Source organism: Sturnus vulgaris, chromosome 2 (genome assembly GCF_052056855.1).
Source record: "Sturnus vulgaris isolate bStuVul1 chromosome 2, bStuVul1.hap1, whole genome shotgun sequence".
NCBI classification, from domain to species: Eukaryota; Metazoa; Chordata; class Aves; order Passeriformes; family Sturnidae; genus Sturnus; species Sturnus vulgaris.
Genome location: NC_142244.1, coordinates 32,229,185 through 32,494,609, shown reverse-complemented (window position 1 = coordinate 32,494,609; position 265,425 = coordinate 32,229,185). Strand labels below are relative to the sequence as shown.

Here is a 265,425-nt window from a genome sequence, read left to right as displayed (position 1 = left end):
ATGTGTGTCTAGAGAGGAAATAACCCCAGCTGTTCTGATCTGTGCTCATCTGTTTGCTCACTGTGAACTAGACATGAACCTTGCGTATTTCTCCAGCTGTGAAGGTTGGAACATCACAGTTTCTTCACATACTACTCCTGTATGGATTTAAAGATTACCCCGGTCAACCTAACAAAGACCAAGAAGCCACGTTTAAGAGTGATTGAAGAGTCCAATAATATGATGGGAGGTGCTTCAGAATAGTTGCACTGGAATAGCCAGTGCAGTTCAGACTCTTTTGTTACAGCATTAGAGTAACGTTATTTTTATTTTTTTTTTAGCTAAAGAGGGAACAGCAGTGCATTTTTTAAAATGTTAAAGAGTCAATATAAAAATAATAAAAGGAAACACGAGTAAAGCATTCATAACAGTACAAAGACAGTGTGAAGATTAAAAAAAACCCCAAATCACGTCCGACTAGAGTCCAACCTAGAAAATCTCAGTCTGTGCTTTTTAAGGGGTTTCTGGAAGCTTGTACTACTCACACATCCAGTCACATGTATGCTGACTGACTGTCAGCTCCACCCACGGCATCTGAGACAGAACAAGTGTTGTCCTCTTCAGAAAGCATATTGAGCACAAGATGTTGAGGGGAATCTGTGGTCTCTAGCACCTTCCATATATATTCACCAGAGGACAACAGTGCATGTATGCATCTTCATATGAGTGTAATCTAGAAGTTCTGTGTGCCATTTGGGGAAACAAGGCAGACTTTCTTTTCCATACCTTGAATGGTCAGGATTATTGGAGAGATTAGCAATCTAGATCAAATTCTATGGCCTCTTTTCAGCCTAGTAGAAACTTACATGCTGAAAAAAAAATTTCAATAAATTAAATGGAGCCTGAATTCTGTTGTGTTGACAATGAGACTTAGAACTGCACAAGGAACAGGCTTGGAATCACATTTGAGTGCAAATGGATAATTTTTTTCTGTATGAAGTGTCTCCATTCTCTTTATTCTCAGTGTGTTCCCAAATTTCAGGTGATTATTCACTTATATAGTTTGGGACGCAAAAGTTCTCAATTTGCAATGCAGCTTGTGTCATTTGCCATCATGTCACTCCTTAACTGTTAAGCATGGAGGAAGGGCATTGATTGCAAAAGCATTAGAAATACCCTGATCTTACTTTTCTCAATAATCTGAATCCAGAAATTCTACATTCTGTTTCCACAGTCATCTGGGATGTCCTGCAGTATATGAGCACCCCCAACAGGTAGGCATGAGAATGAGGAGGGAAAGGAGTAGGCTCACCTAGGCACCTGGTGTCTGCCCATCACCAGAAGAGTGAGAAACAATGCCAAAAAAAGTCTTACAGAGCTATGTTCTTTGCCAGAGAAGCAATGGGAGACTAACAAGTTATTGCCCACCTTCACTCCATATGATTTCTGTAACAGGCAGTGTACAAGAGTAATGAATAAACTAAATGTACAGGGATCAGTGGACAAACCTTCTTAAGGGTTTTAGGCATTTGTATGAAAGCTCAGAAGAATCATACCTATAGCTAGAAAGAATATATTTCAAAGATTAATGTATTTTATGCTTGAACACCAACTTTTCAATGTCTGGAAACAGGAAGAAACTTCACCTTAAGGCAAGCTGTTTTGTAATTATTCCTGATGAGGTTCCTTGAACCTGTCTTTTTGGTGTCTGTTGCTGGACAGCCTCCCAGACAGATAATTGGATCTGCACCAGGATGTCAGTTAATGTTCTGAGCTGCCAGAGAGCACGTCGGGCAAGCAAGTTCCCACCTATGCTGCTTTGGCAGCCAAGTGAAATTCTCAGCCAGGAGCTCCATGCCTGTGCACTCCTGCCTCACTAAGCCGTGGCATGTTTCTGACAGAAGCAGGCTCTGCTCACCAGAGCGTTCAAAGACAAGCACGTAAGCTAAGATTTTTCTTCCTTGCCTGAAATGATTTTAAGGAAAGGCTTAATGACAGTATGACTTACACAATGCTTTTTGTGCTTTGCACCCCAGTAGCTTCAATGAATGTACAGTGAAATGGCTGAAGTCCCTGGTTTCTTGTTTGTTTGTTTGTTTGTTTTAAAATTGAAGGGTGTAATCTTAGTGCATGCTTTGACAACGCTGTATTAGGGCTAATTGAGGGAGCACAAGCTGCTTGGTGGAGAGAAATGCTGAAAGAGTCTGTTCAGCACAAATATATTCAGCACCTAGGGCAATCTAGAAAGAAAGAAGCTGCTGTAGCTAGTCCCAGACAATTCATATGTTATGAAGCTGAATGAAACCTGTGGGTGTGGTGGGAAATGATGAACACCAAGGAGCTTGGCTTTACTAAACAAGGGTAGAGCTGTCCCTACCACTGGATCTTCCTTGGTCATGATTCCAGACAGCAAGTCTACCTGAGGGCTATTCAAAGTGTAGGTAACCAGCTTGAATCCTTCCTGCTTTTGGCACATTTTCTCACCAGTTAGCTACACAATTCTTCATCAAGAATTCATGTCTTCCACATGAAGTTCGTGACTTCTACACCTAGAGATGCAGCTAGGCAGTAGATTTGGGTTCAAGACAAAAGTGATAAATTCTCTTGCTGAAATCAGGTAGTGCTAAAGGGGCCATGCAATCAGCTGATCACGTGTGTTGTGTGCTAGCAACTAGTCATGAGGTACCAAGCTTCCTGAGGATTGCAGATCACACGTAAATTCAAATTTTTGGATATTATGAAAAGACAGCGTGAAAGAGCAAACCTCATTGCTCTACCTAAAAGCTAATCTAATCCTTCACTCTTCAAATCTGTATGGAAAAAATGGCATCTCTCTCAGAATTTGCATTTTGTTGTGGCATTCAAGGCATGCTCTTTGAGTAAAGCTGTTCCACTTCAGTGTTGCTGAGTTAATGAAAAGCCACTCTGTCTTCTAGACGTTGAGGAGCTGTAACTAGGACCTGTTCAAAGAGGAATCGCTCTCCCTGATGTGCTGAAATACAGAACTGAAGTGTCTCGATGTGCTGCCCTCAAAAAGCCGTAGAATTTAGCTATTTCATTTCCCTTTCCCGGGTGATGAGAAAATTCTCTTCCTGAAATATTCTCAGTTGAAACATGCAGATTCATGAAAACATACTGACATTTCCTTCTGGTTTCTTCTGTGACCTCTGTTCCTTGAACAGATAGAGTAACGTGATCTTTTACTCAGGTGCTGCAAGTCACAAGTATGAGTGCAGTGGGTTGACATCTATGCCCCAAATTGTTAATAGTTTGGCTTGTTATTTATGTCTCTTATACAAGACCAAGTGTGCTTAGCTGACAGTGATAAAGCTGTTTGCTTCTGAAAACTAATTCCTTAAATTCAGACTGTGCTAAGTAAGGACGGAATTTTTCCAGTTGACAGTGACACTAGAAACTATACAGGCTGCCTGCTGCAACTGAAATTTGAATTACATCTATGCAACTCTCATCACATTTTGGACACTTAGCCAAACCTACTACTGCCCGTGCATTTGGACAGCTGAAACAGATTGATCAATTATAAACAGTTCTGTTGCTGAGATCAGATTCTTACCCTCTTTGAACCATACTAACTCTGCAAGTTAACAGGAGATTAAAAATAAGAAGATCAGATTTATTCAGAGAAGTCAGCTAGATGGACAGATATGAATGACAAGGCACTATCTGAAATAAGCTGTTTAAAAATAGATCTATTCCTGTTGCTGTGTTAGAAAAGACAGTAATTATAATGTGCCTTACTGTCTCTACTATTATGATAGAAGAGGGAACATTGATCTTTACCCTCCAGGAGAGTACACTTCACCTCTTGACCTACTGTTGAGTTTAACCTACGTTTGACTGAAGAATTTTTACTAGAAAGGTATCTAATCTTAGTTAATTCAGGAACAATGAATCTGCGAGATACCTTGGACTGTTTTTTCCCATGACTGTGATAATTTTTAATTGCAGTTTGCCTACCACTTTTTGTATACTACTTAATTTGCATAAAGAGCTGTTTGTAATCTGATACTTCTGCATTTTCCACCATCATTGGGTCACATACTTGCTTCTTTATATTCTAGAAAACCGAAATATTTACATGTCTCCCTGTCTCACATCTTGTTTGGTCCTCCCATCCTTGTTATGGTTCTCTTCTTCATCACATTTTCTGCCTTCCTTTCTAAGAAGAGAATCTGAAGAGCAGACAGAACAGTCTTACCAGTACTCTATATGGACAGGAAACCAGCCTCTCACACTGACTGTTCACTGCTTATTCACCCACAGATCACAGTAAGCATTCCACAATCCAGTTCTTTGACTCAATCAGGACACTCTGATCCTTCTGACGAAAATGTTTTTTTTAGGAAACCCATTCTATGTAGATAGAAAGTGCACTCTTTATTTTTTTTCCCCACCTGTAAAGCACTACCCTTAGAGGAGAGTTTTCAAAAAATGCATCTTTGTATTGGCATTTTACAGTGCTAAGTAGTTTTTAAATCTGCATTTTCAATCTAACAGATCATAAATCAATCTAACAGTCCATAAATCAAGTCTGAACTATACAAGATCAATTTTATGAGAACTTTGCTATCCAAATCTCAAAATAAGTATTTGCAAGAACTGCCTGAATTAAGGAAAATATATCAGTGTCTGCTACTTCCTCCCTAGACACAGTTTTCCCTTGCTTGTTCAGCACCTCGTCAGAAAAATCCAGCATCTAGCTGTTCCTGGGTTGTAAGCCCTTCTTAAATACAATAAGGAGTGAAGCTGTGACTTCAATTTGGTGAAACTCCAAGGGCAGAGGAGTTATAAATCCTGGTCCATATTGCTATAGCATTTTTTAATTACAATCAGGAATTTACAAATATAAAATGTCTAAAAATGAAAGCGATCCAGAACTTCTGAATCCCTAATGGCCCTATCAAAGGTCGACTTTACCACCTGCCAAATGCTGGTTGGTTTGTAGCCTATCAATATTTTCCATGCCTGCTTTGAGAGAGTACTTATCAGATAGGTCCCTTACAAGGTACAGCCAGAGCAAAGCTAGATGAGATAAACTCCAAGTCACATATGTGTGATCTGATGGGTAAGCATAGCAGCAGTATCCTAGGGTCTAAAATAACTCAGTCAAGAAATTCTTAAACTACATCCTCTCTGAAACTGAAATAGATCAGCTGGAGCAACTATGGATCACAGGCTCAGGCATTTAGGTGTTCAAGTCTTTTAGTGGATCTGGATGGCCATGCTCGAAAATTATCCTGTCATTTGTTATAAAACTGACTGTGCTTTTAGATTGCACAGGGCTGTGATGTCTGTGCTTCATCATAGCAACTCGATGGTTGTCCATACATCATTTGGGATCTGTGATCCCATTCCCATGGGAATGCACCATGTGCATTACTGAGTCTTTTAAGCTGATGATAGATATAAAAAATAGCATGCACCCCTTCCAGTCCTCTCTTCAAATTGATCCATTGTAGTCAAGATCCCACAACACTGAACTACTCTTAAGTTCTTAAGCAGTTGTATCCATGATGTCCTAATCATCAATCTCCTCTGCTTTTTCATATTTTGGCATACCAAGTCAGGTCAAGGATCCATTCTTGGATCTCCTCTGTCTTGTTTAATCATCTATTTATGTGGTGGCCTAGATAAAAAAGAAGTGTATATTTATCCTTAATCTATTAATGTAAACTGGAGAACTAATTCAATTTTTTCAAGTTTGTAGTCTACCAGTCTACCTAGGACTGAGTATTTTTCACCATGAGGTTGAAAAGTACCATTCAAATGATCCAGAGGGAGAACTCTGTGTCAACAAATGTCTCCATTTACACACCACCACTTCATTTGAAATTCCCACAACAACATTCCAGAATTATTTGCTGAAGGCAAAATCAGTAAAGGAATCTAGGGGGGGTTGCCTAAAAGAGAGAGAAAATTATTTTGACAAGAATCAAGTCATAGCAGAGAGTAAAGACAGAAAATGAAAGATTTATGTTATTCAGAGGAGAAGGAATTAAGAACTTACAGACTGAGCAAATACATAACACACAAACAAGCAAACCCATGAAGAATTTTAAAGTAGGAAACTGCTGTGGACTTAGAGCCTCAGAATGACTGAAAATGCAGCAAATCTAGATTTTACATCTCTAGGCAACCTACTCCTATGCTTTATCACCCTCCCAATAAAATACATTTCCTGATGTTCAGATGGAACATGCTGTTGTTTAGTTCATGCTAGTTGCTTTTTTTTCTGTCACTGGACACCACTGAAATAGGCTGTCCAGATCTGCCTTCTTTAAAAACTCCCTTCAGACTTCTGTACATGTTGGACAGTCCCAGGTCTCCCAGCCTCACCTCATAGGAAAGAAACTCCACTCCTTAAATTGTCTTAGTGGCCTTTTGTTGGACTCTGTGTGGCAGCTACATGTCTCTCTTAACTTGGAAGCCCAGATCTGGATGCAGGACTCCAGGTGGTGCCTCACCAGAGCTGAGCAGAGGGGAAGGATCACCTCTCTCGATCTGCTGGCAGCATTCTGACTAATGCAGCCCGGGATTAGCTTTCTTGGTGTCAAGGACCCATTGCTGGCTCATGTTCAATTTGTGATCCATCTGTATCCCCAGACTCTTTTCTGCAAAGCCATAGAGCCAGAGGCATAATTTATAACAAGGTTTTTTTTTTCAGCATTTCATTTTAGTGCAGGAGTTAAAAGAGAAATATCTCCTTGATTTTGGGGGATGGAGAGAAAGAACCATTCATATAATGAAATACAGGCGGAAGCATAACAAAGAAAATAATTATTTACAAACATGAGAAAGGGCAAACAAAAGGGGAAAGGAATTGTTTATATTAATCATAACTCCTGTTTATTATCTTAGCTCTTACTCATGGTCTCTATTAGCAGGGCAATGCAGAACCTGAGTGGATGCACCTACTTAGCATTCATCATGTAAGAGAAGTTCATCATGCACAGTGCAAGGCTTACGTCCCACTTCAATCTTATTTTATAGTGTGAGTAGGATGTAAAGGAGTTCATCAGCCTCATAATGGCTCTATTTGCACGGATTTTTTTTTTCCTCATAAAAGTAGTTCACTTAAAATGCCTTTACTTCAATGAAATGTCACTATATTTACAGTGAAGTAATCAAGAGTAAGATTAGACCACCATCTGTAGCAGATTTGATTTGAAAAATGTCTAACTCTCTGAAAAGTTGTTTTTATTAAGTATCTACATGGAGAGATAAGTGACCATCTTGGAAATTTTCATGCTTTCTCAATGGGAATTTAGACGGTGGACCAGTAACAGTTTTAAAGGAGAATATTGAAAATTCAATGTAATGGAAAGATCTACAATGTCAGTTTCAGTAGCAGAAGATTTTGATGTTCCCAGGAAAGAAATGGAAGCAAAAATGTAATGTACACATAGTAAAATCATATATAAACACGAAGTACACGTTTCTATACACACCACAGGTATATACATATATACACCACACAAATATCTGGCTTAAAAATGAAGTGTCATTATAAAAGTAATAGTAAATTTGTCTTCTTATTTCTTTACACTTACAGTTTGTGGCATTGACAATTCCTAAATACAGTGGCCAGGTGATTGACTAACATAAATACAATACCAGCATTTATTGAATTATTCCAGTTTTTATCAAATGACAATTCAGCCCAGTAGTATCTTAAAGGAAAACCCGGCATTATAGGAAGAAGCAATACAAAAAGCAAGCTACAGAATTTGGAGAAATGAAAACAGAAATGAAATATGAAATTCAAAAAAAGTGTTTTGGATTTGCATTCTTTTCTACCTGTCCTGTAGAGATTTTCTGCTCTTCAGGGGTAATTCAGATTAACAGTATAATGAAAAGATTATTCTCTCCTACAAGGCACTACGTTGATCTTCCATCTCTGCCTTGCCAAATCCTGGCAGCAGAGGTGTTCCAGCACTTCAAAAAGAGAGGTTTATTTATCACAGACAGATGTTTTGTGTCAAGAGAGAGACTTACTGAGTGTTAGCATATTAATAATACTTCTTTACTTTATCTACTCTAATTTAAAGTGAGCAGGAATTTGTCTGCTAAGTGCCTAATGCTTTATATCCCCAGTTCCATACTATCACAAATATTCCCTAATACTCAGCCCACACTTTTGGTTACCAAATTTCAATCCCTTTTTCGTTGTTGTATTTTTGAGGCCTTTTTAAATATCTGCTTTTTGAAGCATATGATTAGGTGAGAAGAGATGATGTGGTGTGCTGTGATATGACATGGCACTATAGGAGAGAATGGAAGAAGGAAATGCATCCACATGAGAAAGAAATTGGAAAGACAGCCTTGGAAAGAAAATCAGAAGTCTGTGCACTCTGAATCAATGCTTTTCAATTTCAGAAGGGTAGACAAGAGATTATATGAATATTTCATATATACATATGTTCAGACATCTAAATTTTAAATTAATAGTATCACTGTCACAAAGCCATCTGTATTAATTGAAGGGACAAACCATGAATCTATGTCTGATGTCAAATGTTACCTTATAATACACCTGGACCCGCAGAACAACAGTTCCATTTGAAAAGAAAACATTATTAATAATGTGAATGCATTTGCACAATCTGCCCTTTTGGGTTCTTTAGATAATTTTCTATGCTGACGTTGGTTTAGAATCACTTTCCACAGGCATCAGAACTTCATATTGCATATTTCTATTCACAGTTGAGGTTGCAGAATATTTTCATCGTTGCATATGAAGAGCTGATGGTTTTGGGCACAGTATGAGAGAGAAAGCATGGTATGAAGTTTCAGATTAGTTGTATTAGTGTTGTAATTGGTTACAGGGAAGTCATTAACAGCTCTTGTCAGTACCGTTGTCCTACAGGGTTAAAGTTTGCTGCTTCTTTTCGATGTGTCAGGCTGCCTGCAGGCTCAGATAGGCATTTCCCCACAGGTCACAGTTCCATAAGGGTACAGACACAAAAAACAGCTTCTTTTCTAAGACCAAACTTATGCAGAAAAGTTCTCTTACAAGATTTGTCTTCCTTGGCAATTCTGAAGTTAGGTTTCATGGAAGAGACACGGACGTGCTACTGATTAGACAGGTTGATAGAGGAAGACAAGGTGGGCAGTTGCAGAGACACCCCTGTGAGAAATAAAGAAAACACAGCAGTTTAACCCACAGGTGAATACCAAAGTAGACGAGATTGTAACAGTTGTGACTGAAAATATATTTAGTGGCCCAAGGATTCTTGACATCATCTCCCTTTTCCATTATCGCCTTCACCAAACTGATGTGTTTTTTCACCACACCACTGTGGAGAGCAGTCTCTCCTGCAACACATAATTTCCTTATTGTCTCTCACACGGTATCAAATGTGCCAGAAAAACTTCAACAGCCAGAAATCCACAGTCAGAGATATTTTTTTAATGGAAAAATGAGAGATAATAGGAAACCACAGGATTTTCAAAAATTTCCATCACAATGAGTGATGACTATCCATGAAACAAAGGAGATGAAGCACAAGATTTCTTTCAAATCTCAGGAAATTGTCGGTTGAAGACTCATCTCATTTTCATGTTAGGAGTGACTTTGTAGAAGACAGTCTGGGTTTTGTCGTATGAGAAGGACCATAAGATCTGATCTAGTTTCTCATCCACGCAGGATTCAATTTGTTTGGACCCAAAGGCAGATATTAGATCTGTGAAATGAATTGCCACTCAGAGTGAACAAATTCACTGTCAGCATTTCTTATTAAAGTGTTTTAGCACTTTGTTTATTCCACTTCTGTTCCAAATCATATTTTTATACTCTGTAATCTCTTCCGTGTGAGTATCTCAAGCACTTGGAAATGTTGCTCCACCAGATTTTGGTGAAGTAGCTTTTGTTTATGGCTCTGAAATAATTAATGATCTTTTACAGATGGAGAAGCTGAGGCACAGAGACTTGTTCATAGATAGGAAATTGACCATAACTAGGTTTCACACATAAATCACTATTCTATACATTTTTTTTAGACTTTTTCTGAAATAGAGGGATGCAATTCTCGCACAATGCAGAGTTGCTATGAAAGCATTTTAAAAACTAACATACCCTTCCAAAAATTCACAGGGTAAAATGTAGTGTTCACCCTGAAATTTAGGCAAAACTACAAATAAATGCTACTGCTCCTAGGGGCTACATGATCTTACAAGAACTTCAGATGCATTCTCCTCTCATGAATCGTGTTTTTTCAGGGAGAAGGATCCTCCCCATGTCTGTTTACATTGCTTTCTCTGGCAGGTCTATGCAGCAACATCTGTGAGAATGAGCTTCAGATAGGAAAAGCATCATCTGGATCCACGCTGCTTCTGTCAGCACTGAAACATGTCTGCAGAGGTGATCACAATGTGATCTTTCTCAGTTATCAACCCAGACAAATAAATAGGAAAAAAGAAACACAGAAAAAAAGCTGAGAATGGGATACATTCCATGGAAAAAATTGATTTATGGGCTTTTTAGGTCATCATAAATACACAGTTTAGGGACATGGGTGTTTTAGATGGTGTAGGTACACAGTTCACCTCTAGGAGCAAAGGCAAGGTATCCAGAGGTATCAAGAAACTGAGTCATGGGTAAATAAAATAGAACATCTTTGAAAAGGTAATTTTCACTAGCTCTTTTGGATCCTGAGTGAATCTTTAACATGGTTCTGGGCCATTACTGGACCATTTTTGATCATTTGGATATCCTGATACTGCCCTTTCATGTATTTATACCTGCTAATGGTTCAGATGTCATTGTTCCATTGACAAGCTCTGTGTCCTACAAGGCAGTCACATGAAGGGCTGCCTCCCCCACTGCACCTAGAGAGATTTCAATAAATTAACCATCCCAGTGCTGAGTCCCCACCGTTCAGCCATCTCCCCTTCATGCTGGCAAGTTTATTTTCTGCTACAGCTACAGTCTGCTACCCATTGTTCAAACACGTAGGCCCAGTATGTTTCTTCTAAAAAGCTATTGCAGCCTAGACAAGTACAAGAAGGGGCATTACCTGTCTCATAAGTACAACAGATTTTACAAGCAAGAAGTTTCTGAATAGCTCATTATCCTCCAAGTCCTGGAGCATGGGAGATTCCCAAAGCCTGGAACAATAAAAATTGCTATTCATAGTCTTAAAATAAATACATTTGTTACAGGAAATGAGTTTTGCTGTATCAGCAAACCAGACTTGGTTAGAGGTTTTTGTTCTCAAGGTGGTGGACACTGAGAAGTCTCAAGACATGCATATAAATAATCCACCTTTTATAGATCAGACATTTTGCATAACCAGAAGATCTATAATTCAGCTTTTACATGACTAGGGAGCTGATGAAGATGTCACAAAGGAAATATAATTCTGACTTAGGTGGTAATTCAGCATTCCAGGGTTATTGCACATTTACTGCACTTGACTAGACTTTGCACAAGGTGTCAAATTACCTTCTAGTCTTGCACGGCCAGGCCTCAGCATTTCCCAGCATGAGACATCTGAGATCCATGCAGAAATTGCACATATTCTTGGCAATATTTCTGGATTTCTGTTCCCATTTCAAGTTCATCAACCAGTCTCAAGTAGACTGGATCACTGATTCTTGCCATAGTAAAAAATTCAGTAACCAAATCCTTTCTTTCTGACAGATGGAAATACACAGTCAGAACACACAGCTGTCTCTTTGATTCTCATTGTTCTGCTCTAATCAGGAAATTTGGATAAAAAAGAATCCTAATTAAAGATTCAGACCTTTCATCTTGCTCCATCCCAGCATGGGAGCTTCAGTTCAATAAAATACATAATGACCCCTCTGGAAAGTTTGAAAATAAAGATGTCATTGTTAAGAGAAATAAATAATTTTTAAGTAACATAAAGGTTGGCTGCATGCCCATTGTAATTATCTCTGATACTGAGAGCCACAGGGGTTCTGCTTGTAAGGACCCAGCCAGCTTAATCTGCCAAAATGGAAAAAAAAAAAAAATCAAAATAAAAAGAGAAGCTTCTTCTTCATCTCTTTATTAACTTAAGTAAAATGAGGTGATACCCTAAGAAAATGTACTAACAACATGCAGCATCATGCTTCTCATAAGGAGGGAATGAAAACCCTTCTGCCTGCTTTTAATGAGCTGGGCTGTGCTTAAGAAATTGAGAAGTCAAGCCTGCAGTTACTGACACACATGCTGAAAGGGCAAGATTGGGGTAACAGCAGATCTTGCCAGCAGGCAAGGTATCACACCATGGATATACAAGGCTGGAGAACAAAATTAGGAAAAAACCTGTGTCTCTCTGACCTGCATCTCCAAAATGTGATGCAGTAACCAAAGAAGAAAGCTGAAAAGGATGAAGGGACGGGAGTATACTTGAATATAGAGTCAGCATTTATTCAGCATTCACTGGCTCTGCACAGCACTAGATAGTGCTGCCAGCTGCTCTTCTTTACCAGCATTGCAATACCTGATATATTAAAAAGATAGATAAGATAAATGGTTGTCATAGTTCCTCATGGTTCAGTGGGTAATATAAACATCTGAAATCACAGCCCAGGACCTCTGTTTTGCTGTCTTTCTGCTCAAAGGTATCATGCACGTGTATTTGGATTTTAGTCTCAATGAAACATCGAAAGAAGATATAGGGCTCATCATTTACCCTAAAATCATTATGGAAAGTGGGTCCTGATCCTCCATTAGTTTCCCACAAAAAGATGGGAGAAACCCTTCTACCAAGTATTGTGAATTTCCTTTGTGTATTTCTGCAGGGTTTCTGAGCACTTCATAGAAAAGGGGGCTGTTCTGAAATCTTTACAGTTTATCTCTGTCCATGCAGACTATGATGTTCTCAGTGTTAGGAACAAGCCAAAATGCACATGGCAGCAAGGTAGATGTCCCTCAGTTGTGCAGGTTCCTCAGGAAAATGGATCAGGTCTTCCTGTCAATTTTTACTCCTAGAGAGAGTCAAGAATTTATCAGATTAAGTCTGAATTATTTATAAGATAAGTTAAAAAAAACCATGGCAGCTGATTACAGAATAATTAAAATTTTGAACATGAAGTTGCAGAAAATTTAAAATATGGAACAGTCAAGATTAAGGTGATATTTTTTTCTCAGAAGAAAATATACTTGAAAGTCTGGAATGTCATTTCATCGTGATCTACTGTGGGTAGTGAAAAAAAATCACATTTTTTGCCACTGCTGAAGTCTCAATCTTTTAGATTACAAATGTTTGGGCTTCTGTGCTTGAGAGGACTGTTTTGCAGGTTTACAGAGCTGTATTTGTGCTAAAGGATCTCTTATAATTCTACCTGAATCTTCGGGGTTTGCCTAATTATTTTCTTTAGTTCCCTCTGCTCTTTAGAGCCGCTCTTACCAATTTTATTGCTTTATCTTTAAGGATAAGATCAATGTCTGTATAATTCTATCTTTGCCTTAAAATTGTTTGCATCTGTGCCTAATGTGTTCTCTGTCTTTATTCTCAGCAGGATGTTCATTATGCTAAAATGCCTAAAGTGAATTTATAAATTCTACTATTAAAATTTTGTGAAGACACAGTAAATGCAATACCCCCTTAATTAAAATTTTAGTCAATCTTCTGTAAAATATATTCTATATTATTTGGAATTATTTTTTATGTAGGTGCTCATTACCCGATTGGATATGTGTATCCACGTAAGACTGGATAGTTGTACAGATCTCATGAACTTTTCTTACAGGGCTGTGGAAGAGCAAGTGTGTACTACTTGTAAAGTGTTCAGGCATCAAGAAACTGAATTCTTGTATTACAGAATTTTTTTTTTCCCCAGGTAGCTAAAGCTGAATTTTGAGAATGGTTAAGGCACGATGATTTTAGTAAGGTATTTTAAATATATTTTTATAAAAATTATATTGAAGAGTACCAAAATGCCACTTGACTGGTAGTTCCATGCTCTGAAATGTTATTGCTGGTTTGCAACGAAGTCCCACTCAACAAAGGAAGAGAAGAAGGAGAAGCTCCTTGCCTTTTTGTTCTTCTTACCTCTCAATAGAGGAATTAATCTCTACTCATGCCTCACTAGACTTATTCTTCCCAGACATGTTTGATTGTGTTACTCACTGATTATTCAGATTAAGAGGTTTCAAGTAGTTAGATTCTGTCACTTTTCTTGGAAGTTCATACAATTATGAAATCTTTTTATTGTTTAATTATTAATCCTTAAAGCAATCCTTAAAGCCTGATGGTGGGTCACTAATTATGATTTCAGTTTGTCAGATAGCCTTTCCAGATTTTGAGGCTGTCATTTCATTTATACTTGTTTAAATACTGTAAGAGTGCCACAGTATTTAACCAAGGACAGAACTTTACTAGCTTTTATTTGAACAAACAGAGCATCTGCTCCCTTTAGTTGCTGCCTTGTGATATCCAGCTAGGATTGGCTTGGCTAATAGTTTAGGTAACAACAGTTCTGACAGGTGTGTTAGTGGCCTGCAAAAGATAAACATATAATTTTGTCCAGATCACAGAGCTGAGAAACATGGACTTTTCAAGGAGGACAGCAGGATACATCTATTGACCAGTTTATTTTTGCAGCACTTTAGTTCAGACAGGTTCCTCTCCTCTCCTCTCCTCTCCTCTCCTCTCCTCTCCTCTCCTCTCCTCTCCTCTCCTCTCCTCTCCTCTCCTCTCCTCTCCTCTCCTCTCCTCTCCTCTCCTCTCCTCTCCTCTCCTCTCCTCTCCTCTCCTCTCCTCTCCTCTCCTCTCCTCTCCTCTCCTCTCCTCTCCTCTCCTCTCCTCTCCTCTCCTCTCCTCTCCTCTCCTCTCCTCTCCTCTCCTCTCCTCTCCTCTCCTCTCCTCTCCTCTCCTCTCCTCTCCTCTCCTCTCCTCTCCTCTCGGTGCTATTGTCCTTGAGAAAACAAGCCCATCATTGAAATGGCAGCAGATCTGATGGCACATGGTGGTGATTTATGTTTTTGAAAGTGAATTTGGTCTGAGACAGGAACAACGGTTTATTTTATTTTTCTAACACTAAAAAAAATTGCTGAGCTGAGAGATGCCTTGCCCAACTCTGCACAAAAAGCCTACCTCAAATGACTATCTCAAATGTTTATTTAAACATGAAACTCTCATTCTTGCTGGTCTCTCTAGGACCACAGGCAGGCCGTGGTGAGGATGTAGCCATTCTGCTGCAGTGAGAATAAATGAACACAAGGCAGCAGCAGAGACTTGAGTGGAGAACAGGGAGGGCTTGAGGAAATTCATCTCTTCCTGAACTTGACATATAAAGACTTGCTCAGCTTATCTCTGTTTAAAGAAGGCATGTATTTGCCAATTCCAATTAAATACAAGCCATTTGAACTAGGCTTTAGTTCAAGCGGCTACAAACATCTACCTAACCCCCCTAAACTCTGTTCTTTGGCTAAACCATTGACACCTGGGGGTATATCAGACCCCGTATATAAAAAAGTGCACGGGCTTTATGAGGCCAGATTTACAACCTTGGAATGCAGCTGCTACCTCTAAATGTCAGGGAGTTTGTCCATAAAACCATACACCTGGTTCTCATTCCCAGGTTTGACTGCACCCTGGCTCAGACAATGAGTCTCACTTGGTTCATTTGAAAATGCTATATCAGCTAACAGAGCTCTTGTAATACAAATAATTGATTTTTTTTTTAAAAAAAAAAAAAGGTAGCATTCTTTGTCTGCCTGATTTCATTTTCTTGAGCTGTGCCACATTTCTGGCTCCTGATCCCCTCAGTACAAACTCCTGTGTGCTGCTCAGATTGAAGCCGTTTGCATGGAAGGAGGGCTGGTAGTTATAGAACAAGATTTGCACGAAAGATCTTTTAGAAGAAAAGAATATCTTGCTGTACATGATGATTTGCATTCTGAGACACTGAAGACCCCTTGAAAAGAGTTTTCAGTGAAGTTCCTCTCTCCCCACAAAAATCCTACCATCTTTGAATAAAACATATTACATTCTTTAGTAGCTAAAAAAATTCACCTACATAAATGAGCAGATGATTTGGGCTTGTTCTCAAGATTCCAAAGGCACAATAGAACTTTCCAGGCAGCAGGAGAAGGGAATGATAGAGGTGATTCAGACTGATCATGATAAGCATCAGCTGCTGCATAATTTCTCTCCACTGACTCACAATACCAAGAGTGAGGTTAGCAGACATGCACTCCTTGTACATAGCAAGATGTTTTCTATATGGGTGATATCTATTGCTCAATGGCTAAGCCCTCCATCAGAATTCATAGGAGTTTAGCTTTTCTGAAAACCAGATCAGCTGAATGTGAAGATAATCATTGCTGAAAATGCTCAAACAGAAGTTTATTTTATCTCTACTTGGACATAGAAAAGTTCTGATATCTGTGTCCTACATACCTGCTGAAATGACATTTTCCCTTGAAGCAGTTATGCTTCAGAAGCCATAACAGCAAAACATAAACTGGTTTTTATTTTCTTAACCCAAGTTGGCTCCATGTTAGCAAATATAAAGCCTTGCTGCTTTATTAGATACTTTCTTTAATAATTGTGTGGCAATTTTTTCTGAATAATGACAATTAGAAAAACTCCAGCAATTCTGAAATTAAAACTACTCAAATCAGATGTCTGAGACTCCCTTAAGAGAGTTTGCATTTATTTAATCAGAGTTGTGTTTCTGATACAGAGTTAAGTTGGATTCTACACAAAAGAAAACTCATCTAGGCCAATCCCTCAGAGACTAGTTACACTAATTTGTGCCAGAATTCTTCTTCCCTTATTATAGATGCTGAATACATACTTATTTGCAATCAGCTGTGATCCAGGTGATTGCTGGCTTTTGTATTCCCTTAGTGAAAGAGAATGTAGACTTGTCCAATATGCCAAAGGCCAGGAATGAATAGATTTAGCAATTTTTTTAAGGGAGCTGATGCATGAAACCTCTTTCTTACATATCACAGAAGTATTTAAACCAATGCCAGAAACTTGACAGCCACTGCAGTCTGCCTCCCAGTGGAGATACAAACGGAAAAATTTTCAAAATGCATCATGGCTCTGAATACAGGCTGCAAAATCCTAAAACTTCCACATTTCTGCTCTGTGTGTGCTGCACTTCCAAACAGGTGAACTATTAAGCTGAGAGCAAATACAGCTGTTCTTCTCTCTGAGTAGCTGAAAATGTTGTCCTACTTGAAGATTTTAAACTGATGTCACAACTGTGTCTTCCAACTTATTTACCCAAGCAAGCTTTAAATGCAACTAAGGCAGCACAGACATCACTACAGGTGAGAAAACCTGCTCAAGAAACTGAGTAAATCCCAGGCACGTAAACTACCACAAACATTCCTACATAAAATATTTCCCACTGGGAATTTCTTCACACTTTCTTGTTCTATTGTCTTCCTAAGTTTTGATCTGCTGCACTTAAGGCTGTAGCATTTAGTCCTTTGCTTAAAAAAAGACCCTGAATCAGATAACCACTCAGAAAGCCAGCACATATACCTTGAAACACAGGAAGGGAAAGATGAGATTTTTACCTTTGCAAATGTGAAAACAGTTTGAAGGGTTTTAAAATACTGAGAAAAATAAGCTGATTTAGAAATTCTACAGCAACACAAAAGAATATTGGTCTGTCTTCAGTCTGTTTTTCACTCACACCAGTGCTGTTATTCATATATTTGCACAGAATTTCTATTAGAAAAGAGTGACTGGCTAGTGACCAGCTCAATGCAGGGTCTATGGGCTCCTGCACAAAAGACACCAAAGGGCTCTGGCATTAGAGCCTTCTTTTGGTTTGAACCCCAACCCCAGCCACAGCACGGATCAAAATAGCATTGCTAGAAATGGGAAGAGCATCAAATATTATGTATCAGAAATCAGAAATCTTATGTAAAATTAGCTTTCACTTTCTCCTAAGAGTTATTTCATGCATGGGTATTTCTGTACTCAGTCCACTCTCCCATAAAATATAGGATAGGCTCTGTCACACAGAGTTGTGCCTAGAATCCTAAATTGTAACTTTCAAGGCAAGTACCTTTAACATGTGAGGTAGAGGAGCATGTAAGAGTTATGAGACAGCAGCCACTAATTGCCTTGGCTCCAATCACTAAAACTCAAGACTGGATTATAATAGTAGCCAATATCCAGAAAGAGGAGAGAAGCCTGTGATGATGTGTATTTCAGCTGGTTGTGCACTGTGCAACCACTTCTCACACAATATACTATCTAAACAGAGACTGAAAATTCTTCACTAGATTTATTATCTCTTAAATATGCAGGTTATCACTACTGATGCAATCTTATAAGAAGTAACTTCACTTGCAATGATTAACCCAGCAAGATGCACACAAGTATTTCAAAGAGTCAAAGTATAGGCAAAACCCCTCATGTGACTGAAAATCTCTGGTCATAGCAAAGGTTAGGCATTAGGAAGAAACTTTTTATTGTGAAGGTGATGAGGCACTGGAACAGGTTGCCCAGAGAATTTCTTGATGTCTCAACCTGGCTGTATTCAAAGCCAGGCTGGATGGGGCTTTGAGAAACCTGGTCTGGTGGGAGATAGCCCTGCCAATGGCAGGGGAGGTTGGGACTAGATGACCTTTAAGGTCCCTTCCAACCCCGTGATTTTCCGTGATTCTACCAATTCTGCTCCATTTTATAAAACAGGGGAGGACACAGAATGCAACGGTAGCACAAAGAGCAAAACAATTTCAACTGCAACATACAAGAAACAGCTTAATGAGGCACAGGCATTCTTCCTACTGACTAAATAGTTCTGCAGCTGAATAGCACAGCATTGACGGCCTCCTCAGAATACAGGGTGTTCTCCACCTCTGGCCTTAGCCAGCGTAGAAGGACAAGTACAAGGTCAAAGACAAAATGTGATTTATCACCATTTTGGCAGAAGGTGATGCTTGTACATAATAAGTCCTGAACTTGGTTATGTGTAGCTGTTCCTAGCTTTTTTCTCATGACTCTTCCTCTCCAGCCCTGTTCTCATGTTTACAGAGTTTGTGCTCACTACCTCTTCGAAATAAAGGGGATTTTTAGAATTTAAGGCCAGAAGCAGTCCTGAAATCACCATAGGCTGACCTTCCTTACATCTTCGGTGCTTATATCCTCCACATACCAGAGCTCTGGGTAAAGTTGTCCAGATGGAGCTTGTTTTCAAGAAAGTGTTGAGGATTAAAAATTTACCATTTGTTGCGGAATTTTGTTCCCCAGTTAATCAATGCTGCTCTTACAGATTGTATCACTCCTTTTGTTTAAAATTAACATTGGCTTAAGCTCCAAGCCACTCTTTCTTGTTACATCATTCTCAGGTACTTTACAGAGCTGTTGCCAGGCTGGTATTTTCTCCTTGTGGAGATACTTAAGACTTGTAACATGCCACTTCTCATTTTTATTTATTTTAATACTTGTATGGACTGTACTTTCAAAGCGTTTCAGTGTCAGGCATGTTTCTCCAATCATTGATTCATTGTTAGGGTTCCCATCAACAAGTTTTTTAACTTTTCAGATGCTTTAACAATTTATTAATTAACACTTTATATTCTTTCTCTTACATAATACTTTCAATACAAGATTTTCACACTGACTGTTGATTTCTTTGTCCTCTACTACTCCAAAATGGTTTTCAGTTCTCTGCTCCCCCTCACACCCTGTCCATTGTTATAGATAGGTTTATTTAGCTGTATTATTAAAAGCAGAAAAACAACCCACACAAGACTTACATCTCTAAGAATGGATCCAGATTGTCTCATAAAACTCCTCTGTTTTAATTTTTGTTCTGTTAATTGTTGCAGTGCTGATGACAGCATGAACAGCAGTCATATGCTTCTTGTCTCTTTTCATTAATCTTTATGTTATCCAGTTTTACACTAAGCTCACAGTGAAACCTGAAAGAGAGCCCAGGAGCAAAAGAATCTGGTCTCATTTACCATTCTCCCATCTTCCTAACAGAATGACTAAACAGTAACAGGAGCAATGCCCTGGTCCTGAAAGGTTTATCCACAGATACTCTCTGCTGCCTTCTTACCTTACATCCTGCTACAAACAAGCACGGGCCTAGAATTTTCTATTTTCCTATATCACCTGTTCATCACTCTGCACTGTCTGAAACCAGCATAGAAAGGGTTCTGTGTCCCTCTGGAATAAAAGAATTAATTCTAAAAACCAGCAGTTAGTGTTTGCTCTCGATTTGTAGCCCTGTAATCTGTGTGCATATGTGGCCAGTTATTATTGAATTAATTCCTTCCACTTTAGGTAGGTCTCTATAGACTAAGCTATATTTTAAGTTTTTTTTTCTTCCCCCTTTGTAGAGATTTTGAAACAGAGTCTGGCAAAGTTTAAACACACAAACCCAGTGGCATTTATTGAGCATGAGTAATTTCAGTTATTTAATTACACCCAAGGCAAATGGCAGCCAATGGAACTGATGTGTCTGAAGTTTTGTTTATTGATGCCCTTTCAGGTAGCCAATAAAAAAAGTATTTCCATAGGCCTGTGGCAAAACTTATTTAGAAAAGGAAAGGGAGAAAGAGGGACAGAAGACAGGAAAGTGATCATTAGAATAGGCACTGCTTTGGTGGTATGTTTGTTATATAATAGTGACAAGGTAGAGCACATATCCCTTCTACACAACATCACACTATCTTCAGATGGGGAAACACATAGAGAAAAGAACATACATGAAAAACAGTGTGAAAATAATGTGTTCTCTTTTCAAATGTCTTTCTGACAGTAATCTTGTGTCACAAACAGAATGATGACACAAACAGCCACAGCCTCCAGTTTGTGTCGAGCCTTGCACACAGAAAGGGACTGAATTTCTGGTGTGCTGCAGGCACACCTGCAGTGCTCCTCGTGGTCACCAGGCCAGTCACAGGGTTCAAGGGCAATTTCACTGCATCATGTGGCTCTTACCTCAGACAGCTCACTAGATACTTAAACATACCAGCAGTGCCACACTATCAGATATTTCTGCTGCTGGGGAATGTTCTGTGCTCCACTGGGATCACCGGTGACGCCACGACTTCTTGATAAACTGATTTCCAAAACACCAGGGGTTTCAGCAGAGAATCCTTGGATGCATCCCAGCTGCTACTCAAATGGAATTTCTGTGAATACTTTTAAGAATTCACAGAATAGGTTGCTCACAGATGTCAAGCTAGTTGAAACTCTCCTGGAGGTTAAAGGCTTCCATGTGGGTAATCACAACAAAACAAAAACAAAGCAGGAAGACAGAAGTCTGCATTACAGAAAATGTTATATTATACCTCCTTTCAGAGAACAGAACTTTATAAAACTTGCAAAATTCACAATAGGAACAACGATAATACACAGGTAAAATATATCTGTTTTTAAATGTTTAAATACATATTGAAGTCTCCTGTAAGTGAGACAGAAATTGTTCTGTTGGTCTAGACGAATAAAGAAACTTCCTTTTAGTTTTTGCATCTACAATTACATTTACCATTTTCATAACAAAAAAGACTAGAAGTGGCTCTCCAACACTGCCATTGTTTGCAGTAGTAGGTGTTCTCTGGAAAGTGATCCTGCAAAGTCCATACAGTTTCTAATCAGGAACAATTCCAACATATTCTGACTGATGTCAGTCTATCTTACACAAGATGTTGATGCTAGCAACCCTTTCAAGTCTCATTTCAGTACATCTGTTTCTAATCAAAACACATAATCTCTTTATGTATTAATGTCTCCTTTTAGCTTTTCTATTCATCACTCTGAATATGCTGTGGGGACTCAGCTGGCAGGAAATTAAGCAAACCTGTCTACATCCTTTCTCCTCTTGCTGCTTTCCTTGCCTTGCTTCTCCATACCTACATGTAATTTAAGAAATACATTGATTAGAATTAATGTCTTAGTAAACTCTTATGTAGCAGCTCTTCCATCCCAAGAAAGCATGGATCTTTTTCACAGATATAAATAAATACTGTGTTTTTGAGATTTACACAGTTTTGCAGGAAAAGTTAGCATTACATTACCAGGAGTCTTTCAGGAGTAAATGCCAAACAGAGCATCCTATGGTGCTATTTTAGTCAAATTTACTTCATGGACAACCTTTTATTTCATCCTTTCCTCTCCTAAGAAACAAGTGACTAAGCAGATCATATCTGCTTGTTTTCTAAAAGAATCAGAATTGCCAACACGTTATATTCAGTGTATTATTGAAAATAATAAATCTGGGGCAATACATTACAGACAAATCTCCAAAACATAGCCCTTGTTTCAAAGTAAAAGCTAACAGTGAATACATTGTTTTCCAAGGTATTAACTGTGAGTGCTTTTGTACCTTTTTCAGAGCCATGTAGCACAGGGTATCAGCAAAGATGGTGTACTGGGTTAGAAAAGCCTACAGTCAGGCTAAGTTTAAAATCATTACAATTATTGTATGTAATTTTAGATCTCTTTGATTAAACCAATTTTAAGGAACAATTCCAAATATTCTTCTGCTATGGTAATGAAAGTTTAATTCTTGCAGAATTCCAAATAATATTCATGATCTTTCCTTACTAGACCAGCGTTCTCTTCCAAAAAACCAATAGTACTGAACAGTTCAGTTATCACAGGGCTTGGGAGTCTGGGGAATTCATTCCTGACTGGAAGCTGAAAGCTAGCCTACATTTTTCCAACTTAAAAGAATGAAGATCCAGGAAATTACAGAACTGTTACTCTAACCTCAGTACCTGGAAAATTACAGAGAAGATCATATTGGATGCTATTGAAAGGCATTTAGAGAGCAAGGAAGCAATGAAATCATCAGGCACAGTTAAAGTCCTGTCTAAGTAATCTGATGTCATTCTGCTGTAACATCAGCTGCCTAGTGGGTGAAGGAAAGACAGTCAGTGAAAGTTTTCTGGATTTAAGTAAGGCTTTCAATGATCTTTCTCACAGCATCCTTCTGGACAGGCTTCCCAGAGAGGGGTGAATGCCACAAGTCTGTCAGTTTGAGAAGCATTTGTACAAGGCCCTTAATAACCTGCTTTAACTTTTGGTGAAGTTTGGACTTGATGATTGCCAAAAGGACTTTCCGACAAGAATTATTCTATTCTAATTTTATAAGACATTTAAACTGTATTTCAAACATGAAAGAAACCTTAAATTGTTTGTGTAGCCTCATGAGACAACAGAAGAGGAGGTGAATGCTGGCCAAAAGGTCATCTGTTCTTGGACCCACTTGAACAGGCTAGCTGAGGTCAATGAGTTTGGACAGTGTCACTGAGAATAGGATTTACCTCATAAAAATGCAACGGCTGTGGGCTGTTTGTGTTACATAATAACTCTTTAGATAAACCTGTTAGAAAAAGTCTCTCTTAAAAATACAGTCATTTATGGTAATGACTACTTTCCTAATACTCTATTAGCAGTGCTGCATTCCTCGGCATGTTATCTATGTAATCATCTAGAAGAATGTCCCAGACAGTTCTACATGAAATTCCAGTTCCTGCTGGGCACTGGGGTGCTTTTTAGATATCTGAATAAACAACTTCGGTGTAACATGAAACATGAACTGATAGTACTTGGCCTTTCCTACATCAGGAATGCAAGTATTGAAAAAAATATTATGCATGTTCTAATGATATATGGTAATCTCATGGTACTTAATAATTTGAAACTGAAAAATCAAAATATATATGATAATTTAAATGAGTAAAATCCTGGGAAAATCAACCTACTCCTATTTTTAATGCATATGAGAATTGCAATATATTGCCCCTTAAGATATAGTCAAAGTTTTCAGTCAACATAGATTGAATCAACCTACTGGGGGACAAGAGATAACCAAAAGGGAAGCTCTACCCTACAGGTTATAAGGTGGAAAATAAGGAGAGGTAGTACAAGTTATCCTAGGCCATTCACTACAATTAAATTTCAAGGTTACATGATGCTTTGATGATTTCCTTTCTTATTTTTTGAAACGAGGGTGACATAGCCTTGGCCATACTGTGACACAGTGGCAGCTCACTCAGTGCCCCATCAGAGAATGACCAGTGAGATGTACAATGTAGAAAGATGATAGAGGCTTCTTAAATGCCAGGATGAGATCCACTCGTGGATAAAACTTACAAATACACTCAAGTATACAAGGCAGTGAAATGTGCTTGTTGAGGAGAGTGTCCTGTGAACCAGCCCATAACAGCACTGATGATGGGAGAATCTGCAGGACATTTAACTGTCCCTTTCCTGGCAGAGCTTCACCTGGAGAATGCTGTTCAACAGGTCTCTTGCATCTCCCACTGCATACAGGGGATTGATGCTGCTGGACATTGGTATGAATGTAATCTACCTCACCAAAAAAAAAAAAAAAAAAAAAAGCAAACCCTGAACAAAACAAAGAAAAAGCCCAAGGACTAGATTTTCTGCACTTTAATTTTTTCATTGTAGAAAACTTACTGTTCTAGAAGCAAATTGCATTTCTTCTGTAGAGCAAATTTTGTTTTTGTTAACAGCTTCTCTGATTTCTTCTACTATGTGGACAGGATCAACTTCTTTCTCATTCATTGTTTTAGAAAATCTTGCCTCTATGTACACACTTTCCCAGTTTCTAATCTTCCTAAACCAAACAATTTAAACACTTTCTCATGTCACATTTTCTTTATGCTTTAAATAAGCTTTTGTATCCATTCTTACATTCACCTCATTTATTAAGATATGATAACCAAGGCTGAATGAACTCATTTACAGACTGGGACAGGAGAAAATTTTCTGGAGGATGTTGGCTCTGTAACTGTTGACTTCTCTCATTCAGCTTGTGGCTGCTTCCAGCCCTAAGCATTACAATGCTCCCATTGTTACTTTCTTCCAACTCTTCAATAGACCAAAATTTAAAAAATGAAGTTGCTAACAATGGAAATATTCTAACATCCCACCCCTTTCCTCATTTCAGACACATTCCATTAATTCCATTATTTGTTTTGAACAGTTCATTAATTCAGTGGCATTAATTGGTAATAGAGTAGGAGGGCTTAGAGGAAAGGTTTCCAGTTGCTAACCTTCTAGTTACTGTACAATTACTGGCCCTCTGGACTTCTGTTCTCAAACCAAGTTTTACTGCCTCCATGTTCATGAGCTCCTCAGGTGCAAGGCTTACTCATGATTAAGCCAGATACAATTACAGTATGCCCACCCTCAGACTTAATAGAATAAATAGCTGATCGAGCCAGTCCTGTGATTCACCTGCTTGGCCACCCACAGGAAACAATCACCCACATTGGAGTACTCGGTTTCCCCAAATACCTTGCAAGAACAGGGTCCACAGCAGGTACTATGTTAGGATTGTGAAATTTTTTTATCCTGAAAATAGCTGGAGTTTTTTTTCCTCTGCTTGTAGTCTGAGCACCCAGGTATAGACCAGCCCCTCACCTTGATCATCCACCCTCTCTTGTAAATGTTGTTTCAGAAACACAGATGCATGGCCCCTACACTGTGGATCCTGAAAATTAGTCACAGTGATGATTGTTATGTGTAGCTCCCTGAAATTAAGGATGAAATACTTCTCAAGTAGCTACAGCTCAGGAGAACAAGTTTGGTGCCCATTCCCAAGCAGAGGTAGTCCCTTTGCCAGCCCAATTTCAAACTGTTTGGTTATCCCCGACCTCACAGGATGCCACTACCAGAAAAGAAGGATGCCAAAAGCCTGGCAGCAGGGCGAGAAGGATCAGCAGTTGCTATGTTGTGTCTTGGGATGCAACAGCACACCACTGGGGTGGAGTGGGCAGATCAGGAGGGCTCAGCCTCACCCTTGTCTGTGCCTCAGGCATGCAGTCATCTGTACCTCCTTGTGCTGAGGTTAATTCGTGTTCAGCTCACAACAACACATCAAGAGCCCATCCCACTGAAAACAGATATTTTTCTCTGTTTGTTCTCTGCAACACTCACATCTCTTCTTCAGCTTGCAGCACTGCAACATTAGCATTAGTGCTGGCACAAGGAAGGTGACAGAGTAAATGTAGGTGAGTTTGGACACAGGGAGAAGACTTCTACCCTCAGTGGCATTCAAAGCACATAACCTCACCTAACTGTGGCCACAAAAATTCAGCCTCACAGAGGCCAATTCAGCTTTTCATTGGCTGATTTTCTTTCCCTAGGACTGTACATGGGCATGATGGAACATTCCTGTAATCTCTGTTTTATTCTTCTCCACAGTCACACAATTTTAAAGTGTTTTAAAAATTTGCCCTTCTCCATAAACATTTCAGCAGAGAAGAGACAGAGATGATATGTGATAATCATGGGTGTGACACACCAAATTTCTGGTTGCAATTGGGCCAAAGTTCAGAATATGGCTCCCTCAAGAACACAAACTATTAATGATGGCAAGAGAGTCCTGTGATCTCTGTTGAGTTTTCCCTCACAATTTGAAGCTGCTGAATTCTCAGTTGTCAAATTACCTGTGCCATTGAGCTGTAGGGTCCTGTAGTTTGCTTTTAGCATTTTTGGAATGTCCATTTCTTAACATCCAATGATATATGAAAGGAAAAACTGTTTCCAAGCTATTTGAACACAACAAGTTTAGGGCAGAAAACAGGTAAACATCAGGTGGGGATAGCATACTAAAAATACTCAAAAACACGCAAAAAATTGAAGTAAAATGCAGAAAGTTACAGCAAGCCTTCTACATACATTTTTTGCTGCAGGAGGTTGATTTCATCCAGACACCTGACCTGAGTCCTGTCACCCTGTAAAGTGTCCAAAAAGAGCTGCCCATGATACAAGTCCACCTCCACGGTTCTGTGCCATCCTCAGCTGAACTCAAACCATCACCTCCATCTCTTTTCCCCTCTCATGTGTAAATGGCCCTTCCCCTGTTCCTGGGATAAGGCTACCCCACCTGAGTTAAGACTACCCAAGTGGAAATCATGCTTCTGCAGGAAATGTGGGTGCAGAAGAATGGCAGGGAATTGCAACATTTAGCTAAGGATGCAACTTGGCTGAGTTTCAGGGACAGCCTGATGGAGAGTTGCTGAGTGAAAGGCAGCAAGCACACACCTCTCTCCCAAACTGCTTCCTCTTTTAAAGAGAGGCAGCTTTCTTCAGACATTTTAGGAAATCTGCTGTGCTTCCCATAGTCTTATTTATACTCCACACAGGACTTCCAGAACATATTTGCAACAGTAGATTTCAAAGATAAACAGCAGATTTATAAGGTGAGTACCAAATACTGTCAGGGGCTCCAATTTACCTCCACTTCTTTTCACTTTCTTTCTCTTTCAGGTATATTTTGTCAATGTCTGCAGAAGCAGGAATAGTATTAATCACAGGAGAATGTGGAGGTTTGCTTGAAACTTTTCTGCTTTAAATTCCAGGCAAACTTTTCTCTTGTGTCTCTTTCTGACAATAGCAAACCCATCTTAACATGCTTAAAACCAGCCCTGGCTAACAGCTGCCCATGACCTTTAGATGTCTTAAGATGTTCTTTCCCCCTGTTTGAGCCATCAAAACAAAAATATATCAGCAGAGAGACCGAAAAGGAGCCATCATCATAAGATCTCTTTAATACTGATTTCTGTTACGCCTACTTAATAATCCCTGCAGGTAATTGCTGTCCCTGAATGAAAATTTGATCATTCTGTATCAGCAGTAAAAAACAAGTGAGAGCCCATGAATCAGGCTGTTGCTTCATATCTCTCATGCTACTCAACTGAATGAGCATGCAAAGCATATCAACCCAAAACTGATGTGTGAAATTCAGTTAGGTTACAGGTCTCTTGCTAAAAAGAAGTAACAAAGCCACAGCATCATCTAGCTGTCACCATAAACCAAGGATGGCAGCTTAATTCTCTAATCATGACCAGAAATCAAAGAAAACTCATTTAGATTTGTAAAGCATGAGTTGGAATGATTGTAATCTGCTGCAGGTTTGGCAGGCTGGCTTGAGCAGGGTCTCTGGGTGCAGTCTGTCTGCTGAAGTGCATGAGAATAAACCCTATGAACTCAGAGAGTCTCACTGCCCCTGTGGCACACAGGACTGATTCTTTGCTCTCAGAGGAATTGTCTGCTGGGAGGGAGCTGTATACGAACAAGTGTGAGAACCTTAGTGACTGGGAACATGAACCTCTGTTGCCTCCTTGCATCTGGGGCAGTCAGGATGAGGGTCTGTCTTTGTCCAAGGAGATGAATGAAGGGCCAAGGGGGACTCCTGTAACTCAGTATTGTATACCTGCCTGTCATGACCCTCATGTGAGGGTCTTAAGTTCAGGTTCAGGTTAGGTGGGAACGTGTGTTCACACAAGCAAACCTAATTTATGTTTCACTGTTCTGTTGATGGTTGTGACCAGCCTTTCCTTTAGGGAAGCAAAGATCCTTGTGTTCTTAGGACACTTAAGAGAAATATCAGACAAACACAATTTGGTTTAGTCCTCTTAGCTGAAGAATAGCCCCTTGAAAAGCGATTAAATATCAAGAGTCTGACTTTTGACCAGGAAAAGGCCTAGAAGTGGTAAAATCCTGTCCTGCCCAGTCAGAACAAACTCTCTCACTCCCTAACAATACTTTAGGTGCTTTGAAGAGTTGGCCCATTATCTTTACTCAGAAATGTCCATTTCCTGAAGTTCAATCAGAGCCTCTTGAGTTCCAGATTGTGCCTACTACCTCTTGTCCTGTTGCTGGGCACCACTGAAAAGACCCTGGCTCTGTCTTCTTTACATCCTTTCCTTGGATATTTGTGCAGATTAATGGATTTCCTCCAGAGCTTTCTCTTCTCCAGCCTGAAAAGACCCAGCTATCTCTGTCTCTCTTCATACAAGGGATGCTCCTGTCCCTTATTCATTTTCATGTTTCTTTGCAGGACTCTCTCCAGTATGTCCATTTGTACTGGGGAGTCCAAAACTGGACACAGAATTCCAAGTGTGGCCTCCATGAGCTGAGTAGAGGGAAAAGATAATCTCCCTTGACCTGCAGGTAAAACTTTGTCTAATGCAATCTTTTTTGTGGCAAGGGCACATTATTAGCTCAAATTCAACCTGGTGTCCAACAGAACCTCAAGATCTTTTTCTGCAAAGCTGCTCTCCAGCTGGTGTCTCCCAGGACATATTGGTGCATGGGATTTCTTCTTCCCAGGTGCAGGACTTGGCCCTTCTCCTTGTTGGACTTTATGAAGATCCTATCAGCCTGTTTCTCCAGCCTGCAGAGGTCCCTCTGGATGGCTGCATGGCTGAAGTTGATCTGAGCCCATCCAGAGCATATTGTATATAACCAGTAAGATGGATTGAGGAAAAGATATTTCTTTTTCTTACCACACCATTGTATTTATCTCAGGTGTATACTAAAGTGACATTGATGTGGCAGCAGCTGTGCTGCCAAGTACAGCTATTTCCTTGGGCAGCTCAGCTCTGTATCACAGTTCCATCTTATACAAAATGGGAGCAATAACACTAAATTTTATTTGTCTTAGTGTGACCAATTAGCTCCCAATCTTCAATGATAATCAAAAATACTACTACAGTAAATTACCTTTATGTTCTTCCTATTTGCAACTCTCCATAGGCAAGAGATGTAGGAAATGCTAAAGAGTTATTGTGCGTGGCAAAGAAGGAGAATTATTTACGTACAGAATTTGCTGTGGTGAACCATTGCAGGGGGCAGGCACTTTGCCCTGGCTTTAGCAATGCATGTTTATGCCTAAGTGGACTTATGGTTCTATCTCTTAACACTTACACTAACAAGAACTTTCAATTAGAATTTGATCATGAGTTAGCTAATTTTACATGAAGACTCATTCCTGCATTTCCATTTTCTCCCTTCCCTTCATAACATAGCCAAGAGCAAAAAAAAAAAGGTATTTCATAGAATCATAAAGTCATAGAGTGGTTTGGCTTGGAAAAGACCTTAAAGACCATCCAGGTCCAAACCCCCTGCCATGGTCATGGACACTTTCCACTAGTCCAGGCACTCAAAACTCTGTTCAACCTGGCCTCGAATGCTTTTAGGGATGAGGAATCCACAATCTCTCTGGGAAACCTGTTCCTCTGCCTCAACATCTCACAGTAAAGAATTTCTTCCTATTGTTTAATCTAACTCTCTCTTTTTTAATTTAAAACCATTCTACCTGTCCTGTCATTATCTGCCTGTGTAGAAGGTGATTCATGCCTTTTAAAATAGGCTTTAGGTACTAAAATGCTGCAATGAGGTCTCCCTGGAGCTTTCTTTTCTCCAAGCTGAACAACCCTGGCTCTCTCAACCCAGCTTCATAGAAGAGGTGCTCCATCCTTCTGGTCATCTTTGTGGCCTCCCTCCCAGACCCTTCTAACAAGATTTGAGGATACTGTTTGTATTATTTTCTTGATCAGACATTTTCAACTGCTATTCAACTTTGGGAAGCGAACTCTAAATATGGAGCATACCCAAAACTTCTTACTTATAATCTACTCTTTGGTAGAACAATCTCTGACTCAGCCTTTTTATTTGAAAATTAAAAATATCTAGCTCCACATAAAGTGTATTTTAGAAATTTAGCCTGAGGTCTATGAAGCAAGAAATCTTGCTTCATGTTCTTCATCCTATAAAGTCTTGTAAAGTATACCAGATATGAAAACAATTAAATATACCCAGTTGTGGTGGTTTTCAAAATTATATACTAATGGGTCTCCTCCCTGACAGGCTTGCTGACATTTTTAAAGAATGGAAATAACAAATAACTCAAGTAAGCCAACTCTTCTTGATAAAAAATATATTCCGGGAATAACAATGGAGTGAGGGAGGTGATATTGACAAATCCTTCTCTGGAGAATTCAAGCACTATCTCTCAACAGTTCAGTAAAATCATTGAAGAGCAATGTGGCCAAGTCCCCAAAAGGTGGGAAGTCCTGGCCATATTGATAACTCGGGCTACCTTTGCAACTCCTACTGTTTTCTGAAGTAGAAGATGTGGAGAACAGTCCATTCTCATAGTCAGTTGAGGATAATTTTAAAAAGTTGAGATAATGAAAAATACAGGGGTAATGGAGGGATTTTTGATGGAAGAAAGAAAGCAAAAGGCCTTCAGAAAGGGGGAAATACTTAGTGAGTAAACAGAACTGAAGACACAGACCAGGAAAAAAAATCAGAAGTAAAAGAACTCCAAAACTCTTAAGAAAAGGAAAAGAAAAGAAAAGGAAAAGAAAAGAAAAGAAAAGAAAAGAAAAGAAAAGAAAAGAAAAGAAAAGAAAAGAAAAGAAAAGAAAAGAAAAGAAAAGAAAAGAAAAGAAAAGAAAAGAAAAGAAAAGAAAAGAAAAGAAAAGAAAAGAAAAGAAAAGAAAAGAAAAGAAAAAGAAAAGGAGACCCAACAAACAAACCAAGAATATTAAGAGGAAATAATCCTGAAAATCAATGTAACTACAGTCTCTCATTTAGTCTTTAGGGAGCTGTATTTAAAGTATTAAAAATTTTTATCTCATTTGGAAGTGGGTTACATACAGTAAATAATACCCTCATACTTGGGGAATAATGTTCTCAGTTAGAACTGAGCTACCACAGGTCCAGCAGTTCCTGTAACCGTTCTTGACATGTTAAAAATCCCTTCTGGATTTCCGAGTGAAAAGCAGCTCTAATGCTGAGATCTGGAAGCATTCAGTTCATACTGCAAATGAGGCTGGTGAGGTCAAAGCAGATAGCAGATCTCCAAAGTGATACTGGAGCAAGCAATAGAGTTGAATTCCTTTTGTTTTCTGTAACTACAATTTATCTGAAGTGCAAATATGAAATAAATGGACGCTTTCACTGGAATCCCAAAGATGTCACCTGCTCAGAATTATTTTTCTTCCATTTTAAACAGGGAAATACTATAAATCTCCTTTAAAGGGAAATTGTGAATTGTTAAATCTTGTGTAGTATCTCAATGCTGTTGTAGTTCTTGATTCAAATGCAACTGTCTAAATATTTACCATAATATAGAAAAGGCTCCCAAGTGAGTGAAATTGCTGTTAAAAAGTAGACTACTTGCAGAGAAATCAAAGTTAAAATGTGCACCTCTAATTCTTTCTGCTTTTTGAGGTCATAAAAATCACTAACCTGCAATCATTATTAGTTTGGACTAGTCACACATGCATGTTTAGTAAGTAAGAAGTATCTTATCACAGGGACATTCTGCTAAGTGGCTGCTAAGAAAAGAAATTTCCTTGAAGCAAAACATGCAGGGGCAGGCACCCAGTATAAGTGGCAGAGATCTGTATGTCACTAGTCAGAGAGCCAACGAGTTCACTCTGTAACTGAGAGAGGCACTCAAAGCAGGCTGAAATCCTGTCTGGAGCAGTAAGTATCCCACTGTGGACCATTGAGAAAACCTGACACTGAGCAGTGTCAGTGCCTAATAGTTACATGATGAGAATTAAGGGAAATCCACTGCCTGATGTCAGAAATTAACTGGGCAGTTTTAGTTGGAATCAAGCAGATGGCCTCGTGTACAGAAGTATGCCTGGTGTCTGTTGCCATTGTTTGTATGTTTTTCATGATCCTGCATTTGTTTATGAGATTTCTTTATTTTTTACTGTCTGTGTAATTAATTTAAAGCTTGATAACTTTGTGAACTATATGGTAGTATACTCTAGTTATAGGGAGGAATCAACCTCCATGACCCTTCCTGGCACACTGTACATATAATTTAGCGCCACTGACTCTTTCACCTCTCTGCATTAACAAAAGAAAAGGCTGACATGCCTCCCAGCTTGAAAACAAGCTCTAAATATAACGGTATTAACAAACACTGACATCACCTGAATATAAGGAATGAGGGAAAAGCGTTTTAATGTGTGCTTCAGTTGCATCACTTTCCTGAACAAAGAGCCTTTAGACAAGGTAAAATACAAAGGGTCTGTAGAAGGAAACAGCTCCACTTGAGCATATTGTTAGGACATCACTGCTCTAAATAGAGGAATTTATTCACTTATCTATGCATCATTAGCATAATTTGCCTCATACATCTGGAAGCTGATAGCAATCTGTGGTGTCTGTAATTTTGCTATTATTAAAACCTCAGATCTGTCTATAGAAAACAATAGAAGACATATTGAGTGAAGATTCCATGCAGACAAAGTTTTTGTCTGAATGAGAAACACCACCACTACAGATTGACTGTATGTCCAATGGGAAAAAAAATCTTGAGAAAGAGGCAGTTGTAAACTATTTGGATATTTATGGACTGGAGAGAGAATTGTCAACATGGAAAATTGCCACTAAACAACTTAGCCCTACCTGCTGCTCTTGGAAAATGCAGAATTTCTGCATTCATTCAGATGCTGTGGTACAGGAAATGCTCATTTCTAATGAGTGTGCCAGTCAGTCTTATTCTAGATTAGCTAACTCTCCACAAAGAACCAAATTATTAATCTCAGTAAAATTGGACCACAGGACATTGCTATAGAAAGTCATGATGGGAAGACAATTCTGTGGTTGGAACATGTAAGAACAAAGGCAAGTGCAATTTACTGTGTTGAGGTCCAGTAGTATTTTCTTGTGCAATTTTGGACAGTATTTAATTTGAACTCTTAAGGGTCTTCAAATCTTGTGTGCTTGATTTGAAAGTAAGCTCCCTCTGAACTGTGGGAATTTTAAATGAGTCTTCATTTCAACTCCTTGAATTTGACTATTGCTAGGATGAATAATGATGTCCCACTCCATAGGATATGTCAAGGGTTTTGACATCTTTGCATAGTTAAAGATATAGAAATATGAAATGTTAATGGCAACTCAACAGTCAAGATGAATTGACAGGAAGCTAGATGAAAGCCTGTTGTATATTGCACACTCCTGAAACCAAACATGAGGAAGGTTTTCAGCTAAACTGACCACATGATTTGGTCTTATAGACCAAGATGCAATCACAAATTGGGAGCATATGTCCAGCATTGTACATCTGCATACGTTTCCACTTAGTGAGGAAAGCTTTTACCAGAACAGTCAGGGAATAGGAGCTCTATAGTACAGGACTTTTGATGAGCTTCATCTGTTGCCAAAACGTACCAATTCTGACATTATTCTTTTAGAGACAGATGCTGCAGAAAAGTTGAGTCTTAGAGAAAAAGTTCAGTGTTTTCAAGATGTTTTACATTTACAAAGCAACTTCTATCAAAGGTAGGAAAGACAGAAATATGGAGAAATGTAAACCCATTGTCTTCTCTATTCCATTATTCTATTACCCCTCTAAATAGCTGAGCAGAGTCAGCAGCCACCTATATATATGTGTATATGTATATATGTATATATGTGTATATGTATATATGTATATATGTATATATGTATATATGTATATATGTATATATGTATATATGTATATATGTATATATGTATATATGTATATATGTATATATGTATATATGTATATATGTATATATGTATATATGTATAGGTATAGGTATAGGTATATGCATATGTATATGTACACAAATTCTATTCTCTCTTTCTTCTCACACTTAACTTCAAAGTTAACTTTGCAGTTCTGAGTCCTAATTTTTTGAATTTGCTAAATGCATTTAATTTCTCTTTTTTTTTTTCCAGTTCAACATATTCATTATTATTCTGCAGCATTCATATTTTCCTCAGAGTAGAAGCTTGATTCATATGTTGCTTCTCTTTGAAGCAGGGAGATCTGAATACTAACATGGCCCAACATGAACAGGTACTGGAAATGTCAACTATAATTTGACAGTTTATGAAGTAAATTAGGCAGCTATTATGAGAAAAAGCTTTTAATCTGACACCACTCAGCTAAAAACATCATCAAGATATAAAGGTATCCCTAAAAGACTGCCACCAAACTGATATTCACCTTTCATAAGTACTGAAAGGAAAATATTATTACAGAAGCTGAAAGTGAATTCATCCAAACGAGTGTGCACACATGAATATTCACAAAGTGACAGGCACACAGATATGAATGAGGCCAAAGCTCAGAATCCTTTATATGCTTTTCTAGAGGACTACATTTATTTTTCTAATCTTCTCTAAGGAAATTGCTGTCCCTAGTAGGCACTATGGGAATAGCCAGGAGTCACTGTCCCCCTTCAATGATCAATAGCTTTTCTAGCTCGCATTTTTCTGTTTCATTCCATGTCCTCATGACCACTTCTTTGTCTGTAATGAGAAATCAGAGCTCTTTTTTTCCTTCTACCTTCCTCATCTTGTGCAGGATTTTTTCATCACTGCATTCTTTGGAGTCACTGAGTTCATAGGGAGAAACATAAATATTGTATCTGCCTTTAACCCCTCTGATCCTCTGCTATCTTCTTGTTAAGACTTTTTAAGGTTAAGGCAAAGAAATACTTCACACTGTGTCTGGCAGACCAGTTACTGAAGACTGTTGTTTTCTTCTGTTTATGCCTTAAGCAGAAAACAAAAAGAAAAAGGCCTGGCAAAATCTGATGCGTGCAATGTATTGGATCCATCCTCATGTCACAATGTTTTAGGGTTTCCTGTCACATTTGCTACATGTCTCTGGGAAACATCTCTTTCTCACATATGTACTGGCAGCCTTTGAGCTGAAAGAGAATCATGAGATTCAGCTTTCATTGCTCATTTTAGCCATGGGCTGGCCAAGGATGCTGATCAGGAAAAAACTCAGCCACAAATGGAAAATTCATAATGTCTCTTAATCCCATTCACTTGGATCTCTGCCGTGCCAGGATTTCAGTATATATTAATGAAAATAATTTGCAGTACTAGTCTAGTAAATATGGGAAATGTTGGACCTAACAAATCATTGATTCTTTCCTTTCTTTTCCACCTACTTAAATTGAGTTGTAGCTTGAAAGAGTAATGAGTGCTTTTATTCTTTTAGTACTGAGTACTTGTGATAATGCCTGGAAGCCCCCCAACATTGTTCTGTTAGACAATACACAATGTGAAACAATGTCTATTGTCTTGTGTATTGTCTGACAAACAGAAGAAGAAATAGTTTCTGGAAAGGAAAATTGGCAAAGACAAAGCCACATAGCAGTAGAAGAGCAGGAATAATTGAAACCACATCTTCAGATGGAATGATTATCGTGTTTTCTCAAATGAAAAATAAAACATGCATACAGCTCTGGAGCAAGCTTAAGGGATTCTAAACAGATTCCTCCAAGCTGTCCTTTCAGCTAATAAAGAAAATATTTCAGATGTTCTTCATTGCTTTGATGAGAAAAAATGAATGCTGGGAGTTAGCAATGCTCTGTTGTCTGTAGCAGGAGCTCATCTTTGCTCTGTTGGCATGTCCACAGAAGTTGTTTCCCTTTTTGCAATAGTCAAGCCAAGGCTGAATGAATTCAAGTCCTTCATCACCACTCCAATGACAGTTCAGCCACTGATGTGGAACAGACCTTCACTTGCTCATGCATAAATACCCTGTGAAACTCATGACTCCTGCAAGGCTAATGCAACTCCCTATCCATGACACACTCCACTTGTTCAAGGCAAGATTAAGGAAAAATGAACTGTGGCCCATGGAGGCTTTTCCTTTCTTCTGTCTCAGACTGTGATGTTTTACCCATTTTGGTTAGATGTTACCAAGCTCATACATCCTGTGTGTACGAAGTGAAAGATGGAAATCTGAGGCAATGCCTTCATGTTCAGGGTAAAAATTTATCACTCCCTGCAGGTCTGTGGTCACCTGTGCTGTGCAGTGTTCAAGCTGTTTCAGAGGGAACATTCACCACCTCCTGTGATCATGGTACAGAAACTTTTCCTTCTTCTCATGTTGGCATAAACTACAGACATGATCTAAACTTTTGGGGAATCACTTTTTCTTTTCTCTTTTTTATCTCTTTTATTTCTGTCTGTCTTCTATATCTCTATTTCTAGTCTGATCATTATTTCTTTTCCTTCTCTTCATCTTCTCCCACATGAAGCAGCACATTTATTAGAAATGTGGAATGCAAGAAAATAGAAAGATGGAATAGATAAATTCTGGTTGTTCTAGCCAGACAGTTCTGGGAACCTATAGTTATCCTCTTACAATTAAAAATTGCATTTCTGCTGTCTTGCACCTAACCCTCCAATTTGGAGCCCAGTTTCTAGGCTCAAGGTTTGGAGATCAATTGCCAAGTCTTGCAGACTTCCTGAATGATATCAAAATTCCTGGCCAAAGTGACTTATACTGGGGTTTTCAGAAGGCTACATTTTTGACATCTCTTTATAGATTTTAGAAAAAGAGAACACCAAAAGTTTATTTAGGTTTAACTTCATAACAATCTTGATAAAATGCACTGAAATGAACTAGATTGGAAAATAACTTCTTGATTGTCTCAAATTTGTGTTCTCAAGTGTAGATTTGAGCTCAGCAGAAATTTTTCCTTTACAATTAAAATTATTGCATTTCCAGTTTCACATGCACAAATCCTTCTGAAAATACCCAGGCAGTACTATAACTGCAGAGAACAAGGTAGTTTTCAAATATAGCAGTGCCTGCATGAAGCAACTACACTATGGGGCCCAATTTTAAACTATATTTTAGTAAGTGAACAAAAGTGAAATGGAGGAGTCTCTGACAATTTTGTGATGTTTTGATGATTAAAATGCTCCTTACTTATTTGATAGAAGTTGTTTCTAACTACTTTTTTTCTCATAATTCTGGGTTGGGTTTTTTTTTTCAAACATTTTTCTAGTTGGCTGAAATGCAAAAGTGTAACAAAATTATGAGACTTGGCAAACAAAATTTTGCATAAGTTCTCAATTTCTAGAGGCAAATGTTCTGACTTACTGAGCTGACATAATGAGGAGTTGGGGTAATGTAAGCGGCCCAGCATCTGACCTCTTTATCATAACGTTTTGAGAGAGAGCCACAAAGGGATTTTTTAAGTAGAAAAACTTTAAATAATTGAGAACTGCTCAGTTATGTGCCAGTTGAGAAAATATAACTTCAAATTCAAACAGGATATGGAAAGTAAGAGCTGTAGCACTGCACTCCCCCAAGTGAAGGCCTTTAACACAACACAAGAATATACCTAGAAAATAATGTTTTGTACGTGAATTTTCCAGGGAAATCTAAGAATCTCGCCAGGTTTAAAATACTTTAAAAGTCAGTGCTGCAATATTTTGGATAGTTGCATGCATGTCTTGTTGAAGAACAGTGATGATGGAGATCAGTGTGTCTCATGGGCAAAAAGATAGGGTCAAAAGTTTTTAGGAGTCTTCAGTATTAGACAACACCTGTGCAAATGATTCAGCCAGAAGAATGAGCAAATTCTTTAGTAATATTTTCAGATCCAAATAAAGCATTATCTTCATACTATTTTCCTCATAAGTTTTAAATTCCTTGGTTTCTTTGGGGGGTTTTGGGCTGGGTTTTTTTTATTTGTTTGTTTTTTGAGTGAATTAGGAATTGATCTGACAAGACTTCCTGTCAGTTAAATATAAGTGCAGTGTAACTTTGATGTTATATTGGAATCTTCCTGGCATCTGCACCAATAAAGTGGAAAGGGTTTGGTTCCCACCATGACAGATTACCAACATTTCCATTGCTCCCTTTGTAAACTGCCATAGAATACTTTTTTTTTTACATTCTTCAGCATAGCTACATATCAGTTTCATGTTCTTTTTCAGCTTCAAGTGTAACAGGACCTGAGCATCTTCCTGTTCATTGTTAAGAAATATTTATTACAGCAGTGTGTGGTGTTTCCCACTGTAAAACCTTCTCCATTAATAGGATCTGAAGTCATCATGGGCTCTGTTCCAGGTACTGTGTAAAATCAAGTTAGTAGCAAGCCACAGTAACTCACTGCATTGTCTGTGTTTTCTGCACTGAGCAATATGTGGAAAACCCCTGAACTTTCTTCAAACCAATTTGGAAAAATACTTATTTTCAGTGAGCTTCTCACTGCTTTAATTTGCCTGTGGATGTTCAGCACAGTGTTTTATCTGCAGAAATCTACTCAGCAGTGCATGGTGGGAGGTCGAGAGACAAGAGAGAAAGTTAGAACAAGAGGGGTTCCAAATGAACATAAGGAAAAGGCTTTTAATTATGAGGACTGTTCAGAACTGGAAGAGATTTTGGAGGGCTTGTGCAGTTTCTTTCCTCAGAAGCTTTCAAAGGTCAGATTGGAGAAATCCCAAAGCAAACTTGTCAGACCTCATAGGTGACCCTGCTTTGAGAAGGAGAACGGACAAAATAACCTCCTGATGTCCCCTTCAATCTGAAGGTTTCATGCCCTTTAGGTTCTGGTTCTCTTTTCACAGAGTCTGTGTCAAACAAAACAGATTGTAACTAGTTTGACCCATGCTCTGTATCTTCTCCTAAACACAGGAAAAAGATGGCTAAAGAGAAGATTCTCATTTCTGTCCACAGGCTTCCCTCACAAACTGTTTTTGGACTCATATGGCAACAAGGAAACAAAAGTTGAACTAAACTTGTCTTCTTTGAAAACTAAGTCATTTCTTCTCTTATAGCTTTATGTTCTATATCACAAAATACTAATGAAATATAGTATTCCATAATAAAAGCTCTGACTTTTTTCTTTTGTTCTAAATGGATAAAACATCACTTGCAGAAAAGTTTAACAGTAGTTAGTACTTTCTGGATTTGTTTCATGTGTTTCCTTTCAGTCACTTTTTAAAAACTCTTCTGTCCTTGCTAGATTTTTTTTTTTAATTTATTGACATGTCGAACTAGTCAAACAGGACTCTCACCGTTGCTGACTATTTTTTTATGTGTCACAGGGTTTTTCCCAGGTCTCAAAGGTAAAATATGCAGGTGGCAAATCCAAACAGAGAAGGGTTACTTGTGTGCATACTGAAGTTGGCAAGTGAAGAAAATGCTCAGTGGTTACAAACAAGAAATTCCCACTTCTGTGTGTGTTGGGTGTGTGTTTGATGTGACCAAAACAAATAGAAATACACCAACCACATGTAACAGGGTGTTTTTAGAAGGACAAATACCCACCCCTCTTCCTACTTCTTCCGCTAGCTTTTATTGCTGAGCACAACATCATATTGTATGGAATATCCTTTTCATCAGCTGGGATCAGCTGTCCCAGCTGTGTCCCCACCCAGCTTCTTGTGCATCCCCAAAGTCTTTGCTGTGGGGCATTGTGAGAAGAAGAAAAGCCCTTGACACTGTCCAAGAACTGCTCAGCAAAACCAGAACATCCCTGTGTTATCAACACCCCTTTAATCACAATTTTAAACCACATCACCGTACAAGCTATTGTGAAGGAAACTAACTCTATCCCAGCCCAAACCAGCATATTCAATTAATTTTCTGCATATATTATTGTTCAGGAAGCCTAGATGGCTAAAATGACAACAGAAGATAGTGCAGAAAAAATCCCCAAATTGGTTGTCACAGTAATAATAGGAAACAACAGTCCAGCTCCCAAATTTGCAAACTCAGCACAGAATGAAACAATGTGAAACCCTGGAAAAAGGATTTAAAACAACCTACATTAACTACCCAGTTATCTTACTTACATGCTTCTGTATCTTGTTTGCATAGTCTACAGAAAATATGCTGGAAATTGTCTGACATTTTCTGTAAGTCTGAACTCTGTAGTTCTCAAAATGCCCTTGAATCTGCTATGCAATTACCACTAAAAAGCAAAGATTATAATAATAATGGAGCGTTTTGTTCCACCATGAACATAAGTTCAGGAGTAAAACCCCACAGTTCCTGAATTAAAAAAAAAAAGAAGCAAATATGCTTTGCATAAAAGAGACCTTGGGTATAAGTGTCTTGAAAAAATGATCATATATACACAGACCTTTAAATGGATTTCAGTGGTTAGGAGTCTGCAAAGATGGTAATGAAAAACTATATTGTAAATTGGTGATCTATCTAATTCCTGACCTTCAGCAGTGTCACTCTGAATAACAGTCCATTGAAGGAGGGACATGTATCTTTTTTTTCCATTGCTGTAGGAAAAGAATTATTATGCCTAAGTTCTCATGGGCATCACCATTTTAGTATAATACTATACAAAGTCTGTACAGCAGGTGCATTTATGTCTCTCTTAATTTCAGGGGTTTTAAAATTGGATTCCTTTACTTTTTGTTATGGATCCATGCTGACTGTACTAGTTTTCATACCTTTTGCACAGAGTTCAGGGCATGAGTGGAGATGTTGCACAGACAAGTAAATTCTAGGCTTCTTTGCATTGTAAGCTATGAGGAATATCTCACAATTTTGATTTTTTTTTTCTGTATTTCAGCCCCAGGAAAAGATCTTTCTTTAAAGTCTCATTTTCTAACAGGCTATGAACATTAGTTTCAGTGTTAGGTTGCAATGTGATGCTGAGAAGGGAACTTATTTGTTGCAGAGCTGCAAAACCCCCCAAAGCAGTGTGCAAGTCTACCATATAATAAAAGAAGGAAAAATTTTGATCGTATCTTTTCCTGTCAGGGAGTGGCCTCAAACGAAAGAGTTTTAAAAGACAAATTGTCAGATTATCCCATACTCAAAGAGCTATATGAAAGTATTTAGGGAATGAGCTGTTGAAGTAGTCAAGAAAGAGAATGACAGAAACAGAAAACTTCTTCCTTCCTTCCTACCAAAGAAAATCCAGATAAAGTGGTATTTAAAATATGCAGACAAATATACATCGAGAGGAAGTATTGCATAGCATAGATCATCAAAACTCCTCTCAGAACTACTTATGACCAACAACACAGACACAATTATTGTAAACTAAAGGATCTATTTCATTAAATATTAGCAATACCTTCTGACCAGTCAATAGGAGACATGGTGGCTGATATGCAGGCACAATTAAATATAAAGATTTTATTAATTTAGCATTCAATTATATGCCTGAATCTTTGGACTCAAATCTTTGAAATATGCTGGAGAGGTAAGATTTTAGAATATAACTTCCCAAGAAGATACTGAGTTCCTGACTATATCACTTTATCCTTTCCCTTTTATTAGTGATTAGTTGTGCTATGGTTCAAAAATGCCCTCACTTTTCAGAATTCATATATATTTGTCTTTAAATAGGTAGTTCTGACACTAGATCATTTGTGTTGATGTGTCAAGAAGAGAGCATCGTGATGATTTCTTTTGTAGTTTGCCAAGGCAATGCTTCAGAGCTCTCCCAGCACCCTGTTCACCAACTACTGATACTGGAAAGTCATCTTTAAAATGCTCAAAAATCACTTTCAATGATTCTTGCTTTACCTGAACAGTGTTCAACGTTATACGTCAAATAATCTTGAAGGAAAAATGTTGAACAAAGACATAAATGGTAACTCCTGTTTGAAGTGAAGAAGAGGTGTAAAGGCATTGGTACCATATGTAAAAAGCATTTCAAAATATCCTATCCTTGCCCTAGTAGGAGAGAATTGAGGCTGGTTGTGAAAAGGTGGTGGCTAAAGATCTTAGCACAACCTAAAAACCTGGACTGACTACAGGTTTTCTTTCAGCATAGGTTCCACCAGACCATGTTGAAACTATTATGCTTTAAGCCCAGGAGAGCAGCTAGGATCACCATGGACTATTTGGTGAGCCACTCCCTCCACCAGCCCTGCCCCAGAGAGATGAGTGTTTGTTAAAGGTCAGTTGCTGTAGAATGAAGATCCATACCCTGATATGTGAGGGCAGGCTGTCCACAGCCAATGCCAGCTGTTGACACAATTCTATGAAGCTGACCTCTTGCACATTGACATTTATGATCCATTCCTGCTTATTTCATATGTGGAATAATGTACAGTCTTCCTAGTGGGAGTGGGTGAGGCCCATCCCAAACACTGAGACACAGGAGGAAGAGGCATTCTCAACATCTCAGCAATATTTCCAGAGTATCATGTTAGAATTAGCCAGTCGCTGTTGCTTTAACAGTCCAGGACACTTTCCCCAGAAGACCAAGCAAATTAAAAGAACTATAAGCTTGGAAAAAGACCTTACTCTCATCTGAATCCATTGGATTCTGTTCCATGTCTGTCATAAAAGACAATACGAGGAAGCACTGTGGACATCCATGTGCAGAAGGAGCATAGATGCAGCTGTGTGTGCCTTGTACCTCCATAAAACCTATTCTTGTCATTTTATTATCTCCCATTTGAAGTGGAAAGAAATTAATTATTTGCCCTGCTATGTCCTTGGGAATTCTAGGAAGCAAGCACTTTCTCCTCAGTTTTCCATCCATGATGCAGACAGAAAAATGCATAGTATGGTGCTGCCAAGTGGCTGTCAGAGCAGCTTGACTACACCAATAAAAGAGTGGATTAGTATGTGTTGCAGATATTGTCCCCCTGGAAGCTTGAATTTAATGATATTTTATATTAAAATTTTTAGATTAACTTAGAACTTCTCAGAGATTATAAAGAATCATTCATTCTGATACTATATGCTGATTGAGCTCACAGAGCAGTGTTGTGTTTCCTAGTCCTGATTCTTCCCAACATACAGTCTCAGTTAATTCTCTGCAACAAAAGAAGAACTTCAGCCAACCAATGCATTTGATTAATGAGTAGGAAGGTGCTCTAAGGACAAGGTTTTCATGTATGCAGAGAGTTGATGGTAGAGCATGCTGCTTTTGGAGCAGCAGAGAGGAAACAATTTGCAATTATCAACTGAGCATAAAACAGTAGCAAGACCAGAGGGTTTTCATATGGCCCATCTCAGAGATGCTTGCTTATATCTTCACTAGTTTCTTGTCTTGGATTGTAGATTTCTCAGGGCAGGACACAACTCTTGCCAGAGAGTTCTCAGTGCACAACTGAGAGCCTGATTTAAATGCTGTAGTTTCAGAGATAGAGATAACCTTATTCTTAAAATCAATCGTTAATGGCTCTAAGTATTACCCTAATCCTCTATGAACCAGGTATTTGTCGAATTGGTTCATTCCCATTTTGGAAGTTTTAAAATAATCTACTTGAATCACAATAATAATTTAAGAAGTGGTGTAAACATCAAATTTAGTGAACCAAGATCATACACTGGTACATGATAAAACTGAGCTGTCTGTGTCTGTTCTGCATGTGCATTACTGAGAAAACTGTATATGTGCATTGTATTGCAAGCAGCTACAGCAAGGACAGTTGCCTCACTGTCCAACATTCCTCATTCCATGAACATGAAAACACAACTTCTTCTCTGCAGAAAAGAGAACTGTCCTGCAGTTTTCACTGAACTCTCAATGACTTCAAAAAACAAGGCCTTGACAATTTGTAGTTTGAACCAGAAATCAATATTTAGAACTTTATACAAACTTTGTATAAAGAAATACCTGAAGTGGATTGCTGTGGAACAATAGATTTAATGAAAAAAATTTAGTGTGGACCCATATGTGACAATACAAACAATTTGTCAACTAATGTCTATTATTACTGCTAGAGAAGCAAGCAAAAAATTGGCTCCTGATAGTTATTTTAGGCACAAAGAAGCAGTCAAGATACTCCATGTTTTTATTGTCAGCAAAATAGATCTCATTTAACTACAAGCAAGTGGATCAAAACATTCATTCTTATCACATTATCATAAACGTCAGCAACGTAGAAGACAGTTTGAGGTTAGCACTTTCAGGGAGGGGAGCAATATCTGCTTTGAAATCATTGCAATATTGTTAGGAGGGAGAGGAAAGACACCTTGCAATAGCAAGGAGCAGCAATACTGTTTCAGAATTTTAGGATATGACTACATCAAAAAGCACAAAACTTGAAGCAAATCTTGAAGCAGCACATTCATGCAGAATATTACAGTGAAAGTGCTTTGCCTCTGTGTTACTGCAGTCATTGCTGTTGCTGAGTCAGAGCCAGATTGCATTGAAATAACTCAAAGGTTATTCCAGTGCCTCCTATTACTTCATCACCTGAGATTTACAAAGGTGCACTTCACGTATATATGTCCAAATGAAAGAAGGTATTCCACATTTAAGTATTTAATTTAATATTTCCAACAACTGGTGTGCCCATTACATCTGCCAAATTTCCACACCTCTAGTTTTCTTCTGTAGCCATTTATCTGACAGAAAAATAAAATTATTCTAAAAGTGGTCTGCAGCACTGATCATCAACAAAAGACTGAGGAATCAACTTACTATTGATAAAATATTCTGCCCCCTTTTGCACAAGGTCTTTTTCCAGGGTGCTGTTTTCTTTAAATATGCAAGTCACTTTAGGAAACTGGAAGTCAAATTCCAATAGGAGCCAGTAGGAATTTTTTTTTTACAATGGAGGTGGTGAAATACTGGAACAGGTTTTCCAGAGAAGTGATGGATGCACAATCTCTGGAAACATTCAGGGGCTGGCTGGACAGAGCTTTTGGGCAACCTGATCCAGTTGAAGATGTGCCTGCTTAGTTACTGGGCTGCATGACCTTTAAAGGTCCCTTCTTTCTATGATTCTATGATTCTCTATCCTATTTACGTTAGGCAACTCCAAAGTCAGAAAATCAATCACACAGTTCTGATGCTGTTGATTGCAGGGGTTCTGTGCAGGAAGTTTGAAAGCTAAATATCACAGGATGCAATTTTGTGAAAAAAGGCACTTGGAGAGCAGATACCAAAATCAAAAATAGGCCTAGCACTGGTAACTGAGTTATGTTCTGCCTCCTGCCATGTCAAAGTGTTGTTTTAATTTCTAAGATCAAATTTCTCAATGTTTATAGCAATGAAGAAGAATGCAAAATCAGAACCCGGGCTTACACAGCTTCAAACTACCATTATTATTATTATTATTATTATTATTATTATTATTATTATTATTTTGTCACAAGGGGGAATTCTTTTTTAGAAATGGCAGTATGTGGTTCCATCATAATTGTATTTCAGTGGTTTCCAAACTAGTAAAAATTCTACTATATTTGGGGGCCAGGGATAGGATCTGGAAATCATTAGTTGTCCCCTTCTTGCTATTGCCTATTCACCATGAAATAAAATCAATCTACAATCAGAACAACATTTCATAGTTCTGGTTAATGTACCATTTGCTCCCATTTCCATAGATCACCAGTGTAAAGGCCAAAGGTTTTGGGAAGACTGACAGCACTTCAGTGACTGAGGCCAGGCAACACCTTCAATTCAGTAACATTAGCCAACTCAAAAGCATACAGTTGAATTCCAGAGTGGCATCCTTCTGTCTGTCTTCCATTGGAGCACACAAAAAAACCCAAAAACAAAAACAAAAAAAAGCATTCAAGTAAGAGAAAGTGGACATTTAAATAAATACACATGATTGCAAAGATCATGATACTCATTACAGCACCTACAAGCGAGAAGGTGTAGGAGAGGTTTGCAGTGATATTTCAACACAATCAGAAATCCACTGGATTCAGCTTTTTCATTGTCTGCTTTGATTATCACAGGGTGATTTGGCTCAAAGTGTAGTGCTAGACAGTAGTCTTTAATTTCCTAAAGAACAAAGTTGCTGTTACTAGTACTGTTGGAAGGAAATGTTAAGACCGTGGATTGTTTTCTGCTTAACTTCTGCTACTGGAATGAAACTCCACACTCCTGAGAATACAAAAAACCCCTGAAAATACTGTTCATTTCTCTGAACATTTCTTCATTTTTCTTAAAGTGGTCTGAGGCAGATGATAGACTGACAGACTGGCACAGTGTCATGCCTGGAAGGGAACTGTGGATGCCTCCGTTGTTTTGGATGGTTTTAGACTTTCAGAGAGAGAGAGAGCGAGAGAGAGCACCAGTTTCTGAACTGTCTCTGCAATAGCTCTCATTCTTCTATCCAACATTTCCTCACAATTTTTTTCTGTGTTACATAGGAGCTCACTACTCAAGCTTGATGGCTCAGTTATGTGACAGGGATCTACGGTTCAGAAACCTATTCTTCCACTAAAAACAAAAGACCAGCTTTAGCTTACTTGGGAGATAAATATCTCTGCTGAAATTTCACACTGCTGAAAGTCACCTAACCAGGTCATACACTCTCTCAATTGGAAAAGAAGTTCCCAATTTAGAATCCTCCCAGGAATAGCAATCACTTCTTTTCGAAAGCTTAAAGTGCATTCATGTGACAAAAAATTAAAACAAAAAGGCAAAAACATCCATCACCAATAAAAAATCCAAACAACCAAACCAAACCAAAACCAAAACAGTCCTGCTAAGCCAGAAATGTTGAATCTGCAGTTCATGGAGACTGCTTTTCTTCAGAGGGCAAAATCTGTCAGGCCCTGAATGCCAGCTGAGTAGTTACAGTCCTTTTCGATCATCACAGTGTCACCAACTACCTTCATTCCTGAGATCAGTTACAGGGTTTGTGGGGTTTGGGAGAGTTTGGGGTTTTCTTCTGTTCTGTATCAAATCATAAATCAGAACTTCAGTCATTCTTTGCTATGAGAGCCTTGCAATTTTGTGAAACTGGATGGGGAAGATCATACTCTATGTAACAGTCTGGAAGAGGGCTTACTGATCACTTCATTGTAAATGGATGAAATCCCATTGCAGGCTTCTTTTGATCATTTGCATTACATAGCTCAACAAGCCCACCAGCTTGGTACAAATATCAGTGCAATTACAGAGATGCTTATAAGTAGGTGAGAAAAAATGGCATTCTTTTGTCATAGCACAGATGTCACGAACTGCTCACAAAATCTTCACCAGCAGAGTTCTCCAAGGCTGACTGTGTGGTGTGACATGATGGGGAGTGTATGAACAGCTGGAGAAGACAACTGTCGTGGCAAAAGGGCCACTTCACATCTTGTGGAGTGAAAATAGAGGCTTCTTAGACATCATAGACCTCCTCATCCACGGCAGGACCGACCTCTCCACAAAGCTGGCGGAAGGTGTTGCGCCTCAGGATCTCCCAGCCACGGTGAGAACTAGTTCTGGATGTGCTCCGTGACAGGGACAGTGACAGAGCAGACAGTTCCTTCTTGCACAAGGTGTCCCCGTTGGTTTCCAGCTTTTCTGAACTTTTGTCATAGTTTTCCCTATCCTGAGCTTTAAATGCCTCTGTGTACCGCATCATCTTGTGTTTGTTGGGATCAACCCTGTCTTCAATTCTGGAAGAAGATTAGAAAATATAAACTGAATGCAGTAGAAAAGTGGCAGCTTATCAACAAAACCCCTCCAAAAACTGGCCTACTGACAGAGATATTCCAGAAAAATCTGCACAGGAAACTGATTGTAGGCAGGATGCTAGGAGATGCTAGCACAGGTCCTAGACCTTCATCCCCATCACTGACTTCATTACCTTCATCTACCCGTGGTTTCTTGTCCTTTAACTCATTTCCCAGTTGTGATTTGCCCTTTCCATTCTGCCAGCTGTAAGCAATTGGCAGACTTTGTATATATGTATATGTTCATTTATTTTCTCTGTTCTTGACTTTCCTCCTCTGATACTCTATGGCTGCTAACCTCAGGATGTCATCTTTTGCTGAACCTTTATTTACCTGTTCCACCTCCACCAATTACATTACTTGCAGGTTGTCTTCCGAATTACTATCCCACCTATATAATGAATATCCATGTGATTTGACAGAACTAAATCACAGCAACAATCTTTTCTCACAGCACCCAATGAATATTGGCATTCCAAATTATTCCCAGTGAATTTCTGGGACATTGCTCTTGCAATATATTGTTATATTCCATGCCTTGGACTGAAAGTGTTGCATATTGGCACCACTTTAGGTCTGCTTGTTCTGCCCAGTAAATCTGAAAATCTGCAAGGCTCAGTTTGTCTGCAAAACCTGCAGAAAGTACCGTGCAGGGCCAGGAGTTGGACTTCGATGATCCTTGTGGGTCCCTTCCAACTCAGGATATTCTGAGAGTCTATGATTCTATGATTCATACAGCTACCACTCCCCCTTCTGGATTTATCAGCAAAAGATGTCACAGTTAGAAAAGGCAAATGCCAAAAAGTTAATTATTTTCTCACCTGGCATAACTACTGATTAAAATCAGAAGTAATGAGGAATTTAGTGTTATCTAGACTACAGGCAATTCTTTAGTTCAGCACCTAAACTGAAACCCTGGACCTGTGCCTTTGCCACCTGATGAAGTCATGGCAAAGTATAACATATTTACTAGGTTTACACATCAGAGGAATTTTGACTTTAAATATTCCTTTTCTGATTTTGAGTCCTTCACAGGACAGTTTCTTGCTGCTGAAAGCCTGATAGATTGATTCTGCCTCTGCCATTTCATGTATCTAAGGGACAGGGACAGCCAAGCAAGCACAGCAGTGAAGTTTACTGATATTCATTATATGAAATTTGAAAGAAAAATTCAGGTCCTACAGCTCATGCAGTTTCTAGGGTTTGTCCAGTGTGACTACTAGATAAGAAGGTATTAGCTGGTTTCACAAGAAATGCACAGCAAAGCTTTCTGAGGACAACAATGCTTGTCTATCACAATACAGGCAGAAAAGATATCAGGGTCTCTGTTCTGTAAGGACAGCACTTCAAACACTCCCTAGACCAATGGAAAGTCTCTTTATTAACATCCATACCCTGGGCTGTTCTTGTTGGATCCTTACATGCCCACACTCCAAGAGCACTCACCTGAGATACCATCGGTCCCCCAGCCCGAATTCCCGCCCACAGATTCCCGAGCGAGGCCAGAGGCACCGGGGCAGTTTCCGCTCCAGCATGACAGTAGTAGCAACAACCTTTGGAATGAGAAAAAAGAAAAAACTCAGATGAATTAGAAAAAAAAAAAATCTGACTCTCTTCCGAAAATATTAGTCTCATGGGCACCAAGCCATACTGTACTTACATTACAGCTCCTTAATGGAAAAAAGAAAATATGGAATCTAAACTCCGTTTCAAATAAGGCAGTCACTGATTTAGTTCTAACTGTGACATGTTTTTAAGAAGTAATGGAGGTCTTAAAACACTGTTCCATCTCTTTCCTTTTATACCTCATGGAAATGATTAGGGTAATTACTTGCCATCTAGAGAAGAGGACAGTATCTAGACCCACTTTAAAACTTGCCACTGTGGCCACATGACTACATTTAACCATTTATCTATCTGCTTTTTCACAGAAAAGCATAGGAAATGGATTTCCTGTTGATTAGCTATAGAACTGGTTGAATTTCTTTGCTTTTTGACCAAGACAGTCAGGCCAACTTCTTTTAATGGATCAAAAGACACTTCTGGCCTTCCTATAATCATCACCTAGTATGCTATCCCCACCTCATTCAATCCCTGTAATTTATCTCTCAGTTACACAGCAATGTGATTTGCAAACTTCAAATTCAATTTAACTCTAATTCAATGCAACTTCAGTTCTATTTAACAAGAGATTCCATGCATAGGGAACAAACACCTAGGGAGACACAGTATGAACAAGAAAGTCTGAGGGGCTTCTAGCTGCTATTTGAAATAAGGTAGGAATGCCCACCTTAACTAGATTACCTGGGCTCTCCAGAGCTCATCCTGCTCGTGGGCTACTCTCCAGTGGGTGTCACCCATCATGGCAATTAACAAGTTGAGCATAAGGAGGGTGGCAATGATGGCAAAAGCAAAGTACACCACGCTGTACATGAAGGGCAGGTCCACGTCGTAGTTTGCAGGGCCATCAATGATAGTGAGGAACAGCTCGAAAGTGGTGAACAAGGACATGGGATAGTTGTAGAACTGCCCCAGGTTTTCAGGGTTCTCTGTCTGGAAGATGATGTAAAAAGCTGGAAGAGAGAAATCAGGGGAAAAAAGGAGAGAATTTAACAAGAGGAATCCCATTCCAGGAGGAATAACAGAATCCTATAAGAGATTCTGACCAAAAAAATTGGTCTGGGCAGGACCTGCATGTGTTTCTGTACAAGGACAAACCCCTGATTAGAATCACTGGTCTGCATGATGAAACAATGCAAAGTTACCTTGATTATTTATTTATTTATTTATTTTTCAAATTAGTGATGTTTTCATCCTCAAGGATATAACAAAGCTATGTGTTTTAATCTAATTTTCCACAGACAAATATCATAAATGCAGTATGTTCTTAAACCTTGACTTAAAAAAATATAGAATTATCTGAATTTTCCTAGTTTCTAATACCCTGGAAAGAGCAGGAAGTGAAAACCAAACCCATGGTTTGAAAACAGAAGTCAGTACTGGGAGAGTGACCATGCTCAGAGAAATAGAAGCTGAACATCATCATCAGTTTTTCCAGCTATTCAGCAGACAATCGGAGATTAAATCAAAACCCACACTCTTAATTGATACCAAAGCAGTTGGCAGGGGTAATATATGATTATTTTCTCTTTGTAGACTCACCTGATGCAAAGCCCAATATCACCACAGCCATGAGCCAGCAAAAGCGCATGAGATCTCCAAATATCATCTGTAGAGCAAAGACAGAGCCACCGTGAGCCCCAACCATTCCACCAAGTCACAGTGCCACCCTGTGTAAACCTTTGTCCAGATTCTAAGGCCATGAGTGGATTAAAGGAAACCTTTGCATTATAGAGAGAATGTGAAAGTATTAAAATGCTCTGTGCAGACAAGAACTTGTCCATTTGACATTAATGAAAAATTAAGCAAATAGTCCTGAGGGAGGAAAAAGTATTCTTACAGTTCTCCCTATCTGCAAAGAGGTGCCAGGACAGCCTGGATTTGTTTGTGTCTCACACCTTCTGGATCATGATGGTGAAAGGGCCGAGCATCTGGAAGCCCCGTGCGAAGTACATGACATTGCACCATCCCAGCACCAGGGCGAAGGACATGGGCACCACCTCCCCAGCTGTGCTGGTGAGACGCATCACCATGGTCACCAGGATCATGCAAGCATATGTGATGCTGCAAGGAAGAAGAGACAGAGGGAAAAAAAAAAAACAAACGTTCAGTAAAGGGAATATTAGTCGAGCCATTAAGAGAAATAAATCCAGAGAAAGAATATTCTGAAAGAAAGGAGAAAGTGACTCATCTGGCAAAAGAGAGCAGTGGGGGAAATGATAGACAATATATTTATTGGACTTAATATGTTCTGTACTTACACAATTATGTGGAAAGGCCCCCCTAGGATTGTTTGTCCGAAGTATTTCGCTGCTCCAACTCTAAGGATATCTGGAATCTGAGAGAGACATCCTGTTAACTTCAGCACTCAGACAGTTTCCATAATATTACTAAATGTCATGGCAACCACCAATATTCACAGGTTCTTAGGGTCAGCCACATCTCCTTTGGTGGATCAATTTCTGTGCTACTTTAAAATCAGAATGGCTGAGCCAAGCGGGCCCCTCTTGGGATGAGACAGAGATTGCTGAAAAAAATCTAAGTATGCTTGGGCAGATTGAGAGACATGTCCCAGAGAGATGTCTCAGTAACAAAGACAAAAAAGACCTTCTTGGGGAATCAAAGGAGTTTATTGTAATTCACACTGTGTTAGTTGCAGCCTTAGCCCCAGAGTGACTTCCTGACTAAGCACAGGAAGAAGGACTTGTCCTTCTGGAACATACCAGAGAATCAAAACTGCACACCACACTCAAACTGAGGTCACACCAGTGCAGAGCAGAGAGGGGACAATGATTTCCTTTGGCCAGCTGGTTGCACTGTGCCTGATGCACCCCAGTGCACCCTATAGGCAAAAAGATATTTACAAGACCTGTCTAATTTTCAGTTCTTCCTGTCAGCATCTTTTGAGTTTTCTCACAAAAGTTTCAATCTTCTATTTCCTCTTATAATAAAATCAAGTGGGAGGTAGTTGAGAAAGGCTCCTGTTACAAGTCCATAGAGTAACTGACCTCCAATTAAATATAAACTTTTCTGTTTATGCACAGAAATCACTTTACCCAGCACCCCTAAACACAGGAATATTTAAGGGTACTGGGTGAAGCAACATCTGAGAGTCAGCTGGACCATGGATGGGGGTAACAGGAACCATGGATTACCCTGCAGACAGTATTTGAGAGGGCGACCATTCCTTCTAATTGCTTCTTCCGCACCTGGAGTCTTACTTAGGACACTGTCACAGTCTCTGTCTCATCTAATATATACTGTTGGCAATATCTATTGCCACAGACCTATGTTGAAGCACTCAGACTAAGCACATAAGCCCAAGCAATGAGCACAAATCCATGTTTGTCTGGTAAGTAGTATCTTCCTTGATGAAACTTGAAGCTGTATAGCTGTTTCTCTTACTTCAAGGACCAAAATTACTACAGCTCCAATGACTGTGATCAGCTCCCCCACCAGCCTCAGCTCATCCTCGTATTCCACATATGATTCCTGAAAAAAAAAGAGAAAATAATATAATGAAAATAATGAAAATTAAAATTGAATTTTAAAGAAAGTGAAAGTAAATTTTAGAAGAGGATGGGGGAGAAGAAGGCCTATTTTTACTTGTGTTGAACATGAGTAGACCTGGAAATGCCAGAGGAACCAGCCAAGCCCCAGCAATGGAGAACGGAGCACACCTCCTATTTCTCCCTGACAAAGGTCAGCTGGCCGAAAGAGGGGAGGAGGACAGCTGCAATACTGGGGACTGGGGAAGGCTTGGACTTTCCAGTTAAGTAGGTTAGATGGGAATTGCCCAACGGGGGCTCTGACTCCTCCAGTCACAGTACCTGAAGCATTTTCTGGACATAGATTGTGTTGTCCCTGCTGCTGGTTCTGTTGCCTGTTCGGGGTTTCAGAGGCCGGTAGACACAGCACATGGTGAAGCAGACCATGTAGAGGATGTAGAATAAGGCCAGGAAACAGAAATAGGGACGACCATACATATTCCACTTCAAGCTCACCAGCTCCTTCACAGGTGTTAGGTCCAAGATCTGGCGTGCCTGAGAAAGAGAGAAAGAATAAATTAATTGCCAAAAGTGCATTGTTTCATAAACAGCATTCACAAATTTTCTGAGAGAGTGTTAACAACCTATTCTCATCTGCCCTATTCAGCATTACGAAACTGAATTTACTTTGCAAAAGTGGAATGCTCTTGTGGGCTTTGGATTTGCTCAGTTTGACAATAAAGAGCTTTGGAAAAAAGAAATACATGCTGCAAAGAACAGCTGTTGAGTACCAGTGGGAAGTACAAGAAAAGCATGTTAGATACTGGAATAAATTTGTCCTCTGTGTAGGAACATAGAACTGAGGATGACAGAATATTCCTGTTAGTACAACAACACAAGTTTCTGTATCAGATGTTTTAATATAAGAAAACTGAAACATTTTTCTAAAAGGTATTTGTACTTGTCTGATGCTTTATGGCTTATGCAAAAATGCTGCCTTTTAAGTTTCTGCCTTATTATCTGGGTGATAATAAATTGACTCGCCTTCAGCTTATACTATAAGACTGGCAGAGCATAAGTAGGAGAGACTTTACAACTTAGGAATTTGAGCCAAACACTTCATTAAATGTTTCTAGACTTACTTTCTATTGTTTCTACTGCAATAAGTGAGAAGAAAACGTGAGTCAAATTTTTGTGACTGGGTTGCTTTAAAGAAAAACTTCTTGATGCTCTCTGGATGTTTTTCTTCTCTTGCTACAATGCCCTGTTTCCTCTAAGTCAGCCAAAAATTGCTGAGTGCACAAAGTGCAGGGAATGTTTCCATAAATGGACATGACTCTAACAAAACTCTTGAATGGCCTATGAAATATCATAAAGGATCAAAACTGCATAAGAAAGAATCCACCTATGAGTGTTCTGATTTCTGTAGAAGTCAGTATTCTAGAATTCTTTGCATAGGAGAGTGAATTTCATTTTCAAAGGGATAATACAAGTTTGAAGATTACTGTAATCTTCCTATAGCTTAGTTCCCTTCTATTTTTTTACTTTTCAACTACTTCAGGATCAGAAAATATATCTTCACACCTATATGTGTATGCATTCCCCTGAACACAAGAGGAACCTGCTTCTGGCGGGGGGCTAAAGGTGCTTCTCTAGTCCAATATTGAACTGGGAGGGGATGATGGGATTGTCTTCTAGAGAGACAGCAAACATTTTGGGCCACACATATCAGGTGCAAAAAAAGAATTACTAGTTATGTATCAAAAAAATTGCAACTACATATATGTAAGAGCATTCTGGTAAATAAAACATTGGGGATGCCTTATCTTCTGAAATTAAGATTCTTGGATCTGCATGCACTATATTAATGTTTTGGGGTAAGAGAGAGGCCCAATATTCTGCTTTCTTTTTAGGATTATGGTTTAGTCTTCTAAAGTGGACAACTTTTAAGCCTGTTACATTTTTTAACATAGACTGCTTTTCCCTGGATTTCAATATGTATCCCCACTCATAGAAATTTAAAAGATTTCATGTAAGAGCAAATGAAAGATCCACAGACATAGCAGCTCCATAGCAAAGGTCTCCAGAAGCTCAAACTTTTGTTGGAAAGTTTTGACTGAAATTTTGATAGGTGGAAATAATACAGGATGGGCAGAACGGTGCTAATTGAAGTGTCTTCTGATTCATTTCCTGTCCTGTTAGGATTATTTAAGGTCATTACAACTGATAGGGTTGTGTACCCTGAAAGTCCTAGGGACAGCTATCAAAGCTTACCATTACACTCTGCTGTTTTTGTCTTATTAATCCCTTTACAAGCTTTCGAGCCTACAGCAGAGATTATTTGGCTATTTTGTTTTGAGTCATAACCTGTCATTAAATGAAGGGAATAATAACAGTGGGTGGTTTTTAAATGCACTCCAGTTTAGCATTTCTGAATGTGCTCCTGTCTCATAGGGATCTTGTGAGAGTTAATCAGTATCACAGTTACAGGAAGTGTATCTTTGAGCCTGGTGAGAGAAAACCATTTTCTGTAGTTTGTTCATACCTAGTTCTTTCAACAACCTTTAATTTCCACACCTCAGAAGAAACTGTATATAAAGCATCAGATGTAGCCAGACCCCTATACTCCATGAATCCTCTGCAGCTCATGGTACAAAGTCCTTGCTCTACGGATTGTATCAGCGAGCTTGAGCGTTCAAACTCATCATTCCTCTCCTTCTGTGATCACCACGGTCTGCACACAGAACACATGCAGTGCCCACAGTACCTCTCTCTTCTTGGTGGATACAATGAGCTCAAGGAAGGATTGATCTTCAGCCCAGGAGTCAATCTCTGTGATATCATACAGCACAGTGCTCAAGGGGCCAAAGGACCAGAGGTTCTGCTTCCGCTTCTGCATAAGGTATTGAAACATCTGAGGAGAAAATAAGAGGGGCAAAGACATCAGAAGCTTTCCAGTATTTCATGTATTTGCAATGAGAACAAATAAAGTTGTACACAAAACCCTTAATTATGACATATTTTCCTTGAACCTGGTAGCTGTTGTGGTTCTCATATCTCTCAGGAACAATTACAGAAGGTTAAGAAGTGGAAGAAATTTTTCTGATTCCTATTTGATTATTAGCTCATGCTTGATGTAAAGGATGAATAATTTTTCTCTAAATTCTAATCAAACTACCAAAGTTACTTGACATAGTTATAGTTCCTCACAATAGACTTCAGATGGAATTACATGTTGATTAGAAAAAATGCTTTAATACTCTTCTACAAGACTTCAGAAAAGAAGTTGACAAGGAAAATGGTCCCTTGGGAATCTACAGAAGAAACACTAACCCCCTTTGTCTTTTCAGTGAGTGGAAGAATGAGGGTTTACATTAAATGCTAAGATTTTGTCTACAAATAAATGCCTGTGGGTACCTGAAGAGGTTTCCCATGCATCACATTTAGAGTAATGAAATCTAGACAACCAAGACAATAATTTCTGTGAGCCTTTCAAAACATTACTTGGGGTAAATGTGTCTGTTAATACCTGTTTAACTCAAATGCTTCAAAAATTGGGGCAAAATATCCATTCCTTAAGCACTCGTTTCATTCATTAGGATAAAGAAATTTCTTATAAAGGGTTTTTGGGACCTACATAAGATTTCTGGGAAAAAAATCTTGTTACATGTCTTCTACCCACTAAGAACATGCACAAACTCCCTTGCTCTGAATGATTTTAGTCCAAGGTCTCCATTTCTCTTTTGTACGGAGGTACCAGTGTCACACAAACTCACCACAGTGTTGCCCTCAACTCCAGCCAGTTTGAATGGACTAAGCCCCTCATTGTTAGGAATCAGTTCAAGTGACCCTGGTCCCTCTTTGCTCCTGTCATAGGAAAGTATCAGGCTGTACATGTGGCAGGCAAACGTCTTATTAGGTTGGAGAACCAGGATGTGAAGAACAGTGTTACCTATGAAGGAAGCAGACTGAATGAAGCATCTGGAATAGCCCAGCCCTGTGCAAAGATTGAGAATGGGCTGATGGCTTTTATTTTCCTCATATCACTTATCCCACAGCTGTTTCTAGTGAGAGAAGAATATTTGCATGCACAGATGACAGTCTGAATTAAAATGTCCAGATCCACACTATGCAATTCACTGAGCCCCACAGCACATACCCAGAGAATCTTGAGCTCTAATGTCAGCTCCATTTTCAATGAGCAGCTGCACAATTTCCTCATTTCCCACACAGGCAGCAAATGATAAAACATGCTCTCCTGAAATTAAAGGAATGGGGAGAAACAACATTAAGGATCCAGGAGGCAGGAGAGGTTGAAGCATGCTGAGGGAAAGCTATCCATGCTATGAAGTCATAGGATATGAAAGGAGGAGTTACTTTAGGTAACTTGTAAATTTCCTGCCTCACTTCTCATCCTAATCAAAAAGGTTAAAAAACCTGTCCCACACAACACTAAAAGGAAGAAATGCTCTTTTCAGTGGTTTACCTCCATGAGAATGTTGAAAAGCAATTTGCTGCTAGGAAGACACTAAATTAAAATTTTTATACAATATATGTGTCGATTTGCATACATGCAAATCTCTAAAATATGTATTGTTTATATTCACATAACATTCACATACTCAGAGGAAGCCTTACTCTCTGCTAAAAGGTGTGTGTCTGATGAAGCTTGGAGAGAGGAGCCTCTGTTTATCCACTTTAGATGGGGACTAAAGTTAAGCTCCCCCATAGCCCTTCATCACTCTGCTGGCTCCCTCCTAGGGCAGCAAGGGGAGAAGTTAAGGCTGTACCAAAATAGAAAAGGTTCTGGGAGCTGCGCCTGAAGAAGTGCCCAGTGGCCCTTGCTGTGCTGGCATTGGCTCCTCTCTTAAGCAAAGCCTTCACCAACGTGGTGTTCTGGTTGGCTGCTGCGATGTGGAGAGCTGTCTGCCCTGCAAGACACAGAAACAAAACCTTGTCTTTCAAGAAAACAACTTCAGGCTGATCAGCAGCCTGCAGTTCACATGTCAGTCATGGTAAATGGACAACAGCTGAAGGAATTAGCTTTGAAGTTATCCCTGTTTTGTGCAAAGGATTGTGTTAGAGGTTTCCCAGAGGTTCTGTTCTACTTCAATTTTTTCATTAATTTATTAAAACTGACTTTACAAATTGCCAAGAAAACTCCAACAGGGTTCACTTTCTAGATTTTTTTTTCTAGGGAAAATCAAGACATGCCACACTCTATTGGGAAGCAAACAGAAAGTTGTGAGATTGACTGTGCTTTCCTTCATAAGAAATCAAGATAAAACTCCCAAAGACTTCCTCTAATCCTTCAAACTAGGCTTTAGACTTTTTAAAACCCCATTATTATTATTTTAGTGGTTTTGAGACTCAGACTGGAATTTCTGTATACTCAACCAGAAGCATTCTTTAAAAATCTGGATAAGTGTCTAGCCTCAAAAGCAGTGGACACATTTCTCATTTTCTCAACCAAATAATTACTTTTTCTCCTTTCAGGGAAGCTGAGGCAGATATCCCTTTTTTTACAAACTAGTATGTCAGAAATCAAAGTGTATATATCCTTGCAATCCCTTTCCAATCCCTTGCAGTTCCCTGGTCAAGGCCTTTGCATGTTTGCACATGTGTGTACTCATGTTTAATATAATTCCACCTTCCAAGAAAGTTCAGAAGCCATATGCATGTTGGTTTTGCTGTGTAACAGCTTCACAACATATTGAACCAGGAACAGTATAAGCTAATTTCCCAAATGTACAGGTAGTACTTCCTCTCCCCTCCTGCAGGGAATCCTGCCCATCCTCATTCCCAGTGATATTACCTTCATAAAGTTCTGATGTCATCCTCTCATTGATAAGCTCAGGAGCTGCTTCCATCAGAGCCACTGCTGCCTCCAAGTTATCATACATGGCAGCTACATGAAGGGCAGTCTCTCCCACTGCTCCTAGAAACAGTAGGACATGCATGAGAATTGTTGAGACGTTCAACTGTATGGGACAAAAGCAGAAATAGATTCATGGAGGTGGGGGATTACAGGAGGCCTCTATCCTCCCTTAAGTAGTGCCTGGTACAGCCACATAACTGCACAGTTCTGTCCTTCAACAAAATCTGAAACCTGAGCAGAAACTTCAGGTGTCTGTAAAATAAAGCAGCTGGCATAGAGTTAAGTCATCTGAGTCCACTGATGCAAATGTTTTAGCAAACTAACAAGCTACTCATTGTAGGAAGCACTTGCTTTCCACAGAAAACCATTTTTCTCAAGTAATCCCAGTTACCTCTCTGATAAATATCACATGTTCCGTCAGTGAGAAGTTTCCTAATGGCAGCAAGGTTGTTCTCTTTGGCAGCCTGGAGGAGTGGGGATTCCCAGATCCTATAGTAAAGAAAAAGTGGCTGATAAGGAACAAAGGCAAACACATGGTGCCTCTCTCCAGAGCTAGCATGTCCTTTGCTCGAGACAGTTTGTATCTTGAACATTTTCACAGAAAAATTAGCAATGCACATCTACCATCTGAGGTATTCTTTGAATGCACAATAAAAAAAAAATTTTAAAAAGTAATAGGAAAAAGCAGAGCAGTGCAATTCGAAAAACACACTGAAGTCCATCATCTCTTGACTTACTGATGCTGAACCGTATGGTGGCAGCAGAGGGAAAGACAGCAGAGAGAAACAACCAAAATATTTCATGTTTTTATATCTCACTTTTTGAGGTCCAGAAGTAGTGAATGATGGGTCATTGAAGCCCTCCTGCAAGTAGACAGTTATCTCAGGAGCCAGAAAAGTCAATATTTTCTTCACACAGCGCAATAAATTAAGGAAAGGTCGTTGTCGAATTGCTCCGGTAGTGGACAGAAAAGGGCAAACAAGAATTTTATCGTGTGTTCTAGAAACACTTCCTATAATTAAGAGAAGAGACTGAGCTCTGAAATGTTGTTCTTCTATATATAAAGTTATGGAGAAAAATCTGACAGCTTAGCTATGCTACTTTTTTCTCTAGTGTTGAGAGAATTGAGGAAATTGTTGAGAACCGAAATATGTTCATGTCCTGGGAAAGAGCATGCACTCAAGTTCCAGACAGAGTGGTTCACTTATAGCTCAAGCATGTCCTTGAGTCTTCCATGAGGATCTGGGTTATTTGAGTATATCTGTCAGGCTTGATGAAGAATTTATAAGTACAGCCACCAAACTTCACTAGAGCAAGGTCTTTGGAAGCAAACAACAGGTCAAGGGAGGTGATCCTCCCGCTCTACTCAGCTCTGGTGAGGCCATAGCTGTATCCAGGTCTTGGCATCTGCAGTACAAAACACGTATGGAGCTACTGGAGGGAGTTCAGCAAAAGGCAAAAGATGATCATAAGAATAAAATGTCTCTCAGATGAGGAAAAGCTGAGAGAACTGTGACTATTTATCCTATCAATTTGTCGAAGTGCCTGAAGAGAGTTACCTGCAGTGTTTGTTCAGCATCCAAACAAGGTTTGCCAATGTTCAAAATCATGAATTGGCCACACAAAAGTAAAAAAAAAAGGAAAAAAACCTACAAAATATGAGGTGAATATTTCTGTTATCCTTGAATATTTTCAGGTTCAGCTTTTAATTCATAAATTTAAAAGTGGTTTGGGGTGGGCTTATTGATTTCTTGATTTTATAAAAGTAAAGAATTATAAGCATCTCATATTCAGGAGGTAAAGATTAAAGGGGAGGAAAGACTCTCAAACCAAAAGAAAAAAAATATGTCTCATGAGTTTTCAATATGAAATAGAAAGAGATTCCTCTCTCCCAACAAGACAAGTTCAGTTTTAGATTTTTGTCCAAATTAAAATTTTGTGCTTTTATCTCACCCTTGCTGTTTTCTAGTGCAGATGTTTAATTTGATCTTAATTATCTAGCGTGGCCCAGGTCAGGCTGCAATGTGTGATGTGAAATAAGTCTCAGGATTACAGTAGAAAATGAGAAATTCAAGGATATGAACAAGGATAACACCAGGCCTTGTTTTTCCACCAGCCTCTATCTGTCCCTTTACTACAATCTAATAACTGGCAATAGTTGTCTTAAGCACACCTCCCCAAAAAAAGCATGTGGGACAAATATATTAGTCAAACCATATACCCACAGACACAGTAAATGCTTCCTCCTGGTGATGTTCCATGGATTCTGACATTATTTAGTTACAAGATTTTGGGTATAAATACTACATAAAGCAGTAAGTGTTTTTTAATAAGTGGTAACACCAATGTGAGGATACTTTGCCTGTGAATATAACTCTTTTACAAGTCACAATAAAAACCACATCAGAGACAGAGAGAATATAAATGGCCCATTGCAAAAAAATGTTTTCTTACAACTCACGGATCTTAAGTACAGGAGAGTTTAGCAATAAAACAATAAGAAAGCAGGCAACACAAATTCTGTGGCTCACAGGAATATATATTTCTTGCTTTAAATTATTATTTGATGAACAAGATCTTGAATCAAAAAGAAATTTATATGCCATTATCTCTGGATTTAATTCACTTGAAATGTGAGAGTTCATTTGAGACGCTTGAGAAAACTTGGGGGATAAAGCAAAACAAAAAATATCTGAATTATATAGATAAATAGAAATCATTTGAGCAAGTGTAAATTGATAGACATGGGCTACAAGTAATAGAAGCATGACTGAACATCATGTTTATCATTCCACAAAATAAGCACTTCTTGTCACCAAAAACACCCCATTATCTAAGTCACTAGAAACGAAACTAGAAAACTCCTGAAGAGCAGAGGAGAAATAAAAACATTCAGGATAAAAAGAACCATCCTCAACAAATCAGGCAGCCATTCTGAGATATTTTTATATGTCCTTCACACTCCTAGTTAGGGAAGTATTCCTTCTATAGCTTACTCATGCGTCAGTTTCATTAGTAACTAATGGCAAGATGATTTGATGAGGAGATTGCATCTAGGATCAAACAAACAGGAACTAAATAAAGAGGCACTCTAAGCAAAAGGCCAAATATTCAGTGTTAGTGAAGTCAGCTTGCCACCTCTGCCACTATTTTGGCTAAGAAAAACTCTGTGTTTCTGGAAAATACAAGTTTCAGAGGCAGGAAGTGGGAAAGAGGTGGGGTTTCAATAGTATAAACAATGCTACAATTAATATGTTGATGCTTTACTGGGTAGGCCTTTATCCCTCAAATGACCTCAGAGAGGAGGAAGGATTGGGCAAGAGATGACATAGGAGGACACAAACACAGTACCTTTCTTTCAAAAATTACCAAAGGAAGGCACCTAAAAAACACTATGCTCAGCTTTTGGAAATTGAAGGAAAAATTGTCAAGCATTTCTTCTTATTGTAGCAACCTCTAACTGGGCTTAAAAATGCCAAAGATCCCAGGCCAAAGAGCAAACCAGAAGAGGAACTCAGAAATGCTGGCAAATGTCATGGCACACTGCCTATGATGTCTCAAAGGTTCATGAGTTACATGCTCCTAGCACACGCTCTTACTCTCATTTAATTTTCTGTCTCATAATTGGGGAAACATTTTAACCTCATTTAAAACATAACGTTCTAATTATCAACTAATTTTTAATACATTACAGCAATGTGCTGAGCATATAAATGTCAAAAACGAGAGGAAGAAAATTTGCTAATATAAAAAATTAAATGAAGTCACCTGAGTTTAGAACCTTCAAAACATTTTAAATTATTTAACTTTTGCACCTTTAATCAACTTTCTTCCTGATGAATCAAACACAGTGTGAGTTTTGCACTTTACTACTTGGGCTCCTTTGTGTGTCAAAGCAGCAGATGGCAAAATCTGTAACTTAAGTCTCTTAACAGAGCTGCCTAGAGTAGATGCTTAGCTTCCATAAAGTACCATTATGTCACTGATTGGTGAGGCTGGCTTTCAGAAAATGATTCAGCAGACATATCTAGCCACCTTGAGACAATAATTCAGCACATCTAAGTTAAGCTCCTCTTCTAATCCCGTTCATCCCCTTCAACAGCTATGATATCAAGGAATACTAAGCTCCTGATTTACCCAGCTAAGTAAAGTTTGTAACACTAGGCAGACTGGGTGTTGCCTTACAGGATCAGGCTAGGAGAAGCACAGCTCCATAGCAAACCAGTAATTCTGAGGGGCAATGGGAACCACAAGAGCTCCTGGGTTCTTCTTACTGAGCTAAGGAATGTGGTCAGTGTGGAGGCAGCTAGTGAACCTTGATCATGCCAGTTTTCTTCACAGATGATTCAATGTTGTGCTCAGGAAAAAGTTTTTGCAATATAGGTGAGGGCAAAATCAGGAACACCTGAAAATCCATTGTGAAACAAAGAGAAGATAAAATGTAGGTCAGATTCTGACTGAGGGAGTAATGTAGAACAGTTCTAACAAGGTTAAGGATTTCACAAGCACTTTCTGCTGGTAATATGTACCTTTTTAGGTTTACAGCTTAAGCACTTCTTTTGGAGTGCAGCCTGCTCATTTCACTTATGGAGAGATAAAGAATGCAAAGACTAGTAAAGAAGTTTTAATTTCATTATAGAAAGAAGAATTTGAATGGCTATGGTTGCTCTTTCAGAACAGGGAAATATATTAAATATATGAACTCTCTGGACAACAACCAATCTGAAAATTCTATTTCAAGACTGAACTCACCAGAAGAGCAATGAAGCATCTCTTTCTATTCTTCCCTTATCAGATTCTACAGCTTCAATCATTCACTATATGGAATTTCCCCATTCTTTGCTCTAATTTAAGTTTGCTTCCAGCTTCAAGCTTTAGGCCCATAGAGGGTCAGTTCCTGAGGTTCTGCCTTCCTTCTGCTAGCATATACATGCAAATGTGTGAAAGCCTTCAGGAGAGCAGAGGGCTGCTCAGAGGAAGCCAACCAGCTGAAAGAGGATCAAAGCAATCACCTAGCAAGATGCCAAAGAAGGAGTTAGGGATTGCACAAAGTGAAAAGGAGCCAGACAACAGGGGCTTAGACAATCAACAGGGTCAGCAAATTTCTTCAGCACCAGCAACAAGACTCAGCAAGTTAACTGGGACCTCTTGCTTGTGTATGTCAAAGCCCCTTTAGCTGAGAGTAAACAGAGCTTCTCTGGAAATAAACAGGTTAATAATTGCCAATGTTACTAGCCAAGAAACTGATAGGGAATTCTTATCCCTTCAGATATTTAACTATCTGCCACACAAAGCAATAGAAATCTTGATCAGCCATTTCCAGCAGGGCATTCTGCTTGCACTAACATTTTTTTTCCTAATTCTGTATCTGAGACCATTGTAAGAATAATCTCATGCCAGAACTGTTTTAATGGTTCAGAAGTTGTTAGTTTTTATTCATTGTCACTGAAGCAGTTATAAAACGAATTTGTTCTCTGATGAATAACCTCATTCTGCATCAAAACTTCCTCCTCAATAGAGTTTTTCTTGCAGTTTTATTCCAGGTTGTGTTCCTTACCCTGTGTCGAATAATTTTTTTCTAACAGCTTTTTAATTTAGGGTGGAGGTTTTTTTCAGGGCACAAATTTAATGTTTTCTTCTTTATGAGGAAACCTATGGCCAAGTTTTGGAAATCAAATAACTTCCTAAATTTATGAGCCTGAGACGCATCTTAGGCTAAGACTGGGTGTGTGTATGTCTGTGCATGGCTGGGGAAACACAACTTCTGGAGGACATTTACACTTGTGAAATTAGGGAGACTGTTTTCTACTATTAATCTCAAAGCTGTCATTAGGATGAAGGTGTATCAGTAGAAGAAAAGACCAGAAATGCTGCTATTGATGTTTTTGATTTGATTTTTACCCACAGCAGCCAATGGTTCTTTGCATCTTGACTACTCAGAAGCACTGGTGTTGAAACAAGATATAAATGAAGTGCTGGAGCTGGAAGCTGGCATCTTTATTTCACTGTCACCTTTGGTCACAAACCAACCAATTAATACTGACAGGCATTGTGGATTTTAAGACAGGATAATCTTACGTTAAATTGTGGGATGCAAACTCAGTAATGTTGTTTAGACAAATGAACAGCCAAACCATGGGGACATCCCATTCACTACCAGCTTGAGAAAGATTTCTATAGAAACTGAAGGCTCTCTGTGTCCCTGGACAGTTCCTAAACAATCCAGTTTACCTGCATTCGGCTGAACTGCTTTTTTATTTGTGCCACATTCGTTTCCAGGATAAGCAGAACACCTCACTAATATGTGTGGGAGACTAAAGAGCCACCAAAGAATTTGGAAAGGTTTTATTGTGACATCTTTGGAATGACCGTAGCTCTCTGCAAATTATGCATGTTGTTCCAGGCATCTCTAATGCATTACTTTTTATTTATCAATCAGAGTTATGGGTACAGGCAATAGCAGGAGGAAAAATACTACATAGCTGTTATACTTTTACAGGTACTGGAACCATGTACTCACTTGCTCTAATTTATAGATTGCTTAATTTTTATGAAAATAAAAAATTCAATTTTATGCAATTCTCGTAAGGTGGAATTTCTAAAATCCCATTCTAGGAGGAATTTTTTCACATTTCCTTAGGAACTCTTGCACTGAAAATAATTTCTAGAAGACCTATTACACTGTGACAGATGTGATTCTTCTTCACCTCTATCAGGCCCAAATTTTCAAAAGTATTCATCTTTCTGTTCTCCATCACTATGAATTATATTGAGGGCTTATGTTCATATGCTTCAGGCTGTGTAGATCCCAGAGTTTGCTTCCAAAGATGATTCTAGAGAGGACATATGAGATGTGACTGCTGTCCCTGGGACTCCACACTCAGCTACAGGCTGTATAAAAAGGGGAATCTTCAACAGAGACAAACCAGAAGACTAAAGCCAAATAAACTCAAAGTCCTCTTCAGTGTTAGAAGATTGCATCGCATTTTCTGAACCTGGATTCCCCTGGGGAGATATCATGGAGTGCAATATTAATCCTTTTCTGTGAATAATGCTGGGATCTACTGCTGGTAAGGTTCAAAGGACTGTTTTACACGAAGAAAGAGAATGAACATCAATGCCAGGGAAGGTGACAACTACCAAAACAATTAGTTTTCAGGTATTATCACCAGTCGTCAGATAGAAAAAAAAGCCTTGTTTTTCTCTTGCAGACTTTCTGCGTGTGATCAGACAATGTCAGTTAAATAGTAACATATTTACCACTGGCTTTCAATAAGACAATAGTAGAATTTAATCACTGCTAATTGCTGTATGCATTCCAACACCATTTTCACTAAGAACTCAGGCTGAAGCCACAGCACTGCAGTTCTGTACCACAAAATGACAGGACACAGCAAAAGCCCTTTTGGCTTACAACAGTTTTTCCACAAAAGCAGAGGTTTCATAAGAGTAGTTCCCACACACCAGTCACCAAAAAAGGTCTTCCTGCTGTGTTTTTCTATCTGTACACAACTAAAAATGCAAAAGCAATGAAACTGATTCCAGTCCTCTGCAAAATGTTCTTTTTTTTTTTTTCTCCTCAAACTCTGAGCATCCCTGGGGACAAGAAAGGAAAGAGTAGGATAATAGGAAGAAGAACTGGTCCTGTCCCTGTTTAGAAAAAGCGTTTTCACATATTGACACCACGTGATTTGTGACCAAATAGCAGGAGCCTAATTTGTGTTAGTTGAAAGCTGTGGGAAACATATAGACCTTAAATGGAAGGGAACAATCACGTCCCCATGCAACCCTGATTTCACAGTGAATATTGTGTACACTGTATGTGCTTTACACAGAGCTTTATAAAGAAACACAGAAAAGTTAACTTTGGGGCCAGTGGGATGGCACTACAGCAATCTAAGAGAAATTTAGGCAGAAGGGTTTTATATGGCTAACATTTTTTCTGTTTTCCTCCATCACTAGCAACACAGAAGATGTTCATGGGCCTGTAGCACATGACCCATGAGGACTAATGAGCAAAGAGAAGTGGGAATTTAACAGTAGCTTATGTGAAAAGGAGCAACAAAAAGGAAGGGACCAGACCCCCCTTGGCAACACCAGATGGTAAACAGGGCACTGGAATATCATCAAAGTTTATGATTTTGGAGGTTCAGGTTGAATATTTGAGAAAATTAACCTCTTTCACCAGGAGATTACTACAGCATTACAACAGGTACCTAAAGATATGGCAGAATCTCTGACCTGGGAAGCTTTCAAGACTGAGCCAGACAGAGTTTATGCAATGTGATCTCCTGCTGGCAATAGCTCAGCCTCAAGGGGGAGGTTAGATAGAGATTGGCAGAGCTTCCTTCCATATCTCTTTGACTTAAAAATATGAAGATAATGGTATAATCATAAATAAAATTGTATTACAATTTATGGCTTATTGGTATCAATTATTAGTATATCATCAGTATAATTAATTTATTAATATATTTAGAATTCTATTTTGTACTCATTTGGACCTCACAGAATCTGATGAGGACTTATTTTTCAGTTACCTGTGATGCTATTCATGAACACATCAAAATGTAAACACTTCAGCATTCCACAGGAACACTATTGTTCCCATTGTCCCTCTCATTTTAAGTGTATTTAAGTCCCACTGCTCTGAAGTAAACTGGAACAGGCTTTGTTACTTGGTCAGAAGTTAGATCATGATAGAATTCTTTCCCTACAGGTGTACTTTCGTCCCTCTTAATCTGCTTTCTTTGCATATTTCTATACATATATGTATAGATACATATGTATAGATAGATTTTGTCCCACACAGCCACCTTTTTGTCCCCGCAGATGTTCAGAGTTATATGTGGAAAGAAAAAACAAATTTTACAAGCAACTGGAAGCAATTTGTTATTTGAGTACTGCAGCATTTGTGCATGCAGAAATTACAATGAAAACCAGACCCAGCTGTATTTCCATGAATAGTCCAACATTTCTGTGTGTGGAGGGAGCAACCCTGCACAGCAGCAGCAAACAGCCTTCAGTGTTCACATAGGAAGACACAGCCAATCTTCTGGATAACCTAAGGTCTAAGAGGAGTCACTGTTCATGTTGACACCCAGGTCACAGGGCTGAGAAACCACAGTCTGACCCAGGAGGTGACTGACCCCCAAAACATTCAACAACATTAAGCCTATTCTTTCCCACAGTAAGAGCAACTTTTAGAGAGACAGAAAGCAAAATCCTGACAAAAAAGCACCATTATTTCAGCTGTCTGCAGCCTATACATCACACATACTCCTAATAATAATAATAATGTTAATGATAATGATGCCAATAATAATAATGATAATAATAATTATTAAAACGAACCTTCATGCATTTTCCTGTGAGCTTTACCAATGAAGCAGGAAAGACAAGATAATACATTATTAATTTGTGACTGAAGTCCTGCACTCAGGGTAATTCAATTGTAACCTAGTAAATCTACCTGTGAAAGCAGATAAGATTGGAACTCCAGAAGCATTCCACCTTGGAAGAAGAAATCTGATAGAAAAAAGGGCTCCAGGGTTGTTTAAAGTTTATCTACTGGCAGAAAAGCCTAAGGGGAAACAGTGAGAATCAGCTACAGGGAGAGCAGCAGAAGAAAGAGAAGACAAGGAGGCTGAAGTGCACTGTACCTTTTCTGCTGGAGTAAGTAGATTTCATCCAGATGTTTATCCCAGGATTTTTTGCCTTGCAGTTTCTGACTTAGTCCGTTCCATATCCGGGAATAGAAGGAATTGCTCTCCCCAAATAAAGGTACCCCCATATCACGTCCCTTTTTCTCGGTTGCCTAGCTGCCTGAAAGCCAGCAATCCCCACTTTGGGAAAAAGTCAGGAAAGGCTCACTGCAGGTCAGCACTCCTCTGCCCTCAGTTACTTACAGAGGAGACTGTCAGTCAACTGCATCAGCTGATCAAAGTAGGTGTAAAAACACACAATAAAATCGCTTGTTCCTAGCAGACCATACCTTGAGCCTCATCAATTACTTAAGTTTCCAAAATAGCCCAACCCAAAGGTGTGTCTGATGGAGAAGCAGCTTGCCAGCAGCCTACCCCTCAAAAAGACCCTGTCCAGCAATCAAAAATTCATACAGCATCAAGGTCCTAGGCTTCTACTATTTTGATTTTGAAATCTAGACTTTAGAAGCAATCATCCTCCTTTTGTATCTCTGAATTCCTCTGGAAAGCAACATGTAAGCAGTTTTGAAATAGACAGCTGAGCAAGTCAGGCAAAACACCTGTAAGGTGAGTGAACATGTGGGAACGTGCCCTAAAAGACAGGGCTCTGGGAAGGTGGAGGAGAGGAGGACACACCTCCCACTTCAGCTGTCTGCAAATCCCATTAAAGAAATTATCATTACAGACTCCACCTTCTCCACGTAAAGCAAAATCACCTTACTCCACAAACTGGAAGGGGAGTTTATGTAGATTAATGTGTAAACTTTACATATTTCATTTTCATTTAATGTTCTATGAACTCTCATTATTTCTTCTTATTTCTTCCAGAAAAATCTTATTTAGGAAAGGGGTGAAAATTTCTAATTCACAAAACTTTTTTCTTTTTTTTTTTAATTTAACAGAAACTTGATTTTTTTACACAGAAAAACATATTCAGGGTCAGGGGATATTTACCTGCAAAGCAGTAGACCAAATATCAAAGTGAAGAGATGAGGCATCCTTTGTGTGAAGAAGCTGGAAACTATAAGGGAAAAAAGAAAAAACAAGAAGTAAATAAAAAAAAAATATATATATATATATATAAAAATAGAAAATAGGAAAGGAAAGGAAAGGAAAGGAAAGGAAAGGAAAGGAAAGGAAAGGAAAGGAAAGGAAAGGAAAGGAAAGGAAAGGAAAGGAAAGGAAAGGAAAGGAAAGGAAAGGAAAGGAAAGGAAAGGAAAGGAAAGGAAAGGAAAGGAAAGGAAAGGAAAGGAAAGGAAAGGAAAGGAAAGGAAAGGAAAGGAAAGGAAAGGAAAGGAAAGGAAAGGAAAGGAAAGGAAAGGAAAGGAAAGGAAAGGAAAGGACTCCTAGTTTCCTTCCAATCTCCTTTCCCTAAAGACTTATTCCAATATTTTTGCACCTTGAATCAAGAAATATCCCTTCATTTCTACTCCTTCTCTAATGGAAAAGAATTCTGTTCAGGGTGCCTGGACCTAAGCAGAATCAGTAGGTAAGAGAGAAAAGTGTATAAAGCAATAGGAATGAGTTATCTCTTTGAAATTCCTGGTTTATTTAGAAGTTTCTTAGAACTACAAAACCAGGATTAACATCCAAACTTCTGTCCTATAAAATCATAAATTGCCACACAATTGCTAAACAAAAAACAATCATTTAAGGCAAACTTGAGGGATCATACCCTAAAATGTAAAATTCACTGAGTTGACCCAATCTAGGAGGAAGTGTCAAGTTAAGCTGTCATAATGGGAAGAATGCATTACTTGCTACTTTGAGAGGTTGGAGTTTATACTAGCCAGGTGTTTTGAGCATATTTTGTGGGTTTAATAGTTTTTTTTTTAAGAATATCAGTAATGAGTCCGTACTAACACTGTGAGGGGTGGGGGGACCAACTCCTCTTGAAGTTGAGAAAGGTATTTAGATACTGAGCTGTTAAGTGCCTCTGACAGAAGAACACAATCTCTGTTTCTCCCAAGCAGAGAATACTTTCCACTGTGTCTCCAAGGAAACCCTAGAAGAGTGGTGTCAGCAGGGCAGGAAAGCAGGGATTTATTCCTGCCTCCTCTGGGCAGCGCTGCCCCCCTGACAACAGCTCTCAGGTACAAGAAGTGAAGAACAGTCAGACCAGGTTGAGGAAGGTGCTCTTGGCTAAGCATGGAGGCAGGAGCTGCAGCAGCCAGGACAGTCCCAGCAGCTGCAAACCTGCAGTGTCTCAGGCGGACTCACCTCATTCAAGCTCCCATTGTGGCTTCAGACTGCAGTAAAGCTGGCTCAATAGTTTTCCTCTACCCACCTGTATGAACATTAAGTCTAATACTGCAAAAGAGTGTTTTATTGTAATTCATGGTAGAGGGCATTTTCAGCTGAAATAGATTAGGGAGATGAAAGGTGGATTAAATGTGTAAGCATATGGTAGGGACTCTTTAGCACATCATGACCACACCACTTAAGCACTGCTGGGCTTTCAGTCTAGCAAGCTGTAAATAGTTTTATTCAAAAACTAAGGACCTGATAAGGTCTTGCAGTTGAGGTGTGGATTGCAGCTCTCTACAGTTTTGGTGTATGTGGTTTTCCACATACCTCATAGGTGCTTTTAGGTTTTTTAATCCCTTTCTCCAGCTCCTGAGCCTATTGTGACTGGCTTCTAGCCCTTTAGCTCCTTACATTATTTTAGCTCTACTTGTTCCTTGTTCCAAGCTCCTACTGCAAATAGTGTCTTTTTCCTGGCTGCCAGTGATGCCTTTTACTGGTGTGTGTCTTGACTTCTCTAGTTTCTGAAACGGGATAATTCTGACTGACCTGATTCCTGGACGCTCTTGACTCCAGCTTGATCCCTTCTAACAAATATGACAGCTGATGTCAACATCTCCTTCCACACAAGTTCCCTTCTATATACATAGGCTATGCATAGCAATGTAAGCATGAAGAAATGCAAAGCACAACCTGTCCAAATATGTTTCTCACACCACAGTGTCTAACAACACAAAATTAAAACAGACCAGCAATGATGGAACGCTGTGGGTTCTGTGCATTTCAGTCATGCCATGGCTCTGGGGTATCTGCCAATATCATATATGGCACAGTTAGGATGTGCTGCCCTTTGCAGGACTGTAGAAACTGTGCAAATAAGCCAGTGTGTGCAGATACTTCAGTAACAACCAGTTTCTGTTTTCCCATACCTGCCATAGATACAAGGGAGAAAAAAAACCTACTTTTGCCACTGGGGATTGTTATCTTGCTAGAGACAATACTCTGCATTTTAATAGTACAATGCATTCTTTTTAGGTCAGCCTTGAATTTTTAATTTTTTTAAAAAAGCAACTCAATGGTTGACTGTGGATGAGGTGACCTTTGGTGAACCTGAAATTCAAGCTAGCGTTTGCCAGCAACATACTTGAAAAGGAACAATTATAATAGGAGAATTAGAGAAAAAACACTATAGGAGAATTTTTCAATTAATCTCCATTTTTTTTCCCCCTCCCAGCTACCTTTTCAGTCCCTTCTTTATTTTCAAAATTAAATCAACACAGCGATTACCTGGCCTACTATAAAAGTAATTTCAGTGCTAATGTAGAGACAGACGTAATTTGCACAGTACATGGATTCCTTTCCTTCTGAATGTTCCTGACCCCTACATTCCATGTTCTTACAAAACTCCTGTTAACCTTCCTGGAAATTTCGAGTGCTGGAGGTATGTAAGATTAAATCCAATGTGCTTATCTGATGACAAATCAGGATGGCAGTGCTTTTCTTTTTTCTTTTATTATTTTTTTAAATTTACGTTACCGGTTTTTTAGGGGAAGGGAGAATTGCAAGAGCCGCATGATATTTTAAAGATACTACAAAGATGTAAGTGTAATCCAGGTCTTCCACAAAATCCACAGGAATGCAAACTCTGAGCAACAGGAAATGGAAGAGATAAAAGACATTGTAAAAGCAAGGAAACCTATTGGACCTAAAGGAGAAACCAAATTAGCGAGACATGGTAGATATACCCCATTTTGATCTTTTGAAAAGTTTTTCGGGTATCTGTTAAACACAAGATTATTTAATGAGTGGTACTGGGAGAACTTAAACAAAGTGGCTTTTTAAGAGAAAGGAAAGAAAGGGAAATCAACTCATTTATTATGATGAATTAAAATTATCTTCTTCATTTACCTTCCAAATTTGCCCCCGACATCCATGTTAAGCATCTTGCAGACAAATGAAGCAGCATTATTTGATGCTTAACACATTCAGAACCACTGAGTAGCCAAGTTATCTTGGCTAGGGTACAGACAAGTTTTATCTGTCACAGATAAGTATTATTCCCAACCATCTGCCCGGACAAATTTCCACACAAAGATTTGCCTGTTTTTCCAGAGCCACAGACTCCCAAGTCAATTCAGAAACTCTTATTCTTCCATGTCTTTTTTTACATATAATCTCTCTGAATCACATATATGCTCAAACTTTAAAAGTAAAACCACATTTCCTATTTTTTTTCTCAAATTCACAAAAGAATTTCACTATTAAAATAAGCTCTTAGAAATTCCCAATTTGGAAATCACAAGAGAAATTCTGTCATTTCAGCGACAGCAAAAACAAAGTGCATGGATTGCATTCCCAAGTTTATACTACCATCTTAAGAGCAAGACTGGAAGTGCAACCTACAGTCAAACGAGTCTTTCAACTCTTCCCCTGTACATTTCTGGTTGTATTGCAATTCTTTGTCCGAAATCTCAACATCTAATAAAAGCTCTAAAGATGTAAGTTGTGGGAGAAAAGAATGAGAGCAGCAGAAGTACAGGAAAAAGCAATGACAAATAACAGTTTCTAAGCACAGTGAGAACACAGAACAGAAAGTCAAGAATTCGCCAAGTCAGCAGTAAACAGTAATGTAGTTTCTCCATGTCTATAATGGATAATCTTCCATCAGAGAAGATTGTAATAATAACTAGGCAGCAGCTGATTGATGTATTACAGATATGTTAGGGAATCTTGTTGGACTGTGATATTTCCAGTTGTTCAAGTTATATATCTTACTTGTGTAGCATAGGAAAACAAAGCTGCAGATGGAAACACACAGCATTATGTACACTTTGATATCACACAGCTGAGTGGTGATACCTATCAAAAACCAAAACAAAGTAACAGAGGAAAATAACTAGATATTCCAGAAGCAGAATACTAGTGGTGTTATCTCCACTAGTCTTGAGAAATTCTTATCTTCACAAGATCTCATCTGCTGTGTAAATATGAATTACTTCACCACCAGTAAATCACAGGTAACTCAGCAACAGACATAACTTAACAATGCATTATAAACTATGTCAGGGCATAAGTGTCCTTGAAGGATGTACTCTATATTATGCAACTAATCCTCATGTGTAATTCCATGAATCCATCTCCTGGCCTGGAGGAGTGCAAAAATGCTAGAAGGAAGCTGGTTGTAAGTAAAATATTCCATTGAATGCCCCTAATTAATACCGTGGCCTTGTTGTGTGTGAATGTGTGTGTAGAAAGCCTGGTTAAGAGTTAAAGGGAAGTGGTCTCTACTTCTTGACTCAGATTAGTAGAAACAAGGACAACAACTCGTGGTTAGGAATGGCAGGAGAGGCACAGACTCCCTTGAAAGATTCCTGAGCTCCTGGTCATTTGAATGAGGCTTCAGTGACAGTGCCATTGACTGTTACAGAAAAGCAGCACAAAGATCACTAGATTTGGTAAAACCTATCCTCCCAACATTTGCAGCACACTTTGCAACATTTCCATGAAAAGCCAAAAGAGAATTGAACACCTCTGATAAGTGCAGTCATATTAACAATGTGAAGGAGATCTCTTAGTGTAATAGGATCACCAAGAGTATTACGATTTCATAAAAAAACCTTGACTGAGGGAGTCAGTAGGATGGTTTTCTACTGTTATGATTGGAGGTACTAGCTCAAGTCATAAAGCTTTCTGTTAGTGAGTTGGGAAGCTTATTTACTGGTGGTTTACATAGAGACCAATCCCCCAGCCTCCTATCAAGGGAGTATGTCCCAGGGACTCATGTACTCAACAGAAGCAGAAGCATATTCCTTTAGAAAAGGTGGACTGAGTAAATGTGAAACCAATACTCTACTCCTGCAGATAGGAAACTGGTAGTGGGTCCTAACACTAAAATAGGTAATAAATAAAAAGTCAAAGAACAGCTTCAATCTCCACCTGGACTGCAGACTGACATTAAAATTGTGACAGTGATGCCTCGAGAGGCTACCTAGAACAGAGGCTAGGCAGTGTTAAAGGAATAAAGTAGAAATAAAGTAGATATTTATTAAAAAGGCCTTCCAAGGATGCACCTTGGGCATACAGGAGCCTGGCCGAGGCTGCACCCAAGATGGATGATGGATCACACGTTTTCACAGTTTTATAAGTTTTGGTCCATTTAAATATTTGGGTTAACTGTCCAAGTACAGCTTCAGGTCATGAAGTCTCAGCCTCTCAGATTGCTCTCCTCAGTTTGCTGTTGTTTACACTTTTTGTTCCTGAAGCTGCAATGGTGTTCTTGGTCCTCGGGCTGGAAAAGGATTGTTTTGTCTAACTAAAGGGTGAAGAGAACTTGCTAACACTTTATATGAAATTCAGAGTTATGCACTAATGCAGTACAGAATCTGTAAAATATGAAAGCTGAAACATAAGGCATCAACAGTAAGGTTATAAGACACTGAAATCAAGTCATGAGAGCCTTCTCATTCAGATTTCCTCAAAGGAGGTCTGGGATTCAAAGGTAACCCAAGAGTGTTATCAGGAATCTCCAAACCAGCCCATAACAGAGTGGGAAAAATCATTAGCAAAAAAGAGCACCTGACTTATTAGTTTTATTTTGTGGCCTGGAATGTCCAAAGAATAGCTTTCATTCAACTCTTGTAAAGTTGTGTACATGAGTGTGTAGACTCTGCTTTTTCAGCAGAGACTCTACTTCTTCATAAAGATACACAAAACCATGAAAGTATAGCTCTGGGATACATCTCTGGCAATGCTAATCCCCAATCTATGGCCAGCAACATTTTTGCAGTTTGGAGAAAGGAAGAACTTGGTGTAACAGGTGCTTGGTTTTCATGCCTTATAGCACTGATTTGAGATTGGATATGAGTAAATTGACTCCCAATTTCACAGCTGGCATCAGATGTAAAAGATTCTCTGGAACCTCTGAAGTATGAATAAATCCTGATTTTATTCTGAGTTTTCTTGGGTCTTAGCCCACAGCAACTGTATTGCTAAGTCATGATGGCAGACAGGAACTCAAACTTGGATTGCTGCTGGGTTTTTTTGTGACAACAGGTGACACCACTTAGTACTTGGAACACACAGCTCTGAGTTGTCCAAAATACCATTAGGGAAACTCCTGAATATATGCGTTGGTGTAAGAGGAAGAATTTTGAAGGTAAGTGCTGATGACAGATGTTAAACTTTGGTCCTGACAAACAGGGGAAATTTGGGCCCTGTTAAATGTTTGTCTTTAAGAATATTGCATCCTGAAAGCAATTCCTGGTAGAGCCATTCAAATGTACATCTCAGATTACAGGGCTTGCTACAAATATCTGCAACCTGTGAAATCTCAGAGCAGACTCAAAATCCTTGGTTTTATTTCTCTGCCCCACCTTGGTCAGGTCCCTGAGTGTACTAAAAGGCTTTAATAATCTTGACCAATCTCATCTGATATCTCCAGCCTCATACTCATTACCTGTAAGTCTGTAGGGTCTCCCACATAGCCTAGGTTTCCAGGTTTCCTCCCTTGTTTCCTAAGGTTTCCTTCTTCCTGCCTCCTCTGCCTTGCCCCATCCCCAAATCTTCTAAAGGGTAGAGTGAATTTCTGCCCCACCCATCCACTGCTGTCTCTCAAGCCCACCCAGCCTTTAGGAACCTCATAAGTGCTCTGAGCTCTGCTGCCCAGCCCAAATTTTTCCATGCTTTCTTCTCAATAGTCAGTCCTTGGCTTTATGTCCCCTGAAATTGTCCTATGGAAATCCACAACAACTAATCCACTCTACTCACAGTCCTCCCTGACTCCAGAACCTGAGGGATGTGAGGACACTTTTGCTGCAAGGCAACCCTGACTGAGTGTACTAATGGGTTTTCATGGCCCTGACCAATCTAAGCCAGAGCCTCCAAACAAGCTACACACACACACACACACACACATAGATAGGATTTCCCAGAAGCATAGAAGCCTTGTTTAAGGTCTGTCTTGTATCTTCAGTTCCTGCCTGCAGCTGTGCTTTTGTTTGGCCACGGTCTCCAGTGGTCTGAGCCCTGACTTGCTGACTGACTTGTAACATGACTTTACACTTGCCTGGTCAACATGAATATATACTTTGTGATAACCAGATTTCTGGCTTGATCTTAGACCTGCCTCACCACCACAAAATTGCCTGAAAATCTAAGCTCTTGCTTGAGCGACCATCTCCAGGTCTGCCTGCTCACCTTGCTCAAATAGTGTGGGACTGTACTCCAGATGTGAGGCCCCTGTCCTGTCTGGTGTAAAGTCAGGCTCAGTCCCATCTTTAGAGTGCAGCCAGCCCTTGCTGCTTCCTAACACTTTCGTCACAATCTAAGGGGTGCTATAAATACCTCTGCACCTATTACTCTTCGAATTGCTGTCTTGAAGATAGTCCCAGTGAAGTCTTGATCTGTTCTGAAAGTTTCGGCAATAGCAGAAGGTCATGGGCAGATGTCAGATCTGACTGGTTGTTCTACAAAATTAACTTAGAGAATCCATTGGTCCTGAAGTAGAAACAAATATCTCTGCCTATGTGAACATGTTACTTTTAATACCAGAAGAGGAATAATCACTGAAAACAGTAGATTCCACTTATGGTATCTGAAGAGCTGCTTCCAGAATTGTTCTAGTAGAGAAGTGACAAGGCAGACAGTGGTTTATTGCGTTATTAGAAGACCTGTGATTAGGTGCATTCATCAGAGCTAGGTCCCAAGCCAACAGAGTTTAAAATGTTCTCCTCTGAGACAAAGCACAGAAGCTAGATGTGTTCCTCTCAGAGGGAATATCCTGGAGGATATTCTTCAACATACTTGTTGCTGGGAAGGAACACTTCTGTTAGGTAATGGCCTGTTCAGAATATTTGTCTATTAATCAGCTTTGGTTAGCCAAGCCAGGCAAGGTTCAGGTTACTGTGTTACTGTGTGAGTAATTCTGCTCTTTGTGTGCAGATGGTATTGCAATAGTTAAGAAAGATACTCAGGGGCTGCAGAACTCACTGCCCTGAGCTTCTGGGAAAAGGACTGTTATAAACCTCATGGAAAATTTTATGGCAGAAACTGGAGTGTTGTACGCAAAGGGAAAATGATCCAGAGAGATGGCAGTGGGCTAAATTTAAAATAAAATTGTATAAGCCCTGAGAAAGGAAATAACCAATCTCCTGTAAGATGGAAATAGCTGGCTTTTATTTAATACATTTACTAAAGTAACTACTAGAACTAAAATAATTTGTTTATTTGTTTACTTATTAATATTTGTTATGCTCTCCCTTTTTTCTGCTGGAAAACCTCATGGTTGAGATCTTTTTATTTGAATTTTTTTCCTCAGATTTTGTTGCATTCATCCTGTTGAATAATGCAGGATTCTTCTTCAGATTCATGTTATCTTATTAGACTTTATCAGCTAATGCATTTTGAGCCTGGTATAACAGGACATCCAAAGAGCTACAAGAGCTCTATTTACATTAATGAATTTTTACCCTCATCCCCACCAAGAAATTGAGAGAAATTTTATTCCACCACAGAGAGAGGTATGTTCTAACCACACAATTAAAGACAGATGAATGATCAAAATTAATCATCACGTTCTTCCCTCTGAGAATGTTGAATATACCAGAAAGCCGTCCCCTGAAACAGATGTGCACTGATTAAAACTGAGTACAGAACAAAATTATCCTGAGAAGTCAGGTCTTTGGCCACTTGTACATACTCCAGGCACAACTGAATCTTTCTGTTATGAAGAGTGTCCTGAAGATTTTCAAGTGCATGTTTGCAGTGACAGCTTTCATAAGTGGAAAGAAGTTGCATTGACTTACATAACCCTGAATAGGACTGACATTTTGAAAACAAACTATTAGATCAAGTGTTCTATCTTAATTGGAGAATCTGAGAATAGAATTTAAAAGTTATCACATTCCCTTTGCAAGTATGATTCATGACTTTTCCCAGGCAGAGGCTCATTTATAGCCTCCCTAAAGTCTCCTTGCTATCATTGGCCATGGACCAAGCAATTGAATGGGTTAAAATGCTCCTTAAACTATATCTTAACCAAGGATTTCTTTTTATTATTGTTTTGATGATCCAAAATGACACCTTTCCCTTGAACGACCAACAAAAAAATATCACTCGTGCTGCTGAAGGGAGTATAGGTGACGTGACACAAAGATCACAACAAGGCACCACAAGTTTGTATTAAAAAATGGCATCAGTGGTAACACCATTTCTCCTCGATTCAGCCCTTATGTCCCAGTGTGGAAGTGTGGTCAGTGTGCATCCACTATCACTAAACACAAGCTCAAGTCTCAGTGTAACACCCAACAATTGAATAGCAAATATGAATGCATATTTTATCTTAGTTATTCCTAACAGTGTCCTTAGTGAGTTTCCTAGTTTTCAACCTATTTCTCTGTGAAACACAACAAGAGCTGGTGGTGTGGAATCTTTGACATGTCTCTGTGCCCTGTGTGTTAATTAGGAGAGATGACTGACCTCTCCTGGACTGATCAGATCTCTTTCACACTGTTGATGGTATCACAAATACATTCAAAGTACAGAGAGCACCTTCAGTAAGTTGATGACCCCAAAGTGTGGGGAATGCTCACTATACTGGAAGGCAGGGCTGCTGTTCAGAGACTACTTGATAAAATTAAGTAGGAGTCCAAGAGGGGTCTCATGGGACTCAATAAAGACAAAAACTCAGTCCTGGATCTAGGGTGGGAAAGGTACAGGCTAGGGAAAGATTGGCTGGAGACCATCTCTGCAGAAAAGAGTCTGCAAGTTGAACATAAGCCAGCAGGGTGTACTTGCAGCAATAAAGGTCAACCACATGCTAGACTGCATTAGCTATAGTGTAGGCAGTACGTCAAAAGAAATTATTTTTCGCCTCCATTTCAGAGGGGTTAAGCTGTGTTTAATAAGAGGCTGAATCCAGGATTGGGCTCTGCACACCGGCAAACGGGAGCACATCAAACTGAGGGTGACTAAGATGGACAACAATGATCAAGGGGAGACTGAGGGGCTGCTTTTGTTTTCACAGAGATTGCTTAAGGGGAGGGGAGGGGGAGAGAAGGGAAGGTACAGGACTAATTGCTGTGTCCAGCAGGGTCACAGAGGTGATGGAACCAGACTCTTCTAAGACGAACCAAGGAAGAAAAGCAACAACTTTCAAACACTGCAGGGTGATTCAGCAATACAATAGGCTGTCAAGAGAGGCTATGGCATCTCCATTTTTTGGGCTTTTCAGAATTCAGTTGAACAAGGCTCTGAGCAAGCTGACCCAGTTTTCATGTCAGCATTGCTTTGAGCAAGGAGAGACTACAGCCTTTTAAACAGCTATGAATGTATAGAAGCGCTTCTAAAAACTAAAAATTTGGCAACTTTTTAACACATATTTTATTAAGATATGAATGTTCTGTATCTAATCATTACTTATTCACAGACGTTAGTGCATGCTGGAGCCGTACAGCCATCAAAATTACAATGTTGTCATCTCCTACAAACATTAGCCAAAGTAGTTACTGCAGGTAACTATCCAAACAATGTGACTCTGTTGTCCTGCAGGGTTTTTTGTGTGAACCAGCTCTGCACACCAGAGTCCTCTGTGAACCAGCTTGCTTCTTAACCTGACTTCTCTTGAAACCTCTACAATTTTTGTGTTTATAATTGGGAAGAAGCTACGTCTTATCTACCCCTCCTGATTTCAGAGTCAAGTTCCTGGATGTTCAAGGCAATCCATCTCCAAATAAATGAAATGGAAGTATCACTTGGAGTGGGACTTTTGCAAACACTAAGTCAGATCACCTGAAGCCCTTAAGAGGACCATTTCCTATTCATACAGCAGAGTAACAAGTATTAGTGCTCAAGTCCTTGCCCATCTTCTGATTTGAAGCCTGCAAGATCAGAGGTCATGTCTTTAGAACTGCTGTAAGAGCACTGTATCCGAGTGACCTTCATCCAAACCCTGGGGAAAAGACCACAAAGTATTTTTCCGCCTGAACATCTCCTCTGCACCCACGGCATTTTTCCATAATTTGCCCTTTGGAGTCACCAAGTTTATTGAAAAAGAAAAGGCAACCGAATACACTTATTCCATTTGGCTTCTCTTGTTTTGAATTACCAAGGAAAATAGTTATGCCTTAAAGCCTTCTTTGCATCTTAAGTTTTTTCTGACGTCAACTATAAACATTGACTCCCAATCTATTTTCATGTGATGCCATATACAAACTTCAGTTGAAAACTGATTATCTCTATCACAGACCAGATCTTAAGTTTAGTGTTTTGGTTCAAGTTTTCAAAAAGTGGCATGTCACCTCTTGCTCTTTTCCTATTTAGATTATGTGGTGTTTTAAATCATTCCTCATTTGGAAATTTCCTTTTCCTAACTCTTTTGAGACATTTTCATTTCCCTCATTCAGTAACAAAACTCTGATATCTATTTCTTTTTCAGGAATAATGTGCTCAGAACGTGGAGTATAGGAAGCACCCACATCAATACCTTAACACTTCCAAAACCTGTCAGACTTACTTAGCCAATCCATATCCACAGTTCACGAAACTCTGCCAACTTGCAGACCCATGAGTGCTCCGCAGCTGTGCTATTATTTCATGGACACTTTTCTCCAAAACATTTCTGGTTAAAAGAGACTTTGGAAAGGTTACATTTTTGTCAAGGAGAATTTAGAAATAATAAATTGGAAGAAAAAAACTACTGACAATATGAATTTAAACTGTATTACTAAATTTCTTGTCAAAACTGGTAATTCCTCCAGGTATGGCAGCTATGTCTGACACTATTTATCATGATTTCTTTGCCATGGGATGATGAACACAAACTCTTGGCTGCATTTTATTTCACACGGTGCCATACAATGAGTGTTAAAGGTACCTTGATGATGACTTTAAACTAGGGCAATCATTCAGCTTCTCTTATTTTCTTGCATTACCTGTGGGAGATAAACTTTGTAATAATAAATAGAGCAATGATAAACTGATAATAAATCATAAGGTAATTTAACACTGAATAATTTAAATGGTCAGTCTTCCCACAGCTGTCTACCCTATGTGAGTGGTATACATTGAAATCATACCTAAGTGAACAGATGACTTTAAAAGACGAAGGAACTTATTACAGGGCTAATGAAAGATCATTTTGCAATTTCAAAAATAATTCTAAATGTAATTTCTAGCATTTTATCTTTTGTGTCAGTTTTCTAATATTGCCTATGCACAGTATAGTATTATTCTTTCTTATGAAAGTGGAAAATATTTCTTATATTCATAACATATTGTTTATGTTACATAGAAATAGCAAACATTTCAAGCCATGGCTAGGAAGTCATAGGGAGAAAACTCTAAGAGTATACTTTTAGGGTTAACTGTGTAATTTCACATGAAAAGAATCTCAAAGGCAGTCACATAAGCTACTAAATATAGGGTATTTGAACTTCTCTACCTTTGGGGTTCTTCCTCACATAAACCCTTGTGAATCTCCTGTATTTGGAAAGAAGGAGGAACACCAACATAAAAATCTTCAAAACAACTTCTGCTATTTGTTTCCTAGGGCCAGACTGCCAGACATGCACAAAGAAACCCAGGAAGAACCTGAGCTCGGGTGCCTCACTAGTGGGCATGGTTCGCATTCCAAAAATTACAGATCATGTTGCAGATTGGGCATCATATTATCAAGAACATGATGGGAAGAATGCACAGTCTAGCAATTTCTGTCCTCTGTTGCAATTCCAAGAGATCATGATAGTATTATCATACTAGGGAATAGTCCTGTCACAGCTATGCTTTCAGAACATGTTCACCTGCATTAGAAACAGGAAAATACATTTGTTGGCAGTATTGATGTATTCCCATTTTGGAAGGAATATCTGTAAAAGGGAGAGTCACAGGTGTAAAAGAGCTATAACCAATAGATAAAGAGAAGGTCAAGGACATTACAGAAGGTGTAGATAATGCAGTGCATCTAAGATATCTCTGCATCTGCAGTAATTACCTGTCCAGGTTGTCCTGGGACACAGTTCTCAGTCCAAATGCTTCACAATGGGACACAAACACTTCTCTTTCCCTCTCCAGACAACTGTGTTTGCACAATTCAAATAATTTACCTGGAAATAACATTGAAACATTCAATTTTGGATTGACTGGTTTTGTTTCAATGAACTGAAAGCAAAAAATGTGGACACTCTAAAATTTTAGAGTGTTTATTGTGTAACTGCCTATGTCAGACACCTTGAAGACTATTTGTATTACTTCCACTTAGCTAGCAATCATGCAGGTACTACTTGAGTGAAATCTTGGCTCCAATGGAGACGTTGCAGTTTTGCAATTGGCTTATTTTCAAAATCCAAATACAACTACATTTAAAGAAACAATGCAATCTCTTACATCATTCTATTCCACTACAGCAAGTCAATGTTACAGACCCTGGCTTATAGATACTGAAGGAAGAAACAGTGAGACTGGAACAGTAAAACTTTTCTGACCTGGAGAAAGAGAGAAACTGGAATGATATCTATCCCATGGGGAAATTCGGAAATGAAAGGCACCAAGGTTAACAAACAGTGTTCAATGGCTATTTAGAAAACATTATTAGAATAATAAGAATGAAAGAAGGCAAATTTCTTACATAATTGTATTAAATGTTTAAACATGGAATTATTTATTTAGTTCTTGTAATACTACGTATTTTTCCTTGCTAGTAAAAGAGTGACTGGGATATACTGCATGACACAGACTGTGCAGCTTCAGGGGCAGTTCAGAGCAACACCTCTGACAGCAGTGAACTATCACAGACTTTCTTACCAACTACCTAATTATCTTGGATCTCCATCTTATCACTGTACTGCCCTCACTTACCCCAAACCAAATTACAGCCTGGAAGGAGACTGCAGTGGTGATTTGTGCACTTTATCTGATGAACAGTTACATCATGTGGTCAACTCTGGAAAGGGTTCAAGAGAAATTAAGACAGAACCTTGTATAATTGCCCATTCATAAAGCAAGCATGTCAGAACAATGTCACTGATGTTTTGCCTGGGGAGAAAGGGATTCAAGGCCCTGACAATGCACCTAATGACTTTTGCATTCCCACGGCTAGTATACCATTACTCTTCTTTGTATTTTCAATAAGCAAATGCAGAGTTGCCTCACATTCTCATTTTCAAGAACCCTGGGTATATGTAGACTCCACCCACTTGGAGGCCCCATTCTATTGCCATAATTATATATACATTAATTCATTAAATTAGAACTACTAATTATAGTTATTAATTTAATTAAATAGTCATTAAATTGTATCTCTTTCTGGATAGGCCTTGGATCACTTCACTGATGGAAAAAATTAGCATCTACATCATAAAAGCTGAATAAAAAAGAGAGGTATGGCTATATGCAGATTCCATGGGACAGGAACATAACTTGCATTGTAGAAGCACTGCAATGCCTTCTGGAGAAAGCCTACAGTGCATATTGGACTGAGTCCCTGGAATTATTGAGATTTGTAAAAATCAGTTCCTATATTTCATTGCTAACCAAAGAACTCAGAAAATATTAAGCAATTATATTCAGAACAGAAGGCACAAAATATTGCCATATTGTATTTCTTATAATCATAGCTTATTAATTTTCTTAAGAACTTGCTTTAATAACTGTGACTTGCTGAAATAATAAGAAGCCGAAACTCTTTTCAAGTAATTTATGTCTAATATAATGTCTAAATTTGGTCAGGGTAGTAAAGTAAATTAGAGAGAAACCCACAAAAGTATTTTTAAACTAGCATAGTAAGTCTGTTGCAAAAGATATTTCAATATTTATTGAATGCATATGGAGCTGATTGATGACAGATACAAAGATATTTGGATAAATGGTGTGAGGCTTAACAGGCCACACAGAGCAGTGTCTCGGCAATTAAAGCTCCTTCTGATTCCTCCTTTGATGATGAAGCAATTCGGTTCTTTATGTATTTGAAAGAAGCAGCCCAGCAATCAGTGGAATTGTTCTGATTTAGAAGCTTCCAACTGTGAACTTTATCCTTTATCTGAATTCACTTTTCTCAAAATTACAGGTGAGGCTGTTTATTTCACTTAAATCTAGGTATTTTTTAAAAATTTGGTAAGTCTGAGTAAGTGTAAAAAGTAACAGCTCTTTGAGCTGGTTGGTAAAAGGACTGTCTTGTGGAGGCAACTCTTTCTCGTGCTCTTAAAGAATACTAGATTTAATGCAGGTTTAATTCATACTGTGTATCTTGCATATGATTCTACTGTTAATATTTAAATTAATTAATAGCAGTCAAAATAAGAGAAAATGAAAATAGAAATGGCACAAGAAGAGAATGAGAAGGGAAAATGTTTCTACAGCACATGCCTCAGTGGAAGTTCTATTTGCACTATTTTTTAAAATAATCATCCATCACTCCCAACTCAGGACCTTTTCATTTGTTGTTTCTGTGTTGTGAAGAGATAGACAAAGCCTTTGGGGGAAGGATGCTGTCCCCATCTCCTGCATGGATTGACAAAACCTGGCTGCTGCTACCAGCTCTTAGAAGAAGCAAAGTATTTCCATTTCCCGAATCCTGTATTAGTGGTGAAAAATGACCACATTTCAAAACCTTTCTGCTCTTTTTGACCCCTCCTTCTAAGTTTCCTTTTTAGTGATGAGGTCAGAAGCTGTGGATTCTGCATGAGAAAGCAGAGAGGGAGAGTACCTGCTTTGGGATAGTCATGAGCAAGGGACTCAGATTAATTTGCATTTTGATGATAATGTGTGACACTTAAATAAAAAGCCTGGTTTGCTGGAAGAGAAGGGAACTAGTTTCTCGGAATTTGAAGTGCACTTTATGACTCCCTGCAACACCAGGTCGGTAGCCATATTACAGAACAGCAGGCAACCACAGACCTCTACTGACAGCTGTGTCCCGAGCTGCAGCTGTTGATTCATCCCAGACACAGCACCCATCATTCCTGCCTTGCAGCTGCCGAGTCATTCCCAAACTATAGTCACAAAATCCTCTGCCAGTTCCCACTGTCCTGTCCCACATCTCTCCTCTTATTTCTGTTCTGAAATCTTCACAAACTTCTGCTGGTGCCATTCCCCACTACGCTGTTGCCTGGCCTTTGTAGGCCTGGGCACTCCCAAGGGAATCTGCTTTCAGTCATCTTCTGGAGTTCCCCACTACAGACTGCCGTATCCCCAAATTCTGCATCGGTTTCTGATCCCGGCATCAGAACCAACCAGTAGGTGTGCCTTCAGTTTCCTGGCACTATCCCGTTCTCTGAGGAATATAGCCTTGGGGTAGGATGCAGAAATTCACTGATTATGATCTTTCGGTCCATTTCCTTTCTTCCCTTCATTGGCTCCTTCTTGCCTCAAGGCCCTCACTGCTCCATCTTGGGAATGGCTTTACAGCCTCATCCACCTCCTCATTACAAATCCAATGGGGTTTTGACCTCACATAGGAGAGTCATCTGATGCAGACAGTGATAACCTTCCTGGTGCTGCCAATTGTCCCGTGCTTCACTGGACCGGAGAGCTGCTTTTACGGGATTTCATGCACCAGCTCTTTCAGCCTGATGAGGGAGAAAGCATACATTAACTAGTGTGCTTTATCCCCCTCCCCCAGCCCAGCCTGAGAGCTGTGGTCCATGTGCTGCTCTGCCTTGGGTCTTTTCAGCATCTTTGCACCACACTGGGTCATGTTGCAAAATTTGCCAAGGAAGGAAAACGTGAAATACTGAGCCACGATCCCTAGAAAGAGAAAATATTGCTCTAACTGGTTTGTCCAACTGTCACAGTGTATTCATCTTTCTCATATCCTGCTCATTCTCTGCCATTGTATGGACAGAGGAATCCATATCCACTGTTCTTTTCTGCCTTGGAGCCTCAGCTTCAAAGGAGACCAAGGGCAGTCCTTTGGACAACACTAAGAATCCACTCTGTTGCCTGCAGAAATGAACCTGTATCTCCTGGTCTGGCTAGAAAGGCACAGCAGGAATCTGTTTTCACTGCAGTGAATGTGACAATAAACAGAAAGGACCATGAGGATTCCAGGGAAGGACCAGGCCATGTGAAGTGAGGTTTTTGAATGGGGATCTTTACTCTTCAGAAGTAAGAAGGCAGGTCAGCCTACTAATGTGCAGACCAGGAGAGCCAAAGCAAAAAAAGAGTTTAAAATATGTCCAACTTAGGCCCAAAATCCGACAACTTTTAAAACAAAACAGTTTATTGAGGACAGATTTTAAGAATGTAATACAACCCATGGGGTGGTAGTGCTGGCAAAGGGTGATTTAATTCTGGGAACAGAGATGAAGTGGGGAAAAAAGTAATTATGAATGTAATTCTTTCAGCCTTTTTTTCTCTATTGTGCAGGATGCATACAAATTGAAATTTTCACAAATACTTGCATTCATGTATGCAAAACAGAGAACAACCAGAGAAATATGTATACAAAGTCTGAGATGGTCAGATCAACCACACTGAGGAAAAAAGCATTAGTCAGACAGTCTGGTTCTCCATATTTATTTTTCTTTTTTAAAAGTTGCAGTTTGATTTTAAGAACTCCTTAGAGATAGAGCGGTGTTTAAAGAGTAGTGCTTAAATCTTCCTTTTTAAAGCTGAAATCTTCTCATTTCGCATTTCATCCTTTTCCTGTTATAATTCTATATACTTTGCTAGGGAACATAGATAACCACAAACAAAGCAAAACAGGAGTCAGAACTCTCTGTACTTGACCAAGGATTGTGTAGTCACTGTCTCTTTTGGAGGCCATGGTTTGTTTTCAAGTGTCTGTCACTCAGAAAAGGGCTGTCCAGCCATCCTCTGTCCCACCCCCATCATTTGTTTCTGCTGGCTCATTGCAGAGTAGCCTTTGTGTGACCGCACAGTTAACTGCATCGAAAACTCACCCAAGAGAAAAGTGACCGAATAAAGCCCGTGCTCTAAAATGGTTTTGTCACCTAATACATTAACTGAGCCACACCAACACCAGTGTCAGCAAAGGAAAAGATGTAGCAGCAAGCATCCTTGCTGAGGCAGGAGTGTGAGCTTATGCCAGAATGAATATGTCATCATGACCTCAGTCATAGTAAGAGTTTTCAAATCTAGCATCTATTTGCTTACCTACTTCAGTGAAATAAAGAATTTTAGAGGTGCAGGTGAGAACATGAAACTATCCCACATTCCTGTGAGGAATGCAGAACACCTTTGAAATACAATCTTATGCTGATTTGGGTACAGATTACTTTAGATGCAGAGATCTCCGTAAGGAACATGCCCCTTGAAGCTGATTTGCTAATTGCTCTGCAGGACTTAAAATTCCACGTTCCAGTCCCACTCCCTCTTACCCTTTCTGATGCAGATCTGTTGAACCTTCTGTCCTACCCCTGTGTTATATACCTACAGATACCCAGTGTATTGAACACGTTACTACACCATTCAGTAGGAGGCAGTGGAGAAGAAATGTGTTTTACAGCCAAACACATTATTTATTTGTTGAATATAACATTCAACAATTCCACTCAATTAGTATTTCTGAAAAATTGATCTTCTAACTTCCTGAAATATATTTCTAATGAGCGTTTTCTGGGCTGAATGTAAAATGTTTTCAAGACAAGCTAAGATCAAAAAGATCTCTTTGTCTTGGACAGCAAGCTGAAGCTGACCTAAGAGCTGGTGTAGAAACCTCAATGCCAATAAATCAGAATATATATATATCCTTGGTGCTTAAGTCTGTAGTAACCAACGTAGGCCCAGGATATTTATTATCTTGACTTGATGAGCTAATTCCCAGACCTGGCTTTTGGACATCTAGAAAAGAAATGTGAAGAGCTTGAATGGAAGGACCATTGTTAATAGTAGAAAAGGGAAAAAAACCTCCACAAACAAGAAATGATAACCACCCCCCAAGACCACAAAAAAACCCTCCAAACAAAACCAACACAAATGAAAATCAACACAGAACCAAAAAGAAACAATAAGAAAGTAAAATCCAAGGGATCTTAACATAAATATATATGTAAATTTCAGGAGTGTGAAAGAAATTTGGTACAGCAAATAATAATTGGGTTTAAGTGTGATTTTGAAATTAACTAGAAAATGGTTTTCTACACTACATGGTGAAAAGACATCATCAGAGTTCTAAAACGCAGTCTGGACAGAGATTTAATTAGAGTGGGCAATTTGGTCTGGCAAAGTCAATGGCAAGGGTTAATGAGACACGAGATGGGTTTTTGCTCTGTAGAAGAGGTGGATTTCAAGATGAGTTGTTTCTACACTGATGTTGTTAGATCACCATCTAGAGGTCATATGCTTCCCGTTCGACTGTTTGGGGTTTTTTTAAATTATTTCTTTTTACTGTGGCTGTTTGAGCCAAACAGCACAAATTGCTAACAATTGCTTAAGCACTGAAGTGGGAAATTCATTACATTTTCCACTCCACTTGTACCAGTTTTATAAAACACTTATTGTTCAATTTCAGTCAGTTGTCAGCTACAGAAATATTCAGGCTTAAGTGTGATTTTTTCACATTAGGTAGTGTCCTATTGTTATGATCCTATCCCCTATTCTCTTTACCTTTCAGCAGAAACATACTTTTTAAATTATTCCCCAAAGCTTTCACACTCTTTCCTTGCTTTGAGGTCTTCTTACCTCAAAAGGAAAGGAGGGTGAAAGGGTGAAAGTCGACAGTTTCTGCCTAACAGCATGCAGCACACCTTTGTATATGAGATGGTGCCATGATGTCACAATGTGCCCCAAACAAGACCATGGTGGTAGCTATGTCCAGACTCCATTTCCTGAAAAGCAGCAAGGAGCAAAAGTGTCTTGTGCTAGACAACAAAGGATGGGGGATAATGCAACTCTAATAATTTTCCTGGGATTTGCCATCTATCTGATGAGTTTGTTCCCAGCCACTTACTGCTCAGTACCAGTGAAAATCCAGACCACAACTCACATTGCCAACAATGAACAGGAAAATGAAAGCAGTCCAACAGCAGGTGAGAGGATGGGCTGAAATGAGAGGATGAGAAATAAGGGGCTTGGAGAGCAGCTAAATGCAGGAAATGAGATTAGGTATGGACACAGAAGCTTTGTTTTATAAAAAGAAAATCAGAGGATTTTGTCCAGAAGATATATGTCCAGGGGAAGTGGAGGTCAGATGATTGCTAAGGAGTAGGGAGCCTGCAAAGGAGATAGCAAAGCCATGCCACAGACCCAAGCAGGACAGGCCTGAGGATGGCAGTCAGGATCAGACAAGAGGTCACCAGGGAGATCCACGATGCTGGGACCAGTCCGAGTTCAAGGAGGAATACCAGTCAGTGTCAGGATCGAACCTAGTGATGGTGACCAGGGTCAGACACTGACCAGGACGGCCCAACCCCACACTTACACGGGGCAGAGGACATAGGGCAGGCACAAGTTCATCTCCCACTCATGGATGTTAAGGCTTCTTAGATCACCTGCAGCCCCGACTGCAGCCTCCTGTCTCAGCTGTCCCCTCACACCCTATAGAGATGTGAAAGTCCAGCACACCCCTGGGCACCAGAGCGAAATAATGAAAGAAAATAGAGTCAGACACAGTCTCATGACTTCCAAGCAGGTCCATAGTGATAAGGCATATTCAGGGTCAAACCAGGAAGTCAACTTGCATGCAGGTCAGGATCCAGAATAGCAGGGTCCAGGCTCAGCTGTGATAGAGATGGAGCTGGAGATAAGTATGTTTGCAGCAGACCACAAACAGAGATCTGAGACCCAGACCTGAGTTTAAATGCAGCTCTTGGACCCATGGAACTCAGGTAAAGGCTCCAGTCATGGCTTTTAGGAGCTATTACAGTCTACTGCTATAGTCATGGCACTGAAAAGATAAAATAATGCATCTGGGGTGACTTTTGTAATGGAAAAGTACAGGAAAGGAGAAAAACATGAAGACGTAAAGTGGAGTAAGGAAAAAGCTATTACTAAAAGGAAATATTTCAAAATCAGAATCACAGAAACAGGAAAAGGACAAGAGAAGCAGAGGAAAGAGGTATGAATGAAAAGGTGCTTGGGATGAAGAAGGAAATGGACATTCAGTGAAGGTGAACTTCTTGAAAGTTTAGAAAGCACGGAGGATAAAACAGGAGGGACGCAGAGGTAAAAAGACTTCAAGTATGAAAGAAGGACGAAGAAAGCTTATGTTGTTCCCTTTTCCCCTCATTTACAGGCTGGGAGGAAATGGAGGAGTCATTTGTGGCCTCATCAACAGGGGAAGGAATGGAGGTGATCGATATGGTGGAGCCTGAGGGCTCAGAGACACTGACCAATTCAGCAGTGAAGGATTTGCTCTTAGATCTGGCTCTTCTCAAGATTGCTTTGTTTTGTTTAATATATGACACAGAGCTTGAAATAATCTCTGTGATCATGAATGATAACAATTTGAACATCTACCTGTGTTTCATGATCACCTACTGGACAATACAGCTTGTCTTCACCAACCACATCCCAGGGAACTGAACTAGAATGCTGAAGACAAGTGCAAGGACCCCATGCACATATTGAAAGTGTTTTCCTTTCTTCTTGAGAAACACAATAAATTCTCATTAATTTTTTCTAAGCCAGAAGTCCCTTCTTTCACTTCCCATATGTTCTTTGTGTAAAAACATCATAGCTAATAATGAGCATTAATTCAACTCACCAATTTCACCAGTGGCTCTGTCTTTTAAACAGAATATTATTAAATTCAACATATATTGAAAGAACAAGAAAAAGAAAAGCATATTCCAGGGAGCTGTGCCTACCCATACACTTAACAAGATAGATACAAGAAAAGCTATGCATCTTCAAAATGCATATTGTCAGTACCTTTTGCTTTTTCTAAATACAATAAACACAGAAGTCAAGTAGCCTCAGAACACTGAATTAATGTCTATTTTATGCACTAAGTGTTATGCAATGTTATTTGCTATTAGCATCTTAAAAAAAACTGTCTGGACGTGTTGCTAGGAGAAAATCAATTTAATTAGTGAAGGGAAGGAAAAGTATACGCTGTTTAAATGCTAATGATAAACACAAGCCAAATTTTTTTATTTTTTATGATGGTAAATAAATCAAACTATTTTGAGGTATTCTTATTTATTATTTGTGAAGTTCAGCTAAGAGCACCAGACAAGTAGTAAACAGTATAAATACAGAAAAAACGTACAGGCCTGATGATAAAGTGTTTGCAATCAAAGTAGTTTTTTTTTTTCAGAAGCAAACACTTTATTAATATATTTGTTAATTAATGAAAACAAAATCTCAGAACAGTCCATTCTTGGAAAACATTTTGCTGTATTTGTCAGTACTTGAAAAGGATTAACACAGTTATTTTTAAAATGCTCACATTGATAAGGGATGTTTCCACTTGCCATCATCTATTCCACAAACAGTCCCCAGGCAGCCAATATAATAAGTAAAATAAAAATGTTCACATAAACAAGAACAGTTTGAAGAGTATGCAAAAGGTATATGTATTTTGTATACTTATTAATGTCAGTAAATTTTAGAAAATTGGTATAAATTTTCTAATTATGAAAACCTGAAATAGATATATTTATTACATTGCTCTTTAAAAACTACTTTAGGCACTTCCACTACCCCAAATCATGTTGCTTCTAACTCTCCTTTTGCTGTAAAGCAAATTAATACCTAAAATTCAATTTCAAGTCAAAGTACAGTCCTGTAACAGCTCTACTCCTCTGTTTGGAAATGGTAAATATTTACAAATGTAGGGAGAGAACCAGGTTCAGAATGCAGAGAAGCTCTTGGAATTCTAGTTGTTCAGCCTTCAGAAACTTCTAGAAACCTTTGTGATTCTCCCACACTTCATTGTCTACCATATCCTCAACCCTAGACACTTAAAAACAAGAGGATCTTGTTGGAAAAAAAAAGAGAATCTGATCTCAGCTCCCAGTTACCCTCCCATTCATGAGGATGCTTTCCCCTTTCCTCTTATGTCTGAGTTTTGCTGATGAAGCAAAAACAGAGCAGAGAAAGCCTTCAGTAAACTTCATTATTGTCACTTACCTTTCAGCCTACAAACTGCAGCCACTGAATCTTTCCTAGCACCTGTCTCAATTTGTTAGCAAAAGAAAAGCAGAGGATTCTACCCTCTCTTGTGAGTTACGTATGGTTTGCACAGTAAACCACAGGATTGCCCCAAGAGCTATTGTAAGATATGAACAAGTCTCACAGCTCCAGTTTATTGACTTGCCCTTTCAATAGGACTCTGAGGTTTCTGGAGCAGAACAGAGGGACTAATAATGTAACACTCTCTCTGTTCATAACTCCTCATAAGCTGTTGCCTACTAGAAACTGGCCAGTCACCTTGTTGCCCTGGGATTGTCACACATCTGGGACACAGCACCGAGAGCCTTGGAGGAGATCCCCTCCTTATGAGATCAGTTTAAGAATTTCCCTGCCATCAAATGCTGAGGAAAAGATAAGAAAAGGAAGGCAAAGGTGTGAATAAGAGCACCATGTGACCCCAGAGGTTCTGAGAAGATGGTCATATTTTCATGTGTTAGGCCTTCCTCTCCCTGGGATCACATCTCTCGTCCTCCTCTTCCATGTGCATTACCAGACGTGGCATTTGTTGTCTGGGTTCATTGGGGATCCCCTGGGACATTGGAAACTCTTGGAAAAGTCCTGGCTATTGCTGACAGGCCCAGAGACACGAAGTGGCAAGGGACTATGTGGATCTGTGTTCATGGAAGACTGGAGCTTCTCTGGGTCCTGGTGTCCACACATTGCCTGAAGGGAAGCAAAATAGAAAAGTCAGTTTGGCTGGAATTCCTCATGTGAACAAGACTTAGGGCTCCTCATGCCTCTGCACATGTCAGAGGGTGCTGGAGTAAACAAGGAAACCTGCATACATGGTGACAACAACGCTCAGATTTTCTTCGGATTGTTTTCCCTTTCCTTAAACTTCTTTGTCCCCATTTCAGCCTCTGATAAGTCTGTATAGTCCAGAATACAGAACATTTCGGCCACCCTGGCTAGGCTCATGGCACCTTGGACTCTTTCTAAAGAAGTGGTAAAGATGTCTCAGTGCCTAGATTCAGCTTCTTAAGTTAAATCAACAAGTGCTCATCAACAAAGGAGAGCACTTACACAAAATCCCATTACTACTCAAGAGACTCAGGGGAGGATTTACTGGTGTTAAACTGCAATCCAAGTCTTCATTCTCATAATTTCAGTCTTTTTTTATCAGAAACAGAAACAGTAAATTATGGGTGAATGTACTTCCAGTTCTTGATCTCTAAATAACATTCAAAACTCTTTTGTCCACTATCAGTCACTCAGAGTGATGTGACATCCAGTTATTCACATGACGGAGAAGTGAATGAAGGGAGGGAAGGACAGATACATGACTTTTACAGTTAGATTTCACTTCCCACATGTAAAATTGCTCAAAACAGCAGAAAAAGAGACTGGCAATGAAGGCTGCTTTCCCTGACACATGACTTAATTTTGGTGGATTTCAGTACTTTGTAAAAGATATATTTGCAGACAGGCCTTTTGTTAGCTTTGAGATCCATAACAGGTTAGGAGCTGTAAATATAAATTTTAGCTTTTAAGTTAGATTCTGGATCTCACAGAAACATTGGTCATACTCAGTTCTGTGAATGGGGAGAAAGTGATTGAATATAGAAAGAAAAAACTGTAAGAGTGTGGAAGAAATGGAGAGTGAAAAAGACACATGACTAGCATTCATTACATGAGCAAAACTGAGGTAGAAAAGTTGATCATCTGAAAGCCCAATCTTAGGTAAATCCTTCTCTTCTTTGTGCTTTTTTAGCCAATTCTTATAGGCCTGTGGAGAGATAAAATGGATAATTATAAATCTTCCTTAGTATCACAAGCTCATATCTTCTGTCAACAAAATCTATCAACCTAATATATATTTAATAAATTAGCAAGTTTGTATCTCTCTCCTCATTCAGCAGCTTTCTGCTGCTGGCCATGCCCTTAGTAAATCTAAAGTGAGAGAATACAACTTTCCTTACCATTTCAGATGCTACTATACAGATATTATCCATACATTGTCATAGGATGTGGTAATTATACTATGAAAGAACGAAAATTACTTTTGAAACAAATCACAAATATTTGACTATAAATTAAAGACTTTCTGCCTCTCAGTGTTCTTCATGAAAGAATTTAACAAGTACCATTTTAGACCTAGGGATCCATACCACCCTTAGCAGTTGAACTCCTGAAGTACTGCATGAGGAAACAAAAAATTCTCTCTAAAGTACTGCTTAAAACATTGTTATGGAGTCATTTTATCACCATACAAAATTCTGTTTCATGTCTCAGATTACCTCCTCAAGTATAACATAAGCATATATACAACAGCATGCTTTTATATGCATGATATAAACCGGGAAGTGAAGGAGAGAAATTGTCTTACATGGACATACTGAGGCTATGAGCAAAGCTTTGTGAGGAACCCCTCTGCACTAACAGAGGACATGCTGGGCTCATACTCCACTGGCACAGGTGTGCAAGAAATCTGGAGCTGGAGTGGGATGTGGGAGAGGGGAGTAGCAGGACAATCTTGTGTGTTATGTAGTGAGACTATGAGATTGCTGAAGTCAGTAAATCACAATACCTGGTAAGCGATGGCCAGCCCTCCAGTGTCAGCTGTATTCTCCAACAGTGTGAAAGTGCCATTGACATGAAAGCTGTAGCTTTCATACTGTTCAACCAAGCAGTCTATTGATCTTTGTAGTGCACTCCTGTTGCATGCAGGACAGCCCTCAGGCAACACTGTGGGGGAAAAAAAGTCCTAGAAGTAAAGCTATTTATGGCATTCACCTGTGCTCCTCACATTAATCACTGATTCTTCCTAGTAGCCAGCATGGACTGAAATATGTTTTTCTTAAGTTCATCTACCTTAGTAATATATGTATATATTAATGTAAGGACTAGGATTTCAGATCCTCTAAGGGGAAGTAAAAGTGGGACCTAGAAGAGTAAATGAAGACACCACAGCCAGTACCCACCATAACCATAGAATGAGTGAAGAATTTCATGTGCCATGAAGACTCCGATGGCTCCAAAATTCACAGCGCTGAAAAATAAAGATGAAAAGAGTGCTTTTGGAAAGAAAAAGAGGGTACAGGAGTATTCTTTATGGCCAGTAAGCACAACTGTGTGCTCCATAGGAGTGCTCTACTCTTGGACCACACGGAAACACTTTTTATGTGTTGTCACTCAGGCATGTAAAAGTGCAAATACAAGTGCAAATTATCTTACCAATGCTTAAAATTGTACTATGGGCTTATTTTAAAGTATTTGTCGCTAATAAGCCATTATAACAATGAAGAGTCTATGAGTCAGATTCTGCCTTTATTAGCTGTAATGAAAGGTATTGTTGTTGTTGATATATGTCCCTATTGAACCTCTACTGCCTGACTGCTGCACAAACAGCAACTACAATGGTAACCATTCAAAAATAGGATGTTTGGAGAAGCAATCTTGCAACTTCTATCTAGTGAGAAAGGATACATAAAATTGGCAAGGCAAATTAAAATCATGATGTTTTGACTGCAATTACTGTGGTCAGCATTGGCAATCTTGCTGCAAGCAAGAGGTTGTCCTAGGGACCTCCAGTAGTTCTTTTCAAATGGAACTTCTGTGGTTCTATGCAATGAATTTACAGATACTCTCACAAAGAAGAGAGCACTCAAAATGCATTTGCATTATATGAAATTTTGGACTCATTCTTCCTTCCCATGCACTGATTAACCCTGCTGAAGCATGAAATTTTCATACTAGATCATTATTCTTTCACTGGGAACTCAGTAGGAGCTCTGTAGCTGATAATTTATGAATTTTACCCAGAGAAGCTGTGGATGCTCCACCCTTAGAAGTGTTCAAGGCCAGGCTGGATGGAGCTCTGAACAACCTGGTCTAGTGGAAGGTGTCCCTGCCCATGGCAGCAGTGTGGAACTAGATGATCTTCAAAGGTTCCTTCCAACCCAAACATTTTTACAATTCTATGATTCTATAAACAATTGTACTGTTTTGCTGAGTTCTTATTTTAAAAATTACCCTCACAGTCACCTGAATTAGCTTTTTCCAGTGAAGTTTAAACTCTGGAGTATCATCTGAGAAAGCACTATTGTACCAACTCACCAAAAGCTTATCAAGTTTTATTTATCAGTCTACTCAGCTGAAGTGACAGTGAGAAATATGTACTTTACTAGCACTGAATACAAAAGGAATAAGAAGGCATAGACACTTCTTCACAGAGAAAGAATATAGTGACACCCCATACCACTGGGAAAAAAATTCCTTTTTACTATTCTTTTGAGAAGTCCCTTTCTTCATACTATAATAAATTAATAAAATACTGCAAGCACTACAAGATCACCATCGAGAAAATAATTACTTTTAACTGAAACTTGTTTCTTTCAAGCTTCAGCCTCTTGTCACAATGTGAGCTTATTTTTCAGTACAACGGTATTAGGACAAGTATGTATCCACTATAGGCAAAAAGGACATTGAATTATATGTTTACTGTAAACTGTTTGGAGTGCTTTTATTATCAGAAAAATATATTGCTTAAGAGATCTGTTCCATCTGATGAAAGAACAGAACCAGAGCAGTATGGTCTAGAGAAGTGTTGTTATTGCAGGGGAAGACTCAGAGTTAAAAATCTATTTGCTTAGTAGAAAGGGTTTCTTTTAAAAAATGAGAGAACTGTGATACATTTGAAAACGACTTCTGACAAGAAGTTGCTCTGTGAGGCTCCTATTTTCTCTGGGTTAGAATCTTTGGAATTTAGAAAATGAGAGGCAAAGGTGAAATGCCTTCTTTGCAGTTAACTTACACGTGACTTCTGCCTCTTTACTCTGGAGTAACATCTTTGTGTTAGTTCAGTTTCACCGAGATTCTGATTTTGCTTCAGCAGAGTCAATGGCTACTCTCTCTCTCAGACTTCATCAAGCAGTATCCACCTAGCTTTAGAAAAAACTGGGTTTCCCCTCTTCCCTGTATCTTTCTAGGATACAGTAAGAAAAATAAATTATAGACAAACCGCCCACTAAGATTCCTCCTGGAAGCGTGCTGCAGCCCAGGGACTACATTCACCTTGCACGTCTGAAGCCCCTTCATACCTGGGAAACTCCATGTGGAAGAAAGGACTGCGGAACATTCCAGCTGGAAACACCACCGTGTGGTCTCTTATTGAATAGTATGAATGCACACTCCAGGGGTGCACATGCCAGCTGGTAGCAAAATAAAAAGAGAAATTAGAGAATGTATTAACTCCTTATCTCACACTTTGATCCTTTCCTTCACTGAGCTTGCAAAGATAATTCAACTGTTCACACAGCACCAGCAAATTATGAAATTCACATTATCTAGAGTTTGAGGTGTTTGAAATAAATCTTCGGTTGTTTACATGTGGGCAGAACTAATAACTTAGTTTTCATAGACATGAAGAGATTCTCCCTCACAATTTCACTGTCAAGTAAATTAGAATTAGTAACCTCCTGTGAAGTCCTGCACAGAATACTCTGCAGGAGGTGTAAGGCCCTGAGTCCATCTGTCTTCCTTCTGAAGCATCCTATGTCCTGCCTTTGAGGTGACTCCACCAGAATTCCTGTCATCACAGTGCTTTGCTGTTGGCTTTTTAGGAAGCCCAGGAGAATCAGCTATCCCCCTTAATTAAGGGTGCATGGTCAAAAAACTGGGGTTTTTTCAGGGGTTCTGGTGCTCTCTTCACAATGATGGGCTACTTTGGTAGCATTGATCAGGCTCAATGCAGGACAGGCTGCCAGATTCAAAGTTTCTTTAAAGCAGAATGCAGCCATGCAGACTTGCAGCAACATTCAGAACTACTGAAACCACATTTAGAGGTAGTGAATCCAATTCTGCCCACTGGCCCCTACCTGCTCTTCCTCTTCTTCCACAGCAAAAGAGAGATATAGACATAGTTATCACACTTCTGAGTGACCTGCTCTAACTAATCTTGCCTTGAGCAGGAGGATTGGACTAGGTGATCTCCACAGGTCCCTTCCAACCTCAGCTGGTTCACAGTATGTGATTTTGTTATATTTTCCAGATTACTATCTGACTTACTTTTGCTGTGGGTAATGCTGAAGGAGCTTCAGGTAGGAATTTTCCCTCAGTACTTTCAAGCAAGCCACCACATTGAGGAAAAAAGTGTCTTCATTTATCTCCAGCTGAGGGAAGAGACAGAGAATGTGACTGTCATAGGGCATAAGTGAGGAATGAATTAAACTATTGAGAAAAGGAGAAAATGAGAAAAAGAAAAGTCCCGTGGATCCAAAACGAGCTAATCAAAAGAGAAACCAGTGGGATACTTGTAATTTTTTTTCACTCCCTGTTCTAAAGACCTTCAGTGTAAGATATGACAGGAATGTATCTGAAGGCCAAACAGAACCCACAAACAGGTAAAAAATTACTTCTATCAGGCCAGCCACTCTAAATAGGAGACAGCATAGGCAACAATATAGAAGCAACAGATAAAGGTTCTCTGGTCTCATATGTTCCCAAAAACTGAACAGTAGGAAATGTGCTCCAGAGGTCATAGCCTCTTTTGTAAGCAGACAAGACAGCAGTTGATACAGGTAAACTGCCAATAATGAGGCAGGCATGTTTACATTATATAGCTCACATTCTGGTATTCCCGGTTCACTTTGTCAGTCTGGAGTATGTGAGCTGGATAGCCAATCTCCACTTGTAGTCTGGATACCTAACATGATAACAAACAAACAAATATAAATAAACTCCATCAGCTTTACATTCTGGAAGTCTAAAGGCTATTTCTAACCAATGTAAGCATGATCTGTGAGTCAGCCCCTCAAAAGGACACGTACTCTGTTTCAAGAAGACATCTTGTCCTGCTGCTCTGCTTTCTCAACTCTACAACTTGAGACCTAAGGTTGTTCTATTCTTTTTCCTTGTATTGTCTTCCTCTATTCAGGTTTTTCGCCTTTAACCTTACTAGATGTATAAAACTGAATTCCATCTCAGTTAAATTAATTCAGAGTATTCATGGACAGACAAAAACTGAGCCTCTCTATGCCTACACATCCGTGTATGTACCCATGCATGCTGGCACTTATAAAACCACCTTTGATTTTTAGTATGAATAATACATCTATTTAAGACTGTGTGCTTGTAGAAGCAGGTAGGAATACATAAAGGTGCAGGTCTCTTCCATTCCTTCTCCAAAGCTTCAGGGAAAGGAAGGCCTCAGTAATCTCTGCCTTCTGCACGCACCAAGGTTTTAGCGTTTCGGCGACTCTGTTCATCCATCCACTCCACCTGATCGAGGCGCTCACAGACGGCATCTTGGATCACAGAGAACATCTGCTCAGCCTGCCATGGACAAAAGAAGGCATGGTCACAACTGCACAAAAACATTGCTCACTCTTAGCTACCATGTCCCCATGTTCTAGCAATTCAATCACAGAATAACTCGGGGAAAATTCCTTTTTGTGTGTGTGTGTGTGTGTGTGTGTGTGTGTGTGTGATGAAAGAGAAGATTTCAGTTTCTACAGTGATTTAGTCTTAAGTTATTTTGCATCCAGTTTTTCCTCACAAGGCTCACCGTTCTCTCCCACACACCTTTTCATCTGGCTTCTCACAGCAACTAAGAGGGAGACAATTCCTTCTCATTCGATAATGAATAATTGCCCCTCTTCTTGATCAAAATGAAAATTCAGTATCCGCAAGTATTCCTTGCTTGTATCTCCTTTTCCAAAATTATGGCCATCAGAGTCAAAACTTCTCAAAGTTATGCTTTATTCATTAAAATTTATGCTTCACTACATGCAGTCTTGGTTTTCCCATTAGCTTTTCTTGATGTTACTTACTCTTGCCACATTATAGACTTCAAATTCTTCGCTAAACCTGGCGTTACACCAACTTTCTTCAAAAGAAAAAGGAACTCTGACCATCACAGGATGGAAAAAAAGGAGATATTTTCCACACTGCAAGCAGGTGTTCTCTTTACTGTGGATCCACTCAGAATGTTTTCATATGATTGCTTAGTGTCTTTGCAATTGAAAATCTTATTGAGATAAATCACACTGGTGATGACTACTGTTAACACTAGCTGTTATTCCAGGGAGCACACAGAGATTGCATGCATTTGTAGGGCTGTCACAGCTATTGGTGCTGCACATATGACCTTTCCAACAGTTGAGATAAAGGTAATAGCTGGTATTTAGCATTGATTATTCTAGAATTACACCAATACCTTATCTGACATATTCCCAAAAAAGGAAGGAAGTGCATAAGCAGAAAAACAAAATGTAGGAAAACTACAGATGATTTTGCTTAAAGTGGCATGTGACAAAAATAAAGAAGTGAAGCTGAACTCTACTTGGGGGTTTAAGATGATGAATACCTACAAATTTCTTGGTCCGCTCAGGGAAAATTTCTTGCACAATCATCTTCCCTAGAACTGGCTCGAAGAAAGAGCTGGTATCAGTCAAGCACTTCCTCCAGCGCTCTGCTGGGATCTGCAGGAACAGAGTAGAGAGTGAGGACAAAGAACTAGGAAATCAGTAAATTATATGTAGATGTGTGGACAGCAGCACTGTCTAAAAATGACAGCAGTGAATAAGTAATATAAGCTACCACTTAGTAAACATTTCTAGTAAAACATTTATTTCCTTATGATTTATTCCACTTAGTTTCCCTCAAGATGCAAATTTGTGTGTTAGCAGAGAAAAAGCCATAGAAGAAAGGTGACCATCTATATATTTTTCCCTACTCCATGATGCAGTACACTCCACTCGGCTCTCTAAATTTCTGAGTGTCACATCTACTCACACATTTCTTTTGAGAAAAAAGAAGCACTTAATGACCATGGGACAGTAGTTTTTCCCCCCAAATCTAAGAAACTCCAATCCATCTATGGTATCAAGAGAACATTCAGAAGGCATGACCTACAGTGCTCAGTTGCTGGGGAGGCTGAAGAAGCTGATAAAAGGCTAACTCACCATTCTAGATCCCATTTTTCCATAAAGGATCTTATACAGCTCCAGGCGTGCATCTTGGAATTGACTGTCCAAGGCTGGGGAGAGATTCCCAACCAGACAAACAATCATATAAACGTGAAGGACCCTGTAGACAGAAGATTGAAGGCTGGTCACCATAAACACAGAAGTGAGGCAAGCATCAGTGGAGTAACTTGAGGCAGAGAAATCCTAGGAACCTGAACAACAACAACTAAGCACTTTGAATGGAATACACCTGGGGCTATTAAAGGAGAATGATTGACATGAGTCGACCAAAGAAACTCCCCAAAACACTGTGGAGACTTAAGGGATAACTCCCTGCTAGGGCACAGGATTCTTCAAGGGAAGTTGGAGAAGGATACTTTTTAGGACTGGGTGAAACATATAGAATATTATGAGAGGTCTGTGGGATTATATAAGATTTATGATTACATGTTTGTGTCATGTTTATTGCCATGGCAAGGACCAAAGGCAGGGAAAGGGAAGGATCATAGTGAATTGGGAGAATATATGTGGGAAAATGGAGAGGAAAGCTGGTAAGAGGGAATTGTTGAATATAAACTTGTGCTTGCCAGGGTGTCTGCTTGACTGAGCCCTTCACATGGTAACCAGAACACATCCTCCTATCTTATTAAATACTATTGTTAAGTAACATTCTACTTACTGTGTGTGAAGATAGAAATGAATGTTGGAGAGATGACAAGTCTGAGAGTTGACTACTGGAGGAACTTTGGATCCAGCTCTGGAGAGAGCAGCAGTCTGAGAGCTAGCTATTGGAAATTCTAGTGGTTGGGAGCAGCTACTGAAGAGATCTGATAGTATAGGTGTGTTTGTAACAGAAAGACAACCAAAGTAGGGCTCCAAGACTCAGGGGCTCATATATTCATGTGACATATTCAAGTGGACACCAGAAGATCCTGGACAGCTTCTTGACAGACAGAATATACAAGGCCAGTTATAGAAGTGAGCCATATCATGCATGTGCACACATATTTCACTAGTGTAGACCAATCCTGATCAGCTGGAGCTGAGGAATAGGATCAGTTTGTGTTCATGTTGGTATGACTGCTATGGGTGGATAGGTGCCAGTCAAGACACTGTGTTCCCTCTCTGTGTGACACACATAAATATATTATTTTATAAGTGTGTTCATACATGGTGCATGCATATGCAAACCTATTGGGAATATATGCTAAACCATAGCACTGGCTAAACCTGTGGATATAAAGCCACAACAGCCTTGCAATTGTTAGACTATTGAATTCAGCAGCCTCTAACACAGCAACCTGTCAGCTATTAAACTTACAGCATTTGAAGAAAATATTTCTTGGGGCATGACAAACTGCAACCATAGATATTGACTCCTACCTTCCCTTGTGCCATTTCTCGATGAGCTGTGACATGTTGCTTAAGTAATCCATGTCATGCACTGCAATTGGCTGAGAGAGGTTCATTGGCACAGGATGGAAGACAGCCTTGAGACAAGCCAACCAGTCAATAGCAGGTGCCTTTTCCTGCAAGTAAATCAAAGCTTACATGCTGAACTATGAATCCAAACTGGCTCTCAAGAAACCATAGAGAAACCAGGATAGTCTTCCTAATAGTGTTTAAGAGATACTTTCAACAAGTTAAATTGTTTGTATAATGTGCATCTTGAAGAAGAGAACTGACTTTTTTTAAAGGGAATTAGCACTGAGGAGAAGAGAGAGTTGTGGTCTGAAAAAACTCTGTCCATTAAAGACCATAAGTTACTGGGTTATTTAAAGCTCCAAGTATAATTTGCAAGACAATGGCATTTAAACACAGCATCTCATATCTCTTTTGATCTGGATCTTCAGAATGAAGGCATGAATGTCCCATGTAACTACGTTGCTCAAGCTTTAAGGCAGAGATACCTGTAGCTCCCTAATGGTAGTGCGAAAGAACAGCATTCCCCTCTGTTGTCTTTTCCGCAGTGGAGTGACAAATTGCTGGAGGTTGGAGATGAAGGACAAGGTCCGGGAAAAGGAATCAGAGGGGTCATCCTCTGTCCATCCAAGTAGGACCCCCAGTTTCTTCAAATATGAAAAATATACACGGAGAACCTGCAATACAGAGCATATGACCAATGGAAGATACATGACTGTAAGTTAAGTCCCTCCATCCATCCATCCATCCATCCATCCATCCATCCATCCATCCATCCATCCATCCATCCATCCCTTCATTCACCCATCCACTTGGACCATATAAATGTCAGTCTTTCAAAACTACTGCAGATCCACCCCATCCCTAAAGCTGTCTTCTTGCTGCAACATCCTTAGGTAATTATTCATGTGAAATACACTTTGCCTTGTACAGCTCCTCTCTCAGTGAAGAACACTGAATTCCCAGAATATTATTTTCTTCACAGTTCACAGTTACTTCAAACAGTAGAATAACTTCAGAGATGTAGGTCTGCCATCTCTGGAGTCAGAGGAGAGAAATTCAGTGATATAATGAGCCAGTATTTTAATAGAGAGAAAATGTCAACTTCTTGTTTCTATCCTCATGAGGTGTCAGAGGAATGCTTGTGATGGCTCAGGGGTGTTTTGAGGACTTTTCTAAAAGACTCCGATTGAGAAACTGACATAACTCAGTTTTTATGAAGTTCAGAAATGACAAAGTTCATTTCGTTACAATGTCCCAAGGTCAAAGAACTTGTTCCTCCAAAGTATGTTGAAACACTTTAAAGTAAGTTTAAAAATGCTAGCTTATCCCTCCCTACAATACACAAATTTTGTTATAAAGCCTTATTTTGGACAAAAACATTTTTAAAAAAACATTCATTCAAAGCAAAAGCTAAAAGGAAGAAGCTCAGGTTCAGACTGCTTAGCAAATATAAATTAAAATTATAATTATAACAATCTGTTTCTACACTAGAAATTTTAAACCTGGTATCTAAAATGGGTTACATTCTACAATCTATCCTTTGGAAAAGTTGAGTTTCATAAAGAATTCCTTCTGGAGGCATTTTTAGAGGTCACTGACCGTAACCCATGGAAACAGACCACTCTGAACCAGGAGGCAATTCAAGGAGATCCCTGCATCAAATAGCTATTTTTACCTTTCTTCAGCCTTTGATATGTTACCTCAAGATAATTTTTCTCTTTGAATTCACTCTCAAGTGGAATATCAAACTCAGGATGGTCAATCTGCAAAAAGGAGTAAAGAAAAAACTTAATATTTTCAGAAACAATGCCAATGTGAGGATATTTTGGTAATTTCTGTATCATGGAATTTGAAATGCTATTAACTTGCTTTTGCTTTTGGAAAATGTTTGCTAAATTCTTCAGAGATGGACACAGGCTTAACTTCTGCAAGCCTAGGTCTGACTCTTTAATCACAATGCTTCCTTGATAATGCTCTTTTTATAGCACACTCACCTGAATAACATTGGTCTTGGGATCAAAAGGACTAGGTCCCACATGGACTCTAAAAAATGGAAAGGTGCTGTATGTGCTCATGAGAATCTGAAGAGTTTCATTAAAATCTTTTGTTTCCCCCACACTTGTGTTATGCCATCCACCAACCTAGAGAAAGACAGAAATGCTGAAAGTGAGAAAAACTGATTGGATCCATATTTACAATTTTTTTTTCTTTTACACGTATAAGGGCAGTCATTCTGACAATTGAGAAGCAACAGAGCGAAGAGGGCCAGGGGAAACTCGTGAAGTGCTCTACATACCCTGCTGGCTTTCAAATGACCTGACACTTTCACTTAAGCAAACCAATGAACTGCAAAATCACACAAGGAAAAGGAATTGTAATTAGCAACAGAGTAAGGTGTGCAGGAAAAAACGCTGGATAAGGTGGAGACAGGAAACAGGTCTCATTTTTTGTCCAAATAACAAACAGGGATCAGTGATTACAGGTCCCACCTCCCTGACAAGCAGATTCACAGGCGGGCCTGTAGTCACTGTTCCTTTTGCTGGAAGGTTCTGCACCCTCTTTTGGCACAGAGCATAACTGGTCTTTGCTGGAAGGAAGATGCCCAGCGCTCCCTGGTACCAAGAAGAGTCTCCAAGAATGGAATGAGAAGGATTCTCTCCTTTAAACAAGCTCTCCTGGAAGCCTTGACTACTGAATGATCATCTGGTTTTAGACACAAAAATTTCATCCATCTGCAACATGTTCCCCAATGTATGAGGCAGATCCTACTGAACCAAACTTCTGAGATTAAACATGATCCCTCTTTGTAGACTTGGTTTTTTTACCATCCTTCAGTAATACATAAGGTTATGAGGAGAAAAGCAGGTACCTGATGTCAGAAAATCAGTTATTGAAATAGCATTTAAAGCTAGAAGATTTATCACTTAGAAGTTGTGCTGTGAACCATGACTAGGGTCAGATTCTATAAAAGTTACATCATGTAGGGGTCAGTATGACTTCACCTGCCCACTTTCTTTCTCCCAGCAGGAATTCTCTTCCTCAGGGAGACGAAACAGCACAATATTCACCTGATTTAGGAGATCCTTCAATGGCTGAGCTCCTTGGGATTCTATTCGTTCAGTATTCATGCAGGAATGATAAAATTGTATTGCTTTCTCCTTGGCTGAGCCTCTTATGCCAAACTGTGGACTTTCTGAGGAAAGAAGTAGATTTAAAATTTAAAAAAGCAATTAAAAAAGATCCTGAGACACTATTAGAGCAAAGTTTTAAGAAAATACTGCACTTTGATCCAGAACATTTTAACAAATACATCCACACTTCCCACAGTGACCCAAAGCAAGAGACTTTTTAGTGCCATGACTCTTTCAGAGGTCAAATATGTGAGTTTCTTTGCATGGAAACAGGAGCACAACAGGAAGTTGGTGCATCTCTAGGCTTCAGTCCCCAGTGGGGACAGGACATATCACCAGAGTGCACATTCAGACCAGCACAGCAACAATGGCCTGCTTTGACAAAGTAACAAGGAAAATGGTTTGGGTTGCTGTCAGAATTTTAAAGCGTGACTTTCATCTGTTACACTTGGCAAGAGGAACTAAAATGTTTAAAATGCAGCTACTGTAACATGACATGCTCAAAAAGTAAATCTGTACCTGTAATGATAGAAGAACGAAGAGAGGGGACTCAGTCCCTGTTAGGAATGATTGTGCTCTCAGTTACTACTACTGCCAGTTCTGATCGAGGCAGATGCCGAAGGTAACACACCAATCATCTGTCCCTACCTAAAAGCCTTTTCAGGATCAACAGGTTTTCTTCCAGCAACACATCAAATACATTTAGTGATTCTTCTCTGGTTCTGTTTGACTGTTTGCCTTCCCATCTGCTACAGGCGTACTTGTAGAAGTTCTCACAGGGGTTTACAGTGTCATTTCTAGAATTCAGAAGTCTTTCCAACAGAGCAAGATCTGATTCAGCATCACAGGATCCTGAAGAGGAAGCAAATAAGAGAGAAATGAGAAGTGATAGTGGAGAATGAGAACAATTCCAAACAAAAAGTCTTTTAGCGGACATTTATCACAAAGGACTTATTTTTGGTACAAGCTCCTTTGCATGCGGTGTTAAATTCCTTGTAAGGTATTGCTGAATATGGTGGAAGTGTATTTTCTATTTCACATCCCAGGAAGATTGCCCTCTGTTTGTACTATCTAGGCAGCCACAGGTTGGATTATTCTGCCTTCTCAGTGTCTTCTGAATCGGCCAGATTTGGCCACATGATAAACATGAAGCAATTGATGGTGTCAATACATGATGCAAGAGAAGGACATAGCACAGAGAAAGTAATGGGATGAAATTAAAACATGTTTTTTAAGAATGGGAAACATTTCTCAGTAATGACATTTGTCAAAAGTGGACAAGGACTTTCTAGAATATCTTGCTTTGATCTATAATGTTCTTTTTCTAAACTGCTTCGAATCACTGGGTATACATTACAATTTTAGTTCAGTATCTTATATCAACATTGGATCAGATCAATTATTTACTGAAATAATACACCTGTAAATCAAGGTAAGACTTCCCATACTATGGTTTCAAAGCTGACGTGGGAGAAGGTAGGCAGAGTGGAAATGGACTAGATCTAAACAGTTTTTCCTTAGTCTTTGCAATGAACTGTCTCCAAGACAGAACAAGAGCTACAGAAGAAAGCTAGGTAAAAATTCAATAGTATTTATTTTGGAGCACGGAAAGTCTGTATCCACCAATATAAATGCACCTTCTGTATTGAGCTTTCTATATGCAGAGACATTCACATGGACCATTCTGCAGATAGTTCTTCAGCAAATTTGGAAGGCAAATTAATATTTCTGGTCTATACTCACAGCTTCTTCATTAGCAAGAAACTGACTTGCTTTTACTCTATGACTGCACTGATCTGTGCTAGAAAACCAGGACTAGACTTAAGTCAGAGATAGAAAGGAAAAGGAGGAGCTCCAAGTCTCAGATTCAGTTCAGTTTCTTGACTACAGAGAGAACAGAACACATCGATGAGGTGCAAGACAATATAATGCTGTTCTCCCTCAAAACTGGGGTCAGGCATATTAAAATAGCATGCAGAGGAGGACAGAAGTGGAAGATCTCTCCCCACTGTGACTCAAGGAAGGGGTAGAAAAATGTACTTTTTTGACAAAAGGTGTTATGATTTGTGGAGATTCTGAAAGTCTGGTTCTTAACACTGATCAGTGGAGGCAGGTAAGAGAGAAAAGGATCTTAAAAATGGGGTGGATGAAGAACAGTGAAAAAGGATATCTCATATTATACCTAGAGCACAAGTCATCATGAGGTAGGTGATAAGCAATGTAAAGCCAAGGAGAGTACTTAGAAGAAGTGCACACAGAAGTAGGCTTTTCCCCTGAAGGCATCGTTCTTTCTTTGCACCTGTTCTCAGCTCCTGGTCATGGGTCTAAAGAGACAGAAAAAATAAATAAAGAAAAATTCATATTAAGGTTACCACTAATAACATAGTCCGTCTCCCACCTAATCTGCTAGAAAATCATTCACAGGACTAGTGCCAAAACACTAATAATCATCCAAGTTATCTACATGACTCACACAGGCTTTCTCACCTTCTTAATTTCCCTGTTTTTTCAAGCTATAACTGTTGCACAGTGTGATGAATTACTCACTGAAAATCCAGCTTGCTATGAGGAGACTCCCATGGTTCATTCTGGTTTATGGAAGGAATCACCTTACATATACTTCCTGAAGATATCAAAGACTTTTTGGGTCTATAAAGCTAATAATAGGACAGCTAGGACTGGTGGTTCTTTTTTCTGCCAGAGTCTGGCAATCTGAGCACTGATTTCAGATGAAATGAAGAAGAAATGAAGTACTGCATCCTAAGCTTTCTAGTCCAAGTTCAAGTGAGAGAAAAGATTTGTTCTATTTTACCAACTGGAGTAAGGTATAAATTGCTGAGAAGATCTTATATACAGAGAGGTTTTTATCTCACTTAAGTTTAGTTCTGTTCATAATCTAGGTGTGTCTTTTTAGTCCGTGGAAAAGGCTAGGGACCTAATGAGTACACCTTACATTTTAGATATCTGTTTTAGGATGAGCTGAAGCATTTTCTGGAGATATCTGTCCTTTTCTCTGTTGGCTGCAAAGGAAGCTAGATGATTATCATAGGACACATCCTTAACATCTACCTGGATATAGTTAGAATACATTTTCTCTCCTTCTCCATACTTTGTCGTACTAAGACGGAAGAACAGCAGTTTATGAAAGAACAGACAGAGGAATGCATGCTGGTAATATATAAGGAAAGGGAAATAACTGGAAAAAAATGAAAAGTGGAATGACTGGTAAGGGTATACAATGAGAAAATAGAGACAGAAGAGGGGAAAAACCCAGAAGATAATAGAAAATCTCAGCTGTAGCAAACAAGGAGAAAATCTCACAGCTGTGAAAGCTGATGGAAGTGCTACTGGGAGAGTCCTACATGTCACTGTCAGGGCCTGGCCTGTACTGTCCCCACAGGCTCAAGTTTAGCTCCCTGTTCTGTCCTGATTCTTTGATAAAAGAAATCTGTTTGAGAAATCTTGTCAGGCCCCGGAACTCCTTGAGGAAAGGCGAGAAGCAGCTTTAGTGCACATGCCCACTTCTTCACGTGGCCATTTGCAGCCCTCCTGTGCAGTCTCCATCCGAGCTCTGCTGCAATGGCACCCGTGCCTTTGTCTGGACAGGCATCCCATCGAACTGGATCCTGACCATCACCTACACACTTGATTTTGCAGGTTTGCCCTTGGACCTGCTTCCTCACAAGGGACTTGCCTGGCAATCTACACTCTTGTTTAGCCCTGGGCACTGTCACCAGGCCTGCCTTACACCCCTCATGCCCACGCTGGAGTTGTGCACTCTTTGCTTTTTAAGTCATTTCTTCTTGCCTGCCTTGTCATGAGTCTCATGTTTCAGATTGTCATCTCTCTTCTGCCTTTGCTGCTCCCTTGCATGCAGCAGCTAAACTGCATTTGTCACCACACTCAGTATCTATGTTCTTTGCCACAAAACTAGGAAATATAGCTCTTGACAAAAATCACAAGAAATGGAGCAAAATCTTACAGGAATTATGTCCCAGTGTATGTCCCTTCACCTAAGGGAACGTTAAGGAAATTAATGAGTCTGCTGTTAATCATCTGGACTAATATACTATGTACAACTTCTGCACAAAAACATTAATAGAAGAGAAAACAAAAATAAGTCATACAAAACCAGACTTCATAATTTTATAATCTTTCAAATGTGCATTTTATTCAATCTTGAATAAAAGCCTCTGAAAGGCTTACTCAACTCCTAGAAATTACTAACAGGAGTTGAGTGTCTAACGCTTTTCTCCTTTAAAATCCTATTCTCCTAACTTCCTCAGGCAGGATACAGAATAACCAAATGGAGAGCAAGTAGGTACAAGTGACATTAGAAGTTACTTGATACAGAACATGATCATACTGGCAAAGTACAGTGTACAAACTACAAAGGAGGAAATCCAAATTCTTTTCATAAATCCCTGTAGTAAAACACTTGTTTTGCTCCTGGAGTAAGTGTCACAACAGTGTGACAGAGGAGTGAGTGAAAGAAAATTAGCTTGGCTGATAAAGGGAATAGAAAAACTATTCTTTGGCATGGAAGGCTTAATCTCTCACCATTTAGGAAAGAGTGAATGATTTACATTCACAATTCTGACTTCTCTGTTGCAATAAACTTCTCGTTTTTCACATGGAAAGTTTGGCCTATTCCTACCACAAAATAATAACAATTTTGCAATTATTTTGTTTCATGTTATCAGAAGATATCTGTTTCTCTCTTTTGAGTAATAAATGTCATGACTGTGGAGATATTAACAAGAATCTGGTATTTCAAGACTGTTGGTGCAATTTCTTATGAATTTTTGGTTAACAGTTGGCATATTTCAGGCCTATGCACAATGTTTATTTTGACATGCAAAATGCATCAAACAACGGATTTTTAAAAAATCTCTAAGAGAAACAGCACTGCCCCATTCAAGTCTCCATTGTGAAACAAATAGAGGAGTACCTGGCTAAGAGCAGCATGCCCAAAATAATAACATAGCACAAAAGAAATGACACCTCTATGTAGAAACTAGATTACGATCTGTGTGATGTGAACAATAAGCATAAAATTGTTCTTCAAACACTTCACCTTCCATAATAAATGCCTTTCTAATCTTGCCTCTGTAACTGGGGTGGGATTTCAGAGAAATTGTGGACCTACATAAACAGAGGAAAAAAGAGGAGGGCAGTCATATTTAGTTCTCCTTTATGACTTTTTCAGGACAACAGCTTAAAAAAATCCAGACAGACAAATACCTGCTTTTTCAGTACTCTTACAAAGATACTGACCAGGGCAAAATCCCTGTCAGACTCTTGATCTAGAATGAACTTTAGTCGTATGCCACAATGCATTAAGTGGTTCACAGGCACTAAAACACAGATCTCTTCCTTAGGCCGTGATTCTTGGCCAAGGCAGAAGTGTGGATTTAACTAGAGGGACCCAGAGGTGGCACACCAACACTTCCAGGGCACAGGATGCAGGAACATTACATAGCTTAAAGGAAGCAGCAGCACCCCATTGTGGTATGTTTTGAGACCTGGTTGCTTCATCCAGCATGCTCCATATAAAGATACAAGTAATGGTTGGAACAAGCCAGTGGAAAAGGATAAAAAGACATCATTCTCTGACAGGGTTTTTCCTTACAGGTCTCACTTAGGGGTGGGAAGAATAATCAGTATTAGCATAAACATGAATGCAATTTCCAGTATAGTTTCAGTTCTTTCATGTTTTTAAGCATGTGCAAATGCTCAAATTTAAACGGCTTCACTAGAGCTAAGTGAGAACACATGGTTGTAAAGTCATTAAAAGATGAATTCTAATAGTTGTAAATTATAAAAATTTATAACCTTAAATTAGTGTACTATATGTATCATCTGATTCAAATGCAAGCATGACTTAGGATAGCAGAATCATGACAAGTACTGTTATCACTAAAGCAAGAAATGTTTGATACAACTAAATCAGCCAAAGAATTTGATTTTCCTTCAGCCTCTCCTTTTTTCTGTTTGTGAGCCATTCCTGAGTTCTGAAGGGAGGTTGAAGTTAATTCTTCCTCACCTTGCATTTTCATAGTGTCTAGTGCTATTACAGAAAAAGAAACATCTAGTTTTCATTAAAATAAAGTAAATTAAAATAAAGACATCAAAGGAAGAGAGAACTGAAGTTAATTTTCATAACTATTTACCAGATAATTTTGAGGTATTATTTTTCAACCAGTAGATTATTCATGAATTACTGACTTTGGCCGTTACCCAAATAGTGTTTATCACATTACTCACACAGATGGCTAATGCCCCAATATCACAAAAACCCTCATTTTCTTAAATTTATCTTTTGTCAGCAAATTATTTAAGCACATAAATTGAGCCCATTAAATGCCATTTGAGAAACGTTTTAGCCTGTGTTTGAAATAGAGTACGTGCTCATATGAAATATGAAACAGGAAGGTTGCTGAATTATATTCTAGACTACTAAAATTGTAAAGCAAAACCATGGCCAACAACTAAAATTATGATTATGGTTTGATCTTCATCACACAGAAATTTGGGAATGGATATACAAAACAAATTTCTGCAAATTCCTCAACTATAAAAATGCAGACAAGATAAAGATAAGTGACAGTTTGTATTACAGCCACAATCACACTGAACAGATCTCAGTGTAAGAACATACACATACTGCTGTGTTTGTATTATTTAGTAACACAGAACACTACACTTATCTCTGTTGCCCTTGAATGTTTTGTACTTTTTAGCAACCTTGAGCTAACAGTTCAGTCCAGTGCAATTTGTCTGTAAATATGCAATTAAGACTTTGCTAGCTATTTATATAAGACATCAAAGCAGAAAAAGGACACCATGCCACATGGGAAGCAATTAGGCACACCACGTCATTCTCACATTCCAAAAACTATGCCTTGCTTATCCACAACTATTTGTGGAGGGGAAACTGCAAGTCTCTGTGTAAGCACTTTCTTATAATACCTTGCTGAAAAAATGGAAATAGAATAAAAGATGTCATTATCATTATTGTTGTTGTTATCATTATTACTACTAATAATAGTTTTACTATTACTATTATGACTTGTTGGTTGGTGCTTCAAACAGCTCTCAGAACAGGCATTAGGGTGACTAACAGGAAGGGCAAAAACCCCTAAATCATTACACCATATCCCAAATCATTATTTCTGAGACTCGGACAAGATATTTCTGGATGTCAAAAACTCAGCTACCCCGGTCCCCCAAGGCAATAAGCAGTGTAGCTATGAAAGGGGAAGGAAAAGAAAGGTGTGCAACAAAAGTATCTCAGAAGATTGCAAGATAGACCCATTTCCTTACCTGTGGAAGAGTGCTCATGCTTGTCACCGAGCAGGCTTTGCTCCTGCAGCTACCACAGTTGTGAACTCTGTTTACTTGGTTGCTATCAGTCTGCTGTGCCCACACACTCTACTAAGTTGGGAGACAATCTCTTCTTCCCAGCTTGGCTGTTTGCTGTGGGCAGAAGTGAGAGGAAAAGCTCAGAGACAAACACCCTAAAGAAAATGGGAGGGAGGGAAATTGGTGTTTCTGCAACTCTCCACCCACCTTCCCTAACAACTCTACTTCTCATAAAAGGATATTTTCATTTCCCTCCTGTGTCTCTGTGACCCACCTGCCTTTCTTGCCTCTTGGAGCTCCACCGAAATCTTTTTGAACAGAAGTATGTGATTCTCTATCTCCCTCAGCCTCTTCTTAGCTATTTGCCGTTTCTTTTCTCTCCAGCAGCCTCACTATCCTGCCCATCCAACAAGCCTGTTTTGGTCTGATATTCTCCCTGCCACTAGCCTGTTTCAACCTGCTGCTGCCTTGGGGCCCGCAGGCTTCTGCCTATTGCTAGATAGTGTGGGCTACAGATCCTAGTGCTCCTCCTCCAAAGAGGAAAGGCCAGGGTGCTGACTTGCTTCTTGCTCCCTCTCTCTCTCATCTGCACCCTAGTGTCCATTCAAGGACACTTGGTCTTCTGACTCTTCTCCATTCTGACACTTCTGACTCTTTTCCATCAAGAGGCATAGAAAGAAAAATCATGAATTACTGGTTCTATTTACAGTTGTTCGTTGCTTCTCAGGAGATGGCCAGCCTGTGTGCCTCTGCTTATTTAAGGAGGCAAATTGGGAAGATTTGGGAAGGAGGTTTCTCTGCTTTGAGGACTTGGAATCTGGATTACTTCTTTGAGACATTAAAAACTGAGTAGGAGAGTGGGACATTGGGATTTGAGACCTTCTCAAGTGGCAGCTGTGAGCTGAGAGAGGTAGTGGGGACCAGCTTGGTGTCAGCTTCCAAAGTGCTTGAAACTAGCAGAATACCAGGATGGGACTGTTTTCCTCCCCAGGTTGCAAGTCTCTGAGGGGAATATGATATCTTGGTTCACTAGTCTGAAGATAATTTGGTATCTGCTCAGTTGTTCAGAGCTCGTATCAACCTGATTTCCCCCTATTTCTGTAGTGCTTGCATAATTTAACACTCTGCTGTCACAACAGATTTCTTAAATGGTTGAAACCAGTTCCTTACTCCCAGCTCTTTGTGGGATTTGAGTTACTGGTAGCTATATGTTTCTCTATTTACCAAACAGCCATAAATACAGTTTAAAAAGTCCTTGCATACTGACGAAAATGTCCCCACTGACCTTTTTTTCCTTGCAGTGTGTTACTTCACTTATCATCAGAATCCATTTTGCAAGTACTTCTTGCATAAATTGATTGAGATTTGACTTAATGAAAGTAACAAACCAGTCTTTTGTTAGCCACAATTGTGATCTTACAGTGAAGATATCTTTGTAAACTATCTGGACAAATTTGTTCATTACAATATCCGGTTTTTTATCTGTCTTAACTGTATCTGAACTCTTCCACCTTCATAATTACAGCATCTAACAGATCCCAAAATTTATGTAATGAAGTAAATTTTATTTCTCGTTTCTCTATGAACATTAAGTTTTAAAATTTACCTGGGCAAGGAATTTATTGCCTTTTTTTGATTATGACATGGTTATGATAACTTTGAACACAATGTAGTTAAGATTACAGCAGGCAATAAAAACTTAGATAAAGTATTCACTATTAAAATGACACTTAAGAAGACAAAAAAAGCCTTTGGTCAATATGCTGGGAGGATGTGATTGGTGGTAACATGGTTTCATATACCAGTATATTTTAAACAGGTATTCTCATCTCCTCTTTATTACATGAAATTTTACCACATAATTTGGCAAAGCATTACACTGATATTGCCACAACACATGGATTGCCACAACACATGGATTGCCCCACACATGCTACCTAGAAATACTTTGAATGTGTATGTATGGACGATTTTTACCAGACCTTGTAAACTAGTCAGGACACATCCTGAAAAGTAGATGGATCACTACTTCATTTCAAGAGTGCATGGGATGTTTCAGGAAAGGAAATCTGATAAACACCTCTCTTTGTCAATGAAGGGAACAGCTCTTTGAATTAGTACATGTTTCAATGGTGCTGTGATGCTGAGAAAGCTGCCTTGCAAGATCTAGTGTAGTGGTGATATTTCCTCTCTGAACACATTGCATACCATAGTAACGTTATATGTTGGATCTAATATGCATTATTGTTGGATTCTGGGTACTGTTGGAAAAGTATACTCATGAGTAGCATTCTGCTCTAGTGGACACTGGATTTTGAATTTGTTAAGTAATTCAGTAGGAAAGTTGAGCTGTTATGGAGAGAATTAAGCTGTTAAACTTTTATATATTCCAAAATTTATGTATCTTTTTGGAAAGAATGTGGATTTATTTCACAAAGATGCTGTGTCTGTGACTGTGGTCTGAGATATCCAGGTATAAGACATATTTTATCTGAAATTATATGATCCACACTTCAGAAAAATCTGTTTGGCTGTGGTTATTAGCTGTTGCAAAGTAATTTGGACACTGTAGTTATGTACATTTTCAAGCAGAGTTTCTTGCATCTGTCAGGGTAAGGACAGAGCATGTTTGCATCTGGTAGCAATAAGGTAGAGAAGCATATCTTACATTTTCCACATCACCAATTGGATATGGAAATTTCTTTCAAATCATGTGCCACTGGATAATGGCACTTTTTGTCTAAAAGTGACAGTCTGCATATATATTTAAACCTTGAAAAAGCTCTGCCTTGGAAGGGATGGCACGATAGCATTGTAAACACTCTGATAGGGTTTTGAATATACAACCTTTAGAAGTTTGGGCATCTTGAGAGCTGAATGCATGAAGCATTCACGTATACATGAAAATGGTGCTGTTGTTTTTCCTGCTAGCATGTTTCTTTCAAGACACTTTTATCACCTACAGAAAGCAAAGACAAAAAGTTTCCCTGTAAACTTTTTCTAATTACAGAAGCAGGAAGAGGGGCTTGGGGGAGGGAGGGAGGGAAGGCAGGGAGGGAGAAGACGTCACAAGTAATCCTTATCAACTCATTCCCTTCTTATCTTTAAGGCACATATGACAGCTCTGCTCCCTTGAGTCCACAAATTAGTAAGTGAACCTCTGGCTTTTTCTTTGTGACAGACACTTTCTCTTCTCTATACAGTGCATTAGCTTCTTCCAAATGTAACACTGATCAGCACATTGAAAAAAATATAATGTTTGATATGCTTCCAGCTGTTACACATAAAAATGGATAACAGCAGTTGTCTTTTAGAAATCTTAGAATTAAATAGACATATGAATTTATTAAGTGTGTAGGCGTGCATTTGACAGATGTTATTGCAGTATTTTTTACGTAATTTTTAATGGTTAGTATTTCAAATGGTTTGGAATCAAAAGCAGATTTCAGCAAATTATTTTCCTAATATCTGTCCTGAAGTGAAATTGAATTGGAACTTTGATCTTCTACATCAAGTGAAGTAAATTCTACTGCAACAGTTTGATAGAGTGAAGTTTTGCTTTATGGATTGATATTCCATCTTCAGCCTCCTAAAATATATATGTATCACAGACTGCACAAAAGATAGCTCTTTTAAAAAGAGCATTAGAAAAACATAATTAGGCAATGTTAATGTCACTGACCATCTTGAAAATTCTTGTGAAAAGGCTATCACTTACAAAGAGACTGCACTTAGGTTTAAAAAAAACCAACTTGTTTAACTCAAGCTCTTCTACCTCAACTGGTCCCTGGTGGTACTACTACTGAGCACTGTGACATGTGGGTTAAAACAAGATGAAAGAAAATCTCCTTTATATGAAAGGCTGTCTGCTAAAGGTTAGCAATAATTTTGGTAATCATCTAAAGCACAAATATGGTCTGAAAACATCAGAACATTGTAGCACTTGCTCCTTCACTAAATAAGTTCAGAAAACTGGAGGCAGGACAGCCTGAGAGCCCAAATATTCTATTGTGGATTGGAGGACTGATGACAGGATAAATTCAATTTAAACGGGCCATAATTGGAGCTGTCAGCCAGGGATCTGGCAGAGTATTCTAACTGCCCCGCAGGTGACAAGAGGGAAAAAGTGCTCTCAGACACTCTCTAGTCACACATGCAGGTGGCAGCTTTTCACCCTCTTATTCACCAAAATCTTGCTCTCTCATCTAGCATCAGTCCATCAATACACAAACTCAAGGATTCACAGAATGCCTTGGTTGTAAGCGATTTTTAAAAAATCATCCAGTTCAGCCATCCCACCATGGTCAGGTTGCTTAATCTCTGTCTAGGCCTTGAGCACTTCTAGTGAAGAGGCATCCACCACTTCCCTGGGCAACCTGTCCTTCCAGCTTTCTGGGACATCTTTATTCAGAGAAAAAAAGACAGAAAAGTCATTGATACTTCTAACCACAATCACCAGTTAACAGACCTCAGGTTCAGAGGAGGCAGGAAGAAGGGGAGAAGACCAAAGTTTGTAACCACAGATTAGCTCAATGTATGGCAATTTAGTTACCTGGATGGATTTGCTAAAGACAATGGGGAAAATATAGCCTGACCTGTGTGAGCCCTTCAAATGGAAGATTCATCAGTCCATCCATAAGGAAGACTATACTCAAACCTGGAATCCAAGTGGATAGAATGGATACAAGGTATGTGAACTGGGAGGTAGATAGGAAGGGTATCCTTGATGACAGGAAACAAAAGAGGTTGGTTTCAGGTACTAGGAAAGGAAAACCTGAGAATGAAGGGTAGGAGGGTAGGGAAGATTAGGCAAGAAAGACAGGAGAAGCAGTGAAAATAAGAATGGCAGAAAACACTAAAGTTGAAACAAAAACCGCCTTATTTTTCCCTGTCCTACATGAATGTACATGAGTTTCCTTGCTCATAACCCTATCCTACATGACTGTCATAGAATGTCTTCTGTTATTTTCTGTGTTACTTTAATATCTCATTTGTTGCTTCATTGGGCACAACCTCTAAGAATAAATAGGATAATTAGAATATCACTTCAGGCTATTGTTAAAGATTTTGTAGGTGTTTTGTAGTTACTGTACCAGTAAGAACTTGATTTTTTTTTCTCTGCAACAGGGGTAGAAGACTAATATTAGAAAAACATTTTTGTGGTTATATATCTTTTTACTCATTCAGACATTCACTGTGAAACCATTCCAAAACACCCATGAGGCACAGTTTTCCATTCCGAAAAGCAAGTCCTAGCCCCTGAAGCATTTATTTAACAAGAAGAGCAAAAAAAGAGTAAAAGCATAATCCCTGAATAAGCAGCCACACAGCCTTCTACTAAAGAGGCATGCTAAGGCAAATGAAATATCTGAGTCCAGCAGACTGCCCAGAGGGCTTCTCTTAGAATTGAGTGTGTATCAGCTCTGTTCTTGCTTCTTCACAGTGCACCATCTTCCAAAACACATCCTAGAAAACCATTTTCCATAGCTCTTTAAAGTGCTTGCTATCTGCTTTGTTTTTTACAACTGCTTTATAACCTAATGATGTGTGCCAATGTGTGAGGTGAAAATTTCAGACTATGGTCTATCAAGGAGAATTGTTTATATTTCACATGTGGATAATGTTCTTCTGGTGCAGAATCACTCGAATCATGAATGTTACAATGCAATAGCCACTTGACCACAACTCGGATTTATGTCTCAAAACGTGTATTTTAACTGTAATGCTGCAGTAAGAAACTATATGGAAGCATAGCATTTATGGCTAAATTAAAAAGAACGTGAACGTCATGGCCATTCAAAATACTTTAGAAGGTATCAGCAAGACATTGTTTCTAAGTATTTTTTTGTTAGGAAAAGGTATTTAAATCCATAATATTTACCATTAGTTACATCTGTGGACCAGACAGTGAAATGTCATCAGTCAGAAAAATTCTCTTTGGTTCAGCCCCTAAATCTGCTGTCCCCATTTGTGGTTTAGATACCACTTAGATACTAAAGCTCTTCATATACTTTGCAATATCACAAAGTAATGCTTGTGAAATCAAAGGCTGACATATTTTAAAAAAAGTTAAAATCACCTTATCTCTCCTGAGCAGAACCCTCAAGTTCTTTCTTATATATTTCCACCACAATTTCATTTTATGTCTCCTCTTTTTGCCCTTTTCATCCTCCTCAGTATCTCCAGTTATTATCTGTTTTTCAGAAGTTAAGGCTTAAACTCAGGATTCCGGAGATTTCAAAGTCCATTTCTATCTTTGATTCTGTTGTAATATGTGGTTTTGAGTCATTAGGTAACCTGCCAGTGCACCTGTAAATTGGAGTTGCTTGCATTTGCCCAGCAACATGGCATATTTTGAACTGAACTAAATCATTTCCTGTGTGACTGTGAGATGTTATTAAATACCAAATACTTTGGTTCACTGAACAGCCAAATTAGCTGGAAAAGATTTTCTCCCAGACTGATTAAAGGGAAACAAATTTATTTTCAGTAGATTTCTATATAGTTAGATGAATAAGCTTTGCTTCCATTCACTTCTCTTCTCCAAGACAGGATCAGCTTTCCCTGTGACACTCCTGCAGCTTCTTGTTCAAATCCTTTTAAAAAGTTTGCAATGAAAATATATATGATATATATGATTTTTTTTCTAAAAGTTTTTACACTAATGGTAAAAAGGATATGACTTTGTATTTATGTATCCAGCAGCTCCTTGCCCTCTCCATAATGCATTTTAAGAAAAGTTTATTCTTGTATCTTCAGAGTTATTTTTTGCATGTTTTTTAGCCCTTTTTCAGATTTCTTCTTTCTAAACTAAAAAAGGCTGTTGCTTCCAATTCTTACAGTTCTGCAACACAACTTCATTAGAGCGACATACAAGAATACAATGCCTTAGTTTATACAACAAACAAAAATTTTTGGTTGCACCTCCCAGCATTGTATTCATTTTTATTACAGCTTTCTTCACAAATTTATATATGAATGTGTTTATTCATATCTGTAGGCATTTGTTCATATTTTATCAGACTGAATCTCCAGCTTGCCAAAACGATTTTGAATTCTGAATCTGTCTTCCAAAACTTTATGGTCAGCCTAAGCCTGGTGTTACGTGTAAATTTAGTAGTGTCCAGTCACCAGAAAAATTAATTTCCCTCTCAAATACTGGATGCAATTTTCTAGATACCACATTACAAAGTGTGGAGGGAAGAGAATCACTTTCCTTAATCTACTGGCTGTGGTCCTGGTAAACCAGATTCTAGTGCTATATATATACAGTACACTGTGCAGTACACTGTATACTTATTCTCTAGACATTTACAGAACTACTTTAAGTACCTAACTACCATCTACTGTGGTAGTTAATTCTGATTTCTTTGTCAAGTCCTTGGAATTTACTTGTGTTGAATACTGCTGATATAATTCATTTGACCACCAGACACTAAAAAGTTTGTGCTGGAATGGACTCATTGATAAAGTTCCCAGGTACTGCTATGGTGAATACGGTTAGGGGCTCTGCACTGCTTTTGGGATTTTGGCTGCTGAGTTTCAGAGCCAACTTCCACAGCATGAGTGACTGACCTTAAAACAAATTGCTGGGACAAGCCTCAGTAGGGCTCAGCCCCTCCTCCTTTCGGGAGCTGCTTCTAAGCTGGGTGCTCACCGTTGCTGTCTCTCTGAGCTGTGCTGCAGCTTTGCCTGGGTCTTTCCACCCATACTGATACTCCATGAATGTCAGCTGGGAATGGACTTTCTGATGAAATTAAGGCCTTGCTTTTGGGGGTTTGGCTGCCTCGATTCAGAGCCAACTTCCACAGCACAAATGCCTGACCTTTCAGCAAATTGCAGGGACAAGCCTCAGTGGGGCTTAGCCCCCACTCTGTTCAGGAGCTGCTTCTAAGCTGGGTGCTCACCCTTGAGCTCTCTCTGAGCTGTGCTGCAGCTTTGCCTGGGCCTTTCCACCTGCCTAGCTCACCTGGATGCTAATCCAGGCCTGCAGACTGGAATTACTGGCTTGATCTTGGACATGTCTTATCACTATGGACACATCTGGTATGACTGGACTACAGGCTGACCCATCACAGAGCCTGTCTGCTATCCTTGCCCATAGGAGGTGGGACTGCATGCTTGACATCCTGTTCTTGCCTGCCTTGCGGTGATGCTGGCATTTTGGATCTCCTTTCCTTATGGAACAGCTCCTCCTGCTGCTCCTTGAATGGCCATTGTAATCTGTGCTTCAACCATAACTCTCCCTGTGGGCTTACAGGATGTTGAGCAGCTTTTGAAATAGTCGACTACTAGGCTTCTACATATAGGCTTCTAGTTGACTACTAAGCCTTTCTATAAACTGTGTATGGGGATATATATGTACTTAGTTGACTCCATGAGGATGGGGTGTCCAGGTTCAGCTAGCACCCATCTGATCTCTGATGTTGATTTTGACTCTTGGGTAGACATTCTGGAGGATGGCCTGAGAGACCTTTGTCTCCATCTGCACCATGGACTCACACTGGGTGCCTGACAATCAACATCGAGGGAGTAAGGCTGCAAAATGCAATGGAGCACCTTCTTCTGAGGTGTTGGCAACCAGAATGTGATATGGTGACAGTGACTGGCATGAGATCACTACACAGAACCTTAAACTGACCCTTTTCAGGTCAAAATGTGTCACTTCCTGCTGTTCCACTGAAGTGCACAGCACAATATGGTCCCAGGAACTGGACAGTCACTCTCCAGAAGGTCAAGGAATTATCCACCCATCAGAAACTTCCTTTGACTCTTCCTGAAGAAAAAGATTGGTCCAATACTTTCTAGATAATTCCTGAGCATGAGCATAATTGCGAACACAGCAACAGAATCAAATCCAGCAGCTGGGATGGCAGCAGTGTCTCTCAGATTGTCAACCCATTTCCAGACAGGGTAGGCTTGGCCTGGCTTTTGAGGTCTGCAGTGAGTAGAGGCTTATGAGCCACCCTGGGTCTCTTAGCCCTTGAAACAAAGGTCATTCCCTGGTGTGGGTTACCAGGATAATATAAAGTTGCATGAAACAACTCCAAGTTCTGTAGTTTGTTGCGTATGGGATGAATTGCAATTTACTAATAGCCAATCAAATATAAATTTAGAATTATTTGTGTAAGCAGTTTGCTGACTGCAAACTGTATCCTATTCTCTAATTGTAGGGTATCACAACATTAGGAGGGTACTGTAGTATGTTAATAACTACTAACAGATGTTGTTCAGTTGTTACAAAATTTCATTAAATGTCTAACTTATCCCCTTGAAACATCTCCAGTAGAGATGGTATTTATGATATTTATTTAGAGCAGTCTCTATACTTGCTATTCTACTTCATTAGATTCTGTCTGTCTTGCTACAAGTGGATGAATCCGTTATCCTGATGATGTGTGGATGCTATGGCTGTGTTTTCTTGAAGTCAAGCTAGGGAGTGAGGCTGAGCACACACTCCTTGGGCAGGTATCCCTGCCCATGGTGGGGAGGCTAGAACTAGATATGTAAGATATGTATGATATGTAAGTTCCTTTCCAATCCAAACCATTCTATGATTATATTATCCTGTGATCTATAGAAACACACACAAGCACATACAGTCAGACTATTCAAGCACACAGTTGGCCATGCAGATCACATAGACAGGAAGTATTTGAAAATTTTACTTTGAGAATGCTTTGAAAATTTAGCTAATGTCACTATGAAGCCATCAGAATTAGCAAGACATTTAACATCTAAGCATCCAGAGCATGAAGACAAACCTCTACAATTTTTTTCAGTGATGTTTCAAGCCAGGTGACATTCAATTCAGTACTTTACAAAATTTCACCAAACCTAATGACAAATGTGTAGAGAAGCCTCCTCTCAGGTTTCTTGCTTCACAGCAAAAGACAAAATGTCACACTAGCACCAGGGAAGCACTTATTCTTCCTGCCATGAAAGGTAAAACTTGCTGTGATAATACACAGAAAGCAATAGAGCAGCAAACTAAAATGCATTCCTTTGTCAATAAACACTGTTAGAAGACATATAGAAAATATTGCTGAAGGTTTGAAGTGACAAGTATCAGCACAAATTACATAGTGGAACAGGATTTCTGAGTAGATGGATGAAAGTACAAATGTTCTAAAATGCCTTAGATTAAGGTATTTGACAAACTCTGTTTCAATAGTGAAATGAATGAAAAGCTACCTTCTGTAAACCACTGAAAGGAAGATTTACCACAGAAGCTGTATTCTCAACAGTAAATTATTTCTTTAATAAAAATGTTTTCTGGAAGAGCTGTGCAAGTTTAAAGACTAGTGGAACAGCTGCTTTTACTGGCATAAGAGAAGGATTGGATGGTAAGGTTACCACCAATTCATTCATTGAATTGGAATTCATTCACTGGAATTCATTCACTGCAATGTTCATAGACGAGTTTTTACAGCAAAGAAACCAGAGCCAGACCTGCAAAAGACGCTGCAGGATGTCCTTAGTTTGGTTCATTTCATAAAAACAAGACCTTCAAACACTAGAACCTTTACAATATTGTGCAATGACAGGGGAGAGACCATGAACACCCTTTACACATTTGGTGCAATAACCGTGATTGGCTGTCACATGCACACAAAGCCTATTAACAGATATTTGAATACATCTGATAAAGATAAGGACCTGCCCTGGTATTAGAAGAAGTCACAGAGATTCCTCTCATAAACTAAGAAGACATGACAGTGCAAGATGGGGAGAGATTAAGGTATTCCATTAAAAAACAAAATCTAGACATGTAAACCAAACCAGGACATCAAATGGAAGCCCACAGTTCTATAAACCCCAGTAGAGCTCTTCTATAACCCCTCCAATACAAATCCCTTCACCAACATGAAAACAATGCAATTGAATTGTGACCCAATTTGCATGTTTAGACAAATCAGCTGAGCTATCAACTCCCAAACCAACAGTGAATCATTAACTCAAGGGAAGAAATTCAAATATCTGCATGACAGATCCCTACAAAATCCTTCTCTGATTTGCATTCCCAGAGGCACAGCTGAACATTTCATCATTGACACTCTGGATGACATGAGATGGACTCAATTTTCAATGCCAATCAAACATGACTTAAGAAAGAGAAAGCCTGTGTTCCAGGCTGTGCTGCTTTTCTGTGTGTGTTGGTACAGAGGAAGACAAAAAGCTATGAATGGACTTTCTGGTGAAATTAAAGCCTTGCTTTTGGGGGTTTGGCTGCCTCGATTCAGAGCCAACTTCCACAGCACAAATGCCTGACCTTTCAGCAAATTGCAGGGACAAGCCTCAGTGGGGCTTAGCCCCCGCTCTGTTCAGGAGCTGCTTCTAAGCTGGGTGCTCACCCTTGAGCTCTCTCTGAGCTGTGCTGCTGCCTAGCTCACCTGGATACTGATCCTGGCCTGCAGACTGGAATTACTGGCTTGATCTTGGACACGTCCTTTCACTCTGGATATGTCTGGCAATCCCTGGCCTTGTGGCTGTCCCTAATTGTCCTCACAGAGCTTGTCTGCTATCCTTGCCCATATGTGGCTGGACTGCAGGCCTGACAGTGCCTTCACTGTCTCTGCCTTGCCTGGTGGGGATTCCTTCAACATGGGCAAAATAATTTAATTTATTGCCAATCAATAACAGACTAGGGAAGGGAGAAAGAAAGAATAGAACCAGAAACATTTCCCCCCATCCACTCCTCCTTACTCTTCCACTTCCTCCCTTCCTGAGCAGGGAATGGGGACTGCAGAGGGATCCTCTCCACAGGGTGCAATCTTCCAGGAGCAAACTGTTTCAGCATGGGATCCCCACAGGCTGCAGCTCCTGCCAGGAGCCTTCTCCATGGTGGGATCTCCACAGGATGCAGCTTCCTTCAGAGCACAACCACCTGCTGCCAGGGGGCCTCTGCTCAGGCTGCAGTGTGGGTATCTGCTGCAGTGGATGGACCAGTGAGTGATTCTGTAAAGTGATTTTCCTTTTCTCTGTGCTTATCCTCCCACAGAAATTTATCGTTTTCCATTGGGACACTGAGAGCAAGGATGCAAGGATAATAATATGGCTTAAAACTCAACACAACCAAAATAAAAACATAATAATCCTCTGTAGAAGAAATTTGAAAATATCTGATAAAGAGCTACCCCAGTATTAGAAGAGGCCATGGCAAGTGTGTCTCATGAACTCTGAAGAGACAACAATGCAAGAAAGGGAGACATTAAGGCATTAGATAGAAATAGCAAATCTAGACACGTAAAACAGGACATCCGATACTGAAGTGCAAACCAACATTTGTTAACACCACGGTTCACCTGCTCCATAACCCTTCCAGTGCAAAGCCTTTCACCAAATGAAAACGATGTAACTGAATCTTGACCCAATTTGCATGCTCAGACAAATCAGCTGAGACATCAACCTCCAAAACAACATGTAAAATAGCAGAAATATTAAATGACATTAGATGACTTTTGCCTCTGAGATAAATAGGCGAGCATTGCCCACAACAGCTCCTTGGGACTGGCAGTGGCTGACAGATCTGAGGCTTTCAGGGGCCCAGGAGAAGCTGAGTAATTATTGCAAACTCTTGAGTTACAATGGTCACATCATTTGCTCTCCTTTGTCTATCAATTGCTATAATTGAATCCATGGCAGGAATTCTAGGAAATGGAATTATCTTGGCTGCCAGTACTTTGAGCTGCATTGGGAGCAAAACATGGCCCCCATATGATATGATTGTGATCTCTCTGAGTTCATCTAGATTCATTTTGCAGTCATGGACTACTCTGGATTTGTTAATGAGTATATTTTATGAACCCTCCTATTATATCCAACACGTGTTTTTAGTTTCCAAGATAATTTTTACAGTTCTGAACTACACCAGCCTCTGGTTTGGAGCCTGGCTTAGTGTCTTCTATTGTATCAAGGTTGCCAGTTTTACACAGTCTTTCTTCATCTGGCTGAAGCAGAGAATTGCCAGGCTGATGCCCTGGATGCTGCTTGCATCATGTCTCTGCTCCTTCATAGCCGCAATTCCCTTTGCCTTGGATGTCTACAGTGTGCACGACAACTTCACTGCTCCTCTACCTGTGACAAATTCTTCAGCAATGAGAACCACGAGGAAAGACAATTTGGGTTTGTTAATTCTTCTCTGTAATGCTGGTATAGGTATGCCTTTGATACTGTGTGTTGTTTCAAGTGTTCTGCTGATTCAGTCTCTGTGGATACACACCAGACGGATGCAAAATAATGCAAGTGGCTTCAGGGATCCCAGCCTAGAGGCCCATATGAAAGCCATTAAGTCAGTCTGTTACTTCCTTGTCCTGTACGTTATATATTTTATTTCTTTGCATGTGATCTTATTCCACAGCTTTTCACCTTTAAGCAATGCAGAAACGATCTGTATAATTTTAATGGCTGCTTGTCCTACAGGACACTCCATAGTTTTAATTTGGAGCAATCCAAAATTTCAAGAGCTGCCAGCTAGGCTTTGGCACCACACTAAGTGTCATCTCCGAAGTGCATCGATGTGAAAGACAATGCCATAGCATGGAATTTTTAGTTTAGATCCAAATGAATTAAATTGAAATCATCAGTGGTATAAATAATAGATGCTGGAATGAGTAGATTAGGGCTGTGATCTGGAATAATGAAGAATGTGGGAATTTGTTTTACTTGGGTGTGAGTCTTGTTATGAATAATTCTGTAAGTTGTCTACTATCTACTGTACTTTCCTTGGAAATCACCACAGTTTCTCTAACACAGTAGAGAATCAGGGCCAAGACTCAAACTAGAATGTAATCTCTTGGAATGCTTTAAGTTACAATTCATGATACTAACAGAACAGAACAGGTTAACCACAGCCAGGTTAAGTCTGGCATGGTCATATCTATTTGTGAATATAAGGCTTGAATGCTGTTTCTGATTAGTAAAAGCCCCTAATGAGGATGTTAAGGAATTCCCAATATTTTCAGAATATCCTACTCATCATTTTAGACTGTAGTCGAACTCTAGAAAAATATTTGTTGATTCTAAAGATGTCTATAAGATTCCAGTAGGGTTCAGGGGAGAATGACACGGCCTTTTGAGTTTCCTGCTCTTGCTGAAATAGTGATCTGTGTCACTGCATTAATGTTACAGGAGCTTCATGACCCTTTACATCTGTAGTGGGATTTTACATACTTTTAAAGTAAATGCCACAGAAACATTATGATGTAAGACTTGTGTTCACAAAGCCCATCCTGATTCAATGTATCTGGTTTGGATGTTGTCAATCTGTTTGAAGCAATGTACCTGTAACTGATCTGAGTCTGTGCCTGAATTGTTCTGTTTTCAACTTTAAAAAATGCCAAGCCAAAGGATAACTTGTGTTGGAGTCTTCCTTTCCCTCAAGGCACAAACTGTTTCACAGGAGACAGCAGTGGCTTGCAGGAAGATTTGTAATGCCATTGAACAGACATGCAGGAAGTTCAGCACATGGCAATGACACCCTGACATGCCACTGTCAGCACCCCAGTGACACATGCTGGTTCCCAGCTCATGAAACGCCTGTGTTGGGAGGGTTGGTGCTTCCTCTGCCCTTCCCTGCTCTCCCCTCACCGGCCTTCAGGAACAAACCTCAGAGCTCTCTCACCACACCACCAAGCACAACACGTGGCTGTGCTCAACCCACAATCCGTGTGTGCTGTCCTGCTCCTGCCTGGGCTCTGAGGCACACGGCTGCTCAGCAGGGACACCCTCAACAGCTGCTCTCACACAGTTTGCTTTACGTTCCATTATTCCACATTCCTCATGCACATGAGATTCAGAAGCCGCTCCTGTGCTATTTTCCTGCCTCTTTAAGTACGTCTGCCCTCCAAAGCTCCCTTTCCATTAAATTAAAGCAAATACTTACCAGTTCATGAACATGAATTTGGGGATCTAAGAGGGGAAGCCGACGAAAGTATCAGAAGGCACCTCATAGGGTCAGTCTTCTGGGTGACCCTTCTGTCTGTAAATGGCCAGCTAATCAACTATTGTCCTATGAATAAAAATATCTTCAACATGCATTATATAGACCATCTACTAAACCCCTGTATTCTAGTGGATAAATTATAAGATTAGTTTGATAGGGATTTGTTCTGGGAAAGAAAATAACAACCCCTGTATTAGTAGGAAAATGAAAGTTACTGGCATTAGGATCCTCTGAAGACATGCATCTTGTCTGAGAGTAGGCTTTTTCTCTCTTCTCTCTTCTGTTTGTAATCCAAAGGTCATTTAGACCCTCCACCTTAGACCTAGCAGTTTGGAACCTGAAGAAGGTTTGAAAGCCATGGAATCAGACCCTTCCAAAACATATGGACTATTTCCACACACACCAATGCCTCATAACTGCAATGGCAGCTCGATTCAAGTCTGGTAGTGAATCAAATCAGGAAACAAGCAAAATTCAAAGTTCATCCTGCTCTAACACTGCCAGAAGGACATTATGCAATTCTTCTTGTCCTGTAGCTCGTTTCATTGAAGATCCAGGAAAAGCTCACAAGATTTTCTAAGATCATAAAACATTGAGGGCTACAAAACAATTTCCCATTAAAAACACCTTCTCAGATTTCCAGAATTTAAAGATGAAAAAAGATCATCAGTGAGTAATTCAGAGGAAGAAAGACAGCGATCCCGAAATTATTTTTCTACAGCACAGTCATTTACAAGTGAAAAAAACAGTAATTTGATTAGACACCTTAGCTCAAGGGAAGAAATTCAAATATCTGCATGACAGATCCCTACAAAATCCTTCTCTGATTTGCATTCCCAGAGGCACAGCTGAACATTTCATCATTGACACTCTGGATGACATGAGATGGACTCAATTTTCAATGCCAATCAAACATGACTTAAGAAAGAGAAAGCCTGTGTTCCAGGCTGTACTGCTTTTCTGTGTGCGTTGGTACAGAGGAAGGCAAAAAGCTATGAATGGACTTTCTGGTGAAATTAAGGCCTTGCTTTTGGGGGTTTGGCTGCCTCGATTCAGAGCCAACTTCCACAGCACAAGTGCCTGACCTTTCAGCAAATTGCAGGGACAAGCCTCAGTGGGGCTTAGCCCCCGCTCTGTTCAGGAGCTGCTTCTAAGCTGGGTGCTCACCCTTGAGCTCTCTCTGAGCTGTGCTGCTGCCTAGCTCACCTGGATACTGATCCTGCCTGCAGACTGGAATTACTGGCTTGATCTTGGACATGTCCTTTCACTCTGGATATGTCTGGCAATCCCTGGCCTTGTGGCTGTCCCTAATTGTCCTCACAGAGCTTGTCTGCTATCCTTGCCCATATGTGGCTGGACTGCAGGCCTGACAGTGCCTTCACTGTCTTTGCCTTGCCTGGTGGGGATTCCTTCAACATGGGCAAAATAATTTAATTTGTTGCCAATCAATAACAGACTAGGGAAGTGAGAAAGAAAGAATAGAACCAGAAACATTTCCCCCCATCCACTCCTCCTTACTCTTCCACTTCCTCCCTTCCTGAGCAGGGAATGGGGACTGCAGAGGGATCCTCTCCACAGGGTGCAATCTTCCAGGAACAAACTGTTTCAGCATGGGATCCCCACAGGCTGCAGCTCCTGCCAGGAGCCTTCTCCATGGTGGGATCTCCACAGGATGCAGCTTCCTTCAGAGCACAACCACCTGCTGCCAGGGGGCCTCTGCTCAGGCTGCAGTGTGGGTATCTGCTGCAGTGGATGGACCAGTGAGTGATTCTGTAAAGTGATTTTCCTTTTCTCTGTGCTTATCCTCCCACAGAAATTTATCGTTTTCCATTGGGACACTGAGAGCAAGGATGCAAGGATAATAATATGGCTTAAAACTCAACACAACCAAAATAAAAACATAATAATCCTCTGTAGAAGAAATTTGAAAATATCTGATAAAGAGCTACCCCAGTATTAGAAGAGGCCATGGCAAGTGTGTCTCATGAACTCTGAAGAGACAACAATGCAAGAAAGGGAGACATTAAGGCATTAGATAGAAATAGCAAATCTAGACACGTAAAACAGGACATCCAATACTGAAGTGCAAACCAACATTTGTTAACACCACGGTTCACCTGCTCCATAACCCTTCCAGTGCAAATCCTTCCACCAAAATGAAAACGATGTAACTGAATCTTGACCCAATTTGCATGCTCAGACAAATCAGCTGAGATATCAACCTCCAAAACAACATGTAAAATAGCAGAAATATTAAATGACATTAGATGACTTTTGCCTCTGAGATAAATAGGCGAGCATTGCCCACAACAGCTCCTTGGGACTGGCAGTGGCTGACAGATCTGAGGCTTTCAGGGGCCCAGGAGAAGCTGAGTAATTATTGCAAACTCTTGAGTTACAATGGTCACATCATTTGCTCTCCTTTGTCTATCAATTGCTATAATTGAATCCATGGCAGGAATTCTAGGAAATGGAATTATCTTGGCTGCCAGTACTTTGAGCTGCATTGGGAGCAAAACATGGCCCCCATATGATATGATTGTGATCTCTCTGAGTTCATCTAGATTCATTTTGCAGTCATGGACTACTCTGGATTTGTTAATGAGTATATTTTATGAACCCTCCTATTATATCCAACACGTGTTCTTAGTTTCCAAGATAATTTTTACAGTTCTGAACTACACCAGCCTCTGGTTTGGAGCCTGGCTTAGTGTCTTCTATTGTATCAAGGTTGCCAGTTTTACACAGTCTTTCTTCATCTGGCTGAAGCAGAGAATTGCCAGGCTGATGCCCTGGATGCTGCTTGCATCATGTCTCTGCTCCTTCATAGCCGCAATTCCCTTTGCCTTGGATGTCTACAGTGTGCACAACAACTTCACTGCTCCTCTACCTGTGACAAATTCTTCAGCAATGAGAACCACGAGGAAAGACAATTTGGGTTTGTTAATTCTTCTCTGTAATGCTGGTATAGGTATGCCTTTGATACTGTGTGTTGTTTCAAGTGTTCTGCTGATTCAGTCTCTGTGGATACACACCAGACGGATGCAAAATAATGCAAGTGGCTTCAGGGATCCCAGCCTAGAGGCCCATATGAAAGCCATCAAGTCAGTCTGTTACTTCCTTGTCCTGTACGTTATATATTTTATTTCTTTGCATGTGATCTCATTCCACAGCTTTTCACCTTTAAGCAATGCAGAAACGATCTGTATAATTTTAATGGCTGCTTGTCCTACAGGACACTCCATAGTTTTAATTTGGAGCAATCCAAAATTTCAAGAGCTGCCAGCTAGGCTTTGGCACCACACTAAGTGTCATCTCCGAAGTGCATCGATGTGAAAGACAATGCCATAGCATGGAATTTTTAGTTTAGATCCAAATGAATTAAATTGAAATCATCAGTGGTATAAATAATAGATGCTGGAATGAGTAGATTAGGGCCGTGATCTGGAATAATGAAGAATGTGGGAATTTGTTTTACTTGGGTGTGAGTCTTGTTATGAATAATTCTGTAAGTTGTCTACTATCTACTGTACTTTCCTTGGAAATCACCACAGTTTCTCTAACACAGTAGAGAATCAGGGCCAAGACTCAAACTAGAATGTAATCTCTTGGAATGCTTTAAGTTACAATTCATGATACTAACAGAACAGAACAGGTTAACCACAGCCAGGTTAAGTCTGGCATGGTCATATCTATTTGTGAATATAAGGCTTGAATGCTGTTTCTGATTAGTAAAAGCCCCTAATGAGGATGTTAAGGAATTCCCAATATTTTCAGAATATCCTACTCATCATTTTAGACTGTAGTCGAACTCTAGAAAAATATTTGTTGATTCTAAAGGTGTCTATAAGATTCCAGTAGGGTTCAGGGGAGAATGACACGGCCTTTTGAGTTTCCTGCTCTTGCTGAAATAGTGATCTGTGTCACTGCATTAATGTTGCAGGAGCTTCATGACCCTTTACATCTGTAGTGGGATTTTACATACTTTTAAAGCAAATGTCACAGAAACATTATGATGTAAGCCTTGTGCTCACGAAGCCCATCCTGATTCAATGTATCTGGTTTGGATGTTGTCAATCTGTTTGAAGCAATATACCTGTAACTGATCTGAGTCTGTGCCTGAATTGTTCTGTTTTCAACTTTAAAAAATGCCAAGCCAAAGGATAACTTGTGTTGGAGTCTTCCTTTCCCTCAAGGCACAAACTGTTTCACAGGAGACAGCAGTGGCTTGCAGGAAGATTTGTAATGCCATTGAACAGACATGCAGGAAGTTCAGCACATGGCAATGACACCCTGACATGCCACTGTCAGCACCCCAGTGACACATGCTGGTTCCCAGCTCATGAAACGCCTGTGCTGGGAGGGTTGGTGCTTCCTCTGCCCTTCCCTGCTCTCCCCTCACCGGCCTTCAGGAACAAACCTCAGAGCTCTCTCACCACACCAACAAGCACAACACGTGGCTGTGCTCAACCCACAATCCGTGTGTGCTGTCCTGCTCCTGCCTGAGCTCTGAGGCACACGGCTGCTCAGCAGGGACACCCTCAACAGCTGCTCTCACACAGTTTGCTTTACGTTCCATTATTCCACATTCCTCAGGCACATGAGATTCAGAAGCCTCTCCTGTGCTGTTTTCCTGCCTCTTTAAGTACGTCTGCCCTCCAAAGCTCCCTTTCCATTAAATTAAAGCAAATACTTACCAGTTCATGAACATGAATTTGGGGATCTAAGAGGGGAAGCCGACGAAAGTATCAGAAGGCACCTCATAGGGTCAGTCTTCTGGGTGACCCTTCTGTCTGTAAATGGCCAGCTAATCAACTATTGTCCTATGAATAAAAATATCTTCAACATGCATTATATAGACCATCTACTAAACCCCTGTATTCTAGTGGATAAATTATAAGATTAGTTTGATAGGGATTTGTTCTGGGAAAGAAAATAACAACCCCTGTATTAGTAGGAAAATGAAAGTTACTGGCATTAGGATCCTCTGAAGACATGCATCTTGTCTGAGAGTAGGCTTTTTCTCTCTTCTCTCTTCTGTTTGTAATCCAAAGGTCATTTAGACCCTCCACCTTAGACCTAGCAGTTTGGAACCTGAAGAAGGTTTGAAAGCCATGGAATCAGACCCTTCCAAAACATATGGACTATTTCCACACACACCAATGCCTCATAACTGCAATGGCAGCTCGATTCAAGTCTGGTAGTGAATCAAATCAGGAAACAAGCAAAATTCAAAGTTCATCCTGCTCTAACACTGCCAGAAGGACATTATGCAATTCTTCTTGTCCTGTAGCTCGTTTCGTTGAAGATCCAGGAAAAGCTCACAAGATTTTCTAAGATCATAAAACAGTGAGGGCTACAAAACAATTTCCCATTAAAAACACCTTCTCAGATTTCCAGAATTTAAAGATGAAAAAAGATCATCAGTGAGTAATTCAGAGGAAGAAAGACAGCGATCCCGAAATTATTTTTCTACAGCACAGTCATTTACAAGTGAAAAAAACAGTAATTTGATTAGACACCTTAGCTCAAGGGAAGAAATTCAAATATCTGCATGACAGATCCCTACAAAATCCTTCTCTGATTTGCATTCCCAGAGGCACAGCTGAACATTTCATCATTGACACTCTGGATGACATGAGATGGACTCAATTTTCAATGCCAATCAAACATGACTTAAGAAAGAGAAAGCCTGTGTTCCAGGCTGTACTGCTTTTCTGTGTGTGTTGGTACAGAGGAAGGCAAAAAGCTATGAATGGACTTTCTGGTGAAATTAAGGCCTTGCTTTTGGGGGTTTGGCTGCCTCGATTCAGAGCCAACTTCCACAGCACAAGTGCCTGACCTTTCAGCAAATTGCAGGGACAAGCCTCAGTGGGGCTTAGCCCCCGCTCTGTTCAGGAGCTGCTTCTAAGCTGGGTGCTCACCCTTGAGCTCTCTCTGAGCTGTGCTGCTGCCTAGCTCACCTGGATACTGATCCTGCCTGCAGACTGGAATTACTGGCTTGATCTTGGACATGTCCTTTCACTCTGAATATGTCTGGCAATCCCTGGCCTTGTGGCTGTCCCTAATTGTCCTCACAGAGCTTGTCTGCTATCCTTGCCCATATGTGGCTGGACTGCAGGCCTGACAGTGCCTTCACTGTCTCTGCCTTGCCTGGTGGGGATTCCTTCAACATGGGCAAAATAATTTAATTTGTTGCCAATCAATAACAGACTAGGGAGGTGAGAAAGAAAGAATAGAACCAGAAACATTTCCCCCCATCCACTCCTCCTACTCTTCCACTTCCTCCCTTCCTGAGCAGGGAATGGGGACTGCAGAGGGATCCTCTCCACAGGGTGCAATCTTCCAGGAGCAAACTGTTTCAGCATGGGATCCCCACAGGCTGCAGCTCCTGCCAGGAGCCTTCTCCATGGTGGGATCTCCACAGGATGCAGCTTCCTTCAGAGCACAACCACCTGCTGCCAGGGGGCCTCTGCTCAGGCTGCAGTGTGGGTATCTGCTGCAGTGCGGTCCTCCAGGGCTTGCAGGGTCACAGTCTACATCAGCTTGGACTTCTCCAGGAAGAGCACAGGAATATCTGCTCTGGTGCCTGGAGCTTCTTGTTCCCATCCTTCTTCACTGACCTGCCTGTCTGCAAGGCTGTTTCTCTCATATATTCTCCTCTCTGTCCTCTCTCTCACAGCTGCTGTGCCCTGGTCTTCCTCCTTCCTGAAATGAGTTGTCACAGACATGTCACCAGCATCACTGGTGGTCAGAGCCTTGGCCAATGCTGGGTCCCTTTTGGGCGTAACTGGGACTGGTTCAGTGTGACACAGAGGCAACTCCTGGTCCCTTCTCACACAAACCACCCCTGCAGCCTCCCCACTACCAAAACCATGCCCATAAACCTCACTGACATCTCACAGATGTTTGCTGCTTATCTGGTGGCAAGAGGCTCAGGCTCAACAGTGAATGAGGCTTTGAGTTGCCTGATCTACAGGAAAGTGTCCCTGCCTATGGCAGGGATTTGGAACTGGATGGTCTTTAAGGCGCCTTTCAACCCAAAGCATTCTGTGATTCTGTGATTCTGTGATTCTATGAATGAGCTTAAAGGAGCTGAATTCAAAGAGCTGAATGTAACGAGTTGAATTTATAGAGCAGCTACACAGTTTTCTTTTACTAAAAGACAAGTGCTCTGTATTCACTGACTTTTTTCTTTTGTAAGTGTCTGTCACTAGCATGCTACAGAGCAGTTCCTGTCAAAAAAACAAACACCCTTTTTCTATTCCATCAAGGTGAAAACTTCTAACAGTGGATGAGAAAGTAACTGCTTTTCAAAAGATTTTCATGCCCAAAACTGTTTAAGTATGACAACTACAAACACTGTGATACAGGTATACTTGCAAAAATTTGGAAGTATAATGTTCTAATCGATTTTAAAAACTTCCAAAGGAAGAGCTTCTGTGAGTTTTGAACCCATTTGTTAAAAATAAAAACCAGAACAATATTTGGTTGGTTTTAAGTCTTGACACCAGGCAATTTGGATATTTATAGCTGAATTTCAACAAAGAATTTTGCAGCTATGGTAGTGGGAAAGCCATTCAGAGCAAGTATAAAAAGAAACTGAATGTAGAGCCAGACCTTTGAATCACTGTGTCACAAAGTGAGAAACCCAGAGTCTAAGAAAGTAATGAAACCTATCAGATCACATTGCTTTCACTAAAAGTAATTCTTAATAATATTTTTAATGAGAACAGAAAAAGAGTTTGTACCAATACTAAAATAAATAAATTTTTAAAATACTGTTTATTTCATCTTGAATTATTTCATTCTTTATTTTGATGTGTTTTATCGTGATCTATATCTGTACATAACATGCACATAGTACATACAATGGTATATATATGAAATATAAAAACAAATATTCATATATCTGAGTTATAATGCTCACAAAGTTTTACTCCTACAGGTGTGTAATCAAAAAGGTTTGATCACTGCCCTAGGCAGTCATAGATTACATTGGGAAATGCAGACCACCCAAAGAAAAATCCTTGACAATGTCTAAAAATTTCTTATTTGATCACTTCCTTCAGCTTCTTACTGTACTACTGACAGCTACTTGTGTCACTGCATTTATAAGAGCCTTTTTGTCTCTTTCCCTCTGTGTTCCAGGCTACAGAAAAGAATGTGAGTCTCAAAATTTTTCAATAAACCCAAGGCTCTCCACTCACCTTTTTCTTTTCAGATGTGGAAAGTGTTTGAATTCAGTTCGTTTAGCAAGCATAGCAGAATTTTAAAGGCATGCATGTTCTATATGGGAGAAAAACTGACTTGATTAATAGTTGTGCCATTGCTCCTGTATGTAATATTGTATATTGCCAGATCTTAAATTCTTAAGGCACTTCCTGCATTTTTACAGGAGGCATGTGAAAAATAGGCAAGCAAAGTACTCTGGTAAAATTGTTTTCCTTTTCTCTGTGTTTATATTCCTACAGATTATTCTTGTCCTCTTTTGGGACACTCCAAGAAAGCACTCAGTGATAAGCATAAGGCTTAAAAACATCCATACACAAAAAGTGTGAAAATCTTCTTTGCAGCAACAATATGAATACACCTGATGAAGCAAAGGAGCTACCCTTAGATAAGAAGATGGTATGGCAAGTATTTCTCATATACTTGGAAGACATAACAGTGCAAGACAAGGAGAGATTAAGGCATCAGATAGAAAAAGCAAATCTAGACATGTAAAGTAGGACATCAGACACTGGAGAGCAAACCAACATTTGTAAACACTGCAGTATACGTGCTCCATAATCCTTCCAGTGCAAATCCCTTCACCATTGCAATGCAAAGCCTTTCACCAAATGAAAACGATGTAACTGAATCTTGACCCAATTTGCATGCTCAGACAAATCAGCTGAGACATCAACCTCCAAAACAACATGTAAAATAGCAGAAATATTAAATGACATTAGATGACTTTTGCCTCTGAGATAAATAGGCGAGCATTGCCCACAACAGCTCCTTGGGACTGGCAGTGGCTGACAGATCTGAGGCTTTCAGGGGCCCAGGAGAAGCTGAGTAATCATTGCAAACTCTTGGTTTACAATGATGACATCTTTTGCTATCCTTTTTCTATCAATTGCTATAATTGAATCCATGGCAGGAATTCTAGGAAATGGAATTATCTTGGCTGCCAGTACTTTGAGCTGCATTGGGAGCAAAACATGGCCACCGTACGATATGATCGTGATCTCTCTGAGTTCATCTAGAATTACGTTGCAATGCTGGATTACACTGGATTTATTCTTAACTATATTTTGTGTACCCTGCTATTTTGAAGAAAATATATATGTAGTTATCAAGACAGTCTATATGTTTCTGAACTACTCCAGCCTCTGGTTTGGAGCCTGGCTTAGTGTCTTCTATTGTATCAAAGTTGCCAGTTTTACACAGTCTTTCTTCATCTGGCTGAAGCAGAAAATTGCCAGGCTGATGCCCTGGATGCTGCTTGCATCATGTCTCTGCTCCTTCATAGCTGCAATTCCCTTTGCCTTGGATGTCTACAGTGTGCACGACAACTTCACTGCTCCTCTGCCTGTGACAAATTCTTCAGCAATGAGAACCACGAGGAAAGACATTTTGAGTTTGTTAATTCTTCTCTGTAATGCTGGTGTAGGTATGCCTTTCATACTGTGTGTTGTTTCAAGTGTTCTGCTGATTCAGTCTCTTTGGATACACACCAGACGGATGCAAAATAATGCAAGTGGCTTCAGGGATCCCAGCCTAGAGGCCCATATGAAAGCCATCAAGTCAGTCTGTTCCCTCCTTATCCTGTACATTACATACTTTATAGCTTTCACTTTTCTTTTATATGATTTATTTCTTAGTTTTAGCACCCCAAAATCGATATGTATAGCTGTAATGGCTGCTTGTCCTACAGGACACTCCATAGTTTTAATTTGGAGCAACCCAAAATTTCGAGAAATGCCAGCTAGGATTTGGCACCACACAAAGTGTCCTGTCAGAAATACATTAGTGTAAAAGATATATCCTGGACTTTCTAGTTTAGTTCCAGATGAACTAATTTGAAACCACAAGAGTTATAAAATTATAAAAGCTGAAATGGGTAGATTAGATCACCAATCTGGAATAATGAAGAAGATGGAAATATTCTCCTTTTTACTTTCCTTGAAAATCACATTTTCTCTAAGACAGCAGAAAAAACGAGCCCAAGGCTCAGACCAGAGTGTAAACTCTTGAAATGCTTAAAGTTACTAATTCATGAGAAAAACAGATCAGACCTGCTTGATCACAAACATGTTCATATTTAATTGGGGAATATTATGGTTGAATGCTGTTTCTGATTAGTAAAAGCCCCTAATGAGTATGCTTAGGAATTCCCAATAATATGGGAATATCTTACACATAATTTTTGACTACAGTTGAATTATAGAAAAAATATTTGTGGACTCTAAAGGTGTCTATAAAATTCTGGTATGGTTCAGTAAAAAAAGACAAAGCATTTTGAGCTTTCTTGCTCTTGCTCAAGCAGTGACCAGTGTCTGTGTTGCCAGTTAAATGAAGCATTGGAGAACTCACCAAAATCCAGTGATTAGAACTGATAGGAAAAGTATCACTACGTTAAGACTGAGGTACATTAGGACTGGACCTCCAGAATCCTTTTCATCTGCAGTGAGATTTTACATACTTTTAAAGCAAGTGTCACAGAAACATTATGATGTAAGCCTTGTGTTCACAAAGCCCATCCTGATTCAATGTATCTGGTTTGGATGTTGTCAATCTGTTTGAAGCAATGTACCTGTAACTGATCTGAGTCTGTGCCTGAATTGTTCTGTTTTCAACTTTAAAAAATGCCAAGCCAAAGGATAACTTGTGTTGGAGTCTTCCTTTCCCTCAAGGCACAAACTGTTTCACAGGAGACAGCAGTGGCTTGCAGGAAGATTTTTAATGCCATTGAACAGACATGCAGGAGGTTCAGCACATGGCAATGACACCCTGACATGCCACTGTCAGCACCCCAGTGACACATGCTGGTTCCCAGCTCATGAAACGCCTGTGTTGGGAGGGTTGGTCTGAATCATGGTTTCAAAGAGTTAAGATTTTTATTAAAGGTAGAAGTAGTTTCCATGACCAAGATGTAAGCTAGGTAGAAAAATCGTACGTTAATAATTACTAGATGCTTAGATAAGAGCTAAATTGGTATAATTATCTGCTATTATGAACCTGAGTATAGAAAAAACGTAAAATAAGTAAACCGTTAATCATAAAGCACGAGGCCTAGGATTGTGCCAGAGGGTCACCAAGACCTGATGAAGACTCTCCTGACTTCATCCTTCGAGACCACTGACCCACTTTGAGACCACCGATCCAATTCAAGAGATGAACTGTGCACGCCTGAAGGACTAATGGGCTCATTTTAATATGGGATGGGGATGGGAGGTGATGGGATTATGCATGTGTATTGTATGTAAGATCTTGGGGAATAAATAGATGGCAAAGAACCTTGTTCGGGGCAGTCACGCCTTTTGGAGGTGACTCCTGTGCCGCCCGCTGGTGAATAAACACACCACTGTCTAACTTTAATTAGTTAGAGGGTCTTTGTCCGTGATTATACCGGTTTTTTTAATGATTCAGGTTCTTCCTCTGCCCTTCCCTGCTCTCCCCTCACCGGCCTTCAGGAACAAACCTCAGAGCTCTCTCACCACACCAACAAGCACAACACGTGGCTGTGCTCAACCCACAATCCGTGTGTGCTGTCCTGCTCCTGCCTGGGCTCTGAGGCACACGGCTGCTCAGCAGGGACACCCTCAACAGCTGCTCTCACACAGTTTGCTTTACTTTCCATTATTCCACATTCCTCATGCACATGAGATTCAGAAGCCGCTCCTGTGCTGTTTTCCTGCCTCTTTAAGTACGTCTGCCCTCCAAAGCTCCCTTTCCATTAAATTAAAGCAAATACTTACCAGTTCATGAACATGAATTTGGGGATCTAAGAGGGGAAGCCGACAAAACTATCAGAAGGCACCTCATAGGGTCAGTCTTCTGGGTGACCCTTCTGTCTGTAAATAGCCAGCTAATCAACTATTGTCCTATGAATAAAAATATCTTCAACATGCATTATATAGACCATCTACTAAACCCTTGTATTCTATTGGATAAATTATAAGATTAGTTTGATAGGGATTTGTTCTGGGAAAGAAAATAACAGCCCCTGTATTAGTAGGAAAATGAAAGTTACTGGCATTAGGATCCTCTGAAGACATGCATCTTGTCTGAGAGTAGGCTTTTTCTCTCTTCTCTCTTCTGTTTGTAATCCAAAGGTCATTTAGACCCTCCACCTTAGACCTAGCAGTTTGGAACCTGAAGAAGGTTTGAAAGCCATGGAATCAGACCCTTCCAAAACATATGAACTATTTCCACACACACCAATGCCTCATAACTGCAATGGCAGCTCGATTCAAGTCTGGTACAGTGAGAGACAAGCAAAATTCAAAGTTCATCCTACTCTAACATTGCCAGAGGGACATGATGCAAATCATGTTGTCTTGTACCTCTTTCCCTTGAGCATCCAGGAAAAGCTCACAAGATTTTCTAGGAAACTTCTCATATGTAACACAAAACAATAAGGCCAGCATTGGAAACAATGCCCTTTCCATTAAAAGCACTTTTCTGTATTACTGTAATTTAATGATGAAAAAAGTCATCAGTGAGCAATTTTAAGAAAGACAGTAGTGCCCATTTATTTTCTAAAGCAGAGCCATTTCCAAGTAACAAACCAGTAATTTGATTAGAGTACTTAGCTCAAGGCAAGAAATGCAAATATCTACATGAGAGATCACTACAGTATCCTTCTCTGATTTGCATTTCCATAAGCATCCCTGGAATTTTCATCATTGAAATTCTGGACAATATCTGATGGCCTCTGCTTTCAATGCCCATCAGAACGTGATTTAAGAGCACTTGTGCAATTGGCAACTGGGGACATTATATGATGATCCTTTATTAGCTCTGCATGTACATATTGAAATGAAAGCAGGAATGGAACATTTAACAGGATAGCATCTTACAACAAAATACACATATTTTAAACAGACAGTTTCTTCACCAAAATTCTTTTTTTCTTGTCTCAAAGGGGCTTAGTTTGTTGAGAAACGAATGGAAATTGCAAGTGTTACTCATGCCTTCAGGTTGCAAGAGTCTTATACAAGCCAAATTTTTTTGTTTATTCAGGTCAATTCACTGAGCTCTTTTTTCACCTTTTAGTTATGCAGTGAAATCTCTTAGAACAGTATCTTTCTTTTATGAAGGGCCATTAAAATTATGATACCTGCACATTTGAATTATTTTCATCTAGCCAATGGAATGGAATCCTACACAAAGCTCGGAGTTGAAAAATGAAAATTCTATTATCTTCAAGTAGTTGCACACATATGTAAATGTGTTTTGAGTTAATCTAAAATGCAGGATGGGCAGAAATTTTAGTTCAGCTATGACAGCATATATGTGTTTGCAAAAGCCCAAGAGCAATTAACATCAGTTGCTCAAAAAGTGAAGGAAATTTCTGCTTAAGGGAGCTCTCAGCAAATCACTGCTTGTTTTTACCACAGTCACAGAAAGCGTGTATTTACAAGTACATCTTACCCTCATGGATTCCCAGATCATTAACTCTACGAGGGAAAAAAAGAGACCTGAATAGAAAACCTCATTATTCAGTGTTATGAAAGTTGATATTGCTTAAAAAGTCACCAGCAAGGGTATCAGTAAAAATCAGATTTAATACTAAGCATGGCAAGGTTCACTCTATTACTTACTAGATGGTTAAGGCACACCAAGGGTAAAAATGCAGCAAATAAAATCCACTCAACCAAAACAGAAATGATCCAACAACTATGAGTGTATGTGTTTAGGTGTGTGTTTAGCTGTGTGTGATAAAAGGATAGAAAGGAATATGGCCTAAAGGCTTAATAGCACTCAAACTTAACACTACTTAAACTTTATTTGTACCTTAAACTTGACAATTCAGCAATGGAACAACATTTAACAGCATTTAACATAGTTGAAATTATTATACCTTAAATTTAAAATTTAGCAAAGGAATGACATTTAACAGCATTTAACTTAGCTTATAACTTAAATTAAAGTTACTTACGGACCTGACTTACTTAGATGTCTAACAGATATACACCTAAGAGAGCAGCATTTCTCCCGTTTTGCCATAGCATGTGCACACTTCTATGCATAAAGGGTTGGTGGAAGGTACCTGTGAAAAATTCCCCTCAAAGGTAACAAAATTCTCACTTTGGATGCCTTTGCATCTCCTCAATGGGAAAAGGGGCCTGGAGGAGCGGGGATATCAGCCCAGGATCCATCGTGGTTGGATGGTCTCTGAGTGCAGCAAAGGGAAGTTTGCTGGCTCTGAGAGGCCCCGCTCAGAGAGGAGTTTCTGGTCACAGCCACCGAGGCCCAGGAGAGCTCCAAGGGTCTCCTTTTGGGCCACTCTTTATAGGCCGCAAGTGAGCGGGCCTTAGTCATAATAATGCTCCAACCCGGCCACGCTTCAGGTCAACACCCTTTCTTTGAAATCGTGACAATAAGGAAGAAGAACAGTTTCCGAGGTTGCTCATAAAAAAACCTCAGGAGCTCGTTAGGCAGCGCAGGTTCCTGGGAGCAGATGGAATTTGTGATGAGCTCCAGAGGAGCCGGGCTCAGGCGCTGCTCAGCAAGGCCGGGGCCTAAATGCTCATCAAGGCCTAAGGAGCGCTTCTCAGATCACTGCGCTGAAGTGACAGACCTCAGCCTAAATGGTCTAAGGGGAAAGAGCCACCAAATCCTTTTCCAGCACTGGCTGAACAAATGCTAACAAGATCCCACTGCATAAGAATAAGGTGTGAAAATACTCGCACTCTCAAAAGTGGGAAGAGAGTTGAAAGGGTAGATGAAGTGACACGCTCTTGATACAGAGCCAAGGGAACGAAAGGGTCAGAGAAAAAATGAAGGGAACAAGGTAGACGACTGTATAATTGGGTACAAGTGCAAGAGACCAGTAGTGCAAAGGGAATTAATTAATTAATTAATTGGTGTAGCTTTCCTTAATTATCTCTTCCTTTATCTCAGCATCCAACTACATATTTCTTCATTATTTATGAAGAACATTTATGCTGGATGTCACCACAATTTTCAACTCCTGGACAATCAAGATCATCTGAGTCTTCAGTGTTTGATACATTCCTTCCAATCAGAGGCAGGAGCATAAGGACACATTATGTATCCCTAAGGAGATCCAATCACTTTGCTTTACCAAATCAATTTCATACAACCTCCATAGCCTTGGTTATTGATAATACCTAGGCTGCTCTATTCTATGTGTATGATGCTCAATTTTTCTTTTGAAATTTCTTCAGAGGCAGTCACAAAGCTGATGCAGTTTAATTGACACAACTTGCACTGAACTCATGATTCTTTTATTGCCTGTTCTTTCTGAGCACAATATGGAACTGTAAAGGAGGATGATCCACAGATTCCATTCATTTAACATAGAAAGAGTTAAATACAGCAGTTAACAGAATATGCAAACAGCTGTTCACTGTAGTTTGCATCCTTGTGATTACTGGTTGGGCTTTTACAATCAAAACATTCTATCCTCAGCCAAGAAAAATGCAAAATCCTATTGCATTTTAGAGGCTTTCCTGGACATCCACAACTTTGTCTTTTTCTGAGTATATACCTTAAGAGCAATACTATCATCCTGTTTTTAGTTTGATTAATGCCTATACACAGATGATACTTGTGAAATGTGACAAATAACTTTAACATAGCATCTTGAAAATATGTCTAATAAATTTTTATACAATAAAAAAATTATAAAACCCTCCAAACATTAGTAAGAAGTGACTAATCATATCTGATGCCTAAATTTTTAGTGCTGAAACTATTGTCTTGTAAAAATGTAGTCATTCTTCTATTTTCCAAATATGAAAATTTAAGGATTCAATCAACCATACATAATAACAGAACTGGCAACTCTTGAACAAATTTTCTTCTTTATGTATCAAGACATGAGACATAATGTTTACTGCAAATTCAATTTTCTTGACAGAAGATTCTGCAGAAAGAGCACAAAAAGTATTTACTTCAATATCTTTAATTATGAGGCTATTTTTACCACACATTTTACATTGATAAATAGCTATTCACAAAGCAAATACACTTAGCTTTCATTGTTCCCTCTGTGTTTCTGTCTCACATGCACACACACACACTCATAGTAACCTGCAATTTAATTTAAAAAGGAAAACAGATTTAAATGATTAGCAATAAACAATCACCAGTGCTGAAGGAAGAAAATATGCAAACATTGCAAACAGCAGTAGAATGTTGATTACTGAGTGATTTGCATCCCTCAGATCACATCTGAAATCCCTTTCTGAAGCTAGAACTGTGGTGTTATTCTGGTTTGGTCTGGAGAAATTGTGGGTCTGGAGACCAGCTACCAGAGAGACCTGGTCCACTGATTTTAATTTGTGCCTTCAAATTCAGGGATGAAAGATTTAAATATTCAGAGGAGAAGTTTAGAAACCCTATCTTACAAAAAGGGATAAACACAGACATACACATCACCTGGTTCCTATTGAAACTTGAATAATTTTGATCTTGAGAATTGAGATGCTGGCATTTAATTAAAAACTAGATGTGTCCTCACAAGTCTCTCAAGCAAAGATCGGAGCATAATCTGCCATAATTTATGCAAATTTTCAGTGGCCATTGGATCAGTTGTTCCACTGTTAGCTGACTGCACAGTTACCATGAAGTCCTAGACAGTGACCCCCAATTAATTTTAATACACATGGTTTGAATAAATAGTGATTTTGTGATTACTTGGAATTAACAAAATTGAGGGGAAAAAAAAGTAACAGAGAATCATATAAAATATTTTTTTAATCATTAAGGAGAAATGGTACAGAAAGGAACAACAGTCACAAAAAAACTCTGTATAAATGTATGTATAATTAAAATGTCTCAGAGGAAATGTACTGAAAACATCTGCCTTAGACCACAATTGAGAGAAGTCATTATAACTTTACTTTCAATTTGTTTAACTCTTCATTCGATGGATCATAAGATCAAAATAGAGTTTATTCTGAAACTGAATAACATCTTATCTTTTCTTACAATAAAAATCATATTGGCTCACACTTGGTCTCCCTGAAACCAAATTTCGTCAAACATTAATATTTCTTTAGAGTCTACTTTCTTCAAGTGATGCTTTTGCTGAAAAATTTGACAGACACTTCTCCAAAAGCATTTGCGCTCCCGAGACAGTAAATATACGACTATCTTTTGGAAGATAACTTCATTTCAGATGTCTTTTAAACCATTGTCAGTTTGAGATACAGAGATTAATCCATCTCAAAGCTCAGGTTTATCTTAACCACAGGATATATCTCATTTCTCTAAATCTCAAAATCCCTCCAGCGCAGCCTGAGTAAGGAAGAAAGTGGTTTCCTTCCTAACTGCTTGTTTTCCTTCAGGCAGCCCTGTCTTTACCTTAGCACTTAGTCTATTACCTTCATCTCTTAACTCCATCTGTGTTTTATTTAAAGATAACGGCAGTTCAAAGGAAGGTGTTCTTACACAGCCCCAAAACAAGTTTTGAAGCAGCCTGTATTAACTTCAGACCACAAGACATGCATTTAGGTGTGCTTATCTTTCTCACTTTCACAGGCGTATGGGACTGACAGTCGTAAGACCTGGAGGAAGCCTCCAGAAATGCATACAGCCTTCTGTACAAAAGGGTTCATACTCCGAATTGAAACCATTAGTCAAGAGTGCTTTGTCTATTAGTTTTCTTGCAGTGAGTGATGTACTTTGAAATTCTGTGTTATAATGTGTAGCAGTAAAGGTATAAATTTCCCATAGATACAAAAGAACTGTGTTCAGAGGGATTGGAGGTAAAGATTACTGCTGCAAGCTGAAATCATGGGGCAGGACAGTGGGACACATGATGGTTTTTGGATCAACTCTGGCTCTGCATTTCTGTCTTAAAAGCCCACGTGGGGTGAATTTGAATGAATGAGCAGGGCCTGTGCATGTGATACCAGAAACCAGATCAAAGAAAGAATGGGTAGGTGCTGAGAGGCAAGTGAAACTCTCCTAAGAATACATAAGGTCAGGAGACTCTTAGTCCTACAAGAAGAGAAAAACTCAGAACATCAAGATTCTCAAGTCTCTCAAGGCCACAAGCAGTCATGATACCAGGTAACAGTCACTAAGTGTCTGAGTGTGAGGCAATAACTGAGCATAATGTGTGAATTGTTATCGGCTATTAATAATAACAGCTTGATTCTACTAATAGTCTAACTAGTAAGAAGTGATCTAATAGATGTTAATTGTGATCTTTTTCTCTCCTGACTTGAATATCAACCAGGAAAATTTGCAGATTTGCTCATGAAATCAGCATGTCCTTGCTTGACTCTCTAGGACTAGCACAGGCTCATTAAAGGTTGCCTGCCTGAGCCCCATCTGTACCTCATTGACCAATAAATATGCCACTAATCCTGCTCATTGTACCTTCACTGACCTGCCTTCTTTGCATTGTGTTGATCATACTACAGGGAAGCCTGAGATGTTGCATATCCTCAAGGTAGAATTTGTTGTCAAGTACCAGATTAAAACGCTATATGGTCACTATGGAGTAAGGCCTTTGTGTCTGCTCTACAGCAATCTTCTCTTGCGTCTGCAGCAAAAGGATGATTTATTCCGAGGGTCTCTTGTGGTAATTCCTGAAAAATGGAGAAGGATTTAAGGGAACCATTGTAGTCATCAAATATACCTTGTGCTGAATGAAACATGCTCAATAATTATTTTCAGTGATTATGACCTTGGCCATTACTGCAAAAGTTTTCTGTCACCATTTTTACTCAGAGCTAATTCCAGGACCTTATTTTTCTCATTGTTAGAAACCTCCTTGTGACATCCAGTCTTAAATGTCTTGGTCACAATGCTTTTCTTTACATTATATAGTCCTTGTCCCAGTTAGTGTTGACCTGTCTCAAAATACTTAGAAGCAAAAGTCTGTTTTGTTAGGCTGACAACTTTTTGAAGTCTCTTCATTACCCTTTGAGTGTAAAATGGACTTTGTATACATCTGATCAGCCCTGAAGGCATTCTTTGTATTGTTCCGACTCTAATGCATCATTTTGGTAAGCAAAGTATTGTGTTCAGTTTCTTGTGCAAAATATCTCAGAGTTGTTCTGCTGTTTCCTGCTTGATTTTCCCAGAATCATAGTACCATTTTAGTTAGCAAAGATGTTAGTATCATCAAGTCTAACCATTAACCTAGCACTAAACCCAAAGACCTGTGGCCCTAAGTGCCTCATCTACATATCTTTGAAATAAATCTGTGGATGGCAACTCAACCACTTCCCTGCTGAGTCTGTCCTAGTGCTTGACAGCCCTGACAGTGAAGAATTTTTTCCCAGTATCTCACCTGAGCCTCCTCTAGCACAATGTGATGTAATTTTCTTTCATGCTGTCTGTTCTACATCCATGGTCACTGGCACGTACCTGGCTACCTGGACACAGTGCCCATAAGAGAGGCTCTGGTCATCAAGTGCCTGTACTCTGAGAAACAGATCTTACTCTAAAGGCTTCCTGGAGTGAGTTTAAAACATCAGTGAGAATTGAGTTGGTGGACATCAATCAGCAAAGAAGAGTGCTAAGTGAAACCACTGAACCTCAGTATAGGAACTGACATGATAATGCATACCTTACCTATCTCTCATTAGCACATCTGTAGTGGGATTTTTCCCCACCCTGACCACATTTCCAACGGAGTGGCAGTGACTTTTTGGTTTTCAGAGGTCCGTATCAGGTAGCAGAAGCAGGATGCTCTGCAAGGGAAGGTCACCAAAGAACTGAAGCTGACAGCAAACCAGGTGTGAAGCAAGATCCTCACAAGAGTTGCAATCCCATAGGACTTGAACAAAAACAAGCTGTAGAATAGGTCAGCAACAGCAGCAAGGTTAAGCCAGTGGTCCAGACATAGCCAAGATCAAGCCATGAAGTCAAGTCAACAGATCAGCAAAGTTCATGGCCAGACCCCAGCCTAGCCACCCTGTAGCTCTAGCAGAGACCACTGGCAATTGTCTGAGCTCCTGATCGAAGAAGAGGCAGCCTCCAGCCAGACTGTCTGTTCTTCCTCTCAGCTCTTTCTGCAGCACTCTGACCCAGGGCTATCCTGCTGCAAAGTTACACAGAACTTGAACAAACAAAGCCCAATGAGAAGGGGGAAGAGGTTGCAAAGATTGGTGTTCTAAGGACCCAACAGCGTGGATGTTACTGAACTTGGGACTCTGGATAAAGAGCAGATACATGTCATCAGACAAAAACAGGATGCTGTCAGTGTCATCAAGAGGAATGTGTGTTTAGACTGGTGTAAACAGCATTCTGCAACTTGTTCCAGTTAGCAGAATGAATCAAGTAGCCACTGTTTAATTAACAGCAGCTTTTATTTCCCTGAAGTTGCCATTCTAGAGTGAGTGAGAGAGGGTAGAACTACCAGCAGTGGTCAGCTGAAACAAAAAGAAACTCAGCAGAGGAAATAGGAAGGCCTGTTTGAAATTTGAATCCTAAGGAAGATTTTTTTTTAAGAGCTTCTGCCCAAAAATTTTTGACCAAATAAAGTAGCCTTAAGCCTGCCCCAAAGACAGAGAGGGTATAATTTTTTACTCACCAAACCTCCTTTAGTGATAAACACTATTTCTGTTGATTGGAATACAATTTCTCCCAATGAGGCAGATAAGCTACAAATTAAAGGATTTTCTTGACTTTTTTTTCTTCTGAAGTCATTAATAAATGGCCAGTGTCCTGCGCTTTCATATTCCTTTATCAGGTGAGAAATAACCACTTTAAGCACTGCTCTCCCTGTGCCACCAGTGTTGGTCTCACAGTAAAACAATTCCGATGATGACATCAGATACACAATCATCCTTCATATAAGGTCACAAGTACACTTTTTGAATTTTATTGGAGGTTTTGACTCCTTCAGATTGGAGATTAGTCTGCTGATAATGTCTAAAAAGGTGAACAATATTTCTATTGGTTCCTTCAGGTAGCTCATGCTAGCACGTGAATCGATATATTTCCTCCTTCGTAGTCGTTTGTGAGATATAGGAATGCCCAGCCAGAGTTTTATCTAGGCAGTGCCTGGAGTATGAAGTTTCATCCATCTGTGGTCAGGATGGCAACAAAAGGACATCTTTCTGCTCCAGTGCTGTGTTTGATTCTCCTCTCCATTCAGGTCTCCCTGGGTAAGTGCATACTTTATTTTGCATAAGGCTTTATTTTGCATAAGATTAAAAAAAAGTATGCAAATTTAATATAAATAGGTTGTTATTCTACCAACCTCTAAAGTAAAGTGACAAAAAGGTGTTTAAGTATGTATCTGATTCAATCTCCTTGGTAATCCTGAGATAAGGAAGGATAAGCCTTTTGTAAAAGTTTTGTATTTTATCAGTGACTGGCCATTCTCATAAGAATTCAAGTCCAAATTTTGTAAACAGTTTAGCTGTACTAAAAAACCAGCTGGGTATTCTTACTACTGTCTTATCTCTTCTGCTGAGCTCTTTGTAGACAGAATTAATAGTTCCAGGTCTTTGTTCAACACCAGTAAAAATGATATAGCTCTACCCTGTGTGTCCAGTGGAGTTTGGGTAACGCAACATCTCCTCTGTTATTTCTGTATATCTGAAGTTTATCACGATTTGTCCCTCTGCTCTTATGGAGCTATATGCTCATGCTTGATGCTGGTGATAAGAGACAGATTTTGGAAACCTCATTTTTTTCTCTCCACACATGGAGGTTACATTTTGGCATTGTGGTGGTGGTCACATCCCCATATGATGGGAACAAGACTTCACGGTTATGTTTTGCTATAGCACAGCCCTAGTCTTGAAGGTTCTCACAAGTTGTGTGGATACAGAGTTCACATGGTAGGCAATAGAAGGCACTCTTGACATACGTTTTCATAATATGAAACATTTTTTATTTAGACACCTTTGTAGTGATGTTTTAGTGTCAACTGAGCTGTACTGCAGAAATGAGAGTGAGTTTTTTGCCAACTCCTTGTTAGCATCAGGGAACAAAAACAAACTGACTGGAAGGTGCAGACAAGAGTAGCTTTACAATGACACCATCATCAGCACCTCTCATCCTCATCTCTGCTCTGGCAGCACTTGCGCTCTCCATGCTGCTACAGGAGTTCTGATGATCCCCAGGCACAGTGCAGGAGTCACAGCCCTAAGGGAGTGAGCTGGCAATCTGCCCCTGAGGCAGCAGGCCTTGGCTGGAAACCTCCTCTTAGGGTCTCAGGACAGGAATGCATGGTGCACTCTCATCCTTTGCCTATGAGAAGAATTGGATTTTCAGCTGGAACAAGCAAAAATCTCATGCCTTCTCAGCCAAGCAGAACACCAAACCACTGAATTCAATGAAGGTACTTGTGGGACATGCTTGTGGAGTGTGAGAAAATACAAAATTGTACATGTATGTATCATAAAAAATTCACAGAATAGTGATTACAGCAAATGATAGCTTTTATTAGGAAATATTTAAATCTGTCGATTGGTTTATGCCTACCTCTGCATCCAGTCTTGCATGCTGTTATATGTTGAAAACATCAGATGTACAGTTATTTAAAAATTCAGGTGCACAGAGGTCATACAGTTGAGTGGATAGCTGTTTGTTTTGCTCCTGGATATGGCTAATAGAAATTGATTATCTGGTACTTTAAAAATGTATTAGGAGTTCAACTTTTAGAATTCATTTCTCTTTTAAATGTATAAATGTTATAGCTGAGACAACTCTGGTTTTGGACTATGTTCTTCAAATAGCCTGGGGATTGTTCTCCAGAATATCTTTGTAGAGAGTTAGAAGACAGCACAGAAAGATTATGCTCCCTCTGAGACAGTATGTTGCAGACACAAAGTGGTTTTGTAGTTACCTGAGGATTGTGCTATGCATATGACTTTCTTACTCAGGAGACTTGAGGAGAGAGAATATTTTGCAGAAAAAATAGGTTTTGGAAGTTACCAATTGTCAGTCACTTGAATAAACACCTTTTTTTAAATTTGTTTCCAAATTTAAGTGATAGGTAAGAAATTGTGAGGAAATCCAGCAGTGTTAGCGAAGAGGTAAAGCCTTTGCCTGTGTATGAGAGGTGATCATGTGTCAAAGCCACATTGTCTGTGTCTGGTGAAGCAGTTACAGACCACATGAAGACAGAGGCAAAATTGCCTTCCAACTGACTACTGCTACCAGTTTATTCTGCAATAAGAGGTGAAACAATGGTTAGTTTTGGAAAGAAATGGCTGCATTAGCATCAGCTCATGGGTTAAGAATGAAACACTTGCAGTGAGTAGAGAGAAGAATTAGATTTGCTTCCAAATGCAAAGAAAAATATTCTCATTTCACAATGTCAGACAACAGCAAGTTGTGTGATATGTAGAAATGCCTCTCTTTTGAGGAAGAGAGGGAAGGTGATATTTTACATAAAGGATTATTTTTTAAAAATCTTAGAGGAAAACCCAAGGCTCTTAGTGTAAGTTATCTTTTGTCACTTCTCAAATGCTATCATCGATAGGAGATGATCTTCCTGGGCTATTTGCAAGATTTGCAGAGCTGCATTGCTTTCCATCCACATCAGTGCCCAGTGCTGGGTCTGGATGTGTACTGCAGGTTTCTCTTGGCACCTGGTCACTGTGGCTGTGAGTGCAGATCAACAGGGCCCACGGCCAGGCATGGCTGTGCCAGAGTGGAACACAGATGCACCTCCCACATAGCACAGGCAGGGAGAGAAGTTCCAGGTCTGTGCTCATGGGCCCTTGGGCAGAGCATGTGGGTGGAAAACTCAGGGGAGGAAGGCCAAGGCCATTAAGGATTCTTAGTGCACTCAGGACATTGACAATCAAGTCAAACCTGTCCTGTAAATGTCTGCTTTAATATTCCATTGTGTGTCAGGTCTTGAAACTGTAAAAATTTGTGACCAAAGTTATTAGGCTTCTTATATGACTGTCCTGTAAACCTCCTTTAGCTATGTGGTCAATCTGAAAAATCCCCCAGGCCCAAAAGAAGTTGCCAGCCCTCTTCAGAGATTTACCTGTTCCATAGCATGCTGAAATGCAAACTTGATCAAACTGAAGACAAAAGTCAGGTGTAGTGGCCAACTTCTTCTTGTTTCCTTTGCACATTTAACTTGTAGTTTGTCCTTAACCTGGGAATACAACAGTCCTGCATGTGGTTTTCTACCATTTGATTTTCCACCCATTTCACGAGTATCGCCTTCCATGCTTCAAACAGCAGTGACTTAGATCCAGCTGCTAGTGAGGCTAACTTTTAGTCCCAAACATATGTAATACTCACATACAAATATGCATTCACACGCACCACAGCTGTACATGGCTGCCCACACAGACAGAAACATGCGACATGTGACACATGACACAAACATAAACAGCCCCAGTGGCCTTACAATGATCTATCTTAACTTCTGTAAGGCCTTTAACATGGTCCCACACAAGAGCCTTGTCATTAAATTGGGCATATGAGGGTTTGATGGATGGACTGTTCAATGGATAAGAAATTGGCTTGATGGATGCGTCCAAGGAGTTACAGTCAATGGCTCAATGTCCAAATAGAGATCAATAACAAGTGGTGTTCCTTAGGGGATGGGAACTGTTCAAAATCCTTATTATTGACATTGGTAGTGGGACTGAGTTCAGCCTTGGCAAGTTTCCAGAGGACACCAAGCTCAGTGGTGCAGCCATTGAGGGAAGGAATGCTATCCAGAGGAATCATGACAGGCTTTAAAAATGAGCCTCACCCCATGAAGTTCAACAAGGCCAAGTGCAAGGTGCTGTACCTGGCTTAGGACAACCATCAGGATCAGCATGGGCTGGAGGATGCACGGCTTGAGAGCAGCCCCATGGAGAAGGACTTGGGGATACTGGTGGGGACAAACTGGACATGAGCCAGCAATGTGCCCAAAGAAAGCCAACTTTGAGCTGAGTCTTCAAGTAGACCCCCTGACCTTACCACCTCTCCAGTAGCTGGCCTGGCCCCTCTCGGTCCCTCTGGTAGCCAGCTCCTCCAGTTACCTCACTCCCAAAGACACACACACAGACTTGGCTTTCAGGCCAATTAACTCATAGGATAATGAAGCCTGATCTACTGTATCAATCACACACTGACAGGCAGTCTCCTCACCCACTCCAGCTGCCAGTGTTTATTATGGCAGGCTTTGTGAATCACAAAGCACTGACATTACTCAGCATCTCCCAGCCCTGATAAGTCAGTAAAGGAGAAAGTTTGCCTGTCATTAGAAGTAATTTGCATTTTAGCAATGCAGTTAGCTCAAACTTGTAAATACAGACATAACTCTTTGCAAAAAAACACTCTTTAAGTTGGAACTATTTAGAAAGGTGAACCAAATAAGTCTGATGTAAATTAGGAGCAATAATGATCTCATTAACATCTGCAATAGACAATCATGATTAAGCTCTGTCCTTTCTATAACCTTGCTCTGTCTGAAGGCGCTGATGAATTAAGGCTGTCAAATGGAACTGGTCCTTGCTCTGGAAGAGTGGAAGTAAAACATGAGGAGCAGTGGGGAACTGTGTGTGATGGTGACTGGACCATAAAGGATGCTGAGGTTGTCTGTAAACAACTACAATGTGGATTTGCTGTTAAGGCCCTAAACCGAGCTCCTTTTGGAGAAGGAACTGGACCAACATGGTTGTACCGAGTTGATTGCCGTGGTGATGAATCTGCTCTCTGGAACTGCACACATACAGGATGGGGTGCTTTTACCTGCCCTCATTACTTTGATATTGGAGTAATCTGCTCAGGTAAGAAGAGATCCAACCTTGTATAATAGAAAAAAAGATACGAGCCTGGGATCAAACTTTGTCCTAGTTGGATAAAGCCAAGTACTCGCTCTACTCATCCAAAGCAAGTTGCTCCAGCATTAAGTGTTCTGCTGACTATGAGTGCAAGCTGGCTTTGCCTGGGCACAGCAATGACATAGAATGAGCATATTAAGTTACATAGAACAAAAAAAACCACTATTTGTTTCTACTACAGCTCTCCCAGGCAACAGGAGAGCTGTACTGAACTTGTCTTTGACTGGGAATGGGGGCTAAAAAAGCAGTTGTGCGTAGAGAAGCAAGAAAATGCAATGTTATGTCATACAACTGCCCTTCTCCATATCTTCAGTAAGCTGAGACACAACAGTGCAATGGCAAAAAAGTCCAATATCTGTCTGGCTGCTTCCTGTGCAAGATGGGCATGGTTTTACTCTTTGGAAAAAGAACCACTGCAAGAGGTTTTTCCTTCCCAGCTTCAGGACTTTACGTTTGTCCTTTTCTGATTTTTGTAAGGTTTCTATCAGCCCATTAGTCTAGCCTGTTTAGATCTCCCTGAATGGGCAGCCCAGCCCTCATGGTTATCTCCCCACCTCCCCAAAATTGTAAGCATGTACTCCATCACCACCTCCATGAAGACAAGACATGAGCAGAACAGGCCCCTGGAAAGACCCAACAAGTGATATTCCACTTGCTGACAGTCTTCAGGTAGAGTGCAACTCACTAATGACTGAGCCTGACCATTCAATCAGCTGCTTAACCATGTTGTCCTTCCAGCCAGACAGTAACATCCTAATTTCTGAACATAAGAATATTGTGCAAGACAATGTTAATGGCAGAGCTAAATGTGAGGTAAATGACGTGCTGCTGTCCTCTCATTCATAAATCCATTTTAATCAGAAGTCCCACAGGCATGATACACACTTGATAAAACCATGCTGACTCTTCCCAATCATCTCCTTATGCCCACAAATTATTTCCTAGAAGTCTCAGTCTATGTTTTTTCCAAGTACCAAAGTAAGGCTGGTCAGCCTGTAGATCTCCAGACTGTCTTTTTAGCAATTTCTGAAACTGGGTGCAACATTTCCTGTTTCCTCTTCCTGGGGTGCTTCAGCTTCCTATTAATTGAAATAATGAAGTCTCAAGGACAGATACTAGTAAATGGCTATTTGTCTATTTATCTTTTTGGGGATTGCTACTTCTCAGTCATTGGCAGATGTTCAAAGCTTTCTTCCTTCTTTCACGAGGATTTTGTATTTTCACATACTGAGAAATAAGCAATCCCATACACCACTTTCTTTTTTATCAGTGCTATATAGGAATTGCCCCAGTCACAATTAAAAAGTACCAGTGGTCCTCATAGAAGTGAAATGTGTCTTGCCCATTAAGGTACAAGAGTTATGAAAACAGGTCAGTACAACCAACCCTTGATGCTGGATTTCTTTTTTTTGTTTGCTTTTTCCAGGCTTCTCTGATCTGCGTCTGATTGGAGGGGACACTGCCTGCTCAGGACATCTGAAAGTAAAGCTAGAAGAAACTTGGGCGACTGTCTGTTTCTCACACATTGATTTCAAAACTGCCTCTGTTATATGTAATGAGATAGAGTGTGGCCAGGCTGTGGATACCTTGAAAGGAACTCACTTTGGAGACAGACATGAACTGATCTGGCAAGAACAGTTTCACTGCGTAGGGAATGAGACTCACCTTGCAGAGTGTCCCAGGAACATACACCATACTAACACGTGCTCTCATGATGCCACTGTTGTGTGTTCAGGTGAGACTTTGGACTGATGGACATAATTCACCCGTGTTCTGTATGCCTTCTTCCTGTTAAGCCACAGTTCAGAGCATCTGTACACTTCTGTGGTCCTCAGGATCCTTGGATGCTTCCCCTACCATGCCTTGAGCTACTCGGGGGGACAAAAAATAACAGAGAGCAGCCCTACAATGTCTCATTCACTCTACCGAGAGTCTGCATCTAACATGGGCTGTTCTAATCACTTCACTACCACACAGAGACCTCAAAAGGGCTGTTATTTCTTTTATGCTATTAGAAATGTGCACTCAACAGTCCTAAGAATGATCTACACACCCTTCTCTTATGAATAAAAGGAAAAATGGCCAGAGCAGACAAGAAGGAATATCGAGACATTAATTTATTTCCTGTGGTGCCAGTGTGTATGTTAATCCCTGGCACTTCAGGTAATTATAAAACTGGAAGAGGTACCATATCTCCAGAAGGTTGAAGGAGGCACAAGTTACAAATGTAAGTTATTAAAAGAAAAAGAGAGAGAAGAAAAAAAAAAGGCTGTCAGAGGCCTAGATGACTTTCATTGTGACTGGAAGGGAACATTACTTAAGAACTCCATACAGACATGGCTGCTGGGGGCTCTGAATACAGCTATGTATTGCCACCCACTGAAAAAGTGAAGATTAGCAAACACAACTTTTTTTCCTGAGGCCACAGTTCTAAAGGGGTAAACTAAACCTGGGGCAGAGCTGCTGGCAACAATCTGACACAAAACAAGCCTGGAAAAGGGCTGGAGTTTCATGTCCACTTCCTGCCCAAAGGGCTTCAGTCTATTTCAAGACTGCCTAGGACACTGTGACCAGTGGCAGCCAAATACCTCAGTTAAAGCATCTAACAGACCTTGGCTCCTGCCTCTATCTTGCAAGAGTCTTAGCTCAGAGCTGAAATCCTGGGCTCATTAGGGGTAGATTGCAAGGACAAGGTAAGGGTAGAAAGTAGCAGTGTGAGAAGACAGAGGGATTGCATGGGGCTGGCAGTACGACACCACAGCACTATCCATGCCACCCTTAATTTATTGGGAATATGCTGATGGTTATGGCCTATGGTGTTCAGAGCCTTGCTCTGGGGCATGGATGAAAGCTAAGAATTCCCCACTGCAGTTTCTGCTTACCAGGAAATGTGACGTGACCAACTACTGGGAGAGAGAGTGATACCACTTGCTCCCACTCTGAGTTCCTCACATTCGAGGCAGTGCTGAAACTGCCTCTGCAAGAGAAGATGTTGCAAGGTAGCAGTAGTATTGTGAGGGGAGGAGAGAGCAGAGCAAAGAGGAGACACTGAACTTAAAGAGTCAAAAGACTTTTAGTCATACAGTGAAGGCTACAATGTGGGCAAATAAAGACTTTTTTTCAGAGCTGGCTAATCATCATTCTGTTCTAAGATGGTTTCCAGTAACCTGACACATAAACAAGTGCTAGTTTCTTGCAGACAGAGAGAGCTCTCTTACAGTACAGTACTCTTATACCACAAAAACCCAAAAGCAACTGCTAAGCTCCTTTATTTTCTTTCTGCAGGCTACGGTGGGTACAGGCTGGCAAACGGCACTACCACATGTTCAGGGAGAGTAGAGCTTCTTCACGGAGGCACATGGGGAACCCTGTGTGACTACCTGTGGGATTTACCAGCTGCCAATATCCTCTGCCAGCACCTAGACTGTGGAGTTGCCCTACTGATACCAAGTGGACGGTCCTTTGGGGAAGGAAATGGATCTGTCTGGAACGGCACATTCAGCTGCCAGAAGAATGGCTCACTCCTGAGAGACTGTCCCGTGCATGCTCTAGGGCATGATGAATGCCCTGCTGGAAAAGAGGCCCGTGTGGTATGTTCAGGTGAGCAGTGGAAAGGCCTAAGAAGAGAACTGAAAAACTGCTTCTTTTGAGGAAAAATATGGACTCAAAATTCAGAGGGAGTATATGGAGTCAGGCTCTGTCTTTTGACTGCTGCAACAGGCTGTACTTCAACTGTACCACAAGGCTGCTCTCTCTGAAATGCTCCTAGTGTCAGGTAACAGCAAGAGCAGGGCTGCTGCACAAGACAGGAGGAGCTAGGCACAGAGGCTGAGCACAGCACAGGCAGAGTCCTTGCCACCAAGACATAATCCAAAGCATCTGCACAGAGGAAGGTACTGGTAGTAAGATCTATGAGCAGTCTCAGAGAAGTCAAAGCAAACAAAGAGATGTAGGGTGTGGCTGGAACAGGCAGGCATAGCATGAGGCAAGACTGGAGATGGTTGTACCTGTCATGTACTTGAGGCAGGGACTGAATTCCTGGTCCAGGTTTAAGTGAGGACTTGGACCAGCAGTTGAAGGATCCAAAGCTATCGGCCCTCAGTGATGTTGGTCTGGAAAATTAAGGTCTATCGGTTGACCCTGTGCCCCAAAACCTAGTGCCCTGATTTTAAAAACTGCAAATGGATCTGATCCTGAGTTCTAGTCATTCTTTTCAGTAAAAGTAAATAGGCTAGTAAAATAGGCTGAAGTCTAGTTATGCGTATGGCCCAGTAAAGTCATTTTTACTACTGAATGGTAAGGAAAACTCATTCCAATTTCCCAGTCACTTCCAGGTCCTGCCCATGAGCAGTCGCAAATGTAACATTCTAATATTCCCTTTCTCTTACATTAGGGTGTCCAGGGGGTAGGTTGGTGAATGGCACCACATGCTCTGGCATAGTGGAGATCCGTCATGGAGACACGTGGGGAAGACTCTGCCACTCCCACTGGAATTTGCAAGCTGCCCATGTTCTCTGCCAACAGCTGAACTGTGGCTATGCAAAATCAATCCAGATGGAAGACAGTTTTGTGGATGGACATGGGCCTATATGGAGAGATGCTTTTCACTGTGAAGGGACCGAGTCCTGCCTGTGGGATTGTGCTCAAGTGACTTTGGGCAATCCAACCTGTTCAGCCAAAGAAGCCGCCACTGTAACTTGCTCGGGTAAGTCAGGAGTGGCCTTTTATGGGTGGTGCAACTTCAGACCAAAGCAGTGCTGGTGATCTCACTGACAGATTCTAGTCTTTGAGGTGGGGAAGCCTTTCTCGCTTCCCATTGCAGACCCTTGAGTGCATGAAAGCAAACAAAGCCTTAACAGAGGCAGCCTCCTTAATCAGTGGTGAGAATTAATATTTTACCAGAACAGAAATTTGTCTTCCACTGCTTTCCTGCAAGTTATTTCTACTGCAGTGAGATAAGTAGATGTTACTCAATATATTTCCCAACTCTCTTGAGCCCAGGTCTTGCTGAATCACTCAGACTCTCAGAGGGTGAGAGCCGCTGTGATGGGCGAGTTGAGATCTCCCTCCATGGTGTGTGGAGCAGAGTCCTGGATGACGACTGGGACATTAAGGACGCCCATGTGGTGTGCAGACAGCTCCAGTGTGGAACTGCTGAGAAAGCCTATTACCTTCCAAAGTCTGAGAGAGGAATTGGTCTTGTTGGCCTAAGGAGTGTCCAGTGTACTGGAAACGAGACTCAGCTGATGCTCTGCAACACCTCCCATTATCACACAGTGCCAACAGGAGTTTCTGAAGACGTTGGTGTGATTTGTTCAGGTGAGTCACTGTGTGAAAGATACAGAATGTTTCCTAGGGTTTCTCCAGCCCACATTGTGCTATGGTGTCACAGATCTTAAGTCAGCATGAGTCTGGGCTTGATGATAGTTAAGGAAGCAAATGTAATTTACACAATGCTTTCTTCATCTGATTTTCTTACAGAATTATCTTCCAGAGTCAAAAAGAACTATTAGAACACAGAAGCCATAAGAACACTAACTTGGCTATGACTACCAAGCATTCTTACTGCCACTTGAGAATTAAATGCTTTTTTTTGGTGACATTCCTGTATTTATAGACACTTACAGCTGTTCTGTAGAATATTACAACTGTTTTTACTCTTCTCTGATTTTGTAACCCATCTGTAACAGGAACAGTGTCTGTCTCCAACTAAATTAGTATAGACCGAAACCAGGTTGTCTGGCTTTCTAAGATAAGGTGACCTCTGCATGTACCCAGTATGACTAGACACTTCTTGCTTGCAGTATCTCACAGGAATTATTCAAACATTCATGTGGTGCAGGAGGAGGCCTTTCCCTTTATGCAGCTTTAGCCTCACAGGGCTTCTGCCCAAACAACCATAGCAGAAGAATTGGGATATAAGAAGAACATGATGTCTTAAAAGTGCTTTAAAAGTATTGCCATTATACCTACCTGTGCGTTATAGTTGTGTTGCATGTTGACAGCTGGATTTTCTTCCTACAGGCAGCAGACAGATGAGGCTGGTGAATGGAACAAACCGCTGCGCTGGGAGAGTAGAGCTTTATCATTATGGCATCTGGGGCACCATCTGTGATGATAACTGGGATCTATCAGATGCCAATGTTGTTTGCAAACAGCTTGGATGTGGGCGTGCCATAGAGGCATTTGTCTCTGCTCACTATGGCGAAGGGTCGGGGCAGATCTGGCTGGATGATGTCAATTGCACTGGGGCTGAATCTGATCTCTGGGCATGTCCCTCTAGGGCGTGGGGCCAGCACAACTGCCAACACAAAGAGGATGCTGGAGTCCTGTGCTCAGGTGTGTTTGGAAAACCCTTTTCTGAGCCTGTGGGTTCAAACAGGAGGGTTGCATAAAAGGGAAGTCGAGAATAGTGGGGGCTTGCTTGGACAGCCTCTTCCTATCTTCATGACAAGCACAGTTGGTCAGCACATCTTGGTCCTACCAAGATGCAAAAGATCTACAGAAGCCCATATTATGCACCAACACACACACACACGCAAAGTCTGTGGTGTGTTAGGATATTTGGGGGATAAATTCGAGGAGTTTGTAAAGATTTCCACAGCAAGGGGCTGTGTGCTTATTGCAGTCAGTTACAGCAGGCTCTGAACACAAATGGGAACAACCCATTGTACACCACAGCATCAGACAATCCATGTAGCTTATGGTGGCTCTGATCACACATATTTAAGACAGAATGGCAGAAGCAAGAGAGAGGAGAAATGAAAGAGAAGTGGAAAAAAACACTGATGACCCCTGAAGGGAGTGCAGCCTGTTAGGGCCCATGTTGGATCCAATAGAAACCCTGAAAGGACTGCAGCCTCTGGAGCATCCATGCTCCACAATACAGGCAGAACCAATACAAGCAGTTAGCACTGTAAAAAAAGTGTTATTACACAGGCAGGAAAGCAACGTATCACAAGAAGTTTGTGGCACTAATTCCATTTTCTTGCCTTCACTTCCAGATTTCCTGGCTCTGAGACTGGTGAATGGCAATGACTGTGCTGGGCGTGTGGAAGTTTTCTACAACGGGACGTGGGGCAGCGTTTGTTCCAATCGCATGTCCCAGCTCACCGCAGCGACCATGTGCAAACACCTGGGCTGTGGAGATGGAGGAGGAATAGCAACGGACTTCAAATATGGCAGAGGCTCTGGGCCCACGTGGCTGGACCACATTGAGTGCACTGAGCAGCACAGCTCACTCTGGCAATGTCAGTCAGACCCCTGGGATCCTCGGTCCTGCGATAACCGAGCCGAAGAGACCCACATTACTTGCATTGGTAATCAGAAATGCATTTGTATATGGCCAGACATGTACACTAAATTATGCATGCACATATGGACACCATAGTAATTACTTTGTGTTCACTTGTTATCTGGTGTATATTATTTCTAGTTTCATGAAAATGGCAGCAATGGTTTTTTTGTCTATATCATTGATTTAAATGAGTGAATTAAAAGCATGAGATTATCACAGAGTGCTGTGGCCCAGTGAAATCCTAGGGAATTCCCTAATAGGACGGTGCCACTGCATATTTTTGTAATGCAAAAATCTATGATACACAGTCAGTCTGTGAGATCTGAGTTAGGATGAGACTTCCCAATAGGTCTAGAGCCAAGTCCATGTTTCTATATGTAAGGAGGCATATCAGTGTATAAACATAGCCATAGACAAGTGTACAAGTTTGGATCTAAAGGTCCATTTCTAATGCCTGCTCTTATGACAGTACTTCATATCTAGGGATATCAATATCTGTATTCATATATATATTCATTATGATAAAAATGAATTCTACATGACATTCAAATACCCTGAAAAGGATTGCAGCTGCCTCATGAGAAGAAGGAAAGCATAACCATCAGGAAGATTATTACTCACAGCAACAGCCAAATAGCCATCTGCCAAGAACTAAACAGGCCATACACATATTTCAGGAAATAATTAACCTGATGGTTAATTTTCAGGTATTTTGCACTTCCCCATTTTTTTTCAGAGCATAATTAAATTATTTACTTCATTATTTAAATTCTTCAGGAAGAAATGTGGCAACATCTCCAGCTGCATTTGCTGAGTGTCCAAATTCTACAAGTTGTTCAGGTACCTCCACCTCTTTGTTTTTCCTTATTGGTCACTGTGGACTTCCCTGCTGTTTCAGTAAAACAGAAGATTTCTGTGTTTTGCAGACAGGGAGAAGTTACGAGTCATAGGAGGAGAGGATGAATGTTCAGGCAGAGTGGAGATGTGGCACCAAGGTTCCTGGGGAACAATCTGTGATGACACCTGGGATGTGGCAGATGCCAACGTTGTATGCAGGCAGCTGGGCTGTGGATCTGCTGTGTCTGCTCTGAGTGAAGCTGCCTTTGGGGAAGGGACTGGTCCCATCTGGTTGGAGAAGGTGCACTGCAAAGGAACAGAGCTGTCTCTTTGGGACTGTCCTGCCAAGCCTTTGTTTGGCAAAAACTGTGATCATAAGGAAGATGCTGCTGTGAATTGCTCTGGTTAGTGACTGGTCTTTCATTACACAGGTCTGGGAAGGAGGTGGGTAGGGGAGCATTATGCCAACTGTACTTCCCAGTGACTATGCCCTTTCATAATTTTGACTGCAAAAACATTTCCCTATTTTTCACACTTGCTTCATCCTTAATCTGGACTCACCTTCCTTTTGCAGGTGTGACAGAAACAACAGCATCACCCACAAGAGCAGGTAAATTCTTTCTCTCTCTTTTCTTTCTCCCATCAAATGGCAATTCAATGTCCCTGATACTTAGCAGATAAAACAGCTGTTTATTTCAGGTCAAGAAAAAGCACTTCCCACAGCCTTTCATAAAGGACCACTGAGTGGCACCACCCCCAGCTGTTGAATTTTATCTGCTTGAGCAGGACTCAGAGCAGCAGGTGCCCTGCCTCACCCTGCTAGCATAGGCACAGCAAGGGGCTGCAGAGGGACAGCCCTTTGGGACACGTTTCCTCTTTGTTTCCATTCAGATCGTCCCCGCCGCCCTGCCACAGGCAGCACGAGATTTTCAGTGCCTGTCATCCTCTGCATTATCCTGGGGACCCTTCTCTGCCTGGTCCTTGCCATTCTTGCTGGGCAGATCCGACGTGCCAGGGCACAGCAGAGAGGTGGGTCTCAGGACTGGTATGAAATGCCTCCTTTACACGGCCCCAAATGTTTAGATGGCTGGGAAGGCAGTGGGGATGGGTGACTGAGATTAACTGAATCTGTTGCCACACTGAGATTTTTTACTTACTTTCTGGCTTGAAAAAGCCCCAAGGTGTTTATCCTGTCAGCACCTCCTGGTGTCTTTCTAGGTACCAACCAGGCCATGTAGACCCCTGTAAGGCACTTCTCCTTTTCATGACCCCAGCCTGAGTATGAGCAGAGACTGTGAAAGTGATCATTTTACTTTTTACTTTCAGGCTCCAGACTATCCTACGACCCTTTCTCCGAGGCTGTCTATGAAGAGATTGATTATAACCTGATGAGGGAAAAGCAGGGCATGACTTTCCTCTCAGGTCTGTGTGTGTGCCTTGCTTTTCTCAAGGGAAAGCTCCTCCTTTCTGATCCCAATCTGACACTTTGCAGCTCCCAAATCTACTGGGAAATTTAAAATTCCTGGATTTGAGGAGAGGAGTTTCCTACCCAGTGGACTCTGTCAATTCCTTAGCTAGGGACAATTTGGTTTGTGCAGTCCTCACTGCAGACACAGACCACAGATCACTATAGGTCAAACAAACAAACAAAAGCCTTTTGCTGCAATCCTTTAAAGCAGGGACAAATTAAGGACTAATTTACAATTCCCTCACAGCAGCTGGGTCTCTGTAGGTTTCCTCCCATGGATTGTTTTCCTCCCTTTGTGGCTTGCCTTCCCCATGATCCATGAGAGGCGTTGTGGGGTCTCTGAGGGATTCTTGGTTATTCCATTGTAAGCCCTGCAGAAGTAATACAGACTGCCAAAGAGTGTGCTGGATTTGGATGCTATTACTATAGCCTGCTCTTTTTCTCATGGTGCAGTCTTAGCACTGAAGAAGAGTTTAATCTGGTATCATGCTCTTTCTCATTTGCCTAGATTCTTATTCAGAGAGCTCAAAACCGAAGAAACCGTTTTATAGAGCAGATAGTGATGAAGAAAATGGTCCTGGAGCAACTCAAGGTAATGTGAGAAAGAGTTCGTACAAAGAAAGAAATTCCAAATCAGAGTAACTTTTAATATCCAAAGCGTTATGAATGATGTAAGATTTTCATTTCACATCCTAGTGATGCTTCCTTCTGTGTAACACTTGGACATCTTGTGGTGGAAGAGTGTCATACAATCTCATATACAAATGCTAGTTTTCTCTTCTATATGAGAAATTCAAAATAAATGTTTGCTGGTAGTTCTGCACACATTTCACAGGATCCAGTCACGTGAATCCAACAATGTGACACTGCTTCTCCCAGACTTGCAACCATAATAGCCTGTAAAATGTTGCCCTATTTCTGAGACAAATGGGCAGAATTAAAACGAATAGGAACACTGGTGTACAATTTGAGCTGATCAAGGGATCTTAAACCAAGTGATCTGAAGAAAATACAGATTCCTAGCTGTGGGGTTTGCCTGGGGGTGTACATTTGGTTTGTTGGTTGTTTTGGGGGTTTTTTTAATAACTTGAAATAGGTAAGGGAGAACAAGTGTTTGGAAAAGAACTGTATTTTCCTAGAGCTGATCAAAAGCTCTGTTAACTATTGCCTGGTGTCCAAGAGATCAATTGCCAAAGGTACAAGCAGTTTTGGGCCTCAGTTGCCCATATCTTGGACTCTCCTGCACCATGTCTTTATTTTATACTGCTTTTAATATATTACGGACTTCCTTTAGCTAAAAAACAAACTAAAAGCTTTTCCTCACTTGCTTTGAAGTGTTTATAGAGTATACAATTATTTTATATAATTTCTCTTTCTCTTATTTAGATTGAATATTGATTTCTAGGTAAAAAGTGAAACAGGAGTGCTTTGATTTACCTTTATGCTTATGCATTTATTATTGGTAAGCATATGTATATACAATAAAAGTGTGTACACTAACATTCGCTGAGGGATGGATTCCAGTTGGGTACAGACATGTCAGTATTACAGCCCTGTGCTGCTGGATCATCAGCTACTGCTTTCCCTAGTGGAAGTCAATACCTGTACTGTTCCAGAGACCTCTCTACTGCCTGAAAATGCCCCGGAAGATGGTTATGATGATGTGACAGAAGCTCCTGGACCTAGAGACGCTTCTCTTTCTGAGCACAATGAAGAGGAAATCATTGGGATCCCTGAAGAAAATGACAGAAACAAGGATTCATGGATAGGTGAGGCTAGAAGAACAATGCTGTTCTGTTCTTACAGCCAGATAATCTATACCTGTGCTCTGCTTTCCTTACATCCATAAAATTCCTGCCTGTGACCAGCTCAACCTGTTTCCACTGCCACAAATTAAAATTGTTACTCCTTAATAGAATGACCACGGGGACAGAGGGTTGCAGTCATCTTTGTAACAGCCTTTTAAACACTTGAAGACTGAGAACAGTTTGTTCACATACCTGTCCCCAGTTCTGTTTTGTATTTTGTTTCTCCAGACAGCCACTAACCTAAATTAGTCAACTTCCTACTTAGGCCTTGTAGACTACATTCTGCTCATGATGTGTCTTCACTCAGTCCATGTCAGTAGGTCCATATCTTCCAAAAATTGTTTCAAACCCAAAACTTTGGTATTTCTTTACAGCATGATACTGAGATCTTACTAGTGTCAGAGCAGAAGGACCAGCTCTTATTTCTTACAGCATATACTTCTGTTGATGGATGCTAGTGCAATACTTCCCTTTTTTCCAACAAACGTGACAGGCTTGAGAGGGCTCAATGTCTGCTGCAGCTTCAAATCATGCTCTGTAAAATACTGCATATCATTATACATGGATTTTTCAAATTATGCAATTGACTGTTTCTCCATCTACAGTCTCTTAACAGTCCTTATTAGATCTCATTCTACATCCATGGAGGACGGATTCAGCTAGGTTTTTAACCTGGCACTAAATTTTGTCAGGCCCATATATATCAGTAAGAATTAACAATATAAATATTTAATTAAATAATTAAAGATAAATATTTAAGACAGACTTTTCTTTATCAATGCATTTGGAAGGTGCGGAACACCTTCTGATCTGAACTGTACTTTTTGGGGTAGTGATAAATATTTCTGGCCTATTTGAGACATGGAGAAATAATCAAAATATAGGACTCAAAGCAACTAGAGAGACATTTGACTTTTTTTTTTTTTTTTTAATAGCCCCTAAGTATATTCCTTTTAGCATTGTGTATAAAGCTTGATCCTTGGATATGTATACACACAGCAGAAGGCAGAATGACATAAACATTTCTCATGTCTCTCACAGTCACTCCTATCTAAAGTTCTAATATCTGGAGGAGACAACTGGCAGCTGCACAACCACACAGAGGTAATAGGTACAGAATATGCATTTATCTATCTCAGTGTTCTTCCCTTCATGTTTTCAGACTGGACTCCCAGAAACAGGACCTCTGAGTCTGAGAGACCCTCATCCCCTGCTCTTGAAGATACAGGCTATGACGACATTGAAGAGCTGGGGCACTGATAGAGACTGCTGAGCTGTACTGACTTCTTCTGGAAATACATCACTGTTCATAAAATGCTGATCCTGTACTAGCAGAACCAGAACAACCTGCATTTAGGATTACCTTGCATAAGTTTGGCTTATTTTCAGAGAAGAGATTACATACATAAAAGGATAAACAAGCCTGGCTGTTAAGATAATCTTTCAAATTTCTCTTACAATTTCTTGTTGCTAAGATGTAGTGGACAGTTTTTGCTTTTATTTTTAAATACCTTAATTTTATTTTTTTTCCTGAGTTAATTTTTAAAATGATGATATTTTCTTATTATAGACTGTGTAAAGATCTCAAATTTATGCTTTTCCTCCCAGATATATGGGGACAGCATCTGGGAATTATTTGGAATGGAGACTTGTGTTGGTTTGAAAGTAAAACCAGTGCGAGACTCCAAGTCAGCAATACAATTTAATAGGAGAAAAGAGAAAAAATAAAATACATGCAATAATATAAAAGAAACAACCACCAACACAGTCAGAAATACAACCTGACACCCTGTCAGTCAGGGTGTTGGTAGCAGTCCATATAAATGGTGGCTGCAGTCCTCCTGGATGACAGATGTGGTTTAGTTGAAGCAGTGCTCCTGTAGAAGGTGCAGTTTTCCTCCGAAGATCCAGCGATGATGTGGAAAAGTTCCGACTTTCCTCTGGGATCCAGTGGAAAGGGCTGCCTTCACATTCCAAACCCCAGTTTTTTATCTAGGTAGGAAAGGGTTGGCTCCTGCCCCTGGTTGGGGCATCTCCCAGTGGGATGATGTAATCTTATCAGTCACACAATAGGACTTAATGGCCCATTAACAGAATATATCTTCTGGAGGAAGGATGGGTTGTGAATAGATAACGATGATCATTCCCCGATCTTATCAGATGGCACATCAGCAGGGGATATCTCCCACAGAGATAAGGATCACCACCCCTCCTACATTTTAACAGATGGTGATAGAATACACATTTTTGCATTGTACCCCAGGACAAGACTGAACTGCAAGAAAATCATCAAAATTCTGTTTCAGCCAAGTGTTTGAGAAATTATTGCTGATTGCCTTTGCAACAACATCAACAAGATCTGACAGGTGTGTTGCAGGCATGTTGTGAGGCACAGAAGGAGGGAAACATGCACCCATGGGATTTAACTGCATCATGCAATCTACTTTTCCTGGCTCACTGACAGGAAATCTGGGAAAGTAGAACCTTTTTGCAAGGAATAAGAAAAGGCAGAAGGAACTGATGGGGGCAACCAATTCTATGCCAGAAAAGGTGTAGCAACCTATTTATTCCTGTCAGAACTATCTACACAGGACAGAACTTGTCCTCTCCAGGTGCACCAGGCAGTGATCAAGAAGAAGGAATCCCTGGGGACTCAGATATGGCAACAACTGATGTCATAGGCGTGATCCAGTTGAGCTGAGAGCTCCCCAGGTGACTGGGGTATATAACCCTCAATTTGACTAAGTGGACTGATATTGGGAATGTGTTAAAATTTGTAGCCAAACTCTTATAGCATTCTGCCTGCACCTGAATGGCACCTGCATAAGGAAATTTTTAGGATAATTGGAGTCATTGAATTAAAATCATATTAACAATAAAATATTAATAAAAGATGTAAAATGGCTTAACTGTGGGACCTATCAGGCAAAGTTTCTCTTCTAAGGAATGAATGATGCATTCAGGATGAAACCCAAGAGAATCGGGCTGCAGCTGAGCTCATTATAAATCCATCCTTCAAACTTTAGAAAAATACAGGTACAAAAAGAAGTTGTTTGTTTGTGGGGTTACAGGCAGCAGTGCTTGTTGTAGTCTGTGTAGCCAGCTGTGTTGGAGTCACCTCTTTGTGTACATAATTATCTCTCTGGGACATACTCTCAGCCTCAGTACTGGCTGAACCAGCACTTGGGAAAGTAGCAGTCACATCTATAGGCTCCAGTGGCCTGAACAGAGGAACCCACAGACCCCAGAGGATGCCTGAAGCAGTGACTTTTAGCAATTCTTTGAAGTCACACTCTGCAGTAGTTTTGACCCCTTGAGAAAAACATAAGGCAGGATTTCCCTTTGGATAAGCCCTAAATAGAATTTTTACTCAGTCACTCATTCATTCTTTTTGCCACCAATATACTTAGTAAAGACTTCACACTTAAGTTTCCCAGCTCTCCCCCGAATCTTTTCTTAACGATTGGCTCACCGCCCGGTACTCAGGACTTTAGTGAGGGGTTACAAACTGTTGTTGGCACTTCAGGTTTTTCATTCTTGAGTTAAAGTTACTCGTAATTCATTAAGCTGCTTCGCTAAAAACAAATCAAGATTATGGCCAAAGGAGGGATCCAGGAGCACGTTCCAGATCACATCAGGACTAAAAGGCGATGCTGCGCTGGGGAGGGAACTGCGGCAAAACTAGAGCGTTTTGGGATTGCACATGACATCCTGTGGGACGGGCAGGGGAGGAACCAAAGCTAAGGAAAGGGAAGTGCTCAGGTGAATGGAGGAGGAACAAGTGTGGGGAAGTTGGAAGGCAGGCGAATAAAAGGGCCAGCGGCACGTAAACCGCTTGACGGTCCGGCAGGGGAGCCGTACTCCCGGGAAAATACGCTGGAGTGCTCCGCGGAGTCAGCTCCCGGGTTCCCTCCTCGGGAACCTGCTCTCCCCCAGCCTCGCCATGGACAAGGGCACAGGCTCCCTCCCGGCCCCCTGCGATCCCACCCCTGCTCTTCCCCCCGGGCCGGGGCTGGCCGGAGAGCCGGCGAAGAGATCGGCACGGTGATGCCGAGAGAGCCGCGGCCGCGGGAGGCGGAGCCGGGGCCGGGCGGCGGAGGCTCCGTCCGAGCGGCGGAAGCGCCGCCCCGCTCCCGCCTCCCGCTGCCGCCTCCCGCTGCCGCTGCCTGCCCGGGGCGGTGCTGAGCCCGCTGGACGCTGGGGAGCAGCGGCACGGCACGGCACGGCACGGCGCCAAGATGGGCCGGACGGTCGTGGAGCTGTTTTACGATGTGATCTCCCCGTACTCCTGGCTGGCGTTTGAGGTGAGGGGTCGGGAGAGGGAGGGACGCCCTTCCCGGTCTCCGCCGTACCTGGCGCCCGGCCGGTCCCGCCGCCGCCTCCCCTTCGGAAAGGGCTCTCAAGGGCACCTCGGCCGGCTGGCTGCAGGCCTTTGCGCCCCGAAGTTACTTTTTCTATCACCTCTGAGGGATGCCTGGGCTTCACCGCGTGTTGAAATCCAGGGATACCAGGGAAGCGCGTCCGAGCTAAACGCCAGTGCAGGAGTTAGTGCTGAACATTTTGCTGCGGGAGTAGTTTTCATGTTTAACAAGTGCGAGTGTCCTGATCGTGACACGAATAGAGACCCCTCTGTTTTTCTGAGACCAGAGTTCTCTGTCAACATCCAGGAAAGGTTTTAGGACTATTTCCTGCCTTAGCTGCACACAGCTCTACAGACATCTCTGACTGAATCCCTCACTACTTTTCCACATTACAGGCTCTCTGCCGATACCGGCACATCTGGAATATTGACCTGCGCTTCCGTCCAGCTTTCCTTGGTGGCATAATGCAACAAACTGGTATGGAGTACAGGGAGATTAGCTCTAGTGTGCCAGCCCTTGGTGTGTGCAGAGCCCACGCAGAGCCAGCTCTGAACTAAGTTGTGGCACCAGTAACAGATTAACTGTAGGACTTTGGAGCTCCAAGGGATTGAGAAATTAGTCATAAGGAATTTCGCACTGTTGCAACTACAGAGACAGTCTGTGCCACAGTTCGTAAGTTCTAAAATACAATAATAATAATAACAGCAACAACAACTTCTTGATATGGAGTGTTTTCCTAGAGTTAGATTTTAAACCAGAATTAATTTGCAGAACACTTGCACTTTGTAATAAGCAGGAAGGATACGAGTACGTTCTAGAAGAGTACTCATGGCCTTAATTAGATCAAGACTCATAAATCATGAATTAACAAGTCTTTACATTGGTTTACCCATGCATTAAGAGTTGTCCAGCTTAAAAGTCATCTGCCTGAATAAACGTAAATTGTGGCTAGGACATTTGTACCTTGGTTTAAAACTGATTCAGCTATCTTAAAAGATTTGATCTGTGCAAAACTGAAATAAACCATGTTTAAATCAGTATCTTTAGAAAAGCCAAGTATGTTTCAGTAGGTCAATATGAAATTATACTATGAAATTATACTCTTCCTTAGGTATATGTATATATGAAGTATAATTTGTCCAGTGTTGCTTTGTTCAGTGTTATTATAATACAGCTGGAAATCTCAACAGAACTTTTTCCTAAAAGGTAACAAGCCACCAGGCATGTTACCAAAGCGAGGTGAATACCTGGTGAAGGATGTGAAAAGGATGGCAAAATACTACCAGGTGCCTCTACGCATGTCTGCAGATGCCTTACAGCAAATCATCCGCACAAGTAAGAGTCTTACCTGGTATTTCTCATCCCGACCACTTCTGGTTCCAGTTCTCCCTAGCAGTAAAGGTGAAGATGAATTCCCTGTGTGCAGCCTTTTCCTGAACCTGTGAGCAGTATGAAGTCTGTGCATTCATAGCCATAAGAGAAATTTCTGGAGAGATACGGCTGTGAATGATGCTGGGAGCGTGGGAGATAACTGTGGATCAACATGAGCTTTACTGTGCAGACTGGGGGTTTCTCAGGACTGCTACAGGGGAGATCACACTGTTCTTAGGTAGCAGTCATGCAGACCACACCTGCTCCTGATGCTGTGCCTTGTCTGAGTGTTTCTCTGTCTCCCCACGAATCCAGGCAGTCTGACGGCCATGCGCTTTATCACAGCCATTGACATGACAAACCCACAGTACCTGGAACCCTTATCCAGAGAGTTCTGGATGCGGTTTTGGTCACAGGTCAGTATTTTATACAGCCAGCTTCTTGACCCTTTCTGTCACCCTTCCTGTCCCACATCATTCAAATGTGGCACTCCAGCAAGAGGAAGAAAATGTCTTCATTAAAAGTCACAGCAGGAACTTAAGGTCAGAGTGGTTCAGAAACCACTAGCTTATAATCAGCATAATTTACCTTCTTTTAGGTATATATGGTGGGTCCAACAGGTTGCACCAGTGGATCAGTGGTTCATATCAGAAAACACTTTAATACATTCCTAGATTAGGTGACTTAAGACCTTTTCTGAGGTAATTTCTCCAGCAACTGGTACTGGGTTTATTTTTGTTTTCTTAGAAAACTTGCTTTCAAATCCAGAACTGAGCTTTTGTTTCTTAAATACTGATTTACTTATTTTATTCGTTTACCAGCATGAAGATATCACTCAGCCAGAGAACCTATTGACAGTAAGTATCTCCTTTTTTCTTGGTGCTTTTCCATTTCTGATAGAGATTTTTATTGATGATTTTGATCAGTAACAGACATAAAGACACCTCTGTCAAATGAACACTTGAAGTATTGAAAAATTTCAGATAAAAAAGAAATTAATTTAAATTCCCTTGTAGCTCTGTTTGGAATTTTTGGGGTTTTTATTTTTTCTTGTCACATTTTACGTTAACACTCAGAACCAGAATACACATTTTTTTTGTTAATTCATGTGACAAGATACCCAGGCTGGACAATGAGTTATCTGTTTATACTGTTTTATTAACAGTCATGAAAGTATAAATAGTTTCTCCAGAATGCATTGAGGTATTGCTGCTATGTGAAATGTTCAAGTGAAATGCAAGACTTGGGGAAGGTGAAATTCCTTAGAGGGATGGGGTCAGATTTTCTATTAAGCTCAGTGCTATACTGACTGCCCTTTTATATACCTGGAAATTATGCTCTTGATGTATTTTCTTTTGCTGTTCAATTTTGTTTATTACAGTAAAAACTGTAATGGCATGTAAGTTAGTATACCAGGAGATCCTCTTGAAGGTCTCTCCTTTCTTCATTATTTCATAAGTTCTTGGAATATGAAGAAAAAAGAGGAGTTGTCCATGACTAATCCTGTCCAACATCCCTAGCAGATATCTGAAACTTGCAGTCTTGCTGTTCCCCCCCAAGTCTAGTCCTTGCACTTCAGCTTCATCTTAGTGTACCTTTTTAACCAAAATTTCAGCAAACGTTTGAATTTTACCTTTCTAAGAAGCAAGATTTGAAGGATATAATTAAAGTGTGGTACTTTCACCTTAATAGGCAGCCAAGCACCACACAGGTGCTCACTTGCTTCCTCCTACTGCCCAGGAGGACAGGGGAAGAGGAAAAGAAGAATAAAAGCCAGAAAACTTGTGGGTTGAGATAAAATTACTAAATAAGCAAAAGAGAAGTGGAAGCAGGGTGAAAGAAAACAAAGAACCACCTACACATAGACTGATGCTCAGCCAGTTCCCAAGAAAAAGGTTAACCTGCCTGAAACCTCTCCTCAGCAATTACTGCTGAGGATGGCATATGGCATGGTCTGTCTCTTGGGTTAGTTCAGCCTCTGGTGAAGCCCCAGTTTATTCACTGTGGGGGGAGAGTGAGAACCAGAGACTGCCTCAACACTGTGGAAACACCATTCATCAATAGCTGCAATAATTAGGATGCTGTCAGCATTGTTTTGGTCACAGATCTGAGACACAAAACCATAGGAGCTGCTGTGAAGAAAAGTAGCTCCATTTCAGCCAGAGCCAGTACATAAATATATACAGAACATTGTCACATAGTCTCTGAATCCACCACTATTTAAATAAAGCACGGACATGCAGAACTTCAGTGTCACAAACTTCATACTCAGAATGATCTCTGATTTAGTCACAGTTTGGCAATCGATGAGTATCCCCCCCTGTCCACAAAGGCAGAGAGGGAGGTGTCCCCTTGTCTGCTTGTATCTATCTTCATTCACTCCTGCAACAAGTACTAGACTTTCCTCTCTTCTGGAAGTTTGTCATCCAAAGGTGGGTGAGAGGTCTCAACCAATCATCTGACTCTTTATAGGTGAATTTATTTTACACTTCAGTGAGAAAAACTGAACTTTTTTTTTACTTGATAATAATTCCTTAGAAGTTTTTTACTTCTTTATTTAGTCAGCAGTAGCTTCACATAAATTACTACAGCAGCAATGTAGGATCTGAATTCTGCCCCAGTCCAATTAAATCCTCTTTCTTCCCTGAAATGGTGAGGACCAGGTACTGTGTGAATACTGCAGTCTAAACACTGTGGCTACAAAGCATTTTGTTCTAGTCCAGTGGTACACTTGTTTAACCTCTCGTTCAAGCACAGTCAAAAAGAGCTTCTCATTTCCCTGATGTGTCAAGTAGGAGAAGGTACATGAAAATGTGAGTGCTAAACAGAAAAAGTAATTGGAAAAAAGAGTCACTAACACTTCTATGTGCAGGATAACTTGTCCATGTGCAATATTGTATTTCTTTATTTTTGCTTTTTTTAAAACTTTTTTTAAAAAAACAATACTTTTTTCAAAGGGTTATTGTAATTCATTGTTACCAGGTAAACATTGGACCTTTAACTTTGGCTACTTTGTCTCATTCCTGTGTGGCAGAGGCTCAGGGGAGGTGAAAGAGATACAGCAGTGACACCAGCAACTGTTCAACCTCTGTGATTTAGTGTTTTTCATGCAGTGCCACTTACAGATCCCACGTGGCCAAATTTGTCATACAAACCGTTTCTGTCTTGCTAGGCTTGTACAGTGAGATTTCATTTTTCATAACACCGGTTTGAGGTTTTTTTGTAAGTTATCTGATGAGCCATTGTATCAAAGTTTCTTCCTTTTTTTTTTTTTCCTCTGGTTTAGGAACTACTGGGGAAAAAAAGTGTAGATTTGGGGCTTGGAAGATTTAAAATGTCTCTTCTACTTTGTATGTGAGAGTTGTTAAATGATGAATAGCTTGGGAATACAGCGAGACAGTTGTGCAAGAAGTGTTCAAGAGTATTTTGAATTTTTTTTTGTCAATAGACCTTAGGTGATAATACTGAAGATTAAATTAATTTGAGCAGGGTAGGAATTATAATATTAACTTTTAGAGTATTCTTAATTATATCATCTTTTCACAGGTTGCCCGACAAGCTGGGCTGTCAGCAGAGCTCTCCCAGAAGACACTTGAAATGATTTCATCAGCTGCAGTGAAGGACCGACTGAAAGAGACAACAGCTGAGGCGCTGAAATATGGGGTGAGATGCTTCCAATGGCACTGGGCTTCACAGCTATGCATTCCTGCCCTCTTAAGAGTACAGAGAAGTAAGGAACAGTGAGAGTGATGATTAGGAAGCACTATCTGTTGTTTTCCACGGTGTGAAAGCCACCTCACTGTTGGTGGTAGTTTATCTCACTGTCATCTGAGAAAACAAGGTTGACCCACTCAGCTCATTCCAGCTGGACAGTAAGGACAGGAACAGTACTAAGAGATACCATTTACTGCTACTTGAAATAGAACTGTGGATTAATCAGATTGTTTTTTATAGTCCTTGAAAGGGGCACACGGGCTCTGGAGTCACCTACTTTCAGATGGATTCATTAGGCTTATCTTTAAGAATAAAGAAGGTAGAAAGAAGGGGAGGAAAAAAGTTAAAGTTGTTGGGATTTATTCCTGAAGATTGATGATATGTCTGCAAGAAATTCCCCCATTATAACATTCTCTGTTTCATCTCCATGGTGTCAATAGGCATTTGGGATGCCTGCTGTTGTGGCACATTATGAAGGGGAACCTCATCTGTTTTTTGGCTCTGATCGTTTAGAGCTGCTAGGCAGCTTTATAGGTGAGTCTACCTCATTACATCACTTTGGTTTCATGCTTTCACCCTCTTGGAATGAAATACATAATGCAGCTGAGTTAAAAGGGCTTTCACATGTTAAAGAATGTTGGTTATCCTTCTCCTGGAATGAAACTGCTGACTGAAATCTGTCTCAGTACACTTAAAATGACCAAATTATCCTTTTCCAAAACAGAAGTAACTTGAATTCTCCATCCTCTCTTGGTATGTTTCAAGGCTTTGTGCTCCATGTGCCAAAAGCTAATACTGCTTTTTTTCTTTTTTTTTGTCATTCTAACATTTTCCTTTTTTTATCTGTTCCTTCTTCGTAAAAGCATATTATTACAGCTCCCCAGTCCATAACTACACAGCTGTTTAAAAGCTGTTCATATATTGACCATCCTTCTTTTCGTTTTTCTATTAACAGAATATACACTTTAAATTCTTTAGAAGATTGAAGTAGACTGTGATAAATAATAAAACTAAAGTCAACTGTTTTTATGAGTTAGAGGGCATTTAACTATTCATCTCTTAGATTTGGTGCTTGAGAGAGTGTCTCTATAAAGAGTTATGCACATAATTAACTCATGCATTTGTGGAAAACATTCAGAATAAAGTATTAATTAATGCAAATTAGTATCAGTCATAGGCTTAAGCAGAAGGGAAATGTTAGAGGGTTTTTTTAGTCTTCTGGATGAGTTTCTGATTCTATAAAATATTCTTGATGTACATGAGACTGAGGAAGAGTACCCAACACTCACTACAGTTGTCACTAATGCTGACTGGAATGCTGTGTCCTGGTTTCTAGTCTCAACTCCAAGGACTTAATGAGATTTTCTTTTCAGTTCTCTGACTCCACAGTCTTGCACCCTTTTTTTTGCTTTTTTTTTTAACCCCCAGCCCCCCCAAAAACCAGTCCTAAAAAGAACTGATTTCTCCCTCATGCGGAGTACCTTGACCTGCAGAATGTCTTATCTGTAATGGAGGAAAATAATTCTTCTGTACAGTTTCAGTTGTGACTAGACAGTAAAAGATTTATGGAGCTGGCTGAAGCATACCAAACAATACAGATATAGATCTGTATTCCATCACCAGTAGTTACTCTTCACAAGAGTAGTAACAGTAATCCTGCTGCAGAAAAACGACCAGCCAATCACTTGTATGGATTACATTTTAACTGTCTCTTTTGTGCTGGTTTGTCTCGCAGGTGAAAAATGGTTGGGACCAGTTCCAAGCCCCAAGCTGTGAAAAGTCCCAAGGAAATATACAGGAAGGAAAATATATATATTTTAATCTTCAGTGATTATCTGAATGTATTCAATTGCATGGAGAGATGGCTTTCTCATCCTTAACGCTTTATTGCTTGGTCTCATCTCTAATTTTAAAGAATTTCAACGTTTGCCAGTAATAGCAGCCTGGTGTTTACTAATACAAATGTGCTCCCTTTCTTTCAACAGATTAAAGAGTAACATTAAAGATTTAACTTCTTGCAGAGTGAACATTCTTCTTTCCTACAAACCACCACAGTTTTCTTTCCTTTACCCTAAAAATACGAGGATTACATAGTTACTGGACTGGGAATCTCTGGGTTTCTCATGTCTTCCTGCTTGTCCTTTATAAACACACACACACACACACACAACCTAAGAGAAGCTGGCCACATTCTCCTTTTATTTTAAGTCCAGTATACTACATAGACATAAGAAGCATAGGCTAAGATATTAATGCTTCCTTTTACTTTGCATCATGGCAGTTGGAAAGGACACAATTCAAGCCCAAAGAAGAGTCTAGAGAACTAAATAAAGTATTTTAAAAGGAACTGTCCCCATCCTGGACAATATTTGATACACCTTGCTCTGCAGTAACTGGTATTTGAAAAAACCACCACACACGTGTATTCTTGGGCACCAACCCCAAACCTTACAGGGGTTTTTAAATAATGCAAATTTTACAGTAATGTCTTTGGAGGACGGTGGTGAACACCACTGTAGGTTCAATTTTAACTGAAGAAAACCGTTTTGCTTTCTCAAGGATGCCCTAATTGCTGCCTACCCAAAGGTGATTTGGATATAGCTGTGAGGGACTTCCACTCATGTAGTCTGCAGTGGGAAAGGTTGCAAACAGTAAAATTAAGACATTTCACACGGAAACAGTTCGAACCTGGCCCTGTATCAGGTGAATTGGAGTAATACACGGAAATTTGATTTATATGAAGTCTGATTTCTTAATGATTCCACACTTTCTGATGCATCACTGAATGAAACAGCAGCAGCTGGAATTCCTTTTTTGTCTTTTTCTGAACTTTAAGGTAAAGCATATTCATGTATTTTCACTTGAACAGCAAATCCTGGAACAAAGCATCAAAAAAAAAATCTGTATCTTTCATATTATTCCAGCTGTAAGTGTTGTATCATTTGTTCCCCTATCCACAATTTTTACTTCTTTCAGCTCCTCAGGAAATACCCTAGGATTGGAGGAGTCCTTCCTCCTTTCTACCAGGGCACCCATTAGCCTTTGGGCAAATCCAGCCTGGAACTTAAGGAAATCTTTCTGAGAGATAAAAGGAGTTAGAATGACAAGGAAGTAACCACGCATGTACAGGTTTCTTTGAGTCCCTTGAAGCCATGTTAAAGAAATTTTTTACCATTTCTCCTGTGAAACTTGCTAGTCTAAAATCTGTGCTATCAATTTAGAGGTTGCGATAAAAAGGCATGACTAAAACATCACTTTAAGCCTGCAGTGCTGTCTCAGGAGTGAGTAAAATGTCCTTTTGTGGAAATAATGAACTCTGGTAAGGAGCTGGTGAGAATTCAAAGAACATCTGGAAATCCCACAGTGAAAAGCAGAGTCTTATGAAACTTTGTTCTTTGAACCAAATAAACTGAAAAATAACCAGCTTGTGGCAGAATGTTGTTGATTTGGCAGATGGACCAAAAGACATGGATCTTACAGACTGCAAATATTTCACAAAATTATCTTAACTGCTCTCTGACCTACTTCAAATCAGTGGAAATTAAAGGCTCAAAACCTTAGGTACTAAAATCATACCTAAGCACTATTGAGATACATTGCTTATTGCCTGTAATAGCCGTCAGTAAATGCAAAACCACAGCCTTTGCACTTGTACCAGTGAGTTTGCAGATTGTTGCAATTCTGACTCTGTACCTATTTTGCGCAAAATTTGCCTGTTTGGGAGCAGAACTTGGAGGGAGTTCTGCCCCTCGTTTAGACAACCTTCCTCTTGTTACAGAGCTGTGATGTGAGCACAAGCTCTTGGCAAACACTCTGGGCATGACCCCAGTAAACAGTAGCTGGCCGCTGCACTGTCATGCTCAGTTCTTTGTCATAGCACGCACTGAAGCAGTCTCCGTGGCGAGTATCAGCTCTCCTCTGATGTGCTGTGGCACCAGTGGCCACCACCACATGGAGCTGGACTGTTCACCTAACTGCTCTGAATGCCACAAGGTGGCAGGGCAGCTAAAACTTGAGCACTGAGGATCTAAACACCAACAATAAGTAAGAACGACCAGCAATTTAGGAATATTTAGGAATAGCTAGAAGAATTTCCTTCCATAAAGATGATACATCTACTCAACCATATGAGAGCCTCACATCCCCACCACTTTCAAGGCAGCTGTTTAGCTGTCAGGCCAGAGAAGATACCAAGCAAGGAAAGGGACATTGAGAAAAAAAGAGAGACTCTCAACAACAAAGGCAAAACAGGACTATGAATTCTAGGGAACAAACCTGAAGTTGTGTTCCCCTTTGCTCTATTACAGACCTCACCAGGAAATCAAGTCCCACTTCCCATGTCTGGAAAAGGTGTGAAACTGGCAAGGACAAGTAGGTCCCGCCAATGCTAAGCTGAAAGCAAATAAGGAAGTGTACAGAGAGGCACAGCATCAGAAAACGAGCAACAGAAAGGGGTTCTGTAAAGTAATGAAACTATAAAAAGCAGAGGTTAGGCACAGAGAAAGGTAGGTTGCATCTGAGCAAAGGAAACTGAACAATCAAAGACAAGAGGAAGAAACTGTGCCTAGATTAGGGCAGAATGCAGAATCTCAATAGGAAATGCTGTTCCCTGAGAGGGAGAAGGCAACCAACAAAGGGAATGCTTAGGTAAATTGGATAGGCCAGAGTTGCTGGCAATGGAAGATCATTTGGGGAGAAAGGTAAAGAACTGTGTTTGCTGAGAGGCTGTACAGCACTGGCTGCACCGTCTCAGTGAGGCAGGGATGGCCAGGGGCCCGAGGCTCTCCTCCCCCCGTGTCCATTACCTGTGCTCCTCACCCTGCGTGCAGCAGACAGTGCTCCAGCGCTGACATCACACACAGCACAAAATGGAGGCCTGCAGAACAAGGCACCACTTTAACCTCCCCCTGCAAGCGCCTTCCTACTGCCCTTTCAACCCTCAGCAAGCAATGCCTCCAAATCAAGCCTCTCCCTTTTCTCCCATCCTTATCTATGTGCAAGTGAGAAGAAAATATTTTAACAAAGCACTTACGGGATTATGGTGCTGAGCCTCTGCCTTGCTGCTTTTTCCTTTTCCAGTGGAGCCAGCAACACTGCTGGAAGGAAGCAACCTGCTTCCTAGAAGGGAACCAAGCACAGAACAATAAAGAAATAATCAAGAAGATATCCCAGGAGCTGCACACATAGCTGGTTTTACCCCAAAAGATCTGTGTGTCATTCACATGTAAGAATGGAAGGAGTGTACCTATGCCCAAGGTGACTAGTGTTACCTTTACCTGTTTCTCATTCCAGCTCGAAGCACGAGGAAAGTGACTGCTTTCATTTCATTTTAAAAAAATATCATCAGCCACTGGTTCCAGACTATCTGAACGCCTTATTCCCAAGAATACACATCTGTGAAGCAGCCTCTAATCTTATGCTCTGACAGTGTTTCTCTTCCTTCTCCCTCTGTCCCCTCTCTTGAGATTCCCACATCTGACCTCGGGGTTTAAGGAATTTGCCTCTCATCACATATCAGCAGCTTGGCAAAACCAGGGATTCAATACTTGCAAAATTCACAAATTAAAAACCTTCTTTTGCTTTCTGTAATCAGCTTATATTCACCATATACATTTCTCAAGAAATGAGTAAGATGTCTTCAACACTACAGCCTTCTTAAACCATTCTACATTTATTCTTAGATGGTCATCCATTCTATGATTAAAATTACTAAATATGGTAATTTCATGAGCAGTATAGTTTGTGGGAGTTTACGCATAGCTGCATCACAGCATAAATCTGTATTATAACTCTTTTCTTTAAATCAGAGGAAAATGGAAAGAGTTTGAATTAAAGAGTTGATGTTAGTGTGGAATGTGCTAAGGGATAGAATGGGCAGGTGATGACATATCTACCCACCATTCAATCCGGAAAGTGAAGAAAGTTAATGAGGGATTCCTGCAGTACGATGGTAAGCTAAGATGCTTTTCCCAGGAACACTTTTTTCTTTTTTTTTGTTTTTGACTTATACATGATCACACCAGTATTTTCTAGGAAACAGATGAATGCAACTATTTTTTCAGCATTTTTTCCGAGGTAGACTATCCCCTTTCCCAGAGTTATTATGTAATTTAAAACTGAGATTTAAAACCAAAAGTGGTAAATCACTGCCAAATGCTGCTAAACTGGTTTTAAACAACATGAATTTGCAATAAGAGGGTTCTTCTCTATTTTGTATGTATCCCAGTTCCACTATGCTGAAATTGAATTATTTGTAGGTTTTTTGTAGGAAATGACTAATAGGCCAAATAACTACATAAAAATACATCTAACACGACTGGTAGAGTCTAAATATTAAGGAGAGTTATAGCTGAATTTTTATCCTGCCCTTGAGGCTAGGGGGAAAGTCACCTCTGCCTCATGTGACATACACTGGCACATGAGACATGTTGGTGCTTTAAAGCCAACTCCGAAAATATTTTGCCAATGCCAGCTCTCTGTGTCATGATCTGGGAGAATAATGACCACACACACTGCTGACTTTTTTTTTTCCCCTGTAACTTTGCTCTCTCAATCTGAAAGGCAAATTGGAGAAGCCAAGAATGTGTACATGGGTTTGAAATGATGGATTTATTCAGTGTAGGGCTTTATTCATAGTGGGCTTGTCTTAGGTTTCTCCATTAAAAAAAAAATCAGTTTGGTCTGATTTTACACAGTGCATTAACTGTGGCTGAATACTTACTGGATAACTCAATAAAGGGCAAAACTAAACCACCAGAATACTGCTCTCTGTCCCCAAGGTTGTAAAACTTAGAAGTTATGCTGAACTTTACATTGCATCCTCTGTAACGCTTATTCTCAGTGATGCGTATTAATGATTTATATACTGTGACACAATAAAGAGTCAGCAGGCAGAGAAACTATCTGTGACGAGCAGCAGAGACCAATGGAAAGCATCCCTGCCTCCAGCATCCATAACAAAAGAGCAACATCTCCCAGAACAGAGGTCTCTGCAGATTATCTGACAGTTTTAAGCAGGGATCTATCTGATGGCCACTCTTGATATCTCATATACAGCAGCTGTGGAAACTATATCCTCAAAGTAAGTTGGCTCCACTTTCTGACCCTTGTAATCTTTATAAACAATCCTTTTTCACACAATTCCTATAAAGATTTCACAGTTCTTTCCAACTAATTCTCTTCCTTGCCATACACATAATCCTTAGTATCTCTGACCATCTCAACATGCTCCTATTCCAGTCTTCCAGCAACAAATGTTAAATGTTTTGCCTTTCAGTTTCTAATGACTTCCCAAACTCAAAAGCTTAGTCTTTTCAATCATACTTTCCCAAAATTTTACACAGCCTCATTCTCAGACACAGACTGAAACTGATTTAAACTTTCCCTAATTTTAGCTTAAGGCTGATGCTCAACAAGAAATGCTTCAATCCAAACCAGTTCGTTTTAATATAGTGAAACACAACTGCAAACAGGGTCTGAGATCAGGGCAGGTGATCCAGCTCCACAGCAGGAAATGCAATACTTGTCCCTGCTACAGGACTGAAAAGAACTGCTAAGGACTATAATCATCTCTGCATTGTAAAAGGATCCAAAATGACTTTAATCAACTATGTCAGCTTTAATCAAGTACCAGACTAAGAGCCCAACCTTGGCAAAAACTCTCAGTGCAGGTTAGCTTTCTGATTACCCACCTTCTCAGGAGCACACTGCTTTGTTCAGGAAGCAGTTCCTATAATCCCATATCCAAACTATCTAGTTTATATGGGGACTGCATTCAGAAATGCAACCATAGCTCTCCACAGAAAACATATAAACACTTTAATTCTTTGCAGCCTACTGTAACTCCTTTTGCAGTATGTACAGCACTACTTATTCACTGAAACATTCTTTCCCCATTAAACTTTGTATGGCAACTTCTCTCCCCATTTTCCTGGACTATCATCTACCTGCGCTTCTAAACTATTAAATACAGCATACAAAAGATTTGGCTCAACCTCTCATACACTTCTACAAGTGTAAGTAGAGGGGTTTTTCTATTTTTCTTTCTTTTTTACCTGGTGAGCTAGAAGTACTGGGTGTGCAGTCACTGTCATCCAGCCACAAACTCTGAACCACTGAATCCTGTTTTGGAGGGCCCTTAAATGAGCACGTCAGCTCCTGGAGAGGGCAAAGAAGACGTGTTTTAATAATGCACCTGGTAAAAATCAAGGAGGGTAGCCTCTGTTTGTTAGAGATCACACACCCACCCTGTCATTCTCCTCTTCCTCAGATGTTCCATTTTCCCTCAATCCACTACAACAACTGCTTACACTGGATGATGAACGTGAGATTGGCTGCATCACACAGTATCCTGAAGTCTGACTCCTGAGCATTCTGTAAAATGCAAGCATTCAACATCATCATGCTTATTGCTACGCACAGGCTTAAGTTTTTGAGGCATAGCTTTATTATGTAGCAGTCAGAAACAGTAAGAATGTATTATTCATCCACAGTTAGTTTTTCCACCTAGGAACAGAATTCAGGTGAACTGGCATGCATACCTTAATTTCTAGTTGCTACATCATTTAGGAGAAACACCAATTCTCTGCCTCCATTCTGGATAACCGTATGAAAGGACAAGTCTGAACAAACTTTTAAGTCACAAGCCTAAGTGTAATAAAACCGAATGACTCAAACCACCTGCATTTAAGTATTAAATATATCTAGACATTCATTAAAATCAACAGATGCCCTATTTTGGAGATCAGAGATTTTAAGAACCTAATACAGTATGAAGAGGTGTTAAACTGAATATAAAGGGTAGATGCAACCCAGTCTAGGCTACCCATTCCCACAGCCACTCTCAGGCTATCGTGTTTTGTCTTATGTGAAATTCCAAGCAGAGCAAAGGGACCATAAAAAGCATACTTTTCATGTCATAGAGCTTATAAATTGTTACTGCTATTTTCTGTACACGTTTAACAGGAGAAGGCAGGAAAGCAGACAGACATGAACCAGTATTACAGAACAGTTAACTAAGAAAGTTTAAGGATGCAATGGGGAGGTAGAAACATAGTACTGAGATCTGCATTGTTGCAGGATGTCTCAGTGTCAAACTATGAAGGATCAAGTGCCAAGCTTTTGTACAGACATGTCAGAGCCTTCCTCCTGCTTACAAACAGGAACACACCTAGGTCAGATTCCCATCTTGGTGTTTTTCCATGTGCCCAGTTGCCAATAGACCGACTTCTGTACGTTTGTCCCATAAACATCAGCTCCCACAAGGTCATTCAAAGGGGACATTCAAAGCAAACTGTACTGGATTCCTTTACCACCACTCTACTGAATGGAACAGACACTGAGGTAGCCTGGTGCATGTTTCAGATCAAAGAAGACCCTTAAGGTCAGTTCATCCCAGCTGAGAATTTGGGATCCACTGCCTTATCATTCAAGAGATATAACAGTCCCTGAGGCTGACACACTTACATTGTAAAAGGTGCACTGTGCATGTAAGGCCCAAATTTATGGTGAAGTACTCATTGTCTGCATAAGAGACCAGCTAGTAAGAGAGAGATGAAGTACTTAAAAATGTTAACGAACAAAAAAAAGGTAAGAGAGGCAAGAAAGATAAGACACCTTTAACATACTAAATATATTTATTCCTTCAGAAACACTGCAAAATGTGGCCAGTCTTGACCTACAAGCAGTAATGAAACCTGAAGTCCCAGGCATATTACATGCCAGCATGCAACAGGGAGAACAGTAAAGACAGGGCCAATAAAGGCCAAAGATATTTCCTCAAGAGATTAGGAAACATATTTTGGAGGAAATGAAGGCCAACATGCTTCTCCCTTAGCAGAGCAAATCAATAACATGAATCTACGTGAAGTGGGATCTAGATTTCCACAAAGCATTTCCTTCTCAGCACCCTTCCTCAGCAGGTTTCTCCGTCCTTGTTCTCTGCACTTTATTTCTTGACCTGTGTCAAGGCACTTCTTCTGCTCTTGCCTTCTGCAGGCCAAACTATTCTCACTCATCTGAGGGGAAAGGAAGGGAAGAGAAGGGGTCACACTCAAGGTGGCCTCCATTCCCCATCATTAGTAGAGGTTGGTTCAGTGGCTGCTGATTTGGCAATGGGAAGGGCACAGAGCCAGAATGCTCCAACAGGAGCTATCTGTCCATCTCCCTCTCACAGAATTCCTGCTCCAGGAACTGCCAGTGGAGCATTACTTGGTGCCACTCGGTCTCTCCACAGTCCTTGAGGTCCTCTAAGTACGTTCATGCTCCTCTTAGCCAGGACTCTGATTTCACCCCAAAAGTCTTGCCAGTGTCTTCCGTGAGGTACCCAATGACTGAGTAGCATCCGGTCCACTCCTGATTGGCTTGATGTCCCCACTCAGATGTGTCTGAGGAGGGAAAACACACATACAAAAAACCTATGTACTTTTCCTAGGATATGGACATACACAGTACAGTGCTCGATTTTTCAGATGCAACCCAGACAGTCGTCTGATCCTCAGGAGTTCTACCACTTGGTTATATAGGCTGGGTTCATTCTTTTGAGTCTGTCCCTTGGGAAGAAGGATTATTTGGAAGGCTACCTGGACAGTAAAGCAGAAAAACTAAGGATAATTGTCCCTGTATGTGGGAGAGAAGACACCATTAGCTCAAGTGAACAATGTAGTTTCATGGATTGCTGACTGATCACTGCATAAATGTACATTAAACTCAGCACGCAAGGACAGAAAGTAAGTGCTCCTTTGCCTCTACTGCAAAATAATTAATCTATTACTTATGTGTTCCCTTTGTATTTATTTCCAGGTTCTACTGTTTTAGTAGAACACAGGTGAAGAGGCTGATCATTCCAAGTTTTTCATCTGTAGCATCATGCTGGGCATTTCTGAGGTAACAGAAATTTCTTGTGACTCTGTGGAGAGAACCAGGAGTGAACTGCTGACATACTACCAGGGATAGCCCATTCTGTTATCTAATAGGCAATACCATAAATTATTCTAGAACAAGGCAGAACTCTCTTGCATTAGAAATATGCCTACATCTTGATCCTGATTTCACAGCTGATGAACAACAGGTAGGCTATTCCAGCAGAATGCCAGTAAACTGACTCTAAAACACACTTTACACTCCCAGCCTTTTCCTGCAACATTGTGCTAGTACTGTCTTGCTGAAAATGGTGCACTTTACATGGTGGAATTACATGTTCTTAATTCCTTGTTCCAGATGGCATGCAGAAAGTATGGCTGCAATGGGCTAGTCCCTAACTCTGAGATCACAACTCTAACTATGAGTAATCACTAATTGTGCAAAACTCCATGCTGCATCCCATCTCATATATGAACTGTCCAGGAATGGGCTAAACCACCACAGATATGAAAATATTTATTTTTTTCTGGTGATCCTAAGAGGTTTTGAGTCCATGACTTGAAAAAGAATCTTGGGAACAGAACTAGACAGACTGAAAAATTATACAGGTCATGTCTAATGTGCATAAACAACATTCATGCAAGTATTGTTAGTAAAATCCCATGCTATGTTGACTCTCTGAAAGCATGTGGATACTAACTGGAAATAGCCATTGCAGCTGGCTCACCTCCTCAGCTGATGGAGAATGGGGGTTGGGAAGTGGAGGAAGCAAAATTCTTAGTGATTATGCAAGGTAATCAGCTATCTAATCAGAGCAAGAGTCCCTCACACATGCCTGTCAGGAACTTCCAGTTCACTAGCAAGGTCCCAGGCAGGATGAGGAAGGGAAGGTGGAATGATGTGGTAATGCTGGAAGATGGGGGGTGCTGACCAATCAGCAATGTCCTGCATCCCCTCTAGTCCTTAGCTGCCAGAGCTAGCACCTTAAATGGTCTGTATCTCCCAGATGTGCTCCCATCCTCCTCCACACCAAAATTCTGGGCGCTCATCCAACCCAAAAACTAGTACACACACAAAAACATGCCAGAACACTACACCTTGGCTGTGACAAAATTCTGAGCAGTCCTACAGCATACAACTGGGTAGCTGAACTACTGCAGATAGTCACCAGCTTGCAATTCTTAGGGAGCATTGGGTGTATTTGGAAGGGAGGCCCTTCCTCGTCAAATTTGGCACCTGAAGTAACTATAAACACAGATGTCTGTTTCTAGGGCACCTCCTGACATTTTCTTAAGTCTCCACAGTCCTGAGAAAGGGAAATGCCCTAATACAAAGTACTTGCTGCCTTTCTTGCCACAGGTCTCATCTAAGTTCTCTTGAAAAAAATTAGATGTGGCGAAATGTTCCGGAAGACAGTCAGCTGCAGCCTTTGATTTAGAGACAGGCTATTCTGGAGTCTTGGAAATGCAAATGGGTGGTTTCCCTGAAGTGTTCTAGGTAGGATCCCAGTATAATACAGCTTAGCAGCAGCAAAGCTCCATTACCAGAAATTGCATTTTTCCAGTTTTTGACAACCAGAAACTGGAGAATTAAACTGCAGACTACTGCATGAAGTGTTTTGCACATACCACAGGGTGTGGTATGGCGTGCTTTAGCAATGAAACATAGGTGCAACACATGGGACCGTGCTGGAATCCTGCTGTAACGCTTTGAGGAGACTGCAGACAGGTTAGTTCACGCTGGTTGGGAGCAGTGGCATGAATCCTGCTTAAAGGGGCAAAATTTGAGTACAACCCAACATCCCAACATACCCTTGTCCAAGCTTCTCCATGAAGCTCCAAAATCACTCCAGAGCAAACTACAGAGGAAACATACACATGAGTAAACATGGATAATTGGACAGCTAGGATTTTGCGTATCCTGTTGGATGTACGGTCACATTACAGTAAAGATATAATCAAAATCAAGTGGTCCAATCTTTCATCACGGTCTGTTTAAGAAAGCCAAGCTCCTGACAGGCTCTGAATTACTGTGCCACAGCCAGACACCCAACTTTTGAGATACTACAATGCCTGATGTGGATAATTTCAGTAAAGCCTCCAACAGAGCAAGACATGCACCACACTTAAACCAATACCAGAGACAGCATCTTTCAAAAACTAAAATTTATTTTCAACTCACTTGCTCTTCCTGCTAGGGAACTCTGGAGAGCTGGGACTGGATGATCCATCAGACTTCAGGTCAAAGAAACTTCCTGGACTGTCCAACACCCTCTGTATCCTCTCTGTGGTGTCTCTGCTGGGAGAAAGGAGAAACCAGCTATACCCTAGGGCCAGAGTTAACTACCATCTATTCTAACATTCCCTTATAAGACAGAGTACAAAGCTGTATCTCCTGTATACACGTAAAAAGGAACCAAAAACAGTCATGCTGAAAAGGACAGACTCTTTACATTAGGGAATGGCCAACTTTAAGCCCCTTTTGAATTGATCTAAAAGCCTGAATAAATTTCAGTATTCACCTTTAAATTTTTAGTTTTCTCCTCTATCCTCCCCATTCCACTGGTTTTAAGAAGCTGTAGGATTTAACAGAGAGTGTAAATAAGATGGTTACAAAAGTGCTATTGCTCCTAGGATTTGTCAAGATACCTCTGAAGAAAGCTGTCTGTGTAGGTACATTTAATTAAATAAATGAAAACTAAGGGATATTGGGGCATTTTTTAGAGCTTCAGTGATGGAGTTTGTCACAAAGTTCTTCCTCTGCTCTCTTGGTCAGTTGACCCTACCTGTGCCCCTCACATTAGAGTTTCTGACACCCTCACTTATATTAATACAATTGTTTGTGAGACTGGAAATTACCCTGACGAAAAGTAATTCTAAAATTAAAACAACCCTGAAACTCCTACAACACACTAAAAAGTGGGATGACCTGGGTCAGCTCTGTCAGCAAAGTCTGCGTATCATTAAATTACAGCTCCAAGGTGAAGTCACACATGACACTTTGAGCTCACTGTTTCCCAGAAAGAGAGCATGCTCCAGCCTCCTTCATTCGTGCTGAGTGCCTTTCCACCAGTCCTGGTACCCATCAGACTTCTCCATGAGCCAGTTCATAGCAGAACCTGGCAGACAATTAATCCAGTGAAAGGAAGGTGATACTTTTTCTATTTGATTAATGGGCTGAATCAGTTCCATAAAAGGCCCACTAGAGATCTGAGCAATCATCACAAGAAATAGTCATGGGTAGATGAAAGGGACAGAGGGGAAATACCACATCTGCTTTCAATAACAACGAACTGTTAGTGCAGTTGCTAGTGAAACTGCACCTTCAAGAATGATCCAAAAAGCCTTTCAGAAAATACAAGCTAACACTCCCTGTTCCTCACATCTAAGTTTACAAGTAAGCAAAAGGAAAGCTAAATAAGCCAATTAGTTCATCAGATCCCTCCAAGCAAAGAGCAGGGGGAAAAAAAAAGAAAATAAATCCAGGGGTTTTCCCTGTAGCAAGAAAGTTTTACAGATCCTTCAAGGGGATAAAAATGGTTGTTGTACACAAAGTAATGGATTGAAGGACACAACTGCCTAAGGTACAAAAGTATTTAAAGTACTGAGGACCTGTGGCTACTGTGCTAGCTTAGACTGTTACAGGGCAGTTGTCTCTGAAGATTTAATTGTTCTCGAAGTTCTGTTTTTATTCAGATCAGATCATAGGCACCTCATTAAGAAAGAAGGGAAAATGCAGCAATTTCCTCCTAAAATAAGTATTTTCCACATTAGAGATGATTTTCCCCCTTTTGCACCCAGTCTTTAAGCTGTTTCCTGGAATTCCTGCAGCTGGGAAAATTGCGTATTAGATGCAGAGCATTCATGTGACTCTTGAGACTCTGTATAAAGGTGTCTCAGCTAAGGCTGAGAGAAATTTATAATTTAACTAAATAATCTCTCGTGACCAGTAGACAACTTTTGAATGGTTATGTCAAATTACTCCTTGAAGCAATATATTATCCATTAATTATAATTATTTCTCGATCTAGACGATCTAACTTAAACACTAGTAATTTGGACTTACAGCTTTCTTAAATAAATCCTTTAAGTTATCAGAAGTTTTGCCTATTTGAATATTTTAACATGAAAACAAACAAACCATCAAGCATCCCCTTCTCACATAGTAGCCTTTCATCTGACTCTCTTCTAAAAATGGTGAGTGAAGAACAGGAAACTCAAGAGTCCTGGATCATACTGCACAGTATTTAAGAGTGATCTTATAATGTTACTCCACCCATTTCCTCCATTTTTCCTCAAATACTGATTCTCTCTAATTCCAAATGCCTTATTTTAATTTTGTCTGTTTCTGTTATTTGTCCATTTCTCCATCAGTCAATACTCAGTCCCTTTTCTTCCCATTCCAACCATTTCCATTTTAGTTCTCATTCCTGATGGCTCCCCCTCCACCTATATCTGCCTTTCTATGTTCCTTTTCTCAACTCTTCTTGTTTTTTTACAGCTCATACCTCTTTTCCTCCTGTATGTTTTCAATGCCAATGGCACTACTCCGTCGCCCGTGGAAGCGGCTGGCTCGAGTACGTGATGGGCTCCTACCAGGCAAGGCAAAAGACTAGAAAAAAGGAAAGTATGACAGAAAGGACAGGAACAAGACAGGAAAAGCTGTGGAGAGTTGAAAGCATAGAAGAGTTTGCAATGTGGATCCAGATCCCCTCCTTTACTGCAATCCAAGAGCTCAGCTCCATCTGTGCAAGGAGTACTTTCTGTCAGCAAGCAAGAGCAGCCAGGGCTTACAAAGGTGGTGTGAGAAAGGGACAGAGATATAAAAAAAAACAAAGGCAGAACACAGCCAGTATACAGAGAAACAGGCTTAGGAAGGGAGGTATCCCTATATGGTGAGAGGAGAGGCAGAACCAGAAAGGCAAAGAAAACCAGAAGTTGAAGGAGCTAAGGAGGCAGCAAACCCAAGTCATTAGTACGCTGTGACTTTGTTGTATTGACATAAAGAATGCATACAACCAAGTAAACTATCACCAAGAAATCTTCATACTGAAAGGCACCTTCTTGGCTTACTCAGAGATGATTTTTTTGTAGTTTGCCTGTATTGACATCACTAGTGCAGAGACCACAACCAGCTGGATGCACTCTGGCCAAGGTAACCATATTTTCAGTATCAGAAACATGGATCCTTTTCTGGAAAGATTTATGACAGATTTTTTAATTCATTGATCACATATGTTTAGTATCCCTATCAAATAAGAAAGGCTTTGATAGTGACTAGAAATATTCTTTTTCTCACCCCAAACTTTATTAATTCTTTTTGTTCCCAACATGTAAATTCTATTTACAGCAAAACAGCACCTTGAATATCTTGTGCATCTGTTTATATTACAGAAAATAGTCTGATTGGTGAAATCAAAGAAAACAAAGCAGTTCTAGCGTCCTTATGTTCTCAGATCTTGCCATATGACAATGCAGTACCATTCCAGCCAAACCACAGTGCATGCGTTTTTTAACACAAAGCACTGTACAGGATCTAATCCAGAATAGCAGAGATAGATGTCTGATGTAGAATCATGTTTGGCTTTCTTCTCCCAGTCTTGCATCAATCTCAGCTCTAGTTTACACATGAACTGGGGCTAGAGATGGGCACAGACAAAACAGACTGTAACACATGCTGTCACCACTTGTGAAATGGGATGATACAACAAAAAGATTCACAGTGGGACAAGAGGACAAACTAATAGGGAAAGGCAATGTGTGAGTGGTTACAAAGGTATGCCGGGTTCTATTCTTACAGCCCACCCGAATACCTTACCGCAGCAATGGCCTTAGGGCCCTCGGCGACACTCTGGCTGAGGGCAAGGCCAGCTGTAGCTGGGCGGCTGGGCAGGGTGGCTGGCTGCTGCTTTCTCATGGATATCCCCATGGTATCCAGGCTCTGGCTGCGGCCTCTGATCACCCGCTGAACAGGAGGGAGGCAGGGAAACAGACAAACACAGATATACACATATAGACAGGCACACGGTAGGGTAGTGTGAGAAGCACCACAGATTGAGTGGGAAGTTGTGACAGACTGACACCAGAACCACACAGATCCTGACTCCTAGAACTCCTAGAGGGCAGCACCTTAGATACAGCCCTGTTCTGGTCCTAGCTGATCCATGGAGCTCTCGGAAGAGCTCTTCCTCAAGTATATTCTCTAGTTTCACTTCCCTTCTTCTATTGCAATGAATAGAGGTTTCCTACCAGCATCCCCGCACACTGGATTTAAACAGCATCACCTGGAGCAGTCCTACCAAATACAGGCTATAAAACACAAAATCAAACTCCTGTTCAAGGCTGTATTTCTCATATGATGTTGAGTTCTGGTTTCAATGGGAAAGCAGCCATATCAGAATCTGCAGCATTTGAAAAAGCCTTTTTCTGACTTAACTCAGCCTTTTCCAAATGTCAGCTGTATGCACGAAATGCAAATCACATCATCTGCCAGAAGTCATAAAAAACATTTTGGGAGAATTAGTGTAAGACATGGATAGGTTAAAATTCATGGTTAGCAGCAAAGGCAGTTTGTATGTAAAAGTACACCTCACTAAAGCATCCCAGACCTGACCAAAGCTATGCCCACTGCTTTGTGAACAGGTTAGTTTTACAGACCTTAGTAACTCTAATTGACCCACTATATAAAGACATAAAGTAATCTGAAAAAATGCTATTTATAAAGCATCTCTCTTTCCAGAGAGACAACTTATTATATAAAAGAAGTGGCAAGGCACTTCCCACGTAAGTGGGAAAGGGCTAGTAGATAGAATAGGAAAGCAATGAAGATTCTCTCTGTATAACCAGTTCAAAATTCAGTTTGCCCAGTCATACAAAACCTTTGCTTTCTCATATCAATCATCTTTATCACTTCTAAAGAAAGTTCTGTCACCTGGTTTATTAAAAAAAAAATCAACAATAAAAACCCCCTAACATGCCATTTACACTGAAAAAGGTAAATTAACTCTGGCTTTTAAAAGGTAAGAAAAGTATCACAGCTTTTCTAGACAGTATACTCAGAGATAAGTTAGAAACTCTTGCAGTGGCTCCTGCAATTCTTTCAGCTATAATAAAAATGAATTGAAAGAGATCTGCTGAAGGAACTGAAAGTCCCTTGCTCCTAGTCATTACAATTCCTCTTGCAAACACTGACTCCTTCTGTAAGTCATGGAATAAAAACACATCTGACACTTGACACCAGCACGAAGCATAAAGAGTTTGACTTCTAAGGGCCAGCATAGAATTCTAGACCACACTGTAGGTTTGTAGAAAGGCTCACCTTGAAGTTCTCGAGAAAGCCCCCACTGCCATTCTCTATCTTGTCATCCTCCCCTACAGGTAATCCCATCATGCTGCGGCTGCGAAGCTGCAGCTCCTCAAAAAGGCTCTCCAAGAGGGCACTCCGTGTTCTTTCCTGCATCAACATTGGGAAGGAGAACAGCTTTTACTGGGAGAGGAGAGATATTTTTTCCTCCTTTTACAAAGTCTCACATCCTTCTTAAAAAGAACCCCAACAAACAAACAAAAAACCCCAAAAGACCAATAATGACAATAACAAAACCCCATGAAAATTACTTTAAACAGTATGAAATGGTTTTAACTGCATAGTTACAGAGTATGTTACAGCAACACCCAGCCCTTTAAACTCTTCCAAAAGCAAGTCATAAAGGACATTTATTTACAGCTGATGAAATAGTTATGTTTTTTCTAGATTAGGCAATGGCAGAGTCTGGAACAGAATTTTGGTACCTTGAACCAAAAATCAGATATGAGTATGCATCCTGTAGCATAATACTGAATTTCAGCTAATACAGAATTTCCTCCAGCAAAATATAGACATCATGTTCTCATCCGTACTTGAGAATTAGATCTTTATATTTAAATGTACCTGTTCATATTCCATCACACCTGCTAAGAAATATAAAGGAAATATCCCATAGCTGAGTATAAAATCTCATTTCATCTTCCTTTCTTAAGCAACACAAAATTAGAAGTCAGAAATTTTACTTTATTTTCTTTATCTGATAATAATATATTTATTGTATATATAATTATAATTTTTAATTGAAGCAGCCAGGTAACAGACCCACCTCTAATTTAGCAAATTTCTCAGCTCGATAGCAGCTGTACTCGGCGTTGATGAGCTTGACCAGAAGGAATTCACGAAACTCTGCATTCTACAAGACAAGATAAAGACTAGACTAAACTGGAGATGAAAACACTAGTAAAAACATCACATTATAAAAGCTCTGCTTACTACTCTTTGAATCCCCAAAATACTCTAGCCAGACTGACCATATCGACTCAGAACACAAGTGTGTGCACCACATCCTCTGCCAACTCACACTGGACCAGAGAAACAAACCTTTTTAAATATGGCTGGATTTGGCAGAGGAGGTCCAAAGAAGGGGACATCATCTCGGGCTGTGACTGAAACCTGAAAAAATATAAGGAGAAAAAAATTAGTATCAGGACACAAGTATGACCATCAAACTACTATGATGGATCTGATTCCTCCTAAATAATTTACTTATACAAAAGAGATGTAATATAGTGTCCTGTGCACCCCTCTGTTCCTGAACACAGTGGATGGATGTGCTCATTTATCTCCCAGAAACTCACTCAGCTAGATGTGCACACAGTAAGAGCAATAAAAAAAGCTGAACTGACTGCTTTTTAAAAAATTATTTAAAATAATAACTAGTATAGCCAGTATATTTAGGAACAAAAAATTGCTCCTATTCAGCCTGCAGGATTAATCTCCACCAAAGAATCTTTGTCACTGCGGTGGTACTGACCTATTTATTTTTACACAGAATCCTTGGTGGAGATATGCTGCACACTGAGGGGAGCATCTCAGTGCCACTGCCTCTGTGAGTCACAACTGGTAAACATGCAAATGCATTTTCCCAGTAAGAGATAGGTTTCATTTGTTTTATTTTTAGCATGCTCCTACCTGACATACCAATATCTAAAGTGGTAACTGTAATGCAGTCCAGTTTTTACATGGTCATTTGTTTCTTCACAGCACTTACCCATAATTATATGTAGCTATCTTTCCAAATACTTACAGTACTTCACAATATTTCACAGGGATTTTTTGTCATGTTTGAGATGAAACAAGACATCTATCTTCAAGATTTGTCCTTTCATACAAGAGGGAACAATTTCATAACAACCACAACTGCCTCAAAACAACAACAAATAAATGTCACAGAGCCACTGAGAGGTGGCCACTGAGTTTAATGAGAGGAAGAAGGAAATGGGCTCTTGATTTAACTCAGATTTCTTACATTTTAGGCCATCTCCCCTAATTACAAAGCCTCCACCTCTCTCCTAATAGATATCTACCAGTTAAAATCCTGCTTTTCTGATTGCAAAAATTGATTCTGTAAAATAAATTCCATTAATATTCCAATTTAACAGTAGGCACTAAAGCTTAAGTAAATGGAACAAGGAATGGCAAAGAAATCTTCCAAATGGCAGTCTTTTGTGTACTACAGTGCTCTCAAGGCAACATCAGTTAAAGCCCCTTTAGAAAAGCCTTTACAGAAAACTCTGCATTGGCTCTAGGGTGATTATTGGGATGATTTCTTTTCAAGGAATGAAGCAGCCCTACTACACTAACAGAAAGAAAATGGTACTGCAAACAGGCAAAGAGGAAAACAACGGCAGGAAGACACAAAATAAATAGCAAGCTTTCCCAGCTCTTTCCTTGTCATTAAAAAGTCCAGTGAAATTTTGTGCCTACACAACAGAGAGTAAGAGAACTGGAACCCCATGCCCTGATCAACACAATGCTTTCACTACAAACCAGCTGTCCAAAAGACAGGGAACAAACAATGGAAGGTGGTTGCTCCACCATCAACACCATCTTGGTGGAAGAGGAGATGGGGATCCCATCCTAATTTTGATATTCTTGGTGTTCCTGTAGGCCTCCAAGGCATAAGGACTCATCATCACCATCTCAAAATCCCTACATAATACAACACGTGGCACTTGGACTAAAATGGAAAATCCATCACAAATCCAAGTTTCTTTATATTTTCTGCTCTCTCAGCATCACAGAAAGTTGAACATAAAGTTATACAGATATCCACACAGAGTCATAGCAGAGAGAGAATAAGCTGTGTCGAAAGGCTGCAGATAATTAATCTGGGCTCTAGCAAGGCTTCTTTCAGCTTCTTTCAGGAGGGCCCTAACAGGTAACACTGCCCCGCCAGATAGGCATCAGTTCTGGAATCCCCAGAAGCAAATGTAGCTGGCTTGGATTCCATAGTTAGGTAAACCAGCTGTATCTGACCTGCAGCCTCAGGCAGTGCAAGCTGCAAGCACTGTGCTGTGCAGCACAGGCAATGCAGACATTAATTTTATCTGACTTAAACAATGTAAGCGAGACAACCCCCAAAGTGGGATCAATTGTGGCTCGTGGTCTTCAATGTAAACAAAATTTTTACCTGAACTCTTTTGGCTTCAGTTCCAAAGCTTTAAGCTTCAGAAATTTATCAGCTACTTCGAAAAGCATATAACTTAACTCTGCTTTCAGTTGTAGATACTCAAGAAATCAGGACAACATCTGGCTGAACGTGAACCTCTCCCAAAGGACCAAGAACCACTTCAAGGATCAAAATCAGTACAGGTTAATCTATTGTTCCTGGTTACCTTGTAGAGAGTGTCCCCTGTGGTGCTAAGAGTGAGCTGAACTACCACATAAGCATGTAGGAAATTAGAAGCAATCATATCAGGGACAAAAGGTGTGCTTTCATCCTGGAAAATGATGGCTACAATATCATTCCCAATGTGACGCTTCCGCTGAAGCTGGAGAGGAAATAAATAATGAAGAGAGAAGGCAGGTGAAAAAGAGCAAAACAGTGTGATGGGACCCCAAACACCAGTCTACCTAACTTCTCAAACCCATCTGTTCACCAAACCCCTCATCCACTACTTTTGCCATTACTACAGCCATAATTCCCAACATTATACAGTCAGTCATTCTCCCTTCTATGCAGTCCTTCTTCAAATCCCCCTCCTCTCCCAGCCACGCTGCTGTAATCCTTACTCCTCCTTCTGATACCTGCTGGGAATCTCCCTCTGTGAAGGGCAGCTTTGTGGACACGTGAAACATGATCTCCTTCCCCCGGAAATTTGTATAGACTGACTCAGTGCCTGTTTGACCTCTGGTAACATCCAAGCCTCCCCGGAACCTGAGCAAATCCACACCACACCATAGGTCAGGCAATATAGAAATGAGAGAGCAGAGAGAAGACAGACAGTATCAGTAACAGTAGTACATCAAGACTATCAAAGTTAATTTTTAGGAAATCACTGATAGTGAGGCACCAAATCTTCCCCAAACCAATGCACTGACTGAAGCTGCACCATGTTTGTGCTGGTGAACATATCAACTTGCTAAAAGGTATGAAGGTAAAACCAGGGATCCTCAAAGCAGCTACCTTCTTTGGCATTCTTCTGACAAACACTCCATATGTTAGAACAATAGAAGGGATGGGATGCCTCACAGAAAGAGCCTGAAACAATACTGCCCCAAACCACTGTGAAACAAACTCGTATTTGCACTGCCAAATAAAACTATTCTTTGCTGATACTGTGGATCAGATTGAGATATCAGGAGACCTTTGAATCAAAATACCAGCAGAGACCTAAGCTCGAATTGGTTCCCAGACATGATGGCTGACAAAAGCATCTGGGGCTTCTTCACCTGCACAGGGATTCAGAAGACACAGCACTTGTCCAGAAGCTGGGCAGTAACACAGTTACAGCTTCTGAACACATGATGTTCCCTAACTTAATCTGGCTTTCCAGCTGCACTGTGTACGCACCCACGGAAATCCTGCAGCTGAATCTTGTCACCAAGGAAATCCAGGAACTCCAGGAAACCCTGACTCTCTACTGTGTTACTGAAGACTTCTTCTTCAGTTGTCTACAGAAGGAAAGCAGAAGTAGTAAGAAGCACAAGGAGTACAAAGAACAGGCAGTAATTTCTATAGACAGTTCAACCAACAAACATCTCTGCTTGAATACATTTCTGATCTGAGCCTCCCATGGTGCTGGGGTCCTGTGCCTCAGCCCCAAGCTGCCACGAGGGTTAGTTAGGGTTCAGGGAGCCACAAAGCCTATACTGCCAGTGATATTGCAGGTGGAAGAGGCAAGCCAAAGAAACAACAGGACCACACAAACACTGCTGCCTCCACGCCACTGCTTCTGGACAGTGCAGACCTTGCTATTACATCCTTTAAGCTAAGGAAACTGACTCTATGCATTTTGCCCCAAGTACCACAGGATCTGATGGATCTTACCTGTCCAGGTTTTTGGTAGATGACCCCAAATTTGAAGTTATTGTTTATGACGTGTTCATCAAATGCAACAATAAGTTGTGAGGCCTGAGGTCATGAAAACAGAAATTATCAACTGGATGTCATTAGCCAGACCTTGATGGAAAAGTGATATACAGACATATCAGAACACTGTACCTTGGGATAGAGGACAGGAAAAAAGCGTTCAACGTTCACATCCTCACACAGTAGCTGTTGAATGACAGAAACAGGGAAACAGAAGTGTGATTATCATGTGCCCTGGCTTGCTGCAGGCATGAGAGTGTAGGCACTGTTTATAATTATCTGACAAGAGCCCCTTCAGGCAAAAATTCTGAGGTAAAATTAGAAGAGAAAGAAGAGAAGGCAAATGGAAGGGTAAAAGGGAATTGTATGACAGTTCTCCTGGGGAATAGTAGAAAAAGAGAGAAATAGGAGGACAGAGATAAAAATAACTGGAAGAACGAGGCCTTAAGACAGGCAAGCACGAATCTCACCTTTGCCATCTGAACAGCATTGGGAAACTCATTCAGACAGGAAATGGGAATTAGATCATGTTTGGTGCCAGTACGAGTCCTGACAAAAAAAAAAAAAAAGGAAGGCGTTAGAGACATGACTGAAGGGAGACACAAAGTGGCTCTTTAAAGAAAGAGTAGCCGTTTCTTCAGAGTATTGTTAAAGCAGTTAATTCCAGAGGGTTAATTTTAACCGTGGTGCATAGAATCACTGGAAAAGCAAGGTATTTTCACTTCTTACTGCCCATCACTTCTTGTGGTGAAGGGAGGAAGCCCTTAGTGTCTTTGCTCCATTGCACTCTTGTCTGCCTTGAGGAGGTATTTTGCTTTCCCCTACATAGTTTTCTTTCCCAGCAATCTAAATGTCAAAATACAATTCATGAACACAGAATAGTAAGGGATTCCCATGATGAGAGAGGGCTTGAAAGATTGTTAAAAGCTCTGTTAGAAACAGCCTAGGAAAGCAGATCTATGCAAACCAAAGGAGGTAGAAACTGGTGTACCATTGTTCCAGCAAGCTGAGAGGAAAGCTGCCTTCCTCTTTGTATGTGTATTTAAGGAGCGCTATCTTTCAAAGGAAGAAGAAATACTGGGCTGTCATAAGCCTCTTCAAACCATTATAAACAAGCTATTGAGCAAAAAGTACTGCACATAATAAAATACCTTAATAGAGCATAACTACCCTTTTGTTCTTCCCTGGTCCCTTCCACATTGGAAGATAAACATTCCCAGGCACAGCTCACAAACAGGCTCTCTCTTTATTCCCAGATTATTGCTGGCAGTCTGAAACATTCTCTGCAAACACTAGAGGAAACCCACCAGTGATTTTTTCGTAGCGAATTCCTATGCAACCATTTTTTCCCTCAGTCCTGGACAAGTCTTTGTCAGCAGCAACTGAGAGTACATCACTTGGTTCCAGTAGCATTGCCTACTGGGAGTAGGCACCCAGCCCATAGTGAGGTAAAAAGCTTTGCTGTAGTGGCCTCTCACCTACACAAGATCCTTCTCTGTTCGTCTTGTAGTTCATCCAGCAGCTCTCTCTAGGTAATGTCTCTCTTCATAGCCCTCTCTAAGGGTTTTGGCTTCACAGACTGCCCCAGGAATCTAGGTAATGTTCTAGATCACCTTCAAGGGAGCCTTAGTCTCAAGTACAAAGCCTGAGCTAGGCTGTCCTCCATTAGGTAATCCATATTCTCCTAGAGAGTACTCACATGTCTCCAAGTACACAGAATAAACAGAAAAACTTTCTATTTGAGGGAAATCTCCACACAGGTACTACACACAAGTACTTGTCCACACAGGTATTACAAAGATGCACCTGTAAGCACCACACCATCTTCTTTAAGGAAACTGCTGAGGGCCAGAAGGCACGGAAAAAAAAGCTCAAAGGATTCTTTGCAGTTTCTGTTCAGAAGAAAGACACAAATTTCACACCCACATCTATGCAGAGGGAATGCAAGGTAAGACAAGAGACACAGCACAGCAGCATACACTTCAAAACCAGGCACTGTTACCTCAGCAACAGGCGCAGATTTTCCTGTTTCTCGATCTGTTCATATTTCACAGAAAGTACTAGGTAGCCCAAGGACATGTCACTGGAGTAAAAGTTCTGGTGCTCCTGCAAACAGGAAACCAAAATGCATTATCCCCAACACACTTCCTGAAGAAGTTTACCAAGTTGTTTTTTTTTGCATACAACCTGTCACTCAGGATTAACTGATTTTTAATCTAACTAGGAGTAGCATGCCTCTAGACATGCGTATGTTGTCTTCCAGCTCACTTGATCATCAGTGCATGAGCACATGAGTCAGTTCAGTTCCTCCTCACCTGTCCAACATCAGAAGGGCTCCTGAGAAGGAATAGTATTAAAACATCCAGCAACACGTTTTGAAGAAATTGAGTTTCTTGTAAATAAAATCATATCTTTCATGGACTTTCCCTGCATCCATTCAGATTCTGCTTGACTAAATAGTGTCTTCCAGACATTCAACTGGATGTGGTTGAGGGAATTTTCTATCTAAAGAGCAATGGCAGGATTGATGGTAAACAGCTGAACTCCAGGAGTGCTCAAATCTCAGGAAGGATACAGTCAATAAGCAAAGAGATTTTGCAGATGAAGGGTGGTCTCAACACTGCCACTAACACTGCATGAGCTTTAGTAGAGTGTACCTGGAACAGTCATGCAGTCAAACAATGAAAGATATTGCAAGCATGTTCCCAGTCTCTATACATAAGTGGCTGCAGCCATACATTACTCCTGGGTATACAGCCATGTTCCAGTGGCCTAGGTATTGCAATGTATATTTTTTATTGCTATACCATATATATTGCTATATAATCTCGAACCTCCAAAGGTTAAAGCCTTTTGACACAGGACCTGAATGGAAACCTCCACCACAATGAAAATACTATTTAGGTGAAATCGTGCAGAAATTCCTTGATCGCTCCCATCATTCTAGTGGAAAAGCACCTCATGCATGACACAGAAGTGGGACAGCAAGTTGGATTCAGTTGTACAGTCAAAACTTGCACTATTTGGAGTATGTTCTGCGAAGGGAATACTCCAGGCACAATAAATTAGTGAAGAACCCCGTGGGAGCAAAGTGTAATTTGATAAAAAATGGTTGCTAGTCTGCCAGTTCTTTCCTCAGTCTTTTGCCTAGAATATATAGAATATATATATATGCCTAGAAGGTATGCTCTGGCTCTGATGGATTGCAACCTCTCTGAAAGCACTGGTAAGACTGTCTTTTGTTGTCTAAATCTTTTGTATTAGTCATAGTTCTGACTCACTGTCAGAAATAAAGACACATCTAGTGAAATACTCGGATATCTATGTGGACACAGCCAACTTGAAGTTAACAGACATAAAACAATTCTCTCTTTGAAACAAAAAACGGGAATAAGTAAGACTACAGTCACAACTCTAAACCAAAATGTGAAGAGGTAGCTATACAACTTTTTTTAAGTATTAAAGATGTCCTTGTCCTCACCTCCTCTTCCTCAGAAAACACCCAACACCCAGAACTGCCCTAATACTGACTTATGGACAAAAGGTTCCATGGTTGATCAAATAAGGCAGTCTGAAAAGGGTAAGGTCTAAAGAGCAGCTAAGAGGTGAACAAAATAACATGGCCTCTAGCTGCAGTGTTCAAATCACAGAAGTCCAGTGTGATCTGTCACACTGATCTATGATAGTACATGGCAAAAAAGCTGAAATCAAAGGAAGCCACAAAGGACACTTTAAAGGACACTCATGACCATGACTTTCAGGATACTAATGGATTTTTGGGATGTGAACAAGTATCAGGTGCAGTAAGTCACTGTGACCAAGCAGAGCAGCTGAGGAACAGACAGATTCAAGGAGCAAAGCAAGACCATGTTCCATGGTCAGTTGAAGACTAGAATCAAAATGCTTTGAAACCAAAGAAGTCAAATGCCAGGCTGGATACCCAAGACAGGCTGTTAAAGGAAAAAGATGTCATAATGCCAACAAAATCAGAACTAGAAGGCAAAGCAAAAGAAGAGGAGCCAAAGCCTGAAGTTAGCTGCAGCTAAAAGTAACACTGAGTTGCAAAGACCAGAAATTAAGATGCCTTTTGATGAGATTTCTAAGCCAGACCCCAACAGATACAATACTGGAGGATCTCAATTGCTTTAGAGACTGAGCTATCAGCTCTGCAGCTGACATAGCTAGACAGAGCTGCACAAATGGGTGCAATCCTCACAGGGGAATGGGTACTAGAATTAGTAGGGGTCTTAAAAGAACTGAATTTTTGTCAAAACCACTCTGGCTCTTTAGCTTGATCCTGAATGTAAGCCTGAGGTTTAAACTGAGATCTGAGCAATCATATGTATGAATAAACCTATGATTTAGTCCTTATGTTTTTCTTTCTCTGTAAAAATACATAGGAAACTTACATCAAACTCATATTCCTTCAGTGGACATCAGCCTTTAATGTTAGCTGTCCTGAAGTCAGAGATGAACCATCAAAAGGCTTTACAGTCAATACTGAAGATTGCATGTCAGTGATGACAAGATACCCTGGAGCAGAGATGACCTATATATTAAGTACAAATTTATTCAGCCACAGAAGCAGTTTCTGTAACATTTAATATAGTCTGAAAGGCACTTCTGGATTTCAAATAGATCCCTGTAAAAACAATTAAGGGGCCAAGGGAAAAGACTAACACAATATACAAGGAATGCTGACAGTTTGCCTAAGAAGTTATAAAGCTACTAAGACATCTGCCATCTGCAGCAACTTTAACCAGCACAAAGAAAGGACAGCATAAAGGAGAAATACATGATCACATAAGAATGCATAGCAAGAAAGCTTCTCCCACAACACTGAGAGCTTCAAGTGCTTAAGAAACTGGACAATAAGTTTATTTGACTAGCAGTTACAATATATACCTTTATTAAATCCTTCCTGGCTTCAGGCTACTTCTCTTTATTGCAGCCTTGAAAAACAACATAGCCAAACAACAACAACATTGAATAATTCCCACAATGTAAGACACTAGGTTTTACAGCCTTCTTCCTAAAGGTTAAATGAATCTTACTGTGTAATCATCATATAAAATACAGATTATGAGGCAAGGAAAAGGAACTGAGCTATGGCTTGAATGTTCTAGCATATTTTTTTTGGTGGTTGTTTTCTAAGGTCTGCTGTAAGACTTTCTGTAAAAAAGTATCACAGAATTATTCGAGTTTGAGCAATCTACATACACACATCCACAACACAGACATGGATATCACGTTTGTAGTACCACACAATGCTTTGATGTCCCGACTTGCTTCAAGGATATTCCCCAAACTACTGGCTATGCCTCTCCCACCATGTGATGCTTTCAGACTCTTCTTCAGCTAAGAACTGTTTGCCACTATTCAAAGCATGAAAGAGACCTTTCCTGACATGACTGAAATAACTTTCCTGTGTAACCAACAAGAAAAAAGACCCAACACAGACAGCATCAAAATCACTGGTATCACTGAAGAAATACTCTTTTAGTGGAAAAGCTCTGAGCTCTCTCCTGAACTAAGTTTTTAACCATGGGGAAAGCTTTCTAGACAAGACTAAAGTTTTCTGTGACAAGACTCCTGCTCCCCTTGTTCTTTTCTGACAAAAAAGCTTCCTCAAAAACTTGCATGTTTAATTGAACATGGACACACATTCATGTCAGTTAAGGCAAAGAATAAAATACTGGACACCAGTAAAGGAAGAATATAGGAGAGAGTTTTTCCACAGTACTGAGGCACTGATGGTTGGGCACTTTGCAGATGCAAAGCTCCATGACAGAGGAAGTCCTGGATCTTACTTGGAAGGAACAATGATGATATGGCCTTGCTTGAGCAGGAGCATGGACAAGATGAGCCCCAGAGGTCCCTTCCAACCTCAACTGTTTTGTGATATCAGATCAGCAGCGAATCCTACAACTGGACTGAAAAAATCATATCCAAATCTGCCTCTTGTCCTACCTGTCTCTGGAAGACTAAATTTACCATGACAAAAAAATAATTACAGTTGGCATACTGAAAGTTTCCAGAAGGTTATAGGATAAATGTCCATTAACAGATCGCACAGCAGATCTGCTAGTCTTGAGGGAAGGCCTCCAGGAAGGCTTCCTTTTTTCCCCTAATTATTTATAAATCATATTAATATAATTTTCCAGTGTTGTGGAACAAGATTTGCTACAGAAGATCACTTTGACAAGCCCAGCAAAACAGGTCTCCAGCAACGTGAAAAGCACCACCTACTCCTGGTTTTGAACTTATTCAGCAGTCACTGAGGAAGATCACTGAGTAAGATGGAGTGTGAGCATACTTGTCAGGCTTTCTTATCCCCTTATGCCACAAACCAAATCTCAGAAAACATCATGGGTTTTTCTCACTTGTTCTTAATGGCTAATATCATCCTGAGATTCAGTCTGGAAATCAGCAAATTCCCTAAACAGGCCCACCCAGATAGACCTTAATGGCTGGCCAGCAAACATTCACTTTATGAGGCCTAGCTCTGTTTCCCTGTATGTCAAACAGGAATTTTTAAATTCATGGAACATTTAGCACCAAACTTACTTAAATCAACAACTATAAAACACATGGTCTGGTTTCATCATATACATTCTTTAATGACCATACACTGAGGGAAATGGACTGTTCTGCTTCCTGCTGAGGAGCTTGCACTGTCAGTGCTGAAGTCCCCTCTAAAAATAATACCATTTCCACTTCCAATGCTATTAAACTTTAGTCTAATTGTTATCCCAAGGTTGGTATTTGTATAGGAGACTCAAAAAACCTTCTTAACTAAATAAAAGCATTTCCTGTGCAAGTCTTTCTATTAATGCACAGGATGATGTACATCTCACAAGGGGACCATATCACAGTATGTACCTCATTTACATCAGTTCAAGGCATCATAAGGAACTGAAATGCAGCAGCAGTGCAGGTATTTTTAAGTCCTTCAGAAAAAGCCTGAGAAACATTTCAAGCCTTGTGGCTGTGCAGGCAAAGAAGGCTCTGAAGGTCACCCTTACCTTTCCCAGAAAATGTTTGCGGTACAGCTTGGCTGTAGGGTCACTTTCCAGTTTCACTTTACCACTCCAGGAAAAGGGTACATCAGACAGAGTTGGACTCAAACTAGAGAGGTTGTGGCTGGTCCCTTCAATCCAGTAGCCCCCAAACTGGGGTAGGATAATGAGAGGATATGGCCAGCCTTTCTGCAATACCTATTCAGAAGGACAGAAAGCATTAAAACTGACAGGTCTGTAAGCTGGAAGGCCAATAAACTGAAAAACCAATGAAGTCCAAGGACAAACAGAGAGAGAAGAGAGCAGTACTAACTCACCTCATGGATGCTGGGATAAGGAATATACTCCTCTTCTGTCTGAAATCAGAACAGGCCATTAGCAAAAACATGTAACATCTTTCAAACTATTATGCTCTCATGACTGTGGAAGCTGCACCCTCAGCTTCTATTCTGCCCAAGGTCATCCTTAGAGTTTTGCTTCAGGACTTAAGGTTAGACTCCATTTCCAAGGTCTCAGCATCAAAATAAAGAACTTTGAGAACAATAAACGTAGGAGTCAGATTCTACCCATGCTCCTCCTCCAAACTACAGGGAATATTGGCATGCAAAATGAGGAAGTAGCCAAACTATAGGCAAACTTGATGTGGTTAGGAGCAGCAGCCTCTCTCCTTTCCTTCCACACAGTGTTAGACAGCTGCCGTCCTGCTGACAGGGCTGACAGCAGGAATGGTAGAAAAAGTGCTGTTATTTACAGTGAGATTGAGGCTGTGGCATCTCCACGGCTGATGTGTGGTACACATCTGAGCAATGCCGAGGTGTGACTCGGAGAACAGAAGCAGTATCTGAGCCAATTTATGCCAGCTGGATGCCCCCTCCATCACCACAAATAGCAGACTATCTGTCAGAATAAAGCTATGTCAATTCCCGATGTGGCTTTTTTAATAGGTCATCCCAAGATAAAAGTCAAGGTCAAGTTTGACTTTAAGGTTAGTAGGCCTGAGCTGAGACTGAAGAAATGGAGTTTAATCCTCAACTTGAGGATTTAAAGATAGGAATCTGCTTTTATTGCCTTACTATTGGGCAAAACAGATCCACTTTCAAGTAGCATCTCTATGAGTCATCATGCAGACTAGTGAAATAAATGCTATGTGGTTTCATAAATATTATTATACCTCTTGAATTGAACACATTTAAGAAATTACTTAGTCAAAACTAACACTTTTAATAATAATAAACTCTTATTGGAACCACTTAAATTAGAAAAAGGGGAATATTAGTTCTATTTCAGCTACACCGTTTCCCCCTATTTTGCAACAACTAGGAAAAAAAAAAAGAAAATAAAAAAGGCAAACATGTAAGTGTTCTTGGGATGTTTGCAGACTCCCTGTTCATTCCAGTATGAAAGTACACTGCAAGCCAGGTTAGTAATTATCTGCCATTCTCAGCGATTTAGGAGGCAACAACTTGGCCTGACCTTGAGAGGAGCTGGAAGGGAACATCTTTGTTCATCCAGACGACTCCCCTGGAAACATAAAGTCACAGACAGTGAATCCTGTATTTGAGCATGTCTGTCTCACCCTCTGTGTCCTTCTCCATACCCTCAATATGCATATTTTGTCCCTCTATAAAATCTTCCATTTTAACCAAGTCTGGAAGATTAGAATAAAAAGGAAAAGCGAAGCCAGAACTTGGCCAGTCCCCTAATCTGGCATTAAAACTGAAAAGCTACCCCCAAGCTTACACCTCTTAAAAAGTAGACAACTGGCAGATATTAAAAACAATCTCCCAAATTGATTCTTTTATTTGATACTCTAATCCATTCTAGCTACCTTCTTCCCTATCCTAAGCAATATGTAGAGGAAAAAAAAAAAAAGGAATGACTACGAGGTGAGTTGGAATAACAGGGCAAAAGGCTACAGCTGCCTAGTTTTTTCCTGAATCAGGAGCTGGCATCCAGACTTCCATCTCCTCCTTAAAGCTATTCCATCCTCTGCCTTCTCAGCACAGCAAAGTAGCTCACTTCCACCACACCTCTGCAGCGGAAGCACACAAGAATAGGACAATTTCAGTGAGTAGAGCATCAACACAGACTGAGCAGAGGCCCATACCAGAAGGTATGAGGGTCAACAGGCCATAGTCCAAGTGGGCATCACAGACAGAAGAGTAAGAAGAAGAATTTGCATCATCGGATAGGAAGGTGAGGACCAAGACTTAAAATGTAGGTTTCTCTTACACACAGTACATGAGTATTCAACTACTGTCACCTAAATCTTGTAACTCTCATGCTGGAAAATGATTCTGAGACTACATTTTTATATACCATCAATGACTGCCTAATGGCATGGCTAATCAGGGATTCCAGACAGGATAAGCAGCTCTTGACTTTGCTGTGAAAAAAAGCAGGATTGGATTTATAACAGCCATGCCTATGCACATATTCTACAGTGGAACTAGCTCGTCAACTAGATTCTGGTAGAAATAGGTAAATCTCAGAGGAGCTCTACAGTGGAGACTTAGGAGGCTCAGGAACAAAAGTTTTGGACAATGCTCCAGCTGTACAGGGGGCAAAAACGGCTAGCACAGTACCACTGACTTTGAGCAACAGCAACCTTACTACTGAGGATTCATAATAATCAGGATGCTCTTTGCAGGAGCAACAAAAGAAAGAAAAAAGGAAACAAACCAACACAACTACTTCACATAAAAACAAGGATTTAGGAAAATGAGAAAGTTTATTAAAAGAACCTAAGGAGGAGCCATAAAAAAACTTAAACCTTCATGAAATCATGAGAAGCCAGACCTTGAGTACACAACAAATGCTTAAGACCTTTAAAAACTCTTAGAAACATCAGAATTAAACCAGTATGGCCACACTCCAGGGTAAGGGAGACTAGTAGTAGATGCATGAGATCATTCTTCAGAAGCCTGAAGTTGAGTTCAATCACAAAAAGTAGCAGTAACAACAAATTTAATTGGTTAAATATAGAAATGCAGTAAAGCAAGCAAGGAATGATGAGTAGATAACAAAAAACCAAATTATTTTCCTTAGCCCTACTAGCAGAAAGAAGCCTCAAATGTGATCTACAGGGTGACACAAGATCAAACTAGAAAAGCTGAGCTTCAAGACAGTTATATGCTCCCCAAAAAAATTGCTTTCCTTTTGTATTTTCAACAATGGAGACTAAACAAATACCAGCCTGGAAATATTCTTCATTGGAAAACTTTATGTTTTGAATTGTGATGTCAGTACACAGCACTGACAAAACGAACAACCAATTATTAGGATGTGGTGAGTTGTGAAATCAAGATGGAACACAGGTTGACAAGTGATCTTTATCTTTTGCAGAGATAGCTAGTAACCATTTTGCACTTAGGGAAGTTGTAAAGGTGAAAAAGTTGAGTTCACGGAATGGAAACACTAAAAAGTGTTTTGTTGATATGGTCTCGAGTTTCAGTTGTCAACTTACTGAGTTGAGGTTCACAAGGAAGACCAGGTTCTGAAACAGGGATGTGATAAAGGGACAGAAAGTCCTGTCACTACCAGAAAGTCCTGTGCACTGTCAAAACAGGACTGAGGCAGGGCGGCCAGATGGATGCAAAGCAGCCACAGCCCTCTACAATAAACGGTGGGAAGTACTGGGACAGAATGGAGATTGGGAAACTGCAATCTTCTAATATTTCTCCTTCCTTGACATTTTTGGCAGATCTGATAACTACAAGAATTTTCTAGTTTCAAAGGAGGTCCTGGTAGGAGACCAGTATCTCAGCAAGGCCTGAGGGAAAACTTTCTGGACTGCTGTAAAGGAGCTCTGTATCAGAGCCTCTTCAGAGAGCAAAGGAATGTACCAGCACATTCCATTACTCTGCACTGTACCAGGAAGCTCCTGGTAGCCTGGAAGCAGAAGACAAGTTTGAATCTACCAACCTCTCCTCTAGAGCAAAGTTTAAGATTAGAATAATGCAGCTCTGGGCTGTACAGTCCAAAGCTTTATTTTAAAGGGTAACCAGGACCACAGGAAGCTTGCAGCATAAGCTGTTGAAGTGTGAAAGCATGGGCAGAACAACAACTTGATGATCAATGTTATTCCTCAAAAGGGAGAGGAATAAACTGCAGCAGTCTCAGCCACCCCTTGAGACATCCTTCTAGCTTGATCTGGTTTGGCTTGCTGCACTGCCAGTTTCTCTGGGTAGCTTACTGGAGACAGTATCAGTTTGGGAATCTCATATTCCCAAGGTCTTGCATAGGGGACACACTTGGCCTGAGCAGGATGAAGGAATGAATGACAGAGAAAAAGGCGTCTAGACCCAGAGTCAGGGTCCAATGTGGCATAACAAAGATATGATAACACACGTATTTCATGGGGAAAGAGCAGTGCCTGGAGAGGACTTGTTCAAAACAGTCAACTTGATACAAAAGGAGATACAGGAAAAAAACCATGAAAGTGGTTATGAGAAAATAAGACTGAAGAATATGCATAAACTGTAGGAACGAAGAACAGAGGGAGTGAACAAAAGCAATCAAGTGAAGAGAGACTGGCTATGCAAACATACAAAGATCTGAAACATCTGAACTGATTGATGAAATAAAATGTCCTTGTTTTTCAATTGCCTGTACTGCAAAGCAATCTAGAAACAACATATTTCTAAGTGTCCTTAACAGAGTATATACTGTGACTTCACTAGACCTGTAAGCACAGAACAAGGTGGCCAGTAGCCCATTTATATCCAAGAAATTATTAATAAAACTGAAAAGAAAAAAAAATTTTAAAAAGAAAGGAAAAGAAAAGGTAAACTTCTGTCCCAGATCTTGGGATTAGTTTCAGTGTAAAAAGAGAGTACCACTTTACCTGTTAATTCATCACAGAATGTGAAATGGCTCCCCTAATTTTCAGTCCAACAATTATATTCCAATCCAATTGCTGAAGTATTCAAAAATAAATTCTATCCTGAGGCTTTTTTGTTGTTATTTTACAGGAGGAATGTTCAAGTCTCCTTCACTCACTTTGATTGCTAATGAAAATCTTAGATCGTTTTCAAGAATGATTCAACAAATCTAAAGGATAGTCACAGTCAAATGGAAGGAAAGAGAAAGGCAAAAACAAACAAAAGAACACAAAGAATTGGTAAAGATCTCAACAAAGATCATAAAAAGTATTAGAAATTCTCTTTTTTCTTTTGGAAAACACTTAACTTTCAAAAAAATCTGTTATACTTAAACAGCAGTTATTGATTCTCCTAGTGTATGTCCGGTGACAAAACAAAATTAACTAAAAAAAATGCTATAAAGTCTTAATAATGGGCAGCTAAGAAAATATCATAGATGCAAAATTAGGCAGTCTGCATGCCTTGGAAATTCCCATAAGCTCCTTGTTATCTCTCTAACTAAAGAGGAGAAAATCCAGACAGACTTTCCACATGGTAAACTGGGAGCTGAGAAACACTGACAATCTTAAACACCAGTCTTGCACTGAGGGACACCTGGTAGTGACTCTTCCTTATCAATATTTCAAAAGGGCTGGGAAGGACTGTCACAACCTTTGAACATGTGCTTGAACTGAAGCAGCACTGCATGCTCAAGCTTACTTTCCTGCACAGAGGTAAAGGAGCCAGGAGCACTTACAGAGCTTACTACTCTCAAGCACTGAGAACACATCCCGAACATAGTTTGGATGACAGTACAGTGGTTACAAGGTCTGTGTCTGTCTATACACGAATACAAGGCAGATTCAACTTCAGCCTCTCCCTCCTAGGCTCCTACTCTCTAGTCTGCCAAAAAGTACTTCAGCCTCAAAACTCTAAACTCAGCATTTTGCTGCTACCTTCCATCTCCTCACCTTTGTAACCTCACTAAAGTAATTTTTCTTCATATTCATAATTTAATCACCCAAATTCCAGAAAAGAAGTTAATTGGTTTTGGTAGGTCTAATTCCTGCACGTAACAAAAGGCAGGAGTTACGTGCACACTATGTGTTCTGTTAGGTCAAGATCAACCACAGCACTTTAAAAGGTCCACCACTCAGGGAAAATACTGGTAACCTGCAAGGATATGCTGAGAAGACATAATCTGAAAACATAATCCAACTTCATTGTTAGATATTTAACACACATAACATATTACTATTTCTTTATCTGACACGGTAAAAGGGGAAAAAACCCAACTCTGCCCTATTTTAAGTTTATAACATAATATATGCAGCTAAATGCATGTATTTCTGTGTAAGAATTAAGCCAGACTCCTTCTTTCTCACACAAGTTAAAGGCAGGATCTACAGTAGTTATTTATTAATCTGTTTGACCTTGCTAAATGCAGTTAGCTTAACATCCCATTAATCACCTATCATTATACCTGCTACCCAGCAGAACAGTTTCCTGAAGAAGATGCCAGAGATAACTTATTGCAACTCTGATTTTCTCTTAGAATCACACTTCTGCAAAGAACAGACAGAATTATAATAATCTGTGTCTATTGCTTCCATTATGCTGACTAGAAAAATCAACACAGGAAATGCTTTTAAAATCCCATTGAATAGTATGAGATTGAGCCTAGCAGACCTAAAAATTCTGTAAGCCCGCATTAAAGGATATTGTGAGTGAAGCAACAGGACAAATAGTAGCTGGCTATTTTTTTGCTACAGAAAATTAAGAGATCCCAAAGTTTGACAGAATTACTTCTCCTTACCTGCATTTTTTCAATCATCTCAAACAAGTCCACAGTCTGTAAAAAAGAAGCGGCAACAGAGAAAAATAATTTGACATTTGCAGAAGCTAACATTATCTTCTGTGGTAACCCAGATATTGAAGGAGCAAACAACTCCTTCCATATTTTGGCAAAGAAACTACTTGCTTGCTGAAGACATGATGGAATTGTTCTTCCTTAATTGGTAGCATGGACAAAACAACTGGTCAAATTGTCTTCAGCTTGTGTTGCAAAAGGGTGACCTGAAACCTGGTCAGTCAGGTATCAGGAATTTCTCTTTCAATGGGTCAGATCAACTTGAGATAGTATGGCATAAGAACTGGCCAAATTAGCAAGTTTAGGATTTTCACAGAAGGCAGCAACTATAGCTGTAAGACATACATGTACACGAGCTTGATTTCAGCCAATTGTTCTGCACACATAAGTCAAAGCATTCACCAACCCTGAGCCAAACATGGACTGCTTTTACCTTGTTGGGGATAGCAGGAGTGAGGACACATGGAAAGCCTTCAGTGGGAGAATCTACAACATCACTAAAACCCTGCACCACCTCCTCAGACCTCCTGAAACAGAGGCAACAGAGAAAAAAAAAAGAAAGAAAAAGTTAATTCTTAAGAGAATTCAAGATGTCAGCGCTTGCCTGCAGTGTCTCCTTTGCCTTCTGCTTACTATTCCTCTCCCCAGGCCATTTCTTGCCCATAAGGAAGCTGTCATTTCCTGGGAGAATCCCTGAGGTGGCTGAACTCGCCACTTGCCACTTGCAAACATCCTGTATCTAACAGCAAAAATTTTCTGGCTTCTGACTGCTCTGTCTCTGCTCACATAAAATATTTTCCTCACAACTGTCATGGAAGTGCTGAATGATTTTTCTTTGCCAAGCTCCTCTTCCATCATGGATTTGGAGCAGAATTAAGACATGTCTCACGAGAAGCTTTGTAATCAGATCTCAAAACAGAACCATATTAAAGAGGATGAAAGTAGTTCTGAACCATCACTGAAAACAGCACCAAAAGGACAGCTCCAGCTGCCTCAGCCTGGGTATTAATCTCAAAGACAGGAGCATAACAGAACTAGAACAGAACAGATAACACCTCACAGAGATGCAGGCACAGTTTTGTGTTACCACTGCTGGTACAGCCACCATGGAGATTAGATGAGCTTTTGTCTGCACATCTGCTATGGAAAATATATTACTACTATGGTCCCTGCTGGAGTAGCAGTATGTACAAACAGCAGCAGGACTTTATTTGATTTCACAGAAGAGAAAATAACAGGCAACACACACACACTACACGCAATGCCACCTCTCCTACTGTTACTTTATAAACATTCCACACCTCTCACAGTTTTAACTAGCAGTCACAACTGGGGTTAAGTCATGGTGAAGGACACATAGGTGGGGCTGGGAACTAAGCACAGGTTTACAGGAGACAGGACTCAACTACTTTGTAATGAAATCATGAATATGATTGTCAGATGGTCACAGAAGGGTTTGGGTTGGAAGCGACCTAAAAGATCACCTAGTCCCAACCCCTCTGCCAGATGTCACCTACTACATCAGATTGCTCAGGGCCCCATCCAACCTGGCCTTGAATACTTCCAAGGATAGACCATCCACAGCTTCTCTGAGCAACCTGTTCCAGAGCCTCGCCATCATCTGAGTAAAGAATTTCCTCTTAACATGTAATATAAATCTCCTCTCTTTTGGTTTAAAACCATTCCCCATTGTCCTGTCACTACCTGCCCTGTAAAAAGTGACTCTCCTTTTTTAATAAGCCCCTTCTAAGTACTAGAAGGCTTCAATAAGGTCTCCCTCCGCTGGTCATTCTTTCCTACGTGCTGAACAACCCCGGCTCTCTCAGCCTGCATTTGCAGGAGAGGATCTCCAGTCCTCAGAACATCTTTGTGGCCTCATCTAGACCTACTCTAGCAGGTTCATGTCTCCCTTGTGCTGGGGACCCCAGAGCTGGGTGCAGGACTCCACATGGGGTCTCACAAGAGCAGATTAGAGAGGGAAAATCACCTCTCTCAACCTGCTGGCCACTCCTCTCGTGATGCAACCCAGCACGTTTGGCTTTCTGGGCTGTAAGCACACACTGCAGCCTCATGTCCAGCTTTTCCTCTCCCAGAACCCCCAAGTCCTTCTCCACAGGGCTGTTTTCAATGAGTTCATCTCCCAGTCTGTGCCCATGTCTGGGACTGCCCCAAACCAGGTGCAGCACATTGCACTTGGACTTGTTGAACTTCACAACATTCTTATGGGGCCACCATTTGCCCAGCCTGTCCAGGTCTCTCTGGATGGTCCCTTCTTCTCTTGTGTCAACCACACCCCTCAGCTCTGTGTCATCTGCAAACCTGCCAAGGGTGCAGTCAGCCTCGCTGTCTAATGTCATTGACAAGGATATTAAAGATCACCAGCCCCAAGACAGAGCCTGAGACACCACTTGCCATTGGCCATACAATCATCATACAATACATATAGTAATCCTAAAAGGCAATCAAGAATTGCTGTCCTGCAGCTATTAGATGCATGACTGCTGCTGCTTTCATGCTAAAAGAGTGGTCATGCAGACCCTTGCTTTGATAGCAGTGGCTACGTTCCCTCTTGTAAGGAAGTACAACATATTTCTGTAATATTGAAACTACTCTGTCACAAGCTCCAAGAATCATAATGTTCACCAGTTCTCTGACCATTCACAATTCATTTTAGTGGCCCAATGGCATCATGTAACTTGCATACAGGCTCATCAACACAAAGGAACACAATGCTTCCATCCCACAATTTTCTCCTGAAATTCAAATGAGAGAGATCTGTATAATGCATCTAGAAATTAATGCCATAACATGTCTGGGAGGAAAGACGTAGGAGTTAGTCTTGACAACCTCAAATAAATATTGAAATAGTTTGATGGCAAATGTATTTTAAATTAATATTAATACTATACTAATACATGCTGTATTTATCATCTTATTCGTTTACTTAAAGAATGTTTGGGATGAGCAAAATTTTTGTCCAAGCTGTACACTGAAACATTTTCACAGCCTCTTAAATATCTGAAGTTTCTGCTCTGTGAGCCCCAAAAAGGCAAGAGCTTAATTTGATAAATTCTCATTTTCAGAAAGTGTAACAATAGCGCCTTTTGTGCAACTGGATGTCCTGGGGTCTTGGTGCTTGCTAGTGTTTTCTTTGGCATGTCACTGAGGTGAATGCTGAATCAATCAGAGTTAAATACACACCTACATCATGGAAATTTGGCAGCTCCTACATGAAGTCAGTGTGGCCAGTCCTGCCCCTGTCCTCTCACCATAAATTCACCTCAACACTTTGGACTGACTGGAAAACTTTGGGCAGAAACTGTTTATCACCATTGAATACTAGTGCAGTTCTATTGCCCAAATGAGTCCAGTAGATGCCAAAATCATCAGTCTTACTGTATATTTAGAGATGTTCACAATTCTGTAATTATCCCAAATTAGGAATACACCATGGGCCTTTGAAAATCCAAGTGAATGCCTTAGATTTTACATTATCTTTTATAGATTTTACATTATCTTTTATAAAATTCACAAAAATTTGGGGCTATTATAATTATTGCTTTAAAGTCCACATTCAATTTCTGTAACTTTGAACTTCTGGAATGAAAAGCACTAGAATGTATTATAAAAACAGAACATTCTTCTTTTCAAATTGGAACTTCAAATTCTTCGACCACAGAAAAGATCATCATCCTTCTGAAAAAGGAAAGCAATTCTGCAGATTGGGAGAGGAATATCTATGTGCAAATGTATACTTGCTGAAGCTTTATTCTCAGGAAATGGCAATAAGGGGAAGCATAGGGCCTAGAAAATGCTGAAGGCTAAATTCAGATTTTTCTAGTGACAGTAACCAGTGCATTAATTTCAAGCAGGCAGTCAAACTAAATGTAGGTACTGCTGATCCACTGATAAATTCCACTCTCAATTCTGAAACAAGAAGAACCTTTGAAGGTCTCTAAGCCACTACAACTCTGCTCATGCCTTGTATTCCTGTCTTGTAGCATCCTCTGCTATTTCCATCATGGGATCTCTCTACACAGCTTTCAAAATCATTGCTATCTGCTGCAGCTGAGCCAGTTCAATAACCAAGTCAATCCAAGTACTTGCTCTAGGAAAAACACAAATTGGACAGAACTTCATACACCATTTCATAAATAAAATGGGGATTTGTTGCACTCTAAAAGGCAAGTGCCCCAAATCCTTGGATAACTGTTTTTCTGAAAGTTCACAGGGAAGCAGGTGTGTAGTTGCTGTAAATACTTCTGCTAATCTGGAAGCCTTCCAGTAGGAGAAACCCCACAGCATGATTTGCAGCTATTTATGGAACAACAGTCAGTACAATATAATAACTGGTGTCCCAGCCTGATAAGAGTTTCTTGCAGGGAGACATTATGTTTTTTAAATCCCTCATTAGAAGGGACGGGCAATTCAGAAGAACTTAAGGTAATGTGAGACAAGAAGAGGCCTGAAATGCTCATAAGGAAAATTCTGGGCAACCACTTCTCCTGAACAGCAGCTTCTGCTCTTTCACTCCCTTGTTTCTGCCTTAGAGAGATGCATTTGCTTTACCAAATACAATTGCCAGCTATTCGGTGGAGACAGCTGAAAACATGATACGAATAGCCCTACTCAGAACACCTGTACGGCTTTGAAATTTGCTTACACAGATTCCTAGAGCTCAAGAGAAGGAACTACTGAAGCAGAACTAGGAAAAGGAAGCAGCCACTACAGATGAGAGGTGTTTTGCTCTCACTGGTCACAAACTTTCTGCCCACAGACTCTAACTTCCAACAAGGAACCTCTCTCCCACCCGCACTCCCCTCTGGCTGACGGGCAGCTCCCGGGGAGGCCAGCGCTCCCACTCGTGGGCAGCCCATGCTCAGGACTTCGTGCACCCACAGAGAGGCGGGCAGGGTACCGGGAGGGCCCGGAGAACCCCGCCAGCGCTCCTTGCGGGGCAGGAGAAAGGAGAACTCCAGGGGAAAATTAATCTTGCCATCCAACCCGCACTCCCACCTCCTGAGAAGTCCCATTAGGAGAGGTCCCCCGCTCCCAGGACGGCAGGAGAAAGCCCGCTGAGCCTCTGTCTGTGCCTTCAGGGAGAGGGGCTCCCTGGGCCGCCTCTCTGGGCCGCAGCGGGGCCGGAGTGGGGGAGCGAGGGCCGGGCCCACAGCCAGACCTGGACCTGCCGGGCTGGGCACGGCCATCGCCTTCCCCCTCCCCGGTTCTCCGCCCTTCCAGCCAACCCGCCGGGGCTCTTACTGCTGCTCCAGCACTTTGATCCCAAAGCCGGCAGCCGCTGCCCTGCCCCGTCCCCGGGCTGCCCGGGAAAGGCAGGGCCCCAGGCCCCGCGGCCGCCGGCACCGGTCCCGGTGGCGGTACCTACCCTCCGCTGGCTCCGGCAGGGGAGCCGTGCTCCCGGGAAAACATGCTGGACTGCTGCGCTGAGTCAGCTCCCGGGTTCCCTCCTCGGGAGTCTGTTCTTCCACGGCCTCGCCATGAAGAAGGGCACAGGCTCCCTCTCGACCCCCTGCGAAGCCGCGGCTCCCGCCCCCACCCCTCCTCTTCCTCTCGGGCCGGGATTCACCGGATAGACAGGGAAGGGACCCGCACGGCAGCGGCCCCGGAGAGGACGGAGGGGAGAACGAGGAGGGATGGAGGACGAGGAGAAAGGGGGGATGGGGTGATGGTTTCTGCCCCTCCTCCGTTGTGGCAGAGCGGTTCCCCCTGGAGCCCCGCGTTGTGGGAGCCCATGGATGGAGCACAGCGTGCTGGGGACGGCCGAGCCGGGGACGCTGCTCTCCCGGTTGTCCGTGAGGGTAACACAAGCACAGCGTTAGACAGGGACAGCAGACGGGTTTCACTTACTCAGTTCTGCTGTAAAACAAGATCGCGTCTCAGGGCTCTCAGTATCCAGTGAGGAAAGTGAGCATCAAAGCAGTTCTCCACAAATTCCCATTCGTTTAAAGGGAAAGCTAGAAAAATACTAAATCCACTAAATCCAAATCCTTGTCATTTGGACCTGACATACATCAAGTACCACAGAGATTTGGCTCTGCACTCCTTATGAAATAGCTCATTGATGCAATGTGTAAACTAGGGAAGCTCAAATTTTCAGGGGTCACAGACGCCTTAACCACATGTATTTCCATTCACTCATCAACAGATTGTCATTCCTGATAAAAAACTGAGCATGAAAACATGGTCTGCTGTAGCAAGAATATGCATATACCTGTGTTTAAATGAGAACACAGAGTTCTTCTGGGCACGTATTTTTTCCTATGCTTCTCAGTTTCATTCCACAGGATGATGTCATGTTTTCTCTTTACATCAAGATCCATAAAAGCAGCAGCTACAACTTTATGCCAAGTGTCAGCCTCACATCGGGTTTATTCTAACTAATGAAGGGGACATCAGGAAACACAGAACAAGAGATAGAATTTGCCAGAGAGCTGGGAAAAGATGTAAAGGGAGAGTGCAAACAGTATGCAGACAGAAAATACGAGCTAGCGGGTAAAGATGAGCAAAAAAGAAAAATGCAGAGAGCAAGGAGTTACATCAAAGTTTTGGGGAAGAATGCACCATTTTTATCCTAATGCTTCCTGTAAATTCTACTCTTGAAAGACCTGGATAGAAATTATTATGGTGACTTCAAGGGTCTCTGGATGAGCAAAAAGACTGCAAGGAGGAAGGAATCAAGACAGGTGACAACTTTGAATGGACAAAGAAAGGGTCCACTTGCTGGTTTTAGTAACTTGCATGAAGCCCAGGTGACTCATTTCCTCCTGTCTACCTCCTGTAATTCCCCAGAAGATCTGATGCTGGAGAATGAGCCGATTCATACATCCTCACTCCAACTCAAATGCCTCCCAAATGGGCCCAGGGCACTGAATAAAGCAGCTGCTCTCTGCACATCTTACTCATTCACCTGAATCTCTGAGTAGAGATGTGACTGGACCAAGGCAAAGAGCCAAGCTTGCCATTTCTGTTGCATCTAGGAAGAAGGAAGAGATTATTTTTTGCTGTTAGAGAGAGCTGCCAGCAGTAACTACTGCCTTCCCCCATCTCAGGGTCATTAGCAGCAGCACTATTGAGGCTGGCCATGGTGAAAGCAAAGCATACAGAGAGGCTCAGGTCTTCCTGCCACTCTTGTTTTTCGGCAGCTTGCCACTACAGACAAGGGCCAACTTTGTTCACATACAAAACCACACCGAGCTCAGCTTTCATTTAACTGTCTCACAGCTTTACCTAACCTTCTGTGCAACTCCAGTTGTCTACAAAGTCCTCAACATGCATAAGCAAAACAGCAAACCCTAATTACTGTTCTAATTAGCCTCCTTTAGCAATAGCAATATGAATAAATCACATGTAAGCAAATCACAGGATGGCTTTCTGTTCCTAAACGTACAATCAAGCTAACAATTGTTACAATTTACCCTGCTGATGCAAAAAAATTACCTATTATAAGCCTTCAGTTATAGTAAGTAGATTCAGCTCCCATTGATATTTGAATTCTTATATGACTAATTCAGTGTACTGACAGCCTCAGATTTTAATCCCTGTATGTGTCCATACTTGCATGGATCATTATGCATTTTATAGTTACTGTGTGTTTTAGATAAGTTTTTGTTCTTTCAGGTATCCTTGTAGTCATGTTAATTTATGTATAACAGTAATTGGTGCCTATACCTTTTGCTATGTATTTTCCCAGTTTTTGTTAGCAGATTTTTCCCATGTGTTTCATTTCATTAGCATTTTATCTTGCTCACATTGGAAAAGTCTGTATTATCTGTAACACAGAAACTGGTCCCTGCAATTCTGTTAATTGAGTCATTGTAAGAACATCAGCAGCTCCACGGAAGCTGCGCAGTACCACGTAAACACAGCAGTATATTCTTCAAGGGTAAACTCTTCAGGGCAAAACCTGTATTTTTTTTTTAAATTTTACTTCAATATTACACAAACTCATAGCTGCATTCACAGACAGAAACACACATGTTTTCATGTCAGCTGTTTCCACAGATCTATGCACGCAGCTTCTAAATATAGCACTGGGTGTGCACAGACATCACCTCCCGCAGTGCACTTGCTCCTCATTTTATGTCCAGACTGACATAATCAGGGTGGGATTCCTTTGAGTCTGGACAGACCCTCTCTCATGCCCCTCCATCCCTTTAGTTTGTTTCATTTCCTGCACAGACATCTGCTCTCCCCACCTCCACTCTCCCTTTCTTCTCTGCAACTGCTTCACTACACAATGCAGAACAGTACAATGTCTTTTAAAAAGCACATACACTTTCCCTGATGAGGCTGAAACTGCCCCAAACTCTATCCATTACACAACGCCACGCAAGCAGCAGAGAAGATCTGGATCAACCCTCCCCCACCTATCTTTGCTCCCATTCCTTCTAGATGCAAAATATTTTTAATTGGCATTGCAAACAAGATGAGAATAAAAGCATCTAAGCTGTTCATCCCCTACCTGAGCAAGGATCTCTCATCCCCAGCTGGTGAGCAGATGAAGACAGGGAACCCAGCTGCTCTCCTTTCCTTGCACTATCAATTATTCACGTAGGTTGCAGTGTCCTCCCTCTCCCTCCCTCCCTTTCTCTTCCGCTGCCCCCACCTGCAGCTGAATGGAGATCGAGCAGGTCGGTGCTGTCACACTTGAAACTAGAGATCATTGTCGATTGAACAGCCAGCCTGTGGAGCAGCTGTGCTCTTAAACAGAGAAGATTTGCCCTGGCAGGAGGGGACAGTCTGGCAGCTCCAGAGATGGAAGACAGGCAGCTCTATACATCCACATCCTGCTCCCTGCACTTCTAATCCCAGATCTGCAGGGATGACCTTTAAAGATGAAAGAGGGTTTTTTGGGTTTTTTTGGGGGGGGTTACCACAAAAAAGCACATTTTTATAGTCCTCTCAATTATAATGACAGTTATTTGGTGACAGTGAACTGGGTCATGCGAATTCATGTGTATAGATCAGAGTAGGAAGGGAAAGTAGAAGACTGGAAAAATCTGAAACATGATTATGTAGTACTGATTTAGTTCCATAGCAAAGGCACTGGGAGAGCATAATTTAAGGGGACAGGATGACATGGTACTTTCTGTAAATGCTTTTGGTAATCATGAGTCATGAAACTCACCTGTGGGTTGGAATGATTCTCCAGTCGCAATTTTTGTAGATAATTACAGGATTCTTACGTGGTCCCAGTCTTAGGCAAAGGTAAAATGAGTTCTGGCAGACCTAGGTCAAGGTGTTTAAAGGATTTTGTCTTTGTAGAGGGCTACTACCCACAACTGGATGAGTGTTCTAGGTCTGCCTCACAGCAAAATTAGGTTGAAATCCCAGGACAAATTAACTGCTCAGTTTCGCACTGAGCTGTGGCAGAGTCACCACAGAGACAAATAAAAAACTCCACCATATTAGAGTGACCAAACAGTAGGTCGTCATGGCTTTTCTGCCCTATTTAACTTTTCCCATCTTTTGAAAAAAGTGTTTGCAGGAATTTTCCCAGAAGTAGAGAAGTTTCCTGAAATTACATTTAAAATAAAATGCCCAATAGAAAAGGTTGGTATTGCAATTACAATTATGAGTAAAAACTCCTGAAAACCAGCAACTCTTTGTGAGAGGACACTGTGATTGTTTTAAATTGTCTTCTGGTTTCCAAAACTTTACAGATCAAGCTTTGTCAAGCATTTCTCCACAATTCTGCAGGCTAGACATGTTTTATTTTAAATAAAAAAGAAGTCATCACCTTTTTGTTTTCATGTGAGCATTGGAACCACCAAGTTCTATAGAGGGAACAACAACAAATTTCCTAAAGGTTTGTTTTGTGCAGTTGTTCCAGGTACAAGAACTCTAATTGAGTCTGCTGGAGCACTTATAAGACCCTTCTCTTGTGCTGGATCTTTGATGAGGTTCACTTTGAAACCTTTCCATCCTTTGGATCTTTTTTTCTTGGTTGCCCTTTTAAATTAAATTTAAAGGAATCTCTTCTCTGAGATAACAGAAGAAAAAGTCTCTTTGAGATAATTATCAAAGGGATAATTTTCAAGTTATCAGAACATAATTTTAAGAAAATTATCAAATCAACAAATTATCTTTGAGACCTTGATACCCTAATTTTGGTAGAAGATAACTATTCCGGAGGTTACAAAGGGATAATGGTATACAGGCACAGACAGACTGTCTAAAGTAAGTTTTATTTCCAGAAAAGTAGACTAAACAAGACATGGTAAAACTCAATAAAAGTAAGAAAATCAGCATTGTAAATATTGGAAAAGCAGTCATTTTTGGCTTTTCAGTAATAGCAAACATCAATACCTATGAATCAACCTATAGATATAGGAGCATAGATTTATGCTTTTTTAAATTAATATTAGAGTCATACTGGACTAATTGTATGACTATTTTGGTATCTTACAATTTAGTATTATTTGTATTATATACTATATACAATTTATATAGTACATACAATTTAGTGTTATTAGTGTTATATACTAAAAATTAGTATTATTCATAACCTGATCAATACAGTTATAACATCCTGCCATTTATACAAGTCTTTAAATCACCCTTAGATTATAAACTGACTGGGTCTTCCCATGTGTCTGTAAAGATGGTAGAAGAAATGGTTTCCCTATAAATACGAACATTTCCCATTTCCTTGCCACCTTTATCTGAATATCTCACAATGCATTACTGATATTGGTTTCTGTTATTACCACTGCTCCACATAAGGATAAACTGTCACAGAGATACTTACTCTCACTATCACCCAGGGCCACAAAAAGGAAACAGAGCTCTGAGTCCACCAGTACAGTTGTATAAACGACTTGAGATGCCTCCATACCATGTTGACACAGGAGAGTTGCACTCAGATCAGCCAGTGGGTCCAGGTGACATCCTGAATGGCAGTGCTGGTGCAATGAAGGGGACTGGAACAAGTGGCCAGTGGTGGAAAAGGGATATGGCAGGACTCCTTTGCAAGCAACTGAATTTTAAACTGGCCCATGACAGTGCAGCATCAATCTCCCAGCAGGGCCCTTAGATAACAACTCAGTTTACTTTCAAGCTTTGAGCAAAGTTGCCTGCTAGTAAAACTTAATTATATGAGAACTATTTATTAATTTGTCTGTCAGTACTGTATGAACTGGGGGATTGGGGGGATTTTGACAGTATAACTTTAGATATTTGTCAACAGGGAAAATTCATTAGGAAGGAAATCATGGGATTGCTTGCTAATTTCAGAGATGACTGGAATGGCCACAATTCAGAAAGGATGAAGCAGCTCCTCCACAGAAGTGACATCTAGGTTCATCACTATAGGCACAGCAAAAGGACAAGTGACAACATTTAGGTTGCACCAAGGAAAATTTCAGCTATCTTCAAGTAAAAAATTGTTCTTCCTATGAGGGTGATTCAGTACTGAAAAGTGCCAAGAGAGACTGAGTAACATCATTCTTGGAGATCTTCAGAAGCTATATATACAAGGAACTTCTAGCTTTGAAGTTTGAAGTAGTTGACCTAAATGAGACCTTTTCATACTAATTTATTCTATGGTTTTATTTGCTGCATGTTAGAAAATCCATGGCATGAAATGTTCAAAAGCTCAAAGTTCATCATTTCAGCATAATATGTAAGAGCTTCAAGTTCTGAGTGAATCAGATCATAACCAAGTCGAAATTCTTCACTGATGGCTTCCACCCAGAAATCAAGTTCTGTAATCATTCAGCAGGTAAAAATTTTCCTGGCATATGTGAAAGTACTTGGAAAATCAGAGTTTGTATCATCCAGCAAGTCTTGCCCTGGACATATATCACAGGGGCTCAACAAGAGGACAAATCAGGCAGATGGAAAACACCAGATGTGAGGACAGCTTTATCAAAGGAAGGGCCTCTAATTAAAGACCATATTTGGCAAACAGTACTGCATTATCTATATAATAATCATTCTTAAGAGAAAAGACTTCGTTTGTAGGTTTTACTGCACCATTACTTCATAATGGGCTTTAACTGAACATTTTAACAAAGGAGAACTCCCTACACTCTCAGCATAATCTTTCAAAAGCAGTAATATATGAATATACAAAGCCAGTTCACATCCGAGAATTACATGTGAAAGCAAGGCAGAGAAGTGAAAGAAATGCCAGAGTCAGGCTAAAACAGATGGATGGACAGCAGAGAGGCAAGGGCATTACACTAAGGAAAGGCTGAAGAGCACAAGGGTGGAGATATGGGCCTTCCCTAGGCTGAATCAACAAGTTTAACAATTTGCAGTAATGAAATTACATTCAAACAAAAGGACAGGAAGCACAGGCAAAGATTTTTTTTGTGACACTGGCTGCTAGAAAGATATATGGGATGAGAAGGAATGGAGGTCAGAACTGGATGCAGTGCAAATGAGGACAACAGAGGAACTCGTGGATGAAAAGGCAATCGGACAATTTGCAGAATTAGGGATAAAGGTGCTCACAATTTCCTTCTGTCCAGATAATCTGGACCAGCTGGGATTATTCCCCACAAACATCTCCTGCAACTCTGGAGAGCGCAGAAGGGGTTAAAGCGGCCTGCAGCACAAAGGGTGGCGGGAGCGGCCCCGGCCAGACCAGGTGGAGCTGCGGAATCCCTGGGGATGGGACAGCCGGGCCGCGTCCTCTGGGAAATGAGAACGCTGCGGCGGCCCCTTTAATAACGGGAGCCCGTGCTGATTAGTGTGGACGGCACGATCCACTGCGGAGCGGGAGCGGGAGAAGGGAGCGGGAGAAGGGAGCGGGGCGCCCTCCCGCCCAGGGGCTGCTGTGCCCGGAGCGCGTTAGGGACACACAACAGGGCTCAGAGCCCCGGCATCAGTACAGGCGGGGGCGTCATGGCAATTTCTTAGACGTGCCAACACCTGAAATACCGTGAAATTAGCTGTTTCAGTGAAACATTTTCACTTCAGTGAAACATTTTTTTTTTTCTTTTTTCTTTTTTTTCTTTTTTCTTTTTCTTCTTTTTTTTTTCTTTTTCTTCTTTCTTTCTTTTTCCTTTTTCTCTTTTTTCCTTTTTCTTTTCTTTTTTCCCTTTTTCTTCTTTCTTTTTTCCTTTTTTCTTTTTTCTTTTTTTTTCCTTTCTTCCTCTTTCTTTTTTCTTCTTTCTTTTTTCCTTTTTCTTCTTCTTTCTTTTTTCTTTTTCTTTTTTTCTTTTCTTTTTTTTTTTCTTTTATTTATTTTTCTTTTTTTTTCTTTTCATTGAAGGAGGATGTGATCTAGCTCAGGAAAATCTTGGCCCTGTTTCCAAGGCACAAAATAAGAGTCAATCCCCATTCTAAAAGAGTATGTTCTCTGAGACACCTGCAGTGAACGAAAGGATTTGGTTAAAGTCACAGCTGAAGGCTTTGTAGTAACTGGAATTTGATCTGAGATTACCTGCACCAGAAGTCAGTGCCAGTTACAGGAACAGTCTCTTTGTTTTCCTCTTCCTTCCCACCTGTGATACACCACCTTTCTCCAGTCAGGGCAAGAGAAGGACATTGGTACTTACAGGAATCAGGACAGTAAACATACAACATAAAGACTGTTCACAATTAATTACTCAATAGAAATTCATTGGAAAGCACCTAGCAATTATTTCACATCAACAGGCCACCTGGAAAGTGGTAAGGGTGTTTATGCAGAGCATTAGGAGACAAAATAATGGATCATTTATTTGTTAATCAATAAGGACACACAGAGAATAAGCAGGGTTTGGTAGTGTAAGCATGACAACAGCAGAGAACAGCTGATACTTGCTTTGACAAATACTTGGCATATATAAAAACTTAAAAATAATCACTTCATTACATTTGGTAAGAAGGTGCCTGCCACTTAGGAACCTATACACAAACCCTAAATATCTAGAAAATCTATTAATGAAGAATGTGGGGAACATTTTGCTTCTGCGAGTGGCTAAATATGTGTCCTAATGTGTTAGCACATTACACACTACATACAGTTTTACGTGGTGTGTGTAGGCTGTGCATTACACATAGTAATACAGGCACACATACATTTACCAAATACCTTTATTCTGTGTATCAGACATGCAGTAAAAATGGAATCTATGGCTTCAAGTTTACTTGTTACAGAGAAGTGCCCCCTAAACATTTTGGAGTACTATCCAACAATATGTCTCACAATATAGTGTTTCCACGTCAAACTTAAATGACAAAAAAGAATTACTGTAGTTTATTAAGCACCTCAGTGGCCTGGATAGCACTAAGAGGACAAGCAACACTGGAAAATCAGCCTGCATAGAGCACTTTGGTCAGTAAGAATCCAGTATAATTCCCGGACTGCAGGGAGCTGAACTGCTACAGTAAAAGAAAAAATTCTTTTCAATTGCAGTGAAATTGGCTCACTTATTTCCCTGTGGTAGGATGATGTGGGGAGAGAATCAAAAGGATAAGAATGAGAAAACACATGGGTTAAGATAAAGACAGTTAATAGGTAAAGAAGAGTCTGCATACGCAAGCAAAGCAAACCAAGGAATCATTCACCACTTTCCATGGACAAGCAGGTGTTCAGCCATTCCCAGGACAGCAGGGCTCCATCATGTGTCATGGTTACTTTGAAGAAAATTAACTCTACCACAGCCAAAACCAGCACAGCATGGGATAAAAAGCATCCAGGCATCCTCTGGAAGCAAGTGCTTTTAAATAAATTGTAGACCTGAAATAAAGAATGCCAGCAATGCTTTGGTGACATAAAAATGGGAACAGGGAGAATCTAGCAATCTTTTAACAACAAGTAGAGCTGCACAAACTAAAATGTAATGAAAGGAGGGCAAAATGTTTACTTCCTTCTCAAAGAATATTGCGAATTGATAAATGTATTTGTATAACTGATGTAAATCTATTTGCGGAATGAAAGGTAGAGCTATAATCAATCATGGGACTCTACCAAAAGGAGAGACGTTAGATTGGTTAGGCAGTAAATATTTACATTCTATTAGTGCTCAACTAACCAGCCCAGCTGGCTTGGTGTGAATGCTATGGAGATAACTCAGACGGGTCAACAGTTAAACCAGAGAGTTTAGGATCAGCAACAATAACTCTCTCATCCTGAAGAGTTTTGCAAAGGCATGCAAAATGTGGGGAATGACCTAACCACAGCCCTGTTATTTATAATACCAGTATCTCATCTATGACCCCAAAACAGTAATTCCTTTTTCCTTTAACCCATTCAAGAGCATACATCCAGTATTAATCTGGAAAATGTCAGGTTTGATTTTTTTCACCATTTTGTGTATGTTCTTCCACTGTACCACTTCCATTGTATCTAACTAATCTACCACAAAAACCTCCTACTATGGCAATTTCTAGCCAAAATTTCTCCATTCAGAGAGCCACAATTCACAAGAAGCCTTGATTTTGTCTATTTTTTGTTTGGAAACATGTTTACAGCCAAATTCCACACTGTTTGACCCATCAGTTTCAACACAACTTGTAAGAAAAAATAATCAGCTTCCAAGTTAACAAAATATAAGATAGAAGCATAAAAATAATCTCTGAAACAAGCCTTTGCATGGAAATGAACATATCTCTACCTTCTCCAACCCCATAATGACGTGTGTTGATGGTAGATGGTAGATACTGTATTACCAGTTTCATGTACTTGAGGTTCAGCATTTTAGAAACTGGGAGAGAGGCTTAACAACGTTCACCATAGATGGGCTGCATGCCATGGAACAACACTTCAGGGCAGGATTACAAGAGGAAAGCAGCAAGCAGAAGCAAGACATGCAGAAAGCTGTAGTCCTCAATACAAGCAAACAACTGTCAGGGATTTTGCATAAATAAAAATCATCTGGCATTTACAGTGCTCATAGGAAACTGAAAATCAGTTCATCTCCATACAGTCCTCATTCTGCCCTGACCCCTACTTTTCAAATATCATTTAAAAACAGCGGGTGAACATAATATTGTCAAAGAAGCAGAGGAGTCAGCTCTCATCATGGAAGCCCTTTATCTTTTCTTCATATGGCCAAATGTTCATGCCATAACAGTGCATGAAGTACAAATTTAGGAAGTCTTGGTGATGGTCAAAGTTGCTGCTGAGCAGCTTCATAAGCAGGAGTATCTGGCTAAAAGAGCATCACCACGTATGAGAGACATGGAAACTTCATCAATAATAATGGGACCCAGGGACTTTGTCAATATCAATGGATGCCATGCAGGTGTAGACTGGAAACTTGTGAGAGCTCTGGGTGTCTCATACTGCCATGCATTCAGGTGTGAGAAGTAAAGGGTCATATAATGGTGATTCTGACAAAATACTATTCTCTCTTTTTTCAATCAAGCAAGGCAATATTTGGAGGAAGCAGGGAGGAAAAGAGGAGGCAGTGGACAAGAATATATACCTCATCAATACTTCCAATATAGTCAAAGAAATCTCTTCAGCCAAGACTATGACCTCTCATGCCCCAATGGGAGCTTTTCAAATAGCTAACACCTTCTCATGAATCACTCTAACATCTTTCATCATCTGCAAGGGATTTCATAGAACAGTTCTATGAATCAGAGGTTGCCAATAGCCAGTAAACTTAATAACTCTTCTCAAGAAACAGATGCACTATCACAAGGATCATCTTCAGCATCAAGTATTACATTACTTCAACACATAAATGTCCATAAACTATGACCACTCTATGCTAAAATTCTCCCTTCAATGGCAATCTTCTCATTTTCACAGGAAGACCCTTTACAACCAGTCAACACTTTCTCATGAAACAGGTACAATGTGGAACAAGCAAACTTGCACAATCATCACCATTAATAAATTCTCAAAGCCATCAGTTCAAACAGATATACAGTTAATTTCACATATTGAGTGTCCTGGTTTTTTGTTGCCTACAGTTAGCAAGAAAGCTATCTCTCAGCAACAGAAGCCCTGATAATGCAGAATTCCCCTTCAGAAACAATAGGAGTAGCAGTATCAGTCCTGCTGCTGCCTCAGGAGAAAGAAGAAGGTAGTGTATTGCTTTCACAGTGCTTATTTACAGGGAGCAGGCTGGACTGGCAGTGATGTGGTGTGGAGCTTTTATGAGACTGTCTCTTCAGCTGATGGCTGACCTTGGAAACAGTCATTTGCCCCCACAGGAACAAACATCTGAAACATTGTCATAATGACATTCTAGAGTGTACCAGAATGACAATGCAGATGCCGTACAAACTGCAACACTACAAGGCATGAGAATGACACATACCAGAAATGCAGTATGATGTGCTCTTGCTAAGTGTCCATTAGGAATGCAAATCCATGCCAGAACTGGACATAACCTGTTTGTATCACTAAATATACTGATAGCCCAGACTGAGGAACCATGCCAAGATAAAAACTATGTTCTTTTCAGCTCATGTGACTATTTGCTTTCATAAAATAACGTATTTGCTCTTTCACTGACCGCTGTGAATGCCTATTTGCAGGGATGTAAGTGAAGTATAACACCCATTTTTCCTGAGGCAGAAAAAGGAGCCCGATTGAGTTTACTCACTCCAAGGTATGCTGCCTTTATGGCACATTGCTGGAGCAAAAACTGGTGGTAAAACTAGGCTGAAACAGTGTTGCTTTTGAAGGGAGAATATCTAATGAAGGGAAAAAAAAAGGATCCCAGTTACTGATCTAGTTGTCACGCAAAATGTATCTTTACCAAAATAGATTTTATTCATTTTTCTTTTCTTTTCTTTCTTAGAGCTTCTTTTCATACTAAGTTATCTACCTCTGGTGTTCCATAACTAAATCATTCTGTGGCTTTGTCACACTTGTTTTATACTATGAGCACCTTAGGCTTAGAACAGGCATCAAGGAGCACATGAGATTCCATGCTTCACTTGCTACAAAGCACAGCACTCAGAGAGGGATCAGTACCAATAATAGCAGTGTCCTCTTCCTCTCCAGAGCACATCTCATCTATAAAACAGTTAAGTGATTTCTCTGTCTGGCAACACTTTCCCCATTTTCCCACATGCTATTTACTGAAAGAATTTTAAGAAAGTGCAATGTTATACAATAGGAATGTAGGAGCACCTTATGGAGAGACACTGTGAGTCCCACCAGTGACAGGAAACGATGCCAGATTCCTGCTCAGGAATCTACATTCTGCAACAGGCACTTAAACCTCATTCTCATCTTCTCATGTCTACTACGTTTTAGTCCACCGTGAGTTGCACAGTTGCTGAATTCCAGCACAAGTGGGCTGTATTTTACTGTTGGGTGGTGATTCCCAAATATTTCAGGTGTGGTTCCCTAGCAAAACTATCTAGTTGAAAGGAAAAGGGCATCCCCCTTTCTTCAACACAGAAATGAGGTCCTTTCTCCTCTCCTGTGGCCATATGGGCACTTCCTGCATGTTTCTGTGACTGTCAGTGTATTAACACAAGAGAAAATAGCATTTTTTTCCCTTTTACTTGTTTATGCCCTGTTAGCCATTCAGAACATGTCAGGGAGGGCTCCAGTGTATAACAGGTTTGGCAACATAAGCAGCAAGAATATGTCGTTAGGAACAGGGAGGAAGATAAGGAACAGAAACTGTGGCAATTACACATTAACTTTTCTCACTGCATCTCATGTCCTTTGGCTGAAGTTTCCTATTTTGGAATGGTGACATTACATCTGGAGAAAAGAAATGTTCCATAGTAAAGCTGCTTAGCATACACAGGTCTGATTTTCTCTTCTTTCCAGAGACACCTAGTACAGTCTAGAATGACAGCAAATTATCTTCCCGTGTTCTTTTAACTATTCTCAATTGAGTCTTTAGTTTCATCTTACAACTGTTTCTTTCTGCTCATTTGCTCTTTCCACACTATGGAAATTTCCACAGTATTCCACGTGATTCTTTCACCATATTCTGGCAGTAGAATCTTAACAGCCCTCCTTCTTCACATTTAGTCACGGCTGTCTCCTCCTCTGTCTAATCCACATTAAGAGCTCTAAGTTAGCAAAAGAGGAGAGGTCACTGTAGTGCCCCATTCAGTAGCATTTCAGTCACCAGGGTGGATTCCTTCAGAGAAAGGCATACTGCCAATTTACATCCCACATACAGTAACATCTAAGCAGAAGTACTGCAGTGTGCAGAGATTCTACATAAGTGAAGAAAGTCTTCCAGCTAAAAGTAAATAATTTAGATCAAGATGGGCTCTATCATTAAACTAAATCAGCTGCAGAAAGTTATATCAATGCTAATGAAACCTCGCAAATAAGTGCTTGCTCAAAGGAGAACACAGAATAAAAAGATGAGGAAGTTTCTAGCCTTCACTTTTTTATTTTCCCCAGACATAAAGCAAACCATGATGTATGTGAATTTAGAAGTCTGTAAGAGGATATAAAACCTCTCATATCATCTTGGTAAATGCTTGCTATTTTTCTGTTCCTCTCCTGGCAGGAAAAGGAGGTGCTACTTCGTTAATTTTAAATACTTAGGAACTTTAGATGTGCAAACAGCTCTGAAAACACTTCACATCTTGAATGTCACTCTCCACTTTCAAAAAAGAGAAATCGTTAGTTCTGCACAACATAACAAGTGTCACTGACTCAATCTCTGTACATTTATGCTTTTCAGGCATCCTTCAGACAGTGGAGGAATTAATAATAGCAGTAGAACCTCTTTGTGTAATATCAATCCTTCTGTGACCATATCTCAGTCCTTATCTACAGAGAAAAGCCACTGCAGGTAGAAGACAGCTAAAAACCACCAGAAAATCCCCACCCCACAGTGAACACATATAAAACGTCCAACCATTGTCCTGTAAGAACTGGAATAAGCTGGAAAGAAACAGAGATCACCAGTTCCTAAGAAATGTATGACCATTAAGCTCTGGTAGGTCAGACACAAATAGTTTTCCCAAAGTTACACACATATTTTGAATATCCAAGCACAGGTGTTCTGCTTTCCTTGGGGTTTTGCTTTCTCCTGCTTAAAACATTATACTGACCAGAAACATCAACCAGAGCTCATGACTGCCCCATGATCTCTAGATAAAATGAAGTGATGCAATTTGCTTAGTCACAAAAGTGACTTTGCAATACCTGGGGGACAAAAGGAGAGGTAGACAAGACTGGAAAAGGTGATTCAGTGACACTTTGTCCCCTGTACTTGCTCAGGTTCTCAGAAATTGCTTCAGGATGAGGTTATGGGGAAGAATAGACTTAGCGATTATGGCCAGATTAATCATGCCGTGGTGTGCACGTCACAAGCCCTTGGGAATAAAGTAAGCTTCTCTGCATACCAAGCTGATAACTGAGCTTACTGTAGGTACTAAGTTAATTAGTAGCAGTCAGGGCAGAAGGTTGAGTAGATAGTGAGATGAAACAGGGGAAAGGTGAAATGCTTCCTAGAGGCTGACAACGAGATACGGGAAGAAACAAAGAAAGAATTATTAAAAAAAGGAAATTCACAGTCCTAACTAAAGAAATATACTGTTAAATGAAGGTTCCCACAGTATGACCCAACAACAGAGAACAGAAAGTTTTCTGTAAAAAAGAAAAAATTCCCTACTGCACATGAAAGGGAGACAGTTTAGCATGGCAGGATAAATGTCTGTCCGTGTTTACTCTCCCAGTCTTCAACACCTTGTTTAACAAACCCTGCAGAGTGATATCTCTCAGGCCCTACTCAAGCCCTACTGCATTTTCTGTGCCTTTTAATCACCAAAAACTTCTTGATGCAGCTGTGTGATCGATTTTTCTTTGTTATGGATCCCAGTGACAGTCTGAATCAGACTGTAGAGAGAACCAAAAAAGCAGACAGATAAAAATTTCAGAAGTCCTTCAGAAATGCTAAAAGGCCTCATGTGGAAGCACTTTTCTGCCAGAAAACATATTGCAAAGGTTAATTTATAGAAATTCATCCTGCTTTGTAACCTTAGACTCACGAAGCAGTATGTATCACATTCATAAACTTGTTCAACTAATGCACTCACAGCTGCATCATAAAGTGTTGTTTTATGCATGCTTGTAAATGACTAAAAACAATTGCTCAAGATTCAGCAGTCATCCACAAACAGCATAGGTAAAATCTACAGGAGTCACTGAACTCTGAACTTCAACAGAAATAAACTGATGCAATCAATATAAGCAACAACGGATTCAACACAGACCTACCATTTCTAGCCTTTTTCATCCCAATATTTCATAACTATGTCCAAGACTATTTTTAAAAATGGTGCACCAATCAAAACTACTATACAGATTTTCGGCAAAACCAACATCTTTATATCTATCCACAAATCAAATACAGCATTTCCAATCACAGAAGTAGTTCTCCAGCAAATAATGAAGAATTTTTTCACCTTTCTGACTTTCTACTAACTTAGCAAAAAGATCTAGCCCCCAAGTAGTGCCTACTCCCCACGGGAGAATGTGCAGATAAGCAAAGTGCCTCAGCACGGGTGTAGTACATTTCTGTAGGAACTTACAAGGGGGATTCAGCAATGGTCAAATTGTTGAGACTTTTGGACAGTAGTCTTTGTACATACCAGAGCTGGGAGTTGTCTAAGTCATCAGGCTGAGCTGGTAATCCATTATATATCTAACAGGCTTTGCTGAGCAAAAAAAGGGTCTTAGATTCTTTCTACAGCTTTTTGTGGGGCTTACTCCATCAAAGAAGGAAGAATTTCCTTCTGGTCCAATGGTTTGGGCCAAGTCAATCAAATGACAGCCACTACAGCCCTGGAAATTATTCCCACTCTTCCTTCTTCTCCACCACTCTGGCTATGCATTCCTATTGCTTCCCTTTAATGGGGAACTGATGGTTAGATGATACTTTAGGGACTAGATTAAGCCCACTAAATTCACTTTGGAAAAATGTAAATACTTTCCCATTGAGACGGCTGGGCTGGTTCAGTAAGAGATCACCTGAGCACTGAATCACTGCAAGAAGATAGGAGGAAATTGAGAACAGGCAGGAGGATAATTTTAATTATCTCCTCAAATCAGTGGGATGTAAATCTTCTGTCTCTGAGGAACAGTTCTAAAAACCACCAGCTACACTGGTTAGAAAGTAGTTGCTGTTTGTATTGACACATGCAAATTCCACCATGGGTCAGTCATGATGACTGTGTACAGAGGCTGTCAATACAGTTTTTTCAAACCTTCCTTAGCAGTTAAATGACATACTATACACCAGAATCTTGACTTTCTCCCCTTTATGTGAGTGTAAGTCTGCCATATTCAAAATATTTCTCTTGAAAGCAAAGAATGGATAACAATCAAAGCTAAAGCTCCTTTATCTGTGAGCAGCCAGAAAGGCAATTATAAGGAGAAAATATTCAAAACACAGAAACATTGACAAGTCTAGGCTGGAAGGGTAGATGATCTGGTCCAACCTCTTACTGGAAGCTAGGCTCTGAACTCAGCTGTATCTCGAATATTTCCAGCCAAGAGGATTCCTCCATTTCTCTGGGCAAGTAATAGCATTTTGCTGGTTTCACATTAAAGACTGTTTTTCTTATATCTAGAGGCAATTCTCTTTTTCCTGTTGCCTCTTATTCTGTCACCATGTACACTCATGAAAACTCCCTCCCTTCTCTCTGTAACTACCTACTACTATTGGCAAACTGTGAGTGGACACTCATCACCTGCCCAAGCCTTCTCTCGGCCATACAAATCCAGCCTCTTAAGCCATCAAAGTTCTCCAACCCTCAAGGGATTCACCAGACCATATCCAATTTTCAGACCACATCCAAACTGGGGGGACCAAAACTGTACACAATATTTCATGTGTGTCCTAACAAGTGCTGCTCAGAAAAATCCCACCCCTTGATCTGTTCACTACCCTCTCACTGATGCAGCCCAGGACACAGCTTTCCTTCATTGCTTCAAGGGCACACTGCTGACTCCTGTTGAGTTTCCTTTTCATCATATCCACCAAGTTTACTTCAGCAGAGCTGCATCCCAGCCAGTCTGACCCCAGCCTGTACTGCTGCTCGGGATTATTCCATTCCTGCAGGACTTTGCATTTATCTTTGTTGAATCTCATGCTTCTTGTTGGCCTAAACTTCAAACTAAGTACTATTAATAAGCATTTAGCACTAGGCCATCTTCCTGTTACAGACCACCCTGAGATGCATGCTGCTCCTGGAGATAATTCATCCTATAGTATTCAAGAACTTACAGTGAGGTAAGCACTGATGAGTTCTTCTATAGGCATTTAAGAGAAATCTCTGAATCAGCAGCCCTTACCCTTATGGAAGATTCCAACTTCCCAGGCATCACCTGGAAATAACAAATTGCTTGGATGAGCAGATCCAGGAAATTCCTGAAGTTTGTAGGAGATAACTTAGTGTCACAGATACTCAGTGAGACAATTATGAGAGATGCCCTCCTTGCATCTTTCTCCTTGCTATGTGTGAATAGAGAAGGACTTGTGGGGGTGTTGGTGCAGCTTCACCAAAGGCAGCAGTTCTGGGCCCCACCATTTCAGTGGGGTGGGAAGGTCTTTGAATGTGTGCAGAGGAGGGAAACAAAGCTGGTGAAGGGGCTGGAAGGTGTGTCCTGGAGGGAGCAGCTGAGGGCTCTGGGAAGAAGGGAGGCTGAGAAGTGACCGCCTTGCTCTCTGCAGCTCCCTGATGAGGGGAAGGGGAGAGGGATCCCTTCTCCCAGGGATCCAGTGATAGAACAAGTGGAGATGGTTCAAAGCTGTGTCAGGGGACATTAGGAAGCACTTTTTTATCTAGAGGGTGGTCAGACACTGGAACAGGCTTTCTGGAGAGGTGGTCAATACCCCAAGACTGCCAGTATTTAAGAGGCATTTGGACAATGCCCTTAATAACATACTTTAGCTTTTGGTCAGCCCTGAAGCAGGTAGGGAGTTGGAGAAGGTGTAAGTCCCTTCCAACTGAAATGATTCTATTCTATTCTATTCTATTCTATTCTATTCTATTCTATTCTATTCTATTCTATTCTATTCTATTCCATTCCATTCCATTCCATTCCATTCCAGCTTTCAGACACACACTAAAGGTTCAGATAACAGAAGTAATTCAGTACCTAATTCAGTTCTGTGGCTTATCATTACCTCTCATTCCATTCCCAGATATATCACAGAGTAAAAACGTTTCTAACTCAGCTCTCTCTGTGAAATAATAACCTCTTGCCCCCTTTTTTCCCCTTTTGTTTCTAAAATCAAGGAGGGCATAAAACATTTGACAAACAAGACTTGATCAGGACAAATGTATGAATTTACATTTTACAGAAGTCATAAATAGATTTATATGTGGGCCACGTGACGTGGGCTGGGCAGGCAGTTGTTCCTGCTTAGTGAGGCAGAGATCAAGATTCCTTTGCTACGTGGGGAAAACCCCAGAATTTTCAGGGCAGTTTCTCTCACTGAAGTGAAGCAGACCGAAGAGACACGACACAGGTAAGCACTCCCCCACTGCACTACTCCGCCCTCCTTCCTAATGAGCTTCCTGCTTTTGTGGGACAGACCGAGAAGAGCTACAGAAGAGTAGAAGGTGCGTGATCGTCTAGAAACTGCTTTGGATTCACAACCTGGAAAACAGAGATTCTACTTTCCCACACAAAACTTGAACAATGGGATCTTCCCATCCGTTGGTATCTTCCCATCTTTACTAGTTTCTGACTTTTATTTTCAAAAGAAATCCTCATAGTTTGCCTACCAAAAAACTCAAAAGGAGGAAGGGAGAGTTTTAACTGGTGTTCTATCCTCGGGTCAGAACGGGAAGCAGCAGTGCACATTTTTCCTTGTGATGAAGAGAGACGTTAAAACATGACTGCTTGTACCTGCCGAAACCTCTTTCTGGTAAGTAGATGCTAAAAAAAAATTGTTTCTTTTGCCTATATGCATTTAACTATTTTTGCTGTAATAAGGGGAGAGCACACAATGTAACATGGAGCTATATAAAACTCTTTATTTGTTTGGAAATTAATATTCATAAAAAATATGCCCATTGTGTCATGTTTTTTTCCTTCAAATAGGTCTTCACCAAAACAGTGGGATAGATGGAGGTTAGTATAATGTGGCAAGACAGCTCCTAAATTATGGTATTCTTGAATGCCACAGATCCCTGGTATTCATTCCATATTGACTGCACACAGAGACAACTGCTGTCTCTTTCACAGAAATGGGGTTGGGAATGGAGGACAGGAAAGGCTCTCATGTCTGAAAACAGGGCAAAAACAAAAAAGCACATCAACATAGAAAGAACTGAGAATAAAGGCAAATAAACACCTACATTTTACAAAAACATACATACCCTAGCTACATCCAGAACCTAAAGTTACATTAACTGCTCTAGTGCTACCCTGAAGTAAGATGTTCATTTTACCAGGACAGACAGGCCTATTAAATAAAACTGCTTTTCTTCCGGATTTGAATGAGTATTTGAATGCTGACTATGCAAGGCACAAATGTTCTAGAATTAACCCTTATAGTTATTCCATGTCTTGCTTTTGCAGTAACCTCATTCTGCATGCCTGTTAAGCCAGACCTTTTTAGATACGTCTGGTAATAAGTGCCGATGGTGTCTTCACGCGTTTTATGTTTTGCAACTGCGTCCAAGTATTCCAACTATTCAATACGCACGCACACAGGAAATTCTAATATGTTTACATTGGTGTGCACAGATTTCCAGGCTTATGATGTACATGCATGTACTCGAGTGTGTATGATTTTACTGCGGTCACAATACTTAGAAATGTGTTTATATGCTCATGTTTCATGTTGAAAAAACTGTTCCATCTTCCACAGATGTCTGTCCCTTTAAGTGCCCATCTGTTCTCAACTGCCTGCTACCAACATCCCTTCTGCCATGTTGCTAGAGACACGCTGGAAGAACATCCGCCAAACCTTGCTGCTTCTGTTCACTGCTGCTCTTCTCATCGGGGTCACCATGCTGGCCATCTCCTCTAACATCAACCCAGTAGGCTATTTCTTCCTCGGGGTAGGGGGAGTGTGCCTGGTTGGCTATTTGCTGAGTGTGTTTGTCGAGTGTTACCTGAGGAATCAACACCGGCATGATGCAAACGAAGTACCTCCAAACAGGCAGAGCCAAGCAGGGTAAGCAGCAACCTGGTTACTCCTCTTTAACTCTCACCTCACTCCTGGCCATTTTAAACACTCTTTTGCTGCCTTTCCCCCGAGGCACCAAACGCAGACTCCATTCCCAAAGACAAAAGTTCTTTTTGGATCTTTTTCCCTCATTATTGACGTGGAGGTTGCAAAGTCAATGCCACGCATGTCCTGTACCTTTGTAATATATATTTTCTTCCCCTGGGGAACTGATCCACTAAAACTTGCCAATGTTAAACTGATCCAGGCCCATTTCATTTTCCTTTGAGTAATCGAGGCTTGCCAAACAATGAGTCAGACAAGGAAAAAAGAAAAAATGTTTAAGCAATACCAAATCTTATTTGGGTTTAGCTGTATAAACCTTATCTCTAGAGCAACTGTTTCTTGGCAAACTTTAAGAGAAACTTGTAACTGGGTGTGTCTCCACTCTTAAAATTTCTACTTGACACTAATAAAACCCCTGATTTTTAGAGACTTGGAATACTACCACCTCTTTTTGGCTTCATGCTCATTTGCAGGTTCTCAGCATGACCTAATGTAACCCCGGTTTTCCCACTGTCATTGAAGAGGTTAACGTTATTTGCTTCCTTGTATAATCCAGATAATCATTATCCGTGCGCATAAGTGACTTGCTGTTCCCAAATAAAATGTTTATTTTTAGAAAGACTATATAAAAAAAAGAAGTCTATATCGGGCCCTGCTAGTTTGGGGGCATACTTGAAGAAAGCTAGTATCCTTTTATTTAAAAATACGACCTGAAAAGAAAAATGTCTCCAAAGTAACATTTTTTTCTTTGCAGATAGTTCTTTTAAACATGGAATAATTAGTCCTTGTTTAAACTAAATGAAAGTACTTAATTCTCTCCACTTCTTAAAAATGGATGGACATTGAGCTAATATATAAAAAAAATAGGTCCTGCTTTATTCCATGAGATAACTAGTAGTTAGCAATCCTCAGTGATAAATTTTAACTGTAGGAGGACACCAGGTTAAGCCTAGGACACTGAACTGAACAGTGTGGGTAGCTTCACTCACTCTGGGGAATGTGGGAAAATGGTCAGATGAGCTAGTTTCTATTCTAGTAAGAAAGACATTCAATTGGCTGGAGAGGTGAGCTGATCCAGGGGCCAAATATCCTACACAGCAATACCACATGAGATACCCTGTCTCAGTCCCATTTGCTGATTGTAGCATGGTCCCTACAGTCCATGATCTGTACTACAAACGTAAACTATGCAGTAAAATAACGAGTGTATCTGGCCTTGCTCTCTGGCACAGAGTGAATGCTGCCTATGAAGCACCCACCTACGAGGAGGTGATGACCATGTCAGCTCCAGCAATATGGACAATTACATCCAACCCAGGCTCCTTGCCCTCACCGCTGAGCGAGCCTCCCCCGTACAACGTCGTTATTGAATCCTCTGCCCAACAAGAGATGATGGTGGAGGCTCTCTGGGGGCCAGTGCCACCAGACACAGTGCACACCTCTGTGACAGACACGGGATCCAGGACACAGCTGCAGCTGGTGCTGCCCCCAAGACTGCAGCGGTTTGTTTCGGACATCCATGAGGAGAAAGATGTTGAAGAAAGGTTTGAACCACTGGAGCCACTCACTCCACCACCTGCTTATGAGACTGCCATCAGTGATGAAGTCTTTGAAGATGCTCACCAGCCCTCTGCATTAGGACTGATTTCACCCTCCATGAACACAGAACCAAACCCTCACCCCGATACGGGATGCTCCTAGAGGGATGGTAAAATGGCTGATAATGTTTTGCCTAAACATTTGTCTCACCAGTCTTTGAACCAGAATTGAACTACAGCCGCAGCTTCTGATGTTACTAGAATCTTTTTGCACAAAATAGAAATCAATGCAATACCACACTGCTTTGTCTCGGCAGATACATAAAACCACTGTGAGGAAAGTTGTGTTATGTATGGCAACGTTCTCAAACTGGAGATACACCTTTATGGGAGAGGAGAAGTAAATCCTGAGAAGAAAAAAGGTTGCCAAAAGACCTCTGAATAAGAACTGTAGGCTGCAGCCAGAAGAATCTGCCTGGGAAAGGGGAAGAATAGAAACAACGCTAAGCACGTTCTGCATTGCAAACAGCAATATTGCTGAGTGCTGTGTGCTCATCAGCCACCCTGAAACTCCTGCAGGGAGAACAAGCCTGCGCTCCCCATGTTGCTGTTTTGCGGCAATACAAATTTATGGTCTAAGCTGTTTGTTACCATCCCTCTGCCACACCTGCTCCACATCCTCAACTGTGCCACATGGGAGTGTGACTGAGGGGAGAGTGGCTGCATCTGGAAGCTGGTACCACCTGATACCTGTCACTTAGGGTTGAAAAGCTGATAGTATGCATTAAATGACTTCTGTTGTTCACAAAGTTCTCATCCCACACAGCCAATGGTGGACAAGAGGGAGATAAGTTTTCTCCCTGAAAGAGAGGCCAGTTATGGGATACACACACATGTAAGCATACTCTGCTCGGACTTCATGGCTCTACTACAGGGTGTATGTCTGCTGTATTACAGGTGTACTCTAACAGATGGCCTGAGACACTTTATTGTCATCATGCACAGAAAGGCCAAAGCTGCTCCAGTTCTCTGTGGGCTCTGGAAATGTCCAGTCTGTCTCCCATGGCAGCGGAGCACCTGAGGACAACAGTCCCAAGACACATTTGGCCTTCATCATGATGGTTCTAGGCTGTAGGCAGGTTCTAGCTCTCACTGATCAGTGATGCTGTGCCTTTTTAAATGGGTGAGCTAAACTGATTGGCTCTGCAGTGTCAAAGTGGTCTGCAGTATGCAAAGAGATGCATTTGCATCTGGTGAATGTCCAAATTAAAAAATAAAAATGGTGGTCTGAATCTCCTGTGAAGGAGAGCAGCAATCATCACAGCCTTTAATCACCACATCTTTAATTCATATGAGGAACCATCAAACCATAGGCTAGAAGCAAATAAATTATTTCTTATTATTTGATTCTTTATAGTTCAAAGCAGAAAAAAAACCCTTTTATGTTGTTTATAAATAAACAGGACTGCTTTAAAAATTCCTGGTGGCAATGTTAATTTTTCCTCACAAAAAAACCACTCCAAAAAGCCATGCTTTTGCTTGCATTCTGCTTATTTGATAATCTTGGCTTAGAAAAGAGGAGTTCCATTTCTGAATCAACAACTGAATCACTTTACTATCATTACTCATACCGATGATTAGGAGAGACAAACTTGCTGATCAAGGCAACGTGATTTCTTTAATGTCAATCAGTACTTGCATTTCCCTCCTGTATCTGCTAACAGAAAAGAAAAAAATCTCACCAAAAGGTGTCACAGGTATGTGACACAGGCATAGAAACTCTGAGTCTTAAACTGGGCAACTCAGGACTTGCCTGAGTGCACTGAATTGCCAAGAGTCAGGAAGAAATTCAGGTGACCATCACAGACTAAAAACTAGCCAAAACAAAGACCAAAAATGTCACCAGTTATGATCAGTACAATTTTGTCTTTAACATTTGTAAAGGTTGTCAAGCATTTGGACGTTTGTTAAGCTTTAGCAGACAGAATTCCTGTGCACAGGGACATAGGAAATCTATGTGCTAAAGAATAATGTGCAGATGCCATCTGACGCTTCATGTGACCTTTTTTGTAAGTTGTAAGAGGAGCAGGTGTGGGAGCTGGGGTTGTTTAGCCCGGAGAAAGCTCAGGTGAGACCTTATTGCTCTCTACAATTGTAGCCAGGTGGGGTTTGGTCTCTTCTCCCAGGCAACCTGAGACAGGACCAGAGGAATTGGCCTCAAGCTGTGCCACAGGAGGTCAGGCTGGACATCAGGAGGAATTTCTTCTCGGGAGGGTTGTCGAGCATTTGGAATGGGCTGCTCAGAGGTGGTGGAGTCACCATCCCCAGAGCTGTTTAAGGAAAGGCTGGATGTGGCACTCAGTGCCATGGTCTAGTTGCCATGGTGGCGTCCGGTCAAAGGTTGGACTTGGTGATCTCAGAGGTCTTTCCCAACTGATTTTGTGATTCTGTAATGAGAGCTGTGAATTCGCTTTCGCTTGGATGCTCACTTGATTTTCCCTTTGTATTTCCCTTCGTATTTCTCTGCACATCCCGTATGCTCCATTTCTCCCGCCCTCTTAATTACAGAACGTTTTCGTTCCTAGTTGCAGCTGAGTTCCGCGGAAACCCATCTCAGCAGAGGAAGGGGAGGGAGGAGGAAAAAAAAAAAAAGAAAGGCCCAGAGCCAGCACTATCTCTGGCCAGGAAAGCCGCAGCCCCCAACCCCGCTACTCCTCCCCACAAGCCGGGCCTCGCCGCCCCCTGAGGGGCCGCGCTCGCGCAGGAAGAGGCGGGAAAGCGCGCCCGCGGCGGTCACGTGACGCCGTTTGAATCGCGGGGGCCGCCGGGAAAAGGCGGGACGGGGGCTCCTTTCCGCCCGCCGCGAAAAGGCGGGACGGGCTCCTTTCCGCCCGCCCCGCCCGTCGTCAGGCGGCGGCCGCGGCCCGCGGGGTCCCGCCGCTTCCTCCCGGGCCCGGAGTCGGGCGGGAATACGGGTGGCTCCTTGGCGCGGCGCTCGGCCCTGCTGTCCCCGCTCCTCCCAGGATGCTGGCGGCGTGCGGCATGCAGCGGTGCCATCAGGAAGCGCTCAAGAAGAACCGGGTGATGCTGGCCAAGCAGCTGGTGTTGAATGTGCTGGTGGAGCACATGGTAGAGAAAGACATCATCACCACGGAGATGGTGGAAATGATACAGGTACGCGGGTTGTCGCCTGCGCCGAGAGCTTTGTCTCTGGCTGAGCTCGGTGTCGTTCCTTGCAGTGGCAGCATGGAAAAAAACTCACCTGTTACCTCCTCGTTTCAGTGTGATTGCGCTCAGGACCTGCAGGGGTTTCGTTGCAGCGTGCAGGAGAACTGCAAGGTGCTTTTGTAGCAAGAAAAAGTCCATTTCCTCTAAGATTCCCTCTATTCTGGTGTGCAGTTGCAGCAGGCTGTACTTAGTGGATCGGCCGGTAGCTTACAGTCCTTTATTGTAATTTTGTGCATATCTTTTTTCTTCTGCATGTAGAAGCAGGAATAATAGGTATTTCCAAAACAATACTGTGAAAAAAAGTAAATGATTGTATCATATACTAGTTTGTCGTGGCACCCTCCATAGAAAGAATTTGTGTTTCGTATATATTTTTGTAAATTGCTTGAAGCACCTTGCAAGGTTCAAGGCTCACTGTCAAATAACAAATGCTGTTTGTTTTCAGACTCGTGTTACTTTCCCTGTGCAGTGCATACCATAGAGAGAAGTCATTGGAAATAGTTTGGGATTTCTTCCAGAGGGATGGTAGTGCACAGAGCACTGTGCAGGATGGACACACAGGTCTTCAGAGAAAGCAGACTAGAAAGGAAGTGGTTGAAGCTGCACATCAGGTGCATGTCAGGGCTCAAATAAGGAACTGATGGAGTTTTTAGTCCCTCAAAGTTCATGGTCTCATAATAAAGAATGGGTGTTGAAAAATAGGATTATGAGCAATTTTTTGGGCATGAATGTAGAAAGTTTAAACCTAAGACTGATAAGGTTTTGATAGCAGTGAAGAAATAACTTCCTGATTAATTTTGAGTCATTGTTAAAGATAATGTGAATCCCTTTGCATACTTTGATGCCGTGTCAAAGATATTATTAGATGCCTCATGGGGCCTGTCAAGGATATCAGTGCTGAATTGTGGGAACTGCAGGCACTCTCACCTGGAATAGCTCCAATCCGTAGTGGAAGAGAACAAAGATAGCATGAAACAGTGCAAGCCAGAGAATGAACCGAGGCCTTCTCTGAGTTTGGGCTGGAGTAGTTAATTTCTTCATAGTAGCTGGTATAGGACTGTGTTTTGGATTTGTGCTGGAAACAGTGTCGTTAATGTAGAGGTGTTTTAGTTAGTGCTGATCCAGAGCCAAGGCCTTTTTGTCTCACCCCACCCCACCAGCAACGCTGGAGAAGCACAAGAAATTGGGAGGGGACACATCCCAGACAGCTGGACCCAAGGGATCTCCCACTCTGTTTGGTGTCATGGTCAGCATGTAAAGGTAGGGGAAGAAGAGAGAAGGGGAAACTGAGTGACACAGCATGGTGCCAATGATGCCAAGGTCTTGAGTTTGATCCCTATATGGGATCAGAGAGTCGGATTCAGTGATCCTGGAGGGTTCCTTCCCACCCAGAATATTCTGTGAGTCTAAGTGACCACTGTGAGTGATGGAGCCCCACTGTCCTTGGAATGCCTGGACACCTGCCTACCAACAGGAAGTAGTGGATGAATTTGTTTTGCTTTGTGTGTGTGGCTTTTGCTTTACTTATTAAACCATCTTTATCACTACTTTTCTCACTTTTATTCTTTGGATTCTCCCCACCATTCCACTTGGGGAGGAAATAACTGAGGCTCTGATGCTTAGCAGCCCACAGGGCTTAAAGCAACAGCATTGCTGAAGTGTGGATGGTGAGTAGGGATGGGTTTTTGATGGCCTGCAGTTTGTCACCTAAGGGGGAGCAGGGAGAATGGAAGAAAAGAAAAAAAAAATCCTGTCAAACTTAAGGTAATGCCAGAGAAAGTACTCTTTTTGGCAAGGTGCTGTTATAGTTAAAAAGTATTAAACTGAGAATGAGGGGAAGAAGCCTAAAGGAATCTTCCCCTCCAGATATAATTGAGTAAAGGGGAAGCAACAATACTTGGTAATGGTTTATCAGTAAGGAGAAAGGTGTTATGATGGATAAGTCGGGTAAAGAGTAATATCTTAGTGGAAAAAATATGCCTAATACAATAAACACACCTAACTAAGAGCTTAAATGTGTATAAACAGCAGTAGCAGCCTGAGCAGGAGAACTGAGTGACTTGAACTACTGTTCCAGGCTATTGATCTGGAAATTGCAACAAAAACAGAAATGTGGCAGAGGTAGAAGTAAAGCTGGAACTGCAAAATATGCATTGCACTAGAAGGATAGAAATGAAGGGACTGGATAGTCCTGGGCATAACAGTGCTGTGGAAAAAAACTAAAGTGCATTTATAAAAAAACACTGGAGTGGAAAACACTTTGTGTTACCTTTCATTTTCCTGTAGCAGGTCTGAATTTTTAATATTCTTCCTGTCTCTTTCAAATGTGAGCACACTCTTAGAAGTGCTGTTAAGTAGCCTGTTATTGAAAATGCATTGTGACGCTGATCATCAGGTACCTTAATGGAAACAGGAGGAGCCAAATGCTATTGTCTGATGAAAGAAAATAGATTCTCCTGGATATTGTAACTGATTGGCTCTATTTATATATCCTCCTGCTCCTGCTATAAGTCAGGAAATCAAGATCTGAATAAATAGTTATGTTCTAAATCTTTTCTTAAAAACACAACAGCTACACCGGTCCTGTTGGCTTGATTTAAGCTAAACAAAAGAAGAAAATGGTTCTGGAAATAGAGCACTTAAATAAATTTCTGGAAAGAAAGTGAAATAAATCAAGGAGATCAGGGAGATGAAGCATGACATCTTTTCCAGGTGTGAGATGTCAAACCAGTAATGAAAGTTTAGCACAAGTAAGAAAAAGATGAGAGGGGAAGTGTGTTGCAGGAAAAGCCACTGAAGACAAAGGTGGTTGAACTGGATGAGGAGCTCACAAGGAATATGAAGAGTAAGTAGAGAGTTTATAGGTGTACAACATTGGAGAAGAACCAGTAAATAAATGCTGCTTCCTTTGATGCCTAAAATGCGGGGACATAGTAGGATCTGATAGTACTGAATTTAAATTGGGTCATTCAGAAAGATACTAAACCATGTGAGCTTTTTTCCACGGTATATACTTTCAATAAAGAGTAAAGAAAATTGTGTTTACTTTGTAGTGGAAATGATGTTATAATTATTTAGGTGAAAACCCAGCAAGGGGGGGGGGGGGGTTTCAAACACAGGAGAAAAATTAAGGTGGAAATAAAGTGAGACAGTGGAAACAGGTGTTCTTAAGGCAAGCTCCAACATCTGCTTGCATAAATGCCTTCTTGTTGGAGCATCAGATGTTCTTTCAGAGCTCTGGGATGGATGTTTAAAATTGCAGATATAGTAGCAAGAGCTTTCTTTCTTTTTAAACAAGTTGAGTACTCTGTACTGTAATCAAGGACTGAGATTGTATAGATGCAGAGATTTAAATTGTTGATGCCTATACAATAATGAAGGGATCACTGGTTTTGACAAGTGACATAAATTTGATTAGGATGTTTGTCAATTAAATATGCTTTTTCTACGGATTCTACAGGTGTATAATAAGACTAATACGGAATTTTGACAGAATTCAGAATTTATTTACAACTAGTTTCTGTTATGCAGATTATCAAACCCATCTGTGACGAGAAGGAAATAAGGATGTATTGGGAAATAAAATGAAAGAAGTGTCTTACTAACTTCTGAATGTTTCCTGAACATTATTTAGCATAACCTAAATGTGATGTTGAAGATGAAGTCATATCAGGAGGCACAGCCCTTTGAGTGTTTAAGGAAGTATTAAGGAAAAAGTCTGCCAGAAGCTGACTTCTGTGCATACAAAGGGCAGAGCATGAACATTATGGACATTTCTTAACTTTTTAATAAAACATTCTGGTTCTTGAGGTCAGCTTGTGTTCTTTACTATCATTTATGGCTTAGTCATAGACTGTGAAAAAGGTGAATGACCTTTAGCTTGTCTCAAAATAGCTGCAGGTCTACTAGAGAGGAAGAAAAATTCATTAGCTACTTTAGAAATCAAGTCTCAATTTAGTTACAATGAAATTCAGTGAGCTTACAGCACGATACAAATACATGGAGCTGGTTATTTTTGATGGACTAATGGAGCAGTGTTTCCAAGAGAAAGGTACCTGCATACTTTTGGGAAGACACAAGTAAGACATTATTATTGGTACTTCTGGTCAATAGTACTCTGAAAATTCAGGATCCCGTGGGAATAGGAAGTGGTACTTACACTGTGAAGGGAAGAGGTCATTTATGGAAGAAAGTGACTTGTTTCCTGTAGCAAATCAAGACTAATTTATAGAAAGAAGGTTGATAAATAAGGGAAAGGATAGACCACTGAGATCAAGGAGCACTGTTGATGAAAATAAATGCTCTTAGTCATGAATGAATAGGTCTGAAATTCTAAATAGGTTCATAAACATTGGATCAGCAAGGTTTTGCAGTGTCTTCCCAAATAGTGTGTTGGGGCAAAAACCAAACTATTTTTGACACAGAGCTTGATAATTATGAATGAAACCAGATGATGTGATATCTTTTGTAGCAGAATATTTATTTACACATGTTCCTCAAGGCTTTTTTTTCCCCTGATTTTCCTATGATTGCTGTATTGTTAGGCCTTAATTCTGTGTAACTCATCAGCTATTCCCAATTGTCCACCAAAAGGAGAGATCTTGTATCTAAGTGATAATTTAAAAAATAGGATGAATTCCAAATAAATAAAATTTATTTCTGATACCCAGTATTTTGGTATGTGATTTTTGGTGTGGTTTAGATTTCACAGAGAAGGGTATAATTGTGTAAATTTTACATCTTGTTGGTAAATACCTGTTAATATTCTAGCAATTAGAACTTCTTGGTGCTGTGTCATTTTTTGTTGGTTACTTTTCCACATATACTAGTATATATTACTTCATTGATCTAAGTATTCGTCTGTGCATAGGAAATACCATTCTGGAATTGACTTAATATAATAATACAATACTTAATGTTTTCTGGAGGATTTGACTACCTGCATGAGATCATAAACTATTGGATAGTAGTAGAAGCACGTTTTCAACTCTGTGTATTCAGTGAGGAGAAGTAGATACTATTCCAAGGGTAACTAGAAGTAAAATTTTAGAGAGAATACAGTGTATTACTGTGTGTGGTCACGTATGAATTGATGGCTTTTGTTTTCATGTACTCCCACTCTTGAGCAAATAGGAACAGAGGAATGTGAATGAAATCAACTAGGAAGAATATGATAATGGTTTTAACACAGCTAAGCATAGTGGTGGAATGTTTTTCTGAAATAATAAAAAAAAGTTATTCTCATGATTCACTGAAAGTTAATTATGTTGGGTGTTACTTGAATATGGATTTATTTTTTTTTTCTTCTGGGTTCAGGCCAAGTCTGGGAGCTTTGACCGAAATGTGGAATTCCTCAATTTGCTACCCAAGAGAGGCCCTAATGCCTTCTCAGCCTTCTGTGAAGCCCTGCGAGAAACCCAACAGCAGCATCTGGAGGCACTGATCCTGAAGACAATGTCCAACCTGAGCCATGAGATTGCAAGGGTACAACAGTTTTTAAAAAAATAAGATGGGTTGCTTGCATTTCACATTGGGTTTGGGCACAAAAGGAACTTTATCAAATGGAAAAAAACTCAATTGTTTACGAAGGAGGGAATCTTTTTGTTTCAAGTTGAAACTTGTAGTAGCCTTAGTAAAAGCAGGGAGGAAGAAATTTGGGTAGAAGAGAATTTTCATAAAGAATCACAATGTGGTAGAGGTTGGAAAGGGCCTCTGGAAGTCATCTCTTCCAACTTCCCTGCTCAGGTATTACCTTCAGCAGGCTTCCAGGGTCACATCCAGGCAGTTTCTGAATATCTGTCTGCAAGGCTGGAGACTGCAGCCTCTCTGGGCAACCTCCTGCAGTGCTCAGGCACCTCACAATAAAAAAGCGTTTCGTGATGTTTAAGGGGGAATCTCCTGTGTTTCAGTTTGTGCCCATGGCCTCTGGGTCTGTCACCAATGAAAAGAGCCTGACTGTGTCTTCTTTGTGCCCTCCTTTCAGGTATTCATACACATGGATAAATTCCCCTTGAGGGATGAGGGATCACCTCCCTTCATCACTCCTAATGCAGCCCGGGGTGCCACTTGCCTTTGTGCCAAGGGTACATTGCTGGCTCTTGCTTGGCAACACCAAGTCCTTTCCTGCTGAGCTGCTTCCCAGCTGGGTGGCCCCCAGGATAGATTGGTGCCTGGGAGTGATCCACCCCAGGCACAGGATTTTGCACTTCTTTTTGTTGAACTGTACAAGGTTCCTGCAGTGTTCTTGGATCCAACAAGTTCTTAATTGACTTGTATCAATAATCCAAAAATTAAAAGTATTTTTTCTCTGAACTATTTTGGTTTACTATTCAGTGATTGTCTGAATAGACTCTTAAGGAAACAAATACTTTTATTTCTTTCTTTTGTTAATTTTTTGCCACCTTTTCACTATGTATAGTTAGTGTTGTACTAAAGGAAGAATTTTGCAAAGATTCCATGTTCTTAGTGCACTGACAAGGATGGAAACTCTTAGTAAACATATTTTATACAAAGGAAGGGAGAGCAAATACTTCTGAACAAATGTTCCCTTATTAAAATGTGAAATTTATCGGACTACCCTTTTAATTTTTTTGTTTTCAATGAAATCTTGACAGCAAACAAAAATAAATACAAATCACCAGGCAAATCAAGTTTCTATTAAAACCAAGGAAGCTAAGATGACCCCAGTATGAAGATTCTAAACAGAGGATTTGGGTAGAAGTGGAGATAAAGGAGTCTTGCATTGAAAGAAAGTGCTGCTGCTGTCTTGTCATGATGTTTCTTTTGGAAGTGGACCATAATATGATATTTCAGTCATTTTTATGTGTAAATAAATGCATATATCTTTTCTTTCACGATACCTTCAGCTTTGTATTATAGAGAAGAAAATTAGCTATTTTATGCTACTCTTTTTCATGGATTTATTGATGTCTCGTAGCTTGAACACTGTCATGAGTCAGATCTTCCATACCCTGCCAGTGAGTCCTGTAATTCAAAGAGACCCCGTTGGCTTGGTGAGTTGACTCCTGTCAATTTCTTAATACTGTCTTAATTCAAGTCTAGAAATAAGCTTGCCACTACTTTTCTCATCCCAGGAATACAAACTTGACAGTAAACTGCCTATTTTATGGTCAAAGAGGGTACTTTATAGCATATGGGAAGAGACAACCAATACATGTTTCTTGTTAGCTTAATTTATTCTTATGAGACACTTTGTTGCTTAGAACCGTGCACATCAGTAATATTCTAGATTTTGCAACGATTTTCTCTAAGCTTTGTAATAGAATTTCATTGAGCTAGCACTCTGATAAGTTACTGATTTCAGGCAGCATTCCTTAACCAAGACTTCCTTCTTAAAAAATTGTTTTAAGGACTTATATGTGTTACGTGGGTCTAATTTGGTTTTCTGTAGATTCTGTCAAGTGCAGCAAATCAGCTTTTCATTAACATGCATTTGCAACTTAGGCCAGGGGACTGACTGGTCTAATAAAGACTTGCTGGAATAAATCTCCTTGCTAGTTTTTTATGTTGCCTCTGGTAATGCCTGGAGTACTTTTTCCCTAACCACAGGTTTGCCTTATGCTGGTTACTGGGAGCTCTCTCTGGTGTTAAAGAACAACTGTCTAATTTCTTGGAGACTTTTTTATTTATGTGCAAGGGTTTTAGATTGGGTTGTTTTGATTTTTTAGAGCATAGAGCATCTTCCTACTGGGAGAGCCATGCCTCAAAAGGCTGAAAGAGGATTTCAGAAGAGATTGTGAATGTCATTAGCTCAGTTTCTTTCGTTCAGAGGAGTGAGTATTTGTCTGCAAATGGCAAATAGTTGATTATCATTCCCCTCCTCTGCTGTTATCCAGGGGAAAGTGTTCAGACGCAGATAAAAAGAGAAAAGGGTTTTCCACTATATGAAAGTTAAAATTGTCTTTTTTGATCACTTATGCATGTGTTCAGCATGGGAGGCCTTTTATGAAAGGAAAGAACTATTCTGTTTGAAATTTTTTAGCAACATTTTGTCAGCCAAACTCTGAAAGTAAGAACATACTGTACAAAACAGCAGAAAGCACAAGGATCTTAAATTAGATGAGAATTCTGTTTTCATATTCTGTAGACAAGGCCTTAAATAAGGCTAACCCACATACAGGCAAAAATAAAAGCTGTCAGTTAAAATAAACAAAATAAGTATACTGTTACAGTACTTTTTTTCTCCTCTGTGTTTCATTTTGTGTCAGTAGTCCTTGATCAAACAAAATTTTTGGAGGTACAAAATATGCATAAATAAATGTAGTTCAGAATTTGCAAGTTATTACCTTAATGCAGAGGCTATGTGTCTGAATTTTTTTTTATTTTATTGTTATATTTGGTTTTGCACAGAACCAATGGAACACTCCTTGGATAATGGAGATGGTCCTGCAGTTCCTCCAGTGAAGTATTGCAGTCCTGAATTTTATCGCAATCATCAGCACTTGGTAAGTTGCTGGCAAAGAAAGTCTTAGGATGTGAGAGATGTGAGATGTTTAGGTCTATGAGCTGAACATGTGCCACTTCAAATTGAGTGGAAATGCTTCATTGGGATGCAGATCAGGGTTGTGCTATTTGTGTAACTGAAAGGGTCACCGGCCGTGCTCCATCTGATGTGGTTCTCATTTACAAGTGTCAAGACATCCTGAGAAGTTCTCTAGCTAAACAAATCTCTGCCTTTGTTTTATTTGATCATGAAGAGCTTTGGGAAATGACTTCTCTGCTATTGCTCTCTGTGAGCTGTCAGTAGTATTGCCTCCGGTTTATTTGTCTGTGTCCTCGTCTTCTGGAAGATGAGAAACCCTATAAATGACTGTAAGATCGTAGAACTGTGTTTTCAGGTAGCAAGTTGGCTGTTTTAATTGCCAACTGTACCCAACAGAGTCCTTAGGTTTAAGAACCAGATCAGGATTGTGTGCTAGAATTCTGCCTGTGGGTAGAACAATCTGAATTTCTAATCTTCTGCAGTGTTTGAAGTTATATATGGAATCTAATTACTTTTTGTTGATTCTGTCTGTAAAGCATAGATTGTGATGGGGTGAGCTTAAGGAAAACTCCTTTGTGTTGTGGGATAAACACTGCTTTAGGGTTATACAATGTCAGCGGCTCTGTGTGTAATAAAACAGTTGTTTGTGTGTTGGTTTTTGTTTGGGTTGAATTTGGTTTTTGGGGGGTTGTTGTGGAGTTTTTTGGAACTGTTTGTGGAGGTGACGATTAATAAGCAGTGCCAGTGTGAGCTTGACTAGGCTCCTTTTACAATTGGGCTTGGATACACCTTATTCGATATTCTTCTTTGGTATTAAATTTTACTTCCAATTTACAGGAGTGTTAGTAAGTGAATTACTATTGATTTGTTGTTGTTAGAGTAGTAGGAACAGAGAGGGAACTTAATCTGAAGATACCCTTCTTAAATTAGTTCTTACCCTGTTAACCTCTTTTGCCAGTTGCATAATTTTAAAAGTCAATGACTGACAGTCTCTTGCTGTTACAATTGCACTTACTGCTATTTTACATCTCTGTCTGCTCCCAACAGCAATTAAGAAATGTTAGCTAAATTTTACATAGTGTTGTCCTTTGATGGGAGTAACACAAATATATGGGGCCCTGCTGAGGTGAGGAAAGGGGAAAATGTTAGCAATGTCTAATTCACTGCTTGAAATGGATAAGCTGTGTTTCTTTTAAAATGAGGAATAAGGCAAGCCAGTCTAGATTATTAATAATAGTATTGTAGCACTGTCAGTTGTGGAGGCTGGCAAGCGCAGGCATATCAAGTTGGTGTGGCATGATTGCTGTTCTATTCTAACACATCATTATTTCCTTGTGTATTCTAAATTTACCCGTTTTTAATCTTCCTCTCAGGCATACAAGCTGACATCAGAGCCCCGAGGCTTAGCACTGATCCTCAGCAATGTCCGTTTCAGCAGCGAGAGCGACCTGGAATATCGCTCAGGGGGAGACGTGGACTGTGCCTCCCTGGAGATGCTTTTCAAGCATCTTGGGTATCGAGTCACTGTTTTGTGTGATCAAACTGCACAGGTAAGGGGGGTGATGCCAGTACTTCATAACTGGTGTGGATGAGAGTTTGTTTCATAATTGTCTCAAGAGGTTTTCTTTGGTATGTAGCTAAGCTTTGAAGATTTAAATTATCACTTAAGAATAGAAAATAAGGCTAAACATGATGTCTGCTCTCATACTGATCAACATGAAGAAAGCTTAGAAGGCTGAGTTCTTCCAATGGATAGTAGTTTCACAAAGAACTACAATAGGTACTACTCCAGTCTGACCCTAGTGCAAGGGCAAGAATTTTGAGACCACACATGGCATGTGTGTTAAAAGCGCAAATGAATAAAGTGTCCAGTTTGCTCTAGATAGACTTTTCCACTGTCCTACTCCTAAAAGTTAAACTTTGCAAATATTTGATGTAGCCTTTGCTACTGTGTTGTTTTCAAGTCCTTTCACTGATGAAGTCAATTGGCATCCTATTTATCAGTCTTCCAATATCCAGGCAGTTCAGTTCCACTCTTTTGGTCTTCACTAAAAACATGTATGTGCTTCACTTAGGAAAATTGCTTGTGTTCCATGACTAACTTAATCAAACTGCTCTCTCTTGGAGTGCAGTGGCTATCTTTTCCAGAATAATTTGATCTTGGTCCTTTTAAATCCCTATGAATTCAAGTGATACAGGACCTGTTAAAGGGTGTTTTGTTCAGGAACAGAACTTTTGCAACATTGATACAAGATATTTGCGCCTGCCATGTTGTCAGAGCTCCTGAAGTTTTCTAGTTTCAATTTTGAATTGACCACTAGTGTCTGAAGGCTTGAAGTCACAGAGTATGTATCTGTTAAGTTGCTCCAATATCCAGCCAGATTCCAGTGTCAGTGTAAAACCTCTGCAAAATATCACTTGGTTTCCTTTGCTGGCCTAAGTGATTCCTGTTTCACAGTGTTATACTTAGGACTGAATTTTGTATAAAAGTACAAGAATATTTTGCTTTTTTTTTTTTTTTAAATAGAACTCATCTTTTTCATGTAAATTTGATGTGTATAGGGGTTTTCTTTGTAACAGAAGGGCCATTTGTGTTCCTCCCAGAAAACTGATTCACTTTGCCTGTGAAAGTCTGGAAAACATTGAACTATTTTATTTTTTCCCTGTTCTAGGAGATGCAGAATGCATTGAAGAGATTCTCCAAGCTGCAAGATCATCGAGATGTAGATTCCTGCATTATAGCTCTGCTTTCCCATGGTGTGGAAGGAGGGGTTTATGGCAGTGATGGCAAACTACTAGAGGTATATTGCTGAGTCCTCAGCTCTTGTTGGTTATCTCTAGGAAAGTAACAATGTTTAAAAAAAAAATATATGCAAGACAGGATTCACGTTTTTTAAAATAGGAAAAACAAAGGCTGGAGGGAAGAAAAGGGCAGGAGGCTGTCTGTGAGAGGTCTGGAAAATTAAAAATGGCAAGTAGGAGAAATAATTTCTCTGTATAAATACTAGGTAGAGTCTATGAACCTGGGGAGAGGGTGGAAAAGGGTAGTGTTTGTCACATACTGAGTTTACAGATAAAGGGAGGATGAGTAGTGAGGTAATAAGCAAAATACAGGGAAGCAAGGTGAGACTGGGTTTGGCTTACAGAAGGCTACAGTGAAGAAATTTCCTCTTTCTTCTCTCAGTTGCAGGAGGTTTTCCGGCTCTTTGATAATGCAAACTGCCCAAATCTCCAGAATAAGCCCAAAATGTTCTTTATTCAGGCCTGCCGGGGAGGTGAGTGCCCAAACACTAAAAGCTAAGTACTTGGCATGCCATTAAGGCTCATTTTGCACACATGCACACCCTCACTTCAACTTGCTGTCAACTTTCCTCTTTGCTTCTCTCAGGTGTAAGTGGGACCCATATTCACCTCCCTCTGCCCTGCTGCTGCCACTGCATCTGTTGCTCTGTAAGTGTCTTTAGCTCTGCATGAGGTGTGTGCATTGACTTGCAGACCCCAGAGCACCTTAGTGACATAAAGCTCTGCCATATCCCACTCATTCCTTGAGGCTTCCTCGTGCTGTGCCTGCCCTAGGGGGTGTGGGGCACATGATGCATAAATAGCAGCAAAGCATGGAGCAGTACACTAGCACCAGAGCCTTGCTGAGGTCCTGTCTTTCTCTTGATCCTCCATGTGCTGTTTCTCTTGTGATTGTCTCTTGAGCTGTCAGAGTTGGTTCCAGTTATTTTTGGGGTTTTGTCAGTTTTCAGCCTCAAATGAGCTTTCCTTCCACCCTTTTCCACATACATACTGTTGTACAGAATTCTTTTCCTGATTCTTATAGACTTGTTCTTCTGTGCTTTCTGTACCTTTTTTTTAAAATTCTGCTGTTCCTTTTCCTTCCTTTTGTAACTAAACACATCTACCTACCTTTCAGATCTGATAATGACCAAATTTTTCCCTCAAGTATTTGGACTGTGAAATTGCAGATATTCCAAGCTCTGTCTTACAGTTTCTTTTTTTCCATTGTGATAGAGGAGTTTTCCTAGTGTGTATGCTTTTTCCCCCACTTTTCCCTTGTTCCTCACAGTTGTCTCACTTCTTTCTCATTTTTAGCAAGCTTTACAGTTTGTCCTCTAGTCTCTACTCTTGTTTAATCCCAATTCAGGGAAAAGACTGAAGTCTACATATAATATTTTGGTGATCAGAAAGATTTGGTCCTTCTAAGTGTTTGGGAATATTGTAACATGAATGTTTACAATATGAATTGAATCTGATTGCTTTCCTTATGTGAAGGAAGATTTAGATACTGTTGAACAAATGTGAATGTGCAGACTCTGGGTGGAAATAAATGTAATTAGCCTGAGTTTTCAGCTGACCTGATTAGGTAATTAAGTTTATTTGACTGTAAAGTTACCATAATGAGTCTGTTAAGGCTAAGAAATCAAGCTTAGCCTTTGTATTCCCAAAAAAGTTGCAATTAAGAAGAGTGGCAAAGCTTGCTATGCACAATGTTTAGAACTAGGATATTGCAATATACAAGGGATTAAGATACTTGAAAAACTGGAAGGAAAAAATCAATTTAATGAAAGAACAGCAAAGAAGGCAAAACCCTGCCTTGTCTAACCTCTTTTAAACCTTGATTAATAGTTGGAGGGGAAAGACAGTTACAAAGTAATTGAACTGTCAACAAAAATGTGTTTCCTTTAGACAGCCTTCAAAGGACTGTATAAATAGTATTGTCAACTTTGAAATAGTAGTCAGTCTATCTGTGCCATGCAAGTTAGCTGGAACTAGTTGAAATCAGATGAGAAGTGCATAAGTTATTTTTCTTCTCTAACCTTACATTGTAGGCCTGCTCTATCTTCTATTAATGACAATTTTTTTAAATGTAGATAAAGAAATGTTGGTACAGTCCTAATTCCCAAAGAGCTTTTGGCAGGAGTCTACAAAAGAAGTTAAGTAATCCACCTACAGTCATGGATCAAAACAGTGGTAACAGAAAACAATGAGAAGAGTTTAAATATGGCATAAAATGAGGCTTTGAAGGTGCTTAATATCTGTAATTAATGTAGTAGATTCAAAGGAGTGAAAAATTATGCTAATAACTGGGTAGTTAGCTGTTATTTAAATATTAATTGGCAGAAAGCTATCTGGGAGCTTCAATAAAATTTAAACAGACCAGATGAATCTTTGGCAGTGGTTCTATGAATTAGAGGTTAAGTATGCCAAGGGTTAGGGCTTTACACGTTTTAGTTAAGTTGATTGAAGGTGGTGTTTGAAGACATGCATTGAGGAAGATGTGTAATTCTGAAGCTTTAATCAAAAAAAGTTTTGATTTTATACATAATGGGGTGATGACAGTGTGAATAATCGAGTTTGACAGTAAAATTGCCTGAGTCTTCTGAAATAAAGTGCACAGTGAACACTACACTAAATTTTTTAAAAGACAGAAAACTTGAAGGATTTTGAGAAGTGTGATAAAAGACATGAAAAAAGTGTGGTTAAAAATGAAAAAAAAATGCATTGCTACCCTAAAGAGATGAGAAGGGAACTTAATGGAAGCCATTATGAAATTTTGAGCTATGGAGACTTTAATTCTAGGCTGTTTCAGACAATCACACCCCTCCCACTGCCGCTTGCATTTTAGAGTAAAAGAATAATGTTGCTGACTTATGAACTATCCACTTTCTGAGCATAATTATGAGATGTCACCTGTGCCACTGCCTGTTAAAGGGTTAGAAATCCAAATGTATTATTTAGGCATGAGCTAGCAATAAAAATTGAGAAACATCTTAGGAGGAATGCTGCTGAAATGGACACTTAAGCCTCATAACATAGGCTCGGATTCTGCTGCTAGGAAGTAAGACTAGTAGATTCTCATCTTAGAACAAAAGAAAACAAAAAGCCAAAATTATATGGAAAATCTATAAAATGTAATTTTAATTTTCTTGCAACACAGCTGGACTATCAAAGTTACCACCACTAAGCAATTAGTTGAGATTATAATGGAAACTCTGCATCATGTAGAAAACCAGTTGAGAACATCTACACTTGCATAATACATACTAATGAATCCTGGAAAGGGCATTAAATGCACTCCAGGTTTTAAACTAATCTCCATGGACTGGAGTTCTCTCTCATGTTTGAGATCAGATTATTTTGCATTTTTCTGCTGCCCAATTTATGCTTTTAATTGAAATAAGCGGTATTGCAATCAAAACTAGGTGAGATGCTTGGTCCAGGTTTTCTACGTGTCCTGGATCTTAGCAACCAAAATTGCGGCTCTTGTTTGAGTTCTGCAGTAAAAAGATAGTTAGCATTGCAAAGTGCACTAGACATTTTTGGATATTTCTGAGGTAGCTATGAGTGGAAAATAAAAACTTCATGGCTGGGCATCAAATCCTTCCATTAATGGTGGAAAACTACTAGAAACTTCCCTGCTTTCATTGTTATCCCATGATCTGCACAGGAAGAGGTGGGAGCAGAAATTAGCGTGCAGATCAGGTTAGGTTAGGTTAAGCAGGTGCAGCAGTTGTTGGTATCTACATTAGTTTATGCAGAAGAACTTTCAGAGGAGTTTAAAACAGCTGAGAAAGCCTTAAATTAAAATGCAAAAACTTTCTGCTTGACAGTAGTTGTGGGCATTGCTGGCCAGAAAACTGAGGATGTACAGGAAAACTACATCCAGTAATTCAGGATAATTTCTTCTCCCCTTCTCCCTCTGCTTGTTTATTGCCACCACAGATGAGTTGGACCGAGGAGTGGATCAAAGAGATGGCAAAGGGCGGTCAGACTCTCCGGGCTGTGAGGAAAGCGATGCCAACAAGGAGGAAAGTGTGAAGCTGCGGCTGCCGACGTGCTCGGATATGATCTGTGGATACGCTTGTCTGAAAGGTACTGGCCCCTCATTGTTTGGGCATCAGGAGGTGCCATGTGTCTGTGTTGCCCAAAAGCCTTCATGGTAGCCACTCTGTGTCGCCAGGCACTGCGGCCATGCGGAATACCAAGCGTGGCTCCTGGTATGTCGAGGCTCTCACCTCGGTGTTTGCAGAGGACTCCCGGCACACTCACGTGGCTGACATGCTGGTGAAGGTAAAGTACAGGGGCATTTACTCCTACCTGGGTTTTGAAGGGCCTTTCATTGCTTCAAAATGCTAGGATTAATCTAGTACTATTAAAGCACTTATTCTTGCCTTATTGGTAGCAAAATTATATTTCTTTCCTCGTTCTTATTTATATACAGTTCCATAGCAGTTTAGCCCAAGTAATGATGGTGTTTCTTTGACTCCTTCCGTTTCATTTGTGTGGGTTGCATGGTGAACTTGGAAGTAGAGTTAATATTGCTTGCCAAGAATTACTTTTCTTCTATAGACATAGCTTTTCTTTAGGTGAATTCGTTCCCTGAACATGCACACAACACAGCTGCAAAAGTACCAGTACTCATAGAAGGTAAAGATTTAGAAAGTGAAGGAACGAGGAGTGAAAAAAGCAGTGTGACCACAGCAACTTGAGCTACTGTGGAACTGCACCCTATTTCTTTATCCTTCTTATAATTAGAGGACTAATTAACACATTAAACAGAATAATCTGTGAGTACAGAAAGAGATGACATTTTTCTTCCTTCTTTTTAAACCTTCCAGTTACTTAAATGTTTTGGTTTTTTTTTATCTCACATCTAGGTGAATAGGCAAATCAAGCAACGAGAAGGCTATGCCCCAGGCACCGAATTTCACCGCTGCAAGGAAATGTCAGAATATTGTAGCACACTCTGTCGGGACCTTTACCTGTTTCCTGGCTATCTGCCAGGAAAATAACCTTGCCAGCTCTGTTTGAAGAGAGATACTGCCAAAGCTGAACTTTAACTGTGGATATCTGTTTTCACTTTTACAAACTGTGGCATCAGATGGGAAGCAAGGAGTGCCAGTCTAATTCTTTGTCTTTTTCTAAAATAAACTGGCAACTCTCTTCTTCAGGATTTAAAATTCTAATATCCCAATTAGTTCTGTATGTACAGAAAGTGATGGAAACAGAATCAACGTTGGAAGTGGAAAGAAGTGGGAACGTCCTTTGAAGGTGATGTAGGGACATCTGTAAACAAAGTGAATGTGAAAATGGACTACTAGTACAATTTTTAAGTTAAAGCTTTCTGAAAGGAAAACAGTCAAAAGATGCTACTTATCTTATGCTTGTACTTTAAAAATTTTAAATACTTTCTGCATGGTTCTTCATACAGGAGAGGTGACTCCTGTGCACATTAGGAAAGGACTCCTTATAAAGGAGAATCCTCCCCCTCTCTAAAATGGAAGGTTATTGTTCTCAGTACTCAACACTTCACATTTTGATTGTTCAAAAGTCTATTTTTCTACATTCCTTCTATGGCCAAGTTATCAAGAGAACTACAAGATATCCCAGATTATCAGCAAAACATATAGAGACCCAGACAAATATGCCTGCATAAAATGCCCCAGAAATAGTTTTAAATCTAGAAATTCTAGATTAATTTCCCTTAATCCCAAGAGTGAGCAACTGCATGGAATATTCCTTTTGAGGAATTTGTTTGCCATAGTACTTATGTGTCACAATAGACATTCAGTCCACCAACTTCTCAGGAGTCTATAAATTGCACTGTACAACTGAAGCCCTGAAACTCTACACCCTTGTACAAGAGGATCTTTTGTCTTTTTAATTAACAAAAATATTCAAGGCAGCTTTTTGCAGTCTAAGCGTGTTGCTTGGATTATTTATCACTCCAGTTTTTTTCCCTTTTAAATGAGAGGGAAGAGTTTTACATTATTATCCTGTTCTCTGAGTTTTCTTTCTTAATCCATGATCATTTAAAAGAATAATCTGTCACTTCTTTTGTAAATTCCTTCCACAGTCTCTTCATGCTGTAATTTGTGTCTTGCTGTGTCCAACTACAGTTGCTCCCACTTGATGTGAGGTGGGAGATGGGCATTGTTCTCTTTTTGTGGTGGAGCCTAAATCCTGAGATACTGGATTATATATGGACTACAGGTGGCTCACTTCAGTCTCAGTCTCTCCATTTTGTAGCACTAAGTTGGCATAGTTCCTGGCTTTTTAAAAAATGTAAGTATGGCTTATAAAATATGTTTTTCAGGATGAAATTATGAATGGGAAGCACAAAGGTATATGGAGGGAGGCTGGAAAACTAGGCATGTGCTCTTTTTATTATTTGGCCTAGAAAATGAAGGCTGTGTTTCCTCCAGCTGACAAAGGTGCATTAACATGTATCTTGCATTTATCCTACACACAATGTGATGAACAGAACAAGAATCATACTTGCCAATTGGTGCCTTATTCTCAAGTCTGATATACTAGTTTAGGTGCTCCTGTACCTCCCTGGAGTATAAACACTGTCTTCCTGAGTGCTCCCTCTATGAAATGGTGCAATATTTTACAGATGAGTTTATTGATGAAGCAGTCCATTCTGATGGATTAAATTTCTGTAGGATTGCATCAAGTTGCATTATCACTGCCACTTTTGTATATCTTTTTGTATACTTGTATTTTACTGCCTTGAGGTGTCAAAATAAAGATTTTTTTTTTGTTGTTTGATTAATCTTGAAGTGTCTTCCATTTGGAGAGTTAGACCTCTGCAGAAATGGAGGTTCTGCATAAATAGAATTTTGTGTAATTTCTTGAGATAGCACATCCCAGAGGGGGTTTGAACTCTTGGGCAGAAGCCTGCTACTTACAGCTGCAACCACTGTGACCTGCTTTTAAATTTTGGTAACACCTAGGCCAAACAAAGACTGATAGATTAATAAAGAGATAGGAGGCAGAACCACCAAGTAAGAGGCTCATGTTGTGCTTCAGAACATAAATTACTGACATTGGGAAAATTTTGGGCTTGGTGTTTTTGAAGGAAAAGTTGGTGTCAAAATGAAGGGTCCCTGGAAAAAGTAGTCTTGGAAGGAGGAAGAGGCTGAAAAGAAAAGTGACAATACCATCAGTTGGAGAGATTCTGGATGGGAAGGAAGGTCCTGGGGATCAGAGAGCTACATGGGAAGGAATGCCAGGGAATGCTTAGAGGCTTGATGCATAAAGCCAAAGACTTGTAACTTACAACACAGAACTTTCTGTTCCACCTTGACAAATGAGCCATGATCTTCCTGCTGGGCAGGGAAGCTGAGATCAAAGTAATGCACCTGGGAGAAAATCAACTAGTGTGAAATAAGAAGGTAGAAGCTCTGTTCTTGTAAGTTCTAAAAATAATCCCCAGTCTCCAGATCGACCAGAGGTTGCCATTGACCCTGTTTCATCCATGACACCTTGAAGAGTTGTTTCCTGTCTTCTATGATCTGTTTTTAGTGAAAGAGTACATTGGTTCATAAAAAATACCAAATTCTGATACAGGAAATCTAGTACTGATGTTAGTACTGGAATTAGCTGTGCAGAAAGTGATTCTAGTAGGCCAGAAGATCAAGTAAACAAGATGTTTGCATTTTCATAGGTAAATTTTGAGCTACTAGCATAGTTTAAGGAATGACTTTTAATAGCTAGGTTAGCAGGGCAATGTTAACAGGTTCACGTTTTGGCTGGAAACCAGAAGAATAAGGTCAAGGGTTTTGAGATGAGGAGTAAAAAAAGTGAACCCAATGTAGACAATGTATTTTAAAAATCTTGAGTTGCATGAGAACCACTTATGAACAGAACAATTCAGTAAATTAATACAATTTTAATTCTAAACGCATTTTTCTTCCCTATTTGTAATTACTAATAGATAGTCAAAGGATTTGATTTTGTACAAATAGTCATTGGTCCCATTAAAAATTAGGATGTACAGAATTATATTGAAAGAGACCATATGCTTCCAAAACTGCAAAAGGTTTGGCTAAATATCTATAAAACGTATTATAAAATTAATGCTAAGCTGAGACTCCTGACATGCACTATACCTGTGTTGTATAATTTGTTCTTACTCCTCAGAGTATGAGAATTCTTCACCATATCACAAGAGTAAATTATTAAGTTAGAAGGACATGCAAGATACTGTTATGGAATAGATTATGTCATCAGCATATGCATGCAGAGAGCAGTTTCTTTAAAAGGAAGGGAATGAAATGGAAGTTACAATCAACTGTTGTCACAGGATCAGCAGCCTTGGTGAGTCTGTTTCACTAGGAATGAGTGCTATGTCCTACTCAGTGCAATTAGGCCTGATGTTGCTGATTTTGCCACTTCTCAAAGATTCTTTTCTGTTGAAGTTTGATATTCTTTTGTTTCCATTCATCTGCATTTGTTACTTGTTTATGGGAGCTGCTATGTATAACTTGGTCTTCAGACTGTATTTTTGCACAAACTGTTTTGCCTGCATGCACAAATTCTTAAGATGACATCTGTGTAATTTACTACATCTTCCAAAGAGCTCGGAGTTGCACTCAGATTTCTCTGACTTAGAAAATAGCTGGAACTGCTGTGGTTTAGGCTAATTTTTTAAAGCATTCTAATGTTCCTTTCCTTTCCTCCTAAAAGTTTTTATTTGCAGCTGCAAAAAAAGAGGAGCAACAGTAACACCTGCCATAGAAACCATGCTTTGACAAAGGTGAAGTTCACACTTTATTGATAAAATACTTGGATTTGGATTTGTTAGGTGGTAAAGAAAAACACAAACTCAATCGCTGTTGGTATTCAGTTACTTGAAAAGTGACTTAAAGGATGAGAGGAAAAGGTCACACTGAGCATAGGCCTACATTTTCTAAATGGATTTATACAGAGATAAACACTTAAGGAATTTTGTAAACTGCCACTGCCTCTTGCAAGTCTGGCTTGGTTATTCCTCCTGCCCAGCCCAGAAACCTAGGGCTCCATGCCTTAGCAGTTGCACTCAGGACATGTGCTGGTCCCATCCTGGAGGCTGGAGCATGCACTCCTCCACTCTGGTTTTTAAGACCAGGATGCCAGCACCTCTGGTGTGACCAGTTCCTAGTGCCCTCTCAGGTCTGAACTGCAGCATGCCAGGCACTCCTTGGGTTGGTCCAGAGAGCTGTGGCTGCTCCAGCCACTGTTGCTGAGACTGCACTTACTGCAGTTCCTGTCCCCAGCATCCCAATCTGACTGCAGTTGCTGGCCCAAATTCACTCATGCCAGTCTCACCAGCTCCTGGCACCTCAAACTTGCAGCACTCATCTACATGGGATAATGAGATTTCATGGATAGTTAAGAAAGCATTTAATATGAAGACAGGACAGACACTGACCAGCCTTGGTTTGTATGAAAGCTGTCCTTTTCCATCTATTCCCCTCATTATTCCTTCCCAGCCACCTTCCTTAACAAGTTTTGCATAGTTCCACAGACCTAGTTCAAATCCTTATGTTCCTGATTTCCCACTATGTAATAGTTACAAACTCCTGTGAATGAACTTTCCTAATGGCCTGTCAAATAGTGACTGTAGATATTTGGTCTTTTGCATGATCTCTGTTCCCCACTGTCTCTGAGTTCTGGGTAGTTTTATTTCTGGCTTCCCATCTTCTTCATGGAAAAGCTCCTTGACTGGATAACCTTAATAAAGGCAACACTTTCAGCTTTCCCATGCTCTTACATAACTCATTGTTATTTAGTGGGAGAAACAACTTAGGAAGTGATGAAGTTGCTCTAGGTAACTGCTTTCCTAGATAGAGATTTTTTCTTCTTCCCTCAATGAAAAGCTTTACAGATAGCAGATGATAGGAAAAAAAAAAAAAAAAGAGCAGTTGTCTGTGAAAAGAACTGTGGCCTATATTATCTGCTCCATTCCCCACAAACTTCTGTGCTTGCTGCTGCCTCAGGGTACAGCAGACAGTAGCTGTGACTCAGCTGAGGACGTAGCTGTTGCCACAGCTGCTCAGTGCTCTGTTTCTCAAGGCAGTACCCCCCAGCTGCACCCTGATTTTGCTCTTTCTACACTATCAGTTCATCCTTGCTTTTCTTGTGGCAGGGGCCCAGGACACACAGAAGGGCAGGGGGCAGGACCCCTACAGAATTTCCAGGATCCTCAACAGCCACAAGCCCTTCCTAACTATGCTGTTGAGCTTAATTAGTTTAATGCATAAGAAATTTGGTTAAGGCAAAAACTGAAACCCAGGAGGCTCCATCTGAACATCAGGAAACACTTTTTTTAACCATGAAGATGCCTGAAAACTCGAGGAAGCTGCCCAGAGGCTGCAGTCTCTGTGCTTGGAGATACCCAAAAGCCATGTGAATATGGTGCTGAGCAACTGGCCCTGGCTGAGCAGGGAAATTGGGCCAGATGACTTCCAGGGTTCCCTCGGTGATTCTGGATATAAAAGATACTGAGTGTTAGTTATGCCAGTAGATGAAGGTTCATGAAGGTACAAAGACTGCAAGGAAGGCTGTTTATTTGTGGTGAGGTAACCAGCAATAATGGGTATGCTTGAAGAAAAATTATGTTAAATGTGAGGACAGCATAACAGTAATTCATATGAGAAATAGTCTTCCAAGGCCTACTAGAGAACTTCTCCTCTCAGATGCTGACACTTCACAACATTGTCCTTGAAACAGGTTGTAGGAATATTCCTCTTCAAGTTGCAGGATGGATCTCGTCTCCAATTTTGGTAATTTGTCATTTCC

General features: G+C 40.3%; 10 protein-coding genes and 1 long non-coding RNA gene across 42 annotated transcripts; 8 read left to right on the top strand and 3 right to left on the bottom strand.

Moving 5' to 3' along the window:
- Positions 1 to 44,237: 44,237 nt before the first annotated feature.
- LOC106863058 (transient receptor potential cation channel subfamily V member 6-like) lies at positions 44,238 to 69,102 on the bottom strand. The gene is made up of 15 exons (XM_014892384.2): positions 68,514 to 69,102; positions 59,243 to 59,340; positions 58,789 to 58,911; positions 57,764 to 57,904; positions 57,133 to 57,231; positions 56,750 to 56,925; positions 55,741 to 55,887; positions 53,316 to 53,528; positions 52,891 to 52,977; positions 51,747 to 51,823; positions 51,384 to 51,549; positions 51,028 to 51,094; positions 50,170 to 50,438; positions 49,312 to 49,418; positions 44,238 to 47,808 (listed from the first exon to the last, which is right to left on the bottom strand). Exons 1-15 carry the CDS (start codon positions 68,642 to 68,644, stop codon positions 47,529 to 47,531), a joined length of 2,181 nt encoding a protein of 726 aa, XP_014747870.1. The 5' UTR covers positions 68,645 to 69,102; the 3' UTR covers positions 44,238 to 47,528.
- A 22,719-nt stretch (positions 69,103 to 91,821) lies between these two features.
- KEL (Kell metallo-endopeptidase (Kell blood group)) lies at positions 91,822 to 114,205 on the bottom strand. Of its 6 annotated transcripts, none has more exons than XM_088159133.1 (19): positions 113,924 to 114,205; positions 113,678 to 113,830; positions 108,534 to 108,675; positions 107,000 to 107,203; positions 106,289 to 106,413; positions 105,215 to 105,361; positions 104,921 to 104,983; positions 103,706 to 103,894; positions 103,179 to 103,324; positions 101,793 to 101,916; positions 101,199 to 101,309; positions 100,063 to 100,161; positions 99,455 to 99,532; positions 98,896 to 98,999; positions 97,929 to 98,039; positions 95,811 to 95,878; positions 95,417 to 95,574; positions 94,520 to 94,615; positions 91,822 to 93,552 (listed from the first exon to the last, which is right to left on the bottom strand). In XM_088159133.1, exons 2-19 carry the CDS (start codon positions 113,693 to 113,695, stop codon positions 93,376 to 93,378), a joined length of 2,160 nt encoding a protein of 719 aa, XP_088015259.1. In that variant the 5' UTR covers positions 113,696 to 113,830; positions 113,924 to 114,205; the 3' UTR covers positions 91,822 to 93,375. The 6 variants fall into 6 exon arrangements, with proteins under 6 accessions (XP_088015259.1, XP_014747867.2, XP_088015260.1 ...); XM_014892381.2 differs by having other exon boundaries at positions 113,991 to 114,205; XM_088159134.1 differs by lacking the exon at positions 99,455 to 99,532 and having other exon boundaries at positions 113,991 to 114,205.
- Positions 113,928 to 137,266, top strand: LOC148224706 (uncharacterized). The gene is made up of 3 exons (XR_015801261.1): positions 113,928 to 114,038; positions 116,826 to 116,864; positions 137,135 to 137,266. It is a non-coding gene; the product is annotated as an uncharacterized LOC148224706 (long non-coding RNA).
- LOC148224707 (taste receptor type 2 member 40-like) lies at positions 125,443 to 128,070 on the top strand. The gene has a single exon (XM_088159132.1). It carries the CDS (start codon positions 126,304 to 126,306, stop codon positions 127,237 to 127,239), a length of 936 nt encoding a protein of 311 aa, XP_088015258.1. The 5' UTR covers positions 125,443 to 126,303; the 3' UTR covers positions 127,240 to 128,070.
- On the top strand, positions 129,406 to 132,514 carry LOC106863048 (taste receptor type 2 member 40-like). The gene has a single exon (XM_014892368.2). The coding sequence runs from the start codon at positions 131,061 to 131,063 to the stop codon at positions 131,994 to 131,996; it is 936 nt and encodes a 311-aa protein (XP_014747854.2). The 5' UTR covers positions 129,406 to 131,060; the 3' UTR covers positions 131,997 to 132,514.
- Positions 137,267 to 137,747: 481 nt separating the features above from the next.
- LOC148224705 (taste receptor type 2 member 40-like) lies at positions 137,748 to 140,220 on the top strand. Its single transcript, XM_088159137.1, has one exon. It carries the CDS (start codon positions 137,748 to 137,750, stop codon positions 138,681 to 138,683), a length of 936 nt encoding a protein of 311 aa, XP_088015263.1. The 3' UTR covers positions 138,684 to 140,220.
- A 9,681-nt stretch (positions 140,221 to 149,901) lies between these two features.
- Positions 149,902 to 167,288, top strand: LOC106863050 (antigen WC1.1-like). The gene is made up of 16 exons (XM_088159108.1): positions 149,902 to 149,971; positions 154,250 to 154,564; positions 156,045 to 156,353; positions 157,904 to 158,218; positions 159,012 to 159,323; positions 159,620 to 159,937; positions 160,643 to 160,957; positions 161,623 to 161,937; positions 162,693 to 162,755; positions 162,842 to 163,156; positions 163,327 to 163,362; positions 163,644 to 163,781; positions 164,079 to 164,174; positions 164,729 to 164,812; positions 165,837 to 165,989; positions 167,191 to 167,288. Exons 1-16 carry the CDS (start codon positions 149,902 to 149,904, stop codon positions 167,286 to 167,288), a joined length of 3,252 nt encoding a protein of 1,083 aa, XP_088015234.1.
- A 2,471-nt stretch (positions 167,289 to 169,759) lies between these two features.
- Positions 169,760 to 177,485, top strand: GSTK1 (glutathione S-transferase kappa 1). 3 transcript variants are annotated; one of them, XM_014892374.2, is made up of 8 exons: positions 169,760 to 170,332; positions 170,785 to 170,866; positions 171,596 to 171,724; positions 172,076 to 172,176; positions 172,582 to 172,617; positions 175,307 to 175,423; positions 175,915 to 176,008; positions 177,210 to 177,485. In XM_014892374.2, exons 1-8 carry the CDS (start codon positions 170,267 to 170,269, stop codon positions 177,248 to 177,250), a joined length of 666 nt encoding a protein of 221 aa, XP_014747860.1. In that variant the 5' UTR covers positions 169,760 to 170,266; the 3' UTR covers positions 177,251 to 177,485. The 3 variants fall into 3 exon arrangements, with proteins under 3 accessions (XP_014747860.1, XP_088015256.1, XP_088015257.1); XM_088159130.1 differs by lacking the exon at positions 177,210 to 177,485 and adding an exon at positions 176,199 to 177,201; XM_088159131.1 differs by lacking the exon at positions 171,596 to 171,724.
- A 161-nt stretch (positions 177,486 to 177,646) lies between these two features.
- Positions 177,647 to 221,326, bottom strand: LOC106863055 (rap1 GTPase-activating protein 1-like). Of its 24 annotated transcripts, XR_015801257.1 has the most exons (25): positions 217,869 to 218,363; positions 212,916 to 213,009; positions 212,429 to 212,464; positions 207,224 to 207,271; positions 206,068 to 206,106; positions 205,757 to 205,948; positions 200,734 to 200,837; positions 199,202 to 199,280; positions 198,864 to 198,917; positions 198,690 to 198,773; positions 198,213 to 198,313; positions 197,447 to 197,576; positions 197,035 to 197,190; positions 194,738 to 194,809; positions 194,463 to 194,549; positions 193,652 to 193,786; positions 192,152 to 192,298; positions 190,842 to 190,945; positions 188,516 to 188,632; positions 188,146 to 188,192; positions 183,721 to 183,847; positions 183,529 to 183,631; positions 180,507 to 180,592; positions 180,280 to 180,350; positions 177,647 to 178,349 (listed from the first exon to the last, which is right to left on the bottom strand). XR_015801257.1 is itself a non-coding variant. In XM_088159115.1 (24 exons), the coding sequence occupies exons 3-23, from the start codon at positions 212,444 to 212,446 to the stop codon at positions 180,327 to 180,329; spliced, it is 2,007 nt and encodes a 668-aa protein (XP_088015241.1). In that variant the 5' UTR covers positions 212,447 to 212,464; positions 212,916 to 213,009; positions 221,109 to 221,326; the 3' UTR covers positions 177,647 to 178,349; positions 180,280 to 180,326. The 24 variants fall into 24 exon arrangements, 21 of the variants coding, with proteins under 21 accessions (XP_088015241.1, XP_088015239.1, XP_088015243.1 ...); XM_088159115.1 differs by lacking the exons at positions 188,146 to 188,192; positions 217,869 to 218,363 and adding an exon at positions 221,109 to 221,326; XM_088159113.1 differs by lacking the exons at positions 188,146 to 188,192; positions 217,869 to 218,363 and adding an exon at positions 220,965 to 221,318.
- A 16,950-nt stretch (positions 221,327 to 238,276) lies between these two features.
- Positions 238,277 to 241,590, top strand: TMEM139 (transmembrane protein 139). The gene is made up of 2 exons (XM_014892372.2): positions 238,277 to 238,524; positions 239,814 to 241,590. The coding sequence occupies exons 1-2, from the start codon at positions 238,277 to 238,279 to the stop codon at positions 240,280 to 240,282; spliced, it is 717 nt and encodes a 238-aa protein (XP_014747858.1). The 3' UTR covers positions 240,283 to 241,590.
- Positions 241,591 to 242,946: 1,356 nt separating this feature from the next.
- Positions 242,947 to 261,415, top strand: CASP2 (caspase 2). 2 transcript variants are annotated; one of them, XR_015801256.1, is made up of 11 exons: positions 242,967 to 243,293; positions 248,664 to 248,831; positions 250,285 to 250,360; positions 251,718 to 251,812; positions 253,224 to 253,400; positions 254,523 to 254,651; positions 255,035 to 255,125; positions 255,239 to 255,300; positions 258,580 to 258,729; positions 258,818 to 258,927; positions 259,515 to 261,415. XR_015801256.1 is itself a non-coding variant. In XM_014892371.2 (10 exons), exons 1-10 carry the CDS (start codon positions 243,144 to 243,146, stop codon positions 259,647 to 259,649), a joined length of 1,281 nt encoding a protein of 426 aa, XP_014747857.1. In that variant the 5' UTR covers positions 242,947 to 243,143; the 3' UTR covers positions 259,650 to 261,415. The 2 variants fall into 2 exon arrangements, 1 of the variants encoding a protein (XP_014747857.1); XM_014892371.2 differs by lacking the exon at positions 255,239 to 255,300 and having other exon boundaries at positions 242,947 to 243,293.
- Positions 261,416 to 265,425: the final 4,010 nt, after the last annotated feature.

Coding starts and splice junctions, on each gene's coding strand:
- LOC106863058 (XM_014892384.2), bottom strand. CDS start 68,644: ATGGGGGTACCTTTATTTGGGGAGAGCAATTCCTTCTATTCCCGGATA. Junction 56,926..57,132: donor TAGAGCTCAAGATTCTCTGG/GTATGTGCTGTG, acceptor CTTCCTTCATAG/GTAACACTGTTCTTCACATC. Junction 50,439..51,027: donor GATATTGGGCTTTGCATCAG/GTGAGTCTACAA, acceptor TCTCTCTTCCAG/CTTTTTACATCATCTTCCAG.
- KEL (XM_088159133.1), bottom strand. Junction 107,204..108,533: donor CATGATGACTTGTGCTCTAG/GTATAATATGAG, acceptor CTTCCTCTTCAG/GATCCTGTGATGCTGAATCA. Junction 93,553..94,519: donor TCTACCTCAGTTTTGCTCAT/GTAATGAATGCT, acceptor GCTTCCCTTCAG/GCAATGTGTGGACACCAGGA.
- LOC148224707 (XM_088159132.1), top strand. CDS start 126,304: ATGGTCACATCATTTGCTCTCCTTTGTCTATCAATTGCTATAATTGAA.
- LOC106863048 (XM_014892368.2), top strand. CDS start 131,061: ATGGTCACATCATTTGCTCTCCTTTGTCTATCAATTGCTATAATTGAA.
- LOC148224705 (XM_088159137.1), top strand. CDS start 137,748: ATGATGACATCTTTTGCTATCCTTTTTCTATCAATTGCTATAATTGAA.
- LOC106863050 (XM_088159108.1), top strand. CDS start 149,902: ATGGCAACAAAAGGACATCTTTCTGCTCCAGTGCTGTGTTTGATTCTC. Junction 160,958..161,622: donor TGCTGGAGTCCTGTGCTCAG/GTGTGTTTGGAA, acceptor CTTCACTTCCAG/ATTTCCTGGCTCTGAGACTG. Junction 163,363..163,643: donor AGCATCACCCACAAGAGCAG/GTAAATTCTTTC, acceptor GTTTCCATTCAG/ATCGTCCCCGCCGCCCTGCC.
- GSTK1 (XM_014892374.2), top strand. CDS start 170,267: ATGGGCCGGACGGTCGTGGAGCTGTTTTACGATGTGATCTCCCCGTAC. Junction 170,333..170,784: donor ACTCCTGGCTGGCGTTTGAG/GTGAGGGGTCGG, acceptor TCCACATTACAG/GCTCTCTGCCGATACCGGCA. Junction 171,725..172,075: donor ACAGCAAATCATCCGCACAA/GTAAGAGTCTTA, acceptor CCACGAATCCAG/GCAGTCTGACGGCCATGCGC.
- LOC106863055 (XM_014892375.2), bottom strand. CDS start 217,912: ATGTTTTCCCGGGAGCACGGCTCCCCTGCCGGAGCCAGCGGAGG. Junction 213,010..217,868: donor CCTGCCGGAGCCAGCGGAGG/GTAGGTACCGCC, acceptor CCTCTGTTTCAG/GAGGTCTGAGGAGGTGGTGC. Junction 193,787..194,462: donor AGAAATTTGCTAAATTAGAG/GTGGGTCTGTTA, acceptor ATGTTGATGCAG/GAAAGAACACGGAGTGCCCT.
- TMEM139 (XM_014892372.2), top strand. CDS start 238,277: ATGTTGCTAGAGACACGCTGGAAGAACATCCGCCAAACCTTGCTGCTT. Junction 238,525..239,813: donor AACAGGCAGAGCCAAGCAGG/GTAAGCAGCAAC, acceptor TCTCTGGCACAG/AGTGAATGCTGCCTATGAAG.
- CASP2 (XM_014892371.2), top strand. CDS start 243,144: ATGCTGGCGGCGTGCGGCATGCAGCGGTGCCATCAGGAAGCGCTCAAG. Junction 248,832..250,284: donor TGAGCCATGAGATTGCAAGG/GTACAACAGTTT, acceptor GATGTCTCGTAG/CTTGAACACTGTCATGAGTC. Junction 254,652..255,034: donor GTGATGGCAAACTACTAGAG/GTATATTGCTGA, acceptor TTCTTCTCTCAG/TTGCAGGAGGTTTTCCGGCT.